This window comes from Canis lupus, chromosome 3 (assembly GCF_048164855.1).
Source record: "Canis lupus baileyi chromosome 3, mCanLup2.hap1, whole genome shotgun sequence".
In the NCBI taxonomy this organism is placed as follows: Eukaryota; Metazoa; Chordata; class Mammalia; order Carnivora; family Canidae; genus Canis; species Canis lupus.
The window spans coordinates 8,490,235-8,778,592 of NC_132840.1; the positions used below are offsets into that span (position 1 = coordinate 8,490,235).

The 288,358-nt window shown below is 41.6% G+C and overlaps 8 protein-coding genes, 1 non-coding gene and 1 pseudogene across 25 annotated transcripts; 4 read left to right on the top strand and 6 right to left on the bottom strand.

The window, feature by feature from the left end:
* Positions 1-11,132: 11,132 nt before the first annotated feature.
* On the top strand, positions 11,133-127,042 carry SNTB2 (syntrophin beta 2). Of its 2 annotated transcripts, XM_072816704.1 has the most exons (7): positions 11,137-11,765; positions 66,908-67,121; positions 80,897-81,107; positions 91,139-91,281; positions 105,995-106,191; positions 119,048-119,232; positions 119,740-127,042. In XM_072816704.1, the coding sequence occupies exons 1-7, from the start codon at positions 11,186-11,188 to the stop codon at positions 119,830-119,832; spliced, it is 1,623 nt and encodes a 540-aa protein (XP_072672805.1). In that variant the 5' UTR covers positions 11,137-11,185; the 3' UTR covers positions 119,833-127,042. The 2 variants fall into 2 exon arrangements, with proteins under 2 accessions (XP_072672814.1, XP_072672805.1); XM_072816713.1 differs by lacking the exons at positions 119,048-119,232; positions 119,740-127,042 and adding an exon at positions 112,718-113,237 and having other exon boundaries at positions 11,133-11,765.
* A 4,930-nt stretch (positions 127,043-131,972) lies between these two features.
* Positions 131,973-146,569, top strand: VPS4A (vacuolar protein sorting 4 homolog A). 4 transcript variants are annotated; one of them, XM_072816626.1, is made up of 11 exons: positions 131,973-132,132; positions 135,596-135,707; positions 135,792-135,939; positions 137,409-137,470; positions 137,589-137,708; positions 138,181-138,337; positions 138,880-139,028; positions 139,371-139,452; positions 139,676-139,895; positions 142,082-142,222; positions 144,942-146,569. In XM_072816626.1, the coding sequence occupies exons 1-11, from the start codon at positions 132,112-132,114 to the stop codon at positions 144,948-144,950; spliced, it is 1,221 nt and encodes a 406-aa protein (XP_072672727.1). In that variant the 5' UTR covers positions 131,973-132,111; the 3' UTR covers positions 144,951-146,569. The 4 variants fall into 4 exon arrangements, with proteins under 4 accessions (XP_072672727.1, XP_072672698.1, XP_072672707.1 ...); XM_072816597.1 differs by lacking the exon at positions 144,942-146,569 and adding an exon at positions 142,941-143,818; XM_072816606.1 differs by lacking the exon at positions 144,942-146,569 and adding an exon at positions 142,941-143,818 and having other exon boundaries at positions 137,412-137,470.
* A 103-nt stretch (positions 146,570-146,672) lies between these two features.
* On the bottom strand, positions 146,673-155,891 carry COG8 (component of oligomeric golgi complex 8). Of its 4 annotated transcripts, none has more exons than XM_072816552.1 (5): positions 155,484-155,890; positions 153,853-154,060; positions 152,216-153,043; positions 150,243-150,411; positions 146,673-147,229 (listed from the first exon to the last, which is right to left on the bottom strand). In XM_072816552.1, exons 1-5 carry the CDS (start codon positions 155,864-155,866, stop codon positions 147,072-147,074), a joined length of 1,746 nt encoding a protein of 581 aa, XP_072672653.1. In that variant the 5' UTR covers positions 155,867-155,890; the 3' UTR covers positions 146,673-147,071. The 4 variants fall into 4 exon arrangements, with proteins under 4 accessions (XP_072672653.1, XP_072672662.1, XP_072672644.1 ...); XM_072816534.1 differs by lacking the exon at positions 146,673-147,229 and adding an exon at positions 148,813-149,379; XM_072816561.1 differs by lacking the exon at positions 150,243-150,411 and having other exon boundaries at positions 155,484-155,891.
* Positions 155,892-155,987: 96 nt separating this feature from the next.
* On the top strand, positions 155,988-184,397 carry NIP7 (nucleolar pre-rRNA processing protein NIP7). 4 transcript variants are annotated; one of them, XM_072816663.1, is made up of 5 exons: positions 155,988-156,149; positions 156,243-156,329; positions 156,417-156,555; positions 157,063-157,203; positions 184,194-184,397. In XM_072816663.1, exons 1-5 carry the CDS (start codon positions 156,094-156,096, stop codon positions 184,371-184,373), a joined length of 603 nt encoding a protein of 200 aa, XP_072672764.1. In that variant the 5' UTR covers positions 155,988-156,093; the 3' UTR covers positions 184,374-184,397. The 4 variants fall into 4 exon arrangements, with proteins under 4 accessions (XP_072672764.1, XP_072672782.1, XP_072672773.1 ...); XM_072816681.1 differs by lacking the exon at positions 184,194-184,397 and adding an exon at positions 172,771-176,075; XM_072816672.1 differs by lacking the exon at positions 184,194-184,397 and adding an exon at positions 157,409-158,655 and having other exon boundaries at positions 155,989-156,149.
* Positions 158,856-165,178, bottom strand: TMED6 (transmembrane p24 trafficking protein 6). 2 transcript variants are annotated; one of them, XM_072816648.1, is made up of 4 exons: positions 164,892-165,178; positions 163,556-163,682; positions 161,879-161,976; positions 158,856-159,467 (listed from the first exon to the last, which is right to left on the bottom strand). In XM_072816648.1, exons 1-4 carry the CDS (start codon positions 165,102-165,104, stop codon positions 159,234-159,236), a joined length of 672 nt encoding a protein of 223 aa, XP_072672749.1. In that variant the 5' UTR covers positions 165,105-165,178; the 3' UTR covers positions 158,856-159,233. The 2 variants fall into 2 exon arrangements, with proteins under 2 accessions (XP_072672749.1, XP_072672740.1); XM_072816639.1 differs by having other exon boundaries at positions 161,879-162,030.
* Positions 167,011-193,867, bottom strand: TERF2 (telomeric repeat binding factor 2). Of its 6 annotated transcripts, none has more exons than XR_012026429.1 (11): positions 193,441-193,867; positions 193,245-193,340; positions 192,473-192,603; positions 181,276-181,362; positions 180,092-180,238; positions 177,991-178,097; positions 175,697-176,089; positions 173,886-173,971; positions 172,696-172,948; positions 170,904-170,989; positions 168,664-168,707 (listed from the first exon to the last, which is right to left on the bottom strand). XR_012026429.1 is itself a non-coding variant. In XM_072816582.1 (10 exons), exons 1-10 carry the CDS (start codon positions 193,817-193,819, stop codon positions 168,049-168,051), a joined length of 1,626 nt encoding a protein of 541 aa, XP_072672683.1. In that variant the 5' UTR covers positions 193,820-193,866; the 3' UTR covers positions 167,011-168,048. The 6 variants fall into 6 exon arrangements, 3 of the variants coding, with proteins under 3 accessions (XP_072672683.1, XP_072672673.1, XP_072672685.1); XR_012026436.1 differs by having other exon boundaries at positions 168,683-168,704; XM_072816582.1 differs by lacking the exons at positions 172,696-172,948; positions 173,886-173,971 and adding an exon at positions 167,011-168,207 and having other exon boundaries at positions 168,664-168,704; positions 193,441-193,866.
* A 37,301-nt stretch (positions 193,868-231,168) lies between these two features.
* CYB5B (cytochrome b5 type B) lies at positions 231,169-270,301 on the top strand. The gene is made up of 5 exons (XM_072816693.1): positions 231,169-231,453; positions 250,570-250,698; positions 251,197-251,226; positions 262,462-262,490; positions 266,556-270,301. The coding sequence occupies exons 1-5, from the start codon at positions 231,292-231,294 to the stop codon at positions 266,644-266,646; spliced, it is 441 nt and encodes a 146-aa protein (XP_072672794.1). The 5' UTR covers positions 231,169-231,291; the 3' UTR covers positions 266,647-270,301.
* Positions 237,387-237,459, bottom strand: TRNAS-ACU (transfer RNA serine (anticodon ACU)). Its single transcript has one exon. It is a non-coding gene; the product is annotated as a tRNA-Ser (tRNA).
* LOC140624234 (ER membrane protein complex subunit 3 pseudogene) lies at positions 246,680-248,093 on the bottom strand (annotated as a pseudogene).
* LOC140627987 (large ribosomal subunit protein eL43-like) lies at positions 260,674-261,454 on the bottom strand. Its single transcript, XM_072816685.1, has one exon. It carries the CDS (start codon positions 261,452-261,454, stop codon positions 261,176-261,178), a length of 279 nt encoding a protein of 92 aa, XP_072672786.1. The 3' UTR covers positions 260,674-261,175.
* Positions 270,302-288,358: the final 18,057 nt, after the last annotated feature.

Genomic DNA, 288,358 nt, shown 5'->3' on the forward strand with positions numbered 1-288,358 from the left:
TGGGTTCTGGTGACATGAGTAAAATGCTAGCAAAAAAAATTTTTTTGCTAAGATGAACCCCATCCTCCAGTCTGGAAAGGGTAAATAAGTGAGAATTTAAAGTAGATACATGGGAAGAGAATTAACAGAGGTAATAGAGAAAGACCAAAACTATAACAGAAAGGACAGCCTGTTTCAGGTTTGCTAAGCAGGAACAGATAAAACAAGGTTTATAATGGATTCCGCTTCTCTCCTTTGCCTCTTTAGTTTCTTCTACAGTGATAGGAGTTATTTTTTAACAAGAGAAAATCACCTTTAATAGCATATATACAGGGAATCCACAGAGACATGGACAGTCCCATAATAGAAGTACTTTAAACCAATAACTGCAACTTTTTGGGCCCTCTGGTTTTTTTGTTTGTTTTTAAGATTTGATTCATTCATGAGAGACAAACAGAGGCAGAGACACAGGCAGAGGGAGAAGCAGGCTCCACACAGGGAGCCCGACGTGGGACTCGATCCCGGGGCCCCAGGATCACGCCCTGAGCCGAAGGCAGACGCTCAACCACTGAGCTACCCAGGTGTTCCATGGGCAAAATAATTTTCCTCTCTTCTTACTTGAATCAATTAGTGAGGCATATTCTCCCGGTCTACATTAGTCTGGACTATTACAACCTTACAGTGGACTATACGATCCTGCCCTTGCTAAGAAATGTTTTAGGTAATGTGGTTGAAACCAAAGTTCAGGTCACTGATCTTCATTGAATATGACCAGAGGGAGGCTAGGGTGTCTTAAATATTAACTCACTTGCTTTTTCACTGTCTGTAGAACTATAAATTCAGAATCTTTATTAACTGGAGTCTAGTTTTAAGACTTGATTTACTTAACCTTAAACATACTCTGAAACCTTGTGGATTACGGAGGGTATAATTCTGACAGAAAAGGCTCACAGGTCATGAGTGAAGAAGTAAGTTATCAAAGTAGAAAAGCATTCCTTTGCAACATTTCCAGCCAGTGATTTGGATTTCCATAAATGGTATGGGAAGTAAGATCTTTGGGCCTTGAAATTCTTCCTAAGTAGAAAGGAACTTTGAATACAAATGAAGCAGAAACTGATTGGGGCGAGTTAGAGAAATTGGGGGAAGGGAAGGCAAAGCAGTATAAAATAAGAGAAACACTTCAGTGCATGTGTTCCAGGGTGATTGTACTTTCAGGGATCTGTGTAACTTAAAAGCAGTCTGTTTCTATTCTGGGCATTTTGCAGTCTCCATGGTTCCTACTTGGATTTTTTTTTTTATATTTTTTTTTATTTATTCATGAGACACACACAAAGCACAAAGGCAGGTTCCATGCAGGGAGCCCGACGTGGTACTCGATCCTGGGACTCCGGGATCAGGCCCTGGGCTGAAGGCGGCGCTAAACCGCTGAGCCACCCGGGCTGCCCTCCTACTCGGATTCTACAGAAAAATTTTGATCTGAGACTACCTAGGAAAGGGCTTTTTTGCTAACTTGACTCAAGTGCTTTAAAAATTCACTTTTCGGGGATCCCTGGGTGGCTCAGCGGTTTGGCGCCTGCCTTTGGCCAGGGCCTGATCCTGGAGTCCCAGGATCGAGTCCTGCGTCGGGCTCCCGGCATGGAGCCTGCTTCTCCCTCTGCTTGTGTCTCTGCCTCTCTCTCTCTGTCTATCATGAATAAATAAATAAAATCTTTAAAAAAAATTTCACTTTTCTCATATAATAGTTGATAATCTGATCTCTGAATGGATAATGTACTCTCTACCCTGGAGATTACAACAAATTAGAGAGAAACTAAAATCTTGGAATATTGGAAGCAAGAGACCTAACCTGGTGTTTGGGAGTTTTTTTTAAGTTTTTTTTTTTTTTTTTTTAATTTATTTGAGAGAACAAGAGAGCATGAGCACAAGCAATGGGGAGAGGGAGAAACAGACTCTCAACTGAGCAAGGAGTCTAAAGCGGGGCTTGATCCCAGGACCCTGAGATCGTGACCAAAAGCATCCACCAAAAGCACACACTTAACCAACTGAGCCACCTACGAGCCCACTTGGTGGGTTTTTAGGCTTTTTTTTTTTTAAGCATCAAAACTTTCTTCAAATGGAACATTATTTTGAACCATAATATATGATACAGGTAAAGGTGGAGCTGTTCCGACTGTTGTTAGGGTTGGAGTGGAGGAAACAGATTTATGAAAGAAACCGTGTGCTTCTGGCCTCATTTTATACTTGTGGAAATGGAGACCAAGAGGGGATGTTATTCTTCCTATGGTCACACAACAGGTCCTGAGAGGCCAAGGTGTCATTCTTTTTTTTTTTAAGATTTTATTTATTTACTTGTTTGTTTGTTTATTTATGAGAGACAGAGAGGCAGAGAGACACGCAGAGGGAGAAGCAGGCTCCATGCAGGGAGCCCAATGTGGGGCTCGATCCCGGGTCTCCAGGATCAGGCCCTGGGCCTAAGGCGGAGCTAAACCGTTGAGCCACCCGGGCCGCCCAAAGGTGGCATTCTTAGAGTTGTTTCCCTTAGTGTCTCTTGGTCATAGGGACCCAGTTGTAAATCTGACTAGCAGGCATGATACACCAAAGATTTTCCATCTCACAGGCTGCAGCAAAGGTGTTTAAGCATTTCTTGCTTTGGATGAACACTTGATTTAGCTATAATACTGCCTTCTTTGGACAGTCTTGTGTGTAAATCAGTGTTTTAATGAACAGTCTAGTACATCGTGGGGTAGCGCTCTAAGGGGAGTAGAGTTTGGGAAGTAGAACTCCTGATCTCATACAGTGTGCATTTTCTTTCACTTTTCACTTGCTTTTTGTGGAGTGGCTATATTTCTAACCACAGTGTTTGAAAGTACTCATTTCCTTATACTCTTGCCAGTGTAGTGATAGACATTAGTTGTAACCCATCTAATGGGTGAAAAATAATATCTCATTTTGCATTTGTCTGTTTACTAAAGATATTGTTCATTTTTTAATGTGTTTTGGTTGCTGAGCTAATTGTAAATTGAATATTCATAACCTCTTCCTTTTTCCCTAATGTGTTGTTTTCTTCTTTCACAGTCTAAGGTATTTTAAGATACAGATTAGCACTGTCCAATAAACTATCTGTGGTGGTGGAAGTGTTCTGTATCTGTGCTGTACAGTAAGATGGTTACTAGCCACATGTGGCTGTTGAACCTTAAAATATAGCTGGTGCAACAAAGGAAGCGGAATTTTAAATTGTATTTGATTTTAATTTAAATAGCTGCATGTGGCTAGTGACTTTCATATATGGATAACAAAGATATAGATAGTAAGGCTTAGCTTTGTGTCAGTCCTTTGTCTTCAGGAAGTTATAGGACTTAATACTCAACATGTATTTACTGTCTGCTAGATGCTGTGCGCCAACAACAGGTGAAAGATGATCTCCGCTCTCAAGAACCTCACAGCCTAGTTGGGGAAAAAAGTAAATCAATGATGCTGCATTAGAGATGAGCACAGACAAGGGGCATCTAACCAGCAGAGTTAGCAGTTGCAATTGGGTGGTGATGATCCAGGGGAAAAGGAGAAGAAGAGGCACCCCGAGATCATTCTCAGTACAAAGGCCGGAAGCATGGAGAGCATAGCCTGTCCCAGGGATTGCCGGGAGTTGCACTTGATTGAAACAGTGTATATTGGGAATGGAGGAAAATAAGGCCGAAATGGCAGGCAAAGACTACCTACCAAAGGACTAAGGGCATGCATGCATGTCTCATTTAGGAAAACTTGCCGCTGCAGAATGACAGCTGCCCTCACTTGTGGTAACTAAAAACCTGTGAGGTTCCCAGAAAAGGTAAGAGTAAAGCAGTTTCTACAGAGGAAAGCTAATCAGTTCGGAAAAGTGTGGAAAAGGGACCAACGAGTGGCTCAGTGGTTAAGCTATTGCCTTCGGCTCAAGGCGTGACCCTGGAGTCCCAGGATCAAGTCCTACATCAGACTCCTCAGGGAGCCTGCTTCTCCCTCTGCCTATGTCTCTGCCTCTCTCTGTGTGTCTCTCATGAATAAGTAAATAAAATCTTTAAAAAATAGTGTGGAAAAGATAAGTAAACTTGGGTAAGGAAACTTTAAGCCGACAGGTAGTGACAAATAAGACCAGGTAGGCATGGACCTTGAGGTCTGTGGTTAGGAATTTTCATTCATGAGGCACCTGGGTGGCTCAGTGGTTGAGTGTCCCCCCTCAGCTCAGGTTGTGATCCTGGGGCCCTGGGATAGAGTCCCGCATCAGGCTCTCTGGGGAGCCTGCTTCTCCCTCTGCCAATGTCTCTACCTCTCTCTCTCTCTGTGTGTCTCTCATGAATAAATAAGTCAAACCTTAAAAAAAAAAATTGTATTCATTGGAAAACAGTTATCTACTCAGATTGGAAGGAGCGATACAGTTAAAATGCCCACTGGTATGTGTAAGGGGCAGAGGAGACTAGCAGGGAGGCAAAACAACAACAAACAAGGCTGTTGTGTAGGTTTTTAATGTGGGGTCTATATGTGACCGTTAAGTTTGCCATAACAGTATCACAGTCCAGGGGGGCTTAAATAACGGTTATTTTCTCACAGTTCTGGAGGCTAGAAGTCTGACATCAAGGGACGGGGGCACCTGGGTGGCTCAGTGGTTGAGCATCTGCCTTCAGCTCAGGTCATGATCCCGGGGTCCTGGGATTGAGTCCTGTATCAGGCTTTCCACAGGGAGCTTGCTTCTTCTCCCTCTGCATGTCTCTGCCTCTCTTTTGTTTGTCTCTCATGAATAAATAAATAAAATCTTTTTAAAAAGTTATTAAACACCAATGAAAAATAAAAAAATAAAAATAATTTCAAAAGTAAAAAAATTAAAAAAATAAAAAACTTATTAACAGCATTGGTTTCTTCTAAGGCCTCTCCTCTTGGCTTCTAGATAACCATCTTTTTCCGGTGTCTTCACTTGGACTTCCCTATGTGTGTGTATTTGTGTTTTATCATCCTCCTCTGATAAGGGCAAGTTATATTGGAATAGAGCCTACCCTAATGACCTCATTTTAACTTAATTACTTCTTTATCTTAATTTTTAAAAAGATTTTATTTATTTTAGAGTGTGCATGCACAAGGGAGCGGAAGGAAGAGCAGAGGGAGAGGGAGGAGGAAAGAATCTCAAGCAGATGCTGCACTGAGTCAGAACCCCATGTGGGGCTCGATCTCATAACCCTGAGATCATGACCTGAACCAAAACCAAGGGTCCAACGCTTAACCAACTGAGCCACCCAGGTGTCCCTTAATTACATCTATAAAGACTCTTCCACAGGTTGTTTAAGATTCAGTCTCTCCCTCTCCCTCTGAATACCCGCCCCCCATATACTCTCCCTCTAAAACAATCACAAAAAAAACCCTATCTCCAAATACACTCACATTCTGAGGCACTGTGGGTTAGATTTCAACCTATACGTTTTGAGGGGACACAATTCAGCCGTAAGAGTCCATGGAAGGGCTTTAGGGGCTTTGCGAGCCCCTCAACTGGAATACTGTACGTTGCCTAAGTGAGCATTCGTCTGAGACGTGTCCACAGCATGCAACCGATTCTCAGAGGGGTCTGTGATCCCTCCAATGGCCTATTGCATTAAGTGACTCAGGAGGGAGTTAAAGCTATGGGGAGAAGGCCTAAAAACACCACGTGCATCAATAAACATGGTTTGAGGGGCACCTGGGTGGTTGAGTCGGTTAAGCATCTGCCTTCGGCTCAGGTCATGATCCCAAGGTTCTGGGATCAAGCCCCACCTGGGGCTCCCTGCTCAGCAGGGAGTCTGTTTCTCCCTCTGCCACTCCCCCGCTTGTGTTTGCTCTTGCACTCTCTTGCTCTCTCTCTCTCTCTCTGTCAAATAAATAAACATGATTTGGGGTTCAATGGCCCATGAAAGAAGAGAGATGAAGCTAACTACGAGACTCCCAAGTCCTATGGTGAGGCACTGAAAATTCTGTTGGAACTGATAATGAGGGAAAGGGGATTTTTATTTGGGGACCTTATCTGAATTTCATAGCAAATTGTGTGATTTCCATGACTGTCAATAAAAAACACTGGTGATTTTCCATAACTAAGTGGATTCAGTGAAACTAACCTTCTGCTTAGTATGTCCTTGCTAATATTTTCCTAAAAAGAAAGTCACAGAGCTACAAAACTGTCGCCAGCTGCTTCTCATTAAGAATGTGGTTAGCAGATGTGGGTTTTCATAGTCGTAACGCATGAGATAGTTAATCCATTTTTGTGGGTTTCAAATAAATAGTGATTTATCTTGGCGGGATGAATTTTAAAATGTGCTTGCATCAGCTAAAGGATGTATTCACCTTTCCCTCTTGGACTTCATGTTTGCGCTGGAAAGAAAAATACGGTTTAGGATATTTCTCCTGGAAGGCAAAGGAGTACTGCCCTTTGAAAGGGACAATTGATCTCACTGTCTTCTATCTGGGGAAGAGTCATGCATGGATAAATATTCAAAGTTGGATGTCGGATTGGTTATCTTACAAGCTTCACTCTTCCTTTGGTCTCTTTAGTGGTAATTGAGCAGTTCTCATTTTTTGTTCCTCTGGCATCAGGCCGCCTTTGTGGTGGTGACCTTCAGGCTTGCTAAGGGCTGCAATTTTGCCCGGGGCCCTCCTTCCTTATGAAATTACACAACACTCAAACCTTGGAACGAACCCCAGATCCACTAATTCTTTCCTTTGATGGACTCTTGGCAATATGTACTCCCTTTCAGCCAAAACGTAGCTTTATACAAGATCTGTTCGTCACCGAAATTAATTTGGCCATTTGCCTTTTAAGCCTGGAACGGAGCAGTATTAATGAGAGACTCATTCCTAGATAAAGCATAGACTCTAAGCTTGAGAATCTGTACCAAAGGTTTTTCTGTTGCTGCTGCTGAAGGTCAACACGTAATAATAACGGCAGCAGGTACTTGTAATGGAACTCTTTCAGGGTGGCAGGTACAGTGTTGCTGAACATTGCACATATGGCATCCTGGTCAGTACTCACAACCACCCTTAGAGGTAGATCTGAATTTTTCTGAATAAGACATTGAGGCCCCGACCTCAGCCCCTCGCCCATTGTCATACAGTATATAGTAAGTAACCAGACTACAATTCAAATCCTGTGCTCTTAATTACCAGGCTATATTATACATCTACTATGAGGGAGAAGGGGGGAAAGTGACCATTGGGTTTTGAGAGAACATAGAATCAAAGCCTAAGTCATCAAATTGTAGGAAACTATGGAACTGAGAGAGCTAATCCAACCCCCTAATTTTAAAGGAGTAAAAAAATTGGGACACCAAGGTGGCTCAATTGGTTGGTTGTCCCAACTCTTGGTTTCTGCTCAGGTCATGATCTCATGGTGCTGAGATCAATTCCTCCACCAAGGATCTGAGCTCAGCCAGGAGTCTGCTCTAGAATCTCTGTCTCTCCCTCTCCCCCACATTTGCAGACTCTCTCTCCCTCAAATGAATAAATCAATCTTTAAAAAAAAAAATAAATACATCTTTAAAAAAAATAAAAAATAAAAAATAAATAAAATAAAAAATAAAGTAGCCGTGATCCCTTCCCTGTTCTGAGAAACAATAAGAAAATAGCTTGAGGGATCCCTGGGTGGCGCAGCGGTTTGGCGCCTGCCTTTGGCCCAGGGCGCGATCCTGGAGACCCCGGATCGAATCCCACATCGGGCTCCCGGTGCATGGAGCCTGCTTCTCCCTCTGCCTGTGTCTCTGCCTCTCTCTCTCTCTCTCTCTCTGACTATCATAAATAAATAAAAAATTAAAAAAAAAAAGGCAATCAGAGAGATAATCCTTTAAAAAAAAAAGAAAATAGCTTGAGCAGAGAATACATACTGAAAGGTGAGAGGAATGAAAGGTTATTAGGAATTATCTCAGCCATTTTCTTTTTTGGAGGCAGATAAAATAACATGCCTGTTTAGAGAATTATCTAGGCTAGTCTCTCTGTCCCTAAGAAACCATGGTAACAGATGTGTACGCTTTTTATTTCAGATTTCATTATCCACAGTACATAGATTTCCACTGACTACTTGAGATTTCCTAGATGGTAATTTTCACTCTGCAAGGAACCAGTAACCTTCAGAGGGATTATGTGAAATGACTACAGCACAGGAGGCACTGAATTTCAATTAATCACATGTTTAATTAGTTCCTTCTCAGCAAGGCAATATTTTTGGAATAGTGGGGATTGAAAAGGAGTCAATGGGTGGTCCTTGCCCTCCTGTATTTTATAACCTACTTAGGCAAAACAGGCAGGCAAAGAATAAAGTTGTTCAAAGGAAAAATCCCAGCATATTGGGTAGACAGGGAAACCGAGGATGAGATCTTGCCATGTGGGAAAGTAGTTGAGAGGAGCAGGAGGTGTTTGGATGGCCTCATCGGGGAACACCAACTAGAGGAACATGGTTAATCTGAACACAGTGATGGGAGAGGACATTGAAAATTAAATTCTGATGGAGGACCAAAACAGCTCAATAAATTGGGAATTTTTCAGGGATATATTTTAAAATAATTTTTTAAGTAAAAACTCCCAAGTAACCCAAATAGCAATCTCCATTACCTTCTCTCCTCCTAGAATTAAATATTTTATCACATAACTTACTATCTTATTTTTTTTTTAAACTTACTATCTTATATAAGTGCCCCTACTATTTAGTTGGAAGATCTATGACTTCCTCCAACTCTGTTGACCAAAAGGTCTTGATACTTTTGGGAAGAATTTCCAGCACTTCCCTTTTGCTAACAAAGGTGTTGTCGAGTGCCCAACCTCTGGATGATCGTGGACGTAAAAGTGTTCAAAATAATGCTTATACTCCAAGGAATCAGCTGCCAAGTATTCTTTAATAAGCAGAAATTTCACATACCTCAGGCCTCTGGGGGCTCACGGCTCAGCTGGAGCAAAGCCAGAAATGTCTGTGACTGCAGATGCACTTGGGCACATTGGGACCTGCTGGAACAGGGAACTGGCCCCATTGCAATTGATTTAGGAGAGGATAGGAGGGTTGAGCTTCTGCTGACATTTGCAGCTTGGAAAATCCTGCTCCACTAATTGCAAAGAAGATTCTGCTGTAATGATTTTTTTGGTAAGAACTTTTCTCATTTTCAATTGTTTCTTCATTTGGGCTCTGGGTACTTTCCAGTCTCCATTTTTATTGTTTTAACTCCTAGTATAGGAGGCTCTTTGAATGTTCCTGCCCACACATGAATGTGCATTCACAGAGAAGTGCATGGACATGGCTCACAAGCTTCAACATGTACTTCATGAGCAAGCAGGTATACAGACCCTTTTATGGGAACTGGTGCACATTCCCTCTGCTTGCAGCCCCGCTCCCCACAAGTGAAAACATGGGGATTTCACTCTTACTGCCAAAGGAAAATTAGATGGCATGTTTTTTGTTTTTTTTTTTAAGGTTTTATTTATTCATGAGAGATAGAGAGGCAGAGAGAGAGAGATAGGCCGAGAGAGAAGCAGGCTCCCTGAGGGGAGCCTAATGTGGGACTCGATCCCAGGATTCTGGGATCATGACCCGAGCCAAAGGCAGATGCTCAACCACTGAGCCACCCAGGCACCCCGGATCCTCATTTTTGAGGTCTGGAGTGTATAGTAAAGCCCTGGACCAGGAGGCTGGAAGACCTGAGTTTTTTTCCTTCCTCATTGTGGACTTTAGGATAGACTCTTTGGTAGTCTGGGCCTCAGTTTCCTCAGCTCTCCCAGCCCGTGAAGCTGGAAGTGGGTGGATTGCAACACTCATGCCTTTGGATAGAAGCCACCACAGGTTCTGTGGTGTGCATATGATTTCTGGGGATACCCCTCAACATTTGCCCCAACAGCAGGCCATGACCTCCAGGATGAGAAAGATCTACAAATCCAAGTCCAGGGATCCCTGGGTGGCGCAGCGGTTTGGCGCCTGCCTTTGGCCCAGGGCGCGATCCTGGAGACCCGGGATCGAATCCCACATCAGGCTCCCAGTGCATGGAGCCTGCTTCTCCCTCTGCCTGTGTCTCTGCCTCTCTCTCTCTCTCTCTGTGACTATCACAAAAAAAAAAAAAAAAATCAAATCCAAGTCCAAACTCTTCCATATTTGATTATATGAGGGTTTTCACACTCCTTTCCACCTCCACAGACCCTGTGCTCTGCTCACATTGAATTCTTGCATCCTCCTAGGTAACCATCGTTCTGTAAATATCTTTGAGGCCTCCCTATTGTGGCTGCAGGGCTGAAGAAGAAATGGTCCCCTCTCTCACTCCCGGGAAGTAAACAGGTGATTACAAAGCAGAGTAACAAATGCTGTATTCATGTCTCTGGACCTTTGCTTATGCAATTCTCTCTGCTCCACCTACTCAGCTTCCAGTGTCACCTCTGTGAAGCTGACCCCAGGCCCAACCAGATGTTTCTTTTACTGGCTCTCAGGGTGTTTTCTACATGTCACTTAACCACATCGTATCACCCGGGGTTGGTTGGTTCTCCTTTCTCCTCCCCCACTAGACCGCCAGCTCTTAACTGTGGTATGTTTTATGCAGCTCATCTCCAGACATCAAAAGGAGCTCGGGGCTGAGCGCTCAGTAAATACATCATGAACCAACCGAGGCAAGAGTAAACGTGCAACCAAGTCTTGCAGGCTTGCAAAGTGCTCTTTTTTTTTTTTCCTCTTTTTAAAAATTTTATGTATTTACTCCTAAGACACAGAGAGAGACAAACACACAGGCCGAGGGAGAAGCAGGCTCCCCGCGGGGAACCCGAAGCGAGACCCGATTCCAGGACCAGGTATGAGGACAGATGGAGAGATGCTCAACCAGTGAGCCGCCCGGGCGGCCCAGCAAAGCGCTTCTGAAGCTGATTCTACTCTCCCTGTGGCGGCTGCTCCCGTGAGCTGCGCGGCTGAGGTCAGGCAGGGCTTTCGGGGGTGGCCTCCGGAGGCGAACGCGGGGAGAAGAGCGGCCGGAGCCCCGCGCGTCTGTCCAGCGAGCTTCAGGCACCGCGTCAGCGCCCGAGTCCGCCTCCCGGAAGCCGCCCCGCCCGCCGGCCCCGCCCGCCGGCCCCGCCCGCCGGCCCCGCCCGCCGGCCCCGCCCCGGCCGGTGGGCGTGGCGCCTCATGAATAATGAAACGCCGCGGGGGGAGCGGCCGGCCCCGCCCCCTCGGGCGGGAAGGGGGAAGCGCCGAGGCTGCCCGACTGGAATGAGGGTATCTGCGGCGGCCGCGGCGGCGGGAGCGGGGCCGGCCATGGCGGTGTGGACGCGGGCCACCAAAGCGGGGCTGGTGGAGCTGCTCCTGCGGGAGCGCTGGGTCCGGGTGGTGGCCGAGCTCAGCGGGGAGAGCCTCAGCCTCACGGGCGACGCTGCGGCGGCCGAGCCCGAGGCGGCCCTGGGGCCGGCGGCGGCCGCCTTCAACGGCCTCCCGAACGGCGGCGGCGCCGGCGACTCGCTGCCCGGGAGCCCCAGCCGCGGCCTGGGGCCCCCGAGCCCGCCCGCGCCTCCGCGGGGCCCGGCGGGCGAGGCGGGCGCGTCGCCGCCCGTGCGCCGGGTGCGGGTAGTGAAGCAGGAGGCGGGCGGCCTGGGCATCAGCATCAAGGGCGGCCGCGAGAACCGGATGCCGATCCTCATCTCCAAGATCTTCCCGGGGCTGGCGGCCGACCAGAGCCGGGCGCTGCGGCTGGGCGACGCCATCCTGTCGGTGAACGGCACCGACCTGCGCCAGGCCACCCACGACCAGGCCGTGCAGGCGCTGAAGCGCGCGGGCAAGGAGGTGCTGCTGGAGGGTGAGCGGGGCCGGCGGGCGGCGCGGGGCGGGCGGCGGGCGGCGGGCGGCGCGGGGCGGGGCGGGGCGGGCGGCGCGCACTCGGTCCCTGCCCTCCGGCCCCTTCGCGGGGAGCCCGTTCCCTCCCCCTCCGCGTCCTCCGCTTCCCCGCGCCGTTCCCCGGCTCCCCCCGGACCCCGCTTCCTGGGGCTTTGCGTGTGGAAAAGCTGATGCTCCTTGCAAGGAAAAGTTGGCTTGCAGTCCCCAGGCGGGACTCGGTTGAGATTTAGTACAAAGCCCCGGCGCTTGAAGCCCCGCCTCTGCAGGATAAGCTGACACTAAGGACCGGAGGGGGCCCGGAGGGGGCTCGGAGGGGGCTCGCCGGGGCCGCGGAGGGCTCCGTGTGCCTCCCGAGAGGTGCCGGGGTGGCGCCTTCTGCTCACAGCTGGCTCTCCCCCGCGACGGGGTCTGTTTAAAAAAAAAAAAAAAAAAAAACAACCCACCCCCACCGACGCCAGGGGTGAGCTTGGGCAAATCAAACTGCTGGTTAATTTATAGGGATTTAACCCATCATTGGCCCCGCTCGACAGTAACCAAAAGAGATCATAGCACTTGGTCGAAGCAGAGAGCTGAAACAGCAAGTTTCGGTGGCTAATGAGCCTTGTTTAACAGTCGAGGCTCACGTGTTTGAACATTTACTGCCAGCGAGAGTTTTTGCCCCTTTTGCAAGAGACTAGTGCCAGCTTCCTACCCTCCAGAGACTTGCTGCTGCAAGGCTTTAAATGAAGCCTGAAATGGTACATCTCAAGATATGTTTGAACAGCCACTATTATTTTTTACTTTAAGTACGTACGTGATCCGTAACCTGGATCTGTTGTGATGAATTTATGGAAGGCAAGAGTAAATCTCATTTCCGTGAAAGTGCTCGCGCTTGTTGGAGGTGACCGAGTGTTTTAAGTGTGATCGGAAAAGCCAGTTGCTTACTTCAGAGATTTGTGAGCAGTTGCCTTTCTCTCACTGGTGATTCAGTCATTCGAGGAGCAGGCATTTATTACTGGATGTATAGAAGAGGATGTAAAGCATAATGGTTCTCTTTTTGGTCTCTAGTTGGGGACGTGATGGAAAAATGCAAAACGACTTTAAGTTAAGTGATTATGTAATGCAAACTATATATAAATGCCAAGGGAATGCAAAGTTAGGAAGTAGTGGCAATCGGGATTAGTCAGGGAGGCCTTTTTCAAGGAGCTGAATCCTGAGCCAGGTCTCTAAGGAAGTAATGGACATAGACAGAGATGAGTCAGGAGGGTATTCCTGGCAGAGGAAGAGCAGAAGGGAATGGGTGGGGAAGAAGGGTAGGCAGAGACCAGTCATGAAACTGAGAGGTCAGAAGTCCAGCTTGGCAGAGTGATTTTTCACTTTTTTTCCAAATCGGGTTGTAAATATTTGGAAAAATGTTAGTTTGTTTGCATGTGCTCTGAGTGTGAAATTCCAGTGTCCCATCTCTATGATAATCCTATTTATAAGTCTTATTTATATCTCATGGGTGGGGCCAGACACTGCTCCGAAATTAGTGTTAATAAATGGAGCAAAATTATAGACTGTGGCATAGGCAGTGAGTATATAAAAAAAATTGTAACCAGGGACACCTGGGTGGCTCAGCTGTTGAGTGTCTGCCTTTGGCTCAGGGCATGATCCTGGGGTCCTGGGATCGAGTCCCACATCGGGCTCCTTGCCTGGAGCCTGCTTCTCCCTCTGTCAGTGTCTCTGCCTCTCTCTCCGTGTCTCTCATAAATAAGTAAATAAATCTTAAAAAAAAAATTGTAACCTTAAATGTGCACCTTGAAGTTGGTCTAGCTAAGCATTTGGTTATAAATTCTTAGAACCAGAATATTGAAGTAGTACTATTTATGTAGTACTAGGCGGTAATGGGCAGACATTTCAGCTCTTTGCATGCTATATTTTTTAACAACCCAGTTTCTTGTTTAGCTATATTTTGAACCTGGTATTCATACCAATTAAATGAAGATCATCTGGTAAATGTTTCCCAGTATTCATTAGTCTAAAATAGGCCACTTGGGCTTTTAGGAGGAGGCTTTGCAAATAGCAGCATAATAACATATTTATTGAGTGCCTTTTTACCTAACACACAGGTTCTATTTTATTTTCCTATTTTTGTAAATGACAAGCAGTTTTTGTCCTTAAATGTGTGGGGAAATATGAAATTACACTTTTTAAAAAAATATATTTTATTTATTTATTCATGGGAGAGAGGGAGAGAGGCAGGCAGATACACAGGCAGAGGAAGAAGCAGGCTCCATGCAGGGGGCCCGACATGGGACTCGATTCCGGGTCTCCAGGATCAGGTCCTGGGCTAAAGGTGGCGCTAAACTGCTGAGCCACCTGGGCTGCCCGAAATGACACTTTCAAGCCAAAGAGATAAAAATAAAATAAAATAACTTAGAATATGTGATAACAGTGACTTAGTTGAACTAGTCAAACGTTATTTTAAAATCAAGAGCTGGTGTTCCATCCAGGTAGACCACTGCTAAAAGATAGATTTTATGCTTAGCCCTTAAAGTTTTGGAACCTCCATTAGATGTCTCAGAACTTGAAAAGCTGCCCTAGTAGCACAGTGATGCTCTTTTGTGATGTGGGCAGGGAATTTCAGGCATGCCCTGGCCACCCCCAAGCAAAAGAAAGCAGTAGTCTCTGGTTGCTTGTGGTTAGGGAACTGAGCTAAAGGGTTTCTTTTTATCTCATGAATTTGTTGGGATTATTCGTTCATACAGCAAATGTTTACTCAACTCTACCATGTGCTAGAGGCACTTGAAGATACCTGGTTCCTGCCTTCAGGAAGTTTGGAGTTGAGATAAGAGAGAGATGAGAAATAACTATAACAAAGGGCTAAAAGTGATTTTATAATAGAACTCTGGAGAGGACACGGCACAAAGGAAGGAGAGATCTATAGAGATCTTGGTTCCCTGCCCCGCGTTGGTGGGGTCAGAGGTTGAGGATGCCTGGGAAAAGGTTGAAGGAGAAGTTGAAGCTTCCCCTAAGACACAGCTGCCACCAGTAAATACACACAAATGAGAGACAGTAGGAAGTTATTTTGCCCAGTGAGGGTAAGTACAAATGAGGACTTTGTGGTCAGACAGACGTGGGTCTGTTTCTGGCTAGTGGTTTGTAACCCCTAGGCAAGTTACTCAACCTGGCTAAGCTTTAGTTTCCTCATCTGAAAAACCAGGATGGTAATGATATCTCCCTCAAAGGTTGTTACTCATTTGACGGTTTGTGACCTGGGTGCTATCTTAGGGACTGGGAATACTACAGTAAAGGACAGTAACAAAAACCAAGGTCTGAATGAGGAAGGTAAGACAGGGTGGGTCATGAAGGTTATGCTGCGAGATTACACAAGCACTCAGAATAGGATAACAAGTTGTTAAAAGCCAAGATGCATTTTGCTTGAAAAGAAATATGTGATAAGAATGAGGATTGCTTTAGGTGAACAGATTAAAAATGAATTTGCATTTCCTGGTTGCAAACACCTTTTTCTAATCCCGTTCTCATGTTTTTCTGTAATCTCCTGTATAGGCCAACTTTTATATTGTTAAATTTGCGTTTAGTTTCCCATCCCTCTCATTTTTCCTCTTCACATTTACCACTCAAAACCTTACCCTTGATTTTAGTCAGAAGGCTGAGAAGTGGTTTTACCACTCAGACCTTAAAACTTGGTATTCACTATGTGCTTATAGTTTGGGCTAGTGACTGTTGTTAGCATTGATATTAAGATATGCTATGTAGAGATACTCAGATTGTAAGCATAAAGGGATGATTACTCACCTATCAAGTATTGTGTATTAAATTTACTGAATCATGAGTGCTAAAAATAGTCTAATTAGAAACCTTCTAGAATTTATATTTTTAGGGCTGTGAAATTAACTAAATGAACACAAATTAGGCTGTACATCAAAAAATGTTCCAGAAGAGATTAGGGAAAACAGTATTAAGTATCCAGCTTAAGGTTTGATATTTGAGAAAAGATTTTTTAAAGCAGTTCTTATTGGAATATTATATGAAAATTGTATTTTATTGCCTAAATATAGTTCCAGAAGTTTTGTTATCAAATCTCCTGAAAAGAAGATGGTTAAGTGTATAGAGAAGTGGATTGGCATGAAATTTTAACTTGAAAATGGAAAATGATTTTTGTATCCAGAATGGCTTGAGATTTTGAGTGTTATATATAATATGGTTCTTTTGTGCATGTTAGGGGACATGTAACATATTTTTGACATTATTAGGCTGCTAATTTAAAGAAGCTAGTCTGAATTCCTACATTGCCACTTTCTTCCTTGTTTGTTGGGCAAGGAAAACATTTTACATTTTCTTTGAGACTTTGCATGTATATTCATTAATTTATCTTTTGAAGAACATCTAAATTATCAGGAAGTTTGTGTTTCTCTGTTCCTTTCTTTTTGTTTAACTAGCCTCGTCATGTTTCACTTGAATGATAAGATGTGTTTATATGATAAGCTAATTTTGTCTTTGTAACCAGATTATTTCTCATAGAGTCTCCTCATGCTAAAATATGTTCTCCAAATTATTATCAAAATATGAGAAGCTTATTGATTCTAATATAGAGTGGTTATGAAAATTCTAAGAACATTTTTAAAAACCAATACCAGGGATCCCTGGGTGGCGCAGCATTTTAGCGCCTGCCTTTGGCCCAGGGCGTGATCCTCGAGACCCCGGATCAAATCCCACGTCGGGCTCCCGGTGCATGGAGCCTGCTTCTCCCTCTGCCTATGTCTCTGCCTCTCTCTCGCTCTCTCTGTGTGACTATCATAAATAAATAAAAATTAAAAAAAAAACAATACCAGGTTTTACTTTGGATCTTAACTGATAACTCAGTAACTTCAATATCTTACCTGCTGTGTAATTCTTCCGGGATAAAGGTAACTTTATTTGGTGATCAAATGTGTGTCTTTTGTACATAAGGAATGAAGTGCATCCTGTGGCTGTGGAAGTGTTCCGCCGTTGTTCCTGGCTAGATTTACATTCTATCCTAACTAACTGACAGCGTATAATGCCGCTTACTTGCATTTTCCACTAAATAGCATTACTTTTTTTTCAGCATTTTAAAATTATCTCTGCATTTTTATCTGTATATTCTTGTTTGACCTTTCCACAGTCCTTGGAGATGATGGGCTGTTTATCTTTGTTTTACAACGATTACACTATAGCTCATTAAAGTTAGGTGAGTTACTAAAGGTCTCAGAATTTCTCTTGATTTTTAGAGGAAAATGTTAATGTTCTTTGGGCATAAGGAAAAGCCTTACCTGGAATTTTTAAAGTTGTAAAGTCTTATCTTCCAAATGAGGAATTAATGACCAGAGAGGGTTAAGTGGCATGTTTGAGGTCAACTAGCTAATTAGTGGTGGAATTTGGACTAAAACCCAGATCATTGCTTTCTCTCTTATACTATGCTACCTACAATCAGTTACTCAGGTCTCAGCCTCTCCTGTGTATCATCATGTTGCATTGAGTTGTGAAAGATCAGCGTGCAAGATAAGTTGAAGTTGAGTCTTTGGCCTCAAAGAACTTAAACTAAAATTGGGGAGAGAAAACTACCACATGGAGAGTAAGTGATCAAATGTGTAGTACTCTCTTCAAGAGTTCTGTGAAGGGAATGATCAGTTGTGGCGGGAAAGGGTAGAGTGTGACATCATGGGAAAAGGATTATTAGATCTGAGGCTTGAGAGACAGGTTGCTTCTCAGTAGATGGAAGACCTTCCAAGTTGAGGGGGTAACCTGTACTAAGGCCAAAATGAGCATGACATATGATAGGAAGTGAGGAGAATAGGAATGGACTTGGAAGAAAATAAGGTTGGGTAGATAAATTAGAGCCAGATTATGCAAGGCCTTGAAAGCCAGCCAGAGGAATTTGGACCTTTTTCATTCTGTCAGTCAACATTTATTAAGTACCTATTGCAAACAAGGTGTTGTAGTAGATGCCGGGAATTAAAAATTGGGAGTAATCCTTGCCCTTTAGGCTAGTAAGGAAACAGTTATAATAGGTTGTGATAAATGCTTTAAAAGAGGTGAGAACATGGTGCACTTGAAACAGTGATAGAAGTGCAAAGGAGATAGTACATCAAGGTAAGAAAGTGACAAGTAGTTGGTGTGTTGAGAGAAGTTAATCATGGTAAGTTATAGGAAATGTGTACCCAAAAGTATGCTGGGAAGGTGGGCAGAGGCCAGAGATCATCAAGGGCCTTGTAGGCAGTGCAAGCAGTCATCTTTAAGTGGGGTCTATTTTTACTTTTCAACCTGAAAAAAGAACTTGAGCTTTATTAATAGTTAATATATGGGTGACACTGGTTCTTTCAGTCTTACTGCTATTATCATATTGTGACTTACTGTAGTTTACTTGAGCCTGGTTGAGTGGATATACATTATATTGTGTGATTTTAACTAAATTAGTCTTCACAAAATAAACAAGTTGGCTTAAAGATTTGCACAAAGAAACCATGAATTGAAGGTAATTATTACAAACAATAACAAAAAGGTAAAGCTGACATTTCTTCTAGTAGGAGCAGTTTGTCACATTTTATGGTAATCTTCTCTGTCAAAAAGTCAGCCTAAAAAGTGAAATTACCAAGAACACTATTTGAAATGTGGATTAGCACATTATTATTATTAATGAATTTGGCCCTAAGAGTATATTGTAGTTTGAGCCATATAGTAGGTAAGGATAGTATGATTTCATGAGGAATATGTTATTGTGTTAATTTAATCTTTATGCCATTCTCTTGATCCCTATATTTTTTTGATATTTAATAATATATATGCATTAATGAATATTCACAGATTGAGACTGTAGGATTCACATTTTGCCTGATGGGTGTGTGCTGTCAAAAGTTTTAGTCATGGGAGCCACCCAGGCTAATTTAAGTGCTTTAAATGAGTGTTTTAAAAGAGGGAGTGATGTCTTAGGAAGTTCAGAAGGGCAGATGGATTGTAGGAGTTCAAGACATGACGTAAGGGCAAGCAGGACACTGTTGCAACACCATAAAGATAGTGAGACTGGATGGGACAATGTGAAGCTAAGAAATATTAAGAAGATAGAAACATCAGGTATAAATGATCAGTTTGGGGGTTGAGGGAAAGAGAAAAGTAGAGGATAACTTTTAGATTTCTGGCCTGGGAAACCAGATAACTATGAAGCCAAGAGTAACAGGGGAAGTACTGTGTTTTGGGTGAGGATAAGAAGTTTGGTTTGGGGCATGTTGAATAAGAATTACCTGTGTGACATCCTGGTGCAAAGGTCCAATAGCTGGTCTGAAGTGTGGTCCATAATCAAGAGAAATGTGAGAACAAAGATTTATGAGCTATCAGGGTAGAGGTGGTCATTGATGCCACGAGTGTAGATGTAATCATCAAGGGAGAGTGCAAATTAAAAAGAGAAGTAGAACCAGGATGGAATCCTGCAGAACCCATATATTTTTTTTTTTAAAGATTTTATTTATTCATGAGAGACACAGAGAGAGAAGCAGAGACACAGGCAGGAGAGAGAAGCAGGATCCATACAGGAAGTCCGATGCGGGACTCGATCCCAGGACTCAGGGATCACACCCTGAGCCAAAGGCGGACACTCAACCGCTGAGCCACCCAGGTGTCCTGAGCCCATACATTTGAAACAGGAGTGCAGGAAGAGGAATATGGAAAGAAATGGTCCAAGAGGTAGGGAGAGAGCCTAGAAAAAATGTTGCAGTGGAAGTCAGCAAGGCAAGAATTCTAAAAAGGAGAATGTAATCAGCATCTTCAGATACTACAGAAGCCAAGAAAGTCAAGAACTAAAAAGTCCATTGAACTCGATAGAGAACCAGATCATTAGAGTTCTCATAAGAGCAATTTTAGCAGAGTGACAGGATCAAGAGGCAGTGAGTAGACCATGCTTTTTAAAAGTTTCTTAGATAGGATGGCTGGATGGCTCGGTGGTTGAGCATCCACCTTTGGCTCAGGTTGTGATCCGGGGGTCCTGGAATTGAGTCCTGCATTAGGCTCCCTGTAGGGAGCCTGCTTCTTCTGCCTATGTCTCTGCCTCTCTGTGTGTCTGTCATGAATTTAAAAGAAAAAAAGTCTCTAAAAGTTTCTCAGAAAAAGAAGAAGCATTGATGGTAACTACAGTTAAATGAAGTGTCAAGGGAAGGTTTTACTTTTGTAGTTGGCTGTTTTTTATTTTGTCTTAAGAGAGGAAGAATTGGGGCATATTTGTAAAGCAAGGAGAAAAGGCCAACAGACAAGGGAAGAGGTTGAAGAGATAGAAGGGGTGGGGAACTGATGCAATCTGTTTTTGAGCCAGGAAGTGACATGATGGGAACAGAATTTTGGATTGGCAGCAGTGGATGCACTGGATACAATGTGAAGAGGAAAGACCAAAGGTAGAAAAAACTACAGCTGTTGTAATGAAAGCAGCCCATACAGAGGTGATAAACATTGAAGGTGGCGTTGGTGGTAGCACTGGGAGTAGAACAGAAGACGCCATTCAAAAAACATAGTAAAGCAGGTGATTTTTGCCAGGAGTCAGCAGAATCCACTGAGGACCTTTTTCAACCTTGATAGCCTCCTTCTGACTGCTTGAGCACCCGAAGATTCAACACTTGTAAAGAACCTCTGGGCAGTGAGCCTCTGTTGCGGGCACAGGCATGTGATCCCTTAGAGACATTGGGTGGAAAAATGGAAAACTAAGAGCCACTGTTTTAAAAGAGGAAATGACAGGCCTTGGGGGCAGATTGGATGTAATCTATTACATCCAATGAGGTTTCTATCCAGGGATAATAGGAGAATAGTTGTTACCAGTGGGAAAATGTGCAATACTTGGGAGGAAATTAAGCTTATACTATTCAGCTTTGTTATAAAGCACTTGGGTGATACAACTCTGCTAGCTCTGGGGACTGAGAAGAAAAATTTTAGTTTATTTATTTATTTATTTATAAAGATTTTATTTATTTATTCATGAGAGACACAGAGAGAGAGAGAGAGAGAGAGAGAGAGGCAGAGACATAGGCAGAGGGAGAGGAGAAGCAGGCTCCATGTAGGAAGCCCGATGTGGGACTCGATCCCGGGACTCCGGGATCACGCTCTGAGCATAAGGCAGACGCTCAACCGCTGAGCCATCCAGACATCCCAAAATTTTAGTTTATAAACATTACATCTAGTCACATAGCATAAGAGCATATTCTTCCTTTAAAAGGTTTTTCCCTGGATTACAGAAAGGAGCTTTGGCTTTGGAGAAATGACTGCATGTTCTAGTGTGTTTAATGTTTTGTGTCTGGAGAAATACAGTTGATTTGGTTATTTTTATTTTTATTTAGTTACTTTATATGAGTGCAATTGCAAGGAAAATACATTGATTCTTGCAGACAATTTGTGTTTGATTTAAGTTTAAAAAACACAATTCAAGGGATGCCTGGGTGGTTCAGTGATTGAGAGTCTGCCTTCGGCTCACGTCCTGATCCTAGAGTCTTGGGATTGAGTCCTGGATCCGGCTCTGTGCCTCTGCCTATGTCTCTGCCTCTCTCTGTATGTCTCTCATGAATAAATAATAAAAATCTTAAAAAAAAAAAACAACTCATGAAATAGTTTTGTATATGAACAAAGTGCCAGTGATTATGGTGTTTAGTAGATTTTGCCTTTTGGAGGGGTGCCTGGTGGCTCAGTCGGTGAAGCGTCTGCCTTAGGCTCATGTTATGATCCCAGGGTCAATCCCTGCTGCTCCCCCTGCTTGTGCTCTCTCATTCGCTCTGTCAAACAAATAAATAAAATCTTAAAAAAAAAAAAAAAAGATTTTCCTTTTGGAAAAAATAAAAGAGTTATATAAATCAAACTTGGTTTGTTTCTGTGACTTGGCTCCTAAGACATTACTAGAATTCTCTGACATATAACCAGTTAAGAATAATCTGTTATGTATATAACATGTTACACTTCATACTAGGGAAGTGGGAAGCTTGGATTTTGAAAGAGACTCAGAAAAATCATAGACTTATTAGTAAAGTGAGTTGATCAACAAAAAAAATATTTTAAAGTTTTTATTTACTTATTTGAGAGAGAGCACAAGTGGGCAGGGGAAGAGCAGAGGGAGAAGTAGGATCCCTGCTGAGCAGAGAAGAGGGGCCTCAATTTTAGGACCCTGAGATCATGACCTGAGCCGAAGGCAGATATTTTTTTTTTTTTTATGTTTATTTTATTTTATTTTTTTTATTGGTGTTCAATTTACTAACGTAGAGAATAACACCCAGTGCCCGTCACCCATTCACTCCCACCCCCCGCCCTCCTCCCCTTCTACCACCCCTAGTTCGTTTCCCAGAGTTAGCAGTCTTTACGTTCTGTCTCCCTTTCTGATATTTCCCACACATTTCTTCTCCCTTCCGAAGGCAGATATTTAACTGACTGAGCCACCCAGGTGCCCAACAAAAGCTTCTTTTTAAAAAATGAAAGTATATTGAGACGCCTGGGTGGTTCAGTGGTTGAGCATCTGCCTCAGTGCATGATCCTGGGATCGAGTTCTGCATCAGGCTCCCTGGAAGGAGCCTGCTTCTCCCTCTGCCTATGTCTCTGCCTCTCTCTCTCTCTGTGTCTCTCAAAAATAAATAAAATCTTAAAAAAAAAAAAAAAAGAGAGTGTGTTAAAAAAATGAAAGTATATGTGCCTTATTTATGTGCTTTTAGTTTTAAAGCACAGAAGCCAATTTAAGCTAGCTCAGATAAAATGGTGGCAGTATTGTAAAGATACAGACAAGTCTCAGGATTCCAAGAAAAGCTAAGGAGCCAGGCCTCAGTGATGTGAGGAACCAAGGTAGTGCTGAGGACCACTGTTGCCTCACTCCCTCTCACGACGTCCCATCTCAGAGCTTCTGTTTCTCTCTGAGAATATCTTTTGCAAAAGCTTTGTTTTAGTCTTTTTATAGCCTCATTTTAAAAGTATTTAACTCTTAATCTATGTAGAATTTATTTTGACATATCGTCTGCAGTAGAGATTTAACTTTATTTTTCCAAATAGTTAACGGTCTTAGCATTCTTTGTCAAATAATGCTGTTGCATGTGTTGTCTTGATAGTTTGTTGGGGGCTGCCTGGAGTGCCATGTAGGGAAAGATTCCAAAGCCATATCTGGATCTAAAAGGAAAGCATGCTCTACTTGATTAGTGATGTCTGCAATGAGTGTGCCTGCACAGGTGAGGTACACATGCTATGTATCTGCCACCATAAGAATGACCTGTCTTTTCCTCATTGATTTGAAATGCACTTTTTTATATAATTACTTTTTTTATTTGCACTCTGATTCTGGGTTTTCTATTATATTCCTTCCATTTGAGTGTTTTGTAACATACTGAACTGTGTGCTGTACCTTTAACTTTTTTTTTTTTTTAAGATTGTATTTATTTATTCATGAGAGACAGAGAGGCAGAGACAAAGGCAGAGGGAGAAGTAGGCTCCCTGCAGGGAGCCTGATGCACAACATGATCCCAGAGATCATGACCTGAGCCAAAGGCAGATGCTCAACTGCTGAGCCACCCAGGCATCTCTACCTTTAACATTTAATATCTGATGATTCAAATGGGCTATACCAGTCAAGAAAAATTTGAAAAATAACAATAACAATTGCAGGGTGACATAAGTATAAGAATATAGTTCTCCAGATAAATTTTGGAATGATTTAATAATTTAAAAAATTCTTTGTGATTTTGGTTAAAGTTGTATTAAATTCATAAATTAATTTGAAGAAAACTAATGTCTTTGTAATATCTCTTTCCCAATCATTCTGCAAGAAGTAATAGATCTCACTCATCCATGTTCCAATCATGTGGCAAGGAGTATGGGATGTTTTGGTTGGCCAGGCCCAGATCAGAACTCCCCTTGGAGCCAGGGAATAGGGCAGGGGCTCCAAATGGGAAGTAGGGATTTCTCAAAGGACAATAAAGGTGGTATTACCAAAAGAAGGAAGAATGAATTCTAGGCAGACATAAACAACAGACATCCACTATGACATTCTAGAAACATCAGAAGATGGTATTAAAGATTAAATGAGAAATTACTGTATTAAGAGATTTAGAAACTTTATAGACAGGTATAAAAGGGAAGTAGGAAGAATAGACTTGGGTACAGGCGAGCTAGTTGGAACTTTTCAAAAACTCTTGACACTCCAAAGTGAATAATAAATTATTCCCAGCATTTATTTGAATGGCATTTTGAACATTACTTTTTTTTTTTTTAATATATTTTATTTATTTATTTATTCAGAGAGAGAGGCAGAGGGAGAAGCAGGCTCTATGCCGGGAGCCGGACGTGGGACTCGATCCTTGGTCTCTAGGATCATACCCCGAGGTTGCAGGCGGCGCTAAACCGCTGCACCACCGGGGCTGCCCTGAACATTACTTTTGTATGAATTTTAAGCAACTTCAAAAATATGCTTTATGATTATTTTATAACTAGAACAACAAAAATATACAGAACTTAGGGGCAGGCCTTGAAGTTAGAGATAGATTGGGATAGAGAAAAATCTTTGTCTATCAAAATAGTCATGTATGATTTTTTTAATTTTTAAAACAATTTTACTTATTTGAGAGCATGCACATATAACGAGCAGAGGGGAGAGGAAAAGGGAAAGGGAGAAGCTGGTTCTCCACTGAGCAGGGAGCCTGACTTGGCGTTCACAATGCTGGGATCTTGACCAGAGCCAAAATCAGATGCTTAACCAACTGAGCCACCCAGGCGCCCCTGTACAATTTTTTTTAGTAAGAATTATTTTGGTTGCAGAAACCCAAACCAAACTAAGCAGAAGTGGAATGTATCGCCTCATATAGTTCTTAAGACTGGGGGTGGATCTAGGTTTGGGTCCAGAGAGATCCAAAGGCTCAAATTATCTTGGCTGCAACATCTCCTGCTGTGGAGAGTCTAATTCTGTATAGTCAGCTAAAATGGCATTGGCAGTTCTAGGAATATATTGCCATAACTTAATAACTCCAGTTAAAAAAAGAAACATTTTTCTTCTAGCACCCATATAACAATTTCTTGGAAGGACTCTGATTAGCTCTGCTTTGTCTACCTCTTCAAACCATCACTATTTCCAAGATGATAGAGACTGTGATCTAGGCCTGGGTCATGAACGAGCCCATCCCTGGTATATCAAAATTGGCAACCTCATCTAACTGTGAAATGCTGAACAGGGTGGTTTCTAGGCAGACTTGCCTCCATTGTTACAATGCAGACATTGAAGCTATAGAGTTTACTTAAAAAAAAAAAAAAAAAAATCTGTATGCCTAATGTAGAGCTCGAACTCATGATCTCTGAGATCAAGTCACATGCTCTACTGACTGAGCCAGCCAGATGCCCCAAAATATTTTATAGGTAAATTGTAAATTTTAAAAAATCAAAATACAAAATAAAAAAATCTTGAAACAATAGAAATAATAATGATGTTATTGAGAGCTTACTCTGCTAAGTTCTTTACTTGCATTATCACAATTTATTCTTTTAACATCCCTGTGAGGCAGATATAATCAATGTGAAGAAATTGAGACCTGGAGAGATTAAATAATTTGTCCATGGTTACAGTACTTGGGTGATAGAGGCTAGGTAATTATTCAGATTTATCAGACTCCACACCTCTTGGTTATTTATCATTATGATAGACTCCTTCTTTGATGGATCTATTTAGGTTAAGAAGCTAGCAAATCTAAAGACCATCAGGATTTATTGTTATGATTGGCTTAATGTATGGGAAACTGTGCTCTGAATTCTGTTGTTGCATCTGTCTGAGGTTTTTGTTAATGTCTCCTCATCTGTGTCTAGGATTTTTCATGCTGGCACAAATAGCTGTATGAGAGTAATCAGCTCATATGAATGTCCACAACCTGCTAGGCACTCCGGGATAGATGGAGAGAAAATATGAGCCTCTCAGGCCCTACTTTTTTTTTTTTTAATTCATTTGACAGAGAGACAGTACAAGAGGGGAGCATCAGGCAGAGGGAGAGGGAGAAGCAGATTCCCCATGGAGCAAGGAGACCAGTGCAAGGCTCAATCCCAGGACCCTAGGATCAAGACCCGACCTTAAGGCAGACGCTTAACTGACCGAGCCACCCAGGCGCCCCTAAGTTACATTATTTCATACATTACAAGCGGTAGACAAATGCTGAAAGAACTTGAATAAGGGGACACCTGGGTGGCTCAGTGGTTGAGCATCTGTCTTTGGCTCAGGGCGTGATCTGGGCGTTCCAGGATGGAGTCCCACATTGGGCTCCCTGCTCAGTGGGGAGTCTGCTTTTTCCTCTCACTCTCTTTTTCTCTTTCAAATAAATAAATTAAATCTTAAAAAAAAAAAAAAAAAAGCCAGGGGCACCTGGATGGCTCAGTGGTTGAGTGTCCACCTTTGGCTCAGGGCATGATCCCGGGTCCTGGGATCCAGTGGTTGAGCATCTGTCTTTGGCTCAGGGCGTGATCTGGGCGTTCCAGGATGGAGTCCCACATTGGGCTCCCTGCTCAGTGGGGAGTCTGCTTTTTCCTCTCACTCTCTTTTTCTCTCTCAAATAAATAAATTAAATCTTAAAAAAAAAAAAAAAAAAAAAAAAAAAGCCAGGGGCACCTGGATGGCTCAGTGGTTGAGTGTCCACCTTTGGCTCAGGGCATGATCCCAGGTCCTGGGATCCAGTCCCACAGGGAACTTGCTTCGCCCTCTGCCTGTGTCTCTGCCTCTCTGTCTCTCATGAATAAATAAATAAAATCTTAAAAAAGAAAGAACTTGGAATAAGGATGCAACTGATGTTAAGAATATGTTTTGGGTCAGGTGAAAGACGGAGTGAGGGTGGGAGGTACTGAAAAATCAACTGAAAAACGGCATGTCCAAAGGCAGGAACGAGCAAGTGATGCTCAATCCAGCAAACACACTTGATGAAATAGCTGATTTTCAGGATTCTGAAGCCCTGACTTTTTAATAATTTTCATGTGTTATTAGCAAAAACAAACTGATACCTTAGGTATTCCTGTAACAATTGTATTCATTGCCTGCTAAGTGCTTTGTAATGCAAAAGTCAGTTTTCTTTTATAATTTCAGCCAAACTTTTTCTGGTAGCTCTTCCATTTTTAGTATATTACTATGTTATTTTACTTTTGAAAAACATCAAGTTTAGCAAAGTAGCATTCTCCAAACTGTATCCACCTTTACAAATAAATGTTTGCTCAAATGAAACACAAGGTTTCGCTGAACACTAAGTATCTTGAGTTTACCTCCTTATTCTGCTGTAATTGTTGGCCAGGAAAGGTATTTAAATTGTTAGCTGTTTTCATTGAGATAAGGGCTGTCTACATTTTAAAAAATCACTAGTAATCTATACTACATTTTAGAGTACTAAGGATAAATACTTGGCATTAGTACTTTCAAAGATTTTTTTAAATTTAAAGTAAGCTCTGTGCCAAACGTGGGGCTCAAACTCACGACCCCAAGATCAAGAATCACATATTCCACCGACTGAGCCAACCAGATGCCACACTTCAAAGATTAGTTACATCCTAGGATAAAACTGAATTTGTTTTTCAATGAACACAAAGTAAAAGTAATTGAAAAATTTAAGCTGGCTCTGGACAGATAGAAAGTTTGCAGAAAGATAACAAAAAAGGGCTAAAATGAATTTCTGAAAATCACGACTCACCACAGATGTTTTTATATTGATCTGCTTTGTCCACTTACAGTGTAATAGAGTTTTTTGTACTTCTTAATTTCATTTCAAGATACAGAGTAATGACAGTATTCACAAGATTACTTTATGGCATTGGTACTGGAAAATAAAGAAATAAAAGAATTTTAAAAGCTGCTAAGCTAGTTTTTAGCAGCCAGGTCTGGCAGATTTGTAAATATATTTGTATGTATTTGTACATATATTTTCATATATACATTTTGACAAGAAAAATGTTCTCCTTGCATGTTTTTTCCTCTGATTCTCTCTAGGGAGTTTGTGGTTGAGAGAAAGATCTGGTCTGCTCTTACTCCTCTACCACCAACCAGTTTCCTCCCATTTTTATTTTCTTTTTATTGTTCATATTCTCTTTTATTTCTTTTGTGCTTGGGTCTCAAAAGAACTCTTTGGAATCCTTAAAACATATCCAATCCTTGGAATGTGGTATTTACAGAAACTCCCTGAGTTTTCTGGTACCAAAAATGCTTTGGCTCCAAACCTAAGCATTAGAAGACAAGATACTTGAGAGAACAATAAAGCAAAGCCTTTCTGATGGCCATTAACTCTCTGTGTGACCTTGGAAAAAATAATTTCAGCATTACAAGACTTATATTTCTATCTATTAAAAATAGGATGCGGGGATCCCTGGGTGGCGCAGCGGTTTAGCGCCTGCCTTTGGCCCAGGGCGCGATCCTGGAGACCCGGGATCGAATCCCACGTCAGGCTCCCGGTGCATGGAGCCTGCTTCTCCCTCTGCCTGTGTCTCTGCTTCTCTCTCTCTCTCTCTCTCTCTCTGTGACTATCGTAAATAAATAAAAATTAAAAAAAAATAGGATGCCTTCTAGTTCTCATATTTTATCACTCTAAATGTAAGATAGAAAATGAAGGGCCGCCCTGGTGGCTCAGTGGTTTAGCGCCGCGTTCGGCCCAGGGCCTGATCCTGGAGACCCTGGATCGAGTCCCACATCAGGCTCCCTGCATGGAGCCTGCTTCTCCCTCTGCCTGTGTCTCTGCCTCTCTCTCTCTCTGTGTGTGTGTGTGTGTGTGTGTGTCATGAATAAATAAATAAAATCTTAAAAAAAAAAGAAAATGAAGAGTTGTAAACTGACTATATTACAAATACATGGATTGTCAGAGAAGTGAAATATAATCAAAATATTTTTAACACTAAAAATATTCTAAATGTAATTTAATCTCTTTTTGATCATTCAGATGGAACCTCAGGATTTGTAATATCTTATTGTGAACTTTATTGTTGTGATGGAGATACATAAAAGTGCCAGATAAGAGAATGTATGTTGTAGATTTGCACATAAATCAGCTTTTGCTCTTCCATCTTTCATTATAACTAGTAACTAATCTTCTTTAGACCAACACAGACAGCATTTATAAAGCTGTCTTTTTTAAGAGAAAAGAATCACTTAGGGAAGAAGAAGGAATATTGAGTGATCTAGATTGCAGTTAATTTTGCCACTGGTTATTGTGTAACTTGAGGTTTTGTCATTGTTCTTTAGTGAATGAGGCAAGACTCTCTTAATGAATATTGCAAAGAAAGGCCAAATTCTAGGACTTAGATGCCAAGTGAATCCTTTCTCTTTACCCTTTTTAGTCTGAAAAATTAAGAGAAAGGGGGAAATTATTTGCGTAAATATTGTATTTGCGTTGGCCATTGTTGTCAAGGAAATTTACTCATAATGATTTAGATGTTTGGAATATTTTGACAAGATAAGAAATCAACTTCTTCTTTTTTTTTTTTAATGTTATTTATTTATTCATGAAAGATACAGAGAGACAGAGAGGTAGAGACATAGGCAGAGGGAGAAGCAGGCTCCATGCCGGGAGCCTGATGCGGGACTCGATCCTGGGACTCCAAGATCATGCCCTGAGCCAAAGGCAGGCGCTTAACCGCTGAGCCACCCAGAAGTCCCAGGAATCAACTTCCTTTGCAAAAAGTTTAATGTATTCTCTGTTAGCTTTAACACACTGGTATGAAATTATTTTTATGCCAGGCATTCTGCTTCTGTAGACTGTGTTCTTGGCACCTAGCAAAACAGCAGTCACATCAGTGGTATAATTTATGTTTGCTAAGTAAAAGAAGGATGAAATATACAGAGCATCAAATCTCAAGTATAAAAAGGTTATTTATTTTTTTTTAATTTAAATATTTATTTATTTATGATAGATTGGGGGGGGGAGCAGGGGCACAGGAGGAGGGAGAAGCAGGTTCCATGCCAGGAGCGTGACGTGGGACTTGATACCAGGATCCAGGATCGCGCCCTGAGTCAAAGGCAGGGGCTAAACCACTGAGCCACCCAGGGATCCCCTAAAAAGGTTATTTAAAACACTTAGCGGGGATCCCTGGGTGGCAGAGTGGTTTAGCGCCTGCCTTTGGCCCAGGGCGCGATCCTGGAGACCGTGGATCGAGTCCCACGTCGGGCTCCCGGTGCATGGAGCCTGCTTCTCCCTCTGCCTGTGTCTCTGCCTCTCTCTCTCTGTGACTATCATAAAAAAAATTTTTTTTTTCAACACCTAGGGGCCCCTGGGTGGCTCAGCCAGTTAAACAACTGACCCTTGGTTTCAGCTCAGGTCATGATTTCATGGATCTTCAAATCAAGCCCCACAGACCACTCCACGCTAAGCAGGGAGTTGGCTTAAAGAGTCTCTCCCTCTTCCCCTCCCCCACTCTCATGCATGCACTCGTGTCACCTCCTCTCTCAAATAGATCGCTAAAAATAAGGGCACCTGGGTAGCTCAGTGGTTGAGCATCTGCTTTTGGCTCAGGTCATGATCCCCAGGGTCCAGGGACTGAGTCTCACATCAGGCTCCCACACAGGGAGCCTGCTTCTCCCTCTGCCTAAGTCTCTGCATCTCTCTCTGTCTCTTATGAATAGATAAATAAAATCTTTAAAAAAAAATCTTTAAAAATAAGTAAATACATAAATAAAATACACGTGGCCTAAAAATGCTATTGCAATGCAGTTTATTTTTTAGGTCCTTGGAATTGATGTACAAGAAAAATAATGAATTTGTTATACACCAATTTAGGGTACAATTACTACAAGGGCACCAGGAGGATGAATGGAGTGAAAGAGAGGTTCATGGGGGCTTTTTGTTAGGAAGTAAATAAAGCTGAATAAATATGACAGAATGTGAAGATTGATAAAGTTGAGTTATATGAGTGTTCATTGTGTTGTTCTCTTTATTTTTTTAGTGTATTTTAAATATTTCACAGGTTTTCAAATTCAGATGAAATAAAAAGCTGTCCAATTTTTCTTTGTGCTGAATTACTTGTCACTTGGATTAACTGACTCTTTAACGTTTTTGAAAAATAAAGTATAATTAACATACAATAATATGTTCTTAGGTGTTCAATGAGTTGTGACAATTGTATATACCCATGTAGCCACTATATAAGCTATTGAACATTTCCATCACTCCTAGAAGGTTCCCTCATTGTCCTTTCCAGACAAGTTCTCTTCCCGTTCCCACCTCCAGGCAATACTTTCTGATTTCTTTCACCATAAATCAGTTTTGTTCTTGAAATTTATATAGGAATGGAGCCACATAATAGGTACTGTTTTGCACAAGGCTTCATTCACTTATCATAATGCTTTTGAGATTCATAGTTTTTACCTTTATCAGTTCTTTTTTTTTTTTTTTTTTTTTTCCAGTAAACTCTAAGCCCAATGTGGGACTCCAACTTATCACACCAAGAAGATTAAGAGTCATGTGCTCTACTGACTGAGCCAGAGCCAGCCAGGTGCCCCAGAGTTCACTGTTTTTTTTTGTTGTTTTTTTGTTTTTTTGGTTTTTTTTTTTTAACTTAACCTTGAGCCTTTACTTATTTATTTAAAGGTTTTATTTATTTGTTTTTTTTTTTTTAAGAAAATTTATTTTTTTTATTTTTTTTTTTTAATTTTTTATGATAGGCACACAGTGAGAGAGAGAGAGAGGCAGAGACACAGGCAGAGGGAGAAGCAGGCTCCATGCACCGGGAGCCCGACGTGGGATTCGATCCCGGGTCTCCAGGATCACGCCCCGGGCCAAAGGCAGGCGCTAAACCGCTGCGCCACCCAGGGATCCCGGTTTTATTTATTTGAAATAGCACAAGTTGGGGGGGGGAGCAGAAAGAGGGAGAAGTAAGCTCCCCACTGAGCAGGGAGCTGGATGTGGGGCTCAGTCCCAGGACCCTGGGATCATGAACTGAGCTGAAGGCAAGCACTTAACTGACTGAGCCAGCCACCCAGGTACTCCGAGTTCATTATTTTTCTAATGTCGATTAATATTTCATTGTATAAGTATTCCATAATTTTTTTAAGTTTCTTATTTATTTACATAATGTCTACACCCAATATGGGGCTCAAACTCTTGACTCCAAGATCAAGATCATTGTTCCCTAAGCCAACCAGGCACCCCCATAATTTTCTTTTAATAATTTGAATTGATTTTGATTTCTGGATGACTACTATGAAAATTCTTGTTCAATTTTTGTGTGCGTGTGAGTGAATGTAAATATATGTGTTTTCATTTCTCTCGGATATGTACTTAAATATAGAATTGCTGATTCATAGGTAGATGCATGTTCAACTTTATAAGAAACTAAGAAATAATCTCCTATAGAGTAAATGTACCATCTGACATGATGTATGAGAGTTCCAATTGGTTCTTGTCCTTGCTGACATTAAGTGTTACTTATTATTTTAGCCTTTGTAGTAGATGTGAAGTGGTATTTCTTTTAAAGATTTTATTTATTTATTCATGAAAGACACAGAGGGAGAGAGGCAGAGACACAGGCAGAGAAGCAGGCTCCATGCAGGGAGCCTGACGTGACACAGGCAGAGAAGCAGGCTCCATGCAGGGAGCCTGACGTGGGACTCGATCCCAGGACTCCAGGATCACGCCCTGGGCCGAAGGCAGGCACTAAACCGCTGAGCCACCCCAGGGATCCTGTGAAATGGTATTTTGTTGTTTTTAATTTCCATTTTCCTGGTGAATAAAGAAAAGGTACCTTTCCATGTGTTTATTGACCATTCATAGATTTTAAAAAGCATTTAAGTTTACCTATTCTTTTTATTGGGTTGCTTATCTTTTTATTGTTGAACAACCCTGTATGTTCTGGATACAAGTCTGTTGTCAGATGTGTAGTGAATACTTTTCCTAACCTGTAGCTCGTCTACTCATTTCCTTAATGGTGGATTTAGCTGAACTGAAATTTTTTCCTTCATGGTTAGTGTTGTGTGTCCAGTCCAAGAAATCTTTGCCTACTTTTTTTTTTAAGATTTTATTTATTTATTCATGAGGCACGCACAGAAAGAGGCAGAGATATATAGGCAGAGGGAGAAGCAGGCTCCCTGTGGGGAGCCCAATGCAGGGCTCGATCCCAGGACACCAGGATCACACCCCGAGCCAAAGGCAGACCTGCTCAACCACTGAGCTTCCCAGGTGCCCCTCTTTGCCTACTTCTGTATTTTTTTCTACAAGTTTTATGGTGTTATTTCAAGTTTAGACCTATAATCCATCTTTCTAAAAAAATATTTATTTATTTATTTATTTTAGAGAGAGAGAAGGAGCTGGTGTCAGGGCAGAGGGAGATAGAGAGGGGAAGCTGACTCCCCACTGAGCAAGGAGTCTGACCTGAGTCTCTATCTCATGACCCCAAGATCATGACCCGAGCTGAAACCAGGAGTCCCACGCTTAACCGACTGAGCCACCGAGTTGCCTCATGATCCATCTTAAAATACTTTTTTTGTATTGACTATGTTTCTTTGCTATTACTTTGTCCTCACCTGACTGACGGCTCTTCTACCCTAAAGATCCTCATTATTTCATTTTGTAGGGTAATGGCAGAAGACTGCTGTGTAACTTTTATCACTTTACTAAACACTGCTGACCTATTCATTTATATCTGTTCCCTCTTCAGTGATGTCTCACTAAAATATCAGATAAATGGAATCTTCTCTCTCTGTTTTATTATAATGACTCCCCATCACACTTTCAGGGCCACCACAGGTCTGGTTTTGGCACAGAATATTCAGGAAAGCCAAAGGAAAAAAGCATCCTGGCCTAGAAGTTGCCACTTGGGATAATGAAGTCTTATGTGATTATTTAAAGGATTTTGATGCCTCCTTTTCAGTATCTTGTATGGCATTAGCATTGTAATGGTATTAGTGGCACGCATTAATAAATGGGGTGGGGGGGAGTGCACTGAACCAAAAGTTGCAGTCTTATAACTTGTAAGATTCCCTCAGATGCAGGTCTGTACTTAAAATGCAGGCTAACTTATTTTTGCCATGTTGATCTGCTGAATGGATAGTGGGAGGATGTTGCAAAATAGAAAGGATTAAGGAGGCATGGAGATAAAATCCTTTAATACTGCTTGGTAAGGTATTCATTTTATCCATTTGAAGAAATCTAAAATTATTATGAAAGGAATGTATTTTTATTTTTATTTTTTAGAAGATTTTATTTATTCATGAGAGACGCACACAGAGAGAGACAGAGACATAGGCAGAGGGAGAAGCAAGCTCCATGCAGGGAACTTGATGTGGGACTCGATCCCCGGACTCCAGGATCATGCCCTGGGCCGAAGGCAGATGCTCAACCGCTGAGCTACCCAGACGTCCTGAAAGGAATGTATTTTTAAGTTGGTATTGGGGACTGTTGGCAAATCATTGGGTATTAACCAGTTTATGAACAAAGTTCAGCCGAAAGATATGTTAACCCTGTTAGATTGTGTTTATTGTCAACAACAACACAATGCATCCTCTTCCACCTCCCAAAAAACTCCCCTGAGAAACTCTTCTCAGATTTTCAGGAAAAAGTTTAAACATTTATTTTGGATTTCTTAGTTGGAAGATAATAATCTTGAGTTTGATTAAAACATTTTCTTTTTTTTTTCATGTTTTTTAAGTTTTATTTTTCACATTTAAGTTCTTAAGGCACTTGGAATTTATTTGGTATAAATTGTTTCGAAGTTTTTTTCTTACCTTTGGTTAAAACCTTTTCTGTGAGCAATCAACTCTTTTTATAGATTTATTTATTAGAGCATGCGTGCTCAGGTTGGGGAGAGGGAGAGGGAGAGAGAAATTCAAGCAAACTTTGTGCTGAGCACAGAGCCCACTCCAGTCTGGATCTCACCACCCTGAGATCATGACCTGATCCCAAACCAAAGGAAGAATCAGATGCTTAACCAACTGTGCCACCTAGGTGCCCCAACCAACTCTTAGTTATTCTTGTGAGATTGATCAATTTTGCTACTTGTTTTCCTAGAATATTTCATCTCAGTCGAGTTTACTTGTCCTCCCTGTTTTCTGAGTGGAGAGTGAATTGCCACAATCTGCTGCATTTTTTTCTGAGAAGGAAGATGAATTTTAATATTTGGGCAAATTATAATTAGAGAGGTAAAGCTACAGCTACAAAATAACAAATCGTGAAGATTTAAATTATTTTTAAAATATCCACTATTGTGGACTGTTTCTTTATCCTTTCCACTAGTGAGAATGGTAGAATTAAAGTCTTGACCCCGGTAGAATTCCATTTTTTTTTTTTAAGATTTTATTTATTTATTCATGAGAGACACACACAGAGAGAGAGAGAGAGAGAGGCAGAGACACAGGCAGAGGGAGAAGCAGGCTCCACGCAGGGAACCCAACGTGGGACTCCATCCCAGGTCTCCAGGATCACACCCTGGGCTGAAGGCAGCGCTAAACTGCTGAGCCACCCAGGCTGCCCAGAATTCCATTTCTTACATGTTTTTTAACTTGCCAGCAGTTCATGCATATATTTTCCATGACATTGTCCCTGAAGCATCTCCTCAGCAGGAGTGAGCTGTTCATGAACCAGTGTAGGCACAGACTGAGAGCTATAATCAAGGCAAGAGGAGAGAATGAGTGGCCTATTATGATCCAGGAAGGTGATGAGAACAGGCCAGGCTGCCTCTCTTCCTAGGCAAAATAAAGTGCTGTTGAGCAGAATATATCCAAGTGAATCTGTGTTGATGATCCTGTTATATCGTAGAACATTGGCTTTGGAGCCAAGCAGGCCTAGTGTTCTGTATGATGTCAGGAAAATAACTTTAATCCACAGTTTCTTTCTCAGTCAAATGATTGTGAAGGTTATGTAAAGTTTTTTTTTTTTTTTATATGAAGTACCTAGCAGATAATAATGTTCAAAAAATGTTAATCTTGGGGTGCCTGGGTGGCTCAGTTGGTTGAGCATCTGCCTCTGGCTCAGGTCATGATCTCAGGGTCCTGGGGATTGGGCCCCGCATTGGGCTCCTTGCTCAGTGAGGAGCCTGCTTCTCTCTCTCTCTCTCTGTCCCTCTCTGCCTATTCTCTCTATAAGTAAATAAATAATTTCTTTTTAAAAAAAGTTAATCTCACATCCTTTGTATACTTCATATCTAGTTGGAAAATTGTTTCAGAATCCCTTTCTGCCTGTCTGGAGAAACTGGTGCTAGCCAGTTTAGTAGCAGGTCAATGGAGAAACAGGAGCTGATAGACCTTGATTCGTCTCTTTTTTGTACACCCAATGTTTAGGTCATCTGCTCCTATAATTTCAGCTATTACCTGAGTCTCTTTAATGTTTAGCTACATTGTATTGTTCCCAGCCTTTCTGTGATCCCTCACCAGCATATCACATTTAACCAGGTAAACTTTTTTTGCATCCACATATTATATAATCAAGGGGATGCAGCCTCTGGCCCTGTCTCCCTGTTCTTTGGCTAGGAGCCTTTATCACTGTTCTTGTCCTCCCAGTTTTCAGTCAAGGCTAATGAAGAAACCAGCAGTGGGGTGCCTGGGTGGCTCAGTTGGTTGAGTGGTGAACTCTTATTTTGTCTCAGGTCATGATCTCTCTGGATCATGGAATTGAGCCCTGCATTAGGCTCCATACTCAGCATGAATATGGTCTGCTTGAATCCCCCCCCTCATTTGATTCCCCCCTGCTTGCCTGCACTCTCTCTCTCTCAAATATTTTTAAAAAGAAGAAAGCAGGAGTAACTCCTCACATCTCCCCAGTTAGTAAGCATTATTCTTTTTAAAAGATTTATTTATTTATTCATGAGAGACAGAGACAGAGAGAGACAGAGGCCGAGGGAGAAGCAGGCTCCCTCTATCCCAGGACCCTGGAATCACAACCTGAACCAAAGGCACATGCTCAACCACTGAGCCACCCAGGCATCCCAGTAAGCATTATTTTGAACAAACAAAATTCCTATCTTTTTTTTTTTTTTAAAGATTGTATTTACTTATTCGTGAGAAACACACAGAGAGAGGGAGAGAGGCAGAGACACAGAAAGAGGGAGAAGCTGCCTCCATGCAGGGAGCCAGACGCGGGACTCGATTCTGGGACTCCAGGATCAGGCCCTGGGCTGAAGGTGGCACTAAACTGCTGAGCCACCTGGGCTGCCCCAAAATTCCTATCTTTAAGGAGCTTATAACAAGGTAATATGATGTTTGCTATTCATACCAAAAGCAGGTCATGAATTATATGCACTTTTTAAAAATAATTTTATTTTAAAAAGTAATGTTAACCTTTTGATTTTAAAAAAATATATTTGTTTATTCATGAGAGACACAGAGAAAGAGGCAGAGACACAGGCAGAAGGAGAAGCAGGCTCCATTCAGGGAGCCGGATGTAGGACTCAATCCCAGGACTGCAGGATCACACTCTGGACTGAAGGTAGATGCTCAACCACTGAGCCACCCAGGCAGCCCGCCATTTCTTTTCCATTTAAAATAGCTTCCTTAGGGCAACCCAGGTGGCTCAGCGGTTTAGGGCTGCCTTCCGCCCAGGGCGTGATCCTGGAGACCCAGGATCGAGTTCCGCATCAGGCTCTCTGCATGAAGCCTGCTTCTCCCTCTGCCTGTGTCTCTGCCTTTCTCTCTCTGTGTGTGTTTCTCATGAATAAATAAATAAATAAAATCTTTTTTTTTTTTTTAAGATTTTATTTATTTATTCATGATAGTCACAGAGAGAGAGAGAGGCAGACACAGGCAGAGGGAGAAGTAGGCTCCATGCAGGGAGCCCGACATGGGACTCGATCCCGGGTCTCCAGGACCGGGCCCGGGCCAAAGGCAGGCGCCAAACCGCTGCGCCACCCAGGGATCCCATAAATAAAATCTTAAAAAAAAAAAAAAAAAAAAAGCTTCCTTAAATCCTCTCCTTCCCTTTTTTGTTACAGTAGGAATCTGTTATTTATTGAACACCTCTCCTGAATAGTCTTGTAAGCTAGAGACTGAAGAGGACTGTCCTTTGTTTAGACTATGAGGAAGCAGAAGTGGATGCATAGTACTGCTGCTCTGCTGTGTTTGCTTCCATAGGGTCTCTAGGAGCACCAGAAATTTCCCACTGGGCACCAGATTCATTGGATTGTATGCCATCAAGTCTTATTCCATATATGGAGTTTTATTGCTCTTCAAAAGAAAAACATGTTGAGACAGTAGTTTTTAAGAAGTCAGACTTTGCCACAATTCCTTTTAGACCTAATACCTCAGGCCTTTCCTAGCATAGATTTAAAATTCTTTCAGAAGCCCAAATTCTTTATAGGGACAGATGATTGATTAATTTTGGTCTGTGGAAAGAAAGGATCTAAAGTTAGTGCATTGCCCACAAACTAAATGAACGGACTGCTGATTTAAGCTTTGGGAAACTTAAAACGCATTTAAGAATATCTCGCCTTAAACTGAAGCCAGATATTTTCAGCTGATGTACCAGCATAAGGAAATCTACAGCATAGGCCCCTTCAATAATCCATCTCAGTTGAATAGTCAGTCTGTGGCTTAAGCAAGTATTTTTCCACTCTCCAGTTCACCACATCTTTCTTGGCATCAAGTTACCTTTCTGCTTAATTCAAATCGTTAGCTTAACTGTTGGGCTGAATTCAGTTATGGAAGTAGTAATGGAAATTATTCAGTGATGTTACTGCTGTGTCGTTCACATATGGTCATAGTATTTATATACTGATGATCTTGTTTTTTGTTTCCCTAGAGTTATGCTTTAAATTGGCGATGTAGAGAGGAACCTGCAAAAGGAGAATCTGCATATGCATGACCCTATTTACTCTCAAGGGAAGAAAGAAATAATTAAGTAATTTCTCTGTAAAGGCCCTCAATTCCATCCCAGGGTTGAGGTTGTTACTGGAATTCACATTTCACAAATACTTCTTATGACTCCTCATAAGGCAGGGAGGAAGCCCTACAATTTTATCTTCTTTCCTTTCCCCTCTTGCCATTTGATCCTTGGGTGTGTGTTTTGGCATCTGGTTTGATGGGTATGACTCATGGCTTTTTTTTCTTTTTTTTTTTTTTTTTAAGATTTAATTCAAATTTCAGTTAGTTAACATAAAATGTTATATTAGTTTCAAGTGTACAATATAGTGATTCAGTACTTCCATACATCACTCAGTGTTCATGACAAGTGCATTCCTTAATCCCCATGACTTAACCCATCCCCCTACCCACTTGCCCTCTGGTAACCATCAGTTTATTCCCTATAATTAAGAGTCTGCTTCTTGGGACACCGTGGTGGCTCCATGGTTGAGTGTCTGCCTTGGCTCAGGTGGTGGTCCCAGGGTCCTGGGATCAAGTCCCACTTCGGGCTCCCCATAGGGAGCCTGCCTCTCCCTCTGCTTATGTCTCTACCTTTCTCTATGCCTCTCATGAAAAATAAATAAAAATATTTTTTTTAAAAAAAGAGTCTACTTCTTGGTTTGTCTCTCTTATTTTTTTCCCCTTTGCTTGTTTCTTAAATTCTACATATGAGTGAAATCATATGGTATTTGTCTTTCTCTGACTTATTTTGCTTACCCTTATCCTCTATTCCATCCCTGTTGTTGCAAATGGCAAGATTTCGTTCTTTTTTATGGCTGAGTAATATTCCATTATATGAATATACCACATCTTATCCTTACCACCTATCAATCTATGGACCCTTAGGCTGCTTCCATAACTTGGCTACTGTAAATAATACTACTATAAACGTAGAGGTGCATGTATCCTTTTGAATCAGTGGGCTTTTATTTGGATAATATTATCTTTCCCATTTCCTCTTCCCTGGATCTAGCATTTCCAAGCTACTTCTTTCATAGTTCACACATATCCCCTAGTTGATCCCAAACACAATTTTAAGGTTCTGGTAACTAGATGAGTTTGAGAAAGGAAAAGTGGGATAAGTAACTTTTCCTCAAATAAAACTTAAGTTTCTAATAATGCTTCTTTTTTAAAAAAATTTTTTTTAATATTTATTTATGATAGTCACAGAGAGAGAGAGAGAGGCAGAGACATAGGCAGAGGGAGAAGCAGGCTCCATGCACCGGGAGCCTGATGTGGGATTCGATCCCGGGTCTCCAGGATCGCTCCCTGGGCCAAAGGCAGGCGCCAAACCGCTGTGCCACCCAGGGATCCCCCCTCTAATAATGCTTCTAAAAAATACTAACATGCAACCCATGTGTTGTGAAAAAGAATCTATCATATATCTATGAAATCCTGTCTTTCTATTCAGGTCCTATATCCACAGTTAAGCATATGACAAAGTGTTAACGAATATGAGAAGCCACTCTGAGCTCCTACTTTTAAACTTTTGTGGTTTTTTTTCTTTTTTTTTTTTTTTTTAAGATTTTTATTTATTTATTCATGAGTGACAGAGAGGCAGAGACACAGGCAGAGGGAGAAGCAGGCTCCACACAGGGAGCCCAATGCGGGACTCCATCCCCGGACTCCAGGATCATGTCCTGGGCCAAAAGCAGGCACTAAACCGCTGAGCCACCCAGGCGTCCCTAAACTTTTGTTTAACAGTCATTACTCATCTCTCCAGTCAATATACTATTTGGGAAGGATGTAGGTAATTAATCTCCAATCTCCCTACAGGAAAATACCTTCTGTATGCATTTTTAAATAAGGAATTTGGAAAAAAAAAAAAAAAGGAATTTGCTACATTTTATTCTTGCAGAATATGAAAGGAATTTTACATAGTACAGTAACTATGCATCTACCTATGTTGATAGAACAAAATAGTTTATTCCTAAAGAGATGAAACTATTTGATAAATTTATAAGCTTCCACACTATAGCCATAGTTACTGATTAGGTTTGTTTGTTTTGCCCTCAGTTGCCCTATATTTTTCCTTACTTTTGGCCCATGGGATACCACATTTTAGGTTATTTTGTCACCTGAAACTAATCAGTTTAGGTTCTATTTTTTAAAGATTATTTGAGAGAGAGTATGTGTGGGTGGGGGTACTGGCAGGGGAAGAGGGAGAGAGAATCCTCAAGCAGACCCCCTGTTGAGTGCGGAGCCCACCCAGGCAGCCTACTATAGGGCTCAATCCCAGGATCCTGATGAGATCATGACCTGAGTCAAATCAAGAATTGGTCATTTAATGGACTAAGCCACCCAGGTGACCTAGTCTAGGTTCTATTTTAATGGGAGTTCAAACTGACAATGTTTTGAGGTCAGATCTTACCTTAGTGAAGTGAAAAATAAAGGGAAAAAATAATTTATATTAGGGTTATACTAGGTGGATAGTGCTGTACCTGGATCCGGTCTTACTGTTTGTTTTTTTTCCTTGGCTACATGGGATCTCATTCGCTTGGGTAAAATATTAGCACTAGAGACGTTCCCTTTGAACCTTAGTTTATTTGTCTGGATATGAAATATCTGACAAAACAAATTAATACTACTACTTTGAAGAGAATGGGTAGTAATTATAATAGCTAACATTTTTTTGAGCATTTACAGTGTTCTGGACACTGTTCTAAGTGCTTTACATCCTTTAATTGATTAGGGACCATTGTTTTCTTCACTTTAAGGGTAAGTTACTTGAAGCATTGAGATATGCCCAAGTATGAATGGCAAGTAAGTCGAGCCCAGGCCATATGGCTCCCGAACCTACAGTCTTACTACTGTGCTAATTATGATTGGAATTCATCCCAAATGTTGATCATGAGATAGCTATATAACTAGGAAAATGTACAGCTTTAGGGGACAAAACATTAAAAGTTTAGCAAGATAGTTATGTACACAGCAAAAATCTGGAAATCTCTGTTCTTCTAACTTCCTCAGTTTTTGGTAAATTTGACATTTTCATTTTAATTATTTAATTTTTTAAAAAAACTTTATCACAAAATAATCAAGTACTTTTAAGAATTCAGTCAATAGGGGAACCCTGGGTGGCGCAGCGGTTTAGCGCCTGCCTTTGGCCCAGGGCGTGATCCTGGAGACCCAGGATCGAATCCCACGTCGGGCTCCCGGTGCATGGAGCCTGCTTCTCCCTCTGCCTGTGTCTCTGCCTCTCTCTCTCTCTCTCTGTGTGACTGTCATAAATAAATAAAAAATTAAAAAAAAAAAAAAGAATTCAGTCAATAGGAGAGTATATAAATTAAAGATTCCCCTTTCCCCAGGTTTTTTTCTGGCTATACAGTTTACTTTGGATCATTTTATAGGGTAAGAGAATTTATTATCATATCTTATACATCCATTATATATTATAATAGTGGTAGGCATTTTGTGTTCTCACAGTGATCATTTAGGGAGGCTTCAGAGAGCCATCTCATCTACTATGTTATGTGCCTCTGTGATATCAAAATGTTTACAGAGTGCCCAATTCCTTTTGTGACTTAAAAAAAAATAGGGATAAATTTGTTTTAAAGCAAGGAAAGAAAAAGAAATTTTATGTTTATTGGACTGAGGCTTTGGGTAAAATTCCAGGATACTTTGGAAGGAAACAACTTTTGTTTTCTTAAGTACATGCCCAGTAGTTTTGTGTGTTTATATTTAAGGTGGCTTATTTAACCATTTCAAGTGTAAAGATCCTAATGATATTTAATCATTCATTAACTATCCTTCAATATAAGCTTGAAATAAAAATGAAACTAATACTGCTAAAGTGTATTGAAGAGGTTTTCCCATGTGGCTTCTGTTGAGGTGGTTTGTTTTATTTGGATTTGTAGATGAAGGCTAAAGCCAAATTTGGAATAACCTGCTTAGCTGTCTTTGGAGTGCATAGAGATGATTCCTTTACCTGATTCTATGTTATTACTTGAAGGTAGGAACACAGTAGTATACATCTTATGGTGTCCTGCTCACAACTCATGTGATGTGTTTGATGCGTGAGTGAGATCTACGTTGTTTCCCTTAATTCAGTTCTTTGAAAATAGACATTTATGGGCACCTGGGTGGCTCACTGGTTGAGCGTCTGCCTTTGGCTCAGGTTGTAATCTCAGCATCCTGGGATCGGGTCCTGCATCGAGTTTCCCGTGGGGAGCTTGCTTCTCCCTCTGCATAGCTATGTCTTTGCCTCTCTCTGTGTCTCTCATGAATACATAAATAAAATCTTTTTTATGCGTTCACGTGTACGGTGTGCAATGGCAGGTCAGGAATGGACTTTTTTTTAAAGATTTTATTTATGTATTCATGAGACACAGGCAGAGGGAGAAGCAGGCTCCATGCAGGGAGCCCGACGTGGGACTGGATCCCGGGACTCCAGGACCACGCCCCAGGCCAAAGGCGGGTGCTAAACCGCTGAGCCACCCAGGGATCCCTAAATAAAATATAAAAAAAAATAGACATTTACCCATTATCTTAGGAAGTTTGTAATCTGTGTTTTGGTAGTGATCTCAAACTCATATGAGGTGGAAATCTTTTTGTAGTTTTGAGGGCACTTGTTTCCTTTTGTACGTTTAAACCTTGGTAGCTCTCTAAGGAGGAATAATCCATGGGGCGCCTGGGTGGCCGAATGGGTTCGGCATCTGCCTTCAGCTCAGGTCCCTGGGATCCTGGGATTGAGCCCCATGTCGGGCTCTCCATTCAGCAGGAGTTGGCTTCTCCCTCTCTCTCTAGCCTCTCTCCCTCTAGCTCTCAAGTAAATAAATAAAAATCTTAAAATAAGGAGGAATAATCCATAACAGCCAAGACTGCTTTTCATGGTGCCTGATAACTCTTAACTGAATATCACCCATCCTTCAAAAGCAGATTACTGCTTTCCACCTTGAACCCTACACTCTATCCTTTCCTACCTACTTATGTTTCTCTGAATGTCTCATGTTCCTCTTTGCCGCTTTGCTGTAACCCCAGCCAGACTGCCTCAGGCAGTTTATCTTTCAAAGATGGAAGTCTATGTGAAACTTTTCCTGACTGACTCCATCCTCTCCTCTCCCTTCAAAGTGAAGCACTCTTTCAAGTTATGTTTTCTTACTTTGTACATTTTATATATGTTTCTATAATAGTCCTTAATTATTTGTTCATTGGTAAGATATAGGAGTACTGGTTACGTGCTTGATCTTTTCTTTCCATCTTTGCTATTTAATGGCAATTGGCAAGTTTTTTTGTTTTTTACCTTCTCTAAGACCTTGGTTTCCACTTGTAGAATGGAAGTAATGTACCTATCTCATAGGGTGTTATGAGATTATATGAAATTATACACATAAAACATAACTTTTTGGCACACGCAACATGAAATGAGTAGTGAGGATGGTGACTACATATTTGTATCTTTATATTTTGAGTTTCTTGACATGGAATGTGTTCTATTCAGCTTATGTTGTGGTATTTTTTTATAAAGATTTTTTTAAAATAATTTTTTTATTTATTCATGAGAGACACAGAGAGAGAGAGAGAGGCGGAGACACAGGCAGGGGAAGAGGCAGGCTCCATGCAGGGAGCCCAGTGTGGGACTCGATCCTGGGTCTCCAGGATCACACTCTGGGCTGAAGGCAGATGCTCAACCTCTGAGCCACCCAGGCGTCCCATGTTGTAGTATTTTAAGTTTGATCTGGAAATGCATATTTAATGGGGAAATGTCCAGTACCATAGAGTTTTACATCTATTTCTTCTTTTTTTTAAGATTTTATTTATTTACTGATGAGAGTCACACAGAGAGAGAAAGAGGCAGAGACACAGGCAGAGGGAGAAGCAGGCTCCATGCAGGGAGCCCGATGTGGGACACGATCCTGGGTCTCCAGGATTACGCCCTGGGCTGAAGGCAGCTGTAAACCGCTGGGCCACCGGGGCTGCCCAAGATTTTTTTTTTTTTTATGGCTGAGTAATATTCTATTGTGTGTATGTGTATACATACTCTATATATGTTTATATACACACATACTATACACACACACACACCACGTCTTCTTTATCTCTTCATCAATCAGTGTACATTTGAGCTGTTTCCATAATGTGGCTACATTTCTGCTATAGACATCAGGGTGTACGTATCCCTTTGAATTAGTACTTTTGTATTCTTATAGTTCTTATTTTCAACCCACATAAAAAAAGGAGATATTTCCTATTAAAGAACCCATTATGTTTCATATGTATGCTTTCCTAATCATTCCAGGCATCCTCTTTGCATTGTTGCTGAGATAGTATTTTTTTTTTTAAGATTTTATTTACTTATTCATGACAGACACACAGGGAGGCAGAGACACAGGCAGAGGGAGAAGCAGGCTCCATGCAGGGAGCCCGACGTGAGAGTTGATCCTGGGTCTCCAAGATCTGGCCCTGGGGTGAAGGCGGCGCTAAACCGCTGAGCCACATGGGCTGCCCCGAGATAGTATTCTTTTCACACTTTTCTACTTTTGAGATTTCCACCAACAGAAAATTAAAAACATTATTGTAAAATTAGAAAACTGAGGCATTTGTACAGGTTGGTATGTACGGTATCAAACATTTTATTCACTCACTGAACATTTCAGCAGAATAATCCCAAGTTTAAGAATAATGCCAACAGGGCAGCCCCGGTGGCTCAGCGGTTTAGCGCCGCCTTCAGCCCAGGGCATGATCCTGGAGACCTGGGATTGAGTCCCATGTCGGGCTCCCTGCATGGAGCCTGTTTCTCCCTCTGCCTGTGTCTCTGCCTCTCTGTGTCTCTCATGAATACATAAATAAAATTTATATATATAAAAAAAGAATGCCAACAATTTTCTCCACTGTTAAGAGGCTAGTATTACCACTTGAATTTCAGCTTTATTTTGCTCTATGTCCTTTGTGTGACAGGCTTATATATTTAAGAACAGTGGTCCTGAGAGGACCCTTTTTTCCGGGAGCACTGGCCACCTTTGTGAGCTTTATCTCATTAACCCTCACAGTAGTTGTCTGGTGTGTACGGGTCAGACTCAGAAAGGCACAGTGGTTTATTTCTGAATTATCACCACATGTAATCCATTATGCTATATGTTAATGTCCTTGGGAAGAGGTCTTAGCCAGGTTTGTACACTAATTCATTTAATAAGCACTTTGAGCACCTGCTTTTTGCCATGTACCATGCTAATTTCTGAACCTGGTGAAAATGATTGTCAAGGTCTGCATTAGGTAATAACAGTAATATCTCAAACTGGTATGGCTTCTACAATTTCTAAAATCCTTTTCCATACTTTAATTCATTTAATCTTCACAATAACCCTCTAAGGGCAGGCTTTACATATAAACTTCAATCTAAAGAAATGTAATTAAGACACTTATGTGAACATCACCAATTCTGAAGGAATGAACATTGAAGCACAATCTTTTCAAAAAGTAATAACTTTCTTTTTTTTAATTTTTATTTTTTTTAGTAATAACTTTCTTTTGAAAAATTGTATTCTTGGGGTACCTGGCTGGCTCTTTAGATAGAACATGCAACTCTTGTTCACAGGATCGTGAGATCAAGACCCACATTGTGCATGGAGTCTACTTAAAAAAAAGATACAAATGAAAAATTGTATTCTTTTTTTTCAATAAATATTTTATTTATTTATTCATGAGAGACACAGAGAGAGAGAGAGGCAGGCAGAGACACAGGCAAAGGAGCCTGACGTGGAACTCGATCCCAGGTCTCCAGGATGAAGCCCTGGGCTGAAGGTGGCGCTAAACCCCTGAGCCACCCGGGCTGCCCCCAAAATTGTATTCTTATCTCAGGCTTTTTGTTTAGTTTTAGCTTGGCTAGGGCCACTGCGGCACTATTCTAACTACCCTCCCTATGCCATTGCTGCCATGGCCATGACAAGGAAGGAGACAGTGGCTCTGACTCTTCTAGCCCGTCTGTGCTTCTGATGGCTGAGAAAGCACCATTTGTTTTCAGAATAGGTATGTTAATAAGTTAAATATCAGTCTCTATTTTTTTTAAGTCTTATGTCTGATGTAGAAAAGGTGAGTCACAACAAGGTGAAAGGACTGTGGCCTGAGTTTTAAAAATATGTTAATGGTAAAGTAGTAATAAAATACACCCTTCTGCCAGCCAGGTATGATTTTACACTATTTAAAAAACCAAACTGAAAGTTGAGGATGAACTCTGGAGAAGAGGACATGGATTTTTAGCCATGGTTTTGCCTCATTGACTGACTTGGAGGAAGTTTTCTTATTTTCTTTAAGTCTCATTTTTCTTAGGGTTTCTGTTTCATAGCTTTAAAAATGAACAGATTGGATTGAATTAACACTAAGGTGTCTTCTAGCCCTAAAATTTTGTAAGCCATCTATTTTTAGATTAGTATTTGTTCCCAGGACACTCTGGATGAGTGTGTGTGTGTGTGTGTGTGTGTGTGTGAGAGAGAGAGAGAGAGAGAGAGAGAGAGAGAGAGAAAGAGAAAGAGAAAGAGAGAGAGTCTGGGTGTGTGTAGGGGGCCAAACATAATACACTTTAAATTAATAGCTATGTCATTAATCTCTAAATATGGTGATTTATTTTGGCTATATTGAGCATACTTCTGTAATTCATGTACTTACTACACTGATGAATCTTTCTCCTTTCCTGAAATAATCTCTAGGAGAGAGAGGGAAGGATTTAGCATGCATAAAGATAAATATAATCTCAAGATAAGCACTCTTACTGATTATAGAAGCTAATAATAAACACAGATTGGCTGTCAATCGCAAGGGCAAACCCTCACATGTCCAAAGCCACTCTACAATATTACCTTAATGGAATTTTGGAATTAAATGTAGATACCTCTGGAATGATGGTATTTTTCAGTTTTGTCATTATTCTCACACCTCAAATTTACTCTGGCTTCTTAACAATGAAGTAAAAGTAGGTGGGGGGAATGGGAAGATGTTGGTCAAAGGCTACATACTTCCAATTATAGGATGAATAAATTTTGGGGTTCTATTATTCAGTATGACAACTATAGTTAACAATACTGTATTACATACTTGAAAGTTGCTAAGAGAGTAGACCTTAGATTTTCTCACCATACAAATATTCTAATTATGTGAAGTAATGGATGTGTTAACTAACCCTATGTGGTATTCAGTTTCTAATCATTTGAGTCATTTTGTAGAATGTCCATCAATTTGGATTCCTGCTTTATCATGAATAGGCTGAGCTTATGTGTTGTTAGCAAGAATGCAGACAAGTAATATTTTCTTTTTGGTATATATGGGAGCATAGGGTATATGACATCAATATGTCTCAATAGTAGTATTATAAATCTTGACTACTGTCAGATTTCTCCACATAACATTATTGTTTTCCTTTTGTAATTAATACATATCTTGGGGTAGATTCATTGAGACTGAAAATATCCTGTTACTCTTTAAGACTTCAACTTTACTCTTAAACTTTTCACTAATTCATCCGTGGGTCTTGCCTGCAACACTTATTACTGTAGTGGCCTAATGATGATTTTTGATTTCTTTCATTCCTTTGACACTTATTATTAATTGAAATTGTTCGATAAAGGCTGTCCCTACTACCCCATTTATTTATTCAACTTATTTATTTATTCAATTATTTATTTATATCAATATGGACTGAGGGGTATTTTTATTTTATAGATTATAATTCCATGCCACTATTATTTATTTTGAGGCTCAAATGTTCCAGCTTTTGTTTTCATTACCTTTTAATTACAACAATAAAAAATTATCAGTAAATACAGTTATTTGGGGGATCCCTGGGTGGCGCAGCGGTTTGGCGCCTGCCTTTGGCCCGGGGCGTGATCCTGGAGACGAGGGATCGAATCCCACGTCGGGCTCCCGGTGCATGGAGCCTGCTTCTCCCTCTGCCTGTGTCTCTGCCTCTCTCTCTCTCTCTCTCTCTGTGACTATCACGAATAAATAAATAAAATCTTTAAAAAAAAATACAGTTATTTGATGTGGATTGAGCAATGTATTGGACAATAGCTCAACATTCACCAGCTGATTTCTATGAAGTCTAACAATTCTCCATCTACAATGGACTCCTTGGCTATTTGTTACATAAGAATGAGGAGGAGGGAATCCCTGGGTGGCTCAGCGGTTTGGCACCTGCCTTTGGCCCAGGGCGCGATCCTGGGGTCCTGGGATCGAGTCTCGCGTCAGGCTCCTGGCATGGAGCCTGCTTCTCCCTCCTCCTGTGTCTCTGCCTCTCTTTCTCTCTCTATGTCTATCATAAATAAATAAATAAATAAATCTTTAAAAAAAACAATGAGGAGGAAAAGAACATGAACACATCTTTGTCTTTTCTCCTCTTCCTGAACTCAGTTAATTCTGCCAGTTTGTTCAGAAAATCCCTAATGACAACAAAAGCTTGGCAGTTACAGATAGCAGTTCTTTTTGTAGCAGTTCTTTTTGTACAATAAAAAAAAAATTACAAAGTGTTTAAAGATATGGAAACTTGGATGGCATCCTTCTTCCCCAGTGGTAACTCTGCCTGGATGTGCAGGATGGAGTGCTTGCTGACCCCTCCAACACAGCTATTGTGCTTGGTTAATATTGTGTTTCCGTCTATAGTTATCACTTAGGTGCTGATCTAAACAAACCATCCGGTGTGTCCAGGACACATCCACTTAGCAACAAAAGTACGGATAAGGATTTCCTTGAGCTTAAACAGCTAGAATTTTTTTCTTTTTTTTGGTTTGGTCCAGTAGGAAAACCCTTCTTTATTAGTATTTTTATTAACATTTTTCAGTTATTTCATTTTATTTGCTTTTGTTACATCCAGTTGTTTTTTTTTGTTTTTTTTTTTCATAATTTCCATTTTATTGGGATGCCTGCGTGGCTCAGCAGTTAAGTGTCTGCCTTCGGGTCAGATGGTGATCCTGAGGTCCCGGGATTGAGTCCCACATTGGGCTCCCTGCATGGACCTGCTTCTCCCTCTGCCTATGTCTCTGCCTCTCTCTCTGCATGTCTCTTACACATAAATAAATAAAATCTTTTTAAAAAATCACTTTATTAATTGGTCTTTGGAGGGGTACATGTTTTCTTTTTCTTCCTCAACTAAACAATGTGAGGAGAAAAATCTATAACAGATGTTTTAAATATCCTACATACTTTATACACAAGAGAAGTTCTTTTTTTTTTTTAAGATGTATTTATTTATTCATGAGAGACACAGAGAGAGAGAGAGAGAGAGAGAGAGGCAGAGACATAGGCAGAGGGAGAGCAGGCTCCCCACAAGAAACCCCATGTGGGACTTGATCCTGGATTCTGGATCCAGGGATCATGCCCTGAGCCAAAAGCAGACAATCAACCGCTGAGCCACTCAGGTGTCCCAAGGGAAGTTCTTTGTTGATGAAAAGGGGGAAATGTGGTTTTTAAGAATAAAAAAAAAATTGTTTCCAATCATTAATGTTAGAAATAGATAAAAGCTAATTTAGTTTATTGAAGCAAGGATTTTCTTTGCTTATAAAGGAATGTTTTAAATCCATTATTGACCTCTCACAATAGGATTAAATTTTTATGTCACTGCAAGAGCTAATTGTGCACCCATAAGCCATGTGTTTAAGTTGATAAGAGTTTAAGGAGAATTTGGTTCTAATGGCAGATTATTAGTTCTAGTAGCAAATTTAGCTGAGGAGAACCTCAACAAAGATCATACATACAGAATGTATGTGATAACTTCCAGGGTCCTGGGATTGAGCCCCAAGTGGGGCTCCCTGCTTGGCAGAGGAGCTTGCTTACCCCGTCCCCCACAGCCCTCCCACTGCTCAGGCTCTCTGTCTCAAATAAATAGATAGATAGATAGATAGATAGATAGATAGATAGATAGATAGATAGATAAATAAATAAATAAATATCTTTTGAAAAAGAAAAGTAGGGCAGCCCAGGTGGCTCAGCGGTTTAGCGCCACCTTCAGCCCGGGCTGTGATACTGGAGACCTGGGATCAAGTCCCATGTCCGGTTCCCTGCATGGAGCCTGCTTCTTCTTCTGCCTATGTCTCTGCTTCTCTCTCTCTCTCTCTCTCTCTCTCTCTCTTTGTCTCTCATGAATAAATAAATAAAATCTTTAAAAAATAGGAAATAAAAAAGGATAAGTACATGAATTTTGCCCCATGAATGTCCAAAGGAATGTGTTCAGGGCCTTTAAATAACTCTGGAGGAAATGCAACACGGTTCTGAAGAGTGACTAGAAGGAAAAGACAAAAGAACCATGGAATAGATAAACACTGTAAAAGGGATGTATTGTAATTACGGTTGACTTTTATGGTGTCTTGAGTTGAATACCTTCTGTGTACCTTGGTCAGGTGGAAAAGATGAGCAAAACAAACTGACATATGACAAGTGCCATAATAGCAATGTGATGTGTTATGGGAATATAAATGAGGAAGGCTATGTGCTGTCAAAATTGGTCTTTTTGTGAAAGGGGAGACAAAGAACAATTAACTTGCTGTTTTCTGGAGGTATCTTCATTACAATCTGCAGATATTCATTTTTTTAAAAGATTTTATTTATTCATTAGAGAGACAGAGAGAGAGCAGCAGAGACATAGGCAGAGGGAGAAGCAGGCTCCATGCAGGGAACCTGATGTGGGACTTGATCCTGGGACTCCGGAATCATGCCCTGGGCCAAAGACAGGTGCTCAACCACTGAGCCATCCAGGCTTCCCAGAATCTGCAGATATTCATTAAAGAATTAGCATTAAAGTTGCATAGTAATCCCACTTATAGATCATTTTTGTTCAATGCCTACTATTTTCCAGGCTCTCCAAACAGTTTACTTTTATTTTATTACTTAATCTTACTTAATCCCCTCAGTAAAATTGACGTTAGGGTTAATATTAGAATATTATGGATTAGAAATTGAAATTGAGGGCATCCTGGGTGGCTCAGCGGTTTAGCGCCGACTTTGGCCCAGGGCGTGATCCTGGAGTCCTGGGATCAAGTCCCACATCAGGCTCCCTGTATGGAGCCTGCTTCTCCCTCTGCCTGTGTCTCTGCCTCTCTCTCTCTCTCTGTGTCTCTCATGAATAAATAAATAAAATCTTAAAAAAAAAAAGAAATTGAAATTGAGAAGTGAAATTATTTGTCCAAATCACAAAGTTTGTAATTGGCAGAACTTAAATTCAAATGTGATCAGTTCAAACTCAAATCTTAGATTCTGTCCACTAAACTATACTCTCTCCTAAGTGTATTGTATTAATTGTACACACAAACGTGCACACTAATATTCAGTATTTATAGTGCTCAAGCCCTGGCCTAGGTACCTCTCATACATTATCTCACTTAATACCTACAATGTCCTTTTAGGACATCATATTTTATGTTTAAAAGTGAGCAAACTGAGGCCCAGAGGTTAATTATGTGCTTTAACCTCACAAAAGGCAAATGTAATCTCAAGATTTGAACTGAGAGTATTTGACTTCAAAGTTTGTTGCTCTGCTTTTCTACTTTAATGATTTTATAAAAATGTTCCAAAGGGGATCAGTTGTAGGTTAATGCAATTGCATGATAAGGTGTGAACTATGGATCTAAGACAATTCCATACTGATACTCCCATTTTTTTCAACATTTATTGAATGTGACTTTACCCCCATTGTTGTCTTGTTTCTGCTATTGGATCTATTTCTGAAAATACTTTTCTAATCTGTTTTTTTTTTTTTAAGATTTTATTTATTTATTCACGATAGACAGAGAGAGAGAGAGAGAGAGAGAGGCAGACACAGGCAGAGGGAGAAACAGGCTCCACGCAGGGAGCCGGCTTGGGACTCGATCCTGGGTCTCCAGGATCCTGCCCTGGGCCAAAGGCAGTTGCCAAACCACTGCACCCCCTAGGGATCCCCTCTAATCTGTTTTTATTAACTGACAGCATGTGATTAGAAGTTAACTTTAGAGACTCCTGATGGCTCAGTGGTTGAGCATCTGCCTTTAGCTCAGGGTATGATCTGGAGTTTATATATATATATATATATATATATATATATAACTTTTTAAGTATAAAACAGAACTTGCTTCTGGCACTTAGGAACTCCGAATACCCTTAGTTTTAAACTGTATGAGTCATCTTGTATTTTTTAAAAATATGGTAGAGTTCATTTTCTCCCAAAAAAAATCCCCTCGTCTCCACTTTAATATTTCAGCAGGAGACTAAGGAGCAATATAAGTTATTGCTAACTAGCCTGTTTCTTCTTATGCAAATTGCCTTTCTCATTGCCTCTGTTTCAGTGGAAATGAAATGAAATAAAGTCCTATGTTTCTATTTTTTCTAATCCTGTAGGTGGTCAAGACTTTTCTACTGTTGACAGCAGTCCTATCTGCTTTGTATGTTTTGAAGCAAGCAAAAGGGTCTGAAACAGATTGGAATGTTGTTTCACAAAAAGTAATACTTTTTTTTTTTTTTTTTAATCAGGGGAGGGAGAAGAACTAAAAGTAGAAATGACTTAAATCAAGAGATATTACATAGAAAGTAAACATAAATCTCAGTACCAAAAGGCAAAGAAGAATATGTAATTGAAAGTAATTTTTCAGATACAGTGTCTCCCAGGTTGGAATTAGTTATATAAAGGATTTTAAACATACATACTTACTGTATGGCACTTTCCACGAGGAAGTTTGCTGGTAGCTATCTTCCTTACAAAAACATTTAAAAATGCGAACCTAAGATATGTAAAACTTTTTTTTTTTTATAAAAAGTTGAAAAGCTTGCATATTCTTTTCCAATTTGAGGAAACATTCCAAAGAAAACCACTTTTTAAATTCACTTAAAAATATTTACTTTATAAATGACCCACAACTAGTTTTATCATAAGATTAGTAGTTAAAGAAGACTACCGAGGAGAAATTATACAGTAAACAGTCCAAAGACCCAAATTAATTCAACCTATTTTTTTGTTCTATGTTTATATATATAAAAGTGTGAAAGCTAATACTTTTGTATAAACGTAATAGATATCCATGTTTGAATTTGATTGAGGCCTAAAAAATATATCTTCTTCTGCCAGCTTGCATAAATTTATTATAAAAGGCCATAATTTTAAAACCCTGAAATTTTAACTGCTGGACACAAATTTCAGAGTTACCTTATTTCTGGCTTATTTGGACTCATTCCATTGTAGCTCAGAGGTTCCAAGAGAAACTTGAGTTCTCCTTGTCATTCCAATAGTAATTTGAAATCCTTGAAAAAGATAGATCTACTTTTATTGAGTTGAAAAGGCCTTGGACTGAAATGGAGAAGGAAGGATGGATAATGAAATGAATTGAAAATCTCAGAACCAATAGAAACTACAGTTATTTTTTTCAACCAGAAAATATCAAAGTCACATCTTATAAGCACATGTACTGCTGCTGATGACATGCTTGGGTTCTTGGGAAATTTCTCCTCATGACTGGCAAGAACAAATGAGCTAACTTTACAGGTTTTTTTTTTTTTTAAGATTTTTAAAATTTTTATTTATTCATGAGAAACACAGAGAGAGAGAGAGAGAGAGAGAGAGAGAGAGAGAGGCAGATACACAGGCAGAGGGAGAAGCAGGCTCCATGCAGGGAGCCGGATGTGGGACTCAACCCCAGGACTCCAGGACCACGCCCTGGGCCAAAGGCAGGTGCCATACTGCTGAGCCACCCAGGGATCCCTAACTTTACAGGGTTATATGATAAGGCAATAATGGGAAAATAAATATGACTTTGGAAATGATGGTACAGCAAATCTGAAGACTTATAACTCAAATTTGTATTAGATCTGAAGTTCAGATGATCATCAGGTAATTCCTCACTGATACAACCTCACAAATCACCTCCCCCATGTCTTCAGACAAAGAAAATCTAAAGAGACATGGATTTCCTGCTTTTAAAGAGAAGAAAATATTAACATCCTGCATTTGTTGAAGCAGGAGATCAAGATACAGTAGGCATATATACATACCATTTTTCACCTATTAAAATAGCAAAGACTGGGGCTGTTGGGTGGCTTAGTCAGTTGAGCGTCTGCATTCACCTCTGGTCATGATCCTGGAGTCCTGGAATCCAGCCCTGCATTGGGCTCCCTGCTCAGCTGGGAGCCTGCTTCTCCCTCTTCCTCTGCTCCTCCTCCCTACTCACATGCTCACTTTCTCTTTTATGAATAAATAAAATCTTAAAAATTTAGAATAGCCAAGATTATTTTCAGTAAAATTACTGCACTTTTACCAGTGTACTGATATAGATATGCTCAGACACTCCTGGTGGGAGTGTAAAATGGTACAAGGCTTTTGGAGAGCAATTTGCAGTATGAACCTTAAATACTCCTTTGACCCAGTAATTTCTCTCCTGAAAAATATGTTCACCATATAGCATTATGTAAAACAAGTGCCCAGTAATTAGGGAATGCCAAATAAATTATGGTAAATACACAGTGGAATGATCTACAGCTATTTATATATTATTTTCTTATAATAGCTATTTTTATTTATTTTTTTTAAGACTTTATTTATTCATAGAAAGAGAGAGAGAGAGAGAGGTGCAGACACAGGCAGAGAGAGAAGCAGGCACTATGCAGAGAGCCTGACATGGGACTCGATCCAGGGTCTCCAGGATCAGGCCCTGGGCTGCAGGAGATGCTAAACCGCTGCGCCACCGGGGCTGCCCTATAGCTATTTTTAAATGATGTTTATGAAGAGTTCGTATGAAATGGGAAAATATATTACTGTATTAAGGAATAAAAAGTCTGGAAGGAAATGTGGTAGAAATAGAAATTTTTATATTTATCTTCATTTTCTTTTCAATATTTTCCAGTTTGATTACCTGAGGGGAATGAGGCCAGCAGAAGGTAAAAGGGTGGTTTTAGAGAAGAGAATGGGGAATTACTGTTTAATGGGGACAGAGTTTCAGTTTGGGAAGATGAAAAAATTTTGGAGATGGATGGTGGTGGTGGTTGTACAACAGTGTAAAATGTACTTGATGCCACTGAACTGTACATGTTAAAAAACCAACTTTATGTTGGTAAACTTTATGTTATGTTTATTTTACTACATTTATTTTATTTTATTTTGTTTACATTTTTTTTTAAGGCCAATCCAACAATAAGGGTGATCCAGAACCGCGTCGGCAGTGGGAATTGAGACTAGATTAGAGAAAAATTTCAGAGTCGGAATGAGACAGTTTGGGACTTGATAGATGTAACGGTTAGGGAGAAGAGGAGCCTGCAAAAGTTAGAGAAGGGATTCCCAGAGCTTGATGGGGCATCAGAATGACCTGGGAAACCTTAACTGAAACAGATTTTTATTTATTTATTTTTTATTGAGTATAGTTGACATACAATGTTAACATTAGTTTAAGGTGTACAACAGTAATTTGACAAGTTTATACATTATACTATGGTCACCACAAGTGTAGCTATCATATGGCATCATACAGTGGTTTTACCATCTCACTGACTGTATATATTCTGTGCTGTAACTTTTATTCCCATGACTTACTCATTATATAACTAGAAGCCTGCTTCTGCCACTCCCCTTCACCCATTTTGGGTATCACTCCATTCCGTTACCCTCTGGCAACCATCAGTCTCTTCCCAGTATTTATAGATCTGATTCTGCTTTTTGTTTATTTATTCATTTGTTTTGTTGTTTTAGATTCTACATATAGGTAAAATCATATGGTATTTGTCTTTCTCTGTCTGACTTATTTCACTTAGCATAATACCCTCTAAGTCCATCTAGGTTGTTCCAAATAGCAAGATCTCATCCCCCTTTTTTTTTGTGGCTGAATAATGTTCCATTGTGCACATATACCACGTTTTCTTTATCAATTCATTTATCAATTGACATTTGGGTTGCTTCCGTTGGCTATTGTAAGTAATGTTGCACTAAACATGGAACTGCATATATCTTTTCAAATTAGTGTTTTTAGTGTTTTAGTTTTCTTTGGGTAAATGCTCAGTAGTGGAATTATTGAATCATATGGTATTTCTATTTTTAATTTTTTGAGGAACTTCCATATTATTTTCTACAGTAGCTGTACTAATTTACATTACCTCCAGTGGTGCATGAGGGTTCCTTTATCTCCAAGTCCTCACCAACACTTGTTATCTCTTGTCTTTTTGATTCTAGCCATCCTGATGGTGTAAGGTATTATCTCATTGTGGTTTTGATTTGCATTTTCCTGATGACTAGTAATGTTGAGCATCTTTTCATATGTCTGTTGGCCATATCAATTGAAAATATCTTCTCCCACTCAGTAGGTTGCCCTTTCATTTTGTTGATTGTTTCCTTTGTTGTGCAAACCCTTTTTATTTTGGTGTAATCCCAATAGTTTATTTTTGCTTTTGTTTCCCTTGCCTTAGGAGACATAGCTAGAAAAATGGTGCGACTGCTTATGTTCTCTTCTAGGAGTTTTATAGTTTCAGGTCTCACACTTAGGTCTTTAATCCAAAATAAAATACATTTATGAAAAACAAAACAAAATAAAATACAGATTATTAGACTTTACAATAAACTTTCTATACTACTGGTTTGGATACCATTTGGCTAGAAGGATGCTGATGCTAAAGCTAACAATGAAAACACAGGAGAGGATTAAGGATAATGAAGATTAGTTCATGGTTGGATAGGTGATTTTGAAGGGTTGGGACAGCACCTAAGTGAAAAGAATTTGAGACCAACAACAGATACTGGTTCTGGAGATCTATGTTAAATTTAGGAATCTAGTGTAAGTTGTTAGGGATAAGAGGATAAAGTGAGAAGAAAGTACTAAAATTGGAGTCTTGGGGAGCAGCTACATTGCAGGTCTAGGAGGAAAAACAAGACTAGAAAATTCAGGGACAGAAAGGAGGAATAAAAAACAGTTGATGGAGTACATTGTTAGATGTTGGAATGGGCAAGAATAAGGACTGAGTAATTTGGACTGGGTGAGTAAGAAAACATTAGTGACTCCTTAGAATGCGGCTTTATTCAGAAGTTAAGGAGCAAAAGGAGAAAATAGAAACAGCAAGCATAAACTTTTTTTTTCCCCCAAAAAAAATGTGGTAAAGAGAGGAAGGAACCAAGTTGGGTTCTTGAAAAGCATGGCTTTTTCAGTTTGGGTAAACTTGGTACTGTTTTCAGCCAGTATTTCTTTTTTTTTTTTTAAGATTTTTTATTTATTTATTCATATAGAGACAGACAGAGAGAGAGAGAGAGAGGCAGAGACACAGGCAGAGGGAGAAGCAAGCTCCATGCAGAGAGCCTGACATGGGACTCAATCCTGGGTCTCCAGGATCACACCCTGGGCTGCAGGCGGGGCTAAACCGCTGCGCCAGAGGGGCTGCCCTCAGCCAGTATTTCTATGCAGTACTTATGTCTTGGGGAGTCTCCTTGTCTCTTTTGCTGCTCATTCTCTTCTTCCTAGCCCTTGAATAGTGCAATGTCCTTTTCCTCATTTATATTCACTCCCTTGGTGATCATACTGGAAGTCTCCATTTGCCCCCTCTAGGTGCACTCCTCCTTTTGTACCTGCTTTCTTTCTCGGAGGCTGACCTGCACAAACTACATCAACAAGCTTCTTTACCCTTTGGCTTTTGTTGAGTTTGGCTAATGTAGAATCCCAATAGGACACTGGAGGGAAAGTAGGAGGAAAGTGAAATTGGAGCATTTATCCCCTGGCTCCCAAACTGGCTGAATTGACGGAAGGTCACTGCTCCACTTGAGTCAGCCCCCTATAAGACTGCCCTGGGTCTGGTAACCACTTCCTCTCCTGGTCCCTTCAGGCCTAGGTGTGTAAACAGGATAGATATCACACTCTGTTTTCCCTGACATCTTGCCCACACCTTTATAAATTGTCTCTTTATTAATCCTGTGCCATTCATTTGCTCCTGGGACCTTGACTGATACAGTGATCTTTTCTAGTCTCGTGGCTTTAAATGTCAGCCACATGCCAATTGCTCCCAAATTTACAGCTCCAGTTTCAACCTGTTTCCAGACTGCAGATTCACGTATCTGGCTGCCAGCTCAATTTGGTTGTTTAATATAGGTCTCAAATGACTGATCTTTCTTTCTTTCTTCCTTTTTTTTTTTTTTTTTTAAAGATTTTATTTATTTATTCATGAGAGAGACACAGAGAGGCACAGAGACACAGGCAGAGGGAGAAGCAGGCTCCATGCAGGGAGCCTGATGTAGGATTCGATCCTGGGACTCTGGGATCATGCCCTGAGCTGAAAGCAGATGCTTAACCGCTGAGTCTTCCTAAACTTGTTGATGTCAGTTGCTGAGGGCCAAAATCTCAAAATCATCCTCAATTTCTCCCTTTTTTCATCCCCCCGCCCTGCCCCGCCCCCATCCTATCTGTCAGAATATCTGAGTAGGTCTGTCTCTAGTAGAGAATCTCACCACTTCTCACCACACCACCTTTGCTCCTGCCACCCTGGTCTCACCACCATAATCTTTGGCTTCTGATAATTGGTCTTCCTACTTTTACCTTTGCTCTCTTTCACTCTATTTTTGGTATAGTAGTGAGAATGATTAAAATACAAGTTAGATCATGTTGCTCCTCTGCTTAAAACTTCTCTGTCTTACCACTTCAAGATAAAAGCCAAAAGTCCTTACCTTGACCTAAAAGTCCCTACCTACATGATCTGCCCCCGACCCCCATTGTCTCTGTGACCCCATTTTCTACTCTTTCCTTTTTGATTACCCTGTGCTAGGCACATTGGCTTTCCTGACTGCTTTAATACTCTTCTCCTTGTCTGGAATGCTACTCCCAGATGTCCTTATGACTGACTCCCCCACCTCCTAATATAAGTCTTTGTTCAAAAGTCTTAATGAGGCTTACCCTAACTTCCTTATATAAAATTGCAAATTGACCTCCCCCTTGTGGCACTCCTGATCTGCCTTCTTTTACTGTTTTTTTTCATAACACTTAACATTGTATAACCTATTATATAATTTACTTACTTTTTCTTATCTTTTAATTATCATGCAGTAACATTGCCACCCCCTGCCCCCGCTCTGATGGTGTACAGTTCTATGTGTTTTAACACATGTATAAATTATTGTGACCATCACCACAATCCTTATACAGGACAGTTCCATGCTCCGAAGAATTAATCACATCTTCCCTATTCCCAACCCTGGCAACCACTGATCTGCTCTTAATCATATATTTTTGTCTTTTCAATAATGGGATCATGTGAGTATGTAACCTTTCACCACTGGCTTCTTTTACTCAGTATGATGCCTTTGAGATTCCTCGAAGTTGCTAAGTGTTATCAGTAGTTGATTACTTTTATCACCAAGTAGTATTCTATTCTGTGGCTGTACTGCAATTTATTTAGTCACCCATTGAAGGAAATTTGGGTTGTTTCCACTTACAAATAAAGCTGCTAAGAACATTTGCGTACAAGCTTTTTTTTTTTTTAAAGACTTTATTTATTTATTTGACAGAAAGAGAGTGGTAGCAGAGGGAGAGGGAGAAGCAGACTCCCCACTGAGCAGGGATCTCCCTACGCAGGGCTCCATCCCAGGACTGGGGACCATGACCTAAGCCGCAGGCAGTAGCTTAACTGACTTAGCCACCCAGGCACTGGTTCATGGACTTATTATTCTAAGTTCCTAAAGCAGTTCCTGGCACATACCAGGAACTCCGTAGATTAGTGAATTGCAGTATCATTTTTAATGGAAAAATATAGGGGTGCCTGGGTGGCAGAGTTGATTGGGTGCCCTATTTGGTTTCCACTGGGGTTGTAATCTCCAGCTGGAGCCCAGCCTCAGGTTCCACGCTCCACGAGGAGTTTGCTTAAGACTCTTCCTCTGCTTCTCCCCCCTGCACATACTCTCTTTCTCTCAAATAAATAATTAAATCTTAAAAATAAGATAAAATGGAAAGGTATAGTAAAACCATAATCACTCTGAATACATTCAGGGTGTACATTGCCAATCCCTAGACTGAGCAGTCTACTCAAACCCCAAATGACAGGATACTTGAGCTGAAAGACACCTGCAAGTTGAGAATGTAAAAGACTTTTTACTGAAAGTAAAGTATTCCTTTTTAATGTTTCTGGTGGCCATCTATCAAATTCCTGATTTGGAGGAGGAGCTTAGGATGAGGTTGTGGAGAAACTTTAGGAGAATACTTTAACAGTGATGTCACCATAACTCATTTGTGAGTGAAAAGACAGCCAGCTCTTCCACCCTCAGGATAACCCAGAGACAAATTTGTTTGCAAAACCTGGGGAAGATAATGGCACATTGTCAGATCCACTAGTTTCTTTCTTTTCTTTTTTTTTTTTAAAGATTTATTTATTTATTTATTTATTCAGAGAGAGCGAAAGAGAGGCAGAGACACAGGCAGAGAGAGAAGCAGGCTCCATGCAGGGAGCCCGACGCGGGACTCGATCCCGGGTCTCCATGATCACACCCCAGGCTGCAGGCGGCGCTAAACCGCTGCGCCACCGGGGCTGCCCTGATCCGTTAGTTTCACTTAAACTCACAGTAAAGGTCACCAGATTAGGTAAGAAAAATATAAGTGTTAGAGATAAAGAGGAAAACTGCGATGCCTGGGTGGCTCAGCAGTTGAGGGTTGAGTGTCTGCCTTTGGCTCAGGGTGTGATCCTGGGTTGGGGGATCGAGTCCCGCATCAGGTTCCCTGCAAGGAGCCTGCTTCTTCCTCTGCCTAGGTCTCTGCCTCTCTCTCTGTGTGTCTCTCATTAATAAATAAGTGAAATCTTTTTAAAAGGGGGAGGAGAGATAAAGAGGAAAATACTTATTATATGAAAGGTTGATGTTTGGAAGGGAAGGGGATTGATTTATTGGAATACTTGTGTTGACAACTATAAGTTGTGTCTGCACTATGAAGTATCTTTTCATAGCCACATAGGATGACATTCAGGTCAAAATCAGATGCTGCCTAATGCCCCAAACCAGGATCACAGAGTACCTCATTAAAATACATGGACCCCCTGTAAATCTGTTCATTAGAGTTGGAATTCAGTAAGAATCAATTGGATATTGGATCCCATCCAGTGCATTATAGTTTTTGAAGGCTCAATAAGATTTCATTTTAAGGTGTTCCATGTTTAAAGTTTGAGCAAAGTTTCAGAATAAATTTTGTTTCTTAAGAGTTTTTTTGTGGGAGGATCCCTGGGTGGCTCAGCGGTTTGGTGTCTGCCGTTGGCCCAGGGCACGATCCTGGAGTGCCGGGATCGAGTCCCGCCTCGGGCTCCTGGCATGGAGCCTGCTTCTCCCTCCTCCTGTGTCTCTGCCTCTCTCTCTCTCTCTGCCTGTGTCTATCATAAATAAATAAATAAATAAATAAATAAATAAATAAATAAATAAATAATCTTTTTTAAAAAAGGGTTTTTTTTTGGTATAAGTTATATGGACTCATAAGAATTTCAAATATACAAAACTATATAAAGAAAAGAAGACAGGGATCCCTGGGTGGCGCAGCGGTTTGGCGCCTGCCTTTGGCCCGGGGCGCGATCCTGGAGACCTGGGATCGAATCCCACATCGGGCTCCCAGCATGGAGCCTGCTTCTCCCTCTGCCTGTGTCTCTGCCTCTCTCTCTCTCTCTCTGTGTGACTATCATAAATAAATAAATAAAATCTTTAAAAAAAAAAAAAAGAAGACAATCCTACACCTATACATAAGCACTATTGACTATTGATATTTTGATGAAAACCCTTCCAGACCTCCTTCCAGGTGTGTGTATAGTATATGTATATGTTTTCATCACTCTGATGAAAGGGTTATAGTGATGCTCTTAGGGTGAGGGGAAGCCTCTTTCATTTTCAGTAAGAGTGATCATGATCAGTACATAGGGGAAAGGAAATTGACTTCAGCATCTAAAACATTGCAAACATCAGCGTTTAAACATTTTGAGGATGATTTACACAACTATCAGGAAAAATTAAGTAATTATGAAGTATATTATGAGTACTAAGTCAACCTGAATGCCATATAGGGGTATAGAGTCTTTACCTTTCCTGCCAGGGATCCAGGTGAGAGTACTATGGTAACCGGAGAGGTCTAATTATAGGACTTAAACAGAACACTGTTAACTTTCCACCTCTCCCATATCTCAGGTAAATTAGAAACAGATGTATATTCAGTTCTTCAGCTATTATGGATGGCTAGTTAGATTGGGATATGAGCCAGTTGTCATCAACTTGAGTGAAACCACTGCTCTTTCATGAGGCCATGAAATAGGCTGTGTACATATGTCTGTTTTATTTAAATATATGTGCAGTTATCAGTTTAGTGATGCTACTATGTGACTGAATGAACTTCTAAGTAGACCATGAGGGGTCCTTTTTTGCCACTATAATATGCAAGAGTAATCTTTTAGAATGCCTTTAATTTCCTCTGGTTGGTAGCCCAATAGTTGGTATACTGCCTTAAATGTTCAAAAAGCAAGTCTCTGCCATTGGCTGTGACTAGAAACTTAGGAATTTCTGCTAAAGTTCTTGTGATCTAATCCTCTCTTGAAAGCACAAAACTAAAGCATGTAATTGAAATGCCTGAGTCAGCCGCTCAAGGGATATATAGGCTGCACCCTTGCTTATTTTTCTAGGATGAAAAAAATCTCCTTGGTGACTTGAGGCAGCTAGCTTTTACCTTTTTTTTTTTTAAGATTTTATTTATTTATTCATGAAAGACACAGAGAGAGAGAGGCAGAGACATAAACAGAGGAGAAGCAGGCTTTCTGCAAGGAGCCCAACGTGGAACTTGATCCAAGACCCTGGGATCATGCCCTAAGCCAAAGGCAGATGCTCAACCACCGAGCCACCCAGGCATCCCTAGCTTTTCCCTTCTCAACCTAGAAATGCATGTATCACAACTGTGCATAGGAAGCAAACACACATACACAAACACAAACTATATCTAAAAGTTGGCATTAGCATTATTATATTTTCTAGGATTATGCTTAATTTCAACAGATCTTGTTTTATAACTTATAAGGAAATAATTTCACCTTTCTACTGATTGCTGTTAAAAATTTTTAACGTTTGGGACACCTGGGTGGCTCAGTGGTTGAGCATCAGCCTTTGGCTCAGGTTGTGATCCTGGAGTTCTGGGATCGAGTCTTGCATCAGGCTCCCTGCAGGCAGCCAGCTTCTCCCTCTGCCTGTTTCTGCCTCTCTCTGTGTGTCTCATGAAAAACTAAATTAAAAAAAAAAAAATTAAAAAAAAATTCTAACTATTTAATTTAGGGAAGGAAAAAAAAAAGGCACATGGGACTCCTGACTGGGTCATTCGGAAGAGCATGTGACTCTTGATTTCAGGGTCATGAGTTCGAGCCCCACATCGGGTATAGAGATTACTTAAGTAATTAAATAAAAAGAAAAGAAAGGCATGTACTATTTATTGAATTTTTAAAAAATTTATATTTATTTATGATAGTCACACATACAGAGAGAGAGTCAGAGACATAGGCAGAGGGAAAAGCAGGCTCCATGCACCGGGAGCCCGACGTGGGATTTGATCCCGGGTCTCCAGGATCACGCCCTGGGCCAAAGGCAGGCGCCAAACCGCTGCGCCACCCAGGGATCCCTTGAATTTTTAGTATATGCCTGAAGCTTTTACTTGTTTAGTGTTACTAAACACTAGTAGGTTATAAAGATGAAAACCTCTTAACAGTCAAGTAACTGAGTAGAAAATACAATTGGTATTTGAACCAAATCTTTCTGAGTCCAAAGGACTATATGTCACCACATCATGCTGTAGAATGAGCTACAGAATGCTGGGCTTATATTATCAATATTAAGGGATCCCTGGGTGGCGCAGCGGTTTGGCACCTGCCTTTGGCCCAGGGCGCGATCCTGGAGACCCGGGATCGAATCCCACGTCGGGCTCCCTGGTGCATGGAGCCTGCTTCTCCCTCTACCTGTGTCTCTGCCTCTCTCTCTCTCTCTCTGTGACTATCATAAATAAATAAAAAAATTTAAAAAAAAATCTTAAAAAAAAAATATTATCAATATTAAGTAAAAACAAGATGCAAAACAGTAAGCACTATATACTACCATTATGTGAAGTGTATGTCTATATATATATGCATATATATGTACATGTGTATGTTTATTTTTACATATGTTTAGCATATCTAGGATATATCTGAAAGACCATATAATGGTTGTCTCCAGGGATGAGTTTTGGGCTGCTAGAAATCTAGATGTTTTATTATAAAATCTTTTATAAAAAAAAAGTAAATAAAAATATTTTTTTTGGTAAGATTTTATTTATTTATTCATGAGAGACACAGAGAGAGACAGAGACATAGGCAGAGGCAGAAACAGGCTCCCTGCGAGGAGTGTGATGTGGGACTCGATCCCAGGACCCTGGGATCATGCCCTGAGCAAAGGTAGAGGCTCAACCACTGAGCCACCCAGGCATCCTGTAAATAAAAATCTTAAGATCTTTTCTATTTTTTGAATTTTGTCTTATATGCATGTATTAGTTATTCAAAAAAGAAACAGTATTTTAAAGACTTAACTGTGTTTTTAGAAACATCTGATAATTTTTTAGATTTAGAAATCTATTTGTTAGTAAAGTTTCATTGGCTTGTAAAGCTTTTTTTAAAGAAAGTTTTATTTATTTAAGAGAGAGAGAGAGCACATGCATAGGGGGAGGGACAGAAACAAAGGGAGAGAATCTCCAGCAAACAACCCCCTGAATGTGGAGCCTGATGTGGGGCTCCATCCCATGACCCTGAGATTTATTACCTGAGCTGAAATCAAGAGTCATCCATTTAACTGATTGAGCCAGCCAGGCACCCCGGCTTGTAAAGCTTCCAGTGCTGTGGAATGTTAATACTGACTATTATGATATTGATAAACCTTGACAATGATCATATCTTTCTAGTTTTTAATTCCCATGATACTACTGTAATGACCTACCCCATTAGAATTTGAGAGGGGAGTAGAATACTGATCTAATATAACATGATAGCAGGGTTAATGATGACTATGTCTGCATTCAACCATTTACATTTTTAATGACATTTAAAATTTTAATAATCCTCAGTTTGTCTGGTTTTTGAAACGAGAACACCATGCCTCAAATGACAGCAGTTGCTAGTCATGACCAGGGTCAAAGAAGTATTTAATGAGTCTTAAAATTGAACTTAAAGAAGTTTGCCATCTAGTAAAAGCTATGTTTTAATTTGGGGCTACCATTAATCAAAATACCTTACCTTGAATACACTTTATTTTTGTATTCGTTTTCAAATCTATAATGATGTGTTAATATAGCTGTCTCCCTTAATAGATTGGCCATTCTTTGAGGGTGGGATCCATGCTTAATTTGTTTTTAGTGGATAGACTAATTACTGGCAGTTGATAGGTAGCTAAAAATACTGATTGAGTTGAATTGAATTGAACTGAACTAGAAATATTTAGCTTAGTCAGGGAAAGAGAGAAATAATCAGTTTTTAGATAATTAAGTTGTTCTCACGTGAGAGATGTAAGTTTTTTTCTGTATGGCTTCAGTAGACTGCAAACCAGTTTGTGGAAGTTTCAAGAATTTCTAAATGTTGAGTTGTCTAAAATTAAGTGACACTGTCTCAGGAGGTACTGAATCTGTCACCAGGAGATTTATTCATGGCTGGTCAACTATGGAAATAATCCAAGTATTTATTTATTTGTTTGTTTGTTGTTGTTTTGGCAACTTGGGAAATTTTAAAATACTTTTCTTTTTTAAAGATTTTTATTTGTTTGAGAGAGACAGAGAGAACATGAGCAGGGGGAGAGAGATTGGGACAAGCAGACCGCCCACTGAACACGGAGCCCAGTGTAGGGTTCCATGTGGGGCTCAATCCCAGGACCCTGAGATTACAACCTGAGCCAAAGGCAGACACTTAACTAACTGAGCCACCCAGGCGTCTCCATTTGTTTCTTTAACTCATTTTCAAACATATATTGAGCACACACTGTACTATGTGTTGGATACTAAGACTGAATCCATCATAAGTCCTGCCCTCAAAGAACTCAGACCCAGCAGGTGGATGGAAGTATTAGCAAAGGATACAACCCAGGGTGCTGAGAGGTTGTGACAGAGGTGTGTTGGTAATACCCTGGGGAGAGTTGACAGGAAAGGTTGCTGAAGAGGTAACTCTGAAGTAGAGTTGACCAGGCAGAGAAAGAGGAATCCTAAGCAGAAGGAAAAATACATGCAAAAGCTCAGAAGTTAAACTTTTTAGAATATAGTAGTGGCATTTCGTTTGGATTATATAGCCTTTAAGATATTCTCCAATCCTAAAATGCTGTGTGCTGGCTCTTTAACTTAGTGTCTTTTTTTACTGACCAACAGATATTAAATGTATGTGTGTATTTCAGTTGTCATTGTTCATAGGAAGCAAAAACAGTAACCTTCTTCTTTGATTTTTGTTTGTAGTCAAGTTCATCCGAGAAGTAACACCATATATCAAGAAACCATCATTAGTATCAGATCTACCTTGGGAAGGTGCATCTCCGCAGTCACCAAGCTTTAGTGGCAGTGAGGACTCTGGTTCTCCAAAACACCAGAACAGCACCAAGGACAGGAAGGTCATCCCTCTCAAAATGTGCTTTGCTGCTAGAAACCTAAGCATGCCGGATCTGGAAAACAGGTGAGCTGTACCTAAAGGGAGAATATCGTACTCACAGCTTTACAAACTTAGGGACATGTTGCAATATTACTCATGCATATTATTAATAATATGACTGTTGACAACATTATGCAGAGGAAAACATCAGCCTAAGATGAGAGAATAATTTTGGGGGTTCCATATATATCTTTTTTTTAAAAAGATTTTATTTCTTTATTCATAAGAGAGATAGAGAAAGAGGCAGAGACATAGGCAGAAGGAGAAGCAGGCTCTCTGTGGGGAGCCCAATGCGGGACTCGATCCTGGGATCATGACCTGAGTCAAAGGCAGACGCTCAACCACTGAGCCACTGAGGTGACCCTGGAGTTCCATATTTAAATTACTTTACACATACATGTACATATACATATATGGAAAAATTTGGGACAAACACACAGGAAACTTCATGGTGGTTCCTCCAGGGAGTAAAATAAGATTAGAAGGGTAGGGCAGCCCAGGTGGCTCAGCGGTTTAGCTCCACCTTCAGCTCAGGGCGTGATCATGGAGACCCGGGATCGAGTCCCACATCTGGCTCCCTGCATGAAGCCTGCTTCTCCCTCTGCCTGTCTCTGCCTCTCTCTTTCTCTCCCTGTGTCACTCATGAATGAATGAATGAATGAATCAATCAATCAATCAATCAATCAATCAAATAGATTAGAAGGGTAGAGGGACTTCTCTTAATTTCACACTTTTCTGGAGTATTAGTACTTTTCTCACTCTGAATTTAATTCATAATTTTAAAAACCTTGTTAAATTGTAAATATCTCCTCAGATGGAAACTCCTTATATTGTGGATAATGTAGAGTCTGAGATCTGATTATAGATATGGCTGCCTCAGCTAGCAATGTGACCCTGGCAACTTGACATCTCTTGACTTGAGTGTCCTTATTTGTAAATAGAGAGAGTTGATTTTGAATAATTTCTAGTGTCCCTTGCATAGTTCTATAACCATTCAGGTTCTGTGACTTTGTCTTCAGTGATTCTGTGAGGTGATACTGGTAAACCTAGTGTTCGGTTAGAGATTAGGGGGAAAAAAGAGACAGAGAAACTTATCCAAAGACCTAGTTAAGCACCAGACTTTATATAATGTACTTTCAGTTTTATGGTCTCTTCTGATCTGAATGTATAGCCAAATACCCAATCAGGATGGGATGGATACAAGAAGACAGCAGGAAGCTCAGTGACCTTGGGCATTTTTTTGAAGATTTTTTATTTATTTGAAAGATAGAGAATGCATGAACAGGGGAAGCCGGGAGCCTGATGAGGGACCCAATCCCAGGACCCCAGGGTCATGACCCAAGCTGAAGGCAGATGCTTAATGAGCCACCCAGGTGCCCCAACATTGGGGATTTTAGACCATGGGGACATTAAAAGTCCTGCTCTGTAATATATATTGTGTGTGGCATACTGGAAAGAGTTGAGCTCTGCAATCAGATAAACCTTCTTGTGGAAATCAGACAATCATGATTAGGGTGACCTGCTGAAAGGAAGGCTCTGAGCAAATCCTTTCACCTCCATAAACCACCATATCCTCATTTGTTTTTTTTTAAAAAAAGAATAATAATACTTAACTCAGTGTGCAGATTAAATGAGACAATAATAGGAACCCTTTGCACAGAGCCAGGTTCATTGTAGGTTCTTAAGAAAGAGTGACTTGCAATTAGTTAAGCATCTCCCTTCGGCTTGGGTCATGATCCTGGGGCCTGGGTTGAGCTCCAGGTTGGGCTCCCCACTCAGCGGGGAGCCTGCTTTTCCCTCTCTCGTTGCCCCTGCCCCTTGTTTGTGCTTTCTCTCTTGCTTGCTCTCTTTCAAATAAATAAATTTTTTTAAAAAGTTTTTTTTTTAAAGATTTTTATTTTATTTATTCATGAGAGACACAGAGAGAGTGAGAGAGACAGAGATACAGGCAGAGGGAGAAGCAGGCTCCATGCAGGAAGTCTGATGCGGGACTCGATCCCAGGACTCCAGGATCACGCCCTGGGCCAAAGGCAGGTGCTAAACTGCTGAGCCACCCAGGGATCCCCCCCAAAAAAATATTTTTTAAAGCGTAGCTAGAAGAAGTCTTAACTGCCAATTATGTTTACACATTTTGAAAATTATGTTCTGATATATTTGTATTGATCTTGTTTTCTTTCTTTTACAAGTTCAAGACATTATGGAAATTGTTTCAAGTTACATATAGATTTATTCATGAAAGATTGTGTGCATGTTAAATTATATCTAAATACAACACAGCTTGGTCTTTAAAGAATTGCTTTTTTTTCATTAAGTAAGAATTTAATTTGCAAAGTAATCACTTCTAACTTTTAGATCAAAATTATTTTTTTTCTTCAAATGAAATGCATTTTTGGAGAGCTTTTGGTTAATTATGAACTTAAAAAAATTAGGAAAAAAAAATAAGGACCACAAAGAAGGAACTAGAATAGAGAAACAATGTTATAAAGAACAAACAGCAACTAAATTTGTCAACTGGTTGTCAGGCTGAGGAATTTTTTCAGGCTAAGTCTCTTCATTATAAATCATTTCTGAGAATGAGAATAGGTATCTCTTGTCGTAGTCTGTTGTGACTGCTGTAACAAAATATCATAGACTGGGTGGCTTATAAACAACAGAAATTGATTTTTCACAGTCCAAGAATAGGAAGGATAGAAGTCCAAGATGAGGTGCCAGCAGAATCCGTGTCTGGTGAGGGCCGGCTTCCTGATTCATAGATGGCTATCTTCTTGCTGTGTCCTCACATAGCGGAAGAGTCTAGAGAGCTCTCTGGGGTCTCTCTCTCTCTCTCTCTCTTTTTTTAAAGATTGATTGATTGATTGATTGATTGATTGATTTATTCACGAGAGACACAGACTGAGAGAGAGGCAGAGACACAGGTAGAGGGAGAAGCAGGCTCTTCGGAGGGAGCCCGATGTGGAACTCGATTCCGGATTCCGGGATCACGACCTGAGCCAAAGGCAGGTGCCCAACTGCTGAGCCACCCAGGCGTCCCTGGGGTCTCTTTTATAAGAGCGCTTATTTCTGCCCTCATGACCTAATCACCTCCCAAAGGCTCCATGTCCTAATATCACATTGAGGGTTAGGATTTTAACATATGGATTCAATGGGGCAGGACACAGTCTGTAGCACCTGTAGCGCTGCTGATATGGTGAGGTATTAGAGAAAAAGGCAAAGTGTTACAAAGTTTTTGCAGAACTCTGAGGTTGTGGGAGGAGGAAGGTGATGTGACTTGGCTGTATTATTGAAGATTGTGCTACTTTATCTTCTACTTAGACATCTTTTAGAGCTCAGTACCTTTGGCCTTTATTAAAGGCCAGGATCACGGGGTTGCACTCTCTGTAGGATACATACTAAATGCTAAAGACATTTGGTGCATGATCAGGTTTGAAATAGATCTTCAGAACCAATCGGAGACAGAAGTTTGGGTTACGAGATTTGTATCACATCTTGCTCTTCGATAAGAGAGGGTCAGGGACGTGTGAGTGGCTCAGCGGTTGAGCGTCTGCCTTCAGCCCAGGGCGTGATCCTGGAATCCCGGGATCAGTCGCGCATTCGGCTCCCTGCATGGAGCCTGCTTCTCCCTCTGCCTGTGTCTCTGCCTCTTTCCCTGTGTCTCTTGTGAATAAATAAATAAAATCTTTAAATAAAATCTTTAAATAAATAAATAAAATCTTTAGAAAAAAAATAAGAGAGGGTCAGTTTCCTGGACCATGGTATACTAAATGAGGAAAGGTCTTAGAAGATTCAGGCTATTGTAGATTCTCAATCTTAATGCTACAAAGTAATTTGTTTCTCATTTTACTTGAAATGCTAAGATTTATAGATAATTTGCTTTTTGTAAAATATAAATTGTAAGAGAATCAAAGTTATTTCTTTATCACTCCTCCTTGCATTCCAGTGTGCTTTCTGGAGAAAAAGAAAAGCAGTAGAATTAGTGCCTGGCAAAATTATGCAGAACTTCAGTTATGTCCATAGGAGTGGGAACATCTATATGTCTTAGGAGAAAAAAATGTTCAGAACCCATTAGCTAGTCAGATAGAAGTTAGATGATGAGCTTTGAAACTTTGGCCAAGCTATTTCTTTTCTGTAAGCCTTGGTTTCCTCCTGTACAAAATGAAAGCTTATATGCAGATTAAATAAGAGGATGATTGCAAAATTGGCATAGTAAGCTTTCACTATACTATGATTTCATGTGCCATTTGTGTCCTATGACCTTAAATAAATCCCTTAATTTCTCTGTCCTATTTTCTCTGTTTGTAAAATGGACATAATAATGTTTGCTCAACTAGAGTCTTTTAGAACTACTTCAAGGATAAATAAGATAATATCTAGAAAATCACTTGGAGCTCTTTGATCCTTAAATTTATCTCAGCTCTGTCTCAGGAAGATGTCATGACAAGTAACACAGCTGCAACATTTAAAGCCATGGAAAAAACCAATCCATTGCAGGAACAGTAAAAATAAGTTTTGTTAGGACATCTGTGAGCAAAACATTTATCAAGTTGCAGCTTTATATAACTGACCATATTTCTATTTGGAAATTTTAATCTTCAACATAGTCTCTTGTAAAACTCAGAGCAAGAAATAGGCCTAAATGTTCCCTAATGTGGAAAATACTTATTCTGTTCTTTAAGCCGTTGGTGGGCATGTGGTTTCCCAACATTCTTTACTTTTTTCCTAACGTTTTATTGTAAAAGATCTTCCACGTAAAGCAAGGTCAAAAGAATTCTATAGTCAACATTCATTTTCTCACCACCTAGAGTCAACCGTGAACATTTTACTATACCTGCTTTTTTTTTTTTTTTAAGATTTTATTTATTTATTCATGAGAGACAGAGAGAGAGAGAGGCAGAGACACAGGCAGAGGGAGAAGCAGGCTCCATGCAGGGAGCCCGATGTGGAACTCGATCCCGGGTCTCCAAGATCAGGCCCTGGGCTGAAGGCTGCACTAAACCACTGAGCCACCCGGACTGCCCCTATACCTGCCTTTTTTTTTTTTTTTTTTTAAGGTTTATTTATTTATTATGATAGGCATAGAGAGAGAGAGGCAGAGATACAGGAGGAGGGAGAAGCAGGCTCCATGCCGGGAGCCTGACGTGGGACTCGATCCCGGGACTCCAGGACCACGCCCTGGGCCAAAGGCAGGCGCCAAACCGCTGAACCACCCAGGGATCCCCTATACCTGCTTTTTTTAAAATTTATTTTAATTTTTATTTTTAAAAATATTTTATGTATTTATTCATGAGAGACCGAGAGAGAGAGGCAGAGACCCAGGCAGAGGGAAGAGCAGGCTCCATGCAGGGAGCCTGATGTGGAATTCGATCCCAGAACCCTGGAATCACTACTTGAGCCAAAGGCAGACACTCAACCACTGAGCCACCCAGGCGTCCCTACTATACCTGTTTTAGCACAAGTTGACCCATTTGTCTATCTGTCACTCCATTTTAATTTTTCTTGATACTTTTCAGAGTGAATTGCAGACATTAATATATTTCCGTTTAAATAAGCATGCATATAAATAAGTATGCATATAAATAAGTAGATTAAGCATGCATATAAATAAGTAGATTTTGGTGTTTCACTGTAGTTTTTTTTTTCTTTTGAGGAAATATTTACAGATAATAAAATGCACAAATCATACACTTTGACAAATGCATACAGTTATGTAACACAAGCCTATCAAGATGTAGAACAAAAAAAAAAAAAAAAAAAAAGATGTAGAACATTACCATCACCCTGGAAAGTTTTCTTGTGCCCCTTCTCAGTCAATTCCCTCTCTCACCTTCAAAGGCTATTACTGTTCTGACTTTCTACTACAGATTAGTTTTAACTATTCTGAAACTTCATATGAATGCAATCATAGATACTATTTTGAGGTAGAATTCTTTTACTCAGCATAAGGTTTTTGAGATTCATTTATCTTTTTTTTTTTTTTAAGATTTATTTATTCATGAGAGACACACAGAGAGAGAGAGGCAGAGAGACACAGGCAGAGGGAGAAGCAGGCTCCATGCAGGGAGCCCCACGTGGGACTTAATCCCAGGTCTCCAGGATCACACCCCGGGCTGAAGGCGCCACTAAACCGCTAGGCCACTGGGGCTGCCTGAGATTCATTTATCTTACTGCATATATCAGTAGTTATTTCTCTTTTATTGCTGAATGATACTGTGTTATATGAATATATCACAATTCAGTTATGTGTTTTTGCATTGATGGAAACTATTTTTAGTTTTTTATCTTTTTTTTTTTAAGATTTTATTTATTTATTCATAGAGACACAGAGAGAGAATGAGAGGCAAAGACACAGGCAGAGGGAGAAGCAGGCTCCATGCAGAGAGCCTGATGTGGGACTTGATCCAGGGTCTCTAGGATCACCCACGCGGGCTGCAGGCGGCACTAAACCGCTGCGCCTCCGGGGCTGCCCTATTTTTAGTTTAGAGTTAATAAAGTTACTATTAATATTTTTGTAGAACCCTTTGTAGGCATACATTTTCATTTTTCTTTGGTAAAGTCTTAGGTGTAGAATTGCTGGGTAAAATAGTTTAGTTTTCTGGGGCGCTTATGTGGCTCAGTGGGTTAAGCGTCCAACTCTTGATTTCAGTCCAGGTCATGATCTCAGGGTCATAGGATTGAGCCCCGAGTTGGGCTCCTTGCTCAGTGGGAGTCTGTTGGAGATTCTTTCTTTCCCTTTCCACTCCTCACCATCCTGCTCTCTCAAATAAATAAATAAATCCCTTAAATAAAAGTTTCGTTTTCTAAATGCCAGTCTTTTTTCCAAAGTGATTGTGCCATTTAAATGAATACTGTTATTAATAAGTTAAATACACCAGCAGCGCATGAGAGATTGCGTTGTTCCACATCCTCACCAACATTGGTGGTGTCTTTTTAATATTAACTACTCCAGTGGAAAGTAGTAGAATCTCTTTGTGAATCATCTTTCATCTTGATATAAGGGTTTCACTTTTTTTTTTTTTAAAGATTTTATTTATTTATTCATGAGAGACACAGAGAGAGAGAAGCAGAGACACAGGCAGAGGGAGAAGCAGGCTCCAGGCTGGGAACCCGATATGGGACTCGATCCCCGGTTCCCAGGATCACGACCCCGGGCTGAAGGCCACGCCAAACCGCTGAGCCACCCAGGCTGCCCAGGGTTTTACTTTCTAAACCAAAAATTTACTTGACCTGAGAGGGAAACATCTTTTTTTCTGTTTTACTACTTTGATCTAGTTTCAGTGTCTAGAGCTGAAAAAAAGTGCTGACCATCAGAATAAGTAAGGAGGAGGAGGAAGTTTGTTCTCTTCTTCCAACTTGAGTTTTCAAGACTTCACTAGGCATTCTCATAGTTCTAAGCTGTTCATTGTGGGAAGTGAAAGCTAATTAAGTAATGATGAAGTCCAGAGAAAGAACATGCGCCCATTCCTTCACAAATAGCACTGTGGGCAGTGTGGAGTTTAGCAATGACAAGGTGTTCTTAAGTGCTGCTTTCCAGAAATATAAATGTTAATTTGAGCTGGTTCACAAAGTCTTGGTCATCCTCATATTGGCTATTTCTCATTTAAAAGGTAAATTTTGGCTTTCTGAAATATTAAAACAATATGATTATTATTAAATATATAAGATATGTCGAAGACAACTAAAAGGAGAAACAGGCTAGACTTACAGAATCCTGTTTCGGTGTACCTAAACATTAATTTGATTCATCTGATCAAAATGTGCTTGTATTTCTCAGGAAATCCTCAGTGGTTTGACTAGTGGCCAAAACTCTTCACATTGTAGCTGTCTCCTCCTCTCTCCCATGGGCCCAAACAATTACTGGCAGACTGCCTTCAGATTTTTATTAGCAGAGTTTTCATTTGAATTTTTCTTTTAGAACAGCACTAGACTTTCTGAAATACTTTGCCCCCTTTATCAGTTGTGGGGCTCCTTCTCCAAAGGCAAAGTCTTCTGGATCCTAGAATCATCACTCCTATTTTAGAGTTTCTTTTCAGTGTCTTATAAATTAATATTCTATTTCACAGTCCCTTCTTAAGAAACTTAAATTTCTCTTTCATGAAAAATTGGTGCTCCTGCCTTGTGAACTAATTTACTGTCAATTTTCATCGTTTTCTAGCCTAGAGGTCCTGTTGTCTTATCCTATTTAATCAGGTTTAGTTTTATTTTATAACAGATTTATTTTCCATTCTTCTGGTTATTAATAACTAGGATCTTTGACATCAAGATTTTCAGAGTTTAGACTGTGTCAAAGGAGTCTGAGAGACTGTCCCAGAAACTGTATGAAGTGTAAAGGCATTTTCAGAAGGTGGAACGTTTTGTGCCTAGAGAAGGATGAACAGATTCCTATCTTTAGTACTAAGTAGGTCAGTAGGAGGAGTGAAAGAAATTTTTCATCATGGTTTTGCGACTGAACTTTTTAGCATGTGTTTAAAGGATGTTAAGCTGGTTATAGTGGCCAAAGCAACCCAGTGGAAATAAATAGCCCCAAACAACTAGCTTGATATGGGGACTGAATTCAGGATATCACTGGCTCTTTTCAGTTTAGTGGGATAAGGGTGGATATGAATCTTTTGCTGGGTTGAGGGTGGAGCAGTCACTGAGTGCTGGGTGTGGGGAATGCTGGAACAGACTTGCAGCCAGCTTCTCTATTTTAGCTATGTGCTTTACTCCCACTCCCAGAGTTAACTCATGCTCTAATTCCCCATCCTATTCAGGATTCTGCAACATGGATTGACTGGGATTTCACTCCTCACTTTTCTTAGGTCTGCTAAGTCATTTAACTCCTCTGTCTGCTTGCCAGCTTCCATAATTTTGTTGTAGTTCCCCCTCCCCCGGCTGATCCTCTTCCCCCAAATAAATAAATAAATAAAATCTGAAAAAAATAAAAAACATAAAAATGGGCAACAGATCTGTACACCTTAGCAAAGAAGAAATACAGATGGCAAATAATAATATGAAAGATGCTCAACATCACATGTCATTAGGGAATTACAAATTAAAACAATGAGATACCACTACACTTATTAGAATGGCCAAAATCCAGAACACCAACAGCACCAAATGCTGGAGAGGAATGCAGAACGATAGGAACTCCTATTCATTGTTGGTGGGAATGAAGAATGGTACAGCAACTTTGGAAAACAGTTTGGCAGTTTCTTACAAAGCTAAACATAGTCTTAACATATGACCTACTACTTGTGCTCGTTATTTACCCAAAGAAGTTGAAAACTTAATGTTCACACAAAGACCTGCACACCAGTGTTTATAGAAGCTTCATTCAGAATTGCCTAAACTTGAAAGCAGGCAAGAAGTCTTTCAATAGGTGAATGGATAAAAAAAATTGTGTGGTACATCCAGACAATAAAATATTAATCAGCAATAAAAAGAAATGGGCTCTCAAGGACGAAAGACATGGAGAAACCTTAAATGCATATTTCTAAGTGAAAGCAGCCAGTCTGAAAAAGTGACATACTGTATGATTCCATGGAGACAGTAAAATGATTAGTGGTTACCAGAAGTCAGGGCCAGGGCCTGAATGATGGAGGACCAATAGGTAGAGCACAAGGATTTTTAGAGCAGTGAAATTATTACTCTGTAGAATACAGTAATGGTAGATCTATGGCATACTTTTGTCAAAACTTGGAATATACAATACAAAGAGTGAACTGGGATTTTAGTTAATAATATTGTATCATTATTGGCTGGCTCATCAGTTGTAACAAATGGACCACACTAATGCAAGATGTGAATAATAGGGTATATTGTGGAGAGGCAGGGAGGGGTGGTGTTTCAGAGTTCTCTGTACTTCTTACTCAGTGTTTTACATAAACCTAATACTGCTGAAAGAAAAAGTCCATTACATTTTACAAAAATCGCTTTTGGGGTGCCTGAGTGGCTCAGTCAGTTAAGCATCTGCCTTCGGCTCAGGTCATAGTCTCAGAGTTCTGGACCGAGTCCCATATTGGGCTCCCTGCTCATCAAGGAGTCTCCTTCTCCCTCTGTCCCTCCTCTTGCTTGTGCTCTCTTTCTCTGTCTCTCTGTCTCTCTCTCTCTGTCTCTCTCTCTCTCTCGCTGTCTCCCTCCCTTGCTCTCTCAAATAAATAAATAAAATATATTTTTTTAAAAAGCCCCTTTAAGTGTTTATAGTGGGATTTTATTTTATTTTATTAAAGATTTTATTTATGTATTCATGGGAGACACAGAAAGAGAGAGAAGCAGAGACACAGGCAGAGGGAGAAGCAGGCTCTATGCAGGGAGCCCGACATGGGACTTGATCCTGGGCCTCCAGGATCACACCCTGGGCTGAAGGCGGTGCCAAAGCACTAAGCCACCGGGGCTGCCCTATAGTGGGATTTTAGGAAGGAGTTGACTAAATGTGTGTGCTCAGTTGCTATGTTTTATAGGGAGCTCTAGAAATACTGGAAATGCTTTTTCTTCCTAAGATTAGTATAAGTAAGGCGCCTGGGTGGCTCAGTCAGTAGAGCATCTGCCTTTGCCTCAGGTCATGATCCCTGCGTCCTGTGATTGAGCCTCTAGTTGGGCTCTGCTCTCTCTCTCTCCCCCTCTCAAATAAATAAATAAAATCTTTAAAAAAATAGTATAAGCAATAGAGAAAATATACAACAACTTGCTTTGAGTTTGCAGTCACACATTATCTAATAATCCAGCATTGAATTTTATAGATAACTTGTCATTGAGTAACTTTATTTTTTTTTTTAAGATTTTATTTATTTATTCATGAGAGACACAGAAAGAGAGGCAAAGAACCAGGCAGAGGGAGGAGAAGCAGGCTCCATGCAAGGAGCCTGATGTGGGACTCAATCCTGGGAATCCAGGATCACTCCCTGAGTCAAAGGCAGATGCCCAATCACTGAGCCACCCAGGCATCCCCATTAAGTAACTTTAAAATAAGTTTGACTACTTTAATAATAATTTGAGCAGTTTTTCTGGATATTACAATTATTAACTCATCAAAAGAATTAGAAATGATTCTGCCTTTTAGTGCAATATTTTATTGTGTTATTGAGTGTAATATACTGCTTTAAATCTTCCCATAACAAATGTATAGCTATTTTTCTTCTAGAAAATATAACCAGTTTTGTAGCCAATAAATACCTTAAGAATTTTTGTTCATGACAACAAAAATTAATATAGTGAAAAATAACATCAGAAAGAATAGATGTGATAAAATAACATTGAGGGAAAAAAATAAAGGTTAATATGAATAAGCTATTTGTTTCTCTTCCTGTTTCTACTTTTTTTTGTTTGTTTGTTTGTTTTTGTTTTTGTTTTTTTGCCTGTTTCTACTTTTGGTGGGCTTTTAGGATGGAGGAATTCCTTCTGCCTAGAAGTCTATCCTACTGGTGAACTCTCTGGTTTTATCCTTCTTTGGGTCCAATTAAATCTCCCCAGGCCATATCTTTATCTACTGTAATCCATCTTGCATCCCACCACAAGGTTATTTCTAATTAATTTATATTACAGTTTTTAATTGTGGTAAAATACCCATAACATAAAATTTACCATCTCAACCATTTTTAAGTGTATAATTAAGTGGTAGTAAGTATATTTGTACAACAATCTCCAAAAATTTTTAGTCTTGCAAAACTAAAATTCCATACCCATTTCAGAACAACTCCCTATTCTCCCCTCCTCCCAACCCCTGGCAACTACCATTCTAATTTTTATTTCTACGAGTTTGACTACTCTAGATACTTCATATATGTGAACTCATACAATATTTCTCTTTTAGTGACTGGCTTATTTCACTGAACATAATGTCCTCAAGGTCACCCATGTTGTAGCATGTACCAGAATTTTCTTCCTTTTTAAGGCTGCATAATATTCCCTTCTTTGTATAATACCACATTTTAAAATCCATTCCATTGGTGGATATTTAGGTGGTTTTTACCGTTTTTTTTTTTTTTTTTTAAGAGAGAGAGGGGCGGGGTGGGGGTAGAGAATCTTAAGCAGATTTTGCACCCAGCACAGAAAAACAAAACAAAAGCAAATAGCTTATGACTTGCTATCTAAAGATTTTTTTTCTTAATAATATGAGCTTTCTAGTATGGGCTCAAGTTTTGACTGTTCCCAGATCTTATTTTATGTTGTGACTCTTTTCTAGAATTTTTTGGCCTTTTGGCCATTGCCTTAGAACTTTGAAGGCATATAAAGCATAGATAGACTAGTGGCTAGCCTTTCAGATAGCTAGGTGACTAACTCCAGTGAGAGGAAGGGGACTAGGTAGGTGAGTCGGTAAGTATGAGGTAGATGTGTTTATAACCTGTTTCAGAGTGTGACACTAGCTGGGTAAGTGTGCCTTGGAGGTGTAGAGGCCTCCATTGCAGTCCTGCTTTTTGCCCCTACCATCTTGCCTCTTTTAGACAAGAAATTCATAGTAGTTATCACAGTCCTTTATAGGAGCATGTATTGTAATCTGTAATTGTATTAATTGTTAAATTTTTGCCGTCTTCATTAGACGGATCATTGGATCTATAGATCAATAGATCCAATGAAGGCAGAGATTATTTTTTTTCTATCTTTTTTCACCACTGTATCTCCATTGTTAGTGTCTCAAAAAATAGCTGGCATATAGTGGGTTCTCAATAAATACTTATTTAAGAAAGGATAGTCTAATGACAGTTGAGATGACAATGTGTATTTGCCATATTAAGTATGGCAAATTGAAATACATTCCCTTTGTGATCACAAAGGGTTTAGAAATGTGGCAAAAGAGAGGGGCACAAGCTTCAAGGCAGGCATGCTAGTATCCAAGTAAGCTACTTATCTTCTAAAGTAGTATAGGATCGCATGACAGTACTTCAAGGCAGCAAAAACTGTCTTCAGAAAGATGAAAGAATAAAAAGATCTGTACCCAGTCAGTGGCAGTTTTTCAGTTTTTAGCCTACCATGAAAAACACTCCTAAGAGCTTTATCTTTTGTCCATTTTGAAAGATAGATATGTTCACTGTTAGAACACAGAAGTGTATACATCTATTTCATTTATTTATTTGACTTTTTAAACTCATCTTGGCAAAAATTTTGACCAAAACAGAAAACAGTACCCAATAAATTGCTTTCTAAGAAATGTGTTCGATGTATTTGTAGAGAAATTTATCAAATTCCTAAAGGTGACTTTTGAAGTTTGGATTGTTCTCAGTGGGGCATTAACAAATAACAGGCCTAGAGTTAAAGATCTCTTAACTCTTTTTCTCCTATGACTCAGTGGGTGATTTAACCATGTAATTTTACCCAGGCCCTAAAAGCAAGTTTCAGATTTTCATAAAAAGTCCTATTCTTCAGTTATTTTCTCTTTTCTCTATTCCGCATAGTGGAAATTTCAGTTCACTATTTGGCAGTTAGATTTATTTACCTAGCAATATCTTATACCAGAATTTTCTAAGTATTTAAAAAAATATATCAGTTCCTTCTTTACAGTGTGCATATGACATTCAACAAGCATGCTTTCCATTTCTTTGACATGGAAATTAAAGCAAAGCAAGGTGTTTTACCATAGCCCATACAATAGGTTCCTTCATTTTAGGTCATTACATTAACACACTGAAACAGCAGACCCAGCAGTTAGTCTTTCTGATGATTATCTTTCCATATGTGGTTTTCTGTGAAATTGGGCCCGAAGGAATTAAGAGAAAGTATCTCTATTCTGGAATGTAAAATTAAAATAGATTTCCAGTTACATATGTTACACTCTGGCAGGTTTGATAACTTCTGATCTAGCTTTTTTTTTTTTTTCTTTTTCCACACAGATTGATAGAACTACATTCTCCTGATAGCAGAAACACGTTGATCCTGCGCTGCAAGGATACAGCCACAGCACACTCCTGGTTCGTAGCTATCCACACCAACATAATGGCTCTCCTCCCACAGGTGTTGGCTGAACTCAATGCCATGCTTGGTGCAACCAGTACAGCAGGAGGCAGCAAGGAGGTCAAGCACATTGCCTGGCTGGCAGAACAGGTAGGTTGAGAGGCAGGGCAGGGTCTCACTGGGTCACCATTCAGGGCCAAGGTGGTTCCCGCATTTCATATACCTGTAATCTTTATCATGCAGTCAGGTCCTGGATATCTAGCTTGCAGATCTTTTGTTTGTTGATCTTGTGTTTCTCCTCCCTACCATTTAGTTATTTGTTGCTGATTATTACCTCCATCAGAAGAACTGACTGTCATGATAATCATCATCACAAGATAACTAAAAAGAGATTCTTATTACCATCTCTTTCCTTAATGACAGAGGATAATTTTCATGATTTTAGAATAGGATCAGCAAACTTTTTCTGCCATGGGCCAGATAGTGTCACAACTACTTGACTCTGCAGTTGGAACAAGAAAACAGTGGTAGACAGTATGAAAATGGAGAGGTGTGGCTGTGTTTCAATAAAACTTTATTTATAAAAACAGGTACAAGGCTGCATTTGGCCCATAGGTCATAGTTTCACAACCCCTGTTCTAGTCTATTGCCAGAGATTCAGGGACAGAAAGCTTATTCCCTTGTTCTGGGAAAAGTATAAAATACGCAAAATATTTTACAAGCCATTAGCCAAATGTATGGTTGTCTTCCACAATTGAAAAATGAAAAAAGGACATTGGGTAAAAGGAAAGGAAGAACTTAATCCAAATTAGTTTGAATCCCATTTTGACTAAAGGGAGACTTTGAGTATACATGATGTTATGGTACATCCTTTTTCTTTTGGGTCCTTGACGGTCAGCTCGGGCACCAGGAGTTGAAAAAAGAAGACTGGACTAAGGGTTCTAAAATGAGTGTTTTAAGTAGTAGTTCTGGTTTCCACTGCTTTTAGAGCTTTTTAAAAGTTCCTTCATCTCTTTGAATCCTGGTTCCCTAATGTGTGTCCAAAGGGGCTGGGATTATGTCAGTATCAGCACAGGAATATATTGTTCTCTTGTTTTTATTTTGTTTTAACTAGTTTGTGAGGTCTGCTCTCCACCCTCCCCTCCCCCATGTCCCACCTCAACACAGTTCTGATTTGATAAATCTGTGGTGGGGCCTAGCAATCTTGTTTGGTAACTCACCAGGAAATTGTGTAGACCAACACTGGACTCTACTAATCTGTTTTTTCTTTTGAGCTCTGAAATTTTATAAATGTTTCAAATAATAATTATGCTAAGTTAGAACACAGAATTAGCATTGTGATAATTTCTAAGACGCATAATTAGGATAATTAAGCAGGGATCCCTGGGTGGCGCAGCAGTTTGGCGCCTGCCTTTGGCCCAGGGCACGATCTTGGAGACCCGGGATCGAATCCCACATCGGACTCCCGGTGCATGGAGCCTGCTTCTCCCTCTGCCTGTGTCTCTGCCTCTCTCTCTCTCTCTGTGTGTGACTATCATAAATAAATAAAAATTTATTAAAAAAAAAAGGATAATTAAGCAGAGAAGAAACTAATGAGAATCATGGTATAAGTACCTATGATTTTGAAAGTTTTAGTATGTTAGTTAAATTTATCATTGTTTCTAAATGTTTTAAGTTTTTTATTTTAATTCCAGTATAGTTAACATACAGTATATATTAGTTTCAGATATACAATTAGTTTCAGGTAATTCGGCAATTCTACACATTCCACAGTGCTCATCATGGTAAGTCTACTCTTTAAACCCCATCACCTGTATCACCATCCCCCCATCCACCTCCTTTCAGATAACTATCAGTTTGTTCTCTATAGTTAAGAGTCTGTTTCTTGGAAAATTAATAATGATTCTTCTTAAATTATTCCAAAAAATAGAAAAGGAAGGAAAACTTCCAAATTTATCCTGTAAGACCAACATTACCCTGATACCAAAACCAGATAAAGATATCACTAAAAAAGAGAATGTTAGGCCCAACATACTTAATGAGCATAGATGAAAAATTCTAAGCAAAATACTACCAAACCAAATTCAACAATACATTTAAAAATATCATCACAATATAGTGGGATTTATTCCTGGGTTACAAGGGTGGTTTGATATTCACAAATCAATCAATGTCATACATCACATCAATAAGAGAAAGGGTAAGAACCATAAAATCACATCAATAGATGCAGAAGAAAGCATTTGACAAAAAAAAGACAAAAAAAAAAAAAAAAAGAAAGCATTTGACAAAGTATGACACTGATTCATGATAAAATCCCTTGACAAAGTAGGTTTAGAGGGAACATATCTCAAAATAATCAAGACCGTATATGAAAAACCCACAGCGAACATCATACTCAATGAATGTCCACTCTCATCACTTTTATTTAACATAGTACTAGAAGTCCTAGCCACAGCAATCAGACAACAAAAAGAAATAAAAGAGATCTGAATTGGTAGGGAAGAAGTAAAACTCACTATTTGCAGATGACAGGATACTCTATATAGAAAACCTAAAAGAGGGCAGCCTGAGTGGCTCAGTGGTTTAGCGCAGCCTACAGTCCAGGGCATGATCCTGGAGTCCCAGGATAGAGTCCCACTTCGGGCTCCCCGCATAGAGCCTGCTTCTCCCTCTGCCCATGTCTCTGCCTCTCTTTCTCTCTCTGTCTCTCATGAATAAATAAATTAAAAATCTTAAAAAAACAAAAAACAAAACCTAAAAGACTCTATCAAAAAACTGCTAGAATGGATAAATGAATTCAGTAAAATCTGCAGGATACAAAATCAGTGTGCAGAAATCTGTTGCATTTCTATACCCTAAAAATGAAGCAGCAGAAAGAGAAATTAAGAAAAAAATCTCATTTACACTTGCACCCAAAATAATAAGATATCTAGGAACAAACCTAACCAAAAAGGTGAAAGACCTATACTCAGAAAATGATAAAACACTGATGAAAGAGATTGAAGATGACACAAAGAAATAGAAAGGCATACCATGCTCCTGGATTGGGAGAACAAATATTCTTAAAATATCTACACTACCGAAAACAATCTACATGTTTAAGCACTCCCTATCAAAATACCAACAGCATTTTTCACTAGAACAAAGAATATTAAATTTGTATAGAACTGCAAAAGACCCCAGATAGCCAAAACAATCTTGAAAAAGAAAGATGAAGCTAGAGGCTTCACAATTTTAGACTTCAAGTTATATTACAAAGCTGTAGTAATCAAAACAGTATGGTACTGACACAAAAATAGACATAGATTATTGAAACAGAATAGAAAATCCAGAAGTAAACCCACAATACATAATCAGTCTTCAACAAAGGAGAAAAGAATATCCAGTGGGAAAAAGAATGTGTCTACAACAAACAGTGCTGAGAAAACTAGACAGCTACATGCAATAGAGTGAAACTGAACCACTTTTTTACATAATACACAAAAATAAATTAAAAATTGATTAAATACCTAAATGTGATACCTGAAACCATAAAAGTCCTAGAAGAGAGCACAGGAAGTAACTTCTCTGACATCGACTATAGCAACATCTTTCTAGATATGTCTTTCCCAAGGCAAGGGAAATAAAAGCAAACATAAACTATTAGGACTTCATCAGAATAAAAAACTTCTGCACAGTGAAGGAAGCAGTCAACAAAACTAAAAGGCAGCCTATTGAATGGGAGAAGATACTGCAAATGACATTCGATAAAGGGTTGGCCAAAATACATAAAGAACTTCAAAAAAAAATAATCCAATTTAAAAATGGACAGAAGACACGAACAGACATTTCTTCAAAGAATACATCCAAAATCCAACAGACACATGAAGAAATGCTCAGCATAACTTTTCATCAGGGAAATGCAAATCAAAACTACAATGAAATATCTCATACTGTCAGAATGGCTAAAGTAAAAAAACACAAGAAACAACAAGTGTTGGTGAGGATGTGTAGATACAGGAACACTTGTGCACTGTTGGTGGGAATGCAAACTGGTGCAGCCACTATGGAAAATAGTATGTAGATTCTTCATATAGTTAAAAATAGAACTACCTTATGATCCAGCAATTGCACTACTGGGTATTTACCCAAGAATACAAGAACACTAATCCAAAAGGTTACATGTACCCCGATGTTTATAGCAACATTATTTACAATAGCCAAGATAAGGAAATAGCCCAAGTGTCCAATGACTGATGAATAAAGAAGATGCGGTATATATACACAATAGAATATTATTCAGCCATAATATTCAGCCATAAAAAATGAAATCTTGACATTTGCAATGACATACACGGGGCTAAACAGTAAATAAGTCAGTCAGAAAAATACCATATGATTTCACTTATATGTAGAATTTAAGAAACAAAACAAAGGGAAAATATGAAAAACAGATCAAGAAACAGACATAGAGAGCAAACTGAAGATTACCAGAGGGAGATGGGTGGAGGGATTGGTTGAATACATGATGGAGATTTAAGGAGGACACTTACCGTAATGAGTACCAGGTGATGTATTGAAATGTTGAATCATATTGTACACCTGAAATTAATATAACACTATGTTAACTTACTGGAACTAAAATAAAATCTTAAAAAATAAGATGTACTTTTTATCCTCAAAAAAAAGTTTTTCTCCTGGTACAACAGTGCCTCTTTTTTTCCTTGTATGTATATATAAATCTCTTCCTCCTCCTCCTCTTCTTCTTCGTCATCATCTTCTTCTCCTCTTTCTTCTCTTTCTTCTTCTTCACCTTGTTTGCCTTTTCCTTCTTCTCCTCCTTCTTTTCCTCCTCCTCCTCCTCCTTCTAAATAATGCTGCTATACGCATGGAGATGCATACATATATCCCTTCAAATTAGTATTTTTGTATTCTTCTGGTAAATACCCAGTAGTTTGATTACTGGATTTTAGGGCAGCTCTATTTTTAATTTTTTGAGGAGCCTCCATATTATTTTCCACAGTGAATGCACCAGTTTGCGTCCTCACCAACAGTGTAAGAGGGTTCTTTTCTTTCTATATCCTTGCAAACACTGTTGTTTCTTACTTATATTTTCTGATTGTAGTTATTCTGACAAGTGTGAGGTGATATCTCACTATAGTTTCAGTTTGCATTTTTCTGATGATGAGTGATATTGAGCATCTTTTTTTGTGTCTATTGGTGATCTGGATGTCTTTGGAGAAATATGTGTTCATGTCTTCTGAAGCAGCAGTTACTATATTTAGATATCGATAATTTAGAGAGTAGGGATATTTCTATACCTGAAGGATAAGATAAATCCCCAGAAGAGCTGAGTTCAAGGGGGTGTTTTAGTTATCTATTGCTACATGACAAATGACTCCCAAACTTAGTGGCCTTAAAATAACAAATATTTACCTCACATAGTTTCTGAAGAAAGAAATATGGCAGCAGTATAGCTGGATGGTTCGGGCTTGGGATCCCTCATGAAGTTGCAGCAGTCAGGCTATCAGCCAGGGAGCAGTCATGGGAGGGCTTGACTGAGGTTGGGAGGGCCACTTCCAGCATGATCCATTCACATGGCTGTTGGCAGGAGGCCTTAGTTTCTTGCCATGGAGGCCTTTGGTACAGGGCTGCCTGAGGGTCCTTAAGACATGGCTACTGGTTTTCCCCAGAGTGAGTGATCTGAGAGAAAGAGCAAAATAGAAGCCATAGTCCCTTTCATAGTCTGTTCTGCTATATTCTTTTCATTAGCCTGAGTTAAGTTTACTCTACACCTAAGGGCTCTACCTCTTAAAAGAAGAGTAGTAAAGACTTTGTGGACATATTTTGAAAGAACCACAAAAGGGGATATGCATTTGTAATTTTGATAAATATTGCCAAATTACCTTCCATCGGGGATCCCTGTGTGGCGCAGCAGTTTAGCGCCTGCCTTCGGCCCAGGGCACCATCCTGGAGACCCGGGATCGAATCCCACGTCAGGCTCCCGGTGCATGGAGCCTGCTTCTCCCTCTGCCTATGTCTCTGCCTCTCTCTCTCTCTCTCTCTCTGTGACTATCATAAATAAATAAAAATTTTTAAAAAAATTACCTTCCATCAAGGTTGAACTTATTTGCTTATTTATAAGATTTTATTTATTTTATTTATTTATTCATGAGAGACACACACATAGAGATAAAAATTTTTATTAATTCGTTCATGAGAGACATAGAGAAACAGAGACATAGGCAGAAGGAGAAGCAGGCTCCCCATGGGGAGCCTGATGCAGGAGTTGATCCCAGCACACTGGGATCACAACCTAAGCCAAAAGTAGACATTCAACCACTGAACCACCCAGGCACCAGAGAGTTGTTAGACTTTTATTTTTTTTTTAATTTTATTTATTTATTCACAATAGACAGAGAGAGAGGCAGAGACACAGGCAGAGGGAGAAGCAGGCTCCATGCAGGGAGCCTGACGCGGGACTCGATCCTGGGACTTCAGGATCGCGCCCTGGGCCAAAGACAGGTGCTAAACCGCTGACCCACCCAGGGATCCCAACTTGTTAGACATTTAAAGAGAAATTAATTTGGTTTGTGTTCCATAAAGACAAGTAGAAAGGAGGAAAACAAGGCCACCAATTCATCACAATGTCTTTTATGGACCATATTTATGTGGTGTTTCTTCCAATCAATTTTGAGCTCTTGGAAGATGGGAACAATTTTTTCCCAAATCTTTACTGCCCCCAGAGATGTTAGCCTAATGCTATATATATAGTAGATGCTCAGTAATTTTTTTTGTGTATGTCTGTATATATTCATACAAAAAACAAACAAATCACTAATTATAAAATATTGTTCAAGAATACAAGTTCAGGGATGCCTGGGTGGCTCAGCGGTTAAGTGTCTGCCTTCCATCTCAGGGCGTGATGCTGGAGTCCTGAGGATCGAGTCCCACATCGGGCTTCCTGCATGGAGCCTGCTTCTCCCTCTGCCTATGTCTCTGCTTCTCTCTCTGTGTGTCTCTCATGAATGAATTAATAAAATCTTTTAAAAAATAATAATTCTCAAAATGTGTAAATACTCAAGTTAGGACCATAAACATTAAATCAGCATTAGTGGAGTGGTTTATTTAGTTTTTGCTCTCTATTTTCTATCATAATAACACAATTAAGGACAGAAGTATATCACTTGTCAAAAAGATTGATTTATAGGTTTAGGATTTAGGGAATGAATAGTAACTGTTAATTTTTCATCTTTAGTGTTATTCAACTCTATTAAAAATAAAATTTGGAGAAGGCTGTTGTTTAGCTAGGTGTGTGCATGTGTGGGTGTTGAAACACAAGCAAACCAGAACCCTAACATTAGTATCCCTTTTTTCTCTGGCCAAATACTTACTAGTGGAGCCCCAAGGCTGCTTGTACCGATACCACAACCAAAAACACATGCTATATATAGCAGGCAGCATTTTGACTACACTGAAAGCAAACAGTGTCCTTATAACTTGAGGCAAATAGACAAACAGAATGATTTAAAATGACGTTTCACTTTACTGCAATGGTACATAGAAGAGAGAAAAGAAGTTCTCTAAAAACTAGGGACTCAAAAGGGCCAAAGAATAAACACTTTTTAAAAATTGTTAGTTGAGGGATCCCTGGGTGGCGCAGCGGTTTGGCGCCTGCCTTTGGCCCAGGGCGCGATCCTGGAGACCCGGGATCGAATCCCACATCGGGCTCCCGGTGCATGGAGCCTGCTTCTCCCTCTGCCTGTGTCTCTGCCTCTCTCTCTCTCTGTGTGTGACTGTCATAAATAAATTAAAAAAAAAATCTTTAAAAAAATAAAATAAAAAAAAATAAAAATTGTTAGTTGAACAAAAAGTTCTCTATCTTGAAATTAGATATTATTTCTATTGGTATTACCAGTTTTCCTCTATTGCCTAAAATATCTTCTTTATCTTTCTAAATGTCTCTAAAATACATTTAATTTAGGTTTTCTAGGACATCTGGGTGGCTCAGCGGTTAAACGTCTGCCTTTGGCTCAGGGTGTGATCCTGGAGTCCTGGGATCGAATCCCACATAGGGCTTCCTGCATGGAGCCTGCTTTTCCCTCTGCCTGTGTCTCTGCCTGTCTCTCTCTCTCTGTGTGTCTCTCATGAATAAATAAATAAAATCTCTTTTAAAAAAATTAGGTTTTCCAAATGTATATGCTCTGATCTAGCCTTCAAAATCTCTCTTATAACTTAGGGGAAAATTAATTTTTTAAAAAATATTTTATTTATTTATTCATGACAGACACAGAGAGAGACAGGCAGAGACACAGACAGAGGAAGAAGCAGGCTCCATGCAGGGAGCCCGATGTGGGACGTGATCCTGGGACTCCAGGATCATGCCCTGAGCTGAAGGCAGACACTTAACCTCTGAACCTCTCAGGCATCCTGGGAAATAATCAATTTTAAAAGTCAGATTGCTAGGGCACCTGGGTGGCTCAGTCAGTTAAGCGTCCTTGCTCTTGATTTTGGCTGAGGTATGATCTCAGGGTTGTGAGATTGAGCCCTGCATTGGGCTCTGTGCTGGGCATGGAGCCTGCTTAGGATTCTCTCTCCTACTCCTTCTATCCCTCTCCTCCCGCTACCCCCTCTCTCCCTATCTTTAAGGAAAAGAAACTGAGATTGCCATTTTAAACTCTTGGGAAGATAGATTTTGCATTATAGTGGTCCCCCTTATGCACTGGGGATACGTTTCAAGACCCCCAGTGGATACCTGAAACCACAGATAGTACTGAATGTTATATACACACTATATTTTTTCCTATTCATACATACATATAATAAAATTTAATTTATAAATTGGGCAAAGTAAGAGATTAGCAATAGCTAATAATAAAATAGAACAATTATAACAATAACTGTAATAAAAGTTATATGAATGTGGTCTCTTTCTCAAATATCTTATTGTACTATATTAGTGATTTCTGTGATGATGTGAGATGAAGTGAGGTTAATGGCGTAGGCACTGTGTCGGAGTGTTAGGCTATGATTGACTTTCTCACCACACATCAGAAGGAAGATCATCTGCTTCAGGACAGTAGTTGACTGTGGGTTACTCAAACCATGAAAAGCAACCATGAATAAGGGAAGACTACCTTATCTTCCCTATTGAAATATCATTTATAACAATTTCAGAGACAAAGACTTAGAAATCCCTTTGGGTTGTCTGTGACACAAAAATGTAAGAATCTAAAAAAATATCTGGAAATTTTCCCTCCAGATATTATAGAGTTACCCAGAGACTAAATATAGAATCTTAGAAAACTTGGATTCACTGATAAGAAAAGCTGAATTATTTCTGCCATGTCTTGCTGCATTCTCAGAGTTAGGTCATCAGCACATACAAGAATATAAGTCACTTCACTGGCTAGAATTCATCCCTATTTTGTGGAATCAGTTTGTGGCTCTAACTACGAGGGGAAAGTTCTGGCAGTAGGTATTATAACACAGAACCAAACCACTCAGGTCACTTTTCAGATTATAGATACATTCTTAGGGTGCTCTGACATTTCCAAATGACCTTCAGAAGTCATTAAGGAAAAGAAAGTAAGAAGTAGTATTAAGAGAATTCTGTAAGTGATTCATCATTTTGATTTCTCCTTGAAGCCATCAGTGATAGCTGAAGCATCTATGTTTTTTTTGTTTTAGGATCCATGTTAAAGTAACACTATTGTTAAGCATTCCCTGTTTGTTATTTCAATGGGGGGAAATGTTTTGATATACTGGGGCAGCATACGCTTCTGCTTTCTGGCTTTGGATCCTTGACAATATGGATAAAGAGTGGTTGTTTTCCTAACTTTTAAATCCTCACAGAGGTAAGTGAACTTTATGCAGGTAAATGCAATGGTACATTTGAAACAGAAACAGAAACATCCTAAAGTGTAATGGGGAACTCTATAAAAACAGAGTCCTATCATTAGATTTTGTCTCTCACTCACTCTGGGAAAGCTTTTCCAGCTTACACACTCCACCTCACACCTCCCATTGGAGAATCCTAGCCAGTGGAATGGAACCTGATGGGATGTTTCCTGTTCTTCAAGCCTGTTAGGATCAAGGAACAAAATGGAGACCCACTGTGTTAGACCATCACTGAAAGGACTTTTACACTGCGTATCATTATAATTAGTTCTGCTTTCTGGATTTTACCATTGTAACAGGCAAAACTAGATGGTGGAAGACAACAATGGAGACCTGTCCTCATGGCTGTGACTGAGAAGGATTTGCTGCTTTATGACTGTATGCCGTGGACAAGGGATGCCTGGGCATCACCATGTCATAGCTACCCTCTTGTTGCCACGAGGTAAGTCTAAAGACAAAAAAAATAAAATAGCTATCCTACTCTAAATCTACCAAAAAATTTGAAAGTGAATTCTATTATCTTAGGTACCTAAAATAGCATTTAAGTAGCTGATATAGTTGGTTGAAGACAAAAACGTTTCTTTTACAACCTTATTGATTATTTTGCAGCTCCTAGCTCAGTAAGTGTTTTCTGCCACTAGCATTTTTTAAGTTGTTGAAACAACTTCCTAACTGTTCCCTTCAAGTCTTGCTTAGTCATAAAGATAAATAGTAGGATTTTTTTTTTCCTTTACTTTATTGACTGTGACTAGAAAACCACTGAAATTGGGGTAGCCTTTTGACTGAGTGATGAAATCACTTAAACCAGAATGCGGTACTGTGGATAAACCACACAAGTCAGCCAAAATATTCTTCAATTCTCTTTCTAGTATAAGAACACATAATTTTGACGCCAGCAAATAAACATTGATTTGACCTGAAGCAACAGGATGTTTCTATCATGCCAGATGCAGAGAGTTGGAAGGGAAAAGAATAGAGATATGTAGATTTTTGGGCCAAGATGTCTTAAGGGGTAACTAGAAACTAGTGAAACCAGAGAACACATTCACATTCAACTTTATTTGGTCTTAAAAGAGAATCTGGTTTTGAAATAATTCAAAAGCTATATATTAAAAAGGAGCTCCATAGAAAAATATTTGGTAGCAAAAAAAAGCTACATAATAAAACCATCTGGTATGTCCTCCAGGGAACAGTGTGGGGGGGTGGGAGTGGTGATGGGGGTTCCTGCTTTGAGTAGACAGAGTCATTTGAGGAAGAGTATTCTTTATTTATTTTTTTTAAGAGTATTCTTTAAATTACGGCAAGACGTTCATGTTATATAGGATTTCCTTCAACTTTCCAAGTTCTCCTACATATGTCATTTTTTTCTTATAAAAATATAATTCTGGGATCCCTGGGTGGCGCAGCGGTTTGGCACCTGCCTTTGGCCCAGGGCACGATCCTGGAGACCCGGGATCGAATCCCACGTCGGGCTCCCGGTGCATGGAGCCTGCTTCTCCCTCTGCCTGTGTCTCTGCCTCTCTCTCTATCTGTGTGACTATCATAAAAAAAAAAAAATATATATATATATATATATATAATTCTCACATAGCTTTTAGGAATTTCTCTGTAAATTAGAGCTGGAGCACCTAGATCACAGAATAGAGATAAAGGATTTGTTGAGCCTCAGAATTAGGGAGATGCACCCTCATTAATTCTTTGTGGACGTAAGAGTTCTGCATAAAGACTGAATTTAGCCATCAGTTCTCTGGTTTTGTTTTGTTTTGTTTCCCTCCTGGATTTTTTTTTAATACCCACTAAATTATAACCTCTTTGAGGTCAGGACCTTGATTTAGTCATCTCAGCCCTCCCATAGTGCTTTGCATATATATGGTGGGCCTTCAGTAAATCTTAGTTGAGTTCAATGTATTACTTAAATTATAGTTTCTCAGTCATAGTTACATTTGGAGCATGACAGGAATCCTATGAAAACATGTGGACAGGGGATCCCTGGGAGGCTCAGCGGTTTGGCACCTGCCTTTGGCCCAGGGCGCGATCCTGGAGTCCCGGGATCAAGTCCCACGTGGGGCTCCCGGCATGGAGCCTGCTTCTCCCTCCTCCTGTGTCTCTGCCTCTTTCTCTCTCTCTCTGTGTCTATCATAAATAAAAATAAATAAATAAATCTTAAAAAAAAAAGAAAACGTGGACATATCTCAGTAGTTATAATTACAACTATTAAATTTATATTTCCCAAAGATTTAGAGTTTATGAATATGACTGTGGATACCTCTTAAGTTTAAATTTTATGGAAGAAGCTTATACTCCAGTTATGATCATAGAATGCAAGGAGGGTAGCTTTATCCTTAGACATTTTCTTAATTGTGTGTCATTGGAAAGATGAAGTAGAAATCTGTGACATCCTATAGATGAGCCTTTGATACTAGAAAGTACAAGCCTATAAAACAAATTATTTCTGGCCATTGACTAGACTGGGCCTCGATCACCAAAGCACTTTGGTATTAAAGAAGGAAATGGGGTGGTTCTGTGTATACTATCAGTGTGGCATTGATTTGCAAATAGGGAAAAGATATAAATAAGATTTAAGAGCTAAAAGTATAAAACTCTTAGAAGAAGATACAGAAGTATATCTTCATGACCTTAGCTTGGGCAGAGTCTTCTTGGATAGGACACCAAAAGCACAAGCAACAAGAGAAAAAAATAAATCAGTTGGGCTTCATTAAAATTAAAAACTTTTATGCTTCAAATGTCACCATCAAGAGAGTAAAAAGACAAAAAAGATGGGGATCCCTGGGTGGCGCAGCGGTTTAGCGCCTGCCTTTGGCCCAGGGTGCGATCCTGGAGACCCGGGATCGAATCCCACGTCGGGCTCCCGGTGCATGGCGCCTGCTTCTCCCTCTGCCTGTGTCTCTGCCTGTCTCTCTCTCTCTCTCTGTGACTATCATAAATAAATAAAAATTAAAAAAAAAAAAAAAGAAAAAAGAAAAAGAAAGTGAAAAGACAACCCACAGAATGAGAGAAAATATTTGCAAATCATTTATCTAATTTGGGACTCGTATCTACAAAATATACAAAAAACCCTTACAACTCAATAATAAAAAGGTTAACTACCCATTTAAAAAATGAGGAAAGAGGTACGCCTGGGTGGCTCAATGGTTGGGCATCTGCCTTCGGGTCAGGGTGTGATCCCAGAGTCCCGGGATCGGGTCCCACGAGGCTGCTTCTCCTTCTGCCTATGTCTCTGCCTCTCTCTCTCTGTGTGTCTCTCATGAATAAATAAATAAAATCTTTAAAAATAAATAAATAAAAATGAGGAAAGGATCTAAAAAAACATTTGTCTAAGGAAAATATACAAAAGACCAATAAACACATGAAAAGATACTCAACATAATTAGCCATGAAGGAAATGGAAATTGAAACTACAATGAGATACCACTTCCCACCCACAACAATGGCTATAATTAAAAAGACAGATAATAACAATTGTAGACTAGGATGTGGAGAAAATGTAACCCTCATATACTGCTGATGGGAATGTAAAATGGTGTGTTTGATGTGAAAAAACAATGTGGCACTTCCTCAAGTCTACACAAAGAGTCACCATATGACCTAGCAATTCCTCTCCTAGGTTGTATACCCAAAAGAAATGAAAACTTTGGTTCACACAAAAACTTTTACATGAGGGGTGCCTGGGTGGCTCAGTGATTGAGCATCTGACTCTTGATCTCAGCTCAGGCCTGGATCTCAGGGCCCTAAGTCCAAGCCCCAGGTTGGGCTCCACACTGGGCATGGAGCTTACTTAAAAAAAAAAAAAAACTTATACACAAATATTCCCAATAACATTATTCATAATACCCAAACAATGGAAACAACACAAGTGTCCATCAATTGATAAAAGTGGTATGTCCATAAAATGAAATATTATTCAGCAATAAAGAATGTTTTCTGGTATACTCTGCAATGTGGATGAACCTTGAAAACATATTAAGTGAAAATAGCCAAACACAAAACACCACATATTATATGATTTAGTTTATATGAAATGTCCAGAATAGGCAAATCTATAGAAACAGAAAGTAAGTTGGTCATTGCCAGGGTTGTAGGTGAGGTGGATGGGGAAAAATAGACAGTAATGGCTAATGGAAATTGGATTTCTTTTTAGGGTAATGAAAGTTTTCTAAAATTGAATGTGGTGATTGTTGCACAATTCTGAGTGTACTAACATCATTAATTATATCTTAGTAAAGCTGATATAATTAAAACAACCCGTTCCACCAAAAAACCCTGAAGATTTAATAGAAGATAATAAGACCAATCCTTAATAAATTGCATTTGAGTCCCGATTTTGCCTCTGATCGTAGGTAATTGACAGCATGTTACTTAACCTTTCTGTGCTGTGCAATTTTAATTTCTTTAGTGAATCTTAATGAGATAGGGTGTGAGTATTAGATGAGTTAATACTTGTAAAATGCTACAATGGTACTTGACACATTTTAAGTGCTCGAGTAAGTATTAGCTGCTTTAATTGTAATTATTATTTATTAAGTGAAAATCTGTCAAAGAGGAATTCTATGTAAAAAGTATAATTGGGGATCCCTGGGTGGCTCAGTGGTTTGGCACCTGCCTTTGACCCAGGGAGTGATTCTGGAGTCCCAGGATCGAGTCCCATGTTGGGCTCCCTGCATGGAGCCTGCTTCTCCCTCTGCCTGTGTCTCTGCCTCTCTCTCTCTCTCTCTCTCTCTGTCTATCATGAATGGATAAATAAAATCTTAAAAAAAAGTATAATTGGTTTGATTTGGCCATTGTTAAAAGAGTTGCTTAGCTCTACCCAATAGTTTCTATAAATAGTGAAAGTTTCCTGTTAAATGTGAGGAATTCAAATGTATTATTTGGATCAACCTAGACATGCAAATTGAACTTGGCCATAAATTAAATGGGTGGAGCCTGTAGCTCCCTGAACATGTTGTTTCTTAATAAGTTTAATTAATGTAACAGCAGAGATTCTTTATTCCTTGTTCTGGAAGCACCAGTGGATTAGAGCAAAGATGACAGGCAGATGAGAGGTTTATTTTTTCCATGTGGCCTTGTCAGCCAGGTGGAATTGGTTGACGTCACTACAAGATTGAACCAAATGGGGCTTAATCATCCTCTGCCTCCCAGAGTGGGTAGAGTTTGGCCACCAAGAGAAACCAACGGATGAAACCAGACTGGGAGGTATTCCACAGAGAGAAGCAAGGCCAGAAAGTGGTATGTTTATGGCTCTTTAGTGTGGGTGAAAGAGGGTTTGAGATTTATGAGTAATGAGAAAGGGCTGAATATTCACTTTCATTAATCCAACTTCTGATACTTTGGAACATGTTCTTTTTTTTTTTTTTTGGAACATGTTCTTATGAGTGGATGAGCCAAAGAAAAAACGATAGTATAAACACATAGGGAAGGAAGAGAAATCAAGGACCTTCGTTACCCACAGAAGTTGGTAGTCCTTGATAAAATAAGAGTTGATTGTAGTTCAAAAAGCAAAGAATGTTGTTAGGGCAATATAAATTAACATCATTTACTGGCTTGCACATTTACAGATTCTTAGAAACCAAGATGTGTGTGTGTGTGTGTGTGTGTGTGTGTGTGTGTACATACTCTTAATAGTGGGTATTTTCATGCTGGTGAGGAATAAGTAAAATGTGAGAGTGATAAATGGAGAAGATTTTTTTATTTAATTTTTAAATTTTTTATTTTACATACTTCTTGAGATGAAGGCCAGATACATGACACAGGTAGAAAAACACATCGGTTGTAAAGGTGCTATGGATTTTGTAGGATGTACATTTTGTAGTCTTTTCCTATAAACGCTCTTTGACTGAAAGAGAAAAAGATCCAAGGAAAGTGTGGCTACTTTACAATCTGGAAAATTGAGTGGTGGTGTGCTTTTGGGATTTAGGGGGCAGAAGCTGCTAAAACGCCTTTGCATGAGCTCATCTGGCCTCCCCACCAAAGGGGGCCTTTTGGCAGTGTGCTCTCACCGACTGCTGCTCAGCAAGAGTCCAGCAGCTGGTTTGAATTAGACTTCCTCTGCCAAATATTTCATAATCAAAACCTGTAGGAAAAACTCTCCTAGACTATATTTTTTAATGGCTGACGTGGGATTAGCAATCAAACTGAATATGGTAGAAGCCACCCTGTCACTTTGCCCATGCTCCGTCTTACTCGGGTCACATGTGGGATAATTTTGAGACTTAACTCTTGCTGAGATAACTCATGTTTAATTGGCAGGTTGGTTCTATAGGAATCAGCCCAGGGAGGCAATTCTCAAAGCATACTTTCTTGGACCTCTGAGAGGATCTCCTCTTCAGGGGGTCTGTGAGTTTGAAACTATTTTCATAGTAATACTAAGATGTTATTTGCGTTTTTTTCCCCTATTGACATTTGTTGGTAAAATTGCTGGTGCCTTAGCATGAATCAAGGTAGTTGATTCCATACGAAACTGTATGGACTTAGGAAGGGGCAGAGCGGAATGCCAGGTTAACCTCAAAATGTCTTTATTGGAGCAGGAAATATTATTAGTTTTATTTAATCTTAAACCTTGAGTGACATTCATCTTCTTAAAATTCTGTAAGATGAGGTGGGAAATACTCCAGCACTTCTGAGTATTGAAGCATGATGGTTGTCTCAAAGAAAAAGACGTGTGGTTGAGTTGCTAGTTGAACTAGCTGTGTTTTTTCATGGACCACTCTTTTTTTTTTTTTTTTTTTCTTAAAGATTTTACTTATTTATTCATGAGAGACACAGAGAGAGAGAGAGGCAGAGACACAGGCTGAGGGAAGAGAAGCAGGCTCCATGCAGGAAGCCCCATGCGGGACTTGATCTGGGGAATCTGGGATCACACCTTGGGCCGAAGGCAGGCGGTAAACCACTGAGCCACCCAGGCGCCTCTTGGACCACCATTTTTTACTTGAAAAAACACCTTCTGGAGAGTGGCTGGGAACATGTAGAATAGGAGGACCCTGAGCTCACTTCATCCCACAGATACACACCACTGGATAACACATCAGCATAAATAGTCCAGAAAAAGACCCAAAGGCTGGTAGAAGAAACTCCTCTACTTAAGGGAGAGAAGAAGCTGCATTGAAGAGGGTGGGAAGGGCAGAGACAGGGGCGGGTGCTAAAGGGCCCCCAACAGTCAGCAGGAGGGAGGGAGCCACAGGGCAGGAAACAGACTATCACATCAGGAAACCTGCAGAGGGAAGACAAACACCCCCCCCCCCCCCAACATTTGGCTTTTGGCTTTGAAAACAAGAGGGGCCAAATTTCATGAGTTCTTAAGACCAGTGTGGGACGTAAAGCCTGGAATTTAAAAAATCAGTGGGCTCAGCTCTGGGAGAGCCTCAATGGTGTTAGGAAGCTGAGTCCCCACCCTTTAAGAGACAGCACAAGAAACAGCCCAAGGAGATCCAGTGTAGAAGCAGCAGCTTGAAAAACACCTCGGTCCTACAGGAGGGAGAGTTATTTACTTATCTCAGAGCAGGTCCCAGAGAAGCAGGGATTGCAGGAAGACCCCACCAGGAACAAAGGAGCTTGCAGGCACTATTTCCCTCCCATGCCCCTCAACGGAAACACAGGGCCACCAGCCCTCATGACCTAACTTGTTTACACCAGGCCACCCCTCCACTCTGTGCTTTGGAGGATCCACTCTCTCCAGTCACCCTTGCCTCAGTCCCAGCCTTGTGGGTCCCCTCCCCTAGAACACCTACATAAACCTCAACAACACATCTCCTGACCTGTGCATTTTACAGGGCCTCAGTTCTGGTGGCAGCTGTTGGTCACCTCCCAGGGAGGTTGCCCGCACTTTGGTAAACCTGCATCCTACGCCTGCGCAGGCTTGGAGTGGCCCCTTCTGGCCCCGGTATCTGCAGTGGCTACACATCCCCTATGAAGGAGGACTGGCACCTTCTTAAATGTGTGTGCCCCACCTATCACTTTCAAGAGCAAAAGACATAGCTGACTTTTCTATCACAGAGAAACAGGCACAGAGGGGCACTTGGGTGACTCAGTTAAGCATCTGCCTTTAGCTCAGATCATGATCCTGGTATCCTGAGATCAAGCTACGTGTGGAGTTCAGCGGGGAGTCTGCTTCTCTCTCTAAAGAAGAGAGTAGATAAAAACTACTAAAACAACCACAAAACAAGTAACAACCATAAACACATATATATCAGTGATTACTTTGAATGTAGGGGCTCCTGGGTGGCTCAGTCCGATGGACATCTGGCTCTTGATTTCAGCTTGGGTTGTGATCTCAGGGTCATGAGATTGCACCCTGTATCAGGCTGGGGGTGGGGCCTGCTTGAGATTTTTCTCTCCCTCTGCCCCTACCCTCCCCTCAGCCTCTCACACATGCTCTTCCTCTCTCAACTAACTAACTAACTTTGAACATAAAAGGACTAAATGCCCTGTTCCAAAGACCTAGGGTCACAGAATGAGTAAGAAAACAAGACCCATCTATGTGCTGCCTACAAGAGATTCATTTTAGACCTAAAGATATCTGCAGGTTGAAAGTGAGGGGATGGAGAAACATTTGTCATGCAAATGGTGTCAAAATAAAGCCAGGGTAGCAATACTTACATTGTGCAAAATAGACTTTACAACAAAGACTGTAACAAGAGACCAAGAATAATACTACATGCTAAAAAAGAGGAGGATCCAACAAGATACGACAATTCTCTCTCCCTCTCCCTCAGCCCTTCCCCTCCTCTTTCTCTCTCTCTCTAAAATAACTACATTTAAAAAAAAAATAAGTGAAGTATACATGTGGAAAAATGATGAGAAAAGCAATTTTTCTTAAGGTCATTAAATTTCAACATTTTGTGTCATGACATCCATTTAATATAGTTTAATTCATTAACTTCTTCCAAAAATATTTTCTCTATATGTAAGAAATTCTAAGTGGATCAGTACAGCAAAACGTACATGCTACTTCATTTATACTTCATTATATTTATTTATTTATAGGAAAGCACTCTCAATGTTTTTCATACAGGATTTTTGAAAACTTGGATGAGGATTGTACCTCAGAGAAATAAATAAAATGGCTTGTTCGTAGCTTCATTCATTGTAGGCTGTATATCAATAATATTTTTCTAAAAATTTTTTGGTTCCAGCCTTTACTCCTCTAATGGTAATTTGAGCAAAAGGGCTTCATGAATAAATAAATAGTAAAGGGCTGTCATGAATAAATAGAGTCTTTTTAAAAAAAGATATAGATGAATTCTCTTATCTCCTGCATTTTTAAAAAATATTTATTTGTTGTTTGTTTTAAAGGGAGTAGGTCAAAGGGAGAGAATGATAAGCAGACTCTTTTTTTTAATTTTTTTTTAAGATTTTATTTATTCATTCATGAGAGACACAGAGAGGAGAGAGAGAGGCAGAGACACAGGCAGAGGGAGAGGCAGGCTCCATGCAGGGAGCCCGACGCAGGACTTGATCCCGGGTCTCCAGGATCACGCCCTGGGCGGAAGGCAGGTGCTAAACCGCTGAGCCACCCAGGGATCCCTGATAAACAGACTCTTGGTTGAGCCTGGAGCCCAACACAGGGCTCAATACCATTATCCTGAGATCATAACCTGAGCCAAAATTAAGAGTCAGATGCTCAACTGACTGAGCCATCCAGGTGCTCCTTCCTCTTTTTTTTTTTAGCAGCTGTACTGAGGTAACTCGTATACCATACAATTCACCCACTTAAAGTGTAGCATTTAATGGTTTTTAGTGTGTTCACAGAGTTGTGTGACCATCACCACAATCAATATTAGGACACTTTCATCAACCTAAAATGGAATTCCTTACCTATCAGCAGTCTTCCAGCCCTCAGGAACCAGGAATCTAAATCTGTCTCTATAGTTTTGCCTGTTCTGGACTTTTCTTTTTTTTTCTTTCTTTCTTTCTTTCTTTCTTTCTTTCTTTCTTTCTTTCTTTCTTTCTTTCTTTCTTTCTTTCTTTCTTCTTTCTTTCTTTTTTTTAGATCTTATTTGTATATTCATGAGAGACACAGAGGCAGAGACATAGACAGAGGGAAAAGCAGGCTCCCTGTAGGGAGCCCAATGCCGGACTCAATCCCAGGAACCCAGGGTCATGACCTGAGCCAAAGGCAGATGCTCAACCACTGAGTAACCCAGGTGTCCCTATTCTGAACATTTCATATAAATGGAATCATATGGAGCCTTTAATGTCTGGTTTCTTTTCCCATAGCATCATGTTTTCTTTTTTTTTTTTAAAGATTTTATTTATTCATTCGTGAGAGAGAGAGAGCAAGAGAGAGAGGAAGAGACACAGGTAGAGGGAGAAGCAGGCTCCATGCAGAGAGCCCGACCTGGGATCAAGACCCACGTCTCCAGGATCAGGCCCTGGGCTAAGCGTAGTGCTAAACCGCTGAGCCACCCGGGCTGCCCCAGCATCATGTTTTCAAGGTTGATCCATGTTGTAGCATGTGTCTCAACTTCATTTCTTTTGATGGCTGAATAATATTCCATTGTATGGATATACCACATTTATCATTTGATGGCCATTTGACTTATTTTCACTTTTTGACTCTTATGAATAACACTGCTCTATAATATTCACGTACAAGTTTTTGTGTGAACATATGTTTGTTTTAGGGCGTATATATCTAGGAATAGGATTGCTGGGTCATCTGGAGCTCTATGTTTAACCTTTTTTTGAGAAGGTACCAGGCTGGTTAGTATAGTCATTCCATCATTTGAAATTCTCACCAGCAGTGTATGAGTTTTTCATTTTCTTAAGTCTCGTTTTAAGTTGTGTTTCCCTAATAGCTAATGATGTTGAACATCATTTCATGTGCTTATTGGCCATTTGTATATTTTCTTTGGAGAAATATCTATTCACATCCTTGATCTTCTAATTGGGTTGCCTTTTTATTATTGAGTTGTAAGAGTTTATATATTTTGTAGATAAATGCCTTATGAAATAAATGATTTGCGGGGATCCCTGGGTGGTGCAGCGGTTTGGCGCGTGCCTTTGGCCCAGGGCGCGATCCTGGAGACCTGGGATTGAATCCCACATCAGGCTCCCGGTGCATGGAGCCTGCTTCTCCCTCTGCCTATGTCTCTGCCTCTCTCTCTCTCTCTCTGTGACTATCATAAATAAATAAAAAAAATTAAAAAAAAAACTTTAAATGATTTGCAAATATTTTTCCTGTTTTGTGGGTTGTCTTTTCACTTTCTTGTTGGCAGTGTCATTTGAAGCACAAATTTTTTTAATTTTGATGAAGTCCAGTTTATCAATTTTCTCTTGCATTTTTGTGTCATATCTAAGAAGGCTTTCCCTAATCTAAGGTCACAGAAATTTACTCCTCTGTGCTCTTCTAAAAGTTTTATACTTTGAGTCTCACATTTACTCTTTTATCCCTATGAAGTCAATTTTTGTGTAGTATGAATTAGTGATCAAACATCACTCCTTTGGGAATATCCAGTTATCACAGTACCATTTTTTAAAAAGACTGTTCTTTCTCCATTGAACTGTCTTGGCAAAAATCATTTGGTCATAATGAAGGGTTTTTTTCTGGACTCTCAATTTTATACCTTTGTGGTAAGTTTTGAAATCAGAAGTATGAATCCTCCAGTTTTTTTCTTTTCAAAATTATTTGGGTGATTGTGATTCCCTTGCATTTTCATATGGATTTAGGATCAGCTTGTCAATTTCTAGAAAAAAAAAAAAGAAAGAAAGAAAGGGATCCCTGGGTGGCTCAGAGGTTTAGCGCCTGCCTTCAGCCCAGGACGTGATCCTGGGGTCCCGGGATCGAGTCCCACATCAGGCTCCCTGCGTAGAGCCTGCTTCTCCCTCTGCCTGTGTCTCTGCCTATCTCATTCTCTCTCTCTCTCTCTCTCTCTCTCTCTCTCTCATGAATAAATAAATAAAAATCCAAAAAAAAAAAGACGGATGACATTTGGTAGAGATTGCCTTGAGTCTGTAGATCAATTTAGGGAATATCGCCATCTTAAAAAATATTGTCTTCCAGTCAATGATACAGAATATCTTTCTACTTATTTGGGCCTTTAATTTATTTCAGCAATGTTTTGTAGTTTCCTCAGTATAAGTTTTATACTTCTTTTGCTAAATGTATTCCAAAGTATTTTTTTACTTTGATCTATCATAAATGGATTTTTTTCTTAATTTCCTTTTTAGATTGCTCACTCCTACTGTATACAATCAATTGTATACAATTGTATGCAATACAAAACCTTGAGGGTTTTTTTGTTTGTTTGTTTTGTTTTGTTTTTAGAGAGAGAGATAGAGAGTGGGGCAGAGGAGCAGAGGAAGAGGATGAGAGAGAATCTTAAACAGACTTCATGCCCAGCATGGAGCCCAAAGCAGAGCTCCATCTCACAACCCTGAGATCATGACCTGAGCTGAAATCTAGAGTCGGACACTTAACCAGCTGAGCTACCTAGGTGCCCAATACATTGATTTTTTTTAAAGATTTTATTTATTCACGAGAGATACAAAGAATGAGATAGAGGCAGAGACACAGGCAGAGGGAGAAGCAGGTTCCATGAAGGGAGCCCATGAGGGACTCGATCCCGGGACTCCAAGATCATGCCCTGGGCCGAAAGCAGGCGCTAAACTGCTGAGCCACCCAGGGATCCCCTCAATACATTGATTTTTATATCTTGATCTGCTTTCTTGCTCAACTCGTTTTTTAATCTAATTGGTTTTTAGTGGATTCCTTAGGACTTTCTATGTACAAGATCATGTCATCTTCAAATAAGAGGTAGTTGTACTACGTTCTTTTCTGGGTGCCTTTTATTTCATTTTCTGGCCTAATTGCTCTGGCTAAAATATCCACTAAGATGTTGAATATAAGTGGCATAAACAGACATCCTTGTCTTTTTCATTAAGTATGGTGTTAGCTATGGGTTTTTCATAGATGCCTATTATCAGGTTGAAGATATGTGGAGTGTTTTCCTCATGAAAGGGTATGGGATTTGTTGAATGCTTTTTCCACGTCTAATATTATGATCATGTGAGTTTGTCCTTTACCTGTTTATATGATGTATTACCATATTGATTTTGGGATGTTCAATCTTGCACTTTTAGGATAAATCTTCTTTGGTCATACTAGATTCAGTTTGCTAGTATTTTGATGAGGAGTTTTGTGTCTTAAATTCATAACTGATATTGGTCTGTATTTTTGTGAGATGTCTTTGGTTTTGGTATTGGGATATTACTGGCCTCATAAAATGAGTTTGAAGATGTTCCCACTTTTTCTGCTTTTTTGAAGACTTTATGAAGATTTAGCTTTTTTTTTTTTTTTTTAATATTTGGTAGAACTCACCAACAAAGCCATCTGGGCTTGAGATTTTCTTTGTGGGAAGTTTTTCACTGTTAGTTAAAGGGATTTTTAATTTATTTTATTTTAGTTTTTAAAGATTTTATTTATTTATTCATGAGAAATGCACAGAGAGAAAGGCAAAGACAATCAATTAATGTAATCCATCATATCAACAAGCTAAACAAGAAAAGTCATATGAATGAATGTATCAAGAGATACAGAAAAGGCATTTGACAAAATCTAACACCCATTCATGATAAAAAAGTAAACTAGGAATAGAGGGGAACATTCTCTACTTGATAAAGACTATCTACAGGGACACCTGGGTGGCTCAGTGGTTGAGTGTCTCCCTTTGGCCCAGGGCATAATCCTAGTCCCGGGATTGAGTTCCCTATCAGGCTTCCTGTGAGGAGCCTGCTTCTCCCTCTATCTGTATCTCTGCCTCTCTCTCTCTCTGTGTCTCTCATGAATAAATAAATAAAATCTTTAAAAAAAAGAAAAAGGGGACCCCTGGGTGGCGCAGCAGTTTAGCGCCTGCCTTTGGCCCAGGGCGCGATCCTGGAGACCCGGGATCGAATCCCACGTCAGGCTCCCAGTGTATGAAGCCTGCTTTTCCTCTGCCTATGTCTCTGCCTCTCTCTCTCTCTGTGTGTGACTATCATAAATAAATAAAAAGAAAAAAAAAAAAGAAAAAAAGAAAAAGGCTTATCTACAAAAAAAATCTATTGCTAACATCATGGCTTTTTTTTTTTAAGATTTTATTTATTTATTTATACGAGAGACATACAGAGAGAGGCAGAGACCTTGGCAGAGAGAGGAGCAGGTTCCCCGTGAGGACCCCAATTCAGGACTCAATCGCAACCCCTGCATCATGACCCGAGCCAAAATCAGATGTTCAACCACTGAGCCACCTTAGTGCCCCTAACATCATGCTTAATAGTGAGAAACACAAAGCTTTCCCATCCATCCCAAGGCAAGGATGTCCTTGCTAATATAATCCTTGCTAATATAATAAGTTAAGAAAAGGAAGTAAAAGGTATACAGATAAGTGGTTGCCAGGAGGAGAGAGGAAATGAATAAGCAGAGCAAAGAGAGTTTTTAGGGCATTGAAAATACTCTGTATATTATAATGATGGATATATGTCATTACACCTTTGTCCAAACCTCTAGAATGTACACCACCAAGAGTGACCCCTAAAGTAAACTATGGACTTTGAGTGCTTATGATGTGTCAGTGTAGGTTCATTCTTGGTAGAAAAAAGAAGTACCATGTACTGAATGATGTTGATAACAGGGGAGGCTGTTCGTGTGTGAGGGCTTACCACTTCCTAATCCAGGTTGAACCTCTTTTTGATATGCATAGCCTTTTCAGAGCATAAAAAAGTCAGTGGAAAATTGGGCCTTAGCTCATCCAGCCCAGTGTTCTGCCTGTGGCATGAGGGGTCACTTTATGGGAAAACAGAATGGTATCTACTTCAAAGACTATAATATTGGGATCCCTGGTTGGCGCAGTGGTTTGGTGCCTGCCTTTGGCCCAGGGCGCAATCCTGGAGACCCAGGATCGAATCCCACGTCGGGCTCCCGGTGCGTGGAGCCTGCTTCTCCATCTGCTTATGTCTCTGCCTCTCTCTCTCTCTCTCCGTGTGTGACTATCATAAATAAATAAAAATTTTTTAAAAAGACTATAATATTGTTTTGAAATGTACTTTTCCAAAAACTGCAGGTAGTTTTTATAACTTTCAGCTTATTGATCGGTATAAATTAATGACACTTTCCTCTACTAGTACATTAATTACTTTTGATCTTTGCTTGTTTGTGGTCCTAGGTTGGTTCATTCTGGCTCTGGATGTCGATCACCCTCACTTGGATCTGACCTTACATTTGCTACCAGGACAGGCTCTCGGCAGGGCATTGAGATGCATCTCTTCAGGGTGGAGACACATCGGGATCTATCAACCTGGACCAGGATACTTGTTCAGGGTTGCCATGCTGCTGCTGAACTAATTAAGGAAGTCTCTCTAGGTATAGATCCTCACATACGATTTCTAATAGTAATTAAATGGAATTATTATACTTTTATTTTTTATTTATTTTTATTTTTTGTTATACTTTATTTTATTTTATTTTAAACAGCTTTATTTTTTTTAATTTTTATTTACTTATGATAGTCACATAGAGAGAGAGAGAGAGAGGCAGAGACATAGGCAGAGGGAGAAGCAGGCTCCACGCACCGGGAGCCCAACGTGGGATTCGATCCTGGGTCTCCAGGATCGCGCCCTGGGCCAAAGGCAGGCGCTAAACCGCTGCGCCACCCAGGGATCCCTATACTTTGTTTTAAAGTAAAAACCAAGTGTGCCTGGGTGGCTTAGTTGATTGAGCCTCCAATTCTTGATTTCGGTTCAGGTCATGATCTTAGGGTTGTGACATTGAGCCCTGCGTTGGACTCCACGCTGGGTATGGAGCCTGTTTGGGATTATCTCTCAACCTCTCCCTCTGCCCCTCTTGCTTGTGCTCACTCTCTCTCTCAAATAAATAAGTAAATAAATCTTTTTAAAAAACCCATAAAAACATTTATCATATGGGCCAGACTCAAAAATATTCTAAAATATGGCAGCTTAAAATTATATCATGGTGGGAAGAAACCTGTTTTTTTATGTTTCAGTAGTAAAGTTTTCCTAAGCCTTGTATATGGCTCCTTCATAACACCGTGTGTACAACATGGCAGTTGTGCTATTCATCGTTTTAATCTGTATGTGATAATGTAAGGTCTCATTTACTTAAGTACTAGATGCACTAACCCTCCAGTTCAGAAGATTTGGAGACTAAGATATGGATTGACACCCTTAAAATATGGGCGTCTGGCAAGGCTTCTGGCTATAGAAAAATAAGGAATTTTGAGTAGGAGTTTGTCTTCAGAAGTTTGAAAATGTGTGCCCAGTACTCACTGAAATAAGCATCTAAAGGAAAGAAGCCTGGTTGTCTTTTCATTGTTGCAGCGCCCTCTTGTGGCTAGTCTATGTGGTTTCCTTTGTATGTATTTGTGTGTATGTACCTGTATGTATGTATAGATATTTCCGGATTGCTTTCCATTAAACAAAATACTTATTTATTTATTTATTTATTTATTTATTTATTTATTTATTTATTTATTTATTTACTTATTTATTCATTCATTCATTCATTCATTCATTCATTCATTCATGAGAGATAGAGAGAGGAGCAGAGACACAGGCAGAGGGAGAAGCAGGCTCCATGGAGGGAACCTGACCTGGGACTTGATCCCCGGTCCCCAGGATCATCCCTGGGCCAAAGGCAGGCGCTAAACCACCGAGTCGGGATGCCTGGGTAGTTCAGTAGTTGGGCGTCTGCCTTTGGCCCAGGGCGTGATCCTGAGTCACTGGGTCGAGTCCCACATCGGGCTCCCTGCGTGGAGCCCGCTTCTCCTTCTCCATCTGGCTGTGTCTCTGCCTCTGTCTCTCTCTGTGTGTCTCTCGCTAATAAATAAATAAAATCTTTAAAAAAAATAAACCGCTGAGTCACCTGGGCGTACCTGCTTTCCATTTTAGCAAGAACAAAAAATAGTCAACATGGAGATGCAGAGTTTCTAGTTTGAATTAATTTGATTATCTTGGTTCCAAGTTAGTTTACTTAATTTTCTCCTGTTTTAAAAAACACAATTTCAGGATCCCTGGGTGGCACAGCGGTTTAGCGCCTGCCTTTGGCCCAGGGCGCGATCCTGGAGACCCGGGATCGAATCCCACGTCAGGTTCCCAGTGCATGGAGCCTGCTTCTCCCTCTGTCTGTGTCTCTGCCTCTCTCTCTCTCTCTCTCTCTCTCTGTGACTATCATAAAAAAATAAAAATAAAAAATAAAAACACAATTTCATAGAATTTTATAAAAAGAGAAAATTTTCAAGGGAAATTCAATTTTCAAGAAAATTCTTTCAAGGGAAGAATGTTTTGTAATTTATCTTTCTTTCCATTGCTTTTGGAAAGTGAGGGATCTCTATGGCTTTAGAACTGCATAGACAGCATTTCTATGGGTCATCTTCTAACACTGGCAGAAGGATAATTTTTTAAATGTTGTCAAAATGACATAATTCTTCAACTCTTCAGTACTTGCTTGATATTTTCCTTACAACCACAATGATGATTCAAGCAGTGACACTAATGGCTAGTAAGACCCCACCTTGGATTTTGACCAAAGCCACCATAACCACACTGTCTTTCTCACTTGTGTGTCTCTTGCCCATTTTCTCTATGGAGTGGTTGGTCACCACATTTTAGGGCTCTGGTTTTTGTCTTGGCCATAGAATGTGCTTTCTGGGTTGTGTCCTCAATGTGAAGGTCTAAAATGGTCTGTGTTCCTTTGGGGAGTCCAAAACACTCAGCCCTTTATAGGCATCTGGGATCACCATATCTTCTTTAAGAATCCAGAGAGAGGGGCACCTGAGTGGCTTAGTCTGTTGGGCATCTGCCTTTGGGTCAGGTCATGATCTCAGGATCCTAGGATCGGCCCCACGTGGGGCTCCCTGCTCAGTGGGGAGTCTGCTTCTCTCTTGCCCTCTGCCCCTCTCCCAGCTTGTTCTGTCTCCCAAATAAATAAATAAAGTCTTTAAAAAAAATCCAGAGATATGTTTCCCAAAACAAAGAATGAAACTTGGATTTTTAATGTTTTTTAGTTTCATGTTTCTTTGGTGTCTGGCAGCTAAACTTCTGGCAAGAAACAAAAATCTGTCCAGTCCCTGGCTCAAGTTGTTTCAATACAGATGGCCTGAGGAAAAAGAGAATAAGTATTGGTTGGGTCCTTATACTTTAAAACAGACAAAAGAAAAAAAATAAAACACAAAAGAAACACATTTTATGGCAGGTATGAACTTTTTAATTTTTTTAAGACTTTATTTATTTATTTATTTATTTGTTTATTTGAGAGTGAGAGAATGAGCAGGGGGTAGTGAGTAGAAGGAGAGGGAGAAGCAGGCAACCTGCTGAGCAGGGACTCCAACATGGGCTTGATCCCAGGACCTGGGATCATGACCTGATCTGATAGCAGATATTTAACTGACTAAGCCACCCAGGTGCTCCAAACTTCTTTATTCTCATTTACAAATACATGTACACTGTCTTAATATTGCCTTGGTAATACTTGCATTTCCGCAATTTAGGTCAACTGGTGTACTTACTAATCACTTACTTTGTATTTAGAACTGCGCCACATGGAGATCTCTGGGTGGCTCAGAGGTTTAGTGCCTGCCTTCAGCCCAGGCGTGATCCTGGAGTCCTGGGATCGAGTCCCACATCAGGCTCCCTGCTGTGTGGAGCCTGCTTCTCCCTCTGCCTGTGTCTCTGCCTCTCTCTCTTTCTCTCTCTGTGTGTCTCTCATGAATAAATAAATAAAATCTTTTAAAAAAAAAAGGAAAAAAAAAAAAAAAGAACTGTGCCACATGTATTAAACTGGCCAAAGGTAAACTGCTGTGACGAGAACCAGAATTCCTTTAAAATGTGTTTGTATGTATGTGCATGCATGCACCTAATCTATCATGTCTTAATATGTGTATGCTTACTGTGCATATCCACATTTGCATGCATACACACATTCAATAAGCAAGTTATCCTTCAGATGCATGTTACTGCTTTGTGTTAAATTGTTGGGAAATTCAGAGAGGTTTATTTAAACTATAACTATTGCACATTATACTACATGTTCAGATATCCATGGCCTAAAGAATGTCAGGAAGTTGACAAGAAAAAATCAGTTAAGCCCTGTTTCTCTGTCTCTTGTGTGTTTTAATTATGGTTTACTCATTTGTTTCTTTTTTTGTACAGTTTACTCATTTAGGAAAATTTCAGTGACTACCTATAGGATTTTGCTAGTGAATGTAGTATATGAACTTCATAATGTTCATTTAGATCTAAACCTTTATTAGATTACGGTAGAATTGGGACACCTAGGTGGCTCAATGGTTGGGTGCCTGCCTTTGGCTCAGGTTGTGATCCTAGGATCCGGGATCAAGTTCTGCATTGGGCTCCCTGTGGGGAGCCTGCTTCTCCCTCTGCCTGTGTCTCTGCCTCTCTCTCTCAGTCTGTGTCTCATGAATAAATAAATAAATCTTTATTTTTTTTTTAATTTTTAAAGTTTTTTTTAAATTTTTTATTTATTTATGATAGTCACACACACAGAGAGAGAGAGGCAGAGACACAGGCAGAGGGAGAAGCAGGCTCCATGCACCGGGAGCCCGACGTGGGATTTGATCCCGGGTCTTCAGGATCGTGCCCTGGGCCAAAGGCAGGCGCTAAACCGCTGCGCCACCCAGGGATCCCTAAATAAATCTTTAAAAAAAAAAAAAGATTACAGTAGAATTGATCAATGATCCTTCTGATACACAAGGACTTTTTCCTTTTGGCAAATATGAACCTCAAGATCACTAGGCAGAGAATGCATTTAATTCCCTCAGGTATATACAACCATTTTCCATTTGTCACAGGAATTCAAAATATGAAAATACATATATGTATATAATTGTTTGAACTTTAAGTATGCTTTTACTTAATTATTTTTTAGACATTTTATTTATTTATTCATGAGAGACAGACAGAAGCAGAGACATAGGCAGAGGGAGAATCAGGCTCCTCACAGGGAGCCTTATGCAAGACTCAATCCCAAGACCCCAGGATCACACCCTGAGCCAAAGGCAGACGCTCCACCGCTGAGCCACCTAGGCGTCCCTAAGTATGCTTTTATTATTTATTTATTTATTTATTTTAATTTTTAAAAAAAATCAGAATTTTTTTTTGAAAGATTTTATTTATTTATTCATGAGAGACACACACACACAGAGAGAGAGAAAGGCAGAGACACGGGCAGAGGGAGAAGCAGGCTCCATGCATGATCCTGGGTCTCCAGGATCAGGCCCCGGGCTGAAGGTGGCGCTAAACTGCTGAGCCACTGCGGCTGCCCCCTAAGTATGCTTTTAAAGGCTAATTTTATTATACCAATTACTCAAACTATTACAATTTTTTTTTAACTATTACATTTTTTTTTTTAAATTTTTATTTATTTATGATAGTCACACAGAGAGAGAGAGGCAGAGACATAGGCAGAGGGAGAAGCAGGCTCCATGCACCGGGAGCCCGACGTGGGATTCGATCCCGGGTCTCCAGGATCGCGCCCTGGGCCAAAGGCAGGCGCCAAACCGCTGCGCCACCCAGGGATCCCAACTATTACAATTTTTAAATCAAACAAGAACTTTATGAAGATACTCTGCATTTCTGTAATTTTGGTGTCATAAAGACTAAGAAGTAGTAGTAGATACAGGAAGAGTTGCATTAGTAAATATGTAGAAGATCCGCAAGAGGAGAAAAAAATGAGCATTTAAAGTATTTTTAGTATTAGCGTATATGATGAGAGAGTTTGCTTTTACAGTGTTGTCAATTTTGTAAAATTGTCTTGAATTTTTATTCATCTACTGGCCAAATATGGATTGAGTGTATACTTTGTACTTTAACTGGCTATACTAAAATAGGTACAGTAGGAACACCTGGGTGGCTCTGTAGTTGAGCATCTGCCTTTGGTTCAGGGCATGATCCTGGTCCGGGGATCAAGTCCCACATTGGGCTCCCCCTGGGGAGCCTGCTTCTCCTTCTGCCTATGTCTCTGCCTGTCTCTGTGTGTCTCTCATGAATAAGTAAATAAAATCTTAAAAAAAAAAAAAAAAAAGAAAAAGTTACGGTAGGCATAAGCCCTGCCTTTTAAGTAAGAAGGACAGAAGCAGAAAGAATAAGTACTTCTCAGAGTTGTTATAAGTCATAAGTGGAATTCCTGTTTCCTCTGACCCTAACACACACACACTTCTTTTTTTTTTTTTTTTTTTTTAGATTTTATTTATTTAATCATGAGAGACACAGAGAGAGAGGCGGAGACATAGGCAGAGGGAGAAGCAGGCTCCATGCAAGGGAGCCAACGTGAGACTCGATCCCAGGTCTCCAGGCTCACACCCTGAGCTGACGGCAGCACTAAACTGCCGAGCCACCAGGCTGCCCAACACACACATTTCTAATGCAAGTTTTATTACCTCCATTTTTAAGATGAAAGAACTGGGGTTAATGTGGTGAAGGCTTGAATTGGATCTTTTCTGAATCCAAAATCAGTGCCTTCAGCCCCTGATTTTCCCCCTCTAAGTGACTCATTCTTATGTCCAGATTAAACTCTTGGAGGATATATACAGTATCAGTTTCTCTCGATTCATTAAATCAACAAATACTTATTGAGTATTTTATTACTTACGAAGTGCTGTGCTTTGTATGTAATAAGAGAAAAAAATAAATAAGACCTACTTCATGCCTTTGATCAAATAGGTAAAACAAAGGAACATAGTGCCATATTCTTTGTAACCCTGGGCGTGATCAGCCCATTGATTCTACTTGATAGACTGGCATTTTTCATGTGCAGTAACAGAGAATTTTGCTCCAGCCTTTCTCTGAGAGAGTCCTGGGCAATCAGGCCATATTGAACTTACAAAGCCCATTCCCTTCTGTTTTTTTTCTGGAAGACTTAGAAGAGCCCAAGGTGGCACAGTCCTGCAGCTACTGAAGGAAGAGTTTTGCTGGAAATACTGGAACCTTCCAGGGCCTCATACCAAGTAACTGACCCCAGAGCAGCAGAAACAGGATTTGACATTAGGGTCTTTGTCCTTCATGATACACTGGCAATCTCCAGTAGTCTTTCATTTAAAAAGACACACAGTAAAAAAAATTAAAAATTAAAAAATGAAATAAAATAAAAAGACAAAGTAGAAACCATAGGATGTATTTACCAGTATTCATCTTGATGTAACACAATAAATTTATTAATGAACCTTTTCTCCTCTTTGCCTTATTAAATTTTTTACTATTGGAAAACTGCTTAGAAAGTTATCTTTAATGTATGTCATTGTACTCAGCAATATCCCATAGTTTGAAAAAGCCAGCATCTCTCCCACTTAGCAGATTGTGAGGTAGTAGCCAGAGTGCTAGAAGGAAAACTAGGTGGGTGGGGACCATAAGCATCAGGGAAACCATAGGACGAAGGAAAGAAATGGCCAGCAGGGTTAAATGTATCAGTGAGGATCGTTTAGGCTTAATTTAACAGAAAATCCCCTTTAAAACTAGATTAAACATTAAAGAAGTATAGTATCTACATAAAAGAAAGAGCAAGAATAAAAGGTGAGAGGTGGTTTTCCCTTCCCAGTTGTATTTCTTTTTAATCCGATTGAGCCAGTTTGGCTCATGTCTCTACTTTGAACCAACAATAGTCACCAGGGGAAAGCCAAGCTCTGATTGGCTCAGGGGCGATCTATCTACCCTTGAATTTGAAATCACCCTTCTTTGAAACACATGAGGAAAGAGTAGAAACCTGATTAAAATTGGGGTTTGACTGTAAAAGAAGAATGGAGAAATAGAAACTGGGTATACATCTGACAGTGAGTACTTAAAAATATCAAGACAAGAACTGGTTGGATTCAGCAACATGGAGATGATTATTGGTGTCCTTGGGGGAAAGATGCTTCATGAGGGCAGTGGCAGACTGCAAGAGGGCTGAGGATTGAATGGGAAGTGAAACATGGATAAACTCATTAAAAACAGCTCCTTTTGGGCAGCCCGGGTGGCTCAGCAGTTTAATGCTGCCTTCAGCCCAGGGTGTGATCCTGGAGACCAGGGATTGAGTCCCACGTCAGGCTCCTGCATGGAGCCTGCTTCTCCCTCTGCCTGTGTCTCTCTCTCTCTGTCTCTCATGAATAAATAAATAAAATAAAATTAAAAAAACAGCTCCTTTTTTTTTTGTTAAGATCTTATTTACTTATTCATGAAAAACAGAGAGAGGCAGAGGGAGAAGTAGGCTCCCCACGGGGAGCCCCATGTGGGACTCAAGCCTGGGGACTCCTGGATCACGTCCTGAACTGAAGGCAGACTTTCAACCGCTGAGCCACCCAGGCATCCCAAAAAACAGCTCCTTTAAAAAGAAAGAGAGAGGCTCCTGACAGGCTCAGTTGATAGAGCATGGGACTCCTGATCTTGGGGTTGTAAGTCTGAACCCACACTGCATATAGAGAGTACTTAAAAATAAAATATTTTTTAAGATTTTATTTATTTATTCATGATAGTCACACACAGAGAGAGAGAGAGAGAGAGGCAGAGACACAGGCAGAGGGAGAAGCAGGCTCTATGCAGGGAGCCCGATGTGGGATTCAATCCCGGGTCTCCAGGATCGCGCCTTGGGCCAAGGGCAGGTGCTAAACCGCTGCGCCACCCAGGGATCCCAAAAATAAAATCTTTTAAAAGAGAGAAGAAAGGTGAGGGGTTGAGTAATGGCATTTCTTCTAATAATGAGAGGTTTGAACATTTAAAATGTTAATGGGAGAGATCTAGTTTAAAGGGAAATGTTGAAGGGCTCCTGGGTGGCTCAGTTGGTTGCTTGCCTGACTTTTATTTTTAAGGTTTTAATCATTTGAGAGAGAAAGAGCGCACAAGTTAGGAATGGCAGAGGAGGGGGAGAAGCAAACATGCCTTTGATCAGGGAGTCCAACATAGGGCTCAATCCTAGGACCCTGGAATCATGACCTGAGCCAAAGGCAGACACTTAACTAAGCCACCCAGGCACCCTGAGCAGCTGACTCTTTTTTTTTTTTTTTTTTAAGATTTTATTTACTTATTCATGAGAGACACAGAGAGAGAGAGAGAGAGAGAGAGGCAGAGACACAGGCAGAGGGAGAAGCAGGCTCCATGCAGGGAGCCCACTGAGGGACTCGATCCTGAGACTCCAGAATCATACCCTGGGCTGAAGGCAGATACTCAACCGCTGAGCCACCCAGGTGTCCCTGCAGCTCACTCTTGATTTCAGCTCAGGTCATGATATCAGGGTTGTGAGATTGAGCTCCGTGATGAGTTCCATGCTGGGTGCAGAGTCTGCTTAAGATTCTCTATCTCTCTGCAAAAAAAAAGAAAAAAAGATTCTCTCTCTCCTCCTCCTTCTGCCCCTCCCCCCTGCATGGACCCATTCTTTCTCTCTTAAAAAAAAAAATTGAGTGTAATGATCGAACCTTAAATGTGAAGTCAGAGAATTTTCTAATGGGCGTTATTAATGATACAGAGAGATTCTCCTCAGAGAACTTGGTTCAGAATGATTGAGCATGGATGAGAGTACATGTGGTAAACTGGAGATTCCTTGTTTTAGGTGGTTAGTGTGCGCATAGCCTTCCCCATACCATCTCTCACCCCATCCCTGATCACTACCTTGTCCCTGACCCCTATTCCAGGTTGTGGGTGGGTGATGAAGTAGGTCTCAGGGTTGAGATGAACGTAGAGAATTGATGAGAGTATCTGTTGAACGTATTACTTGGTAATAAAATTTTCCAAAATTTGAAACTGAAATTTTCAGTTTCCAAAATTCCAAATTTTCTAAATTTGAATCTGTTGAACGTATTACTTGGTAATAAAATTTTCCAAAAACCCTGAAAGTTTGGGATGCCTGGGTGGCTCAATGGTTGAGCATCTGCCTTCAGCTCAGGGTGTGATCCCGGGGTCCTGGGATCGAGTCCCATGTCAGGCTCCCTGCATGGAGCCTGCTTCTCCCTCTGCCTGTGTCTTTGCCTCTCTTTCCGTCTCTGTGTGTCTCTCGTGAATAAATAAAATAAAATCTTAAAAAAAAAAAAACAACCCTGAAAGTTTGAGATTTTTAGAGGAGTTAAAATGTCACAATTAACTAATTCTGGTGTATAGTATTCACTCAACAAAGTGTCCACTGTTATGCTTGTCATTGTTACTTAAGCCCCAGCAAATTAGTGCCTCCAATTAAGCGTTTTTTCAGTTTCCCAGTTAGTCTACCCCCTTCCTCTATCTTCCCAGTGTCTTGTCCATCTCCCTAGTATAGGACTTAGTTCATTCTTCCGTATTCATATTTCCTTTTCTTTCTCTCTCACTAGTCTGAATAAGATGTATCTGTTATTTAGCTCTGTATCTCACAGCACCTAACACATAATATAACATGTAGCTATGTATCTGGCACATAATAAGTGCTCTAAACAATGACTTCTTGGGGTGCTGGCGTGGCTCACTTGGTTGAGCATCTGACTCTTGGTTTCAGCTCAAGTCATGATCCCAGGATGTTGAGACTGAGCCCCAATTTGGGCTCTGAGCTCAACAGGGAGTCTGCTTGACATTCTTTGTCTTCCTTTCCCTATGTCCCTCCACCGACTCTTTCTCTAAAATAAATAAATCTTAAAAAAAAAAAAAAACCCACAATGATTTCTCCAGTGTAGTTTGTGATGACCAATCTGTCATCCTTACTGCCCTATGAAAGCAAAGAATTTAAAAAATAGCAATAAATGATTTAATGGACAAACAAACCAGCAAACTAACACATAATTCACAACTTTACTAGACTGTTAAGTCTTCATGTAGTTTTCTAATTATTCTGGGTCTAGGCTTATGAAGTCGCTTCCCCTAACTTGAGCTCTTAACACCATAAACCCACATTGTACCCTCCAAAAGGAACACAAAGCCCCCATTGCTGGGCACTAGATGTTTCTCTTCCTCCCTTGATTACCTCAAAAACTGTGGTATTTTTTCTGTTTCTTAAACTTTAGTATTTGATGTTCTGTGATTGTTCTTGAATGCTGCTGTTGTGTCTTTTTATATTTCTGACAACAGCTCTGTTAAGCAAAATCAGCACATTACCTTTTTTACTGACTTACCTATAAATTGAGTTGCATAGTGGATTTACAGCCCATAAAAGGATTTTAGTTGAATCAGGATGGTTGTAATAAGCCACTGGGAACAGCTCAAAGCTTCACTAAGTCCTAGATCCTGTCCCATCAGAGTAGGGCCACTTATCACAGCTGCCTGCCCTCCAGGCACTCACACACACACTCACATATTTGTTAAATCAGTCAGAGGCTTTTTGCTCTTTAGTGCACTACTCCTGACACCATCTGAGGATGAGAGGTGCCAGGTACTTAATCACCATTGCTTCACTATGTTTACCTACCATTTAGGGAGAAACCACTAAACTAAGAACTATTAGGCACAGTATTGTTATGACCAATTTATATTTTCAAAATTATCTGGTATTAATTATAATTTTAAATTAAAACAAACTCACTTCTAAACCCAAACATATTCGGTGTAACGTCCTTCCTTTCAAATTTGAAATGATCATAAACAATATTCTGTTTTTCTTTTTCAAAATTTGAGATCGAGTCTGTGGGGCTTGATCTCAGGACCCTGGGATCATGACCTGGGCTGAAAGCAGACACTTAACCAACTGAGCCACCCAGGTGCCCCAGTTTTTTCTTAAGTAACATGCAGACACTACATTTGCTTTCCTTTCCTTCCCTCATGGGGGGAAACAATCCTAAACAGAACCTTTAGGAAACTTCTTTTTATGCTGTTAATGACTTGGCTTTGCTAGTTGCAGTCACCTGATCTGGCCCCACTAGCGACACACCTGGAGGCAGAAATACTCACCCACCTGCGTGGCGCCTTCTCTAGCCAGTGCGTCAAGAACAGATCCTTGTTCTTTGAGCTTTTCTTTTCTGGACTAGAACTGACCCCTCTCTTCTAATCAGATTTCACTATCCTAGACTATGCCAAGGCTTCAGGGATGTTGATAGAATAAAATTCTCATGAAAACTGTATCCTGGTTGCTTTGATTAGAATCTGTTCTTCCTCCAAACCCTTAGCTATTTATTCGGAGATCATTGCATTGAATTACTTTCTACAAGTAGTTTTATCCATGTTTCGCCCCTGAGGTTTTTTTTCCTGAGGATAACTAATATTCGAAGTCTTTTGTCCAAAATCCTCTTCTTTAAGTTGTGCTGAGAAGGGACACTGCCAATATTTGTCTGTTCTTCTTTCTTATTCCTTATTTTTAAACACAGATCTGTCTTAACTAATTGAATGTTTTTGCAAGTGGAGTAAAAGAATACCCTGATTGGTCTGGGTAGGAGGACTCACTTATTTGGAAGCTACTTTTTGTGACCGAGCATAGTGTGACTCTGATCCTTTATTGAAGTTCATCTTTCCAAGGGCTGAGTTAATTTCCAGGTCTCAGAGGACCTTATACTTGTAGCTCCGATACTAACAAAACTGCTCACATGTTATTGAAACAGAAACTTCACCAATCTTGACAGAAGGCATGTGTCGTCTTGATTAAAGTTTTTTTTCCCCTATCAATTCAGATCAATCCTTTGAATTTTATCTTTGACAGGACTGACATTGGCTAACTATAGCCACTACCTTCAATAATGAACATTATCTTCATCCTCTTCACCAATACCAACCAAACCATGTTACTACCCCTAAAAGGCATCTCTGCCTTTTCTCGTTTGTTTTTTTTTCTTCTTGCTCACTGAAAACCTTTCTGTATTGCCTATCCAGTCTGACCTATTCTTTAGGGCTTGTCTGAAGTCCCAACTCCTCCAGGAAACTTTTCCTTGATTTTGGCCTTATTCGTTCTAGTGTTTTAGTCATGTTCTATACATTCTACCTAATACAGTTAGGAATTTCATGTTTATGCCTATTCATTTATGAAGTCCTTGAGAGCAGGGACCGTGCCTGTTACTTCTGCACACACGGTCTACTGCCAGGCCCAATGTTTAATAGATACTCACTGAATCAAACTGAATCAGATCAGGTGTCATAGAAAAAGATACTTTTTTTCTCGCCTCAATCAAGATGTTGATCCAAGCAACCAAAACAAAACTTACTTTAAGGAGTTCTAAATCAGGTAGGTATCACATATTCTCAAGTAAAGATTCTTTTTCCTTTAAGTCAGAAGCATCCTTTTCCACTTGATAACTAAAGTAGTAACTTTATCAATGATGGATTTTCCTTGTCTTCAACAGGCTGCACACTAAATGGCCAAGAGGTAAGATTGACTGTCCACTATGAAAATGGGTTCACCATCTCCAAGGAAAATGGAGGTTCCAGCAGCATATTGTACCGCTACCCCTTTGAAAGGCTGAAAATGTCTGCTGATGATGGCATCAGAAATCTGTACCTGGATTTTGGTGGTCCTGAGGGAGAACTGGTAAGGGTGTTTCTGAAAAGTATGTTTAATAGGTATTATCTTTCTTTCTCATTGTTTCTTACCTTCTATATAGAAAATTATGGATTGATAGTCCATCTGGAGTCAGGAGATTGTTCTTCAGATTTCAAGATGTATTGGATTCTGGTTTCGGGTTTGTGTGTACACGTGTGTTTTTCTTTTACCCACGCTAGGAAATCATTCCTTTTTTTTTTCTTTTAAAGATTTTATTGATTGGGGCAGCCTAGGTGGCTCAGCGGTTTGGTGCCGCCTTCGGCCCAGGGCCTGATCCTGGGGTTCTGGGATCGAGTCCCACGTCAGACTCCCTGTGTGGAGCCTGCTTCTCCCTCTGCCTATGTCTCTGCCTATCTCTGTGTGTGTGTGTGTCTCATGAATAAATAAATAAAATCTTTTAAAAATGTAGAATATCTCATCCAAATGTGTTTATTTTGTTTCTGTTTATGAAAGCTTCTGTGTGTGGTAGTGATAATTCATGTGCTTTCTCCACAGACCATGGACCTGCACTCTTGTCCGAAGCCCATCGTATTTGTGTTGCACACATTCTTGTCAGCCAAAGTCACTCGCATGGGACTGCTCGTATGAGCAGCAAAAAATCAGAAAAGAGTCTTGAATGTCACAAGAAGTATTTCCACCTCAAAAAAAAAAAAAAAAAAAACACAAAAAGCACAAAAAGCAAGCTCTTTGCTCTCTCCTCCAGCACAGTGCCTTGACAAGAACCTGCAGATCACTGCTGAACAGTAACCGTGTTTAAAGAAGAGCCTGCCTTTCACAAGCTACCTTTGCCAGAAATTCTAGGACTCTAATAAGCTCCAAACTGAAGCTGTTGATTTATTGCCTCGTTTCCCAATGTGGTTTCTAAGTCACTAGGTTTATTTCCCCTGTGAAGAAGGATGGTTCGTTGTGGGGTTTTTTGGGGGACATAATCAAATATCCATGAGTTGTTTTTGTTTCTTCTTGCAGGATTTGTTTCAAGCTTAGCCTTGGTGTCTGGCTTAGTTCAACCATCTCTTCCCACATGCTAGTTGACAGCCGCCTGTGCTTCTTGGCCATTCCAAATAGGCTGTACATTCTGTCAAAGGCTACTGTCACTTAATCCTTCCACCTTTCGAAGTCCTCGAATTGCACACCAAAGCATTCTCCCATCTGTCTTGGCTCTCGTGCATCTCACCCTGGTCATCATCACCTTTCCAACACACCACAAGCTTTGTCACTCATCAGTGCTAACATTAGGACTTAAAATTTGTGAAATTTTATTAGTGTTGCCTTCCACTCCCTTTCTAGTGGTGACCAAGTTGGAAACCACTGATCTGAAAGAAGAGGTTTGCTTGCTTTAGATTTTTCTGATTTATCTTTGGTAGGAGCCAGGGGATGATAAGATTTCTTTTAAAAGAAAATCCTCATTTTAGCCTAAGCCATTTTTTATTGCTTACCAAATGTGCCTTTGGTTAGGGTTAGTGGAGCTTTATTAGTCACTATTTGAATAACTGGATATCACTGCCATTCCAGGGAGATCATCCATCTTAGTTTTGAAGAATAGACTTTGAGATGAATTTCCTTAGTAGTGTCTTTTCTAGTGGGCAGATCTCATTGAGGAAAATAAATCCTGGAGAGCCCACTAGCTTAAAGAGTAGGCTCTGCCTGTAAAGCCAGCTCTTCAGCACAAACATCATATTGAGCTGTTTTGGGCTTTGTGAGCCCATGCAGGATCCTGGCCCTGGTCCTCTCCCTTTGTGGCAGCAGAGTGGCATGGACAGGCAGCTGCTAACTCAGTGATGTTGGCATAGTAATGCATTCTGCAGTGGGCAGGGTGACGAGACCATGGAACAGTTTCCTGGGTTTTGCTAAGCATTGCCAGATGTCATCATTAGGACTTAGTACCAGTAAGATTGCTGATTTTGTAGTATTAAAGAATCACGCTCAGCTTGTTTTTCCTGATAATGAGGGAGGTATATATCTGAAAACATTTAAAATAGTATAATAGCTGTATAAGATGTCAAGATTACCACAGCCCCCAGATCTGAAAGAAAAGGTTATATTGACTTGGATGTTCTCTGAAGGAAAGTCTAGGAACAGTTCTCACGAGATTTACCAGGAGTGCCATAAAGAAGATGTGAGCATTCTGGAGAGTGGAGGAGAGGGTAGCACTCCAAATAGGAAAAACCCACAACCATAAATGCAAAACATGAGCTATTTGGTGTGAGTCCAGACTGACCTAGGTGGAACATCTTAAAGAGCAGATTCATGAGGAGAGAGTTAGTGAATTAGACAATGTAACCCCATTGTCTCCCCTCTGCCTGTCGGTCAGTCCTCCTTGTACATGAGATTAACCACATGTAGAGGCCAGGGAGAGAGAACTGTTCTTCCCCCAGCTACAGTTCTAGAAATGTTATTTGATCCACCTAAAACTGGAAATTGAAATCTAGAGTATGTCTTTCAAGAACTTTATCTTTTAGGGATTTATAAACCTATGTTTGGTTCCATGTGAAGTAAATTTGCAAGGGAACAAAAAAATAGAATCTTGAAGGTCCAGCTATGATTTCTGGAAGCAGAATTTCAACACATAATACCCTCAGATAAGGGAGCTTAGACACTCTTTGCCATGAAAGCATTATTAACCTGAAAAGTTGCACATGCAGCCACAGACTGCAGCAAAGCCATTTGTTTGGGGTTTTTTGTTGTTGGTGGTGGTGTGAAAGGCTAAGCCACTGAGAATATTTTCAGGGGGAACTTCTAAGCCCTGGTGCTCATAAATTCTATGAAAAAGGTCTCTAAAAAAGATGTGATGAAGATGTGAGCAGGAGAAGGTAAGGCGTGTGAGCCATTTTGACTCATTTTGTTCAAGCTTGAACTGTCACATATAACACCAAGGTCCATAGGGTTTTTTTTGTTTTGTTTTGTTTTTTAATCTTTGGAGTCTTAATGTGAAATAAAAATATGTGGGAGGTTTCCTTTGACCACTAGCACCCCTGACAGCAAGAGCCCTTAAGCTGCTTTTTTAACATCAGCAGCTTTCCAATCATCATCATGGATGACCAGGTTGTTCTTCAGTTAAGTGTGTTTGTGGAATTTTCAAACCACAAATGAAGTGCTTTTTATGAATGGGACAGCCTAGATAAATAGGTATTTTGTATTAAGATGCCAAAATATGGCAAAATATTTTCAAATGGTAACTAAAAATGGGCATTTTTGGTATTTCACATATTTTATAGAACAGCTTAACTTGTCATTTCTTTTTCATTTTGAATTGGGAATATTGTTGGGAATGTTGTGGGCTTCCATGTGTAGAATGGAAACTGCAGAGTAGTGTCCACCTCATCCCAATGGACCCGCTTCCTGTGCTCTCAACTAACCCCAGACCTGGGGCTTAGACATCTTCTCCATATTCCACACAGATGTGTCTACCAGTAGCCAATTGGCATGTGAAAATTCTTCCTCACTCCCTAAATTTCTCATTTTGCTCTCCAAAAAAAGAAAGAAAGAAAAGGCTCAGTTATTTCTTTTCTGAAAAAGGTAAGCCCTTTCCTGAAGTTATCAAACAAACCTTATCTGAAAATTAGTTTCTAAGATCTTATATGAAGAAATACTTTAATGTATGTTTATACAGTATTTATTAGATAGTTATAACTGTAAACTCACCTATCTAGTAGACAGTTTCAGGTTAAATATTGGAACATGCACAAGCAATCAAAAATATTACATTAAATGTCATTCATCTATTTTAAAGCCATGTTTTAGCACTTTTTAGGCTAGGTAAAGTCTGATAGTGCCTGCTTTTATCAGCTGTACCCTCACAACTTTATTGTGGAACATTATTAGATGGCAGGAGAGGTTGAATTATTTATTTTTTATATTTTTATAAGTGGAAAAATCTAACCAACAAATGATTAAAGTTGTCTCTGATTATTTGTTTTCCTAATTTATCTTCCTAAGTAGAATGGCAACAAAGCTTTTTTCAGCTGATTAAATGCACTTAGCTAATAAACCAAAATTTATTCTTTTTTTTAAATTTAGCTGTGTGGAATCTGGACAAGATTATGTTTCTCCCAGAAAAAGTTTTCATTGTAAATGATTTTGATGGACAGAAGTGTGACCACTTTTGAGAAAAGGTTGTGATGGATTTTTTTTTTAATTTTGTGAGAACCTCCAGGTCTTCTTGTTTAATTTATATGCATGTGGATATATTTGTATGTTTTCAAAAACATAGAAGAATCTCCATATTTTTAAATGCAAATTATATTGTAAGCTGCTATGCAAATTCTATTAAAAGCCCTACCTACTTAAAAGTTAAACATTTTTGAAGCTTTCAGGGAAGACCTGTAGACTTAAGCACTTTCTCTGCTTTTTTGTGTCTTATCTTGGACATTTACGCTGAACTTTGTTCTTATTATTTTCACTGGTTATAAGCTATTGATTGTACATAATATTGAAATTATCCAAATATCCAGCATACATTTCATTGTCACTGCCATCCACCATTGACACCATGAATGAATGGCTGGTTAGAAAGCCAAAGGTCATCTTTTTTCGATTGCTAATGAAGAAGTAAAATGCCAGATCTCTTTGGTCTCAAAGCAGATTGCTCTGGTCAGATCAAATAAGGAAAAGAGACTTCTTTAAATTTGGGACTTTGCTTAAACTTTAAGTTGAATTTGACCATAATCATATTCATTCTTTTTGTATGTATATCTCCATCAGGTCTATAATGTACCAGGTAGTATTATATTATATTCTGTCTTGAGTTTGAAAATCTCTTTCAGTTAAATTTGTTATTGTGACTTTTTTTTCCCTCTTGAAGATGAAAGCAGAGGAATCTGCCATTTGCTACTGTTCTGTTTCTCAAGATTGCTTGGTAATCTAGAATTCTTTTGACTTTCTACATAGCGTCTTCAAAGATTGACAGTAGCAGTCTCTCCCCTGCCGCCTTTTTTAAAACTGTCTCCTTCCCTGTGCTGGGTATATAGACAATAAATGTGTGATAACAGACAGTTATAAAATAATTATGTTATATATCAGGATTATGTGTTTTTGAGCAACATAGCTACTCCTATCATGTAATGATAAGTGAAATTTATGCTAGAAATAGACTACTTAGTGGCAGATTTGAAACCATTTCTCTTTAAAGAAAAATCTGGCAAATTCTATCAAAGCATAGAATTTTTAGTTAAAATAAAGTACCAAAAATAGGTTCATAGAGCACACCTGTACATCTGTTGTCTTTTTTTGATACTAGCTAAACTACCAACTGAAAGAACAGTTGTTATGTATTAACAAAATACTTTTATAAGATTTCTTCTTTTGTTTCAAAACTGATAAACTTGAGCTTAATCTCCTGCCACCTCTTCTTCTTCCCACTTCAGGTGACTGAACCAAAGCACATTTAAGTTTTAAAAGTGATTCTGCATTTGATGTGATTCATAAATAATGCCATTTGCAAATGACTCCTTGTTCTCTAATGAAGGTTTGATTATATTCAACAAAAATCTACCATCTGAACTGTAATCCTTGAATTGCTCCAAAATAGATTGGTTGAAACCAAAAAGCTATTAATAGAGAAATGATACTTTATTGTATTGTTAGATTAGCTACTCTGGTAGATTTCTAGTACCTTTACTCAGTCCTCTTGTTATCCTACCTCCATGCTGTTGACACGCTTTATTTTAGTTTCTGAGTCCCTCTTTATCCTAGTCACATTTTATACCCTTGGAACTTGAGTGCTCTATCACCTCTTCCAAAGTGATAGAGAAGTCTCTCAGGAATACAGAAAAAGGTTCTTTGGGGGCCTGGAGGAATTCTGAAACTGCAAGGCTAATGAATGACATACTAATTCAAGTATTGTTTCATCTAATAAGCATTTATTAGGCACTCCCAAGGGTCCAGAAGAAAGTTCCTGCCCTCAAGTAGCACATAATCCATTATTTCTCAGTTACACCATGCCATATATCAATCAAGCAGCCGTTAAATAATTAAGCACTTAATACCTTTACCAAAATACATCTGTAGTTCTCCTGTGGCTAACTGGAAAATGTTTAAAATGATGCTCAGTCTTTGGTTCATGCTAATGTGAAAGAACTCCAAGTACATTTAAGTAGGTCATTCTTTTTATTATGCTTAATTTTCTTAATGCAAAATTAGACTTTAGTGGGGTGCCTGACTGGCTCAGTTGGCGGAGCAGGTGACTCAGTCTCGGGGTTGTGAGTTTGAGCCTCACATTGGGTCTACAGATTACCTAAAAATAAAAATCTTAAAGAAAAAATAATTAGACTTTAGTTTGGAAGGAAACATGTAGAATATCCCTAGGAATAAATCACACCAATAACAAAACTTAAGCTCTGTTCCCAAAATAGATCAACAGGAAAATCTTTTTTAAAAACTGCTCAAAAAAAAAAAAAAACTGCTCCTTTTAACTATAAATAGCAAAGCTGAGTGTATATTTACAAGTTGTGCTGATCCATGCACTTCCACACTTAATCCTTTACACCTCATTGGCTGAAAAGTCCTTATACATGGTAAAAGGAATATTTGTAATGATGTGTCAAAATGCAGATATTTTAAACCTAGCAAAATTTCACTTATTCTAGAACACATTGACACTCAAACTCAATAAAAAGGACACCTAAAGGAAACAAGAGAGGCTAATTGAATTTTTCCATAATTTTCATACAGTGACAGTCCCCTTCCATCCACCATACCTTCTTCCATTTTTGACCAGGGTCAGCTTTTAAGGCAGCTTCCTTCGTCATACCCAGAAAGTACCTCAGTCACCTGTGATTGGAATCGCACAGGGAACAGAGTCTCATGGGCTCACTCCCCTTTGTTTTCAAGCGTCCTGGAGTAGTGCAGCACAAATTAGGTCATGCCTATGATGTGTTGGCCTTTACACCTACCCTTTGACAATCAGGTGCTAATGATTATGTTATTGGAACCAGCACATAAGTATTGTCGTGTAAGTGTCTGCTCCTCCTAGGTCGGCAGAAGTGCTTTTCTCCTGTCTTAGTCCTGTTCTAGAGGGTGTCTGTCCCATGTTCCACTTCTGTTTTGTGAATTACTAGAATATGGGGAAGAGGAAGTAATTTCAACTAAGTTTTGGGTTTGGCACAATCATCAGTCTCCATGATATTCTTCACACCTGTGGCAAGTCTATCCTTATTACAAGAATCAATTTTACTTTTGTATTTTTTTCCCAGCTTAAGACTCCAGTATTATGTTTACAGTCTGTTGGATGTGTTCAGCATGGTAAGACCTTGGTGCCCAAAGAATTTGTTTCCCTTTTGGTACCAGACCCAAGGTCTTCTAGAAGATAATGTGGCAAACCACTACCTATGAAGGCCTATATTGGCTAATCTGTGCAAATTCTGATTATACTCCCTTGTATGTATTTTGTTCCACACAACAAGTATTAGGTTTTAGAAAGCTAGAATAATACTTCTACAAAAGAATTAAAAGTATGTGACATTCTGGTTTTTCTTCTTTTTAGAACCTTGTTATTTAAACAAGACTTCTTTTTAAGTGTTGTTTAAATTTAGTTATCAAATCCTCTGGTATCACCAGACTACCAAATCAAAACTTATGGCATAAAACAGGGCAGTATTTGTGTTCTTAATAATTAAAAAAAAAAGCTTTATGTGTACTCTATAAATATAAATGCATAGACAACACTTCCCCTTGAGTTGCACATCAACATATAGCATTGTACATTACAATGACAATTTGTAACTTAAGGGTATTATATATATAAATACATATACCTTTGTAACCTTTATACTGTAAATAAAAAAATGCTTTTAGACTTGTATTTTTTCTTTTCTTTTTATGTTAAAATGTTTTCAAACCTACAGGAAAATTTCAAGAGCAGTACAAGGATCTCCTACACCCTCTTCACTCTGATTTCCCAGTTGTTAGCATTTTACATTTGTTCTGGTATCCTCTCTTGCCTTCCTCTGACATTATGCTCTATCTATCTCACTTAAATCCTCAGTGTGTACCTCCCAAACACAACAAGACTCTCCTGCATTGCCACCGTTCCACCCTTCCCACCAGGTAGTCAACACCGGCACACCACTATCTCCACCACCACCACCACCCAAGCCACAGACCACATTTACCTGGTGCCAGTTGTCCCAGCAGCGTCTCCTTTTCCTTTCTGGCGCAGGATCCTATCCAGTACCACAAGTGCCAGTTGGTTGTCATGTCTCATCAGTCTCTTCTGGTGCAGCAGATTTAGGGCAATCCAAACTCTTAAAAACCTAGTTTTGTTTCTAGTTCCACCACTGACTTTCACTGATAGGAACTTAATCATTGGATCAAACTGAGCTTTATTATACTCTGAGTCACACAGAGGAGTGGAGATGGTTTCTTAGGAGTCATAAGAGGAATCATCAGCTCTCCATTTATTTGGGCATCAGTCACTCAATGTGCACGAGATTTTGCCCTGGCCCTACCTCTCCAAACTGTTACTCACTTGAACTTGGTTTTTATTCCTAGTCTTGGCCCCCACCCTCCTGACAAGGATTCCTTAACAAAATTGTTAAGAACCCACTCCTTGGGGCAGCCCAGGTGGCTCAGCGGTTTAGCACCGCCTTTGGCCCAGGGCCTGATCCTGGAGACCAGGGATCGAGTCCTGCATCGGGCTCCCTGCACGGAGCCTGCTTCTCCCTCTGCCTGTGTCTCTGCCTCTCTCTCTCTCTCTCTGTCTCTCATGAATAAAAAAATAAAATCTTAAAAAAAAAAAGGAAGAACCCACTCTTGGTACCTGGGTGGCTCAGTCAGTTAGGCATCAGCCTTTGGCTTGGGTTGTGATCCCAGGGTCCTGGGATCAAGCCCTGCACTGGGCTCCCTGCTCAGCAATGGTTCTACTTCTCCCTCTGCCCCTGATTTGTGTTCTCTCCATCTCAAAATAAGTAAAATCTAAAAACAAAACAAACAAACAAACAAACAAAAAAACCCACTCCTTGGCATGAGCCCTAGAATGCTGGTGTTTGTGAAGTCTGATTTTACTAGATTGTATTGGCTAAACAGAGTTGACTCATTTGTCCAAGCTCAGGTTTACAAGTGCCACCCTGTTAGCATCAGCCCAATCCAATCTGTGAAAGTGCTATGCCAGAAAGAACAAATGGAACTGTGTATTTGCAAGTCAATGACTTTCTACCTGAAGTGTGGGAGCTCTAATGTGTGGGAGCTGAGAATCTGATTTCTGCCCTAGTAAGAAAGTTAGAATATGAAGTTCTCAATCTGATTCAAATTTATGAAGCCTAAACATGCTGTATGTACCAGTACAAAAATGATATTTAGTGCCTTTATTTCCCCTCTCCCTCCTCCACTGACTCCTCCATCCCCAGCAATGGCAACACCACTGTAGAACTGAGGGGTTCTCAGAGTTTGTTTTCAAGCTACCCTCCAAAGAGAAAGTCAATAATGGGTGACCAAATGAGATGGGGAGGGGGTCCCCATTTCCTGCCATCAGAAGCAGCTGCTCACCACTGAGCTTCCCTCCAGGAGGGGGAGCGTCCCCTGGGAAGCTGTGCTTTGTCAGTAGGGTCAGTGTCTCTGTACTGCAGGCTCCTGAAAGAAGCTAAGCAAGAGTCGTAAGAAAGCTGAATAAGCAGAACAAAGAGAAGGTGAACACAGCCAGTGGATCTCAAGCCCAGCCCTGGCTATGTGCTAAGTTGTGCCCCACCAAATTTATAGGCTAAGCCCAACCCCCCACATCTCAGAAGGTGACTACATTTGGAGATAGGCAAACACAAGATGCAACTGGGGGCAGCCCGGTTGGCTCAGCGGTTTAGTGCCGCCTTCAGCCCAGGGCCTGATCCTGGAGACCCGGGATCGAGTCCTGTGTCAGGCTCTCTGCATGGAGCCTGCTTCTCCCTTTGCCTGTGTCTCTGGTGCTTGTCTCTCATAAATAAATAAGACCTTTATTTTTTTTTTTAATTTTTTTATTTATTTATGATAGTCACAGAGAGAGAAAGAGAGAGAGACACAGGCAGAAGGAGAAGCAGGCTCCATGCACCAAGAGCCCGACGTGGGACTCGATCCCACGTCGGGTCTCCAGGATCGCGCCCTGGGCCAAAGGCAGGCGCCAACCTGCTGTGCCACCCAGGGATCCCAAGACCTTTAAAAAAAAAAAAAAAAAAGAGGCAATTTGGTTAAAATGAGGCCGTTAGAGTGGGACCTCATCCAATCTGGCTGGTGTCCATAAAAAAAAAAAAAAAAAAAAAAAGGAAACTTAAGGGTGCCTGAGTGGCTCACTCGGTTAAGCATCTGCCTTTGACTCAAGTCATGATCCCAGGGTCCTGGGATCTAGCCCCTCATCTCCCTGCTCAAAGAGGAGCCTGCTTCTCCCTCTCCTTCTGCCACTCCCTCTGCTTGTGCTCATGCATGCATGTGCTTTCTCTATCAAATAAAGTCTTAAAATAAAAAAAGGAACTTGGACAGAGATAAGGGATGGACACTTATCTCTTATCCAAGAGATAAGCTTGGACACTGCATGTGCATACAGGAAAGACCCTGTGAGGACACAGCAAAATACAGCCATTCGAAAGCCAATGAAAGAGGCCCTAACCCTGCTAACAACTTGATCTTGGACTTGGAGCCTCCAGAACTATGGAGATAATTTCTCTTGTGTAAGCCCCCCAGTCTGTGGTATCCTGTGATGGCAGCCCTAGCTGACTAAACACACGGCCTTCCACTTTAATTCTGTCTCCCAATTCATACAGCCCATTCAGTGTGTGGATTTAGTGCTCTTAACTCCGCCTCACTCTCATCCACCAGTAGGGTCCCTGTCTTTAATTTGCTCACTTACTACTTCTTAATGAACTCATTATTAATACTTCTAGCATATATTGAGTGAGTCCCTATCAAGCCTTGGAAAAGACTCAGCCCTGCCCTCTTGATGTAGGACAGTGCCTATGCCAAGTGCAAAACAGCAAATACAAGCCTCCCCACCCCACACAGCTCTGTCAGTGTCTGCCTCTGCCTATCTGAGCCTTATTCCGGTTTCTTAAATTCCACTAATGGTCTCCATAGGGCCGCAAGACCTTTATACAGACTGTTTCATCAACCTGGAGTGTTCTTAATCCTGCCTCATCCCTCAAACCTCTTCTTGAGTGGGAGCCTTTGCTGACCACCTATCTTGGGCATGTTGACTGTTAGACCCTCACATAGTACATGGATTTTCACACATAGGCTTCCACACGCTTATTATATCATCTTTCCTGATGAACATCATTTTTTTAAAGATTTTATTTATTTATTCATGAGAGACACACACAGAGAGAGGCAGAGACACAGGCAGAGGAAGAAGCAGGCTCCATTCAGGGAGCGCGACGCGGGACTCCAGGATCACACCCTGGGCTGAAGGTGGCGCTAAACCACTGAGCCACCAGGGTTGCCCGAACATCATTTTTCTTCTCAAACTGTAGGCTGCCCTAGAGCTGTTTTGATCATTGCATCATCCCCAGAAACTAGCACAGATGCACTATACTGAAGTTCACTAGGCTGAAGCCCCCAGCCCCAGCCCTGGAAGTATAAGGAAACCACTTCCCTGGGGCACCTGGCTATCTCAGTGGGTAGAACATGACTTTTGGCTCAGTCGGTTGGGCATCTGTCTTTGGCTCGGCTTGTGATCCCAGGGTTCTGGGATCAAATCCCACATTGGGCTTCCTGCTCAGTTGGAAGTTGGCTTCTCCCTCTACCTCTGCCTGTCCCCCTGCTTGTGCTCTTTCTCTGTGTCAAATAAATAAAATCCTTAAAAAAAAAAAAAAAAAAAAAAAGACAGAGAGAGAGAGAGAGAGAGAGGCAGAGACACAGGCAGAGGGAGAAGCAGGTTCCCTGCAAGGAGCCTGACGTGGGACTGGATCCTGGAGACCCAAGATCCTGGGTCAGAAGGCGGTGCCAAACCGCTGAACCACCCAGGCTGCCCTAATAAATAAAGTCTTAAAAAAAGAAAAAGAACTCTTGATCTTGGGGCTGTAAGTTCAAGCCCCATGTTGGGTGGAGAGGCTACTTAAAAAAAAATTAAAAAATTAAAAAAAAAGAAAAGAAAGAAAACCACTTTCTTAAAGAGAAAAGTAGAAGGATCAATATTAAAAAACAAGAGCTAACTTTAGACAGAACCACTAGCGTCATAATAATAGTTAACAGAGGAGGTGCCTGGGTGGTTCAGCCAGTTAAGTATCTGACTCTTGATTACTGCTCGGGTCATGATCTCTGTGTCCTGAGATCAGCCCCACTTCTGGCTCTGCGCTGCTCAGGGTCAGCTTGAGATTCCCTCTCTCCGTCGGCCCCTCTCCCAGCTCGTGCTCTCTGTCTCTCAAAAAAATAAATTACCGGAGACTGAGTCCCCAGTGTGGGATACGCTGTTGACGTTAACCAGCTAGCTCATTTATTCCCCTGAAAAGCCTGACAAAGTAGACACTAATTATTAGTTTAACCCTATTAGGGGTCAGAAACCCAAAGTTCTAGGAAGTTAGGTTTACTGTGCAAGAAAAACTGTCCTACAGGCGGTATTTTACTAGAAACGGGGTCTCGGGCTTGGGGTTTCTAGCCTCCCGGCCCCTGGCCTCGCCCCGCCCCCGCCCCGCAGGCCCCGCCCCTTCAGGCCCCGCCCCGCCCCGCCGCCGCGGGGGGCGGAGCCTGCAGTGCCAGCCGTGGCCGCCGGGGGGCAGCCGCGCGGCTCAGGCCCGACCGCTCTGGGCCGCTCTCCTCGCTCGCCCTGCGACTCGGCTCCGGCTGCGAGCGGACGCCCTGCCCGCGCCCAGCGCCCACCGCCGGGCTCCGCGCCCCCGACCCAGCCGCTCGGCTCCCCGGGGCCGGACCGAGGCCGCAAGCAGCGCCGCGGGGTGTGGGGCCGACCCAGGAGATGAAATGACAACGTCAACCCTCCAGGTACCTCGGGTCGGCCCGGCTGGGTCTCCGGAAGCCGGAGGAGGCGCGGCGCGGCCTGCGGGGCGGCGGGGCGGGCGGGCGGGCGGGCGGCCTGCTCGGAGCCCCGGGCCCGCGGCCTCGCCCCCGCCCCGCCGCCGCCTCCCGCTCCCACGCGCCCGGGCCGCGGGCTGCCCCCGCCGGGAGTCCCGCCCAGTCCCCTCCGCGCGGCGGGGCCGGCCCAGCCCGGAGGCCGCCGGGTGCCGCGGCGGGGATCAGCGTCCTGGGGCGGGCGGGCGCCGCCCGGGACCCTCGGCCGCGCAGTCGGGCCGCCTCCCGCGGCCTCGCGTTCCTCCGTGCGGCCGGCGACCCCTCCTGCATCCCCCGGCTCTCGCCCGGCGCTGGGGTGGCGCCCCCTGCGAGCACGACCGACGCGTCCCGAGGTGCGGCCGCAGACCTGGGCTTCGGGCTCCCTCTGCCCCTCGCTCGCCCTCGCCCTCGCCCTCGCCCGTGACCTTGGGCCAGCCTCGGGATCTCGGCACGGCAGCTGTCCTGTCAGCGGAGTGGGGCGGCACCTGTCGGGCACCTGTCGGGCACCTGTCGGGCACCTGTCGGGCACCGGGTTGCTGTGACGGGGGCCCTGGGCTGAGTGCTCCGGTAAAGCGTTCTTAACACGGTGCCCAGCGTACAGCCTGCGAAGGAGGCGGGCGAGGCTTCGCGGAGGAGCGGGCATTTGGCCGGGCCCAGAGCGACCCGCGGCCTTCGGACGCCTGAGGGGGAGGAAGAAGTGGGACGGAGGCCGGAGCGAACCGGGCCCCCCGGCGGGCCTCCGCCGCGAGTGCTCCCCTCTTCCGGGCCTTCCTTGACTCGGCCCGCAGACCCACCTGCCCAGTTTTCCCTGTGAGCTAGGAATGTCTTCACGTTGCTAGTAAAAGCTTCGTTAAGGGATCCCTGTGACGCTTAGTCAGTGAAGCCTCCGACTCTTGATTTTGCCGCAAGTCATGATCTCAGGGTTGTGAGATCCGGCCCCGCACTGCTCCACGCTCAGCAGCGAGTCTGTGTGGAGATTCTCTCCTTCTCCCTCTGCCCGTCCCACTCACATCTCTCTCTCTCTGTAAAATAAATAATCTTCTATTCCTCTAGTTTCTGTCCCTATGGATTTGCCTATTATGGGCATTTTATTCATTCACTCATTCGTTGGCTTATTCATTTATTTGTTAAAAGATTTATTTAAAAAATAAATATTTATTTTTTTATTTTAGAGCGGGGAGAGACAGAGGGAAAGAGAACCTCAAGCAGACTCCTCGCTAAGCACAGAGCCCACTCCAGGCTCGATCCCATGACCCCAAGCACACCAAACGAGCAGAAACCAAGAGGCCAATGCTCAACTGACTGTGCCACCCAGGGGCCCCTATTCTGGGCATTTTAAATAAGTGGAATCATACAATATGTGGTCCTTTGTGACTGGCTCCTCTCACTTAACATAATGTGGTAGGTTTTCATGTTTTTAAAAGGCTGGGAAAAGATATTTCATGACACGTGAAAATCATGAATTTCAAATTTCAGCATCTATAAATAAAGTTTTATTGGAACACATTCCTGCTCCTTCATTTACTTTCTATGGCTGCTTTTGTGCTACAGAGGCGTAGTTGAGGAGTTGCTACAGAGATTGTATGGCCAGGAAAGTCTAACCTATTTACCATCTGGTCCTTTACCGTTTGCCAGCTCTTCTGTTAGCACATCTTCCTTACCCTTGTCCTTCATGCTCATCCCTGCCATATGTGTTACTAGAGATGCTGCAGGCTGGCAGTTTTATTCATCACCTCACCCTTGTGTTACACATAATTCTTCAACTTGCAGCTCAGGCCTCTTGCCGGTGAAACATTGTATGCACTTGCCAAAAAGATCTAATGTGCTCTTAGGTGCATTAATTAATAAAGTATCTGGAAGGGAGGGGGGCAGAGTGTACCTTGAGTATTGTCTGAGCCCTGCTTTCAAAAGGACAGACCCTAGCAGGAAGGCATATAGAGTGAAAAAGTCCAAGGAACCGGGCATGTTTGTTCTGGAGGAGAGAAGCCACAAGGGACAGGAGAATTGGTTTCATTGTCTTATCTGAAGAGACATTATTGAGGGAGAGTAGACCAGAGAAGCTTGTTTGAGCTAATCATTGAAGTTTCTGGGCTCCTGGCCATCCTGTATTTGTAGGTAACAGAGGTAGCTGCGCTTGAAAATAGTAGCCAACACTTTTTCACCTTTCCTACCCTCATCAACCTGGTGAGTTCATTTATCATCAGCCTGGCCTAACCTACTCCTGTTAGTTTCGTAGAGCTAGCTGTCCTTCTGAGACCTCTTGCTGTCAGATGAGGAAGGGCTGCACAGATGCCTGAGCCCTGCCAAGAGCTCGTCAGAAGGTTTATTGTTTGCTGTGGACGGAACTGTGTGTATACATTGGGATCTGCCGGCCTGGTGTCTAGTGCTGATCAGCTTGAGGAGGATAATTTTGGTAATGCTTCCTGGGTTGGTGAAGCAATGGTTTCTAAAACTGGGTATGTAGGTGTGGGGCAGCTGCCTGAAAGATCCAGCATGCTTTTGAGTTCAGTCTAGAGCACAGACCTATAGGATTTGTGAGATTCACAAAGATATGCTCACCCAGTTCTTGGAAGATTCCATAGGATTACTCTCTTCAATTAGCACATATATGTCTCTGGAGTAAGCAAACCCTTTCCTCCCTCCCTCCCTCCCTCCCTCCCTCCCTCCCTTCCAGAGAGCGCATATGTGCCAGTGGGGGGAGGGACAGAGGGAGAGGATCTTCAAGCAGACTCCACACTGAGCCTGGAGCCTGATGTGGGGCTTGATCTCCTGACCCATGACCTGAGCCGAGACCAAGAGTTGGACACTTAGCTGACTGGCCAGGCTTGCCAGCAAGCGCTTTTCTTACTAGAGCTACTGGTATACTGACCCATGTGTCTAAGCATCCCTTCCTTAAGTAGCAAGTTTAGGAAAACCATCTTCTCTTTTCACCACAGAGAAGCAGGTTGGGCCAGTAGGAGGTCGAGATCCCTTTGGTCAGTCTCTTAGAAGGGCTGGCTCTTCTCTGGCCTTTATGCCGAGCAGCACAACAATCAGTTGGTTCTGGTGTTTCCCCTTTTCCAGGCAGTGGCCCCACGGCCACTTTTCTTTCCCTTGAGGCAAGGAACAGAAAGTGGATTCTCCCCTTGAGCCTTAATCTGAGATATTTGGTCAGGTTTCCACGTGCTGAGATCCAGAGCGAAACTGAGAAGGAGCTTGCTTTTAACCGGATGAGTGTATTGTGAAGAGGGCTGCTGTCTTTTAAAGCTCCATTTCAAGGCCTTTGTAGTTGACGTTGGAAAACAGACCGACATAATGGTGGGCGACTAACAGATCTGCAGGGTTCCTGCTGCCCTGGGACCCCAAGGGCTTTTTGGGTCTCTTGGGAAGCACTGAGGTATTTGCTCTGCCTTTCCAGAAAGCCATTGATCTGGTGACAAAAGCCACAGAAGAGGATAAAGCCAAGAATTACGAGGAGGCACTCCGGCTCTACCAGCATGCCGTGGAGTATTTCCTACACGCTATCAAATGTGAGTCACACGCAGGGCCCTCCGTGGCCGTAGAGCCCCTGCCAGGGCAGGGTAGGTACACTCTCTCCAATTCCCCTTTTGCAGATGAGGCACACAGCGACAAGGCCAAGGAGAGCATTCGAGCCAAGTGCATGCAGTACCTAGATCGGGCCGAGAAGCTGAAGGATTATTTACGAAACAAAGAGAAGCATGGCAAGAAGCCAGTGAAAGAAAATCAGAGTGAGAGCAAGGGGTGAGTATGGAGGAGTGGAGGGCCCGGCTGGGACCAGAGACCCCACGAGCATGTGTCCTTTGTAGGAGTCGCTGCCATTCTTGGTGCTAATGCGGCCTTCCTTTGGGAGAATAACACTCGTACCGGGGATGATGCCCCAGCTGCCTCTGTCGGGCACTGTGCACACTATTTCCTTGGATGGGATCTTGTTGGATCCACACAGGAGAGCTGTGAGTGAAATGTGAGCCAGCAGGGAGGTTGCAAGCCTTGGATTCCACAGTCGGGCTCTGAGGGTATATCCTAGTGCTGCCACTTCCTAGCCATGTGACCATGGACAAGTGCCATGACCCCCTGTGCGTCCAGGCCCCTCATCTGTAGAAGAAAGATAACGCGCCTTCCCACCCAGCGTTGCTCTAAGGAGCAAGAGATGGTGCGGGTAAAGCCCTGAGGGTAAAGTGTGGCGTGCAGTAACGAGGCAGTATGTGTCAGCTGCTGCTGTGATCAGAGTTACTGTCTTCATGTGACAGATGAGGCAACAGACTCAAGTTCAGAGATGGCCCAGGTCACAGAGCTGCACTTGATGGAGTCTGGTCCCACACCCAGGGCTTCTGTTTCCGACTCCAAAGGCAGTGTTTGCTCTGCAGCCTCTCTCCTCACATTTGTGGTTTGCCTACCACACAGATGCCAGGGAGCCAACGGTGTCCTGGAGGCGAAGGGGAGGGTCCCAGGCAGGAGGGTCGTGGATGGAGCAGGAGAGGCGGGTGTGTGCCACCCCACCAGTGGTGGGAGGCTCTGCTCCCGGGTTGACAGGGCTCCCCAGAGAGGGAGACATACCCTGGGAAGGGACAAGGAATAGGCAGGAGGTTAACATCTCTGAGAGGGCCAGAAGAGTTTTAAGGATGGCAAATCGCTTGTCCCATTAGAGGTTGGCCCTGGGGGGAGACCAGTGACTATGTTCCCTTCCTTGGTGCCCCTCTTTAGTCTTATACTTCACCTCTTCTCTGAATCACAGCCACTTGATATCTGGTTGTGAGTCTGTGTGAGAGGCCAGTGACAGCTCCGGTTGCTTGCCCAGCTGTTCCTGAAGTCCAGCCAAAGTACATGTCCCCCATTAGCCTTCTAGAGAGGGCACACATCTCCATTCTTACTACCTTTTACCTTTTTTTTTTTTTTTTAAGATTTTATTTATTTGACACAGAGAGCACAAGCAGGGGGGAGAGGCAGAGGAAGAGGGAGAAGCAGACTCCCCGCTGAGCAGGGAGCCTGATGCAGGGCTTGATCTCAGGACCCTGGGATCATGACCCGAGCCAAAGGCTGACGCTCAACCGACTGAGCCCCTCAGGCACCCCTATTCTTACAACCTTAATGAAGAAACAAGGGTGGGTGATGCAGGTGTTTCCTGGAGGATGTGGACGTGAGTGTTGTGCTCTCAGAACCTCCTTGTCAGCTGCCTCTTGCTTTAGCATGTCATCTTCTGTCTCCTTTCCCAGCAGTGATAGTGACAGTGAAGGGGACAACCCAGAGAAAAAGAAATTGCAAGAACAACTGATGGGTAAGCGGCCCGAGGCCCCGCGGCAATGGGAGGGAGAGATGTGGTGAGGGCCCCCCGGAGGGTCAGCTCAGACCTATCAGTTGGGCTCCAGGTCAAAGGCTCTACTTGCCTCTTGCAGGTGCTGTTGTGATAGAGAAGCCCAACATTCGGTGGAATGATGTGGCTGGGCTGGAGGGGGCCAAGGAAGCCCTCAAAGAAGCTGTCATTTTGCCAATTAAATTCCCACACTTGTTCACAGGTAAGGGTTGAGCTGCTTTCAGCCCAGATGTGAAAACAGCAGGCTTCCGAGGAAGCCAGCTCAGGGCTCCCCCTCTGAAGGTGACCCGGAACAGGTGGCCACTCAGCTCTTTGCCCTCAGTGGGCACTCGGGCAGGAGAGGCCTCAGGGCCGATCATCACAGTCATCTGCTCTGTGCTTCTCTCTGGTGTCAGACACCTCTGCGACTAGAACTTTGACTTGACTGTCCCAGTGGGTGAGTAGGGTCAGTGCCAGCTGGCGTCACTTTGCAGGGTCTTGGGGGTCTTGAGCCCAGGGCTAGGAGCCGGTTCTCAGTGGGTAATTCAGTTCCCTTTATTTTTGCTGCCAGGATCGGTTGTCTTGTAGAACCTTTCTCTTCTGGTCGTACTTATAGTAAATAAGTGCCTTTGGCTTTTTTCTCTTCCCTTTCCCCAGTTAGGAGGAAGCTCACCTCCGATTATTCTTTGTTGTAGGCAAGCGTACGCCTTGGCGAGGGATACTGCTCTTCGGACCCCCTGGCACAGGGAAATCCTACCTGGCCAAAGCAGTGGCCACGGAGGCCAACAACTCCACCTTCTTCTCTGTGTCCTCCTCGGACCTGATGTCTAAGTGGTTGGGGGAGAGTGAGAAGTAAGTCAGCTGCCACACCTTGCTTCCCTGCCCTTGAGCCACCGCCCAGAGGAACTGCTGCTGGGTGTCGGGGGAAGCGGCCAGCAGAGGGGAATGATGCCAGCTTCCCCGGGTGGGACGCTGTCCCGACAAAGACTGCTGAGACTGAATGGGAATGTGGGAGAGACGTCTTCGTACAGGAAAGGGAAAGGCAGTCACGATCTTTGGGTATCAGGCAGGTGTCCTCTATTGGGGACTTCGTGTGGTTTAGTTATTTTCCACACCGACTCCCATTTTGCAGAGGATGACATTGAGGCTGAGTAAAGGGGGATGTGACTTGTCCTAAATCCAGAGCTTATGAGTGGGGCTGCCGCCAAGGTGGGCTGCTTCTCGTGGCACAGTGCTGCCGGCGGATTTGTGATGCCCGCTTCCTTGGAAATCCAGGCATGACTAGAGTCTTGACCTGTCTGTGGGAAGGGCAGGAGAAGCAGTGACTGGGCCCCTGGCTGGGGTGGGTGTGGGTGTGGGTGTCCTGATCCCGGCCCCCCTTGTCACCTTCACAGGCTAGTCAAGAACCTGTTTGAGCTGGCCAGGCAGCACAAGCCCTCCATCATCTTCATCGATGAGGTGGATTCCCTCTGCGGGTCCCGCAATGAAAATGAGAGTGAGGCCGCCCGAAGGATCAAAACGGAGTTCTTGGTTCAGATGCAGGGTGCGTGCCGGTGCTGGCTGCCCTCCCGGCTCGCGGTCCTCCCAGAGCCAGCCGGGCTCCATTATGTAGCTGCAGCTGGAGGGGATGGGCCGTGGGGCGGAGGGAAGAGGTCAGAGAAGCAGTTCTCGGCTCCCTCTCCACAGGCCTTTGCCCCCCAGCCCCTGCCCTTCCCGAGGCGGCCAGGGCTTCAGAGAAGGCTCTTGGCCCAGCAAAGCTGGTTGTTGCTGGTGGCACAGCGATGGCCCCAGAGCAGAACACACAAAGCCCCTGAGGTGCTTCCTACAGCTGCTCCCTAATCCTGGCAGGTGTTCTGAGTCAGCGTCTGTTTCCCTTTCTCCACAGGGGTGGGGAATAACAACGATGGGACTCTGGTTCTTGGTGCCACAAACATCCCATGGGTGTTGGATTCAGCCATTAGAAGGAGGTGAGTCTTCCCCAGTAGGAGCCAGGGGCTGAGGTCTTTCTCCAGCCATAGTCAACCTGCTGCTGGCAGTGGTGCAGCCTGACTCCGTTTCCCTGGAGGCTTCTTCATATCTGCATGGTGAGCAGAGCCCTGAGTGAGGCAGCTTCTGGAGGGCCCCAGAGCCCCTCTCCATGAAGACTTATACCGTCTCTTTTCAAGTCCCGCCATGTGCTTGGCTCTCTAGGTTTGAAAAGAGGATTTACATCCCACTGCCCGAGGAGGCTGCCCGTGCCCAGATGTTCCGGTTGCATCTGGGGAGCACTCCCCACAATCTCACGGATGCCAACATCCATGAGCTGGCCCGGAAGACGGAAGGCTACTCAGGTGCCGACATCAGCATCATTGTGCGGGACTCCCTCATGCAGCCTGTCAGAAAAGTTCAGTCAGCAACACACTTCAAAAAGGTGAGTGCGGAGGCACCCGGGGGCTCAGTTGGTTAAGCATTCAACTTTTTTTTTTTTTAAGATTTTACTTATTTATTCATGAGAGACAGAGAGAGAGATAGAGAGGCAGAGACACAGGCAGAGGGAGAAGCAGGCCCCACGCAGGGAGCCCGACATGGGACTTGATCCCGGGTCTCCAGGACCACGCCCTGGGCTGAAGGCGGCGCTAAAGCGCTGAGCCACCCGGGCTGCCCAGCATTCAACTCTTGATCTCAGCATGGGTCTTGATCTCAGGGTTGTGAGTTCAGGTCCCACGTTGGGCTCCACACCTGGTGAGTGGGCCAGCAAGGAGTTGCTTAAAAAGTGTCACAGGAATGGGGAGATCAGCTTTCTTTGCCAGTTCCTTGGCTGCTCAGGTGACATGTTTGGTCTCCTGGAGAACCAAGGATAAGTACAAGGGAGCCCTCTGGTTTGCACCTGCTCTCTCCTTCCTTGTAGTTCTTTTGCTCAAATATGTCCATCTTGGATTGTGTGAAGCCAGAGGACATGGCACTGTGCCACTCACCCCTGCCACCTTCACAGTCAGCGCTGTGCTGTCATGTGGGGACCCCACTCAGTGTCTGAAGAGTGGTGGGTATAGAATCACCCTCTCTAAGGTGGAACTCCTCTCACACCTCGTATCTCTGTCGAATGTCTGCAGAGGGTCCTATTATGTGCCTTGTGCTGTTCTAGGACCCGGAGAGACATTTGTGACCACAGCAGACAAAAGTCCCTGACCTCTAGGAGCCTCATCTCTAGTTGAAAAGATACTCATTTCTTTCTTTCTTTCTTTTTTTTTAAGATACTCATTTCTGAGAGAGCAATGAGGGGGATGACAGCAGGGGATGGAGTCTGGTGTCTCTGAAGTTTGGAGTTGGGTGGGCAGGTTGTATTCTTTAAAGAAAAAAAAAAAAAAGATTTAAGAGAATGAGAATTCCAGGGAGACAACCCACTGAGCATGACATAAGGCTTCATCTCACGACCCTGAGATCATGACCTGAGCCCAGATCAAGAGTTGGATGCTTAACCGTCCAACTTGGCTGAGCCACCAGGTGCACTGGGGAAAGTTGTATTTTTTTTTTTAATCTCATATTCTTTTTTTTTTTTTTTTTTTAAAGATTTTATTTATTTATTCATGATAGTCACAGAGAGAGAGAGAGAGGCAGAGACACAGGCAGAGGGAGAAGCACGCTCCATGCACCGGGAGCCCGATGTGGGATTCGATCCCGGGTCTCCAGGATCGCGCCCTGGGCCAAAGGCAGGCGCCAAACCGCTGCGCCACCCAGGGATCCCTCATATTCTTTTTTTTAAAAAAAATATTTATTCATGAGAAACAGAGAGAGAGGCAGAGACACAGGCAGAGGGAGGAGCAGGCTCCACTCAGGGAGCCCAACGCAGGATTCGATCCCGGGTCTCCAGGATCACACCCCGGGCGGAAGGCAGCGCCAAACCGCTGAACCACCCAGGCTGCCCTTAATCTCATATCCTTTCTACCTTCTGCCCCACCCCTACCTTTAAGAGAGAAAGTTGAGAACTGGAATGGGGGGCAGCAGGGAGGGGCAGAGGCAGAGGGAGAGAACCCACGCAGGCTCCATGCCTGTTGTGGAGCCTAACACGGGGCTTGATCTCACGGCCCTGAGATCATGACCTTAGCTGAAATCAAGAGTCGGGTGCTTAACCCACTAAGCCACCCAGGCGTCCCAAGGCAGGTTGTATCTTAAGGGATAAGCCACCGCAGGGGATGTTTGAGTCAAGAGTTGAAGGAAGTGAGGGAATTAGCTTTGGGATATTTGGGAGGATGTTACCAGTAAAGCAGACTGTGGTTAGAAAAACATTTTTGGCGTCACTGCATTTGTGGTGAGATTGGATGGAGTTAATGAGGAAGGGGAAGCTATCGACATTTTGGGCCACAAATTGAGATTCTAGAGAACAGTGCCTAGAATAGCATGCTAATCACAAACCTCTGAAATCCCGCTTTGAGCTGCTTTGACTACCGGCCCGAGAGTTCTGCAGGATTCATTCTCTTCTCAGAGTGATGACCTAGAAAGCCAGGCATGCATTCATACCCTACCACGACCTTCTCTTCAGGACTCAGAAGTCTGAGGATCCTGTCCCTTCCCCAAGCACTGAGGTGCAACCCCTCCAGTCAGATTCCTGGTTGATTTCAGGTCTGTGGCCCTTCCCGCACCAACCCTAGCGTTATGATCGATGACCTCCTGACCCCATGCTCACCAGGGGACCCGGGGGCCATGGAGATGACTTGGATGGATGTCCCCGGTGACAAACTCCTAGAGCCTGTGGTTTGCATGGTAAGTGGCTGGTTGGGAGAAGGACTGCACAGAACCCAGAAAAACTGGGGTCTTGGGTCTAAAAATAAAAATAGGCTTCTCCCCTTCTTCGTCCTGGGCTGTTGTGGCTCCTCTGAAACAGGGAATGGCCTTTGGGGCTCTGGATAGCTGGGACTCCTGCCATTAGACTCAGTGGGGGCCCAGGATGAAGGCCGCAGCACGAGCATTTATTTTCTTCAGCGAGAGTAAAGGCCAGCTGGTGCGACTACATCATTCCATGGGTTTGGCTTGTGAGTGGCCATGGAGGCAGCGAGCATCTGTTGGCAGTTTGTTTCAATGCCGTTGCATAGGGAGCCTAATGGGACTGGTCTTGCCCCTCCTCATCCTGGTTTTGCTGAGGGTCTTGCCTGCCGTGTGTGGCAGGTGTCTGCCGATGTGGCGGGTGTGCAATCAGAATGAGCTTCTCCCAGCAGTTAAGAGATGAGGGGAGCTTGGATTCTTTCAGATGAGAAGTAGGCCTGTTCAGACGACATGAGCTGCCTTAGGAGGGAAGAGCGGTCCTGTCACGGGAGACATTCAGGCAGGAGCCAGGCAATCAGAGGAGCTTTGCATTTGGGGCTGGGAATGACCACGAATGCAGGCCTCTTCCTGCAACACCACATGGGACTGCGACACAAGGAGGCCTAGAGCCCTGCCTAGAGCCCTGGCTGCTCCTCAGCTCGTGCCCTTGTCTTTGCAGTCGGACATGCTCCGGTCTCTGGCCACCACTCGGCCCACCGTGAATGCAGATGACCTCTTGAAAGTGAAGAAATTCTCAGAGGACTTTGGACAGGAGAGTTAAAAATTTCTTCACTTGGTGATGGTGAAGGTGGGAGGTAGATTGGGGTAATAAATCCACGGCACTCCCCAGGTCAGTGGCCAGACAGGGCACTGGGGCTCATCTTAACGTCACTACAGCGTCCCCTCTGCTGTCTGGCCGCCAGCCGGGGAGCATAAAAGAAGGGCCTCCCTGGCCACAAAGACACAGAAGCACATTCGGCACTGGGTGGAATACTGGTTCTTCCTACTTCCTCCTCCTCCTCCTCCTCTTCTGGATGCTCACCAACTCCTTGTCCTGCCCCTGTTTTTTGTTTTGTTTTTTAAACCTTTCTTTGTTCCCCTAAATTAATGCTGCTTGGATTTTTGTCTTGTTTATAAATAAAATTAAAATCTCCCAGAAGCATCAAGGAGTAGGAGCAGCCCGCACTGTGGGGTTGTTGCCGACCTTCAGAACGGCTTGCCAGGCCCATCCACCTGTTCCTTCTAACCCGGGTTTTACTCTTTGTGAACACTATGACTGACGCCCTGGGTCGCCAGCCCAAGCCCTGCCTGTAAAGGCCAAGAGTAAAACCAAGCTATTCCCAACCTCCCAGGTCAGCATCCTGGGCTCTGTGTCCTCCCTGCGAGAGGAAAGATGGGTTTTGTGAGCACAGAGCTGTGGAGATCAGAATGAGTGAAGGCAGTCAGGTGGGTTTCACTGCTGCCTTTTCTTCCCTCTGAATGTGAGAACACCGAACCCCGCCACTGCTCCTGGCTCTCTGCCCTGGAAATGGGCTAATAAATCCTTTTCCCTCTTGAGCCACTTGAGTGATCTCATCTTTGGTTATTCTCTGGGGCTCCCTGAAGGCCATACTTGCTTCCATTAGAAAGACCCCCTGGTTCTCTCTCTGCACCCTCCATCAGAGGAGGAGGGTATTGCCACCTACTGCAGTTCCCAGGCCTGACCTCCAGTCAGGTTGGCAGACCCCGACTACCCCTCCCCCCAAGCCTTGTAAATGTGGCACCTGGACAGTTCTTCCTGCCGACTGGGCCTGTGGGCCGGATGTGGCCTGTAGCTGTTTGGTTTGGTCTGTTGGCAACACTGAAAAGTCAAGAATTGATGTAAAAATTATCTGGCTTCTGGGAGATTAGGTGGTGCTGGGCCTGTGTCCCCGTGAGGCATCCAGTCAGCCACAGCCTAGCAGGGGCTTCCCTGCTCAGAAGCAGAACAGGCTCTCCGGCTCACGCATCCCCACGTGGTCAGCTTCCCTCTTTCGGGTTGCCTGCCTAGCCCCTATGGCCATTAGAATTTTTGACTCCTTGAGACCCTTCCAAGGCTCTAGAGTTGGCAGCCCTAGAAATGCTGTTTGAGTAGCAGACTTGATCCTTGACTGCTTGCATATGAATACACAAAAGGCCTGGCATCCGGTTGGTACAGCTCCCCTCCCCTTCCAAAAGCCAATATTATTGCTCTATGTTTTATTAAAACCCAAATTGTCCAGAACTGATGATGTGGCCAACTCTTAGATCTTGGTAGCTTTGCACTGTGGTGTTTCTGATTTGGTTAGGAATGGGTGCTGAATTCAGGCAACTTTTGCTGGGTTCTTTGAAGGGTCGGGCCCAAGTGCTCCTCTCCAGGGTGGAGGCATTAGCCCTGCCTCAGTACCAGGTGCCTCGGCAAGCCTGGCCTCCAGGTGACACCTGCGTAGCAACTGTGGCTAGCATCTTGGGCACGCAGGCGTCCCATGGCTCTCGCTTTAGTTAGGTGCTCTCAGCCACTAATTACTATTTAAACACCGGATTAGAAGTTGGCATAGGACACTGTCCCACTCGTACTATTTCATTTTAGTCACTTGTGCTTTCTTATTCTACCTCCAGTCACCTTTACTTGAATCAGGTCGTCGCTTGCTTTATTTTTAAAATCTTCCTTTCTACTGCTTAGACACCTTGACAAGTCACAGGAGTTAACAGAAACTGGAGCTGCTGTGGTTCGTCTTCATGGCTCTGGTCACGGCTGTTACCGATGTCATGCCTCTCCATTCCTCTCTCCACCACCAGTGACAGGAGGCAGGGCGATGAATGTCCTCTTCACACGTGAGGCTGAAGTAACCTCAGACTGATGTGTGCCCTCACCATCTGTGTTAAACATGGCTCGTAGGTGCAGAGGAATTTCCTGCCCTAAGTGCTAACCCTGAAATTCACTCTTCCCTACTTGGGAATTATGTCCTAAGCCTTCTGTCTCCCTTGGCTTTCACTTTGGTAGTTGACTTCTAAACTCTCCTTAGCTCAAGATGCTGACTTGTGCGGTGTGGTTATTGTGGCTGATACATCTCCCTGGGGTGGGCAAGGTTTTATTAGAAACGCAGATTTGTTGCCTTGAGCTATACATGTAGTATTTAGTTGGACAAATCCTTCCTCCTAGATGGATTTGGTTACACTAGTAAACCTCACATTGTCAGCAATAGAGTTTCAGGCTTTCTCCAAGGTCTACCCTGAACAACCACATACCCTTGGGCCCCAGGTCAGGAAGCTGCAGGCAAATGTTACTGATATACTTTACAAAGGCATCAGTAAGGACAGTTAACCTCAGAGCACTCTGAGGAAGCATCAGAATATTCTGATGCCACCCTGCAGGAGCTTCTGAACATTGTCCAAGGTCCTGGAATTCTAATTTTCATAAGGATCGATGCTTTTTTAGTCTAAATGAGTTTTCTACAGACCTTTCCCAGTGGCCGAGTATCCAACCTCACCTTGGAGCAGTGCTGGCTCCTGTTCCTTTCCAAAGTTTAATGCAAAGAGAGCCAGTTCCCTTTTACTTGACCTCATAGGCCTCCAGATGTGTCCTATTTAGAGAAAGCCATACTGGGTTTGTTTAGTTAACCACTGTTTAAAACAAGTATTTTCCTAAACAACTTACTGAACTTTCTACATGGCTACTAGAACTTGGAGGACTTTGGTAAGAATACCTGTGTTGCAAAACAACAGAAAAATGAGGCAAGACCAGTATCTAGACAAATTTCCTCACCTCTTGCAAAGCTCTGACAGTATCTTTTTTTTTTTTTTTTAAAGATTTTATTTATTTATTCATGAGAGACAGAGAGAGGCAGAGACACAGGCAGAGAGAGAGGCAGGCTCCATACAGGGCACCTGATGTGGGACTCGATCCCGGGTCTCCAGGATCAGACCCTGGGCTAAAGGCAGCGCTAAACCGCTGAGCCACCCGGGGCTGCCCGCTCTGACAGTATCTTAAGGCTAATCATTGGTCAGCATGCTGCTAATTTATTTTTCCAAAATAAGTGTAGTGACCAGGAAGCACAAGTTTTGCTTTGTTTCTAATTGTGATAGGAAGAGGTTCACTGTTCCTCAACTCTCATCCCTCCCCTAGCCCTGATCCATGACCTCTGCCAAAAGAATGAGCCAAATCAAATAGCAGCTGCCCAAGAGATCTCTGCAGGAAAATCGTCTCCAAATCTGTTAAAGGCAGAAGGTGGAGACCAAAACTGTGAGCCTGTAAAATGTGTGGGTACTCATTTGCGTTAATATTATTATTAAACACTTCTATGAACTGTGGCCATTCTCTTCTGTTTCACTTACACAAGCAAACTATTGTCCAAAGCAAAGGACTCTGCAGGTAAGACACACAAGCCCTTTGTAAAAATAAAAACTCAGTGAAGATGGTCAACCATAGTCTTAAGTTGCATTTTTAAACAAAAGTCAGCTATTTTTGGACTATGTCATTACAAATCTTGGCTTTGGGGTAGATTATACAGGCTATGAAATCATGTCTACTAAGAGTGGTTATTTATCTGCCCCACTTATTACCATACAAAATCATTGGGAAATGTCTGCTCTTTGGGGGGGTTCATTTTCTTCTCAAGTTGAAAGCATTATTTTGTCCGTGGCTGATTTCAAGGCAAACATTTTTGATCTATTCCTCCAGCTTGGTGTGGCAATGTATTGTTTTCTGTCAGAGCCAAGCCAATATAAGTTGATATCAGGCAAGCCATGCCCAGCTCAAAGCCCAAGTGTTTATGTTTTGGTTTCCAGAATCTTCAGATGCAGCAGGAAAATTTTAATCATTCACCTCCATCCAGTGGATGTTTGTAAATGTCTTGCTGTCCATTTTGTCAATGAACAGGCAGCCCTGCAAGTGGTCCATCTCGTGCTGGATGATACGGGCTGCCCATCCGCTCGCCTGCCACACCACCTGCTCCCCTTTGGGGTCCAGCCCTGCAAAGTAAGTTACAGCCTGGGTAAGGATATGCTTAACTGGGTCATTTTTAATTTCCTTACCTTTTCCCTGCCTCTGGCTGTTCCTGTTCACAAGAGGCAACATCAGAAAGGAACGTAGACAGCAGCCCCTGTCCTTCCCAGAAAAGATGCCTCAAGTCTGCCCACTACCAAGCACTCCATGCGGTTCTAATGCTGACAGGTTGCAGGACTTACTAATGGGTCTGAGGTGAGAAAGGGTCTTCCTAAGGTGCTTCATTTCTCAACAGTCCTCCCATTTCTGAAGTCCTGCTGATTTACTTCAGTTTCTCAAAGTATTTCAACTTGGTACAGTGGAAGATAAAGGGATACCGTTTACTTTCTGACCTGGACCAAGCGGCTTACTCAAGAGGAACAATCCTCTCAACTCCGGCAACAAATCCCATTCCACAAAACATCCTGTGGTGTGACAAACCAGGAATGGCTTATCACCCTGGGCCAGGCAAGGCTGGGCCCCACTTCCGCCCTTCCACCAAGAGGGATCCAAATGGTTAAACAGTAAATGTGCGTGAGACAGCAAGTGAGAGGGCACAGGGCAGGGGACCTGGTGGCAGGTAACATCGAAACTAGCCCACGTTCCCAGCCCAAGCTACACGCCACAGACGAGCTGGCTCTGCTGTCCCCAGCCTCCATCCCCATAGGTCAGTCGTGAGTCACATCCACTCCAGGAGCCTGCACTTCCACAGGTCTGCACCTTAACCGGAGCTTTCCGAAAACTTGCCCGAGACCCGAGGTCGCCGCCTCCGTGGGCTGGGGTAGAGGTGCACGCGTTTGCCCAGCCACCCCAAGGCCACCGCCACTACCCCCCTCTTCCCCGGCACCTGAGATCTGCACGGCCTGGAAGCGGGGTACGCAGGCCAGGAAGCCGGCGACGCTCTCGCAGCCCTCAGGGAAGGTGACCCGGCGGCTGTCCAGCACCCGCAGGCTGGGGTTCACCACCACGCGCAGGGGGAAGGGCTCCATCTGGCGGGTCTCGCGGAGGCGCGGCGCGCAGGCGCGGAAGAGCGCCTCGGGGAACTCGAAGGCCAGCACCTGCAGCGGCACCCCGAGCTGGGGGGCGCTCAGGCCCACGCAGTGCCGGCGCCGCATCACCTGGACCAGCCTCTGCACCAGCCGCTGCAGTTGGGGGCCCGCCAGCTGCGCCGGCTCCACCGGGGCCGCCACGGTCCGCAGCGCCGGGTCCCCGACCTGGCACACGTGTGGGTACGGCGGCTCGGGCGCGCCCCGCACCAGGCGGCGCACGTAGCGCCAGTACGACCGCTGGCGCGCCGGACCCTCGAGGCCGTCCCGGGCGGGCGCGGAGCTGCAGGCCCGGCCGCCGCCGCGCGCCGCTCCCCAGGCCCACGGCGGGGCCCGCGCCCGCAGCAGCCCCAGCAGCAGCCCGGGCCCCATCGCAGACGCCCGGCCGCCGCCGCGGCCCTCCCCGGCCCCCGTAGGCCGGCGCTCCCGCCGCGGGGGACGCCGGGACGCGCAGATCGCGCGCGCCTTCCGGGACGCCGAGCGCAGCCCGCCTCCGTGACGTCACAGCCTCATTGCGAATTCCGTTTTTTTTTTTTTTTAAGATTTTATTTATTTATTCACGACAGATGGAGAGAGGCAGAGACACAAGCAGAGGGAGAAGCAGGCTCCATGCAGGGAGCCCGACGTGGGACTCGATCCTGGGTCTCCAGGATCACACCCTGGGCCGAAGGCAGCGCTAAACCGCTGAGCAGAATTCGGTTTCTTACTGTATAATCAGCCACGTGTAGGCGGGACCCAGAGGTTCCCCCTCTCATTCGTTGTCAGCCTCCCCTCGGGGCTGTCCCGTGCCCCGCGAGTCCCGCCTCACCTCCCCGCGGACGCCGCGGGGGGCTGGGGCGCGGGTGAGGTGTCCCCGTCAGGCGCCTCCGCCGAGCCCGCGGGCTCCTGCGCACCGTCAGGGTGACCGCACCCTGCGGCCGTGGCCTCCGGGCCCAGGCCCGACTCGGCGGGGGGCGCCGGCACCAGCTCCTTGTCCTCCAGACAGAGGACCAGCTCTCTCTTCGGCAGGAGGAAGGCCAGAGGCTCCTGGACTGCGGCGAGGTTCACGTGTCCAAGGTTTCCGTACTTGGAGAGCTGAGCGGGTGGAACGCCTAACCCGGGGGGCAGAGAAAGTGAAACAGAATAACGTTTCAGTAAATTTAAATGCCGATGTGTCCCAGGGAAAAATGTGATGGACACAATTTCAATATATTCCATACAGTAAACACGCGAGACTGAAGGTAATCCGGAACAGCACAGTGGAGGGTGGCCTCCCTGAGCCTGTATGACTGTGTGTGTGACCCAGTGACTGCCCTGCTGGGAGCTCTGTACCCCCGCCCTGGCTTGGAGAGGTGGCACAGGGAAGGGAAGGCAGACTGGGAAAAAGCTTTTTAAAACACCTTCTCTGGACATTTCATATAAATAGAATCATACAACATGTGGTTCTTTTGTGCTTCCTCCACTTAGCCAGATACACACCGTGTTGTATTATTTCATCGATACGAAATGTCCAGAAAAGGCAAATCTGTTGTAACAGAAAGCACATTAGTGGTCCCCAGGGGCTAAGAGTGGGCCTTGGAGAGTGACTACACGGGGCGGGAGGGAGCTTTCTGGGGTGATGGAAATGTTCTAAAATTGGATGGTGGTAATGCTGTATATCGCTCTATAATTTCTAAAAAACAATTTTACAAATTGGATGAATTGGGCAGCCCCGGAGGCTCAGCGGTTTAGCGCCATCTACATCTCAGGGCGTGATCCTGGAGACCCGGGATCGAGTCCCACGTCAGGCTCCCTGCATGGGGCCTGCTTCTCCCTCTGCCTGTGTCTCTGCCTCTCTCTCTCTCTCCTGTGTATTCTCATGAATAAATAAATAAAATCTTAAAAAAAAAAAAAAAACAAATTGGGTGAATTATTTAGTATGTGAATTATATCAATAAAAGTAGTTTTAAAAGCTCTTTCCCCTCCTTTCTCTTACCTAAGGTCTGTGCTATTTGAGCTGGTGGAAAAAGGACTTGGAGACAGCGATTTAAATAAGGAACAAGGTCTTCCAGGAAGACAGTGCAGAACTGGACAAAGAGCTCCTGCTCCCCGGTGCTGAAAGCAGCCTCTTCTGCCCGGTGAAAGGCCAGGATCACTTTGGTTACCTAGAAGATGGAGGCACCATGAGGAAAGTCACACCAAACAGTACCCTGCATTACTGTCTTGTTTAGATTTAGAACTGTGGCCGCTCCCCACAACTCTGTCACTTGTCTGGTGTGTTTCTGACCCAAACCCAACTTGTTCCATTACTGGCGCACTTATCAGTTCCTGTGCAAGAGCAGCAAGAGTTTCTTGATTCCTACATGATCTGGACCAGAACTATACTGGATCCAGAAAAATGAAGCAAAACTATAAAAGGTTTCTCCTGAGTAAGGCCTCTGAGGTTCCAGGAAGCTAGACTGTTAGAAAATTATAAAAGAACACAGAAAAGAAGTTCCCATGATGGGGGACATACAAATTACAGAGCAATCTAACTGACATTATAGATGGATATCCTAGTGACAGAGTTAAGAACACAGACCCTCTCAGGGGGTATGCTACACTTCCTGGTTCAAGTCCTGGCTGTGCCACTTGGTTCTGTGACTTGCAAGTGATTAAACACTTCATGCCCTCTGTTCCTCAGTTTCCTTATCTATAGAGTGGGGCCTGCAACAGGATCTAATCTTAGGGTTGCGAGGATCAAGTCTTAATAGGTATAAAGTATGATGAACACAACCTGGCGTGGAGTAAATTCTATATAAGTTATTATATATATATATATATATATAATATAAATTACCAATCCCTGAATTTCAATGACTACAAAGTTTCAATGCTCATGCTTTCTTCCTCTTACAGGAGGCTATTAACAGATTTTTGGTTTTTGGTTTTTTTTTTTTTGAGTAACACAAGTGGGAAAGTTTATTAAAGCAAAAAGTACACTCTTGAGATATGAGAGCGACCAAGCTCAAGAGAAAGAGATCTGGGCCCAGAAAGATTTTATATAACCACGTCACAACTGCCACCTGGCTGACGGCAATTATAAGATACCATAAGTTGTAAGAAGCATCCCAATATCTAAAGGTTTAAATATGTAAAAATGTGCACGATATCATTAGTTGTATTTCTTAGGTCTGTAGAATCCTAAGATGGTTCTTATGACTCCCATCCCCTTGCATCCACTCCTTTGTGTAATCCCTTCCCTTGATTAGAGGCAGAATGTGTAGCTTGTTTCTAACTCATATAAAATCCAAAGGTGAAGGATTTTGCAGATGTAATTAAAGCCCCTAATCAGTTGACTTTGAATTAATCAAGGGATATCCTTGGACCCAACTTAATCAGATGAGCTTCTTAAAAAAAGGGTTAAGGACTTCCCTAAAAGAAGAGACTCACACAGGAGAACTGTTCTCCATTGGCGTTTAAGAACGCCACTGGCGTTCTCCATTGGCGTGAGGTGACTTCTAAGACCTGAGGGCCTTAAACCTACAACAGCAAAGAACAGAAACTTGCCAACGTGAATGAGCTTGAAAGGGGACCCCAAGCTTCAGATGAGACTGCAGCCTGGCCAACACTTTGACTGTAACCTTGTGAGATCGTAAGCAGAGGAACCAGGACTCCCAATCCAAAGAAACTAGAAGATGATAAATGTATGTGTATGTTGTTTTAGGCTGCTATGTTTGTGGGAGTTTGTTATGTAGCAGTAGAAAACTAATACACTACTGAATCATTATTACAGGTGAGCCACTTCATGAATTGTTCTAGGTCCCATGATGGGGGACTAACCAGAGCTTCTCAATCAGAAAAATCTCCAAAACCCCACTAAGCCTCAGTCTGCAACCACCTATCACATGGACTGGCTTATTTTTTGCTAAAGTCTGGCCACCTGTTACCAAAGAAAGCCCCAACAGAGAGCCAGCAGTATGTGCTCACCTTGGCAAGGGCATCCTCCAGGACCCTCGTCACATCCTGTGCCAGGGCCACAGGGCAGCAGAGGCGCAGATCATTGAAGGCAACCAGAATATTGTTGAGGAAGCAGGCAAGGGGTGGGAAGTCTAAGAGCACCATGGGTGGCTGCAGGGTCCCCGGCTGAGTGACTGGCACGGCAGCAGGCAGGTTACTGCTGCCCAGGATGGCGGGAGCGGAGATGAGGGTGTAGGAATTCATTTCATCCTGGAACTTCTCCACTGCCTCCTGAATTGCCTTCTGAAAAGTGCTGATGGCTACCCGCTGGAAAACAGGAGCCAACTGGCCCCGGAAATCAACCCCCACCCGGCTGAAGGACAGCCCAAAGTACATGCACTGACCCAGCAGAGAGTCTAGACGACCACCTATCCCCCTGTGAAGGTCGGTCTCCAGCACCTGCAGGAATTGTGACACTCTCTGTAGCACCCAGCCATAGAAGATGGCACTCTCATCCACAGTGTGCTCGCTTGAGACAGGGGGCAACAATGGGTCCTCGTCTGAGAATATGGCACGGTACTGAGTGATGATATCGAACAGATGGACACGGCAGGCCTCAATGGTTTTTGTGATGTGGAAATAGGGATCATCATTGGGGATGGCAGTCAGGATGGAACGGAGCCAAGCATCTCGGGCCTGAAGAAACTTCACCCTCAACTCAGCCTCTGTGAAGATATCCATGCACCGCAGGAAGCCAATGACACGGAGGCAGGCAGGGAGCTGGATGTTGGTCCTTAGTTGCTGGATCAGCTGGCTCAGCATCAGCTGCATGGACTGGCGCACTTCGTTCACAATGCCCTGACAATATAGGGGCTCAGTCACACCACACTGGGAAAGACACTTCCGAGACCCCAGTCCACTACTACCCTGAATAGTGATCAGCATGCCCACTGCTTTCTGGATACATGAAGACATAGCTGATGTTACAGGCTAACCAACAAAGATCTCATCTGCTGTGGCCAGCTGGAATTATTCACTGTGGCCTACAGGCCGTTTGGTTCTCCTCCCTCACCTGCTCCCCAATACTGTCCTCTTGCTCACTGCAATCCAGTCGCACTGCCTGTCTTTATTTTTCTTTCCTTTCTTTTCTTTCTATCTTTGTATTCCTTAAACACTCCCAACTTGTTCCCTCCTCAGTCTGCTATACTTGTTCCTTTCACTTTCTGGTTTGCTTTTTCCCCACATCTTCGTATGGGCAGCTCCCTCTCATCTGGGTCTCATCTCTCCAGCAGAACCTTTCCTGACCGCTCTACCTGGGGTACCTCACCCTAGTCTTCTACCCATTCCCTAGTTTATTTTCTTTAGACACTTACCATTATCTGAAAGGATCATATTATTTATTTATCAAATGTCAGTTTACATTCATGAAAGCTGGGGCCTTGTCTGCTTTTGTCTCATTGTCTCCCCAGCACCTAGGTCAGTGTCTGGCAGGTGATTACTACTTATCACTTGCATGAATGAATCATGTTCAAGCCTGCCTGGCTGGCAGAAACCAATATGAAACATGCAAAGTTTCCCTAAATTTTCCGCCTGAAGGTTCAGTGATGACCACAGAATTACTGATTATAAGAACATGAGTTCCAGTCCTCTGGGGGCAGTCTGGCTACCTGGATGACAGGGATGGAGGAGTACTTCCTTTCCAGTCGGCGTACATAGGCCGCGAGCTCCAGGGCCTCTTCATAATAGCTGTTCCGGACACAGGTATCCATTAGCTGAGGAATCTCCAGGATTTCCAGGATTTCTGTGTGCCGGTTTAGAGTCAGGGTGTTCATCCGGCGGTTGGAGCTGATCTCCTCAGCCTCTTTCACAAAGTTTCTAGTAAACAAGAGAATATTGGTCGCTCACTGCTCTACATCCAAAACTTAGCTACAATTACCAAGCATTTACGGTGAACTATGATTTAATCTTCACACCAAACCTGTGATGTAAGTACTATTTATTACCCTTGAGGCAATTTTAATCCCAGAGAGGCTAGGCAGCTTGTCCCAGATCACACAACTAACAATAAAAATATGTGAACCCAGATCTGCCACTTAACTGGCAGTGGCAAGGTACTCAGGCTCTCTGAACTTTTTCCTCATTGGTCAAATAGTACTAGCACCCACCTCATAAGGATGGGAGGATTAAATAAGATGATGTATATAGCATCAGCCGCCGGGCTGGGGGCGCGGGCGCGGGCCTGGGGAGCCACCGCAAGGCCGCTAGGGAGGCCGGCAGCCGACTTCCGCTTTAACACAGAACCTGACGCACAGTAAATGTTAATCTTAGCTACTTTTTTTGTGATCACTAACCAGCTCAGAAGCTACAACCTTACCCTCAAGTTCCCTCAGTCTCTTAGGCTGCTGTTCAACTTTTATTTCCAGTCTTCACTTCTCCGTAATTGCAGAGACCTGCTTTATGAGGCCCCCCCACCTATTCTGGAGGAAATATCCAAGGACTCAAAACTTGAACTTTTATCCTTAAAGGCTGAAAAGCAGAATTAATGATAACAGGCTAAGGATCTAGAGAGGCAGAATGTGGCTTTAAAAGGAGAGACTTCGGGGATCCCTGGGTGGCTCAGCGGTTTAGCGCCCGCCTTCAGCCCAGGGTGTGATCCTGGAGACCAGGGATCGGGTCCCACGTCGGGCTCCCTGCGTGGAGCCTGCTTCTCCCTCCTCCTGTCTCTGCCTGTGTGTGTGTGTGTGTGTGTGTCTCATGAATAAATAAATAAAATCTAAATAAATAAGTAAAAGGAGAGACTTTTTGATAATTGCTACTGCTCCAAGTGGAAAGACTTTGTGGTCAGCCTTCCATCCGTGAAGCTCTGGGCCGGCCTGCGTGTGGACTACGGCAGGGACGTGCAAGGTCAGCTACGTCCGGCCCAGTGGAGGTGCTTTGCGCGGCTTCTCTCGTATGAGGGTCACAGGCAGAGGGAGAAGCAGGCTCCCTGCAGGAAGCCCGATGTGGGACTCGATCCCGGGTCTCCAGGATCGCACCCCAGGCTGCAGGCGGCGCCAAACCGCTGCGCCACCGGGGCTGCCCCCGACTTGGAAGCTTACCAGCCGTGCCCCTAGACGATCCCTCGGCTGTCCCAACGTCCTCATACACGAAATGGGCATAACAGCACCTACCTCGAAAGCAGGCGCGCGGTTTAAAGGAGTTTTTTAAACGCTCGGAGGAGAGCCCGACCCAGGGGAAGCGCTAGGGGAGCGTCGGCTACTCCAGTGGCTACAAGCCCCGAGGGCCGGGCCCGCCGCACCTGCAGCTCTGCTGGAAGCTGGGCAGGCGGCCGAGCAGGCGGCCGAGGGACGACTCCACGTCGCCGAAGAGGCGGTGGATGCGCTCGGTGCACTCGGCGCCGCGGATGAAGGTCTTGTAGTTGGCGAAGGCCAGGTCGCGCGTCTGCTGCAGCAGCTGCGCTCGCTCCTCCGCCAGGCGCTCGGGCTCGCGCCTCAGCCGCTCCAGCCCCGAGCCGCTCAACTCCCGGAGGTAGCGGCCCACGTCGGGGCGCTCCCGCCACTGGGCCTCGGGGAAGCGGTCCCGGAACAGCGACGCCAGGAGCCCCTCATCCTCCACCTCCCCGAGAGCCGCTGCGGCGGCCGAGGCCGTGGCGGGCGAAGCGACCGTGGCCGGCGCCGCCATCTTCCGGCAGCAGCGTCACTTCCCCTCCGGCCCAGCGGGGGCGCTGGCTCGGAGCCTGGGGCCGGAAGCCGCCCGGGGGCCGCGTCCGCCCGGCTCTCCTCCCCGGCGGGCCGGCGGGCGGGGGGCGCGGCGCGGGGAGCCACGGCCGGGCCGCCAGGGGGGCCGGCGGCCGACTTCCGCTTCCGGCCCCGGGGCCCGCGGATCCGGCGCTGCGACCCGGCGGCAACATGCGGCCTCTGACTGAAGAGGAGACCCGCGTGATGTTTGAGAAGATGGCGAAATAGTAAGAGCGCGCGGAGGGGAAGGGGAATGCGTGCGTGGCCGGGAAGGGCGTGGGGGAGCGGGGCGCTGACCGCAGGGCCCCGTTTGCCTTCAGCATCGGCGAGAACCTCCAGCTGCTGGTGGACAGGCCGGACGGCACCTACTGTTTCAGGCTGCACAACGACCGGGTGTACTACGTGAGGTGAGGCGGCGCCGCCGGGCGCAGCGGGCCGGGAGGACGCGCCCCCCGCCGCCCTCGTCGACGCCTCCTTCCCCCTCACCCCTTCAGTGAGAAGATCCTGAAGTTGGCCGCCAACATCTCCGGGGACAAGCTGGTGTCGCTGGGGACCTGCTTCGGGAAATTCACCAAGAGTCACAGATTCCGGTTGCACATCACAGCCCTGGATTACCTCGCACCCTATGCCAAGGTGTGTGGGGTGGCACCGCGTCGGCCCTGGGGAGGAAGGAGTCCGCCCTGGGGGCCTCGTCGGAAGGCAGGTCCTCGGGCAGCTTTCCGCCGCGGGCGCCGACGGTGCGCGGGTCGGTGTCGGCAAGTGAAGGGGTTGCAGGGCTTGCTGCGTGCGGCTGGGACGCCGTGAGGCCGCCTCGCTGCAGTTGCGGCCCGCGGAGGAGGAACGCCGGGGCAGACGGCTCTCAAGAAAAGCAGATCCGTGTCTTTGGCGAGAGCCTGGTGGGATCCGGAAAAAGAGCTCGTAACTAATCCGTGAGTCGTAGAGTTGAAGAACCGCCTGGCAGGTCTGATGAGGGAGTGAACCATTTGAGATGACCCGACCATCCCTCTTTCTTCTCCTAAGATGCTTTCAAGAAATCAGTCCCAAATTCAGCAGCTGGCTTATCTGCAGGGATACAACAGTTAGCTTTTTAAGGTCTCTTGGATTTAATTTGTTTTGTTTTGTTTTGTTTTGTTTTGTTAGTATAAAGTGTGGATAAAGCCTGGAGCAGAGCAGTCTTTCCTGTATGGGAACCATGTGTTGAAATCGGGACTGGGTCGAATCACTGAAAATACTTGCCAGTACCAGGGAGTGGTGGTGTACTCCATGGCAGACGTCCCTTTGGTGAGTAGAGATGGTAGCTGTTATAAAAACCGAGCATCTTTTTAATCAAGAAGGATGTATATTCAATCTGTGCGCTTCAGAGACTAAATTCTCAGCACCTTTCGAATTTCTATATATTTTTGATCATTTCTTGATTATTTCTATCCCTCAATGCGTGCCTTTTGAATGACTCGAGTGAATCAGTGTCTCTTCTTTTGAATCCCAGGGTTTTGGGGTGGCAGCAAAGTCTACACAAGACTGCAGGAAAGTAGACCCCATGGCGATTGTGGTATTTCATCAAGCAGACATTGGGGAATATGTGCGGCATGAAGAGACATTGACTTAAAACGAAATCATCGCAAGGACTTATGGCTGTGTGGAAGGGCCTAGCTTTGTTTCCTGTGTCTGTGTAGGCTCCATCATCATGTTGAATTTTGTCAACACTGTGACTTCTTCAGGGACTTCTTAGTTTAATATTCTCACTATTACGGACGATGCAGGTTGGATTCTTATGCGGAAATGGCTCAAAAATAGTGTTTCAGATCTTTGTGACTAAAAAGAATACTGTGTTTTATATTTGAATCGGAGGGCTGCTTGTTTTGAGTAACAGGTTCTAAGTCATTCGAACTGAGGACAAGAATAGCCAGCTTATTGTTATCTGTGATAACACTATTTTCCAAACTCCTAAGACCACAATAGATTTTCATTATTTTTTAATACCATGAAAGTTAGATACTGCCATATTAGAATGGTAGGTCACATGTGAGATTTTACAAATGAAATTTGGATAAAGTAATTTAATTTTTTCTGCTAATTTTCTATATAGTAGATGCTGTGTGGTGTGCAAGAAAACCTTGGATTCAAACCCCAGTTCTGACACCTACCAGCTGTATGACTTTGGAGGCATCATTAAACCTTGATAAGCTTATTTTTTTTCTTTCAAAAAACAGCTTTAACCATCTACCTAAGAATGGTTTTTAGAATTACAAATCATGTTTGTAAAGCACTTAGCCCGGTGCCTGGCTCATGTTACATATTAAATGGAAAGAATTATTTTTATATTGCATATACTGGGTATTTCTGTTACTAAGGATAGGATCTCGTGAGTATAGTTTGATTATATATCTTGGTTCTTATTCTTTTTCTTAGATGTTTATGGTCCCAGGCTAATGTTATTTTCATCACCGTGATTTCTTAAAATGTGATTTCCCTTACAAACCTTTATTTACCTGACTGGACTAGACAGAAAGTGCTAATCAGACACTGAAATAATTCAGCTTCTCTATCCTTGCCCATGCCTGCCAAAATTATTTTTGAAATTATTAAAATGTTTTTTAAAAATTGAAAAATTCTACCAAGTTTTAAGAAACTGCCTGTATTTAAAACATTTCTTTAAATACATTGCTTTTTTTCCTGCTTAAATTCCAAAGGTGACATCTCTAAAAATAAAATTTTCAAATACAAAAAAAAAAACACCCATGTTTTTGTATGCAACATGTAAACTGAGATTTATGTTTTTGTCCCATTTTTTTTTTCAACTCTTCTCCCTCCCAAGGTTCTGTGTTAACCCTCTAGATAGACTTAGTAAAGGTTAAGGGACTGCTGCGTGAAGAATAGTATTTTGATGGTAGCATTTAGTACACACTAGTAATAGCTAATATCAAAAGTTGCACATTTATTATTTTAAATATTTTTTTTTCTTTATTTATTTATGATAGTCACAGAGAGAGAGAGAGGCAGAGACACAGGCAGAGGGAGAAGCAGGCTCCATGCACCAGGAGCCCGACGTGGGATTCGATCCCGGGTCTCCAGGATCGCGCCCTGGGCCAAAGGCAGGCGCCAAACCGCTGCGCCGCCCAGGGATCCCCTACATTTATTATTTTATTGCCATTTTGAGGCAAATTGGAGAGGAAAGGAAAGTAATAGACTAAGATGTTCTAACAAGATAAATTGATTTTTTTTCCAATAACTTTATAAAGCTCATTTGACTGAAGCTTTGACAAAGCTTCTGCCCCAGAAGAAAAGAGCTAGGGTGCTGTAGTCATTGTGGCTTAGCATCTTGGCTTTTTTGTGTCTGTAGTCTTTGGGACATTGAAGAGACGCTTTAAGAAATACAGCTGCAGGATTCCAGAAAGAACAATAACAAGGCTCTGAGCTGTTGACCACCAGTTCACATAGTTATAGTTTGATTGGAGAAGGAAAAAGTCAGCCATTTTCCTCATGCGCGCAAAGTTGTAGTATCGCCACATGTGAAAGATATTGTTCTGCACCTTCCATGTACTCTCCTGTGGTACAGAAAATGAGATTTTTAAAAAATATTTTATTTATTTATTAGAGACAGAGAGAGAGGCAGAGGGAGAAGCAGGCTCCATGCAGGGAGCCTGACGTGGGACTTGATCCTGGGCCTCCAGGATCAGACCCTGTGCTGGAGACGGCGCTAAACCGCTGAGCCACCTGGGCTGCCCAGAAAATGAAATTTTTTTAAAAAGATTTTATTTATTCATTCATGATAGAGAGAGAGAGAGAGGCAGAGACACAGGCAGAGGGAGAGGGAGAAGCAGGCTCCATGCAGGAAGCCTGACACGGGACTCGATCCTGGGACTCCAGGATCATGCCCTGGGCCAAAGGCAGGTGCTGAACCACCGAGCCACCCAGGGATCCCCATGAAAATTTTTTTTAAAGATTATTTATTTATTCATGAGAGACACAGGGATAGAGAGAGGTAGAGACACAGGCAGAGGGAGAAGCAGACTCCATGCAGGGAGCCTGACATGGGACTCGATCCCAGGTCTCCAGGATCAGGCCCTGGGCTGAAGGCGGTGCTAAACCAACCGGCTGAGCCACCTGGGCTGCTCCAGAAAATGAAAAAAAAAAAAAAAAAAAAAAACCTCCTCCTTGTCTCCCAACTAGTCTCACCTGGGTGCTCACAAGCACTAATATAAGTTATCTGATAGTTGAGTATCTTACTCATAATTTTATGATATGTAATAAGTTGGTTATTGTAGTTGTTAGTAAAGCTGGTTTTGCTGTATATGAAAAAAGGTCTTGACTTTAGTTTAAAAAGACATGATTTTATAATGAAAAATTTCAGTGCTGAAACCAGAAAGCTCTTACCAGAGTATTTCTAGATTTAGACACGTACTCCGTACATCGTTGCCATTCCAGTGATGTCTTCTGTTCTTTGTGTATGGTAGAAGATGAGGGCCTGCAAGCTTCTTATTAAAGGACCAGATAGTCAATATATTAGGCTTTGCAGGCAAGGAGTCTCTGTTGCAACTACCAAACTCTGCTACTGTTAGCACAAAAGCAGTCATGTGTAACTGTCAAATGAGCAGAGCTGTGTTTCAGTGAAACTTCACTTACAGAAACAAACAATGGGCTTTTGTGCATTGAAAAATACTCTTGAGAAAGTGAAAAGATATTCCACAGAATGGAGAAAATGTCTGTAAATCAGTTACCTGATAAGAGACATATCCAGAATATATAAAAAACTTACAACTCAATAAAAAGACAACCCAATTTAAAAATGAGTAAAGGTTTTGAAGAGTTCTCCAAAGATCTACGAATGGTCAAAAAACATAAGACGCAAAAAAAACAAAACAAACAAAAAAAAAACGCTCAATGTCCTTAGCCATTAGGGAGACCATTCAAAACCGCAAAGTACAACTCCACAGCCAGTAGGATGGCTGTAATAAAAGAGACAGTGGTGACATGTTGGCGAAAATGTAGAGAAATTGAAACCATCAGATACTGCTGGTGGGGGGATCCCTGGGTGACTCAGCAGTTTGGTGCCTGCCTTTGGCCTAGGGCGCAATCCTGGGGTCCCGGGATGGAGTCCCGCATCAGGCTCCCGGCATGGAGCCTGCTTCTCCCTCTGCCTGTGTCTCTGCCTCTCTGTGTGTGTGTGTCTATCATAAATAAATAAATCTTAAAAAAAAAAAAAAAACCGGTGGGAGTATAAAATGGGTTTAGCCACTGGGAAACAGCAGTTACAGTTAAAACAGAGATACTATGACCCACCAGATTATACCACTTCTTGGTCTACATGTTCACACAAAAACTTCATGGGTATGTGTTATTCATAATAGCCAAAAAGTGGACAACCCAAATGTCTACCAGCTCATGAATGGATAAGCAAAATGTGGTATAGTCCTAGAAGAGAATATTATCCATAAAAGAAAATGAAATACTAATAGATGCTACAATATGGATCAACCTTGACAAGACCAAGTGGAAGGAGCCAGAAACAAAGGCCACATTGTATGATTTCACTTGTACAATGTACAGAATAGGCAAATTTATAGAAACAAAGTTAATTAGTGAAGGATTGCTCAGGACTAGGGGGGTGGGGGAAGGAAGAATGACTAATGGGTATGGAGTTCTTTGGGGGTAATGAAACTATTCTAGAATTAGATGCTAGCAATAGTTGCAAGACCTTGGGAATATACTAAAAACCACAGAATTGCACATTTTAAAATGGTGAATTCTATGTTAATCAGGCAGTGTGCCAGATGTGGTTTGTGTGCCATAGTTTGCCAACGTCTGTTATAAAACAAGTGAGGAATTTGAAGAGCTCCAAGTTCCAAAAGGCTTTAGATCCCCATGCCTATTTGGTTTCTCCCCAAATGAGCCTTCACTCAGATATTACGGATTTCCAAGGGTGTTTCCACAGATGTTTCTCCCATAAAATAGTTACCTCAATTGCATCCAGAGTATCATTCAGTCGCTTTCTTTCATTCTTCTGTTTGTGGTCCATTTCAGGCCCCTCATAGAAGACTCCAAAATTGAGGTACACTTGCACAGAACCAAAGTGATTTTGCTGATTTTTTAGACAAAGCTGATAAAAACCTGTAGGAATCCCTAGATCATTACTAAATCTCCAGCCTTTGTTGATCTACCACCCTCTAGATTTCCCTGGAGATACTTGTTTACCCGTATTAAAGGTACTACTGTTGTACCTTCTTTTTACTTAGGAAATACAAAGATCCAGTTTTTGATGTGGAAGACCTTAAATGATCTTCCATGAAACTTATTTTACTAAGTATGTTACAATATTGTTTTGCTAAATAGTAGTAACTTAGTTCTATAAATTAGTAAGTTTGTAAATAAATTTAAGCAAGTTAGTTCTATACTAGGTTAGAAACGATGTTTTCTCCAGGTTTTTCAACTTATGTTTCTCACATCTCTTATTGAAGCTCTTCTGCTTAGCGAAATGAGTTGAAATTAAGAGCATGGTGTTTGCCTGCTTCTTGTACGTCATTAGAGCTGGGGGATGCCATCTTGAATTTGAAATGAGAAAAAAATGATGTGAAAAGCTATCCTGCCGGAGTAATTTCTACAAGGTGGTTGGTACAGGAACTGATGGTTTAGGATATGTACGAGTGCTGGCTCTTAACTGGGGTTGCTACCTGTGTGTGTGTGGGAGTGGGGCAGAGTGGGATTAGAAAGGTTTGGCCCCATATTTGATTGTCGAAATGATTGGAAGGCACTACTGGCATGAAGGGGCCAAAGATGCTAAGTATCCTAGAGTGCTGAATATTCTGTGCTACACAATGAAGGATTGTTTTATGCCCTGGTTGAGAAACATTATTTTTTTTCGGTACACCTGGTTCCTGGTTGGTAGAGAGGGCAATTAAAACTACCCCGTGCTGGGGACATCTGGGTGGCTCAACTGGTTAAGGATTTGCCTTCGGCTTGGGGCATGATCCTGGAGTCCCGCTGCGCTGCGGGCTCCCTGCTCAGTGGAGAGTCTGCTTCTCCCTTTCCTTCAGCCCCTCCCCTAGCTTGTGCTCTGTCTTGGGGGAACGGGGCGTCGGACCAAACAAAACTGACCCATGCTGTCCAAGGTGGGGACAGACTCCATCTGGCTATAGAAATTTCCTGTGACTGGAGAAGTGCTTTGTTGTAGAGGTGTAGGTATTTTCATGGCTATGCATTTCCTTTCATTCTGAGTCTGCTGTTTAGTAACTGGCTCAAGTATTCTGATAACTAGAAATGCTATCCTGTGAATACATTTGTCAATTGGAATTCTATATTATAAGTGGGTCTGTTTTGGTGACTTTCTCATAACCTGATCACTTGGAGACAATAAGATAAAAATTGAGCTTCTGGACCCTGGAGACTCTGCCCCAATCTGCCAGTAGACTGCCTGCTGCTTAATGTCCTCTGCCACCAGCAATCTCCAGGAAATGTTGAAGGCTGGTTTTTGGTGTTCAAGGCTGTTTAGTCCCCCTACCATTTGATCATCCCTGTGTGAAAAAGCCAGAGCTTTTACATCTCAGGTACTTCAGTAATTTCAGTACTTTCCTCATTCTTGACCCAGTTTCAAAGAAACTTAATGACTATTACAGTAGCTGTGGTGATGAAAACAGACCTGTCTCTTTGGTAGAGAAGTTAATCTGGCCCCGAACATTCTGAGAGGAGTCTATGAGGAAACCCTGTGGCGTATGTGCAGTGGCAGCAACATGCCGGTCATGTGACATTCCCACTGTCCGCTGCACCTGCCAAGACACATTAAAGGGGGAGAAAAGCCCCTGTTGCATCACCAGGAAGCTAACTGGTAAGACTGACATTCTTGATCATCAGCACAGTGCTTCTCCATCAGGGATGGTACCGCCCAGTTCTCTCTGGGAATTTGGATTGAGACAACAGAGGTGCTGGGTGGAGGGGAGATAGCAATCCTGAACATTCTATGTTAAAAACAGTACTGCAAGACAAACTGCCCAAAATGCCAGGAACACTCCTGTTAAGACCTGTCTCAGAATGTACATCTTGTGTGTATGGATCGATATGTATGTCTTTGGCTATAGAATTCTTGATTGCACCTGCTTGGTTTTGACGTCTTGGTGGAGTCCCAGACCTGGGCTTACTTGCTACTTGACAGCAAATAAATCAGGCATTCAGTAGGCACTTGTCCCCAAGCTGGGTCTTGATAAGCCCAGGCTACAGTGAGCTGACGAGTAGCTACTGTTCTTATAAATTCAGAAATAAGAAATTTCTCTAATAAGCTAACTTACAATACGCTTTGACTTACAGTGGAGTGGAACAAGATCAATATAGTCTATTACTATGTAAACAAACTTTAGAAAGCTAAAAGTTTTCTAAGATAACAAAGGAAATGAACAACTGCTGACTCTACTGCTGAGTCCACCATCCTTGGGCACTGTGGCGAAAGACAAACAGATGGATAAATGTACTTGGCCTGGAAACAGGCAACTTGAAAACATTTACATTTCTGAAGAAAAAGAGAAACCCTGAGCCAGTGATTCTTTAGTAAAGCAGAAGGGTAAATGTTGCTTCCCCAATCCCATACACTGAAATCTCAGGGTCTGTTGCCAAAGGCCATGTTAAGTTTTCATTTGACTTTGTACCATATCCACATTGTTTCAGTATTTAAAAAAAAAATAGATTCTCTCCCCTCTCATCTCCAAATCTGAGTTAATATATGATCACCTTTCCAGGAAGAGGCAGTCTGTTTGTCCCATGGCTTTGAGCACACCTTCATTGCCCCAGAAGTCAAGCCATATGTTCTAGTGATTATTCATCCAAAAAGTTTCCATCTGAATGCAGGTCCATTTCATTATGAGGTAGGGCATCACAGCATAAGACAACCAGAATCTTGTATTTGAATAAAACCTGACCCACTTTTACAAAAGGAAACAAGCAAAAAAACAAGCCCCCAGTATGGCCAGAGGAGCCCATGTACTCACCTCATAACTGAAATAGAAATAGCCAGTCTGGCGGGCAAATTGCCAGAAGCATTCTGTGCCTCCTGGAGGGATCATGATGGCAAAGTCAGATCTATCCGCTCCATCAAAAAGCAGCTGGTCCCCAGAGCCACTGAGGGGTTCTGTCTTCTGGCTCCTAGCAGAAGTCACTAGGTTCAAAACTACCAGTCCAGCTCCAAAAAGCAAGGGGAACATGCTGTTTTCTGGAGACTCCTCTGCAGGTGAACTGTTTGCAGTCTAGTGAAACCAAGTAGTCTGGACAATTGCTAGGGTAATTATTAACGTATAAGTCACACTTCGGCCAATTTCAGGGCCACACATGGATATTCTCATGCTTGGCTCACAGGAAGAGCTTTCGTTTTTACCTCAAAAACTCAGTGGCTTCCCAAACGTACCTCATGGGTGCTAGAGAGGATCTACTTCAGAAGAGGCACTTCTGTCATTCCTGTGTCAGTTCTTCCTTCTTGGGAATAAACATTGGGTAAGTTTATTTACAACCATCTGAATATTCGGACGTTTGCCTGGAGATTTGTTTCCCCTACTCACATCAAGTTGCTAGATGATACCTATTGCTCTGATAAGACATGTGGGACAAAACTATTTCAACAAAATTTTTTCTGCACAGTGCTAGATCTTAGCAAAAAGCACAGCACAGAAGTGTGTGCAAAAATTTTAATGGACAAATAAAATGAGCAAGAGGCAGCAGTCAAACTCCTCCACTGATAATCCTCATTCTACTTTTCCTCTAAAAACACACTTAAAGACTATATTGTTCAAACCCTCAATCCTTCCCCTTTTATTTATGACTTCTTCACTCACAGCAGCAAAAAGGCTCATTGAACACCGACTTCATGGCTGGCTTTAAGCTAAGAGATTTACTTGCTTCCTATGTGTTCTCACAACAGCACTGGGAGGGAGGTACCATCATCTACTGCCTTAGAGCTAAGGAAATGAACATCCAGAGATTCCGATGGCTAGCTCACTGTCCCAGAGGCATAGCTGGTGCAGCTAGGGCCCCCAGTGAATCTCACATTCTACCCTACCAGGACAGTGTTTCTGTCCACCTCTGAGCGCTGACAATGCCTAAATGTTTTTATTTCAGCCATAATCTTAAAAAAACAAAAACAGCATTAGCACCTCTTAACCAAGTCAGAATTCATTGCATTGATTCCCGAGTGGTTATACCTTAACTGTTACAAGCTACTACGCAAAGACGACTTTATAATTGTGTTCAGTTCTAGCGAAGGCCATGTGACATCATAGTACTCTGCAGGCACAGTGGCTCTACAACAGTCTTGCTAAGGTGAGGGTGGGAGAGACTAGGATCACTTCTCAATGCATAGGCACCCCCCGCACCCCCATCCACATCCTATCACTGCTACAGTCTTAACATTACCCATGTCATGAGCAGTGACTTAGATTCAGCAAAACAATCATCAGTTCACAGTACATTTTATAGTTCTATAAAAGCTGTAGGCATAGTTTTATGTTGGCACACATTTCAGGAATACTATAATAAAAATATCCCTGAAGTTATGTTAACAAGTATTAATGGACTTACACATTTCTCAATTTGAGAAACACTGGGAAGGATAGATATCCTGCTTCCCTAAATGTATCACTTCCCTAAATGTAACATCACTCTTCTACTTAGAGAGCATGGTCTAGTAATATGAGAGTGGAGGAGATAAAAGCTTCTGGATCCTAACCCCATTTAGAGGAAGACCACAACAAGTTGCAATCAGATCAAGAGAGATCTGGGTCTCACTTTTTCACTGTAACTTCATTTGGGGTTAACTGGTGGAAAAACAGTAGTACCAAATCCCAAAACATGTAAATAGATAATAAAGCTGTACAAAGTTTCTAACTTGTAGCTACAGGATGAATTTTAAAACTGTAGCATTTCTTTACACTTTGCCTTTCACTCACTCAAAAGTGAGAGAGGGGGAATTTTGTCCCAAAAATGTTATATGAAGGGAAGGACAAATCCAATACAGTCTGACATCAGCTTCTTGTAACATAGTAAACATGGTTCAGCAAAGCTTGTTCAACATTTTGCTACCTCATACATGCTGTGCTGGAATTAAATAGCTACTTAACATTTGAGAGAAGCAAGACTTTAATGAAGAATGCTACAAGTTATGGACAATAATTAGTTCTCATATTTTAAAAAAAGATTACAGAAAACACCTTACTGAAATTTTTTGTTTTGTTTTGTGTATGTGTGTGTGTGTGTGTTTTGTGCCAAAAAGACAAGTCTTTAAGGATGTCTGAGAGAGACAGCAAGCACAACACAGTACAAAAGGAGAAGGGAATGTTGAGTTTTAGAGCAAGACACTAACATGGCACAATTAGGGAATCAGGCGGAAGCAACCCTTTCACAAAGAATGGAATTAAGCATTTATATTCAGTCAGGATTTTTTTAAGCTTTAAAAGTTCGGCATAAGGAAAGGAACTGGGCAGAGGAGGTAGGGGAAAGGGCTAAGCTTATCTACAATCACTGTTTTACAAAAAAACACACTGGTTCAACCACAGGAGAGGTGGAGGTTAAACCTGCCTACGTAGCCCAGCAAATATTAAGAGCAAATGCCAAGGCTGTCAGGTGTAGATATTGATGTTACAACTGGCTAAACAGTTTTTAAAAGAGACTCTGATTCCACCAGGACTGGTCTCTCATCAGCCTGGATTCATGACAGATGAAGTTCCTTTGCATTTGCATCAGAAGGCTGAAGCTTTATCTGGAACAAGTTCACTCCAAATAATGCTCATGTTGCTGGTTTTAATAGGTCAGAATTGTAAGTGGCTCCTAACAGACTCCACCATTTCCTAGGAGAAGGTTCTACTGATTACCAGGGATTTAAATTCAAGCAAACCACTAAAGAAGGGAAATACTAATGATATTCTGGCACTGTACAAGCTATGTGCCTGTCATCTCTGCCAAGGACATGGGGTGGACTTGGCTTTGTTTCTCAGCTCCATGATCTTCAACAGCGATGAAGTAGAACTGGGACCTCCCCCATGTTGGAGGAGGATGCCCAAAATTCTCAGCCCAGCCCAGCTTCTGAAAGAAACAACAGACTATCAAGGGCTATTATTAGGAACCATGCTCCTGTGAATTCTGTGGAAATGAAAGCCTGTTTCAGTTCATGCCGAGTTTTTTCATGGTCCGCCAGCGATCCTTAATCATCACAGCTGTTCGGTTAACAAATGGGTAATTTTTGGAAATGGCAGCCCAGTTTCCTTCCCCGTATTTCTGCACTCCAGCCTTGACCCACTCGCTTTCTTCTACAGTCCACTTCTGCAAAAGAAGACCAAAATATTCATCATAACCTGTCTCTCCAACTTATTCATATTTTCATACAGTGAAGAGGTAAGCTCAAGAATCCTAGGACAATTAATCTGAACCCAAAAGAAGGGTGTATATTTTTAAAACAAGACAGAGATAAGTTAACATTGTAGATTTAGACATTTAATAATTTTCAATGTCCTGCCTTTCATCCTCAACTAATAATCACTTCGCATTCAAAACTTCAAATGTATGCTGTTCACGGTCAGGAAAATGTTGTCAGATTTCTGTCCTAGAATTTTCTTCCAGAAAATAACTACTACTTTAACTTAGTTTGGATTATGTGAAAATTGCAAAAGACCTTTTTACAGGTGCATGGGTAACCTATGCTACGAGATGTGCATACTTATTTTATCTCTGTTCTACCCACATAACCAGAAAAGGTCAGAAAAAGTAATTTTAAATTACCTGCTTTTTTGTTATACTGGTTGTGCTCTCTTCATCTGGTGCTGCTGGAAAACATTAAAAGTAGACTCATTTCAGAGTTAACCTTTCTCTGCACAAATCACAAGAAAGAGACATCAAATGATCCTAAAGGGAAAACTTGACTGAAATTTCCAAACATTGAGAGAAGAAAAGATATCATTAAAGGGTAATTTGTTTTTGTCCTTGTTGGCAAGATATCAATCATTTCAGCTAATGACAATCTGAACCAAAGCAAATGTTTAATAAATAGACATTCAATAAATATTGGTTAGTGATGGATTTCAGGCTCTTTAATAAAACCTACATGATTTTCTAAAATTACTGAGGGACTGTGGCTTTTAAAACCCTACAAGTTTCTGGAACATTAATGTGATAGTAACATGCATCTATAATTCAGCTAGTGTCAAGGACCAAGGAGAATGTCCTAGCTTACCCCTGAACTTGAAACAGTTCATCCTCTTCCAACCATGTCATCTACAGGTGCTTCTTAAAGAATGCAGGGTTTAGGGGCACCAACCCCCACCGTGTAGTCAAAAATCCATGCTGAGTGCCCAAAAACTTAATAGCCTACTGTTCACCAGAAACACTACCAATAACATATAGTCAACACATATTTTGCATGTTAAATGTATTATATACTATATTATAATAAAGTGAGCTAGAGAAAAAGTTAAGAAAATCACAAAAAAGTAAATTCTAAGAATATATTTAGTATTTACCGTATTTATTTTTTAAAAACGCATGTAAATGGACCTGTGTAGTTCAAATCTGTATTGTTGAGGGTTAACTGTATTATATACTCCTATGTGCATAATTTTTTGCTTTATAATCCCTTGCTAACTACTGCTTTGAAATAATTGTACTGTTTTATACCAGAATTTTCAAATCTCTGACCATTTTATGTAAGTAAAATGTGGTTCAATTCCTTAAACAAAAGAAGAGGATAGTAATTGTTGCTCCCTCCTCAGAGACCATAGATCTGTTCAAGTTCCAACCTCTCACTATATGGTAAGACATGAGGCCTCAAAAAAATGCACCAACATTTTTTTAAGGGCCAGAGGAAGGTATACTAGTATAAAAGACATGCAACCGGAAGTCAACGAGAGCTGTTAAAAAGCTGCAAGAAAAGGCCAAGTTGCATAAACATAAAACTTGGTCGAGTGTCTGCTTCAGCAGATGCTACTGTCCTAGCAGTGCTTCCTAAACAATGAAGGTGGCTTAGGAAGAGGGACACTTACAGGAGATTACTCACTTTTAAATTATGAAGTATTTCATACGATAGTGGAAGCAGATTTTAAAGCTGACAAATTTGGACTGCACTGTATGTGGATGTTTTCTAGCACTTTTTTTATCCTATTGATTTTTTAAATAGTCTTTGCCATTTTATTGTTTTTTCTGTTACTTCCCCAATTTCCTGAGTGATCCTGATCTTGCCAACTACGTTTGTGCCAATGAAGGTACTTTTTATGGAAAACCCTTTCGGACTGGCAGAGGTTTAAAGTTGTTGCTGTGTCGGGCAGCCTGGGTGGCTCAGTGGTTTAGCGCCGCCTTCAGCCCAGGGCCTGATCCTGGGGACCCGGGATTGAGTCCTATGTTGGGCTCCCTGCATGGAGCCTGCTTCTCCCTCTGCCTGTCTCTGCCTCTCTCTCTCTCTCTAAGAATAAATAAATAAAATCTTAAAAAAAAAAGTTGTTGCTGTGTCACCAGAGTCTTCAGAATCTCCAAGATTATGTTTTAGCACTTAGATATTTCCATTAGAATGCAAAGTATGTGGTGGGAGAGATTCTACTGCAAATGCTATGAACTTTAGTATTAATTATGGAAAAAGTAAAGTTTCTTATTTTAGAAAAAATTATATATTGAAACTGGTAAGAGATTTTTTACTTAAACAAGAAGTGCAGGGAATGACCACATCTACCTTTTCTAACTAAAGACTTTAGGAAGAACATCAGTTACAATACAGGATTTATTAAAACAAAACCATGGTTTTTCTTTCTTTTTTTTTTTTTTTAGGAATTCTCTTTAAGTATAAAGTGCTGCTTTGACAGTCTCCATTGTTTAATAGGAAAGGGTGTAAAACTGAGTCCTCATGAATCACAATAAGGAACTTAGTGAACTTTTACTAGATCGGAGACAAGCAGTTTCTGGAACATTAATGTGATAATAACACACATCTGTTAATTCAGCTAGTGTCAAGGACCAAGGAGAATGTCTTAGCTTACCCCGAACTTGAAACAGTTCATCCTCTTCCACCCACGTCTCTTTTTCTTCAGCCCCATTAGAGCTGTTCCACTTGCCTTTGGGTACTCTGAGGGGAGATCAACAAGAGGACAAGATGTAAAACAAATTCATTGGGGTCATCCCATATTCTGTCCTTGGCTCTCTCACGGCCTGTACTCCTCCCTGTTCTGCTGTGACCACAGTTGAGATTCACTTACACACCACTCCCAAATCCTGACCTGGCCAGACATCTCCAGGTTATCGTCCTACAGGCTGCAGGCTCATCCCTCAAACTGAGCAGTGAATACATCACTATCCCCCTCAAAATCTGTTCATTTTCCTGTTTTTGTTTATTTGGTTTTGACTCTAATTTTGAAGGTCTCAGTATTCTTCTAACCTGGGATGAGAAAACTGCACCTAGCCCTTCAAAGACATGCCCAGTCCTATCTCTGGACTGCACTCTCATCCTTCGCCATTCCTCTTGTCCAAGCAGTACCTGGCACCAGTATTACACTAGTTTCTTGACTGGAGTCTCTGTCCCTAGCCACTTCCCAAACCACCTGAATATCAGTCTAAAATACCTCATCCCCTCTCTGTTCCATGATCACTTCTCACTGCCTCAACTGAAGCCTGTATGGGTCAATCAAGATTATCCAGTCTGGCTCCAGTCAGTTTCTTGCTACCAAAGCCTTCTCTGTCCAACTGTGCCCCAAAAACCACATTGGCACAAACAGCAGAGCCACGCCTTCTGTTCCTCTTTTCCTTCTGTAAGCTCTGTAGTTTCCTCACTACAGTTCCTTCTGCTTGGGATTCCCTTTCCTCTCAAGTAAAATTCTACCCATTTTTTTGAGGCCTAATTCTTAATGAAGCCTGCCCTAAGTCCTGGCCCCCAACACACACACAAAAAGCCCCCACTCCTCTGCCTTTGTGGGCGTGCTTCCACTTTATTAAACAGCCATTTTATAACATACCCCCTAATCATAAGCACCTTGCAGGCAAGGGCTGTATCTTTATCTCTCTACCCCAAACAACTAGCACAGGAACACATATCCTAACAGGAGTTGGAGAAATATGTGCTAAAGTAAGAACAGGATTATCAAAAAAGCTGCAAATAAATTATATCATTGAAGATCAGAGTAGTAAGCAAGTAAGAATCCTTCCTGTGAACATGAAATGTTAAGCACTTCAGTGTGACCAAAAGAAGTCCCAAAACTAAAAAGGAAACCCAAACCTGAATTATTGAATAAATTAAAACTGCAGTCAGTCTTCTCTGATCACCTTTAACTGTGTCTGATTAATATTACAACTGCCCTGGGAACAGAACACCACACAGACCTCACCTCAGAACTGTAACATCTGTTACAAAACAACATGGAAAGTATCTGAATTAAATTTTAAAGAATTTGTATAGATCAAATGACCTGTGAAACTTAACTAAGAGTAGACAAACCTCAGTCTCCTTCCCCTACTATACACAGAAATTTATTTTTAAATTTCTGGCTGGCTAGGTGTTTTTCAAATGAGTAATGAAAGCTTACTTACAAAGTATAGACTTGAAAAAAATTCCTTGAGTTCCACGAGTTTTCTGTGAAATTACTTAACATGGCTGAGACACATGGCGAACCATCTAGTTTCCTTTATGTTTAAATTGGATCATATCCCCCAAAATGTTATTTCTGAGAACAATTTACTTGAGACAAGTGGAAACATTACATGAGGTTTTTCCTTTTCAGGATACTAACTAGTTATGTTAACTACTATTTATAAATTAGGATTATAGTTTAAGTTTTCTACCTGCTTATCCCCATGCTGGGTTAACACTGATTTTAACTCTGGGTCTGTCAGCATATCTGCTCATTCTTCCTGCAGACGATCTGCACGGATCACTCTGAAAACCTCCTGTTCCTCCTTTGAACTCAGCATTTATTTTGAGCAAATGTCTGATACGACCTAACTTCTGCTGTGGAAGAGACGGAGATCTGGGTCCTCATCTCACTGCTGGTTCTGCGGTCCTGGGGAAGTCAGGTCACTTCCTGGTCCTTACGGCCTTTTGGTAAAGTTAGAAACTGATGAGCAATGAATGGGCTAGAGGAGGGCTGTCTGGTCTCAGTGGGTCGGTAAGCTACAGCCTGTGGCTGCTGGTTTTTGTACAATCTTTGAACTAAGAATGGTTTTTACATTTTCAAAGGGTTTTAAAACACACACACACACACACACACACACACACACACACAAAATAAGCAACAGAGACACAAGTTGTCCAGAAAACCTAAAATGTTAACCCTTTGCTGGCCTTTTATAGATTGGATATGACCCTTTAAGTTGCAAGAGCCAAAGATTATTTTGTTAGTAAATATCTAATAAGCACTTGTCCTGTGCCAAGTGCCACAGACATATACAAAAACTTAGCTGTTGTGACTCTGCCCTCCTAGTGATATACCCTAGTCCTGCTTTTGATTCCACCAGCCCAGCTTCCCCTAGGTCCTGACTACCTAACTGGTAGCAGTCTCCAGCCACTGCTCTTGTCTCCTTTGCCTCCGTGCTTTTTCAAAAGCCATCGATGGTAACTCATCAGGCCCTCAGATTAGCTGTATTAGAATTATTTTGGAGCACGGTTAGAAAAGCAGATTACAGACCCATCCCCTAGCCCTTCTAAATCAGTACTCAGGGACCTGGAATTATGTATTTTATTAAACATTCCACAGGTAACTGTGATACCAAGCCCAGCTTAAGAACCTCTGCCTGATATAGGAACTCAAGACCTGGCCCATCTACCCATCCAGACATTTCTCCCTCTTCATCCTCTCTGTGCATTACACTCTCCTGCCATACAGGGTACATGACATTTTCTGGAGCACACTAGGCTTTCCTATGACTTTATATAAGAGGTTCCTGTGGCCTAGGCCCCCGCCCCCCAATATGCTTGATGACCTCCTACTCATCCTTCAAGGTCAGCTCAACATTTGCTCCACTGGAAGACTTACTCCACCCACAACTTTGCTGAGCAGGCTCAATTCTTCTTCCCTGGAGCTCCCAGGGTAAATGCAATTCCTTTACAGCCAGGCTTTTCCTGTAAAGGGCCAGATAGTATCTTCAGATTTGCAGGCCTTACTGGCTATGTTCCAATTACTCAACTCAGTGTAGCATCAAAAGTAGCCACAGACAATACATACATGATGTTTGTGGCTGAGTTCCAATAAAACTTTATTTACAAAAACAGGTACCAGGTGGATTTGGCCCAGAGGCTGTGGTTTGCCAACCTCTGCTTTAGAGTACCCATCATACTTCATGCCCTTGACACACAAGAGAGGTGGATAGGTCTAAACCTTCATGAATCCCTCCATTTATAAAACCACCATAACCATGCACTCTCTCTAGTTTCCTCATCTGTTCGTGGGAATAATATCGGCACTTTATAGGACTGTTGCAAGGAATAAAGGAGATCGTCTATCAAATGAGCATAAAATGTGTTGAGCTCCATTTGCTTGCCCGGCCAATGACTCACTCACTTCAGATGCAGGTAGTGGTATAAACAGTGCAGATTTGTGCCTGAGCATTATTATCATTTAGATGTCACAGCTTCTCTGGGCACCTAGCACATGCATGTCAGAGCATAGGTCACCAAATAACTACAAAAGAGCAGTGGTAGAAATGGCAATGGCCTTGGGAGACCAATGAGGTGACCAGCAGGGTGACCACGGGAGATTCATGGAGGCAGAATTTTAAGAGGCACCTTGGTGTATGTGGTGTATAGGCTACGGACTTTTGAGTCAAGACCAAACAGGATTAAAAATCCCAAAGCCCGGTGGCTCAGTCGGTTGAGTGAGTCTCAGGATCTTGAATTCAGGCCCCACATTCAGGTTCCACCCAGTGTGGAGCCTACTTTAAAAAAAAAAAAAAAGTCCCAAAGCCCAACTTTGCCACTTTTAAGCTTTGTGACTTTAGGCAAGTCAATAACTTCTCTAAACCTTCCTCATCTATAAAAATGGGGTTAATATACCAGTCACAGAATGAGGATTCTAGTGATTCAGTAAAATAATATGTGAAAAGTGCTTGGCCCATAGAAAGTACTTAATCAATATCAGCATCTCTTCCCTTTGAAGGATGGATGGGATTCTCACAAGCAATGATGGAGGAATGATAGTCCAACTGTGGGGAATAAGAGGAAGCAAGAAGAGTACAGTAGTAGAAACAGAGTGGGTTCCAGAGAACAAGCAAACCAGTTTGCTTGGAGGAAGGATCCATAAGAGGGCACAAAGGGTAGCAAAGCTTGAAAGCCAGGTTAGGAGTCATGATGGGGAGCAAAATAAAAGCAGTTTAACTGCTGCCCCACAGAACCTAGCAGAATGTGAGAGATTAGTAGATATTTACTGAATTTGCCAAGTCTTAATTGCTCAAAGAAGGTGCAAAACTATAAATATTCATAAATCTTTTTTTAAGGATCAAAGTCTAAAGTGGCCCAATTCAAACAAATTGCTTTTAACAGAGAAGACTGATATTTAGTAGTCAGGGCACTCAGAAGTTTGCTAAAAATGAAAGCAGCGATGAGTAGGAGGCTCTGAAACCCTTCCATCCTCACTCACGCCTAGTGCAATGCCTGGAAGCCCACAGTTGGGGCTTCAGAATTGGCAGGAATGGCTATGTCGTCACTCCCCACTCCCAAGTCACATTCTAGAAGTCTAAGAAAGCCTTGGTGGTGAATAACTGAGCTGAAAGTTACTTCATTCACGGAAGCAATACCAAGCCCAACCAGGACCACCAACCAGCCCCAAAACTGCTACAAAGGTCTTCATACTTGGGATTCTTCTCCCCAGGGAGGGGTTGGTTGAGAACGGTGGGCTTGGATGGTGATGCTGGGACGACCTCCTGGGAGGAGTCAAGACTTGCACTTGGCTCAGTACTCTGGCTGTCCTCCTCCAAAACCAATCTGCTTATTGTCATGCGCTTGTTCTTGGGCTGCAGTTCAGAGCCACCCTCACCCTCAGCAGGGGCTGAACTTTCATTTTCATCTTTTCTTGGTCTCTTGTTTTTGAGGGCTGGTGATGGCATGGACACTTGATTAGGAAGTACCAGATCTTTCTGGTCCAGTTTTGAGAAGGCTGCCTCAGAATCTTGTGCACTGGACAGAGTCTTGAAAGCTGCTTTCAAGGTCATAATTCCAATGGTGGTTGGAGTACTCCGTAACTGCCTACACACAAAGCAAATATACAAAGATCAGTCTCACCATTATAGATGCTCATCCAAATACCACTTCTCCAAAGTGTAAAGCTTCAAAGGAGACAGAGGACTCTTCAAGTGGAGGACTCTTCATTTTAAAAAATAAAAGGGGGGGATCCCTGGGTGGCTCAGCGGTTTAGCGCCTGCCTTTGGCCCAGGGCGTGATCCTGGAGTCCCGGGATCGAGTCCCGCGTTGGGCTCCTGGCATGGAGCCTGCTTCTCCCTCCTCCTGTGTCTCTGCCTCTCTCTCTCTCTCTCTCTCTCTCTCTCTCTCTACTTCTATCATAAATAAATAAATAAATCTTAAAAAATAAATAAATAAAAGAGGGACACCTGGGTGGCTCAGTCAGTGGAGCATCTGACTTTACCTTGGGTCACGATCTCAGGGTTCTGGGATCGAGCCCCACGTCTGCCCCTCTCCCTGCTCATGCTCCCCTCTCTCTCAAATAAATATATAAGATCTTAAAAAGAAAAAAACTTTAAAAAAATTGCTCAGAACAACTTTATAAAGCTTCCCTTTATAAGCATAAATAGAGGCTTTAAAAATGATATATAAGTTGAACTCTGGAGTTTAAACTCCAAGTGAGAGAACCTTTTTTTTTTTTTTTTTAATTTTTTTAAATTTTTATTTATTTATGATAGTTACAGAGAGAGAGAGAGAGGCAGTGACACAGGCAGAGGGAGAAGCGGGCTCCATGCACCAGGAGCCCGATGTGGGATTCGATCCCGGGTCTCCAGGATCGCGCCCTGGGCCAAAGGCAGGCGCCAAACCGCTGCGCCACCCAGGGATCCCCAAGTGAGAGAACCTTAAAGGACTCGGGGCCAATGACACTTTCCCTCCAAGAGACTTTGTTAGCGGGTGGGCTAAACTCCTTGTGTCCGCATGAACTAAAGCAATCTTTTCCACTAAGTAAGAACTCTGTGTAGTGCCTAATAGCTACGAGTCTGTCTGAGCAACTGACAATCCAGCAATCTCACCTTGCTGTCTAGTCCAACACTCATGTGAGAGAAGGAAAAGACTGGTTCCCATTCTGCTTCCTTTCTCCTATAATACACTTAGGAGACTTTTGAGAATTCTCCAAGTTAGAAGTGTGCCACACAGTCTTGAAACAGTGAGAAACTGCCTTTTCATAAAAAGTAAGTTAATCTATCATTTGGAATAATTAGTATAGTTTAAACAAAAACTATTAGGAGAGGGCAAACTGGCAGCCTACAAGCCAAACTCAGCTGGCAGAAAGGTCTTGTTGCCTAACCTATGTTTTGTTTTCAATTGGACTAATTGCCAACATTCAAAAACTGAGAAAGCTTAAAAAAAAAAAAAAAAAACACAGATGTCTCACACAAAAGTTTGAACCAAAGTTTGGGCATCCTTGGACATTCCCACATAGCAATAATCACATGAGGCTGAAAAGCATGCCCTCTCTGGTTCACGTTCACATGCTCTGAATTGTATTATTCTATACTCATGCCTGTACATTTCCTACTGGGCCCCCAATGGCATCTAAACTTGTGATCCCTGCTTTAACAACTTGTCTTGGGAGTTTGATTCACAAGTCTAAACACTGCATTAAGAGATCACGTATACCCACAAAGAAGTACTGCACAGATATGGGCAAGACAAGGATAGGAGAACAGAGAAGCAAAGAACCTTTGAGGAATAGACAGTCAGGAACTTCTATCAGGGATATGACATCCTGTCATCAAGATTCTCATTTTCCTGGGGCATGCTCTGTAACTCCCAAAGTACCTGGACAAGTAACCCAGTAACATTTCAGTACCAGGAGGAACCAACACATTCTGCTCTAAGGAGACCGCTTCCAACAGAGCTACCCTTGTGTTTCACCAAAGATCGCAAAAGGGCACCCCTCTCACCTTACAGGTTCTTTGAGTGGCTTTTGCACAGGCTCTGGTGCTGGCTGTTTATCTTCCTTCACTGTACTTGAGGCAGCAGTCTCGGATTTCAAAGCCTTTCTGGCCATCTGGGAAAAGAAGGATGTCATCAGGAAGAGGAAGCCACAGAATTTCATTCTCTTCTTTCACCAAGAACATACATACTCAACATGCAAACATGTTCACTTACAAATCCAATCTAAGCATGAAGTAGAGGAGGACAGAGAAAGGAAGAGAACTCACAAGAATGATCTCAAATGTCTTGCTTTTTCTCTCCTCAAAACATGGCTCAGTTTTTTATACTAAAGGAGAATTCAAGCAGTGCTAACCATCTTGACACTGCAAGAATTCTTTAATCTTTTGACAACAAATAAGTACATGATTGTACTTTGTACTTCCTTTTCTATTCTTCCGATCACATTCCTAATCTAGTTTCTGAATGCCAAATATACCTCTGGGGTCATGAGTAAAGTCAGACTTTTTTTTCAAACTGAGGATAACAAATGTTTCTATTATGTCTCAGTTTGTGTCTGAAATTTTTTGTAACTGTATTTCCATAACCACCTTTTGCCTATTAACTCTGAAAATCCTTACTAATACCACATAAAGCTCTGAGTGGGCCAATCTTGCTTTAACTCCAACTGCTCATCTGTCTCCCTCTGACTGAAATGTTATACATCTCTAATCAGTCCAGTATCATTCTGTTTCAGGTATGTGTATCTGGGGATGCCTGGATGGCTTAGAGGTTGGGCGTCTGCCTTTGGCTCAGGTCCTGATCCCGGAATCCGGGATCAAGTTCCACATCAGGCTCCTTGCATGGAGCCTGCTTCTCCCTCTGCCTATGTCTCTGCCTCTGTCTCTGTGTCTCTCATGAATAAATAAATAAAATATAAAAAAAAAAAGATATGTGTATCTGTAACAAGTGATGTCTTTAGAACTGAGAATTCTCTCCCCCCACAGAAAGAGTAGCAGGTTATTTTCCACTTATCTGAAATACAAAAGAAAGGATGGGGGCAGCCCCGGTGGCGCAGCGGTTTAGCGCCACCTGCAGCCCAGGGTGTGATCCTGGAGACCCTGGATCGAGTCCCACGTCAGGCTCTCTGCACGGAGCCTGCTTCTCCCTCTGCCTGTGTCTCTGCCTCTCTCTCTCTCTCTTTGTGTCTCTATGAATAAATAAATAAAATCTTAAAAAAAAGAAAAGAAAGGATGGTAGGCCAGGCTCAAGTATCCTGATACTTGCTCCATCCTGATATTTGCTTCCTGAATATCCCAAACTATCTGCTTTGCAGATAATTTGACATCTGACAAATGACTGCTAAGGTCATTGACACTATCCTAATCTGGGCCTGGCAGATCTGCTGTTATGAGCGAAGATATTTTTTTCTTTTTTTTTTTTTAGGATTTTATTTTTAAGTCATCTCTACACCTAATGTGGAGCTCGAACTCCCAACCCCAAGATCAAGAGTTGCATGCTCCACCGACTGAGCCAGTCAGCCATTCTCTAAATGTTGATGAATAAAAATAAAAACACAAACAACAAACCTCATTCAATTTTCCAATACCACAGCCCAACCTCTAGAAGACCAGGTTCTAATTCTTCCATATGCTGTCCTGAGCCTCAGTACTGCCATTCTTTGTTTATCACTTTGATCCAATTAAAGAATATCTTCATTTGGCTTCTTGTGCCTTATTATACTTCTAGTCACATTTTTTTCCTCCAGTTATTCCTTTTTCCTGTTAACAACCCCATCATACCCTGTCTGCCAAACTATTCTTCCTCCCAAACTGACCTCAAATTTCAGCTCCTTTGGGAATCACCATTAATTATAAGTGTTCCCTTATTTTAGCCATACAGATTAAGCACATGTAGGAGGTATAAATGGGAAGGGGAACCAGGTATGTTCCATTTGCCTCTGTCAGGATCTCTGCTTCCGTATATTTAAGGCATTTAATTAAGAAACATAGTACATATAATTCAAAGTCTTTTAGCTCTTTCCACTTCTAAAATGAGCTGTCCTCTTCTAATTGCCTGCACATCCTCAAGGCCACATCATGGTTATGGGAAGAGAAGGCCAAGGCCCACCGTGAGGAGGTAGGGCTCTGCATCATCCAGGTGACTCTCCAGGAAACGCAGCATCTTCTGTTGGAAGGTCTCGTAGGAAAAGTTCTGGATAACAGGGTGGGCCAAGTTCTTCTCACGGATAATGTTCAGGAGATCATTTCTCAGCTTCTATACAATGGACCGATATTTGCAACATAAGAAAGGAGAACTCCAGTAAAAATTCAATGATGGGGAGTTGAGACACTATCAGAACTTTCATAATCTATTAAAGGCAATCACTGGTACATATATAGGAAGGGGAGCCTAACAAAGAACAGGTCAATAATTATGGATTAGCTGCAGTGGGTACTACATAGCTGTTAAAAAAAGATGAGAACTTAGGATCTAAAGTACCCTTCGACGTTTACATAAAAATGTTTAAACTTAAGAAAAAAAGGATGAAGAATCTCCTTATGTGGTAATATAGAAAAATCTTTAAGATATGTTAAGAAAGCAATTTAAGAAATGTTCAAATTACTGTGTAGAATATGCTCACATGTGCATATGGAAGAGCTGGAAGAATGGATATACGTGTGTCTCTATACACACACACACACACACACATACACACACACATTTGTTTGCTTGCATATGCACAGAGCATCTCTAAAGGATAAAAGAAAAAAAACACTGGTCGTCTATGAAGAGAGGAATGAGGGCTGAGTTTAGAGATGAGCTAAGCTCTTTTGTTGTACCTTCTGAATTTTATTTCGTACATATTATTACCTTTTCAAAAAACTAAAATTTACATTTATAAAGGAAAAAAAAAAAAGAGCAGGGCACTAACAGAGCTTTTGACACCAGAAAATAGAGGAATTAAGCCCTCACCAAGGCATATTCTCAAGTCTGCAGGATCAGCATTTACATAAATACGGTTAGAAGTGTTCCAGAACTTGATAGTCTAATACTTGGTGCTGATCACTTAAATAATGTTCTGTCACAAACCTGACAGAAATGGGCAAGAAAATAATTTACACCAATTTATATAATGAAAAACAAATTTTGGAAAGCCAATCTCACAGTAAGCAATCCCAGATATAAAAGACAACATGCTAAAGGTGCCGATTATTTAGATAACATTCCTGACAAAGAACCATTTCCCTGTCCCCCCACAACAAACAATGAGATGGATTTATATCATGGGAGTAAAAATGCATCAAATTTACCTGAGTTGTGGGGTCCTTGGACATATGTTTTTTCAAAATTTTTGAAGCCTTTTCAAATTCTTTGTTTTTGATACAAATAATGACAGCCTACAAAAGGGGGGAAAAAAAACTTTTTTTTTTAAAACTGTTGTAATAATGACAGGTATAATCAGAGTATCAGATACTAAAATAAACTACTAAAAAGTAAAAGTGAGTCTTATATACCCAAGAACTTTTTCACATTCTGTCAAATTCCTGTACTTAAAAACTAACAATCACTGCTCAGGCATCATGAACAACAGTAAGCACTCTTCTTTCATTGAGTAGAGTAGTAGATTTTCAACATTACGCTGGATTTTTAAAAAAATAGCTGATCAAACAAAATCTGATCCTCCGGATTACAGACCATTTACCCAATTTGAATAGGGCCTCCTAAGGAAAGGCAAAATGGACAGGAGTCATCCCAGGTCCTCAGAACAACTGAATCTGTTCTTTTTGGATGCAAAAGCTTTGATATAATGGTGGGACAGAGCGGGGAGGATACACTGGGGGAGGGGGAGAAGCCATCTGCTGACCACTGAGTTCTGTGAGTTCCATTCAGGAAAGGCCTGAGGCCATTTCTGTAGGACAACCAACACAGTCTCTCACTATCCTAAACCCCAGCTGGCAACTCCAATTCAAGTGTGCAGAGAATTACTGAGGTAAACAAATACAGGGCATCCATAGGTAGCACACCAGGGCAAAATTCCAGTTAGGATGAATAAGTCTTCCTAAGCCACTGAGAAAAAGAGTCCTTTAGTAAAGAAACACTTCAAGAAAAAAAAATAGAGAGAGAGACAAAATAACAGGGATCAATAATTTTAAGGGATATTTTAAAAATATAGTTGTCATTTTTTAAAAAATTAGAAAAGCCAGGGAAAACTTTGGAGCACTTGGAGTTATCTAACAGGATAAAATGGCTACCCTAAATCCCATCTCAAAGAGAGGTAAAAGAAACATCATACACATAAAAGGGAAGGAAAACTGGTCTATAGCTATTTTCAGTCTTCATTTGAGGGAAGAACTGAAGAAATAGAGACCAAGAGAAGGAGGATAGCAAAGGGATTCAGTATTAATCTCTGGTGACTTTGTCTTCAACATGCAAAAGAAACTGGTGTCAAATGCTCTTCAATAGCAGGCACAACCGTAAATTCTTGCTGCCCAGGGAAGGTACAAAATAGGTCTTTTCATTTTAGTCAGACGACCACATTCACTTTTACATCATTTTCAGCAGAATAACTGTACAGACTATACTTACTTTCTTGAAGAATTCAAAGGTTTTACTTTAAAATCATTTAGGTCCTATTATGTTTTTAAATTTTATTAAACATGTATAGAGTAAAATGGGCTTTTTGGGGGAGGTGTAGTGTTAATACATGTACTGACTCCAGCACATGTAACCAGCACAATGAGGACACAAACACCATAGATCCAAAAACCTCCCTTGTGTTACCCTTCTGTAGTCACCTCTCCCCCATCCCCAACCCTTGGCAACCAATGATCTTTGCACTGTGCCATCTCTTCAACAATGTCATATAAATGGAATCCTACAGCATGCGGCACTTATTTTTTAGAGGATGTAACCCTGAGATGCTTCTTTCCCTCTGTATAAATGCCTTTGAGATCCATCTATGTTGTTGCCTTATCTGCAGTTCTTTCTTATGGCTGAGCAGTATGCCATTATATGAACGTATAGTAGTCCTCCCCCCTTTCCTATACATACCCACCTATGATAAAGTTTAATTTATAAATTAGGCACAGTAGATTAACAACAAACTAGAACTAATGTTAACATACTGTAATAAAAGTTATATGAATGTATTTAACTGTTCTGTATTCACTCACTCTTCTTGTGATGTGAGATGGTAAGATATCTGTGATGAGGTGAAGTGAGGCGAACAGCATAGTAGGCTCTACTGACCTACTAGTAGTAGGTCTAGTACTAGCCTAGTAGCCCTAGGCTACTACTGACCTGTCTACTGACAGTATGCCAGGAGGATCATCTGCTTCCCGACCACAGTTGACTGTGGGTAACTGAAACCAGAGTAAAACTATGGGTGGGTGGGGTGCTACTGTACTACTTTTACCCATTCACCTGCTGAAGGACATTTGGGCTGTCTGCAATTTTTGATTAGGAAGAGATGTTTAATTGTTCACGTACAGGTTTGGGGGTAAACAGAATATTTCTCTAAGGTAAAGACCCACAAGTGGGATTGCTGGGTCATATGGAAAATGTCTATTTAACTTTATATAGGAAATGGCTAAACTGTTTTCCTGAGTGGCTATACCATTTTGCACTCCCACTGGCAATGTATGAGTTCCAGTTGCTCCACATCATTAGCACTCATTAGTGTATTTTTAAAAGTTTAGCCACTCTAATAGTAGGTCCTAGTATTCATTGTGATTTTATTTTTTTATTTTTTAAAAAATTTTATTTATTGATTTTTTTAAAAGATTTTATTTATTCATGAGAGAGAGAGAGAGAGAGAGAGAGAGGCAGAGACACAGGCAGAGGGGGAAGCAGGCTCCATGCAGGGAGCCCGATACAGGACTCGATCCCGGGACTCCAGGATCACGCCCTGGGCCAAAGGCAGGCGCTGAACCGCTGAGCCACCCAGGGATCCCCTCATTGTGATCTTATTTATTTATTTATTTATTTATTTATTTATTTATTTATTTATTTTTTATTTATTTATTTATGATAGTCACAGAGAGAAAGAGAGAGGGAGAGACATAGGCAGAGGGAGAAGCAGGCTCTATGCACCGAGAGCCCGATGTGGGATTCGATCCTGGGTCTCCAGGATCGCGCCCCGGGCCAAAGGCAGGCGCTTAACCGCTGCGCCACCCAGGGATCCCTCATTGTGATTTTTTTTTTTTTTTTTTTTTTTTATTTATGACAGATACAGAGAGAGAGAGAGGCAGAGACACAGGCAGAGGGAGAAGCAGGCTCCATGCACCGGGAGCCCGACGTGGGATTCGATCCCGGGTCTCCAGGATCACGCCCTGGGCCAAAGGCAGGCGCCAAACCGCTGTGCCACCCAGGGATCCCCCTCATTGTGATTTTAATAGGTATTTCTTAATAGACTAAATTATGTTGAACATCTTGTCATGTGTTTATGTGCCATTTGTATATTCTCATTGGTGGGGCTTTTGCCCATTTTTAAAATAGCACTGTTTTTGTTTTTTTTTTTTTTGAGTTCTTTATGTATTTTGGACACAAGTCCTTTGTCAGATATGTGCAAATATTTCCTCCTAGTCTATACCTTGTCTTTATTCTCTTAACAGTGTCTTTCTGAACAAAAGTTTTAAATTTTGAGTAAGTCCAATTTACCCATATTTCCATGTAACAAAATTTCCTCTTATGGATGTTTTTAGTGTCATAACTAAGAACTTTTTGCCTAAGTCCAGGACATAAAGTTTTTCTTTCACCTTCTTCTCTAAGTTTTACAGCTTTACATTTCATATTTAGATTAATAATCCACTTTAAGTTTTGTGAGTTTTTGTGAGGTCAAGGTTCATTTTTTGTGTATGGACATCCAATTGTTTCCATACCATTTATTGAAGACTATTCTTTTTCTATTGAATACCTTTTCCATTGCATTGCATTCACATTTTTGTCAAAAATTAATGTCCAAATTTGTGTAGGCCTATTTCTATACTCTTGTCTTCTGTTTCATTAATCTTTTTTTTTTTTTAATTTTTATTTATTTATGATAGTCACACACATAGAGAGAGAGAGAGAGAGAGGCAGAGACACAGGCAGAGGGAGAAGCAGGCCCCATGCACCGGGAGCCCGACGTGGGACTCAATCCCAGGTCTCCAGGATCGCGCCCTGGGCCAAAGGCAGGCGCCAAACCACTGCGCCACCCAGGGATCCCATGTTTCATTAATCTTTATATATGGTCATGAGTATCTTTTTTTTTTTATAAAGATTTATTTATTTATTTATGATAGACATAGAGAGAGGCAGGCAGAGACACAGGAGGAGGGAGAAGCAGGCTCCATACTGGGAGCGTGATGTGGGACTCGATCCTGGGACTCCAGAATCGCGCCCTGGGCCAAAGGCAGGCGCTAAACCGCTGAGCCACCCAGGGATCCCCTGGTCATGAGTATCTTTAGAGTAATTCTTAAAATTGGGTAGGGAGCCCTTCAACTTTGTTCTTGTTTTACAAAATTGTTTGGGTTATTTTTATTCCTTTGTTTCACCATTTGTATTTTATTTTATTTTATTTATTTAAAAAGATTTTATTTATTCATGACAGACACACAGAGAGGCAGAGGCACAGGCAGAGGGAGAAGCAGGCTCCATGCAGGGAGCCTGACGTGGGACTCAATGCCGGGTCCCCAGGATCACGCCCTGGGCTGAAGGTGGTGCTAAACTGCTGAGCCACCCAGGCTGCCCAACCATATGTATTTTAGAATCAGTCTATGTCTTCAGAAAAATCCTGTTGATTGGAGAAGGAAAATCATTATATGGTTTCACTCATACGGGGAATGTAAGAAATAGTGAAAGGGATTATAGGGGAAAGGAGGGAAAATGAGTGGGAAAAATTAGAGAGGGTGACAAAACACGAGAGACTCCTAACTCTGGGAAACGAACAAGGGGTAGTGGAAGGGGAGGCAGGTGGGGGTATGGGGTACCTGGGTGACAGGCACTGAGGAGGGTACTTGATGGGATGAGCACTGGGTGTCATACTATATGCTGGCAAAACTTCAATAAAAAATTTTTTTGAAAAGAAAAGAAATCCTGTTGAGATTGTGATTGGAATTATATTAAATCTACAGATCAGAAGGAGAGAACTGACCTTTTAACTATATTGTCTTCTAGTCCACAAACATGGTGCGCCTTTCCTTTTATTAGGTCTTACTTTCTTTCATCAGCATTTTGTTTTTCCACATACAGACACTGCACATGTTTTGCTAAACTTATACTTAAGTATTTTTTTCTTCTTTTTTGAAGCTATTGTAAGTGGCACTATTTTGGTAATTTCATTTCAAGTCATTCACTGCTACTATATATTGGAAATATCAATAACTTTGTGTGTTGACTTTGTATTCTCCAATCTTACTAAAATTACTTATAGATTTTTTAGTACACTGTATGGGATTTTCCATATAGACAGTCATATCATCTACAAATAGGGACATTTTTTTCCCCTTCCTTTCTAGCCTCTTGCCTTTTCTTCTTCTTGATTTCCTATACTGGCCAAGTCTTCTAGTATGACATGGAATGGAAGTGGTGAGAATGGACCTCCTTGCCTTGTTTTGGATCTTCAGTACAAAACATTCTATCCTCCACTATCAAGTATGTTAGCTGTAGGTTTTCTGTAGATGTCTTTTATCAGATTGAGAAAGTTCTATTCATAATTTGCTGAGTGTTTATCATGAACTAATGTAGAATTCTGTTAAATGCCTTTCCCGCATTAATTGATGGATAATACATTTTATTCTTCTTTAAACTAATAGAGGGAAGGATTCTTTTTCAAATTTCAAACCAGCCTTGCATTCCTGGGGTTTAGTTTCCCCACTGTGCCTCATACTGCATATGCATCCAGGACTAAGTGGCACGATTTACAGTAAAAACAAAAATAAAACTTTTGCTCTAAGTTCTGGGAGGGTCACAGCTCCATTGCTAAAGAGAATGGGTTCTCTTTTTTTTTTTTTTTTTTTTTTTAGATTTTATTTATTTATTTGACAGAGAGAGAGAGAGAGAGAATACTAGCAGGGGGATCAGTAGAGGGAAATGGAGAAACAGGCTTCTAGCTGAGCAGGGAGCCTGATGGAGGGCTCAATCCCAGGACCCTGGGATCATGACTTAAGCTGAAGGCAGACACTTAGCTGAATGAGCCCCCCAGGCCCCCTGGATTCTCTTTAGTTCTAGTGCCATTGGGCCATTGTTGCTACAACTGGAGTATTGCCTGGTGCCAGGAGAGGAAAGAAGGAAGGAAAGAAATCCTGGGATTTCTCCCACCTCCCTCTTAGATCCCTTTCTTGCTCCTCAGGCCAGAGAAAGCCTTTCTTGGAGTTCTTTCTGTTCCCACCTGGAGTGCATTTCTAGGTTTCGGAGGAACCTTCAAGTCCAGGCTGGATGACACCAAAGAAGAAAAAAATGGTATATTAATCATCACCAGTTTGGTGGATCTTCAAATTCTGGTCTTCTTCCCTATCTGCTTACTACCATTTACATTTATGAATCCTCACACAGCTGCTCCACACGTTCTGTCTAGGATTTATATTTGATTAAGAAGGACAGAAGAGAGTACGTTCACTCTGTCTTTTCCAGAATTAGAACCAGGTCCTACTATATTTCATTTGTGAAATAAGGAAATGTGAATGCTTTCAAATTCTAAATTAAAAGTCTGCCTCCAACATTTGTGCTGAGCTTATCTTTTAAAACTATTTTTAATTTCCTGGAAAGCTTTTTTTTTTTTCCCAAGAGATGAACTATTGCTTTTTTTTTTTTCTTTTTTTCTTTTTTTTTTTTTCTTTATTTATGATAGTCACACAGAGAGAGAGAGAGGCAGAGACATAGGCAGAGGGAAAAGCAGGCTCCATGCACAGGGAGCCCGACGTGGGATTCAATCCCGGGTCTCCAGGATCGTGCCCTGGGCCAAAGGCAGGCACTAAACCGGTGCGCCACCCAGAAATCTCTTTTTTTTTTTCATTTGAGAGTTTTAAGAAAGAAGTATAATTTCTTCTCTTATACATCTGTTAAGATTCTTAAGGTGTAAGCAATAGCAGTGGTCTCTGGCTAAATTAAACAAAAAGGAAATTCCAAGCATTGATTTTCAATAGAGGTGAAATAGGTCTGTTGGGGGGGGGGAACAGCAGAAAGCACATAGAAAACCAAAACTCACAGAAGGAAAGGCTAAAGAAGCAAACTCAGAAAGACATCAGGCTGTTATGGGAAGCAGAAATGCTAAAAAAAACTCTGACAAAGCTTTTTATTTTAAGAATTAAGGTACTTAGAGACTGTTTTATGTACCCAGGCCCCCTAAATAGGATAAAGTCCCAAAAGAAAAGAGGTGCTGTTACCAAAGGTGCAGGAGAGAATGATGAACAGCAATAAGTAACAAATAAATGCCTTTCTGATAATATGCCACACATGTTACTGTTCTCTAAGGAACCTGAGGAATTTTTCAGTTATAAAGAGAAAACCAATTTAGCCTCAATATCATCAACAGCTTACAGAGTAAGTTCTCAAAAGTTTTTAGTCTCAGGATTCCTTCATACTTCTAAATGTTAATGAGGACCCCAAATAACTTTTGTTTATGTGCATTATATCACCATATTAGAAATTTAAAACTGAGGGTAGCCCAAGCGGCTCAGCGGTTTAGCACCGCCTTCAGCCCAGGGTGTGATCCTGGAGACCTGGGATTGAGTCCCCCGCAGGGAGCCTGCTTCTCCCTCTGCTTATGTCTCTGCCTCTCTCTCTTTGTCTCTCATGAATAAATAAAATCTTAAAAAAAAAAATTAAAACAGAAAACTTTAAAATATTTATTAATTCATTAAAAAATAACAAACTCATTGAAGGTTAATGTAAAAAACATTTTTATGAAAAATTACTATATTTTCTAAGACAAAAGTTTAATGAGAAGGCTGGTCTTATTTTACGTTTTTGCAAATCTCCTTAATATTTGGCCTAATAGAACAAAGTTGGATTCTCATATCTGCTTCCCCATTCATATTGATGTGATGTGTTATGGTTAAAGTATATTAAAAAATCCAGCCTCACACAGATATGAAGTTGGAAAAAGGAAGAGTATTTTGATAAACCTTTCAGAAAATTGTGGATGTTCCTTTGACTCTACACCGAACTTGGGCAAGGAAACTTTCCATCATCAGTTACATTAAAATCTTTTAGTCTAGGGATGCCTGGGTGGCTCAGGGGTTAAGCATCTGCCTTTGGCTCAGGGTGTGATCCTGGAGTCCTGGGATCAAGTCCCACATCAGGCTCCCTGAATGGAGCCTGCTTCTCTCTCTGCCTGTGTCTCTGCCTGTGTCTCTTGAGTCTCTCATGAATAAATAAATAAAATCTTAAAAAAAAAAAAACTTGCATTGTAAACGGATCTTTTACCCATGAATGATTTTGTAATATAGTGCATTGGCCATTTAGAAAATATTTATTTACTGAGTTACGCAGATCTTCCAAATATTGGCACATTCATTAAAAAATATTTTTTAAATCACAATTGTTAATAACCACCATCAATCTTATCAAAAAATTCTAAGTATTGGGAAGCTGTCAAGCACAATTCAAGTTTGCCAGAATTTGAATTTTCACTTGAAAGCTTGAGTTTTATCATTGGCAACAAATACTACCAATTGTTTTATTTGAAGTGACAAGTTCCCATTGCTCTTCTGCAAGAAAATGACTGCCAAATGCCCATGCCTAAATAACAAGATTTGTCAGTTCAAGTAAAAAAAAGGTGTTCCATTAAAAAAGCAACTAGGAAAAAAAAAAAAAAAAAAAGCAACTAGATCAGCATGCAACTCAAACCATCAAACAAGTGACTTCCTGAAGACAACCATCATGTTTGTTATGTGGCAGAAATGCTTCAGGCAAACCTCCTACTTTCTCTCACAATACTGAAAAGATGTTTGCTCAAAGGTCTAGATTTAATAAAATTAATTTTACTGCTTTATCAAAGACATTCTTAATTGAAACTGGCTTTTATTAATTTTTTAACTGCAAGTCTGTGGCAATGAAGACTACAATGACTAGCAAGAACACGTTTCCACTTCCTTGGTCATGTTAAGGCACCAACAATTCTACCCATCGTTACTTTTGCACCATTAGTTCCAAGTCAATGCACTGAAAATCAACTAATGTTTTGGCACTGTTATGAAAATAGTTTTGATTCCTGAAGGAGTCCCAAAGACTTGCAGAAATCCCTACACCATAAGATCAAAAGTTCTAACTTAACAACTTACTTGATAAACTTTAACAAAAGCTTAACAGACTTTTAAATGAACTGTTGTAACACACTGTACAAAGCTTAAAATATCTCATGGTATTTTCCCAGAGATGACCATTAACAGTTTCTATGACTCTAAATGAAAAAAAAAAAAAAATTGGAAGAAACAAGTAATACAGTATCATTTAATAACTAAGAGTTTAAGGTAATTGTAGCCAGCCTCTAGATGGTCCCCAAAGATCCCCACCCCACTACATAGTCACATTCCATGCACTAATCCATAGTTGGTCTGGTCTGTGTGACCAACAGCATGTGGCAGGAGTAATGACACTTCTGAAATTAGGTTATAAAAGACTGGAGCTTCTGTCTTGGGCTTTTGGTCTTCTGGATCATTTACTCTAGGGGAAGCAAGCTATCATGTTGTAAGCACCTCTGTGGAGAGGCAAGGAGCTGAAGACTCCAACCAACAGCCTGCAAGGAAGTATGTCCTGCTAACAACTACATGAGTGAGCATGGGAACAGATCCTTCAGCCCTAGTTGAGTCTTGAGATGATTGCAACCCTAGCAGACAACTTGACTACATTCTCATGAGAGACCTCCAGCCAGAATCACTCAGCTGAAACACTATCAGATTCCTGACAAATAAGAGATGGTATATACTGGTTTAAGCCGCTAGATTTGGGGGTACTTTGGTACCCAGCAGTAACAGTAATAGAGTAAGTATATAACAAGAAATCTGGTACGTGTTGTAAAATGGAAAAGCAGAAGGGGGTCAACATAAGAGAACAGTTGACGATTTTAAGAGAATTTAGAGAATTCAGACTTTGCTAACAAATTTTTCATAAGGAAAGGACCCCAAATGAGATCTATAAACTTAATAATAAAATAACAAATATACAGATGAAATCCCACAAAGACTCTTCCAGAAAAGGGGACAGAGACAAATCTATTGCTCTTGTGTTCTGAAGGAGTTGCACTTCTGAATCAGCTACCTACTTAACAGGAATTACATGAATTACTTTGAAATGGTACCACTTCTTCCCTGCCCAATTTTTTTCAAGATTTTATTTTTATGTAATCTCTAAACCCAACGAGGGGCTCAAACTCACAACACAGAGATCAAGACTCACATGCTCTACCAACTGAGCCAGCCAAGCGCCCCATGATACCATTTCTCCCCACTCAAAAGATCCTTAGCTATTCTGAAAGTAGGTACAGATTTCTCCTCCTTTGCTAGTATGTCTTTCCTGGCATTTTCCCTCCAACACAAACCTGACCTACCTATACTAAAAATCTATTCTTGGAATTATTCCTCTTTGGAATTTGGATTATCTGAGCATTCTTTCCAAGACCAAAAGTAGTTCCTGCCCAAGGTCCTTAACTGAATTAATATCTGCACCTCACACATACTGGCTGTTTTTCTTCTAACAGGGTACCCAAGTACCCAGCACATAGCTAAGGGAAAAAAAAGTCTTCCTTGCTAAGCAAAGTTTCATCTTCCCAACACCACGTCAGATCCCATCTTTTTAGGAGGTGCTCTTTTCTTACCAGTTTCCTTACTTTCCACCACCAAGGCAAGGCTGAGCTGCTCATCTTCAGTCCCCAACTCTACATCTGCTTCCACACCCTTGGTTATTGAAGAAGAAAAAGCTTTTTCTGACTGGTTCCCACTGCCAGTCATGTTTTAAATAAAAATAAGTTCTTCTATGTGAAGCTACGTGAGCTACACACAGTCCAAATTCCTAGACGCTCCAGTAGCTTTTTCCTTGTCAAGAACACTGGCTGTTCCAGCCTTCTACCATTACTGTCTTTCTAACTGGCTGATTATTCAAAGGGAATGTTCCTCCTCGAAGTCTACCCCACATTTCCCAAGACCCCAAGCATCCTCTTTGGCTTACTATAAACAAGGATGACCAAAACCTAGGCCACTTGCTTCTAGCCCTTTAACAATGCCCTTGAATAGTGTAATAACCTCCAAAATATCAGTCTTCAGTGCCAACCCATTTCCTGTGTATTGTGGCCTCTCTTGCCAAGGCCACAAGGAAGACAACCAAAATCACAAAAGCAGGGTACCTGCCATTAACACTTTCCAAGCCTGGCCTGGGAAGGGGTCAGTTGAAGAGATTTAACATCTGTGTGTGTGTCTATGTTTGAGTGTGCTCACTTGCTCTTGCCATCCCCACACAGAAAAGATAAGTACCGTATCCTCAAAGACATCTGATTTTTGTCAAAAGAAAAAAGAAGTAAAAATAGAGCCTTACAGCCTCCTTGACCAGTTTTCTACTGGATTCGACCACTGCCTCTGTCAGTGTAAATTCCGTTTTAATCATCTCCAGCACATTGATAGCTGATTCCAGCGGTGTGAGCTCAGCCTCCATATCAAAAGAACAGTCTAGGACAAAGAGCACAGTTTTCACTGTAAGCTATTTTATAAGGAGCAGAAACGTCATGTCCAAAAATACGTGTTTATCCGAAAAGACACCTGTAAATATAGTAAGATTTGCATTTAATTTGCTAACATGCTGGCTACAAACTTATAAAGACGTTAAGAGTTCAAATTCAAACTAATGAATTTGCAGTGACTATTGTTTAGTAATTTCCAAAACAGGTAAAAAAAAAAAATTTTTTTTTTTACACATGCATTTGCATCTCAAATTTCAGGATACGCACATCCTTCTCAGATACAAACGATCAGAAACTGGAGACCATTTTTGCTAAACAGGTTTTAAGTTCAATTTAAAAACAAAACAAAACCAAAAAAACAACTTCTACTGTGGGGGAAAATTTGGCCTTAACATAACTCACTAGATCGCAGCAAAGTTGGGGCAAGCAAGAAACAGGTGGGAGGAAATAAAACATAGAAAAGCAGCTACGAGAACCTTAACTGGAGAAAACTAGACTGAGAAAAAGACCACTGTGATGGGAACATAACTAGTGCACCGTAACCCCGCATCCGTCAGTTCTGGCCGTAAGTTGGAAAACAACAATGTAACCCTAAAAAAAGCCAGAGAAGAACAGAAAAAATCGCCGTACCTAAATTCTCTCCTTCTTCGATGCGCGACAGACACTGCATAACCCGCAGCAGCCGGGACACGGTGTGCTCCTTCCCCAAGGGCCTGACGAGCAAAGCTGGGGAGAAGACAGCGTTGGCTCGGCGACCCCAGCGCCGACCCCGAGCCCCACAGCGCCCCTTCCCCGGCCAGCCTCCGTCCCCAGGTCCGGCCCTCACCCTGCATGATGTCCCGGATCTGCCTGAAGTCCCCGTACCGGCTACCCCGAAAGGCCCGCAGCGCCTCGTGGAAGTAGAACTTGAGCACCCAGCGGTTGACCGCCTCCTCCAGCCGCGCCTCCCCCGCGCCCCGCTCCGTGGCGCCCCCCAGCCCCGGCTCCTGGCGCCCCCGCCGAGCCCGCCCGCCGCTGCGGGACGCCCGCCGGCCTGCCGCCCGCCCGCTGCCGTCGCTGCTCCCGCCTCCTCCCGCCATCGCGTCCGATCGCCGCGCGCCCTCCCCGCCTTCCCGGCCGGGCCGCTTCTTCGACTGTGACGCCTCCGGGTCACGTACGACGCCCGGGCCGGAAACGGGGCTTGCCGTCCCGGTTCCCGCGGCCATTACACGGACGGTGCTCCTCGCCGCCCGCGGGCTTCTGGGAGGGAAAAGACCGTGCGTCCCTCACCCCGTCTCGGACCCCGTAGTTCCCAGGGTGCAGGCCGCAATGCTTGCTGGGGCTTGAAGTCCAAGCCGTCCAGGCGGGTGCAGCCGCCGGGTTGGCGGCCGCATGTCACCCTGGCTCCGAAATTACGGGACAGCTGTGAGCTATTGGGACTACGTGCAAGATAATTGACTACGTGCAATTAAAACGTGCAGCTTGTTAAATACAAAATCGTGAAATATAACACACATTTTATAGAAGAAAGGTTATGAAGCATTTACATTTTTAAACAATATTTTATTTATTTTATTATTTTATTTTATTTTATCATTTTATTTTATTATTTTTTAACAAATGATGTAAAGCAAAGGCCAGTGTAAACTCAATCGAGGTCAAGAAGTGGGTTATGAAGCACGGGACGCCTGGGTGGCTCAGCGGTTGAGCGTCTATCTTTGGCCCAGGGCATGATCCTGGTCAGGGATCGAGTCCCGCATGGGGCTCCCTGCAGCAGCCTGCTTCTCCCCTTGCCTGTGTCTCTGCCTCTCTCTCTGTGTCTCTCATGAATAGGTAAATAAAATAAAATAAAAAGAAATAGATTATGACCGGCATCCCAGAGACCTCTAGACATATAAGACATACAATTTTTTTAAGTTACAAAAATACCACGTTAGAAAAAAAAAATAAGCAAAAAAGGACTAACATTTAAATCACCCATAATGTCACAGGAAAGAAGAAATTGACGCGCAGCTTTATAGGCTTCCAATGTCTTTCCCATACCTAACTGTGTAAAAACGGTGTTATACTATATATGTTTTATATTATCCTCTTTCATTTAACATATAATGAACATCTTTCCATCCCATTAAATATTTTTTTCCATAGTATCTTTAGCAACTACATAGTATTCTAATACATGGGTGAACCAAAGCTTTCATTTAAGCCCCTACTATAAGATGTTTAGGTTATTTCAAATTTTTCTAATTTTAAACAATCTCAATATTAGAAACATACTTTTAACATTATAGTTGCACAGATATACAATTCTTTCCTTAGGGTCATTTCCTTAAAGTGGAATTAGTGAGTCAATGGATACGCAGTAGAACACACACCAAATATTTCACTTGTTACTCTTTGGCCGTTCCCTTTTGCTTTTAAACAAGATGCGCGACATGATTTTAAAGCCTGAAGAGGTTGCCTATTTGCCACCGAAATTTTGTGCTCACTTGTGCGTAGATGCACAACTTCTGTTATTTCCTTCTCACCTGCTACTCGATTGGCCTGGAGCCTCCATCTTGTCCATTCTAGCCCAAGTCCCAAGCCTCATTTAAGAGGATTTCAATCTTTCTTGACTTTCTGGGTTGGGTTAAATGCCCCTGTTGCTCTCTCCTTAGCATCTCCTATTTCCACGTTCCTGAAACACATTATCTAGAGTTAGCTCCTTTGTCTGCTTGTCCACCCTACATCCTGGAACCTAGCCCAGGGCCTGGCATATTTCTTGACGGAGTTGACCAGGGACATGAGCAAGGCTTTTGATACACATCGAAAAACCATACCACCGGCAAACTATATTTACTGAATTAGGAACATTCTTTTTTTTTTTTTTTTTTTTGAATAGGAACATTCTTGAGGCTGCTTCCTATTTCTTATGTATTCGTGTCATGATTTTCTGGATGCAGAACAACTGACTACATAATTTTATGACCGCACAGGATCCTTTTCCTGAGTTCTTTTCTCCCTTTCTGTCTTTGTAGATGAGCCTGGACAGGACTTCAAAAAAAAAAAAAAAAATCATGGTCCCTTGCTCCTTTTCCAGGTTCTCTTCTTGTCCAACTTCAGTTCGAAATCTACTTTCAGCCCTCACCTTGCTGGACAAATTCCTGAACCTTACTTTTTTCTTTTTTTCTTGTCCTTCCTACCTTCCTTCCTTCCTTCCTTCCTTCCTTCTTTTTGCATTTCTGTGATGGTTTGCCACATAGACCTTGGAAAATCCATTCCCCATTCTTTCATTGAGCACATCATTGTCCATATCTTTTGCAGGCGGGAGAATAAACATTCAGAGGGCTGAGTGGACCTGGAGTCAGTGTAGAAAGGAAGTGGGGACACAGGATGTGAGTCACTTACAGGTGTCTTTGATGCTTTTGGAATTCACCACCCAGTACCTGGACCAAAAAAAAGAATCTCCATTGTGGTGAGTGGTGTGCCCCCTCTCTGCGAGGCCCAAGAACTACCTGGTTGAACTTAGAAGGGTCTTCTTCCTCCCCCATTGGATTAGAACCAGCAAAGACTCAGTATGAGACTACTCAGAACAACTCAGGAGGGCAAGTGGCAGCATCTCTGAGGTTGTGAAATCATAAGCTAGACCCTTGAATTCGACATAGACCTGATCTGTATAATATCCTGGTCTTTCAAAATCTCTATGTTGTGGACATTTCAGAATAGAAGGAGGCCTCTCAGTTTGACAGATCTTTGGTGATTTTGGCTGCTTTGCCATCCCAGCCTGCCTGCCTAAACCAGGAGCCAAATTACCTGCCTCACATTCTGACTCCTCCACTTGTTAGCCATGTAAGCTTGAGCTAAAATTACTCAACCATCAGGGCGCCTGGGTGGTTGTCAGTTGAGCATCTGACTCTTGACTTTGGCTCAGGTCATGCATGATTTGAGGGTGGTGGCACCAAGACCCGCATGCGGCTCCAAGCTCACTGTGAAGTCTGCTTGTCCCTCTCCCTCTGCTCTTCCCCCACTCCAGTGCTTGCTCTCTCTCTCTCTCTCTCTCTCTCAAATAAGGAAATAAATAAGTAGAAATTACTGAACCACCTTATCTGTCAATCACAAATAACAGAGGGGCCTCATGGGGATTGTATGAACATTAAGTGAGTTACTATTTCTAATGTTCTTCATGGTGAGCTTGGCTTGTTGTATGGGCTCAGTAAGTATAAGCTGTTTTTATTAACTCATCTAGTATCTGTCTGAAAAGTTTCTTCCTCATTTTTCCTTTTTTTTTTAAAAATTAAGGTGTAACTTTACATAAAATGCATAAATATTAAGTGTAAAGCTTGTTGAATTTTCTCCTCATTTTTCAAAGTCCCACCATCATATGGTTGTCCCAACATCACTCTCTTCTTTACTGACCACAAATACCCCAACTCTGATTTAGGATTCTGCTATTGAGGAACTTCAGTGCTTCCTGCCCTCCCTCTGGACACCAGCAGGAGGCAGAGTGGTATAGGTGAAAAGCCACAGTCAGCAAGTTAATGATTAACAGACTTTTCCTGGTCTAATTAATAATTTACTGGCTTGGGTAAGAACTTAACCTCTAGGAGTCTTGTTTCCTCCACCTGCTAAAGAGTACAGACTACCAAATGGATACTTCATAGGGTTGTAGTGAAGATGAAATGAGATAAGTCTGTAAACAATGCCTGATACATGTTAATTAAATTAGCAAGGCTAGAAAAAAATGATAATACTCAATGTCAGGGAGGGAGCTGTGAAACAAGCATTTCAGCCAGTGCTGGTGCAAGTGTAAATCTATGAAACCTTTCCTGGGAGCAATTCAAGAAAACAAAACAAAACAATAATAGCAAGAGCCATACAACTTCCATTGTTTAGAAAATTATTATATGAAAATAATTATAAATGAGCACCAAGATTTAAATGCAAGAATTTTCATCAAAGCATTACTTATAGTGTATATTATTTTTTTTTAATTTTTTATTTATTTATGATAGTCACACAGAGAGAGAGAGAGAGAGGCAGAGACACAGGCAGAGGGAGAAGCAGGCTCCATGCACCGGGAGCCTGACGTGGGATTCGATCCGGGGTCTCCAGGATCGCGCCCTGGGCCAAAGGCAGACGCCAAACCGCTGCGCCACCCAGGGATCCCTATAGTGTATATTAGAACTAGAAAGATTATTAAATAAGTCATGACGTGTTCATAGTAAGGAATTTTATTCTGTGATAAAAATTATGCACCTCCCATAAAAAATGAACAAATAAATAATTATGTACCCAAAGATTACTTCATGCTCAAGATAAAATAGGATAAGCCTGACAAGTTCCTATCTGGAACAGGACATTTTTAATCTTATACTATATGTGAAATTTTGGGGGTAGTACACTGTGAGGTAATAGAAAATGTATATATTGGTCTCTGCCCCCTGTCCCTGGCACAGAGCTTTTAAAATTCTGGCAATTTCTTAAGCGATAAGAGCACTAGGAGTATCTCTTGTTCTAAAAAGATAACTCTGGGTGGGTTCCCAGGTGACTCCTAGATGGGAGGTAGTCACCAGAAAGACCCAGCCATGATTAGAAACTTGGACTTTTCCACTCCTCCCTCATTCTCTTGAGAAGGGAGAAAGTCTAAAAATGGAGTTAATGATCTTTCATGCCTACATGATTAAGCCTCCACAAAATCCTAATAGTATGGGGTTCAGAGAGCTTCTAGGTTAGTGAACACATCCATGCAATTAGAGAGTGATGTACTTCAACTCCACCAAGACAGAAGCTCCTGTGCTGGGGACCCTCCCAGACCTTGCCCTATGTGTGTCTTCAGCTGGATGTTCATGTCTATTCTTAGTTATATCCTTTAATACACTGGTAAACATAGGTTAAGTGTCTTCCTGAGTTCTGTGAGCCACTCTAAGCAAATTGATGGAAACGGGGGGGGGGGGGTCATGGCAACCTCTGATTTGTAGCCATGTTGGGCAGAAGTTGTGTGTAATGGGGTTAAATTGTAGAACATCCAGCTGGTGTCATAAAGAATTGCTTGGTGTGGGGAAAAAAACCCCACACATTTGGTGACCACAAGTGTCAGAAGTAAAGCATTTCATGTAAAAGTAAAGGAGAAACACACAGGAGGGGAAAACCAACTAACGTTTTGAAAATATTAATAACTATGAACTTTTAAAAACATGCTTTTGAAATACACATGCACACATCACTCATCAAGCCTGTTGTTACTTGAATATTATTGCTCAGGACAAAACGTAAGCAAGTTTTTAGGTAAAGAATAATGAGTCATATAAAGAAAAGCATGATGTAAACGCAGGTGGCCTGTGGATATACCAAAAAGTCATTAAGGTGACATGCAAGTGCTAGAAGTGTGGGAAGCACTGTTCCAGCATCTGCAAGCTGGAGAACAGCAACAGGGCATGAAGCCCAGCATGGAGAGAAGGTTCTTCATGCTTTTTCTTTTCTTTTCTTTTCTTTTCTTTTCTTTTCTTTTCTTTTCTTTTCTTTTCTTTTCTTTTCTTTTCTTTTCTTTCTTTTCTTTTCTTTTCTTTTCTTTCTTTTCTTTTTCTTTTCTTTTCTTTTCTTTCTTTTCCTTTCTTTTCTTTTCTTTTCTTTTTTTTAAGATTTTATTTATTTGCTCACGAGAGACACACACACAGAGAGGCAGAGACACAGGCAGAGGGAGAAGCAGGCTCCATGCAGGGAGCCCAACGTGCAACTCGATCCTGGGACTCCAGGATCATGCCCTGGGCCAGAGGCTCAACTGCTGAGCCACCCAGGCGTCCCTTCTTCAGGCTTTTTGACTCTGCACATGGAATGTCTGTGTTAAGAACACACATAGGAGGTGGGGGGATTGGGTGACGGGCATTATGGAGGGCACATGATGAGATGAGCACAGGGTGTCATACTATATGTTGGCAAATTGAATTTAAATAAAATTTTTTAAAAAAGAACACACACAGTTGGTTCTCCCCAATCTCACAGATGAACGTTCTCTTGTGGTCAGCAGTGAGAGTTACAGAAATCTGATAAAGGAGGGCTTTGGGGAGAGAGCAGGGGCCAACCTAGTTGGAAGGCTAAGTGAGGGCACTGTCTTGAAGCCAAGTGCATCAAGCATTGGATGTTAGTTTGAGAAAGCATCAGTTGTCTGTAGCAGAGAATGAAAGGACTGATGAAATAATGGAAGCCTTAAACTACAAAGCTGAGCCAACCATTGGCATCACCTCTCCCACCCTTGGGACCTTATTTATTATGCCAGTCAAAGATGCACATATGGTCTTGTCCTCCATGGGCATTTGCTCTACATTCACTGAGGCTTTGTGAGTTGAAGCTCAGTTGGTTCTAAGGCCACAACTATAGATAAAACACTAGTCTTGCCCTGAAGGTCTAGATATAAGACCAACGTGTAAAAATGACACTGTATTTTAATTTTGAGCAATGGTAATATATTACTTCTATAAGCTGCCCCCAACCCTCACCCGGCAAATAAATCTTCCCAAAATGGTTTTATTTAGGCCAAAGTGATAAGGAATAAATTAGGATTGTATGGAGCAGTTGAAAGAATCTAGGCTGGGAGTCAGACATATCTGGGTCAGAATTCCATCTCCACACATTCTAAACTGGTGGCCTTCAAACTAGAATTACACACATCCCTAAGCATGAAGGCTTTTCAAGGGGGATCAACGTTTATGTGTTGTCTTTCTTAAAAACTGATGTGTTGCCTTTCTTAAAACTGTATACACCAATGTCAGATATCCTGTCAGTTTCCCTTCCCACCTTGCAGAAGATAAGGCACACCATCCAGCATCTCACTCTGGTGTATATTATGAGGTTAAAAACCAAATTTGGATACAAATACAAGCATAGTTAAGATTAGTTAAGAGGTGCCTGGGTGGCTCAACCGCTTAAGCATTAAGCGTCTGCCTTTGGCTCAGGTCATGATCCCGAAGTCCTGGGACTGAGCCCCACACTGGGGCTTCCTGCTCAGCAGGGAGTCTGCTTCTCTCTCCCCCTCTGCTTCTCCCTCCCTGCTCATGTTCTTTTTTTTTTTTTCACTCTCCCTCAAATAAAGTCTTAAAAAAAAACTAATTAAGGTACCATTAACTACTCCTTTATTAATTCATTGAGAGATTTTTTTTTTTAAAGTAGGCTCCATGTCTAATGCCTAATGCAGGACTTGAACTCACAGCCCTGAGATCAAGACCTGAACTGATATTAAAAGTCAGCCACTTGGGATCCCTGGGTGGCGCAGCGGTTTGGCGCCTGCCTTTGGCCCAGGGTGCGATCCTGGAGACCCGGGATCGATTCCCACGTCGGGCTCCCGGTGCATGGAGCCTGCTTCTCCCTCTGCCTGTGTCTCTGCCTCTCTCTCTCTCTCTCTCTCTCTCTGTATGACTATCATAAATAAATAATAAAAAATTAAAAAAAATTTTATTAAAATGTTTGGCTGTTCAAGAAGGGCCTGTCCATATTTTTTAAAATTTTTGAATAAATGATGGTGGATGTCAAATAATTATGGTACTTATATTTCATTGGGTGTATTTATGGTGATGATATCATAGTTTTATTTTTGAATGTTAAGATCTGTAATGTGCCAGAAAGTATGTCTCTTGCATCTAGTTAAATGCATGCTGAATCATCCCAGAATGTTCCCTCATGCCCTTTTCAAGACACTCCCCATCTACCAACTGCTGTTTGGATTTTAAGGATCTTGGTTTTGTCTGTTTCTGATTTTCATAAAGACTGAATCATATAGTAGGTACTTTTGTGTCTAGCTTCATTTGCATAACACTGTTTTTGAGATTCACTCATGTCATTCCTTTTCATTGCTGAGTAGTGTTCCATTATATGAAAATCTACATATTATTTGGACACCTGGGTGGCTCAGTGGTTGAGCCTCTGCCTCTGGCCCAGGGTGTGATCCTGGAGACCCGGGATCGAGGCCCACGTTGGGCTCCCTGCATGGAGCCTGCTTCTCTCTCTGCCTGTGTCTCTGCCTCTCTCTCTGTGTCTCTCATGAGTAAATAAATAAAATCTTAAAAAAAAAAAAGAAAATCTACAAAGCATTTATTCATTCTCCATAGATATTTGAGTTGTTTCCTATTTAGGGCAGTTACAAATAAGGCTGCAATGAGCATTATTGTTCAGGTAAAAAAAAAAGTAAATAAGATGGAAACTTAGATGTGAATTTTAAAATATGGAAGGACCTCAAAAAATATGAAAGGAGATATACATTCTTAGGCAGTGGTTTCTTGTCTTTTTAATTGCAAACTACATTAGACCTTTCAACAATGCAGAAGCTAGAGAAGCTGACCCCCATGCAATTGAAAATCCGCATATAACTTTTGACTCTCCCAAAACTTCACTACTAAAAGCCTGCTGTTGACCAGAAGCTTTACTGATATAAAATAAGCAGTTGAGCAACACATATTTTGTATGTTATGCATATTACATTCTGTGTTCTTACAATAAAATGAACTAGAGAAACAAAAATGATATTAAGAAAACAGTAAGAGGGACACCTGGGTGGCTCAGCGGTTGAGCGTCTGCCTTTGGCCCAGGGCGTGATCCTGGGGTCCCGGGATCAAGTCCCACATCAGGCTCCCTGCATGGAGCCTGCTTCTCCTCTGTCTGCCTGTATCTCTGCCTCTCTCTCTCTGTGTCTCTCATGAATAAGTAAATTTTTAAAAAGATAAGAAAAAAGAAATCCATGAGAGAAAATTATAAGGAAAAATATTAAGTGTTTATCTGTGTGTAAGTGGACCTGCATGTTCAAAGCACCAGTGGTGCTTAAGGGGCAACTGTATAACATTTATAAAAACTGTTGTTGTTTTTTTAAAGATTTTATTTATTTACTCACAGACAGAGAGAGAGGGGCAGAGACACAGACAGAGGGAGAAGCAGGGTCCATGGAGGGAGCCCGATGTGGGACTCGATACCGGGTATCCAGGATCACACCCCAGGCTGCAGGTGGCGCCAAACCGCTGCGCCACCGGGGCTGCCCTAAAAACTGTTTTTCAAAGTAGTTGCACCATTGTATACTGCTGCCTTAGCCTAGTATTGCAACAAGTTGATGAGCATATAGTTATATTTTCTGCAATTATCTTCTCTTACTCTGTAGTTTATCTGTGAATCTCTCTAAGTAATGTTACAATGTGTAACTTTAGTGTCACTGAATCATTATCTATCATTCTTTTCCTTTGTCTTGAGGGCTGTTAGTGGCTTCTTTAATAAATCCTTTCCTATTCAGAAGTCAAGAAGATATTTTCATATATTCCAAAAAGCTGTAGATTTTTGCCTTTCACATTTGTGTTTTATCCAGCTGGTTGTGATGTTATGTATGGCATAAAGTAGAGACCAATTTCATTATTTCCCCATATGGGTGTCTAGTTATTTGAGTACCATTTATTTTATTTTTTAAAAATATTTCATTTATTTATTTGAGAGAGAAAGCATGAGAGAGAGAGAGTAAGCAGGGAGAGGGGTAGAGGGCGAGGGAGAAGCGGAGTCTCTGCTGAGCAGGGAGCCAGGTGCAGGACTTGATCCAGGATGCTGGGATCGTGAGCTGAGCCGGAGGCACACACTTAACTCACTGGGCTACCCAGAAGCCCTGCACCATTTATTATAAAGATCTTTTCCTGTTCTCTGTAGTGCCTCTGTTAAAAATTAAGGGACCATAGATGTGTGTGTGTGTTTTTAAGGATACACAATTTTTCAAAATTATTTGATGAGATATGCAAGCAAAAAGAACATGAAGATCAATCTACTTAACAAGTTGTGTGGCCTTTATCTGGTTATTTAACTTCTCTGAGTTCCCTCCACTGTTGGGAGAATCAAGTGGACTCCTGCCATAAGGTGCTTAGAAGTTCTGCTCCAGGAAGCCTCGGGGAGCAGTAGATGTAGTTTGGTTTTTTGTTTTTTGTATTTTTTTCTTCTGTTGTTATATTTTAACTGCCACAGAGTATATGAAAACAACACCTGCTCAGGGCAGGAACTGCCAGGGAAAGAGCCCAGCGGACGTGACATTTGGGTGGGTCGTGAATGACGGTGGAATCTGTCATCTTTTTTTATGACTGCCATCTGTTGGCTGTCCATGGCGCATTTCCCACGTGCATTGCCTCTGCATGATATTTTATCTGGCTTAGAAGGGCCCACAGGGAAAGGACTGTGCCACACCCCACACCTCGGCTTGTGGTGACCCCCGGGAGCACTTGCCTAAGAAGACCTAAAAGTTCTGCTCCATGTTTGTTAGACACACACACACACACACACACACACACACGTCAATGAGGGCTGGGCTGGGCCTTTTTAAAATTCCTGCTACTGTAGTACTGCAGGATTCCCGAGTTTCACCCACACAGTGCTCCCTCTCCAAACCCCAGCCACCGGCCAGCACGTACAACAACAAACCCGCCCATTCGCCCCCAGCACCACCACCCATGGCAGTGGTGAAATCCCTACCACACCCCCTGCACAACCCTGCCTGTGGTTGAGAGACCATACAGTCTTGCACACAGTAGGCACTCGATAAGCATCAGGTGAATAGCAAGTGAGTTACCACATGAAGATTGGGATTAGGAGCACATTCCTATCTGCTGCAGTGGAGCAAGGCATGGGTAGATTATGCGGCTACTGCCAGTTCTGAGTGTGCGTGGGAATCATAGTGGGGAGTGGGGCTTTGAATATTCCTGCCTGCCCCCCCCCTCAATTAGAACTAAGTTAGAACAGAGAAAAGGGCCATTTTTCATTAATTCTCTGGGAGCTTCTGGTTTTGATGCCCAGCCAGATATGGAAATGATAGAATTACTAAACATCTGGATCCATGTTTTATCAAAAATCCTCATTTGGCAGGATTCGTCAAAACTTAAAATTCACATGTCCTTGAACCTGCACTTCCTCTTAGACTTTATCCAATGCCCCAAAATACAGGCACAAGGATATTCAGGGCAGCATTTTAAAACAGAGAAATACTTAAAACTAGGAAAATGTTCATTCATTTATGATGCAAAAATTTTTTAAAGATTTATTTATTTATTTATTCATGAGAAACAGAGAGAGAGAGAGAGAGAGAGGCAGAGACACAGGCAGAGGGAGGAGCAGGCTCCATGGAGGGAGCCTGATGTGAGACTTGATCCCAGGACTCCAGGATCACACCCTGGGCCAAAGGCAGGCTCTAAACTGCTGAGCGACCCAGGCGTCCCAGAAACAAATTTTACTGGGACAGCAGTAACAACAACAAAACAGTAAATTCCCTGCTCTTAGAGAGACATACATTTTAATCTATCAAAAAAGGACTGAAGAAATAATTTATTACACCCAAGCAATGAAGTATTATATTCCCATCAGAAAGAATGAGGTTGTTACTATACTGCTTTGAAAAGATGTTTCATACAGAAGCACCTGGGGGCGCCTGGGGGCACCTGGCTGGCTCTGCTGTAAGAGCATTCAATTCTTGATCTCCTGGTAGAGTTCAAGCCCCAGGTTGGGCACACAGATTACTTTTTTAAAAAAATGTTCAAGACATATTTCTAAAAAAATTTAGGAAGCTTTTGAATATATTACTATTCAAAATAAAGAAAAGAAGAGAAAACTAAGCTACAAAACACAGCATATAGCATTTTCCTATTTCTTAAACAAATTGGGACATGGGTGGTGCAGTCCATTAATCATAGGACTCAATTTCAGCTTAGGTCGTGATTTCAGGGTCATGTGATGGAGCCCTGCACAGGCGTGGGGGGGGAGGCATGGAGCCTCCTTAAGATTCTCTCTCCCTCTCTCTTTGGCCCACCCCTCCTACACCTGCACACACGCACACTCTCTCTGTCCCAAGTAAAGAAATTAATGAATCTTTAAAAAGTATTTATATATATAAATACATATACATATTTGTAAATATATACAAATATAGAAGTAAAAAAATTATGGAAGAATGTTAATAAAATTGTTAATGACAGTTATCACTGGGAAGGAGGGCAAGTTTTATTTTTTCTTCATATCCTTTTATGCTATTTAAACTTACTAACTTAAGGAAGTATTACTTTTTATAATTTTTTTGACTTAAAAAATCCAATGTAACCTTGAAAACCTGTGAGATTTTAAATTTTCAGCAGGGGGCAGCAGTGATTCTCAAATATCTCTGACGTCAGCACAAAATTGAGGATTAGGATTTTCAATTCCAAGCCCAAATACTGTATTTGAATCACCAGATTAAAAAGAGAACAAGAGGCAATAACCACAGAAAGCTTAAAACGCTGTAAGAATTGCTGTGACAAAACATTGTCTAGATGGTTCTTTATCAACATTTGTGTAAACTTTCCTCTGGAGGGTGCAGTTTTCTCATCCATTAAGATCAGAAGGTTTGATGAGATAATCTTAAAAGGGCTCTCTTCAGCTCTAACATTCAATGGCTTTGCGAATATAAATCAGTATGAGGAAGAAACAAGCCCCAGTGCCCTCTGAAATTAATTGGCTTATCAAAGAATCTGTTTTACGACCCTTAGCTGATCAGGATGAAATATTACCAGTTTATCTTTAGAGTAGATCAAAGAATACTTTTTTAGGGGGGAGTGGGGAGGATGTTGGTATTTATTCAATTCACTGATGGAGAAAAAGGAGAAGTCTCCCGCTCTATAAATGTTTAGCATGTGTATAAAGGTCATAGGCCTGGTGTTTAGAAATTACACACAGGCTTACTGAGGAATCTTCACTGGGTTGGCCAAATTAAACAGCAGACAGTTGTAGAGGAATAAACACAAGTTAACATTTAACCCCAGCAAGTCCCTGTTTGCTGCTCCATCTTTCTCAAAAGGAGGAGACCAAGAGAGTCAGCAGGCTGCTGGCTACGCTGGCAAGACCCTGGGCTCCTCTGAGAGCCCACCCATCTACCACTTTTATCAAGTACATATTTTTTATTAAAGAATAATTGAAATGCACTATCATATTAGTTTCAAGTATATACCATAGTGATCCCATATTTATACACATTACAAAATGATCACCACAATAAATCTAGTTACCATCTGTCAGCATATAAAGTTGTTACAATGCTATGACTATATTCACTATGCTGTACATTATATCCCCATGTCTTATTTATTTTATGACTGTAAGTTTGTACTTCTTCTTCTTCCTTTTTTTTTTTTTTAAGTTCATAACAGGGCTTGAACTCAAGACTGTGAGACCTAAACTGATATCCAGAGTGGGGGACTTGGGACACCTGGATGGCTCAGTGGTTGAGCGTCTGCCTTTGGCTCAGGCTATGATCCTGAGGTCCAGGATGGAGTCCCGCATTGGGCTCCCTGCAGGGAGCTTGCTTCTCCCTCTGCCTGTGTCTCTGCCCCCTCTGTGTGTCTCTCATGAATAAATAAAATCTTAAAAAAAAAAAAAAAGGAGTGGGGGACTTAACTGCCGGAGCCTACCCAAGCACCCCTGGAAGTTTGTGCTTCTTAATCTCCTTCATCTATTTCATTCATTCTCACGCCCTTACCCCTGGGGCAACAATCAGTTTGTTCTTGTATATAGGAATCTGTTTCTGATTTGTTTAGTCTGTTCATTTGTTTTGATTTCTGGACTCCACATATAAGTGAAATCATGTAATATTTGTCTTTCTCTAACTTTGCTTGGCATAATACTCTCCAGATCCACAAGTGTTGTCCCAAATGGCAAGATTTCATTCTTTTTGTGGCCGAGTAATATTCTATTGCATGTGTGTAGCGCATCTTACCTATCCAGTCATCTATCAATGGACATTTAAGTTGCTTCCAAATCTTGGCTATTGTATACAATGCTGCAATGAATATAAGAGTGCATATGCCTTTTCAAATTACTATTTTTATTTTCTTTGGATAAATAGCTAGAAATGTGATTGCTAGATTGTACTGTAGTTCTATTTTTATTTTGAGGAAGCCCCATACTGTTTTCCACAGTGGCTGCACTAATACATTCCCACCAACAGTGCATAAGGGCTCCTTTTTTTTCTAAACCTTGGCTAACATTTAATATTTCTTTTTTTTAAAGATTTTATGTATTTATTCACAAGAGACACACACACAGAGAGGCAGAGGGAGAAGCAGGCTCCATGCAGGGAGTCCGATGTGGGACTCGATCCCCAGTCTCCAGGATCACCCCCTGGGCCAAAGGCAGGTGCTAAACTGCTGAGCCCGCTAGGGATTCCTGGTGATTTCTTATTATGGTTTTAATTTGCATTTCCCTGATGATTAGTGATATTGAACATCTTTTCATGTGCCTTTACACACACAAACAATATATAATTGTTAAATTTATTTATTGAGAGAGAGAGCAGGAGGAGGAGCAGAGGGAGAGGGACAAGCAGACTCCACGCTGAGCACCGAGCCCCACACAGGGCTCAATCCCAAGACCCTGAGATCGTGACCTGAGCTGAAATGAAGAGTCAGATGCTCAACCAACTGAGACACCCAGGTGCTGTCACACATACATATTTTTAAGCATCTGAATCATAAATCTTTCTGTTATTTCTTCACAACCTAAGAGCTATGCTCCTTTTACAGATAACCCTTTATAAATTATAAAGCTTTTTTCTTTTAGCATTTGCCTAAAGTTACACCACTAATAAGTGGCTGTAACTATCTGGCTCCAAGACGCTAACACTATATGAAATGAGAGGACTCATATCATCAACTTGTGATCCAGAAGCTGTGAATATCTGCAAGAGTAATTGTGGATAAGTATATAAAGTGAGTGGCTGTTCTGTTATGAAGCTCTGTCCAGCTCACATGTATTTAGCACTCACTATGCTGCTACTCTTTGTCACGTAATGGGAATGAGAGTGTCAAAAAATGAATTAGAATTGATCACCACATTTAAGAAACTTCAAGTTAGAGGAGTGAAGAGCCAATGAGTAATCAAACATAACCTGTGGGAAAAAAATAGGAGAGAAGAAATCAAGGCAGCATAGCAGGATGGCTAAATCTATGGGCTGCAGAGTCCAGTCCTTAGCTGGGACCTCTTAAGCCAGTTTCCTTATCGTAAAATGGGAATGGTAATAGCCTCTAATATAAGTAATTGTTGTGAGAGATAAATAATAAAAAGCATTATTAAATGGCTTAGCCTAGGACCTAGCAGGTGGAAAGATTTGTTAGAATGTTAGTTAATAATATTGTTTGGGGGCGTCCAGGTGGCTCAGTCAGTTAGGTGTCTGCCTTAGGCTCACGTTATGATCTCAGGGTCCTGGGATAGAGCCCCACATTGGACTCTCTGCTTGGTGGGGAGTCTGCTTCTCCCTCTCCCTCTGCCTGCCTCCACCTGCTTGTGTTCTTTATCTCTTTCTCTCTGTCAAGTGAATAAATAAAATCTTTAAAGAAAATAATATTGCTGATAAAGCTTAAGCAAAGTAAGAATCACACATATTACCACATTTCTGAGATGTCAATGCTGCTTTCTCAAATTATTCTGAAGCTCCCAGCACCAAGCGACCCCATTTCCTTGAGATTTATTCTTCGCCCTGACATGGTTATCTTGTGATCCTGCTAGAATGTCTCCAGGAAAGAATGATGTGGTAAAGGGGCCCCAGATCCCATGCACCAGGGGCTTGGGCTTTTTCTCAGGGAAGAGGAACTGGGACGAGGAGGAGCCCTTGTGACAGGCAAATCAAGACAAATCAACTTGGGTGTTCGTTAGAAAATTTCTGGGTTCCACTCCCTGAGATTTTCATCCATTTGCTCCAAATTGAATTTCAAAATACACTTTATTAATATTTCAATGTAATTGTAATCATGGGATGGGTTTCACATGATTTTATCCTGCAATCAACTCCCTTCCCAGATTATTTCTTTTCTCCTAAACACTGACCCACCTCCTTCCTTGTCAGTCAAGGACATTGCTTTGATATGCTACAGTGACTGTCCTGTTTAAGCCCTGAATCTTGGCATGACACATATGAGTTCTTTCATCTGAAACTCTCTGCCTTCTGACTGCAGTAGGCAAGCTAACACTTCTCTCCTCCAAAACCTACTGAAAACTCACCTCCTTCTGGAAGCCTTCCCTGTTGAGTTCTTTACTTTTGCATTCTGTTGTGTGTCATAGGTGCAGTTGGGACCGTTGAAACGCAACCAGGGAAGTGTTCTTAGTCTTAGTCATGTATGTGTAAGTTCTGGTTCTTTCCATTGGGGGCAGCATGGACTTTGTGGAGAGAGTAGGCACTCTGGAATCTGGCATGAATCTGGCACCACTCCGGAGTTCTCAAATTCATTCTGGCTGTCCTTTGTCACCTTGAGACTGCTGCTGCTTTAATCTCGTGGGTTGTCTGTCGTCTTCCATTCTAGCTTCTTCAGGCAGGCACCTGTCCTTTCCCTGCTCCCCTTTAGTTCTTTCCAAGAATGGACAGAAGGCTCCTTTAACTTCCAAAAGCACAACTAAGTTCATACCATGAGTCCCACCATTTACTGTAATGTCCTCATCTGTCAAATGGGGCTAATTATAGGGCCTTCCTCACCGAATTCTTGTAAGAATGAAATGAGATCAGGCATGTTTACCGGATGTGGCACATGGCAAGTCATGACAGATACTTCAGACTGGTTCTCTCAAAACCCATTCCAACCCCTTTCTTCCTTGCTTTCTGAACTGCAGGGAATAGAAAGCTAACACTTATTACATTTCTCAAACACTCTTGCAGCTCTGATTCTGTTTGTGATTTAGATGCCGTTATGTGTGAGACTTTAGAACTGTGAATTCTGTGGATGGAGAGGCAGGTGTGAAGCATCCATTTTGCTGGTGCTGGTCATGGCAAAGGCAACATGAAACTAGAGCCAGCAGCTGTTGGTGGCAGCTTAGCAATTCTGAATCTTCTGGATGGTGGCAGAGGCTGCGGCTTGCTTGTCAACCCAGTTCTGCAGTATAATTTTGGAAGTCATTCCTGGATGTTTAGCCTACAGTGTATTGTTAACTTTCTTAATGTTTCTGTGAGCTGGCCATACCCTTCAATTTAAAAAAAAAAAAAGATTTTATTTATTCATTTGACACACAGAGAGAGATAGCATGAGCAATGGGAGGGGCAGAGAGAGAGAGGAAGAAGCAGACTCCATGCTGAGCCGGGAGCCTGAGGCAGTGCTGGGATCATGCCCTGAGCTGAAGGCAGACTCTTAACCCACAGAGCCACCCAGGCACCCCTAGCCATATCCTTCAATAAATCTCTTTGTGCTTAAGTTAACAAGAGTGAAACTTGTTCTCTGCAACCAAGACAGCTGACCAATACATAGGTATTCAATGAATGTTAGCTGTCACTTTTATTTTAAAACTTTGTTGAAGGCTTGGTGGTAAAGCAAATTATCACATTTCACGAATAAAAATTTAAAACTAGCTACGAGGTAAGACCATGTAAAATGATTTTTAGAGTAGCACTGTCCCATAGAGCTTTCTTTAATGAGGGAAGTGTTCTATATTTGAACCCACTATGGTAGCCACTAGTTACATGGGGCGACTGAGCACTTGAAATGTGGCTACCATGACTGAGGAACTGAACTTTTAATTTTATTTCATTTAAATCCACTTAAATTTAAAATTAAATAACCATATGTGGTTGGTGGCTACCATGTTGGAAAACATAGTCCTCGAAAGTCTCAACCTGACTCTTACAGCTCTCTCCTTCTCTAGCCAAGAAACGTCTTCAGTCAGTTCTTCCTCAATCTCCAGCTTCCAGCTACATCTTAATACTCTACAGAGATGCAACATGCCCATGACAATGACAACTCTTATATGGTAAGTTTAGGGTTTCATTGTCTCCAGTCTTCATTCTAGGATTGCATAGTGGCTTTTTAGTTGCACAATCCAAAAGTTCACTGAAACATTTTTGCTGAAATGCAGTCTGTCTTGAAAGGCAAATCTCACCCTTCACTTAAAGAAGGAAACCCATTTATTGTATTTTTAAAAATATGCATTTCCCATCATTTCTAGTGTTAAGTTTCCAAAAACATCAGGGTCCTATATCAGTTAGACAAGTAATTCTCACACTTTGCTGTGTGTTACAATCAGTGTGATAAAGTTTTTATTTGCCAGCCACACTCAGGGCCAATTAAATTAACATCATGGAAAATGATGAAAGAGAACCAAAAGTTTATCTGCAACACTCTGATTTTTTAAAAAAGAAGAGTGTATTCCTATACTAACTAGCAATTAAAAATCAATAAAAATATAGGAAAGAATGGGCAGCCCGGGTGGCTCAGCAGTTTAGAACTGCCTTCCGCCCAGGGCGTGATCCTGGAGTCCCGGGATTGAGTCCCGCGTCCGGCTTCCTGCATGGAGCCTGCTTCTCCTTCAGCCTGCATCTCTGCCTCTCTCTCTCTCTGTGTCTCTCATTAATAAATAAATAAAATATTTTTAAAAATAAGAAAAATAATGGTATGATTTTGAAAGAATTTATTGAGTTAAGATAAATATAGACTTAATATTCAAAGTTAAGCTTTTTAAAATCATTTTTGGTTTTTGTTTGTTTTTTTAAAGACTTTATTTCTTTGAGAGACAGCGAAAGAGAGTACATGCACGAGTGGGGGAGGAACAGGGGGAGAGGGAGAGAATCTCAAGTAGATGAGGCAGGACTCAAACTCACCACCATGACCTGAGCTGAAACCAAGGGTCAGACGCTTAATCGCTTAATCGACTGAGCCACCCAGATGCCCCTGTTTGTTAGTTTGTTTTTTAAATATTTTATTTATTTATTCATGAAAGACACAGAGAGAGAGAGAGAGACAGAGACATAGGCAGAGGGAGAAGCAGGCTCCATGCAGGAAGCCCGACGTGGGACTCGACCCCGGGACCCCAGGATCATGCCCTGTGCCAAAGGCAGACACTAAACCACTGAGCCACCCAGGGATCCCCCCTGTTTGTTGTTTTGAAAGATTTTATTTTATTTTATTTTATTTTTAAAAGATTTTATTTATTTATTCATGAGAGACACACAGAGAGAGGCAGAGACATAGGCAGAGGGAGAAGCAGGCTCCCTGAGGGGAGCCTTATGTGAGACTCAATCCCAGGACTCCAGGATCACACCCTGAGCGAAAGGCAGGTGCTCAACCACTGAGCCACAGGAGTCCCTAAAGATTTTATATTTAGATCATCTCTACATCCATAGTGGGGCTTTAACCAACAACCCCGAGATCAAGAGTCATAAGCTCCAATGACTAAGCCAGCAGGGTGCCCCTTTTTTTATCATTTTGGTTGACTAGAGGCCACAAAGAAATCACAAAGCCACTTTCCAACAACTCTGCGAAGCTTCTGGAACACAAACATTCACAAAGAATGCAGATTTTAGTCAAGCTTCTCTCCCAAATTGGCATTTTCACATATTATATGAACAAACCCCAATAACAACCATAAACATTATATAGACCTTCCTTCCCATATCACCAAACAATTGAACATCCCGAGGGAAGCTAGAAAAAAAAAATATAATAGGTGTCCACGTTCAGTGTCAGATGGTCTCTTTATTGTGCTCCCCCGCCCCCCTTCGCAGATGTTCCCTATGAATGAACTTGGCTCTGTGCTATTCATCCCAGAGTGGGATGGTCCCAAAAAGTTTGAAGAGAGGAACTCATACTTCCTGAAATGATTCCCTTTCGACATTAATTCAAATTTAGGAAGGAGCTGCCTAAGCTTTTTATAAATACCCAAGAAACATATGTGACTCAAGACTGATTTTGTTTCCTTCTGTCCTCTCAGTGCCTCTTTTATCTTACTGAAGCGATGCTACGACTAGGTTCAGGACTGCAGTGAGTGACAGCTGGGAGCCAGCCCTTTCCTCCTGCACTGATTAAAATGCCCTGAAGCATTTCCCACAACTTCAGGACCCAGGTGCTTGGCAATTTTGCCAAATATTTCTTCCAACTTCATGAAGCTATTGTAATTATATCCGTTAATTCTGGATTAGATAACACATTCAATCATTTATAAATTAGGAAGATACCCAGAGCAGAAGGTGATGTGTTCTTTTGCCTGCATCCTCCCCAGCTGCCCTGCTCCCTTCCTCAGTGCTACCAGTTTCTGGTGTATCTTCTCTGAGAGAGGGATTTGATGCAGCTTTAAAAGAACATATTTATGGGGCACAAGGCTGGCTCAGTCAGTGGATCATGTGGCTCTTGATCTTGGGGTCTTGAGTTCAAGCCCCACATTGGGTGTAGAGATGACTTAAAAATAAAATCTATTTTTTTTCAAAATATTTTGTTTGCTAGAGACAGAGAAAGAGAGAGAGAGCACGAGTGCCCAGGTAGACGGAGTGGCAGTCAGAGAAAGAGAGAGAAGCAGACCCTCCGCTGAGCATGGAGCCCAACGCAGGGCTCTATCCCAGGACTCTGGGATCATGACTTGAGCCGAAGGCAGATGCTTAACCGACTGAGCCACCCAGGTCCCCAAAAATAAAATCTTAAAAAAATAAAATAATACATTTATGCTTTCTTCTCCCCCTTTTATTCTTCTGTTTTACATTAGTGATAGCACACTATACAAATACATTTTTCAGTTGTTTAGTTTTTCTCCCACCCCTGCCACTAAACTGGAAGCTCCATGAAAGAAGGGATTTTATTCTTTTTTTTTTTTAAGACTGTTTTTTTAAGGTAAACTCTACACCCAGCGCGGGACTCCAACTCACAAATTCCTGCAAATCCAACAGAAAAACACCATACAGATTGGAACTGTTGGAACAATACAGATGATGTATTATAGAAAGAAGTGCACACAAAAAAGTACAAATTGTATGATCCTATTACTGTAATGATAAGTCAAGGACAAACAAGTCGAATCTATGGTGATAGAAATCAGAATAGCAGCTGCTTGAGGTTGGGGACATTGACTGGATAAGGCGCACTAGGGAACTTTCTGAAGATATGGAAAAGTTTGAATCTTGATTTGGGTATCAGTTAGTGTTTGCAGTTATCAAAGCTCACTGGCCTATACACAAAAATGTTAGCATTTTATTTTATGTAAAATATACCTCAATTTTGAAAACTTGAGAGAACTGGGCTCTGGGAGCATAATGTGTTACTCTCTGTAGATTCCAGTCACACTGCCCTTTTTTAAATTCCCCAAACACACTGACCTTTCCCACCCAACAGCTTGCATATATGCTGTTCCCACTGCCTGGAACATTTTTTCTTTCCTTTTACCAACACACAACTACACCCATTCTCTCTCTTTCTCTCATACACACACACACACACACACACACACACACCCTTATCTTTTTATAATTCACTGTGTCAAAATACATATAGCATAGCAAGTGGCTGGAATGATTCCATACTGATATAACTTCTTTGAACTATTTTGCAAAACTCAGATATAAGAAGTTGCATATTTCTCAATTTTGAGGGGACTCAAATGCAACTCTTTCTCTACCTTTCTGGGTGGAGGTGGGTGATAATAATCCCAATCATTTTTGGCCACACAGCCCACTTGGCCTCCTGAGATTAGAGAAATACCTGGAGCTTAGGACATTCAGAAAAATTGGAGAAGGACCTTTGGTCCAGGTGATGGTTGATGGGATGCTTACTGTTCTGTGTGGTTTACTCAAAATTGGAAGGCTCAGACTCAGAATCAGGCCCAATCAACAGGATCCCAAAACCTAGGAGGTGCTGAGCCCTGAGTCTTCCTGGGGTCACCAGCCCCACCTCCATTCCTGCCGCCTTGGGGCTCTGTGTGGCATTGGGGTGGGAGTCCCTGTCATTCTAGAACTTGCTCTCCCTTCATCCTCCCAGTGGATTTGCACTTTAAAAAACGTCCTGTGGAGAACGGGTGGGAGGAGGCTGGAGGGGATTTGGGGAGACCTGTTGAAGCTGCTAAGTCCCCAGGTTGGACTCAGCCTCAGCTCCCATTAAATACGAAATGGGAAACCTGGGAAAGGCGAAAGAAATGTATTTTTTTCCAAGCTTCTAAGAGGTTTGCAAACAATTGGAGTAATTAAAAGTTCTCAGAAGTAGCCGATGGTGCCCTTTTCACCGAGGGAATGTGGGCCAAGCATGATATATTAAAAGAGAGGGAGCTGCTCTATTGAAGTTAAAAATAATCTTCTGTCACATGGCTAATTTGTTGGAATGCAGCAATTAAAGGGCTGTGGGCAGAGGGAGAGCTGGAAGCAGCTGGGGAGCTCACAGGCAGAGTGCACGCCCTGGGGGACTATGTTTGCAGAGAGAGACAACAGTGCTACAGCTGACTTAGGGCACCTTATCAGAAAACCCACAAAAGGGGCAGGAAGAAGGAAAAGTGGGGTCAAGTTCAGAGCTGTGACCCTTGAGCTTATCTGACAGTGAAGGGATGGGTCAGGACTTGTCACCTGTGCTCCCAGGATGCTGATTCACTCAGCAAGGATGAAGGCTTTCCAGTTCCCCCTGCACTTTGAAAATGCATGCCTTTGAATTCATTTCAAAGGAATACATAACCCGAAGGAGCCCTTTGATCCTAAATCCATGGGAAAACCAATCTATATGGTCTTGAGGGGAAAAGCGCAGGCCAGCCATACAAATCTTAGTTTGGGGAGCTGGGAATTTCTTTTATGTTCTTGAAAATTTTTGAAATTTTTTTTGGAATTTTGGAGTTGAAAGAGATTAAGTTTATGTAATATAGTATCTGAATTTTTCAGGAGAGACAACAGACTCAGGCTGATTTACTCAAGGTCACTCAAACAGCAAGTGCCAGAACCTCGATTATAACCCAGGATCTTAGCTAAAGAGGAGGGGTGTGGTGGTTAGGAAGTGTAGGATTCAGACTGCCCTGACATGGGAGCTGGCTCCACTGGCTGTAGAGCTGTGGGACGCTCTTGTGAATGCCTACTCCCTCTCAGTCTCAGTGTTTCCATCTGCAAAATGGGAATAATGATAGCCCACCACCCAGAATGGTTATAATGCATGGAAAATGTTCAGTGTAACATCTAGCCTAGAGTAAATGCTTAATAAAATGTTAGCTCTTACATCTCAGAGCTTTTTCTACACCACCCTGTATCAAATTCCTAGTGCCTTGCCCCCATCTGGTTTGGGTAGGTTTGTCTCTCTCTCTCCTTTCCACCTGCAACTCTCTTGGATTATATGGAAAAAGAAAAAGGGGGCGTCTGGGTGACTGAATGGGTTACATGGCTGCATTCGCCTCAGGTCGTGATCCCAGAGTCCTGGGACCCAGCCCTGCATCAGGTTCCCTGCTCAGCCGGAAGCCTGCTTCTCGCTCTCCCTCTGCTGCCACTCCCCCTGCTTGTGCTCTCTCTGTCTGTGTCAAATAAATAAATAAAATCTTTAAAAATAATAAAGAAAAGAAAAAAATAATAAAGAAAAGAAAAAGAGGATTAGTCGCTTTCTCCTCGCATTTCCTACATTCTAACACACCCATGCTACTTGTCATCTCTCAAGCTATGGGCCCTCCAGGTTGTGCTCCCAGTATGGTTCTCAAGTTGCTGCTAAGCAGAAATGGTGCCAGCATGAAGAAGCAAATATTGCTGCCACAAATTCAGTTATCAGCTGTATCTGAATCTTTTAGAATACTTGATCAATTTTCAAATGTATAAGGGGCACCACTAACAGAAAGGACTCTTAACGTCCCATGGAGGTTTGGGCTTTAGAGTCTGACCACCTCTGGAAAGAGGAGGCCAAGTTCTATGTGGGCACATGTGTTGCAAGAACAGAAACTTACCTCACACACTAGCTTGAGGAGAAAAAAAAAAAGGAAATTATGTGGCTCGTTTATGTTTAGGTTTCATTTACGACTGGCTTCAAGGGTTTAATGATATCCTGAGGGCACCTTTCCATTTTGTTGGGCTCTATTCTTGAGACTCCATTAGTCAGACAAAATAGCCGTGGACAGCCTCAAGCTTTACTTTTCTTCAGTTTAGTATTCTTCGGATAAAGAAGGGGTATTGGTGCACCTGGATGGCTCAGTGGTTGAGCGTCTGCCTTTGGCTCAGGTCCCGATCCCTGGGTCCTGGGATAGAGTCTTGCATCAGGCTCCCCACAGGGAGGTTACTCCTCCCTCTGCCTATGTCTCTCATGAATAAATAAATAAATAAAATCTTAAAAAAAAAAAAAAAAAAAAAGAATGGGTCTTCCCCCCTACCCTTTCTTAGTTCTCTTTCCCTGTTTGGTTGTTTTAAATCAAGTGCCCATTCCTGAAACAACAGGGCCAGGGGCAATGAGCTTCTCTGGTTGGATGGACTGGATCACATGCCTCACCTGAAAGCAAGGGGAGGTGGAGCCTACTGATGGACAGTATAGCCTCGCATAGAGTAGGATAGGAACCGTTCCTTAGACAAAAAGCAGGGTTCTAGAAGAAAAGCAAAGAAGGCATATACAAGCTACTAATATCAAAGTCCAGCACGTATGTGCACTTTTCTGAGGTGGTGGTTTACAGCTTGCTTCATATCCTCAAAGTATTCTATAATCCAAGAAACACTAAGGACTTCTGTAGAGGAAAATACTTCCTTCCCTCTCTAGATATTTCCTTCCTGTAGAGGGTTATCAACACTAATGCTCTAGGCTCCTCTTTTCCCCTTTCGCCTTCTACACGTAGGGAAGGAAGAACATTAGGAGAAACTGGGCATGAGTTGCCAGTGCCTCCTCCCGGGCTCTCAGGACCAGGCCACGAGGCTGGGAAGGAGCACAGGTTCTGGTCTCACTCCACACAGGGACGGCAGCCTAGTCCACTGCTGCCTGGGATTAGTAGGAAAGTCTGCTTAATTAGGAAACAAGGGAGCCTATTGGGCTCACGTCCTGAGCCACACTCTCCAACCCGATGTGTAGCCATATTAGAAGATAATCCACTTTCTGACTACCTAGACCCCTAATGGACCCGGGGCCTGAGTGGGGAGGAGGCCTGCTGTCCCTTGAGGCCCCTTCTCAAAAGTCAGCAACAGCCACCAGTTTAGAACATCAGGGACCCATAGATTCATCTCACTTCTCACCCTGACGACATAGGTCCCCGCGGAGGAGCTGGTTGCCTTGGGAATGGACAGAGACCATGGAGCTCTAGGAGCAGGCTCTGCGATTTACAACAGATTTACAACATCAGGTGAGAGGAACTGAGGTTATTTCATGTGGAGGGGGGAAAAAAACCAAAGGAGGGATGACTTAATAGTGATTTAATAGTGGCCTTCAGCAGAACCATGCGGAGGGTGAGGCATCACTGGTATTTTTCCACAGTCTGACCCTGACCCTGATCATAGTCCCACTTGTGTCCTTCTCTGCCCACCTCTTGGAAAATGAATTGTTCCACTTCCACAAAGAGATGCAGGAGGTTGGGGCACACAGACCAACTTAAATAGAACAATAATTTGTTACTATTTCTTCTTAATCACAAAAGTAATACACAATATGTGAAAAGAACTAAAAAGATGCAGACAGGGATAAAGATGAAAATGAAAATCCACTCCAAGCCCTCAACCCCGAGATAGCTGTTGTCAGCATTTTGGTCTATTATGGTCTATTGTCCAGCTTTTCTTTATTTTTTTTTCTATATATATATTTTAGGAGTATTCTTTAGTTTTTAAAAAATATATAAAGATATTTCAAATAAAATAGAAACGTGTACGGGCAGCCCCGGTGGCTCAGCGGTATAACGCCGCTTTCTGCCCAGGGCCTGATCCTGGAGACCCAGGATCGAGTCCCATGTCGGGCTCCCTGCATGGAGCCTGCTTCTTCCTCTGCCTGTTTCTCTCTCTCTCTGTCTCTAATAAAAAAAAATTAGAAAAAAAATAGAAAAGTGTAATATAAAAGATGAAAATAGTGCACTCTGCAATTTCTCTTAATATTATGATCTATGTGTACTATTAAATTGAATATTTTTTGTTGTTACCAGTTCCTCTTCTCTCTCTGGCCTTAGGAGTGATTGACATTGATGGCACTCATTTGAGAGGAAAGTACTGATAATTGTGACACCCAATTTAGAGTTGGGGAACTAAGGTTCTCAGACTTACCCACACCCACATCTAATGCTTGCCAGATTCCTTGGAGACTGGGACAATTTCCTATTAAAATAGGCAACATTGTTAAGAAGAGGAGGCAAAAAAAGTGGCTTCCATAAGTCAGGACTCTTGGCCTTCCTTCTCTATCAGAAGTATACATCGCATCCACCCTTAACTACTTTGGCCTCCCTAGCGCCAAGATTTTGATTCTGGGAACATGTAACTGCAAGTGAACAAAGAGTCAAGGGAAAGTTCTTTATCAGCAGGAGAATTATTTTATTCAATGTGTTTCCTTACATGAGTTGGACAATAAAGGGAAAGAATGAGAAGAAATAAAAGGCCAGTTACTCAGGCCACTTTTAATGAATCACCCCCCAGTGTCATTACCCATCCCCAGGCAGGAAAAGCTTGAGTTTTTCCATGCCAAGAAAAACAGAGGGCAGGAAGAAACAAATTACGACCTTGTTTGTGTTTTGTGTCTCAACTATTTGATTTATAGGCCTTGATCCAGTGATTACGGATGAAAGAAAATATCCCAGTGTCCCAAACCTAACCTGAACTTAACCATGGGTGGGTCTCACGTCCGCGGCTCAAAGTTAGCATGAAGCTAAAACGCTTTCAGAATAACATTTCGGGGTTAGGGGCTGCCTGTAGGCATTCTTAATCCGTGGCAAGGCCAAATTCCTTTCCCACACTCCAGTTTCAGAAAACTCTGTTTAGAAACTTAACCCTTTCTCCCTCATTCGGAAGCTGGGTATTTATCTATTCAACAGATGGTTAGTAAATACCTACTGTGTGCAAAGATACTGGGGCTACCATGGTGGGCATACAGATCAATCAATACATAAGTCAGAAGAATGTGTATAGCCATGAGTTCTATGGACAAAAAGAAAACAGAATGACATATTAGAATGGGTAGCCACTTAATGATGAGGTGGCTCATAAATTTCCCTGAGGGATTGACATTTGACTTGAGTTTAGAGAGATAAAATCTGATTTGACATCGGGATGGGAGACCATTCCAGGTAGAAGGAATATCCCCTAAGGTAGACTCATGGCTGGCATGTAGAAAATAAACCATCTCAACTCAAAAGAAATTCTTGGGGATGCCTGGGTGGCTCAGCGGTTGGGTGTCTGCCTTCACCTCAGGGCGTGATCCCGCAGTCTGGGGATCGAGTCCCACAATGGGCTCCCTGCATGGAGCCTGCTTCTCCCTCTGCCTATGTCTCTGCTTCTCTCTCTGTGTGTCTCTCGTGAATAAATAAATAAAATATTAAAAAAAAGAAATTCTTGGCTATTAGGATTATTTTTCAGGAATTGATCTAGATAGAAAGTTGATAAATTCCTTTCTGAAGCTTAACTATATACATGTTCAGCGTCACCTGTAAGAAGAGAAATAAAAATCAAAACTACAGTGTGATAGCATTTTTTTAAATGCCAGATTGCTATAATTCAAAAAGTTTGATGACACCCTCTGTGGGGCTGTGAGGAAGCTGTCACTTACATGCATCGCCAGTGAAAATATAAATTGATGCAATTGTTAACCCTACAAATGCATATACTTTTGACCTGGAAGTCCTAGTTCTTTCTTTTATGGGTGGACAATGATGTAAGACTGAGGTTATTAATTACAGCATTTGAAAGGACTGGAAACCCAAATTTCCCAGTGGGAGACTAGTTAAGTTTTGAAACATTCATATCAAACAATGAATATTAACTATGGAAAACTATCCAACTGTATAAACAAATGAGGAAGCTCTCTGTATTACTGTCTAAACATCTCCAAGATATCATTAAGTAAAAAATGCAAGACACAGAACTGAGCTATTTTTTACATAAAAGTGAGTAAACTAAGCATAAATATTTATTAGCATTTGCAGAGAGAAACTCAGGACGGATACACACAGAAATTATTATTATTATTTTTAAAGATTTTATGTATACATTCATGAGAGACAGAGAGAGAGAGGCAGAGACACAGACAGAGGGAGAAGCAGGCTCCACGCAGGGAGCCCGATGTGGGACTTGATCCCAGGACTCCAGGATCACGCCTTGAGCCGAAGGCAGACGCTCTACTGCTGAGCCACCCAGGAGTCCCTAGATTGTTTCTATCAAAAAGAACCACTTACATTGTAAAAAACTTCAACATTTGAACATCTTTTTTCATTGGCTCCACATTTGGGAATTATTACATTTTATAAATGTATATTTTATATACATTTTATATTTTTTAAAAATATTTCTCCTCCCTTTCTTCCTGCCCTTCTTCAAACACTAATCCAAACTTCTCACATTGTATCTAAGTTCTGTCCATTTTTTCTACCATAGCTTCATTGAGATGTAACTCACATACTAGGCAATTCACCTACTGAAAATGTATAATTCAGGATATAGGCAAGATGGCGGAAGAGTAGGGGTCCTCAACTCCCCTGGCCCCACAAACTTACCTAGATAACTTTCAAAACATCCTGAACACCTATGAATTCGACCTGAGATTTAAAGAGAGAACAGCTGGAATGCTACAGAGAGAAAAGTTTTCACTTCTAATAAGGTAGGAAGGTGAAAATGTACAATTCAGTATCTTTTAGTACAGGCACAGGGATGTGCAACCACCATGAAAACTAATTTTGGAACATTTTCACTCCCCACCCTGTTAGCAGTCATTACCCTCCCCCCTTTGCCCCCAATCCTCTCAGTGCAACCACTAAATCTAATTTCTGTCTCTCTAAAAACATGACCCTTCTGGAGATTTCACATAAACTAAATCATACAGTATGCAGCCAGTTGTGACTGGCTTCTTTCACTTAGCATGATGTTTTCAAGGTACATCCATTAGCATGTTTTGTTTTTTTTTTTTAAGATTTTATTTATTCATGAGAGACACAGAGAGAGAGAGAGGCACAGACATAGGCAGAGGGAGAAGCAGGCCTCATGCCGGAGCCCGATGTGGGACTCGATCCCGGGTCTCCAGGATCACCCCCGGTGCTGAAGGGGGCGCTAAACCGCTGAGCCACCCAGGCTGCCCTAGCATGTTGTTTTGACTGCTGAATAATTACCCACTGTCAGGACATAGCATACTATATTTATCCATTCATCAGTTGATGGAGTTTGGGATTATTTCCACTTTTTGGCTATTATGAACAGTGCTGTTATAAACATTTGTAAGCAAGTTTTTGTATGGACACATAGTTTTCATTTTTCTTGGGTATATACCTAGAAATGGAATTGCTAAGTCATAGGGTCACCCTACGTGTAACTTTGTGAGGAAGTGCCAGACTGTTTTCCACAGTAGATGCTCCATTTTACATTCACCCTAGCAGTAGTGTAGGAGAGTGTTCCAGTTTCTGTGAGTACTCACCAACACTTGTTATTGTCTGTCTTTTTTTTTTCTTTTCTTTTTAATGATGGCCATCCTAGTGACGTGGGGCTCGATCCTGGGACTCCAGGATCACGCTGAAGGCAGGTGCTCCACCACTGAGCCACCCAGGCATCCCACGTCTTCTATTCTTGAATGCATTTTAGGACTCTTTGTTTTATTGGTCTGTTGATTACACACATTATTGGTGAGACTTTATAAAAGCAGGCATTCTCACACCTTGTTGGTGGGGATGTAAATCAATACATCCATACGAAGGGTAATTTGCTTATGTTTATATACACATTAATATAAATGGACACATATATATTTATACACACACGTCTATGTTTTTGAAACACATGAAGTACTTATTACCTGTTAAGAGTAAACTAAGAAACACCAGAAGGGAAAAAAAGTGAGTGTTCTGAAACCAGGAAAACCAACCCCAGTAGAAACCGTCCTGTTTAACAGCTATTTATGCAATGATAGTTTCTCTCATTTCTCGAAATGAAACTGGGCTGGCTGTTGGGGGTTGGGCCCCACCGGCATGAGACTGAATGGGATGGTCCAGGGGGAAGCTCCAGAAGAGTCCACCCAACAGGCCAGGGATGTCTGGCTGACCTGAGGATTGGAAAAACTCTAAGATGCTTGCAACCAAACCCTCCCTGAGGCCATACCCTGAAGGATATAGGCTTCTAACTTTGCATCAACTTCCTGAAGCTTCCTTGCACTGGATGACCTAGGCCTGGCCCTAGGAAGGGAAGGAGAGTGTTGGACTGTGAAGGCTGTAAGAGTTTGTCTTCCTTCTGGCAGGAGAAGGGAATAGGTTGCCAGGGGATATAGTACTCTGAGAAGGGCAAGAGCAGATTTGAGGCTACTTCGTTGTATTCTGTTCGCGGAACAGGAAAGGGGATCTCTTCCCCCTCAAAAAGGTATGAGAACACAGGAGTTGTGTTTGCTGTCTGCAAAAGATGACACAGAATCCTTGTTTCTTGCTCTAGTCTCATGGAGCATGCACAGTGTTTTCCTTGACTGTTTCCTTTTCCAATTCCACTCTTTATACAAAAACAGTAGAATGAGTTTGCAAGGTAAACAACAACTTCCCTGCAGCAGATTCTCACACACTGATCTCACTGTGGGTTTTTTTTTTTTTTTTTAGATTTATTCATTTATTTGAGAGAGAGGGAGAGATAGTGATAGAGGTAGCATGAATGGGGAGGAGAGGGAAGAGCAGGCTCCCCACTGAGCAGGGAGCCCAACTCCGGGCTCCATCCCAGGACTCTGGGATCCTGATCTGAGCTAAAGGCAGATGCTTAACCAACTGAACGATCCAGGTGCTCCCTGATCACACTCTCATCTGAGATAAATTTCAGAGCATGCTCCTGGACGGCTGGGGGGAGATTTTCTAATAAAGGAAACCCCCAAAATAAAATGTTAATGTAAAAATGTTTTATAGGGTGGGGCGCCTGGCTGGTTCAGTCAGTAGGGCATGTGACTCTTGATCTCAGAGTTGTGAGTTTAAGCCTCATATTGGGCAAGGAGGCTACCTAAAAAAAAAAAGAAAGAAAAAGAGAGAAAGAAAGAAAGAAAGAAAGAAAGAAAGAAAGAAAGAAAGAAAGAAAGGAAGAAAGAAAGGAAGAAAGAAAGAAAAAGTTCTATATAGTAGGTGCCATCTTTCTCTAAGTTTCTTTAGGAGGTGGGTCTCATTTATAGCATCTAGAAATAATAACTCCAAAATATCCAGCATTTCCTGAGGACACTTTGTGGCAGGCCCTGTGCAGAGTTTTGTATAATACTCATGTTGACACAGTACTTAGCTGTAGTTATTCAGTAAATATTCATCAAATAGCTTGGTAAAAATATCAAAGGCATTCAAGAATAGAAAATTATAGCTAATATTCCTCATGAATATAGATGCAAAGATCTTTTAAAAATACTAGCAAATTAAATCCAACAATATATTAAAAAGGCTGTATTGTAACCAAGTGAAGTTGATCCCAGGGAGGCAAAGAGGGTTAAGTTTTTTTTTTTAATTTTTATTTATTTATGATAGTCACACAGAGAGAGAGAGAGAGAGGCAGAGACACAGGTAGAGGGAGAAGCAGGCTCCATGCACCGGGAGCCCGACGTGGGATTCGATCCCGGGTCTCCAGGATCGCACCCTGGGCCAAAGGCAGGCGCTAAACCACTGCACCACCCAGGGATCCCAAGGGTTAAGTTTTTCAAAACCATCCAAAGTAATTCACCATATTAACAGACTACAGGAGAAAAATCCTATGATCATCCCAAAAGATGCAGAAAAAAATATTTGACAGGATTCAATATTCTTTTATGATAAAAAAAATAGGAAACTAGAAACACAGGGAAATTCTGCTTTGTATCTGATAAAGGGCATCAACTGAAAAAATCTATAGACAACATCATATTTAATCATGAAAGACTGAATACTTTCCTTCTAAGTTTGGGAACAAGGCAAGGATGCTCATTTCATCGTTTTTACTTAATGTTGTACTAGAAGTCCCAGCCAGAAAATAAGGCAAGAAAAAAAAGAAAAAGCACACAGATTAGAAAGGCGGAAGTAAATTGTCTTTATTAGTAGACAACATGATAGCTACATAGGTTATTCTAAGTATACTAAACATCCACTAGAATTCTAGGTGAATTTAGCAGGGTCATAGGACACTTAAGTCAGTGTACAAAATCAATTCTATTTCTCTATTATAGCTGCAAACAACTGAAAACTGAAATAGCTCCACTTATAATAGCATAAAAATCATAAAATATTTAGGACTAAACTTAACAAAAGATGCAAAGGACCTTCATGCTGAAAACTGCAAATTAAAATAAGATTCAAATAAATGGAGCAGTACACCATATTTGTGGATTATGAGAGTCAGGGTTGTTAAGATGTTTATTCTCTATAAATTAGTCTGCAAGCATTTATAGAAATTAACAGGCTGACTTAAAAATTATCTTTTTGATTCTGGGATAATCTTAGATTTACAAAAGAGTTCCAAAAATAGTACAGAGGGTTCTTCTATACCCCTCACCCAGTTTCCCATAATATTTACATCTTACATTTACTATAGTACTTTTGTCAAAACTAAGAAATCAACACTGGAACATTACTATTACTTTTTCTGGATTTCACTGTTTTTTCTCTAATGTCCTTTTTTTGTTGTTGTAGGAGCCAGTCCTGGATATGACATTGCATTTAGTTGTCATATGTCCTTAGTCCACCTGGGTCTGTGACAATTTCTAAGTGTTTCCTTGTTTTGTTTGCTTTTAATAAGTTTGACAGTTTTGAGGAATACTGGTCAGGTATTTTGTAGAATGTACCTCAATTTGGGTTTGTCTCATGTTTTTCTCATGCTTCCACTGGGATCAAGAGTTTTTGGGAAGACTACATAGTGATGAAGTGCTCTCTTTATCACATACCATGCTATCAACATGACTTATCACTGGTGACATTAACTTTGCTTACTTGGTTCAACAAGCTGATTTTCAAATTTATGTGGAACCACAAAAGATCTAAAATAGCAGAAATAATTTTGAAAAATAAGAGCAAAGGTGAAGGATTTACATTGACTGACTTCAAGCTTTACTACAAAGCTAGGGTAGACAAGACAGTGTGGACTTGGCCTTAGAATAGACAAAACACTGAACAGAATAGAAAGTTCAGAAAAAGACCCACACTGGTATGGAAAATCCATTTTCAAGAAAAACATGAAGATAATTCATTGGGGAATTATGTTTGCATCAAATGGTATTGGTACAATTGGGTATCCACCTGGAAAAAAAGAGATCAAGAAAGCTACCTAATATTAACCAAGTTTGTAAGTGGCAGGGATGGGGATTCCCAGTTAGACTTTCTGGCTAACACGCAGTAATGGTGAATATGAATTTAATAATCATACAGTTAGGCCACATTATTTTTCCGAATCAAATTCAATCTGAGGTCATACTTTTTCTTTCTTTCTTTCTTTCTTTCTTTCTTTCTTTCTTTCTTTCTTTCTTTCATATTTATTATAGTCACAGAGAGAGAGAGAGAGAGAGGCAGAGACACAGGCAGAGGGAGAAGCAGGCTCCATGCACCGGGAGCCCGATGTGGGACTCAATCCCGGGTCTCCAGGATCGCGCCCTGGGCCAAAGGCAGGCGCCAAATCGCTGCGCCACCCAGGGATCCCCCGAGGTCATACTTTTATTTATTTTTTATATTTTTAAGGATTTTATTTGAGAGAGAGAGAGATCATGAGCAAGTGGGGAAGGGCAGAGGGAGAAGCAGAATCCCCGCTGAGCGGAGACCCCAATGTGGGACTCGATTCCAGGACCCCTGGATCACAACCTGAGCAGAAGGCGGATGCTTAACCGTCTGAGCCATCCAGGTGTCCAGAGGTCATACTTTTAAACAATGTAAATGTTTTAAAGTAGAAGAAAAACTGAAGAAATGTACCTGATTCAAGGAAACTAAGGAGACATAAGTAAATGCAATGTGTGATCCTGGATTTGTATGAATGTTGAATTCCTTGAATTTGAAAATCATACTGGGTGGGGGGGCACCGGGGTGGAGAGGGCATCTGGGTGGCTCACCAGTTAAGCATTTGCTTTTGGCTCAGATCGTGATCCCGGAGTCCTGGGATCAAGTACCACATCGGGCTCCCCCCGAGGGGAGCCTGCTTCTCCCTCTGCCTGTGTCTCTGCCTCTCTCTCTCCCTCTCTGTGTCTCCCATGAATAAATAAATAAAATTAAAAAAAAAAGAAGAAAATCATACTGGGGTTATGTAAGACTATGTTCTTGTTCTTAGGAAATACGGAATTATTTGAAGGTGAAGGTCACGATGTCTGCAACCTGTTCTGAAATGGTCTAACATTATTCACAACAGCAATAATAAATATATATGGAAGAAATCAAATATGGAAAAATAGTCACAGTTAGTAATCTATGTTAAAAGTATATGGAAGTTCATTGTATTATTCTTTCACTGAACCTGTTTGAAATTCTAAAAAAAAAAAAAAAAGGAATTTAAATATTAAAAAAAACAAGTTAGAAAATAAAATCTTAAAAAAAAAAAAAAAAACAAGTTAGTGTGATCCTAATTCCATTTGGCACGATGATGAAAAATTCAGTCTTACTCATTTATGGGAGCAGTTCGCTCCTCCTCAGGGGTTTTACATAGTGCAAAACATTCAGGAAGGGCACTCTAGCCTTCAGGCCACATGGCTCACTTCCCAAAAGCTCTGTTGTAGAGCTGATAGATTCTGCACTGGGTCTCAAGTAGTCTGCTAGCTGGGAGCCCTGCACAGAAGGTCTGATCTCCCTGTGTACAGTACGTAGCCCTTTCCCTCTGATGGCCTCTTGCCTCCCCTGCTCCCCTTCCTCTCCAACTCTGTCCCTTTGAGGAAACTTGTGGGTTTCCTGTTGCTGTTACTGGAGGAATCCCAAACCACTTTTTTTCTTCCCAGTCTCAGAAAACCTGCTTTTGATATTATGGTACTCCAAATATATTTCTCTAACCTTTCCCTTTGTTGAGAAGTTCTTTTACACTACCATCTTAGGGTCTTTACAAACACTATTGGACTCGGTTTCCTAAAGGTGGAGATAGTAAAGGAAATGCTGTGTAATTTTACTAATTTATTGTATAAGAGATAAAGACATATCTGCTTCAGAAAAAGTTCAGCATTTCCCAAAATTGTCTACAAATCACTTGCATCAGAGTCATCACAAATACTTGTTAAAAATGTTCATTTCTGGGTTTATATCCAGACCCACTGGGCCTAAATCTCTGGAGGTGGGGCTGGGAATCTGCATTTTTGTTGTTGTTGTTGTTGTTGTTGTTAAAACAATGTTTTATTATGTCTCAGGATTCTGTGGGTTGCCTGGGCAGTTCTGCTGAGTAAGCCCGGGCTCACTCAGTGTTCCACACTCAGCTGAAAGTTGATGAAGGGGTGGGCTCAGTCTAGAGTTTAAATGGTGGGTCCTTAATCCCAGGCTTCTTCACAGCATCTTGATCTCGGTCTAATGTGGTGAAGACAGAAACTTCAAGGCCTCTTGAGGTCTGAACTCCGTATCTTGCACAGCAACACTTCCGCCACAATCTATTGGTCAGAGTAAGTAATAAGTAAGCCAAGATTCAAGGTGAGGAAGAGACTCTCATGTTTGGACAGGAAGGAATCTGTATTTTTCAAGACTTTTATTTATTTATTTGAGAGAGTGAGTGAGGACAAGCGGGGGGAGGAGCTGAGTGAGAAGGAGCAGCAGACTCCCCACTGGAGCCAGGACCCTGGGATCAAGACCTGAGCCAAAGGCAGAGGCTTAACTGACTGAGCCACTCAGGCTCCTGGGGATCTGTATTTTTAAAACAGCCTCCTCGGGTGACACATGCACACTGGGGTTAAGTGTGAACTATTCATTTAACAAATATGTGTTCCTATTACATTCGAAATGAATCTCTATTTCTTGAACTTAAATTTATATATATGTGAATGTTTTTGTTTCAGAAGGCTTTTTTTCTTTTTGAAGATTTTATTTATTCATTCATGAGAGACATACAGAAGCAGAGACACAGGCAGAGGGAGAAGTAGGGACTGGATCCCGGGACCCGGGAACATGACCTGAGCCAAAGGTAGACACACTCAACCACCGAGCCACCCACCAGGCACCCCCAGAAGGCTTATTTCTTATGTTTCCTATCTCAGTACTTGTGACACAGTAAATGTTCAGTAAATATCTCTGAAATGAATGTAAATATTTGAATCTAGCTTGTGGAAGATCCTAACAATCGTATGGGATTTCTCGGAAGAAACTGAGATTTTTATTGTTGTGGTGGTTGTCAGGGTTTTCTCTAGTAATTTCAGTCTCATTTGGGATGTAAGATCTGGGAAGTTAAGATTTACAGATACAGGGGGTTTCCTGAAATAGTAATACCTTAGGTGCTGCAGGAGGTGGGAACCCCTGGAGCCTGGAACTGTAGGAGTTTTTGAAAAAATTTCAGGAGGAGCTTGAAAGTGAGTAGGCTTTGGGAGGAAGGGGTTGGTGGACCTGGTACGATCGCAGAAGTGGTTTTATAACCAGCAGATCTAGGAGTCAGTGGCTGGTACACGAGTCTTTTTTTTTTTTTTTTAATTTTTATTTATTTATGATAGTCACACACACAGAGAGAGAGAGAGAGAGAGAGAGAGAGAGAGGCAGAGACACAGGCAGAGGGAGAAGCAGGCTCCATGCACCGGGAGCCCGACGTGGGACTCGATCCCGGGTCTCCAGGATCGTGCCCTGGGCCAAAGGCAGGCGCCAAACCGCTGCGCCACCCAGGGATCCCTGGTACACGAGTCTTAACAAAAGGAACGGTGGAGGACGTAAGAGGTTGGGGATGGATTGTGGCAAGTCTTGGAGAGTGACAGGATGAAAAGCACATTACATGTCATGGGTCACTTGTAATGGCAGTTAAAGGTGAGGAGCTGACCCTGCACATCAACCGAGCTTGGAATTCCAAAATGCGGGGACCTCTAGCTGGGAACAGCGGAGGTGGATCTTCTTGGGACACACAGAAACGAAAATAGCACAACGATGTTCCGATCACCAGGTAATCCGTTTAAAAATCAGATCCCCTTGCCCAACTTCAAGGTATAACTGACGTCTACCAAAATCAGAGTCGTAGTAGCGGCAGAAACTTGGGAAACTTGGGATACCACCTGTCCGTGACCTTAGGTGACCCCCCTTTCCTAGCACCGGGGTCATGCAGGTGCCGACCACTGTGTGCCAAGCGCTGTGCATTTACACTCTCTCATTTCATCGACTAAACAAGGCTATCTCGCCTTTTACTGCTGAGGAAAAGGAGACTGGGATGGGGATCGCCTGGTCACAGCCTGAAGGTTGCAAAAAAAAAAAAAAAAAAAAAAATCAAATCAAATCAAATCAAAAGATGTAAGCCCGGGCTGGGATGCGGGCTGCACAGGAGGTGCGGGAACAGCAGGTCGCGGCGAAAGGAAGGGAGGCGAAGGGAAACGGAGCAAGGGAGACCCCGAGACAAGGGCCCCGCTCCCCGGGCTCTCCGCGCCCCGCAGGCCCGCGCGCTGGGCGAAAAGAGGCCTTCCGTTACGTAACACCCGCCACCCCGGGTCCACCCGGCGGCTTTCCAAAATCGCGATACCTCGTTGGCGAGATTGGAGGGATAGAAGATCCTGATTGGGTAGTTGGACCTCGAACCAGGCCGACGCCGCAAGGAGCGGCCGAGGGGTGGGCGGGACTTGAAGCTGAGTCCGTGCTTCATTGGCGAAGAGAAAACCGGACCAGGAACTCTCCGGAATCGCGATTGGCTGTTGCCAGGAGCCCCGACGGCCGGGGGAGCCCGGGTTACGGAAGCCGGGCAGGGCTGAGCGCCAGGGCCCCCGGGAGGAAGTTACCCTCGGAAACGCGGAGAGCGGCGGCGGAGAGCGGCATCCCCGGCCCCATGGCGACGGAGGCGGCCAGCGGCAGCGATGGGAACGGGCAGGGGGGCGAGGCCGCCGTCACCTACTACCGATTGGAGGAGGTGGCGAAGCGCAACTCCCTGAAGGAGATCTGGCTGGTGATCCACGGGCGAGTCTACGATGTCACCGATTTCCTTAAAGAGGTGGGGCCCGGGAGGTGGACGGCCCCTGGGAGCGGCGCCGGTGAGGGGTGGTCCCGACCCGAGGAGCTGCGGGCGAGGAGGAGGGAAGTCCGGCCTGGCTGCGGGCCAGGGGCGTGCGAAAGGGCCGCAGCTCCCCCGGACCGACGCCGAGGGGCCTTGGTTCTGCATGCATTTCTAGCCGGCGCTAAATTCCAGAGGCTTCAGTAAATGTCATGTGTTGCATATCACATATCGAGTACTGGGCCGTGCGCGAGCCCAGACCGCGGAGCCAGCATCATCCCCATTTTACAGAAAGGGAAACTGAGCCTCAGAGATGGAGGACTCTCAAGGTCACACGTTTAACAGCCTGTAACCATCCCAGGCTAGGTCCGAAGGGCTCTGAGCCTGTGCTCTTCCCACTGCGCCCTCTGAAGTAATTCATTTCTGGTTTTCTTGAAAAGACCCTGAGACTTTTCTTTCTTTCTTTCTTTCTTTCTTTCTTTCTTTCTTTCTTTCTTTCTTTCTTTCTTTCTTTCTTTCTTTTCTTTCTTTTCTTTCTTTCTTTCTTTCTTTCTTTCTTTCTTTCTTTCTTTCTTTCTTTCTTTCTTTCTTTCTTTCTTTCTTTCCTTTCTTTTTCTCCTTCATTATGCTGCCTTTATCTTCTATTAATTGGAGTTGACCTTGAGGCCAGAAGGTCATGAGTTAACTTTTCTGGCGGTTGACTCCTCCTCTTTGTTAAATCTTCAAGCCTGTTGCATTGTGCAACTTCTTGAGACCGTGGTGCACTGAGTGATTTTTTTTTTTTAATTTAAGGAAGCAGGATAGACTTTTGTCTAACTTTATTGACGTGTACGTACATACGAAAATTGTGAGCATTTAAAATGTACAATTTATTGAATTTGGACAAATCTATTCCTGTAATCACAATCCCAGTTAAGACAGACCATTTCCATCACCCAGGAAAGTTCCCTCTTACTCCTAGACAGACAGTCCACCCACCCAGCTCCTGAGACTTTGTGGTACTTACATGTATTCACATTAACATATATCAATTTTGAGTGTGTATCATTTTGAGTAATAGATTAATAATCTTGTAGTAAATTCCTTGGGAGTTCCTGTGCAATGTAACCTTGTACCTGAGAAAAAACTTAATTTACCTTAGTTATTTCTATGAATCAAATGTACCAGTAAAATATTTTTTCTACGTTCTGATTCGTAAATCTATAAAAAGTTTTGAAATGTAAAGTTTTCCCAAAAGGACATTGTTTTTAATAAATCATCATCATGGCCAGGAAACATCTTAGAGTTTAGTGTCTTGTATGGCTTTTTATGCTTTTAAAAGGCACCTTAAAACTATTTCCCCATTTATTTCATCCTTGGATAACTAGTTGAGAGTGACTTGGATGTAGTGATTAACAGAATGAGAAACAGGTTCACAGAGATTTTGGCTGGGCAATTGATGAGTAGCAGAATCTGGTTTAGATTCCTTGATTTCTCTTATGTACAGAGCATTTCTTCAGAATTCTAGCCTTAGTTTAGTCCTTTGGCGTATGCCCCATTTTAAGTTAAAATTGTGGGTTGTAGCCTGTTAAAGCATAGTTCATAATGGTAGGTAATAATGTTTTTGTGCTTCCATTGCCCCCAAATTTCTTCTTGACTGATTTAGAATACATAATCAACTTGGAAGGAACACTCAGTGCCTGGAGTGGACCCTTAGTTCAGGTTTGAGTAGTGGTTGCTAAGGGAGGTTCACACTCGCAGGTGTGCCAGAGCTGCCCGCGAAGCCAGCGCCACAGATGTTTATCTGCCCTTAGCTCTTCTTACCTGTTCTGTCGTCTCTGTTCCGATTTTCTAGTTCATCCCAAGCCCATTCCTTCATTCATTTGCTCGTTCAAATAATTATCAAGTGCCTGTTGACGTGTCAGATACTGCTCTAGGTGCTTAGGATACACAGTGGAGAGCTGTATTTATGCCCTCATGGAAACTAGTCTCCAGGGAGTGGACAATAAGCAGAGTAACTGTAAAATATGCTATTTTAGGAAGCGATAGGTTCTAAAAAGAAAAATAAAGCAGAGAAGAGCACTGTGGATGTCTATAGGAGTGAGGGTGTAAGGGTAAAGGGTTGAAATTTTAGATATGATGGCCAGAGTTGGTTTTATTAAGATGACAAGAGGACACCTGGGTGGCTCAGCGGTTGAGCATCTGCCTTTGGCTCAGGTCGTGATCCTGGGGTTCCAGGATCGAGTCCCGCAGCAGGCTCCCTGCATGGAGCCTGCTTCTCCCTCTGCCTGTGTCTCTGTGTGTCTCATGAGTAAATACATAAAGTCTTAAAAAAAAAAAAGAAGAAGAAGAAGACAAGAATAAACACCAGAAGGAAGTTAAAGGAGCTAGCCATGTGGATATTTGAAGGAAGAGCATTCCTGGCTGAGAGGGCAAGTTCAAAGGCCTTGAGGTAGGAGTGTGTCTGGTGTTGTTTGAGGACAGTGAGGGAGGCCACAGTGGCTGGATGGGAGGAGATGAGGTCTGCTTGATCAGGTGAGGACAGATACACAGCTTTGTAGGCTTTAGGAAGGATTTTGACTTTTGGAATAGGAACCCACGCTGGAGCAGGGGAGTCATGATGTGACTTAATGGTTTAATTGTATCACAAAGGAAAAATTGAGGAGCCCAGATAGGAGGCTGCTGTAATTGGGCAAGAGGTCGTAGTGGCTTGGACCAGGCTTGGCAGTGAGGGGTGCTAAGAAGTATCAGGTTTTGGATGTGTGGGCTTTTTTTTTTTTTTTTTTTAAGATTCATTTATTTTGGCAGGTGTGGGCAGGGGGATGGCAAGGGGAGAGGGGAAGAGAGTCTTAGCAGAACACCATGTGGGATTCTATCTCAAAACCCTGAAAATCATGACCTGAGCCGAAACCAAGAGTTTGTCACTTAACTGGGCCATCCAGGCACCCCGGGAAGTGTTTTGGTGGTAGAGCCAATAGGATTTGATGATGCATTGGATTTGAGGAGTGACAGAAGAAGTCAAAGATGGCACCAAGGGTTTTGACTTGCTATTACACAGGATGGGAAGACCCATCCAAAAAAAAAAAAAAAAAAAGGAAAAAGGGACATCTAGGTGGCTCAGCAGTTGAGCACCTGCCTTCAGCATAATCCCGGAGTCCTGGGATCGAGTCCCACATCGGTCTCCCTTCAAGGAGCCTGCTTCTCCCTCTGCCTGTGTCTCCGCCTCTCTCTCTTTCTCTGTGTCTCTCATGAATAAATAAATAAATAAATAAAAATCTTAAGCAAAAAGAAATGGGAAGACCCATCTTCTCATTCTTCTTTTTTACCATCTGAAATCACTTTTAGGTTCCTCTGTAGACAGGAGTTCCTAATCTGAAAATCTTGTCTGTAAGTTGCTTTTTTTTTTTTTTTTTAATAACTATGGATATAATGTTATTCTGGAGTTTGAATGTGATAGTTTTGAATTGGTAATGTAATTGAATTATTTATCTTTCCCCTAACATTAATTTTGCGTTTTTGAATTAGTGATATTAGTTTAATTTATTGAAATCATGAACGATAAACCAAAACCTTGGCAACATTTTAAAAAAATATTTTATTTATTTATTCATAGAGACAGAGAGAGGCGGGCTGGGGGGGCAGAGACACAGGCAGAGGGAGAAGCAGGCACCATGCTGAGAGCCTGACATGGGACTCGACCAGGGTTTCCAGGGTCATGCCCTGGGCTGTAGGCAGCACTAAACCACTGCGCCACTGGGGCTGCCCACCTTGCAAAATCTTAAAAAAAAAATGATTATACTATCTTATGACATAGACTAGAAAATATCCAAGTACAGCTCCCTTAGCAAGGATATGTATGATTTTGTGAACCTTTGTTTCAGTTAATAGCCTTATTTTTTTACTGTGTATCACAGGTGAGAGAAATTTGGAAGCCATTATCTTATGTATAAATAACATTTTTGAAAAGAATAACTTTTTTTATTCTCCCCTTTGTGGGGATTGATCTCACAACCCTGAGGTCAAGAGTCACATGCTCTTCTGACTGAGCCAGCCAGGCGACCCAGGAGATCTACTTTAGTAAGAGTGATCTGGAAAGCTTCTGTGAGATGACTTTTAATTGAGCTAAGAAGGAACTAGCTTCGGAAGACTAGAGAAAAGAGCTTTCTGACGGCATTGGCAGAGTCAAGCAAGAGTTTGGCCTATTAGTATGATTGAAAGCAGCTGTGGCTGTAGGATAGCCAATGAAGGTCAAGAATGGCCAGAGAGCTTGGTGGGAGCCAGGCCAGGCAAGACAGAGTAGGTCATATAGATTTGATTCCTAATGTATTAGAAAACCAATGAAGCCTTTTAAGATGGAAGTGACATTAGGGCAGCCCTGGTGGCTCAGCGGTTTAGCGCTGCCTTCAGCCCAGGGCGAGATTCTGGAGACCTGGGATCGAGTCCCACATCAGGCTCCTCATAGGGAGCCTGCTTCTGTCTCTGCCATTCTCTCTCTGTGTCTCTCATGAATAAATCAATAAAATCTCAAAAAAAAAAAAAAAAAAAGATGGAAGTGACATGAAAGCACTTTACTTTTCCAGTGGATTACTTTGGCCAAGAACTTGAGGATAAGTTGGAGGGAAAAGCAATACAGAATGGAAGAAAGTAAAACTTTCCATCCCAAGAATTTGTTTGATCTTCCACATCTTCTGGCATATACCAATATATACAAATATGTATAAATAAATATGGGAGTAGAATCATAGTATTCCTTTTTTTTTAAAAAAAAAAGTTTATTTATTTATTTTTAGTAATATTTACATGCAATGTGGAGCTCAAACTCATGACTCTGAAATCACAAGTGGCAGGCTCCTCTGACTGAGCCAGCCAGGCATCTTGATCAGAGTATTCCTTAACTGAATTATAGTATCTTTTCATTGGTTTGTTTCAGTAGTACAAATAGTATTTACTGGGTGCTTATTATTCTGAGTGCTTGACTAAGTTCTCTTAACTTCTAACAACTCATCCTTTGAAAGAAAAAAAAGACTATTTCAGCGGAGTGTGCAGAGGGAAGGGGAGAGAATCTCAAGCAGACTTCTCACTCAGCAGGGGGCCCAATGTAGAGATTGACCCCATACCCTGAGACCATGACCTGAGCCGAAATCAAGAGTCGGACACTCAATTGACTGAGCCTGACTGAGCCGCCCAAGTGCCTCTATTTCTAGTACTATAGAACAACAATATCACTTTCTGTGTCTTTTCACATATCTGACACTTATCTTTGTTTTTTTCTATGTATCAGCAGTTTGTTTCAATTGCTTTTTATTTAATTTTAATTTTATATATTTATTTCATTGTATGATTGAACTGAAATTTATCTGTTTACCTGTCCATTGCCATTTGGGTTGTTTCCATTTTCTGGCAATTATGAATAAACCTGCTGTGAATGTTCATGTACAAATCTTTGTGTGACTTATGTTTTCATTAAGGTTAAATACCTAGGAGTAAGATTTCTAGGTCATACTTCCTTTTTCACTTTCTAAGCAATGTTAGGCCTTTTCTCAAAGTGTCTGTATCATTTTACACTACCACCAGCAGTGTATGAGTTTTCCACTTTCTCCACACTCTCACTGACATGGTATCTTTCATTGTACCTTTAACCATTCTAATGGATGTGTGCTTGTGTATGAATTATGGTTTTAACTTCTATTTCTTTGATTACCATTGATACTGAGTATCATCATGGTGTGATTGGCCATTTGTATGGATTTTTGTAGTGTCTGTTCTATCTTGGCCCATTTATAATTGAGGGATAACATTCCTGATACATTTTGATGCAACTCCTTTCAGATACAGTTCACCCTTGAATAACAGGTTTGAACTGCACAGGTCCATTTACACATGGATTTTTTTCAACAGAGTATTTTTCTTCCTTATGATCTTACTTTTTTTTTTCTTCTTTAAGTTAGGCTCCACGCCCAACATGGGGCTTGAACTCATGACCCTGAGATCAGTAGTCACATGCTCTACCAACTGAACCAGCCAGGCATCCCATGATCTTCTTAATAACATTTTCTTTTCTCTAGCTTTATTGTAAGAACAGTATATCATATATATATGTGTGTGTGTGTGTGTGTGTATGTGTATGTAACATCCAAAATACGTGTTAACTGACTTTTATTGGTAAGGCTTCTAGTAAACAGGAGGCTAATAGTAAAGTATTTGGGGACTCCAAAATTATATAGATTTTTCAGCTGTGTTTAGAGAATAGAGTTTGATGGCACCTCAACCCCTGTATTGTTTAAGCGTCAATCTATGTGTCGTGACTTTTTTCTCCCAGTCTGTATTTTGCCTTTTCATTTTCTTAATAGTGAGTTGTTTTTTTTTTTAAGATTTTATTTACTTATTTAGAGAGAGATTGCGCATGCATGAGCATGAGTGGAGGGAGGGGCAGAGGGAGAGGGAGAGAGAATCACAAGCAGACTCCACGCTGAGCACAATGCCCAACTTGGGGCTCATTCCCATGACGCTGGTTCAGGACCCAAGCTGAAATTAAGAGTTGGCAGCTTAACTGACTAAGCTACACAGGTGCCCCACTTTATTGTGTTTTTTAAAGAAAATTTGGTTCTTTGTATAGATGAAATATAATTTTAATGTCTGGGTACTGGCTTTGGGGTCCAAATGTCAATTTTCCACTATACCATCTAACAGTTGTATAGCCTTGGGCAAATAGCTCTGTAAAGACCCTTTCCCATCTGTAAAATAGAGATAATAGTACCTACTCCACAAAGTTGTTGTGACGATTAATATAGATAACGTGTAAAGACTCACGTTACCTGGCATAAAGAGCTCAGTAAGTGTTAGGGGCCATTCATTGATTGAGGTTATTTTTATTCATAATAAAATTTACTTGTTCCCTGCAGCATCTTTTGAGTGCTTAAGTGGCAGATACTCTGAAGATGTAAAGGTAAATTAGACGTCTTGGACATGTGAGGGAGAATGAAATCTGTGTACAACTAATTGTCATGCAAGAAAGACAGAATGCAGGCTCTGTTTGATATCAGGGTACTGAAGGCACCCCTGAAAGCTTCAGATAACAACAATTCTTATTGGATTTCTTCAAGGCTGGTGAAAAGAAACTGTAGTTTGTCATCTAGATTGTAAAATTAACAAATCTATGGGAAGACTGCTTTCTTTCCTTGAGTAGTTGCAAGTGGTTAGTCTCAGGGAAGGCTAGAAATAAAATGAGGCAAAATTTAACCTCCCGTACTGTCTGGGTGAGTTGCTCTGATGAACAAATTGACTTTCGTTTATTCATTTTGCATGTGGGCATGGGTGTGGCATATATACCAGACAGGGAGAGAGGGCACGAGACAGGGAAGGAGGGCAGAGTGAGCTCTCTCTAGATCTCACTATGTTCCAGGCATACTGTGTTCTAGAATGCACCCATGAAAAAGACAAGCATGGTCACTATTCTTGTGGAGCTTATAGACTAGCAGGTAAATGAAGACATCAAATCTATAATGGCAGTCGTGATAAATGAATGCTGTGAAGGTACCTAAGGAATTGTGAAAATCTATAGCAGTGGGATTTACTCTGGTGGGGATAAGTTATGTTTGGATCTGCAGACCTGCAATTTGATCCTGGGCAGTGGTGACTGCCAAAGTTATACCCTTTCTGGCAGCCATCGAGTTATCCTCTTCTAGAGGACACCTCTACCTTACTAGGCTCTGTCTAATCTGAAGGCGAATGAACACCTGTGGACCTGCACCATCTCCTCCTGTTCTCCACTCAGGTCTGTCATCTTTCTCTGCCCTGTCAGACTATTTTTTGAAAGTTGTTTTTGTCCTCTAGAATTTCAGCCTCCATATCTCTTGTTGATGTGGTAACCTGCCAATCTAATTGGCTAGAGGTCCTCCTTTGCATCACCCAGCTTAATTTTGCAGCTTCCAAAATCTTAATGATTCTAGATTTTATTTTCTAAGTCAAGTGGTCTTTAGCATTTCCCTATTGTTACATTTTTATTACATCATTATGGGATTTCCACCCAGAGAATTTGTGAGATTTTTTTTCCCATCAAGATTTTTATTCCATAACTGTCATTCTTTGCATTCTCTTCTTTTTTGCCATCTGACTCCTATCATTTGCCTAAAATTAGTAATCTGGAAGTATATTTTCTATTACTAATTTGTCTTCTCTCTTTTCTGTATTAAAATATAAAATTTTCTTTTTTTGTTAAGTTTTTAAAAAAATGTTATTTAAACTCAATTTGCCAACATATAGTATAACACCCAGTGCTCATCTCATCATGTGCCCTCCTTAAGCCTGTCTTCTTTTCGATACTACTTTGTCAATAAATTTACGGAAGAGCCAAAAGTCTTCCTCCCTATCACATATTCTTTGGACAGATGAACTAACTGAAATCCTTCACCAGAGGACATTACAAAATTCCCTTTGTATCTTTGAAGTATTTCACTTGATTATTGCTGGACTGAGAGAAATGAATGGATCACAGTCATTGTTTCATCCCTCCTGAAAGTTTGTGATCTTGGTTGAAGTGTGGTTTATTTAAAACATTTTATTTGTTAATGTTGTGTAACTGCTTACATAATAAAAGCTGGGACAAGATCCATTAGTCTTAAAACACAAAGGCCTTCCAAGTCAAAATAAATTTTTGGTAAGTTCACATGAGATTTAAAAGCCAAGCAGGTTCTAGAAAAAGTGGGAAATATGCCTCGCCTTGTATTAGATTTACTGAATGAAAATAGGGAGAAATTTTTTTTTAGTTTTTTTTATTTTTTTATTTATGATAGTCACAGAGAGAGAGAGAGAGAGAGAGAGAGGCAGAGACACAGGCAGAGGGAGAAGCAGGCTCCATGTACCGGGAGCCCGACGTGGGATTTGATCCCGGGTCTCCAGGATCGCGCCCTGGGCCAAAGGCAGGCGCCAAACCATTGCGCCACCCAGGGATCCCGAAAATAGGGAGAAATTTATGATTGTTCAATAGATTTGAATAGTGTAGACCCCCAATCTAGATTATTCAGGTTAACCTCTGAAACTTTTTGGGTCTCTTTTTTTTTTTTTTGCTGTGATTCAGACAAAAATAAATTTTTGGCTAATAGTAATTTCAGGTATATAAACTCAGCTCTTTTTTTATTGTGATAAAATATATATAACAAAATTTGCCATTTAATCAGTTGTACAGTTCACAGTGTTGTGCAACCAACCAATACTGATATCAGTTTCTAAAACTTTTTCATTACCCAAAGCAGAACTCTGTAACCACTAGGCAATAACTACCCCCTCATCACTTCCTCTGATGACTTCCGTTTTTTAAAAATATTTTTAATTTGTCTATTCAAGAGAGACACAGAGAGGCAGAGATATAGGCAGAGGAAGAAGAAGGTGCCCTGCGGGGGGTCTGATGCAGGACTCGATCCCAGGACCCTGGGATCATGACCTGCACCAAAGGCAGACACTCAACCATTGAGCCACCCAGGTGCCCCACTCTGATAACTTCTAATTTACCTTGTGTCTCTAGAACTGCTTAATTCTAGGTACCTCAAATAGATGGAATCGTATAATATTTGTCCTTTGGTGTCTGGCTTCTTTTGCTTCATGTTTTGGTTTTTAAAATTTTTATTGTGGTAAAATATGCATAACATAAAATTGATTATTTTAACTGTATTTGATTGTACAGTTTGGCAGCATTAAGCATATTCATGTGATTGTGTGACTATCACCTGCATTTATCTCCAGAATTTTTTTGTCATACCCAAGTGAAACTCTACCTATTAAACAATAACTCCATTGCTTCTCCTCCCAGTTCCTGGTAATCACTTGGATTTTTCTGTCTCTAGGGATTTGACTATTCTAGGTACCACATATAAATTGAATAATTAGATATTTGCCCTTTTGTATCTAGCTTGTTTCACCTAGTATAATGTCTTCAAGTTTCATCCATGTAGATATATCAGAATTTCCTTCCTTTTAAGGCTGAATAATATTCCATTATATGTATATATACTGTATTTTGTTTGTCCATTCAGCGGTTAATCAATGAATACTTGGATTGTTTCCATCTTTTGGCTATTTGTGAACAACACTGCAGTGAATATTGGCATACATTATCTACTTGAGTGCTTGTTTTTGGTTCATTTGGGTATATGCCTAGGAGTGGAATTGCTCAATCATATGGCTGTTCTGCGCTTTTTGTGGAAACCCTAAATGGTTTTCCACAGGAGCATTTTACATTTCTACCAGTAGTGGATGAAAGTTCCAATTTTCCCACACTGTTTCCAGCACTTAATATTTTTTCACTTGTAGCCATCCTAGCCAGATGTAAAGTGGTATCTCATTTTGGTTTGATTTGCGTTTCCCTAGTGTCTAATGATGTTCTTGTACTTACTGGTCCTCTGTGTAAGTTCTTTCCCATTTTTCCCAATTGAATTGTTTGTCTTTTTACTTTTAAGTTGTATTTCTTTATATATTCTGGATATGAGTCCTTTATTAGATATTTGATTTGCAAATATTTTCTCCCATTCTGTAGCTTATCATTTCACTTTTTTGATAATGTCCTTTTTAAAAAAGATTTTATTTATTTGAGAGAGAAAGAGAAGGATCAAGGAGGAGAGGGAGAGGGAGAAGCTGATGCAGACTCCTCCCTGAGTAGGGAGTCTAACACACGACTCAGTCCCAGAACCCTGGGGTCACAACCTGAGCAGAAGGCAGACACTTACCTGACTGAGCCACCCAGGTGCCCCGATAATGTCTTTGATGTACAGAAGTTTTTATTTTTTTTATTTTTTTTTTAATTTTTATTTATTTATGATAGTCACACAGAGAGAAAGAGAGAGAGGCAGAGACACAGGCAGAGGGAGAAGCAGGCTCCATGCACCGGGAGCCCGATGTGGGATTCGATCCCGGGTCTCCAGGATCGCGCCCTGGGCCAAAGGCAGGCGCCAAACCGCTGCGCCACCCAGGGATCCCCGTACAGAAGTTTTTAAATTTGAAAGAGTTAAGTCCCTCCTTATCAGTAATTACTTTAAATGGAAATGGATTAAATTCCTTTAAGAAAAAAAGATTTGATTATTTATTTTAGAGCAAGTGTGTATGCATGTGCACGAGGGGTGGAAGGGAGGGGCAGAGGGAAAGGGAAGGAGAGACTCTCAAGAAGACTCCCCCACTGACTGCAGAGCCCAATGTGGGGCTCTATCTCAGGACCCTGAGATCATAACCTGAGCCAAAACTAAGAGTTGCATGTTCAATCAACGGAGCCATCCAGGGGCCCCTAAATGGATTAGATTCTTAAAAGACAGAGATTGGCAGAATGGATAAAAATACAGGATCCAACAATATGCTGTCTATAGGAGACTCACTTTAGTTGTTTTTTTACAGAAGACCCGCTTTAGATCCAAAAACACTGATAGGTTGAAAGTGAAAGAATGGAAAAAGGGACGCCTGGGTGGCTCAGCGGTTTAGTGCCTGCCTTTGGCCCAGGGCATGATCCTGGAGTCCGAGGATTGAGTCCCGTGTCGGGCTCCCTGCATGGAGCCTGCTTCTCCCTCTCCCTCTCCCTCTGCCTCTGCCTATGTCTCTGCCTCTCTCTCTCTCTCTCATGAATAAATAAGTAAATAATTTTTTTTTAAAAAAAGAAAGAATGGAAAAAGATATTTCACATGAATAGTAACCAGAAGAGAGCAGTGGTGGCTATGTTAATATCAGAGGAAGGAGACTTTAAATTAAAAAAAAAATGTTACTCTCCCTCCTCGCCGATGACATGATACTCTACATAGAAAAAAAAATGTTAATGTACATAGAGTTTTGTTTTAAAATTGAAAAGTGGTCTGGAGATGAATGTTGCTGGTGGTTGCACCATTTTATATGGCTGAGAATCCACAAGGGTTCTAACGTCTCCACATCCTTGTTACTTTCTGGGTTTTATTGTTGTTGTTGTTGTTTTGTTTGTTTTTATAATAACGTAGTGGGTGTGAGGTGGGATCTCATTGTGTTTTTTTTTTTTTAATTTTTTATTTATTTATGATAGTCACAGAGAGGGAGAGGGAGAGAGAGAGAGAGAGAGACAGGCAGAGGGAGAAGCAGGCTCCATGCACTGGGAGCCCGATGTGGGATTCGATCCCGGGTCTCTGGGATCATGCCCTGGGCCAAAGGCAGGCGCCAAACCGCTGCGCCACCCAGGGATCCCTCATTGTGTTTTGATTTGCATTTCCCCTGTGACTACTGATGTTGAGCGTCTTTTCCTATACTTGCTGGTCATCTGTAGATCATCTTCAGAGAAATGTCTTAAGTCCTTTGCCTATTTTCTAATCAGGTTATTTGATGTTTTTGTTGTTGAATTTTAGGAGTTCTTTTATATCTTGGGTATTAACCCCTTATGATATTTACATATCTTTTCTCTCATTCTGTAGGTTGTTTTTTGTTTGGTGATTGTGTCCTTTGGTGCATAAAAATTTTTAAGTCTGATGTACTCCCATTTGTCAATTTTTACTTTTGTTGTCTATGCTTTTGTCACATCCAAGAAAGCATTATCCAATCTAATGTACTAAAAATTTCTTCTAGGAGTTTTAATAGTTTTGGGGCTATGTTTAGATCTTTAGTCCATTTTCAGATAATTCCTGTCTATGAGATAAAAAAAGGGTCCATCTTCATTTTTTCGTATGTGGATATACAGTTTTCCCAGCATTATTTGTTCAGTTGACTGCCCTTTCCCTATTGTCAGTGGTCCTGACATCCCTTGTTGAAGATAATTTGACTATATATACAAGGGTAGTTGTTTTTGGAACTTATTTTCCCACTAATTGTAAACTGCTGAGATTTAGTCATATGACGTCACTCTAGTAAATGAACACATTTGGATAACCACCGTCTAGAACTTTATAGCACGCTGGAACCTTTCCTTCTGCCTTTTCCTAATCACTGCTTTCTTCTTTATTCCGAGGTACCCACTCTATTGACTTCTAATGCTTATGTGGTTTTATGTCTGTTGTCTTTTGTTTGCTGTTTATATTCTTTCATGTTGTGGATATTGCAGTGGTTCTTTTTCATTACTGATTAGGATTCTACTGTAGAATTATATCTTAATTTATTTATACTCTGCTAATGGTCATTGGGTTTTCTTTTTTCTTAAAAATTTTTTTAAAGATTTTTATTTAGGGATCCCTGGGTGGCGCAGCGGTTTGGCGCCTGCCTTTGGCCCAGGGCGCGATCCTGGAGACCCAGGATCGAATCCCACATCGGGCTCCCGGTGCATGGAGCCTGCTTCTCCCTCTGCCTGTGTCTCTGCCTCTCTCTCTCTCTCTGTGTGTGACTATCATAAATAAATAAAAATTAAAAAAAAAAAAAAAGATTTTTATTTAGTTGAGAGAGAGTATGTGAGCAGGGATAGGGGCAGAGGAAGAGGGAGAGAATCTCAAGCAGACTCCCTGCTGAGTCTGTAGCCCAATGTGGGGCTCCCTCTCACAACCCTGAGATCATGACCTGAGCCAAAATCAGGGGTAAGACATGTAACTGACTGCACCACCCAGCACCCCAGGCATTGGGTTTTCAAGTAGGGTCATAACAAATGATGCTGCTATGATCATTTGTGTGTGTATATAAGTACATATATCTATATACATTTTTGGGGGGTATATACTTAGGGAATTCAATTTGATTTTTTTTTTTTTTAAGATTTTATTTACTTGAGAGACAGAGTAAGAGAGAGCACACTCCCCACTGAGTGGGGAGCCTGACACAGGGCTTCATCCCTGGACCCTGAGATTATGACCTGAGCCAAAGACAGATGCTTAACTGAGCCACCCAGGTGCCCCTCAATTTGATTTTTTAATTGAAAAATTTGTTGAAATAATTGTAGATTCGTATGTACTTGTAAAAAAATAATAGATCCCTTGTACCTTTTACCCATTTCCCCCAATGGTAACATTTTGCAAAACCATATTACAGGGACACCTGGGTGGCTCAGTCAGTTAAGTATCTACCCTTCTGAAACTCAGGTCACAATCCTGGGGTCCTGGGATTAAGCCCCATGTCAGGCTCCCTATACAACCACTCCCTCTGCTCCTGTGCTCTCAAAGAAAGAAAGAAAGTCTTAAAAAAAAAAAAAAAGCCATAGTACAATACCACAACCAGGATTTTGACGTTAATTGGATCCACAGATCTTATTCTGACCTCCTCAGTTTTACTTCTATAAAACTGATTTGTCTTTTAAAGAAAAAACAATGTGGTTTAATTTATAGAGTTGAGTCACTCACTTTTGATTACAGTACTCAACATGCAAATTACATTTACCTCTTGATACAGAAGTGGCACCCTGCCACTTCCCTAGGACATTTAACCCAGATGATTATTCCTGGGCAACTTTTTTCTATGTATCTGCCAGCAATTGCCCTCTCCACCTTCTTATAATGGTATGTAAACTCTTTTCCAGAATAACTGGCTCTTTAGTACAGTTGAGTCACCATATTACAGTACAGAGCTGTTGATTTTTTCAGTTGACTTGATGTATTCTGAACTGCATGTGAAGAATATCCCATTAGTTAGCCTATAGGTGATCATTCTTTAAGGCATTTGAGAATCCAGCAGTGTGTAAGGTCACCGATTTTCCCTGGACAGTTTTAAGAGACATAGAAGGTTTGTTAAGTCTATCCTAACACTGAGTATTCACTCTGAAAAATAACTTATTTGAAGGAAATTTCGATACATTTGCTCTTTATGTCATACTGTAGGTTCAAAATAAACAATACAGAGATATTTGTTTTGCTTATACATAGTAAATTTTTATTAATAAAAATTATTACTTTTGTTAAGGAAATTGTTAAAACACCAGCACATAAATTAGCTGTAAAAATATAGGGCATTTGGATCCGAAGAAACAGGAGTTTACTTTGGCTTAGATGTCAGGCTAATTGTACATATTATAATTGGCAATGTTACTTCCAAAGATTGAATTTTTGCTAAGTTTTTATATATTATTACAGGCTTGAGTTTCCCCTTGCTCTGCCTTTTATTTCTATTGTCAACCAGAAGGAAATTTTTAAACATTTTAAAAATAGTTCTTTCCCTGTAAGTCACCCTGAACACAATCATTTCCTCCACTTTCAAACATGAAGGGGAACCTGGCTCAGACAAGAATGATCCTTGCTGCACGTCCACAAGCTCACGTGTTCTCCTTTTTATTCTGAGAGGCCCAGTTCAAACATCTTACAAGATTAAGGGCTACACTGTGTTCCCAACAGAGCTAATCCCTGCTTCAATATATGGAGATCTATAATTCTTTTTTGAACATCCCTTCAAAGTGGAGATCTTTGGCCATGAGCTCTTTGACATCATCAAGTGTTCACTGGTGACCCATTGGCTCCAGAACCTTCCACTTTGCTTTGAAGGCTTTGTTGCAGTCTGTGGACATGGCCATGGCTGCTCTAGTCATCTGCCTGGATTACTCTTGATTGGTCATTGGCTTTCTCTTGACCCAAAATGAGAGAATAAATGCTCCGAAGCCCAAATACATAGATGTACCAGGATGTAAAATTCACCAGGACACAGCTAATGAGAGTTGTTGAATTCCTTGCTATAGCATATGCTTAAAACAAGGTCAGTGGAAATAGGACTCTGGTTGTAACAAAGCCTGAGCATGTTATGTTTATCCATTCACTAGTAAGAATCAGGGAAGACATTTGTTAAATTCCCTTTCATCATGTCTATAAGCATAGTGGGATCAGTCATAAGAGAAGGTAATACTGTTTTTCTTTTAGTTCTTTTTTTGTTTTGTTGTTTGTTTTTTGTTTTTTGAAAATCCAGCCTTTGGATTGTCGGAAGTAGTATTTTCATGTCAAGGACTGTTTGGGACTATAATTTCCATTTTCCTGAGGACTGTGCTTTGAATTAGGACTTCAGCTGTCAAATACTTGCCCCTGGGTGAGCTGTTTGTCACTCTACAGCAGGATGGACACAGTGGTGAATCATGCCCACAGAGAGCATGATGATGAACAGGGCAGGACAACCCAGAGACTCACATTGGAGTTAAGTTGCAGCTCTTGCCATCTTTTTTTTTTTTTTTTTTTTTTAAGATTTTATTTTATTTCTTTAGAGAGAGAATTGTGGAAGGACAGAGGGGGAGAGAATCTTAAGCAGGCTTTATGCTCAGTGTGGAACTGGAATGGGGAGATCTTACAACCCTGAGATTGTGACTTGAGCTGAAATCAAGAGTCAGATGCTTAACTGAGCCACCCAGGAGCCTCTAAAGATTTTATTTTTATTTTTATTTATTTTTTAAAAAGAATTTATTTATTCATGAGAGGCACAACGAGAGAGGCAGAGACACAGCCAGAGGGAGAGGCAGGCTTTTCGCAGGAAGCCTGATGGAAGATAGCATCTGAAGTTCCATCCTGGAACTTCGGGATCACACACTGAGCGGAAGGCAGATGCTCAACCACTGAGCCACCCAGGCCTCCCAAGATTTTATTTTTATGTAATCTCCACATCCAACATGGAGCTTGAATTCACAACCCTGAGATCAAGAGTTGCATGCTCTACTGACTGAGCCAGCCCGGAGTTCCTCCCGCATTCTTTATTGAGAGCCAGCCTAGTCAGGGTCACGGGCCAGGCCCTCAGCCTGGGCATTACCTTTGCCTAGGACTGGCCCTGGCTGTGCTGTCCTCAGGCATAGTGTGCTGCCTTCAGCTGGGCTGCCATTTCATTTTATATTTTATTTTTTAAAGATTTTATTTATTTATTCATGAGAGACACAGGCAGAGGGAGAAGCAGGCTCTGTGCAGCCCGATGTGGGACTCGATCCCGGGACCCCAGGACCACGCACTGGGCCGAAGGCAGGCACTAAACCGCTGAGCCACCCAGGGATCTCCTTATTTTATTTTTTTAGAGATTTTATTTATTTGAAAGAGAGAAAGTGTGTGAGAAGGGAGTTGAGAGGGCAAAGGGAGAGAATCTCAAGCAGACTCCCTCTTCATACAGGGCTTGAACTCACAACCCTAAGATCACAACCTGAGCCAAAGTCAAGAGTTGGCGCTTAATGGACTGAGCCACCTGGGCACCCCAAGTGTGGCACTTTCTTATTTATTTATAAGTGGTGAGAGATGGGTAGTTGTAGAAAGAGCAGTGAAGAAGTCATAAATTCAACCATTTCCTGAAATATCTCAAGCTGTTAAGAGATTTTGTTATCCTTTTGCTCTGAAAGGCAACATAATAGTTGGGACGTATCATAAGGAAAAACCATCGTCCATAGTTGAGGTATATATAGAGCACATAGGGACACAATTCCAAAGCTTACCATGGCTGAGAGAGCTCAGTTGGAATGACAGATGAGTGGTGGGAAACAGCCACAAGAAAGGAAAGGAAAGGAAAGGAAAGGAAAGGAGAGGGGAGGGGAGGGGAGGGGAGAAGAGAAGAGAAGAGAAGAGAAGAGAAGAGAAGAGAAGAGAAGAGAAGAGAAGAGAAGAGAAGAGAAAAAAAAGAAAAAAGAAAACAGCCACCATTTGAAAACAGCATGTTTAAGTACTAGAAGGAGAGACCCACTCACTGGGCAAAGATCTTTTAGGAGAGAAATATAGAAGTTATCCTTGTCCTCAGGGAGCCTCATAGGCAAGTTTCCGTTGAATTCACCTTTAAAATAAGGATGGGGGGATCCCTGGGTGGCGCAGCGGTTTGGCGCCTGCCTTTGGCCCAGGGCGCGATCCTGGAGACCCAGGATCGAATCCCACATCAGGCTCCCGGTGCATGGAGCCTGCTTCTCCCTCTGCCTATGTCTCTGCCTCTCTCTCTCTCTCTGTGACTATCATAAATAAATAAAAAAAAATTAAAAAAAAAATAATAAAATAAAATAAGGATGGGGGCACCTGGGTGGCTCGCTCAGTTGGTTAAGCTTCTGACTGTTGGTTTTGGCTCAGGTCATGACTTCATGGTTGTGAGATCGAGCTCTGCGTTGTTAGCAAGGAGTTTGCTTCAGAAGCTGTCTCCCTTTCTCCTTCCCCCTCTGTCCCTCTCCCTGCTTGCTCCCCCCAGTAAACAACTTCTATTTAAAATAAGGATGATAATATTATTCGTGCTTAAAAGATTGTTATAAAAAGTAACTCCTTAAAAGGATTACTTGATATTTTAAAAATACAGATTTGGATATGTCATAAAATGTAAATTCTCAGTTTGCTCATTGTAAGTAAATATTCATTGAATGTTTAAGTCAGAGACTGTGATAAAGGTAATTTTAAAATCTTTTCTCAGTAGGTAGTACTTTACTTGGTAACACTATTTCAAGAGGGTCTGCAGTGAAAAATGTTCCTTCTGCCTTATGTCTCCCAGCCCTCAGGTCCTTTTCATTGTTTTCAGAGAGAATTTATGCGTGTGTATTACACATCTATGTATCTGCTTTTAAGTCACAGGTGGTAGCATATTATATAAGTTACACCTTTCTCCTCTCTTCTGGAGTACAAAATATTTCATATCCTTATCTCATTTGATACAATAGTAGTTAAGATAGGAACTTCCTGTTACCTCCATTTTACAAACAAGGAAGAGAAGTTACCTCTTAGTTTCTTAGTAACTTGCCCAGGGTCATATAGTTTGTCAGTTATAGATGTAATCTACTTCCTAGGTATAGAGGCGGTTATTTTGGTACCACTTACTTAACTTTTTATTTTGAAACCATTTCCAACTTAGAAGTTGCAAGAATAGAATAAACAATTCCATCTATTCTTTGACCAGAGTCTCCATCCGGGTTTCTGTAGCCTTCTCGATGATGTTGCCAAAGAGAGTCAAGCCAGGAGCACACATTGTTCCCAGTTGTCCTGTCTTGCTAGCCTCCTTCAACCTAGAACTGTTCTTCAGTCTTTCCTTAGCTTTTGTGACCTTGATTTCTTGGGTGAGCATAGGCCAGTCATTTTTGCTGAATCTCCCTTTGCTATTGTCCTAGATTTCCTCACAATTACATGAAGAATATACATTTTTTGTATGAATATCACATATTATGTTCTTCCCATTGCATCCCGTCAGGTGGCATACAATGTCAGTTTGTCCCATGGCTCCCATTAAAGGAAGAAAAGAGAAAAAAGGAGCAGAAGAGGGGAAAATAACTTCTATTAGTTTGCTTTTCAGAGGACCCTGTGTTCAGCAAATACCTTTTCTTTGTAGCATCCTGGAGGAGAAGAGGTCCTGCTGGAACAAGCTGGTGCAGATGCGAGTGAAAGCTTTGAAGATGTAGGCCACTCCTCTGATGCCAGAGAAATGCTAAAGCAGTACTATATTGGTGATGTGCATCCGGTAAGGACCAACTGAACGAGGCGTGCTGAACAGCCACAGAACACAACAAGGGGGAATGCAGTATTAAAATGGAAATTCATTCAACCCAGCCATCAGGCTACATATCCTCCCAATCATTTTGCCTGATTTGCTCTGCTGAGATACAGCTTCTTGTGTGGAAAGCAACACCGGTAGTATCAGAAATGTGAAGGGAAATGGTTTTGGGAATTTTTTAAAATTGATTTTTGTAATACAATTACATCTTGGGCTAAAATGATGATCTGGTTGTTCTTGAAAGTTCCTTGCTACAGGTGGTAACTATAGACAGGAGACCCTGATAGGCTCAGAGTTGGGGGTGGGGGAGCATCTATCCTTCTACAGACCTTGACGTCTTTCAGAGAATTCTCTATTCCCAGAATGTAGTCTCACCGTCTAAGGTTAGAAACAAGCACATAGTGCACCGAGTGAGAATTCGTTTGGATATGACTTAGAATATTATTTGTTTTCCTTTTTTAACAGGATGACCTTAAACCTGAAAGTGGTAGCAAGGTAAGAAGTCACTTGTTTCTCTTGGTGTTTCAAGTGTTTATATTTCTATTTACTCAAATTGAAAGGCTTTTTAAAAAATTATCTTAACAACAGAAGTGTTTACTTTTCCTCCAAGCAAAAATCCTATTTTTCAGGAATTTGACTCAGTGCCATCTTAGGAAAAAAAAATAGCTAAGTCTTGAACAGTAGGAAGCATTTTGTTTGTGCTTCTATTTGCTTGAAGAAAAAAAAAAGCCATGCCTTGTATGGTTTTGAAAGAAATTAGTTTATGGGTTGAGTTGTAGAAAAAGTATTTCTTATTCTTACATTAAATAGTGCAGGTGATAATAATTCTGTGTTGGAAAAATAATTGGAAAGTTGATTTTCACTTAAAAAGCTCAGGAGTTACAGATTGAAGTAATTGATTAGAATGGCCTTTCTGCCCCTTTTACCCAGATTTAATCCTTTTATCGTATGGGCTCAAATAGGCCTGTACCCATTTTACTTACTCAGTGATACAGCAAAAACCAGTGATACCAGTGATACAGCAAAAAAAAAAAAAAAAAGATTAAATATTTGAAAACCTTAACATGTACCGCATAACATACCAGGAACAAAATAGGAAACCCTTTTAGCTTCCCACAAGTGGGGCTGTTCCTTTCCGTTATTACTTCCTGCTTTTCTTGACTTCCGCCTTCAGAGAGCTGTCAGGTTACCCTTTCACTTCAAGGGACAGCAGTTTAGTTGCTACCAGAGCTTCATGGTAGCAGCTTTTCCTCCTTTGAGCATCTTGCTTCTCTTTCCTCACTGAGCTGGAATCACAAACATGTTTGATACGGCAGGTAAAGTCTGCCCAGACACAGAATTCTTTTGACTCGAGATTGCTTGACAGTGTCTGCCGTCTGTTGCTCTGCAATCCAGAGTGTTTGTGGAAATTATCTCTTCCATCTTGCTCCACTCTGCTACTCTGATTTGTTGAATTGTTCCTGAAGCGGGGGATGAAATGATTCCTTTAAATGCTTCATGAACACTGTGGGTCTGTCTTCCCTCTCTGGCACGTGTAACAAAGGTAAAGTTTGAGCTGCATGTGGCCTTGCTGAGTATATCAAACATGTGGAAAACATTGGTCTCAGTTAAAGTAAACATTGAATTCAAGGGATATTCCCATTTGTACAAGTGATATACCTAGTATCTAGGAGTCATAACCTACAACAATCATGAAAGCACCTTTATTAAAATAATAGGAAAAAATTTTGGAATTATAATTGTCTAAAAGTCTACAATTGCTTCTTGTTGCTATTTTTCTTCCTTGGTAGTTGAATATATGGTGAGGACCATTCTTAGGAATGGAGAGCGGAGTTTTTCAAATTCTGTCCCTTGAGCCACCTGTGTTGGAATCCCTGGGCTGTTTCCGAAATGTCTGTTTCCTAGGCTTCCACTACTACTGATTCATAATCTCTGGAGGTGGGATTTGGGAATATGCTTTTGACGCAACCCAGGTAGCCATGCGCCAGACTTTTTGCTAAATGATGTGCCCATCTTTTCATTGGAAAACTTGGAAAACTTTAATTCTCTTCTGTAGAAAGCACTGTCTACCCTGTAGACCAAAGAATGAGTTAGAGATGTCTCAGCTAAATGAAATCTGTTGAGTCTTGGACTTTTGGTAAGAAATTCAGAAAAAGAAACTCTTTTAACTCACTGAATCCTTTTTTTTTTTTTTTTTTTAATCTATTTATGATAGTCACAGAGAGAGAGAGAGAGGCAGAGACACAGGCAGAGGGAGAAGCAGGCTCCATGCACCGGGAGCCCGATGTGGGATTCGATCCCGGGTCTCCAGGATCGTGCCCCGGGCCAAAGGCAGGCGCCAAACCGCTGCGCCACCCAGGGATCCCTAACTCACTAAATTCTGCATTAATTTAGACGTTTTCAAATATAGTTTGGTGTGCCTGGTATAAACTAAAGGCAGGGGATCCCTGGGTGGCGCAGCGGTTTGGCGCCTGCCTTTGGCCCAGGGCGCGATCCTGGAGACCCGGGATCGAATCCCACGTTGGGCTCCCAGTGCATGGAGCCTGCTTCTCCCTCTGCCTGTGTCTCTGCCCCCCCCCCCCCTGTCTCTCTCTGTGTGTGACTATCGTAAATAAATAAAAATTTAAAAAGATTAAAAAAAAAACTAAAGGCAGTATATTCAGAACTGTTGTCCGCCTGTCTGTTGTACCCAGAGGACAGTCTTTATTAAGTAGAGAGTACATTATAGAGTGTTTCCAGTCACACTGCTGTACTTAAGGCATATCAGGCAAGGAAAACCTTTGGGAAAAATTTCAAGGCCATCCACATAGGTTTTCATAAAGCTAGATTCCAACCTGATTTCAGTTCCAGGAAGAAAGTCCTGGTTCCTCAGACTTATTTCTTACAAAGATTTTAAATAAGTACTTCTGTATCTGTGATGTAGCTGTCTCTTTTCTTAATTTTTCTTCACTCACCATGAAGCATGTGGAAAAATTGGATGTAAAAATTCATTTCATTAATACTTGCTTTTGGCTAAGGCTTCCTAAACCTCTACAAAGAAGTGTGTATTTTTTTTTAAGCCTAATTAAGAGGTATCTTCTGCCTCAGGGGACAGTTTTCATTTCCCTTCCCTTCTCCCTTCTTTCATTTCTCCACTTCTCTCCTCCCCCGACAATTTCCCATCTCTTCCCTGCCTGCAAGGACACCCCTCCCCGCAAAATTTAAAAAAAAAAAGAAAAAAGCCATCCAGAATCTGCTGTTGGAGACTCTAAATCAGGAGCATTTCCCCAGTTTTTTTGCAACTACCTTTCATACTGCTTCTGCTACAACATCTAAATAATTGATAATCACCCATTGTTTTCTTGTTCGACTGATAATGCCTGAGGCCCAAGGCCCTGAAATATTACAAAACTAAAAAGTACAAGCGTAGAAACTATAGATCTGGCCACAGATGTTTTTTCTCACCTCTTCAGTCCTAGCTAACGGTCTAGAATTAAAAACCTTTTTGTCTCAGTGAATCTCTTCCTCCCTGCAATAGTCGCCATACTGAGAAACATCAGGCTTCCATTCCTACTTAACATTTTTTTGGTCTGCTTTGCATTGTGGAAACTCCCCTTAGAAACACTTGGTATTTCCTGTGCCATTTTGCCTGCCCGTCTGCTGTACTGTGAGTAACCTAGATCCATTTGTTGTCCCCGAGGTCTCTCCCTTGATGGTGGGTTCACCTGTAGGTTAACTGAGCTGCTGGCAGTTGAGATGAGGTACACATGCATGCTAACCTAATAAAAGTAGTCAGTACCGTTTCATTCATTTCTTCAACAGATATTATCTAGGTAGTAATTCAGCTGCTTAAAATATCATTACAATGAATAGACTCAGTAACCTGACCATTATCCCATTAAAATTTTTTTAAAGAATTTATTTATTTATTTGAGATAGAGCAAGAGAGAGCGAGCGTGAATTGTGAGGGAGGGCAGAGGGAGAGGGAGAACTGGATTCCCCCCTGAGCAGGGAGCCTGACATGGAGTTCCATTCCAGGACCCTGGAATCATGACCTGAGCTCAACCACTGAGCCACCCAGGTGCCCCCCATTTAAATTTTTGAATGGGTAATACATGATGGCAAAAAATTGAAATAGTGCAAAAAAGTATACTTTTATATATGTAATTTTATATAAGTAACATGCATATTATTTATATGATTATATAATATAAATATAATATATACTGATATAAAAATAATATATAAAATAAATTATATATAAATCATATATAAAATGTATAAGTATATATAACTATATATATTTTTTATTATACATATAAAATGACTTCCTTCCATCTCCAACTCTCAGTCTCCCAGTTCCCCCTCCCCAGAGGTAACCAGCTACCATTTTCTTGTTTATTCTTCTCAAGAGATTCTGTGCATTCATAAATATAAATAGGTGGACAGACATATTGATCCATTGATAGGCCAATCAACCATCCCTTCCTTAAAAAATCACAATACTGTTCTGTGCCTTGTTTATTTTTACTTAAAAATTTCATCATAGGGGGATCCCCGGGTGGCGCAGCGGTTTGGCGCCTGCCTTTGGCCCAGGGCGCGATCCTGGAGACCCAGGATCGAATCCCACATCGGGCTCCCGGTGCATGGAGCCTGCTTCTCCCTCTGCCTATGTCTCTGCCTCTCTCTCTTTCTGTGACTATCATAAATTAAAAAAAAAAAAAAATTTAAAAAAAATTTCATCATAATGATTGTTCTTTTTTTCTACAAGAAACCCGATTAATTTTTTTCAAATCTTTATTTAAATTTGAATTACTTACCATACAGTGCAATTAGTGATTGTTCTTTTTTTTTTTTATGATAGTCACACACAGAGAGAGAGAGAGAGAGAGAGAGAGAGGCAGAGACACAGGCAGAGGGAGAAGCAGGTTCCATGCACCAGGAGCCCGACGTGGGACTCGATCCCGGGTCTCCAGGATCGCACCCTGGGCCAAAGGCAGGCGCCAAACCGCTGCGCCACCCAGGGATCCCCAGTGATTGTTCTTTAACAGTATTCCATAGACAAGAATTTTGATGAGATGTCATTGCTGTACGTAACAGGATTTGATATGTTTTTTTTTATATGTTTTTTATTTTTTTAAATATTTTATTTATTTATTCATAGACACAGAGAGAGAGAGGCAGAGACACAAGCAGAGGGAGAAGTAGGCTCCATGCGGGGAACCCAATGTGGGACTCGATCCCTGGTCCCCAGGATCACACCTCAGGCTGCAGGCGGCGCCAAACCGCTGCACCACCGGGGCTGCCCTGATGTGTTTTTTAAAAACAAATAAGAGGGATCCCTGGGTGGCGCAGCGGTTTGGCGCCTGCCTTTGGCCCGGGGTGCGATCCTGGAGACCCGGGATCGAGTCCCACGTCGGGCTCCCGGTGCATGGAGCCTGCTTCTCCCTCTGCCTGTGTCTCTGCCTCTCTGTCTCTTTCTGTGTGACTATCATAAATTAAAAAAAACAAACAAAAAACAAATAAGATTGTGGAGCACCTAGGTGGCTTATTTAATTGAGCATCTACCTTCAGTTTGGGGTCCAGTCGTGGTCCCAGGGTCCTGGGATGGAGCCCTGCATCTGGCTCTCTGCTAAGTGGGGAGTCTGCTTCTATCTCTCTCTGCCTGCTGCCCCCCACCCCGTTCTTTCTGTTACTTGCTCTCTCTCTCTCAAGTAAATACACAAAATCTTTAAAAATAAATAAATAAAAACCAAATAAGATCGTCTCCGTAAACGCTTAGCATGTTATTTAAACTTCATATTTTAACTTAAAAATTTTAACTTTTGGGTATCCCTGGGTGGCTCAGCAGTTTAGCACCTGCCTTCGGCCCAGGGCATGGTCCTGGAGTCCTGGGATTAAGTCCCACATTGGGCTCCCTGCATGGAGCCTGCTTCTCTCTCTGCCTGTGTCTCTGCCTCTCTCTCTCTTTCTGTCTGTCATGAATGAATAAATAAAATCTTTAAAAATAAATAAATAATAAAAATTTTAACTTTTGAAATCTAGTAAATTCCATGTATGTTAGAAGCAATCTATAAGTTGCATTTAAAAGCAAATACAGGCATCCCGGGTGGCTCAGCCATTTAGCACCGCCTTCAGTCCAGGACATGGTTCTGGAGACCCAGGATCAAGTCTCAGGATGGGCTCCCTGCATGGAGCCTGTTTCTCCCTCTGTCTGTGTCTCTGCCTCTCTTCTCTCTCTCTCTCTGTCTCTCATGAATAAATAAAATCTTTAAAAAAATAAAAGCCAATACATTTTTTTCTTACTGATGCTACCGACTTTTGTTATACAACAATTTTCTGGTACACATATATAACATTCAGCTTACCTTCTGTTTTATGGGAGAGAAACTAAAAAGAATACATTGTTTATAATTATGTAATATAATTACTTAGTTGCATCATACCAAAAATTTCCTTCAAAGTATTGTTTAATATTCCTGTCATACATAAAACCTAGTTTATTTAAGTTTGGAATGGTTATGTAGATGCCCTTTAGATGAGTAGTAATTGCTCTTTAACCAAATAATTTTGCATGGTTGATTCATTGTTCCTGATTTTGTTTAACATTTCATTTTTGAAACATTAATATTTTGAAATAAAGCATAGAATGTAATGGCAAAATCCCTCTTGAAAAACAAAATGCCCATTGCTGAGGCATTTCAAGGATTAATGTTCTCTCATAATGCTTTATTTAGAAATAGTATGTAGTTTTGCAAAAGGTGTTAGAAGGATAAGGTAACATCTTTTTCAAATCAGCCTTCTAGTGTTAGAACAAGTTTTTCACTCCTTGGTCCCAATGGAAATTACTCTGAATATTGAATTTTTTTCTTCAGTGATATTTTAAATATGATATCACAGTGGGTTCTCAAGAGAGTTGTATAGAAATTTGTCTTAAAGGGTGTTTTTCATCTTTGAATTTTCCCTTTATATGCAGGGAAATATTTTTCACTTGACTGGGCTGCCTCTAGGGATGATATGTACTTTACAATACAGTAAGTGTTAATACTTAGGAGCTTCTTGAAAAGGCTGTCCTCAAGATCCATACATGGCCATGTCCTAGTTGGGACTATAAAATGTTAAAATCATGTATTTCAATCATGTATTTCAAATATTTCAATCATGTATTTCAATTTTTAAGTCAAACTTTTTAGATTTTAAGAAATTAATGCTGAAAAAAAAAGAAATTAATGCTGAAATTCATATTGTGACAGTTCATGCCATAAAGTCCACTGTGTTACGAGAGAAAAATCCTTTCTAATAGAGTTTGAAACCAAAAGTTCCAGAGTTGTTTTTCATAAGTTACTGGCCACATAGAAACCAAAGTGTTCTAAATAAAAAGCTGCAAAAACTGTTGGACCACCCAAATACTCATTAGCTTCACCAAAGTTGTCATGTGGCTAAAAATCTACTTTTTCCAACTCTAAATACTTGGAATCCTCTTGGAATAGCAAGCATCTAATTTAGGAATTAAAACATAAGCCCCCTCCCCCCTCTCCCCCCGCCAAATCTCCTTCTACACCTTACAATAGATTTCCCTTCTGTTTAAACCTGTTTAGGCTGAAGATTCACTTTAAAAATGCCCTATCTGTATAATTTAATGCATTATAATAATAATTCTGGTGCATTGTTTCCTATGTGAATGTCCTGATGACAGAGTACACTATTCCTTAGCTTGTGTTTGTCATGTTTTTTAAAAAACGGTTTTCATAGTGAAACCATGCCCACTGACCCCCAAATCCCTTCCTATACATTTGCCAATTACTGTATTTCTCTGTCATTCTCTTAACCATATCAAAGAGAGTCCACACAGTACAGTGCCTCTTGGAATAATGTCTAGAAGACCATATCTCTGTATACCAGGTGCAAGATAGAAAACTCTACATATGGGTAAGCGTTCTTCCAGTCTTTCCAAACATGGAAAATAGCGTTTCCTTCTCTTTAACCTTTAGAAGGCTGCTATTACAGATTTTGCTAAAATGCCCTTGGGTCAGAAAATTGTGTTGAGTTAATTAAATATGGCTTTAGAACGAGAGTTTATCTGAGCCTTTCATTTGTATAAATGAGGGAATTGATTTAGCGTTGAACTTGAAAACAATAGACAGTTTCACTTAATGAGCAGCTTAATAAAAAGGCAACTCATATTATGAAATATTTTCTTTTATCCTACAGAGTCCATGTTTCGTGTATGTATGAATGTATATATGTATTTATTTATTTGATGAAGGAATTGAGCCTTAATGAACTTTGAACCTAAGAAACCAATTTATTCAAGCAGTTCATTTTTGTTAATTTTGAGCTAAAATCGCAATTAGACTTAAAACAATTAGTTGTTTGGAAGTGTATTCCAGAAACATGCATATTAATTACTTGGTAAGGCTTTTGGTAGAAGAACTCTGGATTTGATCTGCTCTCTTATAACTAAAATCATATAGTATTGCAATTACAGCTTTCCATGCCAAAGATTGAGCAGTTCCTGTTCTCCTGACCAAAAATCTTGCATGTAAATTAAAATGTGGACAAGGATATAACCAGCCAGATATGCCTGAACACACAAAGGAGTAGGTTAAAGTCAATCATAAACTGTAGGAATTTCACTTAAGCATCCATTAGATTGAGCACAGAGCTTTGGAGTGGAAATGGGAATTGGGGAGCTGAGCATAGAGAGAACAGCAGAGTGGGGGTGAATGAAGGTTTTGTGTTAACAAAACCTTCTTTTTAGTTTTGTTAAATTAAAAATAACTTACTTGGCTTATTTCCAAACTTGGCTGAGGTACTTGGCTTCTAAGAGCAGTGCCTTAAACAACTCTTTCATTATGGTTGATTAAAAATGGAGTTGCTGTAGTTTGGCATTTACTTGGCTGTCAGTGTCCTAAAGAGAGGGTCCACTTTTTTCTCTTCTCTTTCCTTCAGCGGTAGGGAAGTTGGCCTTTTTGCCTCTAGGGCTGAAATGATCTTAAAACAGGAATTGAGGTACTTACTTTAAAAAAAAAAAAACTATATTTATTTTTTTTTTATTGCTTATTAGAAACTCTTACAGTTGGAGCATATTTTGATCTCTCTGGTCTTTCTCTCTTTCTTTTCTCAGTTGCTTCCTGCATTGTTCACTTCAGTTGTTTCCTGAGGTTCACTCCAGTTAGCACACATCCCAGGTTTTAAGTTGTAAAAGAGGCTAGAGTTTTGAAATCTAGAGAATCTAGTTATATGAACTTTGGCTTTTACTATGATTACAGATTAAACATAATACATATATTAGTCCATAATGCTTTCATGTAAGCCTTTCAAATTATCTCTGTTTTTAAAATACTGACTGTACTTTTTTTGTTCTAAAATCATTGGTATATATGTGGATAAGGCATAAAAGATCATGGATATTTTTTTGATGGAATTCAGTTATTTCATGGCTACTGTAGTGGGATCTTTTAAAAGACAATGTTAGGGGGGGTGGGAGTGAATGGGTGACGGGCACTGGGTGTTATTCTGTATGTTAGTAAATTGAACACCAATAAAAAAAAATAATTAAAAAAAAAAAAAAAAAAAAAAAAGACAATGTTAGAAATTAATCTGATACCCATACTACCATAACTACGACAATGATCACCTTTCAAATTTATAAAACATTTGCTGTATTTCTCAAAGATTGACTTGTGACACATTTTAATTAACCGGACTCATGATATTCTAGTAGAAATGTCCTGGGTAGCAGTAATCATCAATGTCACGAAGAAGTATAGTAGTATTTTAATGTGGTTTATCTGAAACTTTTTATTAAAAGTTTTATTTGCCTGTGGGCTAATGTCTTTTGAGTTTAGGGCATGTATTCATTTGCATGGCAGTGTTTCGGATATATGAAATTAAAACTCATTTCACAACCTCTATCTAGACCAGTATGTAGGGTTTTTGGAAATTCTTGAAAATTGTGGGTTTTTTTTTTTTTAGATATATGCCATTGTTTTATTTATTTATTTATTTATGATAGTCACAGAGAGAGAGAGAGAGAGAGAGAGAGAGAGGCAGAGACAAAAGCAGGCTCCACGCACCAGGAGCCCGACATGGGATTCGATCCTGGGTCTCCAGGATCGCGCCCTGGGCCAAAGGCAGGCGCTAAACCGCTGCGCCACCCAGGGATCCCTGAAAATTGTGGTTTAACAGAGTTGTTATTCGTGTTCACACCTTTACATACTTCTCTATAATGACAAAGAGGATAATTTTGGGCAGCAGTAACCTATGCTAATGGGTTTGTCCTCTGGCAGTAAGTTAGCAGGCCTTTTGTGTATCTAGCTTAATTAATGGACTCAAGAACTTCATTTAATATTTACTTAAATTGGATTTGAAAAAAAATTTTTTTAACAACAAGCCCAAGTAATTTTATTATATAAATTAACCCATTTATTATAGGCTAGGAATGTTTCAAATGGCAGAGCCTCTACTGGTCTTTCAACTCCTTCAGTCTTCTGATGGCAGACTTTACTGTGACAGCAGAAGTGGTGTTGTAGGTCCAGGCACCACCGGCCATGGTCTTCATGCAGGAGCCACAGTGCCAGATGCCCACTGCTCGCCTTTTCATCTTGGTCTTGCCACAGAAGGAGCAGGTGTACTTGGCGTGCTGGCTAATCTCAATCTTCTTCACCATCTTCCTGAGGGAAGCCCCATATCGGGTCCCGTATTTACCCACAATTCCTACCTTCTTGGTGCATTTGGCCATGTCACCCCCAGCCAGGTCCTAGCCCAGAGAGCTGGATTTGAAAATTTTAATAACAGCTTTATAAGATAAAATTCACAAACCATCCAATTTACCTATTTAAGATATGCCAGTCAGGGGGGTTTAGTATATTCATAGAAATGTGCCACCATAATCACAATTTTGGAACATTTTCATCACTCCAGAAAGAAACCCCATACCATTAGTAGCCATGCCCTTTCCCTCCACATATTCTTCTCCTGCTGCCCTGACAGCCCTAGGAAACCACAGATCCTCTAGATTTGCCTGTGCCGAACCTTTCTTACAAATGGATTTCTATCGTATTTGTATAACATGATGTGTTTTATACCTAACTCCTTTCACTTAGCATAAATGTCTTCAAGGTTCATCCATGTTGAAGCATGGATCAGTAGTTCATTACTTTTTATTGCCAAAATTTTGTTTTTAAGGTTATTTTGGAATTTTTCCCCCTTAATTTCATTCCTCCCGTTTCATTGTTAAATAAGCCCTAGGGTTTCTAATCATAATTATGATTTCAGAGACTAAACCAGTTCATTTTTATAAGCCACAAAACAATTGTCTGCATGCTCTAGAGCATTTCACAGTTGATCTGTTTGTCACAAGTTTTTTATTTTTTTTAAGTATATTTTTTCAGAAAATACAGTCTTTGCTACTGCCAGTGGCAAGCCCAGCTGAACCAGGCATACTGTTGTGACTCCAGTTAGTTCATTTCAATATAGTCTATATTAACAGCATTTTTTTTCATCTAAGAAAGTTTAGGCCATTTTTCTATGCTTTCCTTACCTGTTCTTCAGTAGGGAGTTACCAGTATGTTATCAGAAATAGAATCCTTGGTCCTCCCAGTACATTAGATTCATAAATGTCAAATTGCATGCACAATGAAGTTGTGTTATTAGTTGCAGAGTTTATATAGACATTTAGGAAGATTTATGTGATTCTATTAATCTTCTTTGTTTTTGTTGGTAACTTTGAATATGTGTCTTCTTTAGGACCCTTCGAAAGATGCCACGTGCAAAAGGTTAGTATACCCTTAATGGACTTCCTTATGCTCAACATAATGTCTGGCTAGAGACTCTTCTGTAAATATACATGTATAACATAACTTAAGAGTACAGTTTGAGGGGCGCCTGGGTGGCTCAGTGGTCGAGCATCTGCCTTCATCTTAGGGCGTGTGATCCTGGGGTCCTGGGATCGAGTCCTACATTGAGCTCATCACAAGGAGCCTGCTTCTCTCTCTGCTTATGTCTCTGCCTCTCTCTCTCTGTTTCTCATGAATACATAAATAAAAAATATTTTTAAAAAGTACAGTTTGACTTGGGAATAAGAAGTACAGCATGGGGAATACAGTCAAGGGTATTTTCAGTGTTGTATGGTGACATATGGTAACTACACTTGCAGTGAGCAAAGCATAAGTATAAACTTATTAAATTACTGTGTTGTACACCTAAAATGAATGCAATATTGTGTTACAAGTATATGTTAGCTATATCTCAATTTTTAAAAAGTACAGTTTAACAATTAATTTTAGAGGGGCCAAATTTACTGCAAATTCAGTAGTTCCTTACTATTAGCAAAATTAAGTTTTGGCAGTTGCAGTCATTTTGAGTAATCTCAAAAGTTCATGTCTTACATAATTTTTAAGTCATGTTGTAACAAATTGGAGTCATGTTGGGTGAATGGCCAATGCATGGACAAGTAACTACTGTGAAGTCAAGCTCTGTAGCTCAGCCCAGCTCTGCATCTTTCACTTAAAACTTAATCTCATTTAATCCTCACAACCATCTAAGGGGGGGGGGTGCTATTATTGCATTTTATAGAAAGGAAAAAATATGTATTGCATGTGTATTTAGGGATTTTTTTTTTCAAAGGTATACTTACAAATAGCCCTTGCCATGGTTTTCATAATACAGTAGTATGAACTCTGAAAGGTATACATTTGCCATCGCTTAAAGGTACTTGAGATAACTCTGGAATCCGTGGCTTGTAAAAAATCTTTATAGAGATTTTATAGAACTCTTTTATCTTTCTGAGATCCTACTTAAAGTGTTTCAGAGAGAGAGAGAAAACGTGATGATTTTTCCCCCCCAAAAGTATTCCCTCTTTTTTATTTGAGGTGTAGGACAGAGAATTTAAAATATTTAAACTTATTAATAAGTTGACTTTCCTTAATATTAAGGTCTTATGCTCAGCCAAATACTCCATAAAGAAATTGAAAACATGAGCCATAAACTTGCACTGGGCTTAGGCTACACATAACACTCATTAAGAATTATGCAGGGGCGCCTGGGTGTCTCAGTCAGTTAAGCATCTGACTTGGTTTTAGCTTAGGCCATGATCTCATGTGTCATGAGATCGAACCTTGCATCAGGCTCTACATTCAACAGGGAGTCTGCTTGAGATTCTCTCCCTCTGCCCATCCCCCTACTCATGTACTTTTGCTCGCTCTCTCTCTCTCTCTCTGAAATAAATAAATGCATCTTCAAAAAAAGAATTATGCAGAATACATATTCCTACAAATCAGTTAAAAATAATTTTGTAGAATATGGGAAAAAGACTTAAGCACTTCGCAGAAGAGGAAACCCAAATATAGGCACATGAAACAAAGGTTTGATTTCATTTGTTATCAGAGAGGTGCAAATTAAAATCATAAGGTAGGGTCTCCAGGTGGCTCAGTTGATTAAGTGTCCACCTCTTGGTTTCTGCTCAGGTTATGGCCTCAGAGTCATGAGATTGAGCCCCATATCAGCTCCACGCTCAGTACAGACTCTGCTTGAGATTCTTTCCTTCTCCTTCTGTTCCTGCTTGAGTTCACACACACTCTCTCTCAAATAAATAAATAAAATCTTTAAAAATAATAAAATAAAATCATAAAGTATATTTCACAGCTACAAGATTAGCAAAAATTAAAAATTCTACAAATAAGAGGAGTTTTTGAGGAAGTGAACCACCAAGGTTCTTAGGCCCTCTTAGGGTACCATAAGTGGGTACAATCACTTTGGAAAAGTAAATTTGACAATATGAATAATTTTTTATCCAGAAATTCCCATTTCTAGGGATATATACTTGAGAGAAATGAGTGCTCAGGTATACCAGGAAACATATACTAGAATGTTCATAACAGCGTTATTTAAGATAGTGAAATCTTGTAAACAACCCAAATAACCATTCCTTAATAAAATGAGTGAATCCAATCAATAAATTAATAAATTAATAAACTAATAAAAAATTTAAAATGAATCCATTCTGGTATATCATAAAATTCTGGTGTATTCATAAAGTGGAATACTACAAAGCAGTAAAGACAAATGAGTCACAACTGCATGCAGTAACGTGAGCAGATCTCCAAGAGACGTTCTGTCTCGTGGCCAGGAAGTTTCTGTTGAACCTAAAATTCTTTTGGTGCAGCGTAAATCCATTTCCTCTGCTTCTGTCCCAGTGACAAGTATTATAGAGGATTGTATGAGGACTGGTGCTCGACCATTCTCAGTCTTTTGTACTGAAGAATTTCTTTTTGGAGTTTTCTTAAGGACGTTACCTTCAAGCTCTTTTGTCTCTTGTGGTTGTTCTCCAAGATAATCTGAATTGATTACCTTTATGGGGACGTTACTTCACAGTTCCCATGTGCAGTATTGCTGTTGTACACGCCAATTTGCTTGCTTTCTTTTTCTTTACACAAAGCTACTTGGCTGACATTCTAAACTTCTCTGGAACAGCTTTCTGCCATACTTAAATGTACAAAGTGCTAGGCATGTTTAGGCAAGGAGAATCACTTTTGTTATTGAACCTTAGCTGGTTTTATTGGCTTCACAACCTTTTAATACTAAGGCTGGACATGTCTTAGTAGAAGGGCATGCAGGTCATTTGGATCATGGAGAAATTACACTTTAAGACCACCAGTGCTAAGGAGCTTTATTAGGGAAGAATTATTGTTGGTTTTTTAAAGATTTTATTTATTTATTTAAGAGAGAGAGAGAGAGAGTGAGTGTGCACACAGAGTGAGAGGGAGATGCAGGCTTCCCACTGAGCAGGGAGCCCAGTGCGGGGCTCGATCCCAGGACCCCAGGATCATGACCAGAGCCAGAGGCAGACGCTTTACCGACTAAATCACCCAGGCGCCCCAGGGAAGAATTGTTTTAAGAAGAGGGACAACTTATTCCAAAATTTCCAAGGAAAGTCTCTTATAGGAAGGACTTCTCAAGCCAACTGCCATTTATTTAACTTTATTTAACTTTTTTTTTTTTTAAGATTTATTTATTTGTTTTCGAGCAGGAGGAAGAGGGAGAGAGATAATCTCAAGCAGGCTCAATTAGGGCTCGATCCCACGACCCCTAGATCATGACCTGGGCCAAAACTAAGTCAGTTGCTTAACCGACAGAGTTACTCAGGCACCCCAATTTTTCTTAAGCCACCTGCCATTTATTTCACTTTTCAATGTGTTCAGTGTCGATATATATCCTTGTTAGTGTCCAAACTTAACTAGAGATTAAGAGGATGGATCTGGGATCAGACTGGTTTACTCCCTTTGCTTTGTGATTTTGTGTGTGATGCTTGTATTCTCTACGTATATGAGAGTAATAGTAGCAACTATTTCATAGGGTTGTTGTGAGGATTAAATTTAGAAAATCTACATGAGACAGATGTAACATTGCCAATAGTTGTATTTGATGATATTGTTTCTAAATTTATAATTATATCTATAAAACGGTGGCTTTTTTCTTGCTTCAGAATGTCAGTTGTAGAATATATAAAAACAAAGCACAAAGAGGAAAAATTGAAGCCATCCACAATCTTGTAACCCAAAAATAACCACTACTTGTCTTTGTAAAAACATATAAAGAGGTGTGTACATATGTGTATATTTTTAGTGTCATACTATATATTGTTTTTTATTCTTTTAAAAATTAGTATCATGCCAATCCAAATTTTTATTTTTTTCCTGCTACTTGGGTGATAAAAGCAGTTAAACTTCCCAAAGTAAATCAAAACTCTTTGCTTATAAGAAATATTAAAATGTACATGTTGAAAGGTAGCAAATGTTTGGTATCAGGTGTTCATGGCTTCTTTGCTTTCCCCCCACTTCTAGTTGCTGGTCGTATTGGATTTTGCCCATCATAGGTGCCATTGTCTTAGGTTTCCTGTACCGTTACTACACGTCGGAAAGCAAATCATCCTGAGGAGACTGGAAGTTGGAAAGCATATCCATTGGGAGTGTGAGCTAGAGACTTGTTTGGAGGCCGAGCGATGCCCTCTTCTTGAATCCTGCCGAGTATGTGCTTCCCCTTTGGAGCCCAAATGGTTGGCCGGACATCCACCCCAGACCTGGGGCCAGAGCCCTTCACTTCCCAGAGCCTTATTCCCAAAGCACCTGCTCATTGTTCTGTGTCCCTGCCAGTGGCCCCTCTCTCTGCTGGCTTCCACCAGCCCCTTTGCGTTTCCCAACTTTGTTTTATAATTACAATCCCAGATGTCCTAGTGACATTGCCCTTTGGTAAAAATGCCTGCTTTTCAATTCTTTGAATGCACATTCGACATTCTTAACAGGGCAACACACTCTGGTTTTGAAGCTTTCCTTTTTTCATTTTCCTTTGAAGTAAATATATATATGTATATATATATTTAGTTCTGACTTAATTCTATTATTTATCATAAGGGTCTTAATTAATGAAGTAAAATTGCACACCTATGACTTAAAACACAACTGCCAAATGATCTTGTTCCTTGTTTATGTTTGTTAGAACTAGGAAGGGCCATGAACTTCTGTCCTCCCTGCTAATAAGTTCATGGAGCAGATAGCCCTTGTCATCGCCCAAGTCCGCCAAGTGGTGCTGGACAGAACCATGCTCCCCTTGTATTTCTTGGGAGTAGAGAGAGAGAGAAGGAGGGGGAGAGAGATGAATTGGGGTAATAGGGTGAACTCCTAGTCCTCTTTCTTTTGCAAAATATTGAAGACACTACTTTAGGACGGGAGTTTAGGAAGAGCACCAAAGACTTCATTCTTTTTTTTTTTCTCTCTCTCTTTCCTGAAGATGTCATGCTCTGCTTTGGTGTGGCACCACTTTCTAGCCATCTTCTTTCTATTCCCTCCACTTGTCTTTCATAGGTGAGGGACAAATTTATAATTCTATCTGTAGAACTTTACCAGGGGTTTTTCCTGCTTTTTTATTTATTGCTTAGTGAATTTTTTCTTGCTTATAAAAGCAAGAGAGCCCAGCTTGATCAAAGACACAGTATTTGATCTTCTGTTAGCCCCAGTAAAATAACTTCCACAGTCAAGTGGCATTCGAAAGGGGGAGAGCATGACAACAGAATGTTTTCTATTTCATCCGTATTTTACCTCCATGGTTCTAATTTGTGGTTTTGCTGTTTTTCCATTGGTGGGGGTGGGAACCCAAAACCAACTAGTAGTTTTGTTCCTTGGATGAATGTTTAATTGAAGAGTAGGTCATTATTTAGAATTATGTTAGTGTTTCTTCTTAGTTCAGGAATTTCTCTGGCTTGACTTCACCTCTTTTTCTCTGTGGAAGCACCTGAGGAGACAGCATATGGGCTGTTTTTTGCCAACACAACTGTGGTGATTTTTCTCCCCATCTTTTAAGGAATCCCAGTTTGCTTCTGAGCCATTGTTCTATGCAGCAAGGAGCAGTTTGGTTCTAGAAGGTCCATGGGCACTGCTCAGTATCTCCTCTCTGCAGCAGCCCTCCCCCCGCCAGCTTGCCATGGCGTTGACAAGACAGGAAAGTGCCCTGCAAAGCAGCGTCCGCCCATGGAAACTATTTTTAAAAAGGTTCAGCACAGGTCCTGCAGTAGAGTGAATTCAGAATTCATCAAAATAATATTAACCTTATATTTGAACACTCGGACATGATATTATGGAGAAATTGTAGGGGATTTTTTGGCAGACTTTTATATATCAGGGATATGGGAATAGTCAAACTTTTATCTTTAGAAAATATTTTGTATCAGATGCCACTTTTAGACAATTTATTGAAAAAAAACTTTGGTTATTATGTAAGAAAAGTGGTGTGACTATGATGCTCCTCCCACTTGAAGACATAAGGAAGGGTTGCTTTGAATAAGAATTGGGATATAATTGCTATAATAATTAAGCTGCATGATTACATGGGCCACATTGGGGTAGAAATGAAGAACAAAGGAGTATTGAGGACCTGGAAGGGGAACATTCAGGCTGAAACTAAGCCAGCATATAACTTGGATCAATTAAAAGTATGTTGGCAGTCTCCAAAATTAAATGAAAAACATCTGGCTTATAAGAAATGTTAAAGAGTGATAGTCTTAAGTAAAATTGGTGGTTTTTTAAAAAAAATATTTTTAAGGTAAACACCAACACAAAAGGTATGTTTTTCTATTTAAAATTGCTTGTCTTTTCCTGTTTATATCTGGACTTGTTTTTACTTAGAGCCAGAGGAAAAGATTTTCAGACTTTGTCTCTACCATCCATGAAATCCGTCCAATACCCAGGGCTTCTTTTGATCTACTACTGATGTCACTTTGTATTATAAAAACCACTTTGGAGTCCATTTACTGCTATTCTGCTGCCTGCACGAACAGCCAGGCAAAAGGTAGAGCTGGTGGGTGAATTTGCAGAGATTTTTGTAAACAGTAAAGTAACAAAGTATGTTAGCCAAGTCCATCAAAAAGGACTTATTTTAAGAGGTAGACTCAAATTCTCGTAACAGTCTCAACTTTGGTAGGTCATGAAAACCCCTTTGGAGAGCAAGTGGAGCCAGTCCCCATTGGCCCCTGAGAGTTGGTCTCTGGGGTGGTGGGTTGTTTGTTCCCAAGGAGAACTAGCTGCTGCCGTACACCACACTGTACACATGATGGCTGGAGATCACAAAGGAGAGGAGGGAAAATGTGTGCCGCCCAAATGGGGATATTAGTACCAGGTCTCCAAAATTTCCTAGCGCTGCCCCTTGGTCACTGGTTTTGGTTTCTAAATACCTCCAGGTTTGTAAAGACAAGAAGGTGGTAGGGACAAAGTTGATACTGTGTTTAATTCTTATGTAACCTCTTAAACAGAAACAAAAATCCATTGGAACCTATAATTTGAGCCTGTAAAGTTCTTTTAGCAGTTGCCATAAACGCATGTGTTGTTAGACAAGAGCATTGTTGAGTTTATACTCATTTAGTTCCGATGTGAAGCAATGAGAAAGGCTTTATACTTATAGGCCAGGTATATCATTACTTATGGTATCTCATGCTTCAAGTCTCAAGCGATACCTATCTGATTAAATTCCATTTAGGAGATTGAAATGCAGAAATATTAACGTTCATTACTTCCTTCCCTGGGAGAAATAGATTCAGACGTGTCTTGTCTCAACAAGAGATTGACTTTTTTTTTGGACTTTTTTTTTTTTTTTTAAACCATCTCATTCTGTTGCCAGATATCACAAGAGTAATGGGGAGTTTAGTTCACATTTGGCTGTTGTTCTCTGAAAGGGCCTGGTTTGGAATTTGTGGGGGTGATTTCAGAGGGAGGTTCCAGAAAGCAGAGAGGTATTTGTCAAGTTACCTACCCAATATCTAGCATCTTACTCATAAGGTTTAGGAGCTGCTCTTCTGTACCTATAGTCTACATGTGCTCGTTGGGCAAAATATTATGACTATTTAACCTCCTTTCTTTTTTACTTCACCCTCAACTGTGAACGAGTAATATTAACATTCCTTTTTGTGTATTCAATAATGGAGTTTGTTTACCTATTTTATTTCAGCATATTTGGAACAAAGATCTTTGTCTCTTTCTGCTGGAATGTGCACACAGTGAATGTTTGTTAGAACTACACACAATAAAGATACTGTTTTCCTTTTCTTGCCCTGACTACAGTTATTAATTTTTTTTTTAAAGCAGAAGTGTTGGCTCTGTAATCCTAGGGTGTTCTGGAAGAAAAGAAATTGAGAAGCATGAAAGTCACCTGTATCTGTGCTAATGTTGTATTTGGTGTAAGTTTATGGAGAGTTTTGTGGTTCTTTAGTACTCCTTCTGCTGCTCTTTCTTTGAAGTTAGTTGCTCAGTTGAGAATCACAGGAGGCAAAAATCAAGACTTTGGTTGTATTAATGGACATGAAGTGGCAACCAAGTAGACCAATTGGGAGTTCTGTTTTTACTGAAACCATCTGGTAAGGAGAAGCCAGTACAAGGTAATAATATTTTGTTATCTGCAATGCCAGTCTTCAAATGCTTGTTTTTCTTGGACATAGCTAAACTGTTGGGGGAAAATTAAACACTGAGATTGAAGTTCTAGCGACTGCGTTAATTAAATAAGGGAAATAAACAATTTTTGTAATTACTTTTAAAACCTACTGATAGCCTTCTAACATTACTAAAGAGATATCGTTCATTAGGGCTTGGTTATTTCACTGTCACATGAATTACAGGAAAGGATAGTCCCATTCTTACTACTAATGTTTGAATCTAATGTTTAATCTCCAGTCCTAATAATTCATATGACTACACTCTTCATGATACTGAGTATTTGGCAGGTGCTTGAGAAATCCTGGTTTTTTTCCTGAAAGCCTAAGGCAGAAGATTGCGATTCCAGTTATGTAAATTTAAGGTAAGAAATACCCACACAGTCTACTAAACTGTTGGTAATTGCAGATATTTTTGGTAACCTAACATTAATTTACTTAAAAGATACCTGTACTGGTCCTTGTATTGAAAGGACAAGTCAACTTAATCACATATATTCCAGCATTTAAAAAAATTAATTTTTAAAGACTTTTTAAAAAGTAATCTCTACAACCAATGTGGGGCTTGAATTCACAACCCCAAGACCAACAGTTGCATGTTCCACCAACTGAGCCAGCCGGGTGCTCCTAAAAAACTTAATTCTTTTATAACGCATCCAGGAAAGACTAGACTTGCTTTCAGATGAAACATGAGGATACAGCTATAATACTATTTATTTATGTGCCACCTGCTATGTGCCATGCAGTACCTTTGATAGCATATCTGATCCTTACCCTTATAAGCATCCTTACACAGTAGATGGAGGTATCTAAATTTTACCAACAACTTGCCTGAGGCCACATAGCTAAGATGAGATCTAGAGTTTAGATCCAAATCTAGTCCTAGACTCTCTATTTCCTCTACTGATGGTTCTAAAAAACAAGCTTCGGGGATCCCTGGGTGGCTCAGCGGTTTAGCGCCTGCCTTCGGCCCAGGGCGTGATCCTGGAGTCCCAGGATTGAGTCCTGCGTTGGGCTCCCTGTGTGGAGCCTGCTTCTCCCTCTGCCTGTGTCTCTGCCTCTCTCTCTCACTCTCTCTCTCTCTCTGTGTCTCATGAATAAATAAATAAATAAATCTTAAAAAAAAAAAAAAAAGCTTCAACTGTACAAGAATTAATGTGCTCAGTGTATCTACTACTAATTCTCATATATAGGTGCTTCTGTGTATGGTCAATGAAATGGGATCAATAATAATCATTTTCTCTGAATTAGTAGATTACTAAAAAATAGCCACTGTCTTAGGAGTCCCTAAAAAAATCTTGGTTGTTGGGATCCCTGGGTGGCGCAGCGGTTTAGCGCCTGCCTTTGGCCCAGGGTGCGATCCTGGAGACCCAGGATCGAATCCCATGTCGGGCTCCCGGTGCATGGAGCCTGCTTCTCCCTCTGCCTGTGTCTCTGCCTCTCTCTCTCTCTGACTATCACAAATTAAAAAAAAAAAAAAAAAAATCTTGGTTGTTGAAGAGATGTTGTTTCACTAGAAACAGCTTGTTCAAAATGATCCTTGCATCCCTTGCAAAAAAGTCTCTTGAAAACATTAATGAGAATTTGGATTTGAACTACATTATTAGATACAATTTTTTTTTTTTTATGATAGTCACACAGAGAGAGAGAAAGAGGCAGAGACACAGGCAGAGGGAGAAGCAGGCTCCATGCACCGGGAGCCCAACGTGGGATTCGATCCTGGGTCTCCAGGATCGCGCCCTGGGCCAAAGGCAGGCGCCAAACCGCTGCGCCACCCAGGGATCCCATTAGATACAATTTTTTTAAAAAAGATTTATTCATTTTAGAGAGAGGGAGAACTTGCATGAATGAGCAGGGGGAGGGGCAGAGAGAAAGAATCCTGAAGCAGACTCCTTGCTGAGTGCAGAGCCCAATGCAGGGCTTACTCTCATGACCCTGAGATCATGACCTGAGCCAAAACCAAGAGTCAGGGGATCCCCGGGTGGCTCAGTGGTTTAGCGCCTGCCTTTGGCCCAGGGCCTGATCCTGGGGATCCAGGATCGAGTCCCACGTTGGGCTCCCTGCATGGAGCCTGCTTCTCCCTCTGCCTGTGTCCCTCTCTCTCTCTCTCTCTCTCTGTCTCATGAATAAATTAAATCTTTAAAAAAAAATTAAAAATAAAAAAATATCAAAACCAAGAGTCAGATGCCCAACCAACTGAGCCATCCAGGTGCTTCTAAATTTATATTATTTATTTATTTATATTTATTTTTTTAAGATTTTATTTATTTATTCATGAGAGACACACAGAGAGAGGCAGAGACATAGGAAGAGGGAGGAAAAGCAGGCTCCATGGAGAGAGCCCAATACGGGACTCGATCCTGGGACTCTGAGATCACGCCCTGAGCCAAAGGCAGATGCTCAACTGCAGAGCCACCCAGGCATCCCTAAATTTATATTTTTTAAATGAGAATTGGTAATTGGTTGGCTGGAACTTAGCATCTTTGGAACCTATCTCTACAAATCATGTGGACATCTGAGCAATGGAAATCCTGTACTTTATGCCAGTACCTTATGGTTTGGACATTGTTATTTCCAGGTTTTGAGATTGTTACACCATGAAAGGATGATTCAAGTTTATGTATGATTAAAAGAAGCACAACATAAAGTAAATAACAAATGCTGTTTGTAATGGGTGTGATATGGCATTTTTTTATTGGTGCCAGTCTCAAAGCCGTTTCCTCTTGTTTGCTCCTGGTCCTCATCTCTATCACTGAAACACTGATATTCACTTTAAAACCACATGGCCTGGGAAAGAGAAACACAAAGAAACCCAGGTGCTTGAATTTCACTTTTCCTTAGTGAAGATTACCTTTGTTTGTTTTGTTTTGTTTTGTTTTGTTTTGTTTTTTTTACCTTGATTCCTCATCTGAGTTTTTCAGAAAGAGGAAGCTGTGTTACCTTACAGAGCAACAGGATGGTGTCCACAGTAAAAATGAAGCTTCTCACAAATCTGCCCCCAGAGACAACTACCCAAGAAAGAACAAATAAAGAAATGGGAAGCTACACCCTGAACAGCACAAGAGCATAAGCTTTCCAAACTCCCAATCTGACCCCCCTTTTTCCCCTGAATCCTTTAAAAAATCTCTTGAGTTTTTCCTTAAGTCTTATCCTAACCCCTGCCCTGCCCTTCATTGAACCACTTTGCCTTGTGTTTTATAAGCTAACACCTCAGCTCTGCTTCTTTTCACTTTAAAGTAGCGTGGTACAAAAATGTACCCTTTAGTCCGTCCTAGAAAATGTTTGGAAGAAATAAAGCCAATTTGTTTATGATCTGGACCATCCATGTAAACTAGTGGAGTTCTGTTTGAACATCTTTGTTGGCTTTCATTTAAGGCTACGTTCTACCTCTGGACCTTTCACATATGAGTCAGTAAATTTGTTTTTTTGTCTTAAGCTCGTTCAAATTTGGTTTCTGAGACCCATATACTGACCACTATGGCCTCTGCAATCCATCTAACCGTAAATGCCTGCCTTGGTAATGTCTGTAAGGATTCGGCCTCTTCCAAGTATACCCTAGTTATCATAGGCCAGAAACTCACCTTTTGTTCTGTGCTAAATATCTTTGGAAAGAAGAAATATTATTCACTTTAAAAAGATACACAGATTCTCCCCCCCCCCAAAGATTCCATTTATTTATTAGAGAGAGCACCAGTAGGGGGAGGAGCAGAAAGAGAAGGAGAAGCAGACTCCCTGCTGAGTGGAGCCCCACTCAATCCCAGGACCCCAAGATCATGACTGGAGCCAAAATCAGATGCCTCATGAACAGCCACCTACATGCCTCTCTTTTTATTCCTTTTTTTTAAGGTAGGCTCCATGCCCACTATGGAGCCCAATGCCAGACTTGAACTCACAACCCTAAGGTCAAGACCTGAGCTGAGTTCAAGAGTCAGATGCTTTATGGACTGAGCCACCAAGGCACCTCAATTATTTTTTTTCATAGAATAAGGTAAACCTATATAAGCTAATATAGGTGGAAGGGAACCTATTTGTTATGAATCAGTTATGAATATCTGATGGAACTCAAGTGTAGGAAGCATAGTTGGACTTCAGGAGGAACTAGGACTAGAAATCAGAAGATCAGTAGCAACCAAGGTGGCTATAATAATTTCCAGTCCAAATGTCTAATGGAAATTAATTCCTATAAATGAGAACATAGTTGGCCAGGTAATACCACAGTGTCTGCTTCTGGTCCCATCAAGGGCCTGGGGACCCAGGTTTGAATGGGAGGGAGATCATATGGGAAGCAGTTACCCAAGGCAGATGCTACAATCACACACTGTGTGTGTACATGTGTATTCAAGTGTCTTCAGTAATGGACTGTGAGCTCTGAAGGAAAGGTCTTCTGTCTTCTGCATTTCTCAGGGTGCCTCGCGTTAAGCTGGGCGATAATGAAGGCTAAGCTAAGTAGATTCATTATGATTTATCACGCTGTGTCTGAATGAACAACCATAGCCGGATTTGCTGAAGAACTATCTAGGACTCCCAAGTAGAATTTTGAGATGAATCCTAATGTTGCCCACATCACTAATAACCAAAAACCCCATTCACCTATGCATGCCCACAAACCATCCTGTTTTCTCTGTAAATAGATTGAGCTGCCAATATTTATTGGTTTTGTATAAATATTTTAAGTTTTATTTTTTAGAACAGTTTTTTAAGTTTACAGAAAAACTATGCACATAATACAGAGTTCTCATAAAGTGGGCACCTGTTGTCCCCTATGAACAGCTTATGATACATTTTTACAATTAAAGTCCATACTTTATTTGTATTTCCTCACCTTTTACATAGTGCCTTTTTAAAAAAAAAAATCTTCAGAATAGCACATCACATTTAGTCATCATGTTTTCTTTGGCTCCTCTTGACTGTGACAATTTCACAGACTCTAGTTTTTTGATGACCTTGATAATTTTGAGTACTGATTAGGTACATTGTAGGATGCCATCTGTTGGAACTCGATATTTTTTTTCAGTGTTTTTAAGATTTTATTTTTTTGAGAGAATGAGCATGAGCCAGGAGGAGAGGGAGAAGCAAACTCTTCACTAAACAGGGAGCCTGATGTGGGGCTCTATCCCAGGATCTGAACTAGAGGCAGATGTTCAACTGATTGAGCCACCCAGGTGCCTTGGAACTTGATATTTTTCTTATTATAGACAGAGGTTGTAGGGTTGCAGGCAGGGGATGGGGGCAGTGGAAGGAAGGCTACAGAGGTAAAATGCCATTTTTATCACAAGGGGGGTATACTATCAATATGACTTATGACCATTGATGTTGACCTCAATGGACTGAGGTAGTGTTTATTAGGTTTCTTTATTATAAAGTTATTCTTTTTTTTTAAAGATTTTTTATTATTTTTATTTATTCATGAGAGATACAGAGAGAGAGAGAGGCAGAGACACAGGCAGAGGGAGAAACAGGCTCCCTGTGGGGAACCCAATGTAGGACTTGATCCTGGGACTCCAGGATCATGCCCTAGGCCAAAGGCAGGTGCTAAACCGCTGAGCCACCCAGGCGTCCCTAAATTTCTTTTTTAAGATAGGGCACAAGCAGTGGAGGGGCAGAGGGAGAGAATCTTAACCAAACCCCCTGCTGAACACAGAAACCAACACAGGGCTCGATCTCACAACCCTGAGATCCTGATCTCAACCAAAATCAAGAGTCTGATGATCAACTGACTGAGCCACCCAGATGCCCTTAGATTGTTTTGTAAAAATTTTATTTATTTACTTATTTTATTTTTTAAAAGTTTATTTAAGTAATGTCTACACCCAACGGGGGCTCAGACTCACAACCCCGAGATCAGGAGTTGCATGCTATACTGACTGAGTCAGCCAGGTTCCCCTTTAAATTATTTTTTGATCACCCTAAAAAACTGGGGTTCTGATTGAACATGGTAGTTTGAATAAACTTGTTCATCTCTGCTCCCTTCCAAAAGCCACACGAATAATGAGAGTAAGGAATAAAGAATGATATAAATCCACGAAGACAAAGTGAATGAGAGAGTACACTTCAGCTGATGAAAGATCTCAAGCCATTTTTGGAAGGTGGAAGACCAACAAACTTAGAAGAGTATAGAAAACAATCTAAATGCCTACAGGAGGAAAAGCCAATAGGAATGAAGTCACACCACAGATCCCTAAAAAACTCATAAATGGGAAGCACTGTTTACCTGTGAGGGTAGAAGTTGTATAGCAGCCTTGAAAACTGAGTTTAACTACTGCACCCCCCCACCCCCGCCTCTGCCACACACACATAGACATCCTCTGTCAAACCTAGCCTGCACAGTGAGGCAGCTGTTTCTCCATCTGACGAAAGTTAGAGGTCTAATCCTGGGCAAAGTTGAACCTGAAAGAACCCTGACGTAATATTACAAGACAAAGCTGAGGGCGGTAGCAAGTATGGAGCGGAAAGTGGGGATTAAGTGGAAGCTCATACAAATTGCTAAGACCTCCTCCACCCACACCCCTTGGCTCCTAGAATACAGTTAAGATTCCTCCCTGGAGAAACTCCCCAATTCAAGAGAAGATCTACAGATGGTGACGTTTGGTGGCTTCCACATGTTCACCCTGCAGTGAAATCCTTCAATCAACAAGCTTTGCTGATGCAAAGCATCTGAAAAGATTTATAGTGCCTTGCTTAACAGTTGAATATGAGTGGAGAGCCAAGGACTATCAACCATTTTTGGAAAGCCTTAACATAATAGAGACCAAAACAAATAGAGAAAAAGTCAGAGGAAGAGATAAGGCAGGAGAAAAGCAGCTCCCCTCCCCCCAAAAAAACAACCCCTGATAACGTCATGGATACATCCATGAAGACAACATGGATATCTATATCCATGAAGACAAACATAGAATGCTATTTAAAAAGGGACATTAAGAGAATAAGAATTCTAAAAATTACAAACTTGAGGCTACCAATGAATGCTAAAGCCAGTAGACAAAGGCTTAAGAAGAAATCCGATATTTACCCAGCCACAAAGTATCTCTTTCAAAGCATTTACTAATCACAAAGAGAAAAGCAGTAATTTTACAGTGAAGAAAGCTGGCAGACACCACCAGCAATAAATAACATCACGTATCCTTGAAATGATGTATTGAGAAGGGCACATCACCTCTACTGGATTCCCCAAATTTGTAACCTCAATCTAAACATGAGAAAATAATCAGACCCAAATTGGAGGACAGTCTACCAAACCACTGACCAGTATTCAAAAGTTGTCAAGGTTGTGAAAGACAAGAACTGTCACCGATTGGGGGAAGGGAAGGTGATGAAGGAGGAAGGACAGCTAAATGCAGTGTGGGATCCTGGATTGGGTCCTGGAACAGAAAAAGATAATGTTCTTTTTCCTTGTTACCAGTGGAAAAACTGGTGACATTCAAATAAAGTCTATACTTAATAGCACTTTTACAATGTTGATTGTTCAGTTTTGATAATTGCACTTTGGTTATGCAAGATATTAACATTAGAGTAAGCTTTTATGAAGTTTATTTGGGAACTCTGTACAATTTTTGCAAATCTTTGTAAGCCTAAAATTATTTCAAAGTAAAAGATTTTTGTTTGGTTGAGTTTTTGTTTTTGTTTTTGTTTTAGTGAGAGCAGAAATAAAAAGGGAAGCAATAGCAGGGTTGGAAAATAAAAAGAAAGAAATCCTCCCACAAGATAGAACAGAAAGGAAAAGATTGAAAATGAGAGGTTTATACAAAGAGGTACCCTATCTCAATAGACGATCTGGAAATGAACAATGAAGACATTATTACAGAAATAATGCAAGAAAACATCCCAGAACTAATGATTATGGTTTTTGAGCTGGAAAGGACGTCTGAATGCTCGGAAGAATAAAAAAAGGACTCCCACTCTGATCATTGTGGAATTTTAGAATAGAAGGGATAAGGATAAAGTCCAAAACACAGACCATGGTAACACTTTGGATCATCTTGAAATCACTGTGAAACATTAAGAAATGCTAATATCCGGTCCTGCCACAGATCAATGAAAACAGAATCTCTGTTTTGAGGGAGCAGGATTCTTTATTTTATTTTTTTTTTAAAGGGAACCTGATTCTTGATGACAGTTGAGAACCACTCTCCTGAAAGCTTCCAAAGAGGGGGGGAAAAAATCACTTAAAAAGAATCAGGAAACCGGTATCGGTGAACAGCAGCACCGTAGATGAGAACACAGTGCAACAGTGCTTTCTAAAGGAATATGTCTTCTAACCTAGAATTCAGGATGCTTATGAAATCTTTTGTTTGTGAGAAGAATGATCACCCTTAAGTTTATGCAGAGGTTTGGGCTCTTTCTTAAGACTTTTTAAAAAAGTAGGTGCACCCAGTCATCTTCTGTATTTGCTATGCATATTTCTTCCAAGCCTTTCTCAAACACATTCTTTATTCAAGAACTGCTAATTTTTCAATATCTTATATGACTTGACCCAATACTACCTATCACATTTGGTTACCTAGATACCCTGCTCTCAGCCAGCCACTCCCCATCTTCTACTTCCACTTGCCCTTTTCTCACCTTTTATATCCTTGAAAGTTCTTCTCCATGAGCCAGAATATCCACCTCCCACCCCATTCCTAAGGCTAAATGCAATTGAGTTTTGATTCCTGTTAACTGGTCTGGGTTGCCAGTAGCACTGAATTCGGGCTGGAGCTCAGTGGAAAGTGGAGCCACACTGGCTTTGATTCGCAATGCCTGCCGAAGGTACAAAGAGTGGCAGTGGATGGGCAGCACATTTGCCACGTTGGCCTAGCTGAATCCTACCCAGGCTGCGGTCAAATGCTAGGTCTCATTTTCCCCATGAAACCTCATTTTACTCACATCCACTGACTTCTCCTTTCTTTTTTTTTTTAAATTAATTTATTTTAGTTTTTTTAAAAAAAAATTTGTTTATTCATGAGAGACACACAGAGAGAGGCAGAGACACAGGCAGAGGGGAGAAGCAGGCTCCATGCAGGGAGCCTGATGTGGGACTCGATCCTGTGTCTCCAGGGTCACACCTTGGGCCAAAGGCAGCGCTAAACTGCTGAGCCACCCAGGGATCCCCTGACTTCTCCTTTCTTAGAGTGCCTATCACATGCATGACCATTTTATTCTTTGGTGCCAGACTAGTTCCTGTGTTCCTCTTCTCAACTAGACTGTAGTGTCCTTGAGGCTGGGGATTGGGCAGCACACTTAGTCACTTCCCAGCCTAATGCAAAGTTCTATGTTCTACACATAGTAGGTGCTCAGAATCCATCTGCTTGGTTGGATAGTCGCCCCACCTCCCCTTATCCGTGGTTTCTCTTTTTTGCGATTTCAGTGACCCAAGGTCACCTGTGGTCAGGAAGCAGATGATCCTGCTTCTGAGGTATGGTCAGAAGGTCAGTCATAACCTAACATTCTCACAATGACTGTCATCCCCCTCACTTTGTCTCATCATGTAGGCATTTTATCATCTCACATCATCACAAGAAGAAGATGAGTGTGTGGGTATGTAAAGTACAGTAAGATATTTTGAGAGAGAGACCACATTCCCAATAACTTTTATTACAGTTTATTGTTAAAATTGCTTTTTTAAATTATTAGTTATTGTTGTTAGTCTCTTATAGTGCCTAATTTATAGATTAAACTATATCATACATGTGTATGTATAGGAAAATCACATAGGATTTGGTATTATCTGCAGTTTCAAGCATCCTCTGGGGATCTTGAAACTTAGTTGTCAAGAAGAGGGAACTACTGTACAGTGAAGTAGAATATGTGCCCTCTGCTGGCATGGCAGAAAAGAGTATTTTTTAAATCTCTACAACCTTGATCTGACCTTTGTAGAGCAAATTAATGGGCTTCTTTGTATCATTTGGGATCCTCCTTAGAAGATCTGTATTTTCTAATTGTCTATGGGGTCTTGGCATCGTGAAGTATTCAACTTATTTCAAAAAGTCCTAGCCCAGGAGCATCTGGGAGGCTCAGTTGGTTAGTGTTGGACTCTTGGTTTCGGATCAGGTCATGATCTAAGAGTTGTCAGATTGAGCCCCACCTTGGGCTCTGCACTTAGTGAGGAGTCTGCTTGGGATTTTCTTCCTCAACCTCTATCCCTCCCCCACTTGCATGAGCGTGCATGCGTGCTCTCTCACTTGCTCTTAAATAAATAAATAAATGAATAAATAAATAAATAAATAAATCTTTTTTTTTTTTTTTTTTTAAAGGCCTAACCAACACCAAAAGGCAAACTGAGGTAGTTTGGGATTATAAATAAAAGACACACTCCCAGTTGACGTACAAAGGAATAGTAAACGTATATACCTCATGTTATTCTTGAGAAAGAACTGAAATTCTAACAAGAACAAACATTCGAACATCCAGGGGTTATTGTAAGGTTGTTGGATAATAGAACACATTTAAAATGATGGATGATCATAGGATTTTATATTTTCACTTTAGTAAAAAAGAGAATACAGTTTCTGAAACCGGGGCGGGGGGTGTTAGGCCTGTTGAGATCAAGTGCACTTGATGTACTTTCTCATATTAGAATGTGCATTTAGGGATTCCTGGTGGCTCAGTGGTTTGGCGCCTGCCTTCAGCTCAGGGCGTGATCCTGGAGTCCCTGGATCGAGTCCCACATCGGGCTCCCTGCATGGAACCTGCTTCTCCCTCTGCCTGTGTCTCTGCCTCTCTCTCTCTGTCTATCATGAATAAATAAATAATCTTGAAAAAAAAGAATATTAGTTTTGTAGTATGTATTTTTCTGAAGGATGTGTTGGAATTTTTACTCTTCAGTTGGAGTTGCCCTGAAGAACCAAGAAAGAAAGAAAGTGTTCATTCTTTCTTGGTGCTGGGAATAGTATCAGTTGTGTATTTATCCACTATGAATGATTATTTATTTATTTATTTATTTGGGAGAGAGTGAGAGAGAGCATGAGCTGAGGGAGAGGCAGATGGAGAGGAAGAGGAAGACTCCCCAAGGAGCAGGGAGCCTGATGTGGGGCTAGATCCCAGGACCCCAGGATCATGCCCTGAGCCAAAGGAAGACGCCTAACCGACTGAGTCACCCAGGCATCCCACAGGAATGATTATTTAAAGACCCTTTGTTTTCTTTACATAATGTGAAATTATTGGTGCACATATACTTACATATATAAAATTTACATACATATCCAGTGTAATACCTTATCTTTGAAACCTATCTGCTATTTGTCATATTGTATACATACACACACATTTTACCATTTAACAGAAAGAATATGACTATTGTGCATCATGATTATGATTGTTTCTCACTGGCATATAGCTTGCTTACCCGGATCTTCTTTGATGATAAATTCCACCACAGGTATTCACTAGTATTCAAATAATACGTGACTAGCACAGTGATAAAAGAAATGTAAACATGTTACATTTTCAACTACTTTATGCAGATGAATATTAATACATATATATATGTATGACTCATAATATTTATTTTAAAATTGGGATTTGGGTGGCACCTGGGTGGCTCAGTGGTTGAGCATCTCATCAGTCTTTGGTTCAGGTCATGATCCCGGGGTCCTGGGATTGAGTCCCACATCTGCCTGCATCTCTCTGCCTCTCTGTGTCTCTCATGAATAAATAAAATCTTTTTTTAAAAATATAAATAACATAGGGATTTTAACATTGAGGATATTCAAACTTCTAGGGGGACTAAATGGCAGGTGGGTATTATCAAGGTCACTGAAACAACTGGAGTCCTTTGAGGAGCCGTGACTCACACACCTGGTAGCATTTAAATAGCCTTCCCATGTGTGCTGCTTGCCATCATGTGATTTGTAAAGAAGTAGGATTTGTCCTAAGTGTATACTGAAACATTATGTCTTGTGATCAACATAACTGGTAACAGACACTATCCCGGTAACTTTTAAAATGATGTTTATGACTCAGTGCCCAAACAGGCAATTCTGAGAGGAAGGATCACTGACGTTCAGAGGAGAGAGGGCAGGAGCTGCTGTGTTTATCTTGCCACGGTCAATTTATTTTTTCCTCACAGAGAGCTACTTACCTGTAACCTTGAATCTCCAACAGTACCTTCAGCCACAAACCTCCACTCTTTATAACCTTTGTTACCATTTTGTACTATAAAGCAGGTTTATAGATGAGTCAAGTCTGACATTTTCCATTAGTTCTACATGGCATTCCATAGGAAGCGTTGGAGTGGACCTCCATCCCATCCTATGTGGTAAGTCTAGAGGAATTGGGCAATCCTGTCTCCTGGCCGGATTCGTTGCACATGTGTCCGCATCCTCACCAGCTTCTTCTCTGGAAGAAGCTTCCGCTCGGAAGAGTCACAGAAAGTACTGTTGTCCTGCTACCGGCAGACACCACGATGGCCGAGTGGAGAGATGAAAAGAACATGGGGCTTTGTTGACTTGAGCCTCTGATTCAATTAACCCTGAAGCTCCCTCTGCCCTAGGACTTCATTTATGTGGAGATCATAAATTTTCTCATTGTGTAAGCTGTTTGAGCTGAGGTTTCTATTACTTGCAGCTGGAAGCATCCTCACTGATGAACTGTTCTTAAGAATGACTCATGGAGAAACAATTCTCCCAGCTTCTGATTAACTTTGCCCTCCAGAAATAATTGTCTGGGCCATCGGATACATAAAATATATGGAGGTCGTGAGATTAAAATTATTGTGGTTACATTTAGGGAGAGGGCTGGGATAGTGACCAGAAGGGGATTCTGAGAGGGGCTTCTGGAATGCTAGTGTTTTCTTGATCCAGGTAGTGGTTATATGGGTGTGTGTACTTTAAGATAAATTCATCAAACTAGATATTTGTGATTTTCTGACTTGTGTGTCTTTCTGTTGTACTTCAATTTAAAAACTTTACTAAAGGGGTACCTGGGTGGCTCAGTCGGTTAAGCATCTGCCTTCAGCTTTGGTCATGATCCCGGGGTCCTGGGACGGAGCCCCATGTCAGGCTCCCCTCTGCGAGGGGAGCCTGCTTCTCCCTTTCTCTCTCTCTCTCTGCAGCTCCCTCTGCTTATGCATTCTTTCTCTCTCTCTCTCTTTTCCTCCCTCCTTTCTGTCAAATAAATAAATCTTTATTACGAAAAGTTTACTAAAAAACATTATATTATAACCCAAACAAGCTATATCTTGACTGGAAGGATATGAATGGCATACTGTGGTCATTTTATTAGGCAATCAAAATAAGCTGGAGACACATTTTCTTTCATAAACTTCCAGAAGCTCACCATAAGGACCTCCTGTCGCTAGCACGTGGCCAACCCACTCTAATCTCAGCCAAAATGTTTTCCTTTTTGGTTCAGATGGGAGAGCCTCAAAGCCTTGCAAATGAAGGACTTCATTGTTTTTAGAATTCAGTCACAATGAATATGAAAAACCCAAATAAAAACTAACAGATTAGAGGCAGTCCATGAAGGGCTTTGTCAAGCCGCATTCTCAGAGAGGCCTTTTATTTTATTTATTTATTTTTAAAGATTTTATTTATTTATTCATAGAGACAGAGAGAGAGAGGCAGAGACACAGGCAGAGGGAGAAGCAGGCTCCATACAGAGAGCCCCACATGGGACTTGATCCCAGGTCTCCAGGATCACGCCCTCGGCTGCAGGCGGTGCCAAACCGCTGAGCCACCAGGGCTTCCCTCTTTTATTTTTATTATTTGTTAATTTTAATTTTAATTAAATTAATTAACATATAATGTATTATTGGTTTCAGAGGTAGAGGTCAGTGATTCATTGGTCTTATATAACACCCAGTGTTCATTACATCACATGCCCTCCTCAATGCCCATCACCCAGATCCCTCATCCCCCACCCACCTCCCCTCGAGCGACCCTCAGTTTGTTTCCTGTGATTAAGAGTCTCTTATGGTTTGTCTCCCTCTCTGATTTTGTCTTGTTTTATTTTTTCTCAGAGAAGCCTTTTAGTTACAGGGGAGTCCATTCCATGGAAACCACCGAGTTTATCGAGACCTCTAGTGCATGAAGGAAGAGATGTAACATGCTTCATCAGGTGTTTTTTTTTTTTTTTTTAATTTTATTTTATTTTTTATTTTTTTTTGGTGGAAGACGAACATATGGGCTTTGGGGACCCAATTAGCTGGAAAAGGACTTGACTCCTCTAGAAGCAAACTAGCTAAGGAAGGTTACCATAAATCATAGGTTGGATGGAAAGTAGAATTGAACATGAGACAGCAAGAGTCTGGGAATACCAATCTTCATGAGAGGATTTGAAGAGGAATCTCATTGTGAAACTAAGTGGGAAGTATGGTTGGTTGATGATCAGGCCTTGGTATTCAAATTCCTGAGAGAAGAGAGTCCTGTGCTGTTTGAGCAGCCACATCGATCCACAGAACTAGAAGCACAAAAAGAATGTGGAGGCAATATGTTCCACCTAACTTCAGGGTGCTCGCACATCATTATAACCTCATTACCATCTTGTGAGGGAGGTGAGTTACATCTGATCCTAGGAGAGACAGTGACTAAGAGAAGGCTCTCAAGTCACCAACACCTGGGTTTGATTCCTGTCTCTGACTTACTAGTGTTATGCAATCCACTTAGCCTCCGTTGGTGGTTCTCCACTCCAGGGGACATCTGGCAATGTAGAGATTGTATTTTTAAGATTTTATTTATTTACTTGAGATGGGGAGCATGAGAGCACAGAGGGAGAGAGAGAAGCAGACTCTCCACTGAGCAGGGACCCTAAGATCATGACCTGAGCCGAAGGCAGACAACCGACTGAGCCACCGGGCACCCCACATGGAGATATTTTTTGATTGTCACCACTAGAGGAGTATCGTTAGTATCCAGTGGGCAGAGGCCATACTGCATCCTACAGTGCACAGGACAGCCCCCTACCACAAAGAATTGTTCAGTCCAAAATGTCAGTGGTGCCATGATTGAGAAACTGGGTCCTATCTGATTCTCAATCTCTATCTGTAAGATGAGGATATTGACATCATCTCATTGGGTTGTTACAAGGGGTTACAAGGAGTAGATTACATAAGAGTTGACATTGGATTATCTGTTCTTCCACTATTTCTTCCCCCTGTTTGAGGAGCTGTCCTCGCAGGACTCTACATCTCTTGGAATTCGATTTCCATGGGCTGACTGCCAACAACCATAGTCCCATTTAGTTTCATGATGTTTGTCCCTAGCAGGCATTTTGCATAGTGGGATTCTGCCCCTTTGCCACAGTTGACTGGGTCAGGGGTGGATCCTGGATCCAAAAGAAAGCAGTAAGAATTCTCTCTTCGGGAAGCTTTGTAATTTGCACTGAGATTTGGGTCTGGCCCGTGTCTTGGAGAAGATAAAAACCTGAGAGTTGTGGGTGGTCAGTTCCTCACAGGTGGGCTGGGGTACAGTTTATAACAAAAGAGAGGAATGCAACATTTATGGAGAGAAGGGCGGCCCGAGAGACTGAGTTGCCAGAGTCTGTCCTCTGGCTGCACCATCCCTTAGGTTCTATAGACTATTTCTACACCTTTGTAAGACTTTCTGCTTAACTTGGCTTCAGTTATATGTTTCTTATGGGCAAGGGACACAGTAAGATATGTGGATAACATATTTGGCAGCACTTAGCATAGTGCTTAGGAATAGTAAGCCCTAAATAAGTGGCTGTTATTATCATCCCATATTAGAGAGAAAAAGTTGAGGCAGAGAGATTAAATAATTTGTCTCGTGTCCCACAGCCCTTGAAGAGGAAAGCTGATCTGGAATCCTGATCTCCTGACATCTCGACTGAGGTTCTGCTCTCTCTCTTGCGTGTGCACTCTCTCTCTCTCTCTCTCTAAACATATATAAATATATATAAAACTTTCAGAATAGTGCATAGGTAGGTGAGTACCTGTGTACAGTTGAAAATAACTCAAAGTGAACCTCAGTGCATCTCACCCAGGACAGGAACCACATAGCTGGCTCAGCTCAGAGGACCTTCCTGTGCCTCTCCCTGCCATGTCTCCCGCCAGAGGTAACCAATATCCTGTTTTTTGTTGAAATGGTTTTTAATAGTTTTTCCACCTACATACACATCCCTAAACTATATAATTTAGTTTTATTTGTTTTGGAAATTTATATAAGTGAAACTGTACATATTCTTTTGTAACGTTTTCTACATCGTGAGGTTCCTCTGTGCCGTTATGCATAGCTGTAATCCATTTATTTCTTTCTTCCACAATATATTTGTCCAAGCTACTGGCAATGAGCATTAGGTTTATTTCCAATTTTCAGCCAATGATTTTACTATTAGCATTCTAGGTTGAGTGTCCTGGTGCATGTGTGCAAGAATGTCTCCTGGGTGCATACTTGCAGTGGACGTATGGTGTTTGAGACTCCCTTTGCTCCACATCCGTGTCAGTTGGGTTCTTCTCCATGCAGTTTTTTTAAAAGATGTTTTTATTTATTTGAGGGAGAGAAAGAATGAGAGATCACAGCGAGAGAGGGAGAGGGTGAAGCAGACTTGCCGCTGAGCAGGGAGCCCAATGCAGAGCTCGATCCCAGGAACCTGGGATGAGGACCTCAGGTGGGGGCAGATGCTTAATCTACTGGGCCAGTCAGGTGCCCTTCTTTCCTCAAAAACTTAAACATAGGGTTACTGTGTGCCCCAGAAATTCCACTCCTAGGTATCTCCCCAAGAGAACTGAAAACCTAGGTTTACACCAAAAACTTGGACATGAGTATTTATAGCAGCAGTATTCATAATAGCCAAAAGGTAGAAACCTCCGTAAAGGCCCATCACCTGATACGTGGACACACAAGATGTGGTCTGTCCTATGACGGGATAGATTGTTCAGCGTAAAAAGGAATGAAATCCCCCCCCTACATGTTGACAACACGACGCTAACTGAAGGAAGCAGACACGGAAAACCACATGTCACAGAATTCCGCTTATATGAAGTATCCGAACAGGTAAGTTGAGAGAGAAAGAGAAAGTAGACCGCGGTTGCCAGGGCTGGGGGAGAGAGGAACAGGAAGTGACCCTAATGGGGACAGGGTTTCTTTTTGAAGTGATGAGAAAATGCTTTGGAATTAGTGGTGAGGATCTCACAAGCTGGTGAATAAACTAAAAACCGCTGAGTTATATCCACTGGAAGGGTGAGTTTTGTGGCTACGGGTCATAGCTTAATACATACATAAATGAAAACGCCGTAGCCTTATGCACTTACTCATTCAAAACTCACCTATTAAGTACCTGGGGTATGGCAGGCGGGGGAGGCCCCGGTCAGTGAGTTGGCTGTGGCCTCTGTACCCGTCAGAACCACCGTCAGGTAACAGGTGGCACATTTAGGACTCGGCACCGAGAAGCGTTTCACGAAGGGGCGCTTGTAGAACTGTGGGCGGGACGAAGAGGTCCCGGGGCGAAGTGAGGTCGGGGTCCAGGGTCGGCACAGCCCGCAGCGCCCCCTGCGGCCCCCGCCCGGGCCCGGGGACAGGGGGAGGGCGGGGGGGGGGGCGCCTGGGCTGCACAGACCCCGCAGGTCAGCCTCCTCGGGCCGGGGCCAGGGCAGGAGCCCGGCGAGCGACCGTGGAGAAGCAAAGAGAGACTCTCGGTCTTTCCTCAAGGACCTGACATTTGGAGTGGAGAGACATGCGGAAAAATAGAAGTCACAGGCTCTGAGGAGCAAACAGGCTGACGCGAGGAGAGCACTTGGTGCGTGGG

Coding starts and splice junctions, on each gene's coding strand:
- LOC140627987 (XM_072816685.1), bottom strand. CDS start 261,454: ATGGCCAAATGCACCAAGAAGGTAGGAATTGTGGGTAAATACGGGACC.
- NIP7 (XM_072816663.1), top strand. CDS start 156,094: ATGCGGCCTCTGACTGAAGAGGAGACCCGCGTGATGTTTGAGAAGATG. Junction 156,330..156,416: donor GACCGGGTGTACTACGTGAG/GTGAGGCGGCGC, acceptor TCACCCCTTCAG/TGAGAAGATCCTGAAGTTGG. Junction 156,556..157,062: donor ACCTCGCACCCTATGCCAAG/GTGTGTGGGGTG, acceptor TTGTTTTGTTAG/TATAAAGTGTGGATAAAGCC.
- TERF2 (XM_072816572.1), bottom strand. CDS start 193,819: ATGGCCGCGGGAACCGGGACGGCAAGCCCCGTTTCCGGCCCGGGCGTC. Junction 193,341..193,440: donor GATCCGGGACATCATGCAGG/GTGAGGGCCGGA, acceptor TCTTCTCCCCAG/CTTTGCTCGTCAGGCCCTTG. Junction 178,098..180,091: donor CAGAGCCCTACCTCCTCACG/GTGGGCCTTGGC, acceptor TTCTTTTCCCAG/ATGGCCAGAAAGGCTTTGAA.
- CYB5B (XM_072816693.1), top strand. CDS start 231,292: ATGGCGACGGAGGCGGCCAGCGGCAGCGATGGGAACGGGCAGGGGGGC. Junction 250,699..251,196: donor ATATTGGTGATGTGCATCCG/GTAAGGACCAAC, acceptor CTTTTTTAACAG/GATGACCTTAAACCTGAAAG. Junction 262,491..266,555: donor AAAGATGCCACGTGCAAAAG/GTTAGTATACCC, acceptor CCCCACTTCTAG/TTGCTGGTCGTATTGGATTT.
- SNTB2 (XM_072816704.1), top strand. CDS start 11,186: ATGAGGGTATCTGCGGCGGCCGCGGCGGCGGGAGCGGGGCCGGCCATG. Junction 11,766..66,907: donor CAAGGAGGTGCTGCTGGAGG/GTGAGCGGGGCC, acceptor TTTTGTTTGTAG/TCAAGTTCATCCGAGAAGTA. Junction 81,108..91,138: donor TTGCCTGGCTGGCAGAACAG/GTAGGTTGAGAG, acceptor CCATTGTAACAG/GCAAAACTAGATGGTGGAAG.
- COG8 (XM_072816534.1), bottom strand. CDS start 155,866: ATGGCGGCGCCGGCCACGGTCGCTTCGCCCGCCACGGCCTCGGCCGCC. Junction 154,061..155,483: donor AGCTTCCAGCAGAGCTGCAG/GTGCGGCGGGCC, acceptor CTTGTTTACTAG/AAACTTTGTGAAAGAGGCTG. Junction 149,380..150,242: donor TCAAATAGCACAGACCTTAG/GTAAGAGAAAGG, acceptor CCCCCGGGTTAG/GCGTTCCACCCGCTCAGCTC.
- TMED6 (XM_072816639.1), bottom strand. CDS start 165,104: ATGTTCCCCTTGCTTTTTGGAGCTGGACTGGTAGTTTTGAACCTAGTG. Junction 163,683..164,891: donor ATTTCTATTTCAGTTATGAG/GTGAGTACATGG, acceptor GTGTCTTGGCAG/GTGCAGCGGACAGTGGGAAT. Junction 162,031..163,555: donor CTTCTCTACCAAAGAGACAG/GTCTGTTTTCAT, acceptor GGATTCCTACAG/GTTTTTATCAGCTTTGTCTA.
- VPS4A (XM_072816597.1), top strand. CDS start 132,112: ATGACAACGTCAACCCTCCAG. Junction 137,709..138,180: donor ATTCCCACACTTGTTCACAG/GTAAGGGTTGAG, acceptor TCTTTGTTGTAG/GCAAGCGTACGCCTTGGCGA. Junction 139,453..139,675: donor GATTCAGCCATTAGAAGGAG/GTGAGTCTTCCC, acceptor TTGGCTCTCTAG/GTTTGAAAAGAGGATTTACA.